The 288,358-nt window shown below is 43.7% G+C and overlaps 3 protein-coding genes and 1 non-coding gene across 13 annotated transcripts; 2 read left to right on the forward strand and 2 right to left on the reverse strand.

Moving 5' to 3' along the window:
* The first annotated feature begins 2,494 nt into the window (after positions 1-2,494).
* Positions 2,495-2,568, forward strand: TRNAI-GAU (transfer RNA isoleucine (anticodon GAU)). Its single transcript has one exon. It is a non-coding gene; the product is annotated as a tRNA-Ile (tRNA).
* Positions 2,569-77,850: 75,282 nt separating this feature from the next.
* SEMA4D (semaphorin 4D) lies at positions 77,851-214,616 on the forward strand. Of its 9 annotated transcripts, XM_053409094.1 has the most exons (20): positions 77,851-78,245; positions 99,009-99,051; positions 151,087-151,207; positions 165,563-165,952; positions 168,794-168,939; positions 171,013-171,075; positions 172,991-173,089; positions 175,373-175,466; positions 176,020-176,133; positions 176,893-177,044; positions 181,928-182,103; positions 182,194-182,350; positions 183,753-183,975; positions 185,154-185,269; positions 185,487-185,659; positions 189,753-189,799; positions 195,784-195,990; positions 211,960-212,163; positions 213,151-213,248; positions 214,348-214,616. In XM_053409094.1, exons 4-20 carry the CDS (start codon positions 165,862-165,864, stop codon positions 214,375-214,377), a joined length of 2,190 nt encoding a protein of 729 aa, XP_053265069.1. In that variant the 5' UTR covers positions 77,851-78,245; positions 99,009-99,051; positions 151,087-151,207; positions 165,563-165,861; the 3' UTR covers positions 214,378-214,616. The 9 variants fall into 9 exon arrangements, with proteins under 9 accessions (XP_053265069.1, XP_053265070.1, XP_053265071.1 ...); XM_053409095.1 differs by lacking the exon at positions 195,784-195,990 and having other exon boundaries at positions 77,854-78,245; XM_053409096.1 differs by lacking the exons at positions 211,960-212,163; positions 213,151-213,248; positions 214,348-214,616 and adding an exon at positions 197,267-197,713 and having other exon boundaries at positions 77,854-78,245.
* A 6,068-nt stretch (positions 214,617-220,684) lies between these two features.
* On the reverse strand, positions 220,685-248,020 carry SECISBP2 (SECIS binding protein 2). 2 transcript variants are annotated; one of them, XM_053407769.1, is made up of 18 exons: positions 247,894-248,020; positions 244,446-244,591; positions 241,956-242,217; positions 240,547-240,652; positions 239,721-239,956; positions 238,479-238,542; positions 237,773-237,918; positions 236,235-236,369; positions 232,160-232,261; positions 231,197-231,337; positions 230,921-231,050; positions 228,508-228,677; positions 227,647-227,788; positions 225,831-225,990; positions 224,433-224,653; positions 224,083-224,237; positions 222,964-223,165; positions 220,685-220,809 (listed from the first exon to the last, which is right to left on the reverse strand). In XM_053407769.1, the coding sequence occupies exons 1-18, from the start codon at positions 247,921-247,923 to the stop codon at positions 220,745-220,747; spliced, it is 2,613 nt and encodes an 870-aa protein (XP_053263744.1). In that variant the 5' UTR covers positions 247,924-248,020; the 3' UTR covers positions 220,685-220,744. The 2 variants fall into 2 exon arrangements, with proteins under 2 accessions (XP_053263744.1, XP_053263745.1); XM_053407770.1 differs by lacking the exon at positions 244,446-244,591 and having other exon boundaries at positions 247,894-248,018.
* Positions 248,021-251,148: 3,128 nt separating this feature from the next.
* On the reverse strand, positions 251,149-253,521 carry CKS2 (CDC28 protein kinase regulatory subunit 2). The gene is made up of 4 exons (XM_053407771.1): positions 253,448-253,521; positions 253,276-253,403; positions 251,790-251,917; positions 251,149-251,573 (listed from the first exon to the last, which is right to left on the reverse strand). The coding sequence occupies exons 2-4, from the start codon at positions 253,332-253,334 to the stop codon at positions 251,521-251,523; spliced, it is 240 nt and encodes a 79-aa protein (XP_053263746.1). The 5' UTR covers positions 253,335-253,403; positions 253,448-253,521; the 3' UTR covers positions 251,149-251,520.
* Positions 253,522-288,358: the final 34,837 nt, after the last annotated feature.

Consider the following 288,358-nt stretch of genomic DNA (forward strand, 5'->3'; position numbering starts at 1 on the left):
CCTGAAGCCGGCTTGTCCTGGCATACAGAGGCAGCTGCTTCTTGCATATTTTACTCTTTGAAAGGAGCGCGATGGTACTTGGGTGTGCGCCACCTTGTGGCTACTTGGTGCTTTCAGCAGACCTTCCAAGTGTCCCTATTTTCCAAGGACGTCCCTGATTTAGAAAAGTCCGTTTCTGATGTGATCCCGGAATGTCCTGCTTTTCCTTAAAAAGGTAAAGGGACCCCTGACCATTAGGTCCAGTCGTGACCGACTCTGGGGTTGCGGCGCTCATCTCGCTTTATTGGCCGAGGGAGCTGGCGTACAGCTTCCAGGTCATGTGGCCAGCATGACTAAGCCGCTTCTGGCGAACCAGAGCAGCGCACGGAAACGCTGTTTACCTTCCCGCCGGAGTGGTACCTATTTATCTACTTGCAGTTTGATGTGCTTTCGAACTGCTAGGTTGGCAGGAGCAGGGACCGAGCAATGGGAGCTCACCCCGTCATGGGGATTTGAACCGCCAACCTTCTGATCGGCAAGTCCTAGGCTCTGTGGTTTAACCCACAGTGCCACCCGTGTCCCTCTGCTTTTCCTTAGGACATCCCTATTTTCACTGGAGAAATGTTGGAGGGCATGGAGTTATAGCGGGTGGCGCTGTGGGTAAAAGCCTCAGCGCCTAGGACTTGCCGATCGGAAGGTCGGCGGTTCGAATCCCTGCGGCGGGGTGCGCTCCCGTTGTTCGGTCCCAGCGCCTGCCAACCTAGCAGTTCGAAAGCACTCCCAGGTGCAAGTAGATAAATAGGGACCACTTACTAGCGGGAAGGTAAACGGCGTTTCCGTGTGCGGCTCTGGCTCGCCAGAGCAGCGATGTCACGCTGGCCACGTGACCTGGAAGTGTCTCCGGACAGCGCTGGCCCCCGGCCTCTTGAGTGAGATGGGCGCAGAACCCTAGAGTCTGTCAAGACTGGCCCGTACGGGCAGGGGTACCTTTACCTTTACCTTTATGGAGTTATCCAACCCCAGAGCCATCTGAAGGCAGCCCTGTATAGGAAGTTTTTTTAATATTTAATGTTTTATTATGTTTTTATATGTGTTGGAAGCTACCCAGAGTGGCTGGGGCAACCCAGTAAGATGTGTGGGGTATACATAGTAAAATCATCATTGTGGAATAAAAAGGTAAAGGGACCCCTGACCATTAGGTCCAGTCGTGGCCGACTCTGGGGTTGCGACGCTCATCTCGCTTTATTGGCCAAGGGAGCCAGCGTACAGCTTCCAGGTCATGAGGCCAGCATGACTAAGCCGCTTCTGGCGAACCAGAGCAGCGCACGGAAACGCCGTTTACTTTCCCGCCGGAGTGGTACCTATTTATCTACTTGCAGTTTGATGTGCTTTCAAACTGCTAGGTTGGCAGGAGCAGGGACCGAGCAACGGGAGCTCACCCCGTCGCAGGGATTCGAACCGCCGACCTTTTGATCGGCAAGTCCTAGGCTCTGTGGTTTAATCCACAGCACCACCCGCATCCCTATTTTCATGGGAGAAATGTTGGAGAGTATGTTACAGTTTTCTTGTGAGCCAGCTGTTTCCACACGCATACGAGCTTTCCCCCTTCTTTTGCAATGTCCGCACGATGTTGTTGGCATCAAAATGCCGCCCTCCGTTCCTCACTTTCTGCAGAAAATCTCAGGCATAAAAAGCCCTTCTGCCGACAACACACTTGCAATCCCTGGGTGCCTTGTTTACATTATTTTACCCGATGGCACCCAAAAGTAAACAGACCCAGAAGCACTTTACTACACACGAATGAACCACATGTTGAAACAGAAGTTAGCTCGCCCGATCACATTGGAGCTTCATGCTGGAAGATTTGATCATCCATCTGAATCATGTGGTATGCACAGCAGCTGAGATAAATCTGAAAATGACGTAGGCATGGAACTCTGCAAATCTTCCATCCCTTAACTCTTAACAGAATAGAAAGCTCACAACACCCAATGGCACTGTGCCACAAAAGGAAGTGCATTACATTTTCAAGGAGCTTGTAGGCTGTGGGCAAACATCCATATGCCAGGCTTCGTCATTAACAGGTTCATATCAGTCGACTTTGGAATTTTCCCTCGGAATTGGGGAAAAAAAACACAGTTCTCCCATTTTCATGTAGGAGTAAGATAAGGACATGTATCTTCCTTAAACTGACTCAGTTGCGGAGGGAAGATCTTGTTCGATCTTAGAGCTGGCGATCCCGGCGTCATTCGATCAGATTGGAGCAGTCCAGCAACTCTTTCAGGGTTTATTGTAGAAAACTGATGATATGGAATTGGCTACTTCTGACATCTTTGGCACATCTAGCCAAGAACCAGCTTGCATTTCTGCATTGCATGAATTGATTTTCATCTTGGCCTTTTTGCACATTGCCCTCAGACATTTTGGAGAAGGGTGTTAAGTAAAAAATATCGGAATGATCTTGGCAATCTGTGTGTTTGTGCCTATGCAGCCAAACGCATCTGCCAAGCAGGAAGCCTGGATAGCTCAGCTGGTTAGAGCGTGGTGCTGATAACGCCAAGGTTGCAGGTTTGATTCCTGTATGGGACAGCTGTATATTCCTGCACTGGAGAGAGTTGGACTAGAATAGATGATCCCTTTATGAACTCTATGATTTTATGATCAGCAGGATTTGGGGGGGGAGGGGACCCCAATGTTTGCAAAAGTACAAAACAAAACAAAAACTGTGAGAAGATGTCCTCAGAGGAAGAACCTCACCCCTCAAAAAAGAGAGCTTAATAAGAAGTTGCTGTTGCTTTCTGGGAGGGGCAAGGTGATGGGGAGGGCAGCATGGTTGCAAGTACACTGGCGGCAGTGCTGGATTGTGCCCGCTGGTGCACCAGCACCACGCCACCCTCTGGGAAAGCCCGCCTGTTATTCCCAGTAACTGGTTTTCCAAGGCATACAGGACATGTCCACTGGGGCCTGAGCAGGCCTAGTGACCATGGAAGGCTGTCTGACTATTAGAAGGGTCTTTCCGCTGCTCTGAGATTCCACTGCAAATGCTGTACATACATAGAATCAAGAGCAGATTGCTTTGGCACTCAAAATCCTACACATGCCACTCCCCCTCTTGGTCAGTAAGAATATGATATTAATACATTTGATCACTATTCATTGCCCCCTCGTGACAGCTACCTAATGGTAGGGCCGGCTCTTCTGCGTCAATGCTGCAGATTAGCTGATGGTGGATTCCACTTCAATTCAGCATTGGTCAGCAATAAAGTTATTGTACGGACATGGCCAGAGTCTGCTCCTCCAAGTTTCTTTTTTATGGCTCCTCGTAAAGCAGATTTCCAGCTGCTCTTGTGAGTAGCGGCTCCTATGTCTTTTGCTCATTCCTCTTTTGTAAAAGGCACATCTGTAGAGGCAAGCTGTGTGCTAGCGATTTTTAAGGGCAACAGAATCCATTTTAAACCATTAGTAATTTAGACCCATTTGCCCTCCTTAAAAGCATTCGCTCCTAATTTTAAACCTGTCAGAGCTAAAAAATTCTTTGTTTTATTTATTCAAAAAGAAAAGAATGGAGGAACTGTTACTGATCTTTGTCCAAGTAATATTTATAACAGAAGGATGCCCTCTTGAGGACAAAATGATAATTAACCCTCATCTTGTTTTTAGTGATATCCTCCTTCCCCTTTCTCACATATCAAGGGTGCCCTGTCCTGGCATTCCCACTTGTGGGACCATTATGGGGGTTCCTGTTGTGTGTTTGTGTGACGCTCTGAGAGAGGGGCACTGTTAGGGTTCTAGGCACGATCTTCTCACCTGCTGGGGTGGAACTGAGAGCACTAACCTTGCAGAAAGGAAGCTCCTGCAGCCAATCGGAAGCCACGGAAGCCCCATCGGATGTTCGGGTTCCAAAGAATGTTCGCAAACCGGAACAATCACTTCCGGGTTTGCAGCATTTGGGAGCCAAAACATTCGACTCACAAGGCATTCGTGAACCAAGTACAGCTGTACTGGTATAGATGATTTCTGCAGGCATCCAAAGTGTTTTCAACAGATGGTCACTTTTGCATGTCTTCAGCTATGTTACATGAACATAGTTTTAAATGTGCACTTCCTATTTCAGCTGGGGAAAACCCCCTGAAAGTTAAGTGATCTGCGGATTAATAGGTTAGGGATGTAATCCAGCATTATTATCACTTTTTTCTGCTGGGACAGTCTTTTTAATGGGTCATGGTTTTTCAATATGCATTCTGTCATAATGAAACAAGAACTCTCTCTGTGTGTTTTTTTAACCCAGATGCTGGCGGGATGTGTGGCCCTGCCTGATTATAGATGGCCTCTCCCTCTCTCTCTCTCTCTCTCTCTCTCTCTCTCTCTCTCTCATATCTCCAGAAGACACTCACTAATGGAACTTTTATGGCGAGAGATGGACCCAACTGAGCAAACATAATTTGGTGACCTTTGCGAGCTCACTTTTGTGTCATCTGTTTTAGGTCAGACAAAGTGCACGCTCTCTGAGCAATCTGCCAGCTGCTCGGCCTAAAATCGAAGTGTGCCTTTCAAATCAGAGCCGCCACCCTTATTTTTATTTATTTCCCAACTGTCAAGGGAGGGAGAAGTCCAAAACATTGCCTCATTTAGCAGTGGTAGCTAAGGCGGAGTGCTCTTTTTAGCCGAACTACTGGATATGGCACAATTCGCTGTCTGTTAACCTCAGTGCTGTGACTGCTTTGACTAAACATTAGAAAGGATCAGAAGCCCAAGGGCCAATGCACATGTCATGGTACCCATTTTAAGCCAACTCCTAACAGCTGCCTACGCTGGACAAAGAGTAAACTGGAGCTCAGAACCAGACACTCCAAGTGTCCCTATTTTCCAGGGACAGACCTGGATTTACAGAAGCCATCCCAGTTTCCGATTTGATCCTGGAACGTCCTACTTTACCTTAGAACTGTTACGAAAAAGGAGCAATGAAGAAGCAAGCACCAGGTGGCTGGAATGGTAAACAGGAAACTGATGTTATTGGATTGTTCCGTGGGAACCAGGAACAGCTTGTAAAGTGCTCTGAGAGCCGGATGTTACCTCAGAGCAGCACGTGACCCTGTACTGGAAGTACATGGGTGGAGTTTATTTTCTCTCTCTGCATCTGGGAAGCAGAGTGTGCAGACATGTTTTCTCTGTACTGCTGAAAGACAGGAATAAAGACATGTAGATATATTTCTGTCTGTCTCTTTCCCCCTCCCCTGGGAATGGAGGTGGGGGGGGAGTGGTGTGTTCTCCTTCACGTTGAGGAGAATCGCCGATTGGAGACCTCCTTTGATCTTGCCGGGAGTCGCAGACGGGAGGTCATAAGGAATCAAGCCGGGCACCTGGAGGGTGGCCAAATTCCTCTGGACTAAGAGCTAAGCTGGAGGCTGTGCTCAGTTGGCTTGGATTCCGACATCTGGTAGCAGACCGATGGATATCTGATCTATGAGAATCTGCATGAGAGGTGAGAGGTCGATGAATCGTTGCCATCCTCTGCACCTAAGGAGATAAAGAAAAGCGTCTGCCTGCAGCCAGAAGCTGAAACAGACAGCTGGACACCGAAAGGAGTGTGTTTCAAGGCAACGGAGCCCCCCAAAAAAAAGGTATGCTGCATTTTGGGGGAGAGAGAATGAACGCAGAAAGATTAATTTCTGGTTCACAAGAGCTGCGTTTGAAAAACAGCTCTGAAAGAGCAAGCTTGCATACCAGGAATTCCTGTGGTTTAGATAAGGAGTTCCGTCCTGAGCAGGTTGCTAGGCAACGTCTGCCAGTTACTGAGTGGCCTAAAAAGAGCCTGGGAAATCGAAAGTGTATCTGCGCAGCTGTGCAAGGGTTTTGAAAACAGCGTAAAGTTTGCCTGCCTGTAAAAAGCAGTAAACAGAAGAGAACTTTTGGAGTTTACTGGCTTGGAAAGTGAAAGCTGGCTTGAGATTGAGTGTAAAGCTGACCCTTGGATTCAGCATGGATGCCAAGAAGGGGGGAGTGCCCCTGGGTGCCGTGGTTCTAGAAGAACACAGCCGGCATGCTGCACTGGAAGTAAAGGACAGGGGGAGGGAGGAACGGAGTTCTAATTCCCCCACCGATGAGGCTACTGGAAAGGATGCTGTAGCTTTGAATACTGTCCAATGTTACAGTTGTGGACAGGCTGGGCATCTTCAGCGGAGCTGCAAGAAGCCACGTCAGCCTAAAGGAGCGAAGGGCCGCTCAGCAAAGCCTGAGGCGTCAGGCAAAGGTCGTACCAAGCCTATGGTGGAACCTGCAAAGGCTTTGATGGCGAAAGGAACCACGCCAGATGTTGGGAACGCGTTTATTATTGACACTGCAGCCACGTTTCATATGTCCCCACACAGAGAACTCTTTTCAACGTTTAAGAAGCAAAGCTTCACTGTGAGACAGGCCAATGGTCAGGAGCTAGAAGCGGCCGGCGTGGGGACTGTCTATCTAAAGAGTCTGAACTTGACAATAAACAATGTTTACTTGGTTCCTGAGTTGAAGTTCAATCTGCTGAGTGTTTCGCAGATTGCAAAGAGAGGACTGAAACTGTCCTACGATGCTGAGAGCTGCGAGATCTACAAAGATGGAGAGTTATTTCTTTCGGCCAGAGAAAAGGATGGACTTTATTTGTTGACTTTTGCACAAAGTGATTACATGGAATGTAATTCATCTGTGTCTAACCTAGTTTCTCTTGCAGGTGTGAGCAAGAAGAAGACCGGAGTCAACAGAGCATTTCAGCGGGTGTATGCTGATGTGATTGGTCCTCTAGAACCATCTAGAGGCAATGCAAGATATTATCTTGTGTGTGTGGATCATTTCTCTAACTATGTCTGGGTTTATGTGTTGAGAAAGCCAAAGGAAGCCTTGGAGAGGTTTCAGGAGTTTTGTGACAAAGTTAAGAGTATGCATGATGCTAACATTGATTGTCTATTCACAGACAAGAAGCAGGTTTTTCTTTTACAGGATTTCCAAAGGTTCCTGCAGAAGAAGGGAATAAGACACAAGGTTTCTGTTTCAGCGGAAGCGTGGAACAGGGGTGTCTGTGTACGGGTGAACAGAGAATTGCAAAAGGGGATGGAAGCGCAATTGCTTAGTTCACATCTGCCACATGAGTACTGGGCCGAGTCTCTGATGTCGTACTGTTATACGAAAGTGAGAAAGGTTTCAAAAGAGTTGGGAAGTTCTCCTTTTGAGAAACTGTTCCACAGAAAACCTTCTGTTGCCCATTTCAAGGTGTTTGGGTCTCATGTGAGAACAGAAGCTCCAGGTGGAGTAAAGAATGCCAGAGGCATTTTTGTGGGGTATGAAAAGGGTCTCTACAGAGTAATTTTGTCTGAATCTGGTCAGGTGATTCTCACAAAATTTCTAGAGAGTGCTCCTGAACAGGAGAGAGTGATAGTACACACATTTCCCACTGAGGACGATTCAGATGATGATGATTTCACTGATTTCAGCTGTACAGAAAGTGATGACACTGATAGCTCGGAAAGCTCAGTTGTCACAGTCATTGAGAGGAAGTCTCACACAATAGATAGGCCTTCACAACTGAAGGATGAACCACTGTTTACCATTGGAACTGGTTCTCCAAAGAGTCCTGAGACTGGACCAGTGAGCAGAGAGGATCAGCACCTCATACGTAGGTCTGAGAGAGTTACAAAGGGTCAACCACCCAAGAGGTACTCAAAAGAGTTTGCTAATTTAGCTGTTGCATGTGTTGCTGTTGTAAACAACCGAGGACAGGTTGGAGCTGTGTCTAAGTCAGAGACAAAGACACAACAAAGAGTTGATAGCCAAGGTAATGCAGATGCACTCATTCCTTGGAAACCAGACAACCAGAGAGGTACACTGGGGAAACCAGTGGCGGGGAGTTCCAAGAGTGGAACTGAAACAACAGGGGAGTGTTATGTGTATAACAACTGTTTGTTTTCTTCTCTGGATCATGCTTTGCTTGCTGCAACACGCATTGATTCTTTTGGGGGAGGATGTTACGAAAAAGGAGCAATGCAGAAGCAAGCACCAGGTGGCTGGAATGGTAAACAGGAAACTGATGTTATTGGATTGTTCCGTGGGAACCAGGAACAGCTTGTAAAGTGCTCTGAGAGCCGGATGTTACCTCAGAGCAGCACGTGACCCTGTACTGGAAGTACATGGGTGGAGTTTATTTTCTCTCTCTGCATCTGGGAAGCAGAGTGTGCAGACATGTTTTCTCTGTACTGCTGAAAGACAGGAATAAAGACATGTAGATATATTTCTGTCTGTCTCTTTCCCCCTCCCCTGGGAATGGAGGTGGGGGGGGAGTGGTGTGTTCTCCTTCACGTTGAGGAGAATCGCCGATTGGAGACCTCCTTTGATCTTGCCGGGAGTCGCAGACGGGAGGTCATAAGGAATCAAGCCGGGCACCTGGAGGGTGGCCAAATTCCTCTGGACTAAGAGCTAAGCTGGAGGCTGTGCTCAGTTGGCTTGGATTCCGACAAGAACGTCCCTATTTTCAGAGAAATGTTGGAATTATGCGACCCCCAAGCCAGGCAGTGTGTCTCATCTGTCCTGAATCTCCCATTATTCCACTTCACTGGACAATTTCAGAGAGAGAAGAGCTATTCACACCAGGCATCATTTTATAAACCTAAAAATTATATAAACTAAATATTTCAGCCTTTCCTGGGCCATTTTGCTTGTTCATTTCTGGACCTTTTCCAGCAATATCTTTTTTGAAAGATGGCCTGTGTACGCACAATATATTTAAAGCACATGATATCGTCGTCGTCCCCCCCCCAAGAATCATGGGAAGTCTAGTTTACCCCCACAATTCTCAGCACCCTTCACAAACTACAGTTCCCAGGATTCTTTGGGAGAAGTTGTGTGCTTGAAATGTATTGTGCGTGCACCACCACCGAGAATGGAACTGTGCACAGCGTTCCAAGTTTGGCTTCACCATATACTGTACAGTGGTACCTCGGTTTTCGAACATAATCTGTTCCGGAAGACCGTTCAACTTCTGAAACATTCGAAAACCAAGGCACAAACGGTGCTCTGTAAATTCAATGAAGATAATTGGGGGAGGGGACTCAGCGGAAGCCGTTCGACTTCCGAGGCGCGTTCAAAAATGGAAGCATTTACTTCCAGGTTTTCGGTGTTCGAAAACCAAAACGTTTGGCTTCCGAGATGCTTGAAAACTGAGGTATCACCGTATTGGAATAAGGGGCACTGCAATGTATACAGGTTTTTTTCCTTTCTAGCATGGAATACCAGGTCACACATGATGTGTGGGGGAAACATTTAAAAGTCATTTGCCTTTCGAAAGATTTAGGCTGGAGGTGCTTGAGCGTTATGGAGAGGGAACTGGCTTCCTGGAGGGCCCTGATGATCGCTCCTATCCCTGGCCTCTCTCTGGCAATATTACCAGGGTCTGCTGCTCCTTGAACCAGCTGCAGCTGGTGTGTTTGCTGGCTTGCAGAAAACTCATCTGAAGGTGAGGTTGCAGGTGTTGCTCTTGGGAGGAGGGTTTCCTATCACAGAAGCACTCCATTTCATGGAGTGTGGCGACTGCTAAAAAATATTTGTTTGTCAAGAGTTCAAGGAGATCTTCCCGGAATGAGGACAAAGGGGGAAACCAGGTCAAGGAAACACTGAAAGAACAGCCATGGCAATGCTTCAGAAAAACGCAGCGAAACATTGCATTAAAAAATTAATTCTTCTTTGATTTCTATCCTTTTCTAAGTTTAAAAGCTGGTAGAAAACAATCGTTATTCTGTTTAAACTGATGGAATATGCGCAGCTTGCAGACGTAACATATAGAATAAGAGAAGAAGAAGAACATACATTTAAAGAAGGCTGGAAAATGTTGAATATACTGGGGAAAACTGTGTACACTTGAAATCGTGGGCAGCATTAAATAAATTCAACAATGTAAACAAGTTTTGATGGATGTATTAATGGAATACTGAATGGTTTAGTTAATGTAAAATATGCATGGATTTATGATATGCAAATTGATCCATGGAAAGAGAAGAAGGGAAGTCATTGGCATTTTAACATTGCTTAAGGAATTTTTTTAATTGTAAAATGGGAAACTTAATAAAAATTATACACACACACACACACACAAAATTATCATCATTCATTGTTTTTCTCTATCTCAGGGACTATATCTAATTTGATCACCATCTCTTCAGGTGCAAATTATCCATGGGTAGACCTCTTCAAAAAATTGAATTTATGTGTTGATGACTTTGAAGAAAGATTATAACATTTATTTATTTCTACATACTCCTTTTGTATCCTGCCTTTCCTCCAAAGATTCAGCAAATATAGTTCTCTCCACCAACCACTGCTCCATTGTCTGTTCATGGCAACTCTTGAGGTACTTTTGGCTAAGAAATAGCAACTGGTCCAAGACCCCCCCCCCATCTGTTGAGGTTCATGGCCAAGCGGGCATTTGGACATAGGTCTCCCTGGTTCTCCCAAGCATTGCGCGATGAAGAATAAATTCAAGAATGACAAATCTGAAGAAACATGAATCGTGTAGGCTGTTTATGTTGGCCAGATTTAACATGTTTTCCTCGGCGGTAGTGAGAGGAAGATACTTAGCTATCCCAGAATCAGAGCGTCTCTGCAAATGCAGAAAACAGGAACCCGATACTCTAGAGCATATATTCTTTTCCTGTGATTTTGGCAGCTATGCCAGAAGACAATTATTTGAGGCCCTAAAATTTAATAGACAGTTTTTTACACAACCAACTGTTCAGGACCTGCTGGCGGACAGCGATGATCAAATTACTTTAATAGCGGCTGAATTTTTAAGTGCTGTCTATGAAGAAAGAATGGGCCATGATAAAGAGACTTAGTGGTTCTTAATGGTAGGTGATGTTGCTGTGTTGTATTATATTATTTATGTACATTGATTTATTTTTTGGAGTTAAGAATAGGACTGGGATAAATTGTGTTCGCTGAGCCCGTATTCTATACAGTCTGTATATGATGTTTGTTTGTTAATGTGAGGTGTGATATGCCTAATAAAGGATTTTGAATTGAATTGAAAATTCAAGAACTCTTGATTCGTACACTGGGCTAGATCCATACTTGGTCATTCTTACAGCAGAAATCAGTGGAACTTAGGTTAGTTGTGAAAACCATTGGTTTTCATGGGTCATGACTATCCTAAGTCCCATGGGATGCGGGTGGTGCTGTGAGCCTCTTGGGCTTGCTGATCAGAAGGTCTGCAGTTTGAATCTCCATGACGGGATGAGCTCCCGTTGCTCTGTCCCAGCTGCTGCCAACATAGCAGTTCAAAAGCACACCAGTGCAAGTAGATAAATAGGTACCACTGTGGCAGGAAGGTAAACCCTGTTTCTGTGCACTCTGATTTCCGTCACGGTGTCCCATTGTGCCAGAAGCTACTGTTAGATCCATCATGAGACGTCCACCAGCTTCTAATCAGACACCAGCAGTCTCCAAGCAAGCAAACTTGCCTTATTATCGCTCCCTAGCATCCCACTGCCAGAGGATTGCCTCCTTCCATTCACCTGTTTGCCTCCTCCAAGTGGAAGAAACCTGGGCAGTGCTGAATGTCACATCCATTGTCAGGTGTGTCCTGCTGGAAATAGAAAAGGGCTTTCCTCTTGGCCTGCCTGTATATCCACTCAGTTGTCAAGTGCTTTTGTGACATCACAAGAAACCCACAACCAATGGCAACAGCTGGGGAGGCATCATCTTCATTGCTTTGAGCCTCACAATGGTGGATGGACCTTTCAGTGATTATGTGCTTGTTTATTCAGGTAGCGGGTGGTGCTGTGGTCTAAAGCACGATCCTTTTGGACTTCCCAATACGAAGGTTCATGGTTCGAATCCCTGCAACGGGGTGAGCTCCCGTTGCTCTGTCCCAGCTCCTGCCAACCTAGCAGTTCGAAAGCACAACAGGGCAAATAGATAAAGAGGTACCGCTGTGGCAGGAAGGTAAACAGCACTTCTGTGTGCTCTGGTTTCCGTCACGGTGTTCCATTGCACCTGAAGTGGTTTAGTCATGCTGGCCACATGAGCCAGAAAGCTGTCTGTGGACAAACGCTGGCTCCCTCGGCTTGAAGCAAGATGAGCACTGCACCCCATAGTCACATTTGACTGGACTTAACCATCTAGGGGTCCTTTACCTTTTTTAAAAAAAATTCCCATTGATTTCAGTGTGTCTCCTTTAAGGCTGCATTCACACCAATCCCTTGGTTGCACAGAAATGTCGTTTGTCTCAATTCAGAATCATTCATGCTCACCCTCAACACGCTGCTTTCAATTTAGATTGATTCCACATCCTGTTGTCCACAAGGATAAGTTACTTGACAAATGTCTGAAAAAACTCTGTTTGATATTCATGCCTTTTATTCAGGTGAATGGAGAAGAAAGTGCTAGTTGTAATCTTGCTGCATGCTGCCACACAACATCACTCAGCGGCTGTGGGTACATTCTGCATTGCTAGAGCCGCCTGCATCTGTTTTCAGACAGACACGCTGTGGCGTAATGCCAAATCAATCTGCAATGAGCTTTTATTTTTATTTTTTTGAATGATGCCAGGTTCTTAAGAAGCACTTTTCTTTTCAAGTTTTGTTGTTGTTGTTTAGTCGTTTAGTCATGTCTGACTCTTCGTGACCCCATGGACCAGAGCACACCAGGCACTCCTGTCTTCCACTGCCTCCCGCAATTTGGTCAAACTCATGCTGGTAGCTGTGAGAACACTATCCAACCATCTCGTCCTCTGTCATCCCCTTCTCCTTGTGCCCTCCATCTTTCCCAACATCAGGGTCTTTTCCAGGGAGTCTTCTCTTCTCATGAGGTGGCCAAAGTACTGGAGCCTCAGCTTCAGGATCTGTCCTTCCAGTGAGCACTCAGGGCTGATTTCCTTAAGAATGGATCGGTTTGATCTTCTTGCAGTCCATGGGACTCTCAAGAGTCTCCTCCAGCACCATAATTCAAAAGCGTCAATTCTTCGGCAATCAGCCTTCTTTATGGTCCAGCTTTCACTTCCATACATTAAAAGTTTTATCATTGCTTTATTTTATTTGGTTTGGTTTTCACATATTACATTACAATAATGATGTACCAAAGCCAACACCATTTCTTCCCCATCCCTCCATACATTTACATTTATATTGCCTCAATCCATCATATTATTCTTTTCTCCTTCCTCCCACTTCCCTCCGCCCCCACTCGATTTCTTCCACATTACACAATTTACAATAATCTTTGCATTCTACAATCTTCTCAAATCATCTATATATTCTTATTATCTTTCCTTACTAATTTTTCTTCCATCCAGTACTTCACATTTTAATCTAGGCATATTAGCGTATCATTTTTGAGCAATATTTTGCCAATATTTTCAGGGCCAAAACTTTTTTGCAATAGATCTAGATTGTGTGTGTGGACTACATAGCGGGGGGGAAGTACCCAGTTGCCATTGATTCTAGAATAAAAAGCATGCAGATGTTTCAACTCCTGGTACAGAAAGTAAGCGGTGTTGGACTTTGGTTTCCGTAATCTTTGACTACTTGCCATTAAAAGAACTCGATTCCAAAAGCATCTGGGGGACCAAAGCTTCCCCATTCTTGAAGCAGAGTTTAATACAAAAGTTATAGGTCAATAACCCTTCTTTCAGGGTATTGTGAAAAGGGAAAGCCATACAAAAGCGACACCTAGTGGTCGCACTGGGAATTTCCTGGAAATTACTGTGTCTCTTCCTACCTGTTTGAACTTTTCACCCAGAGTATTCAGAGTATTATTGGACTGCTCATCAGATGCAACTCCCCACTCCCATCCTTTTAGTCCATAAAGTGGGGAAGAAAGCATTTTATAAAGCAGGAAAGAAACCATTTTTAACGTTTATCAGATGTCCTATCAGGAATCTAAGGGCACTTCCAGATTGGTGTTCTGTCGCAAGTTTATGCAGCAGGAAGCATTTTATGCTGTCAGTGTGGATTTAAACCGAATTTGTGGATTTGTACTGAACCATCAGTGTGGATGTGCACTAGATATTCAGCGTGGATGTGAACTGGACTGCCTGCTTCTCTTCCCGCTATATTATTTATTATTTATTGAATTTATATACCGCCCTAAATTTTTTCGTTGGTCATCAAGACTTCATTATCATTCATCAGAGTCACTCAGTTCAGATACCGGTAGAGGCCTCCGCTTATGCCACCAACACCTCATAAAATGCGGGAATTTCTCGCCCAGCCTTTCAAGTTTCCTCTTGTCCAGTCGTGAATCTCTCGCCAGTCTCTGATCCAGAACTTAACCCTTGCTGTCCCTGTGGAGCTTCTGTCTCGTTTGCTGCCTCTTCCGGTTCCTCTACGCCTGAAGACACTGCCCTTTCTTCGCCAGCTCCTCCAGCTCCCTCCCCCTCAGGCACAGCGTCCTCTTCTTCTACCCTGAAGTTCTCTCCCACATCCGGGGAGCTCGAACGTACTGACTCAGCCCTGACACCATGGCAGGTTGCCAGGAACGGATAAGACAAGGAAAAGTCCTTTCTATTCAATATTCACAGAGAGAGGCTTGGAAAGGCAGCTTCTTGAAATAATGGCATAACCCCGAGTGAGTCTCCACTGTTAGGAGTTCAGCCTACACTCGAGTAGGACCCTGGCAGAGACACCTGCCCAACTGGCATGTTCCCTCCTTCCTGGTCAATCATTCAGGACCTTCAAAAGCTTTCTTCTGCCCAAACATCACAGCAACCGATGCCAACAGACACCGGCACACTTAGGGATCTGCAGAGTTTGCGCAGTTGCGTAACAGACCTCAGCAACTCAGCATTTTGGCTAATCTACTTTATTTACATATAAACACACACGGAGCACTGCAACATGGCTCCCTCTCTCTCTAGCATCAGACAGCAAAAAGAAAAGAACAAAGGACAATAGTCCCACTTCACAGAACACAGTAACACAAACATTCTGTCTCCGTCACTTCCTACTCTGTGGAGTCAAAACATATACCGTCATGTGATAGACAACAATCCCATGACTGCAATCATGGAGCAAGAATTCTAACATCTCTCATGTGTCACAGCTACGGGTGCTGAAAAATGCCCTCTGCCTTTGAGCTCTCTGCTCTCCTACTTTCAAGGCTCGCCAGGTTTGGGGAGACGGGGGGTCTGGAATGCTTTCTAAGGACAATTAATCCATCAGCTGTCCTCTCTCTGGTGCTTCTTCTTCCTCCTTTCCCATTCTTTCCCAGCTTTCCCCTCATCTGCCTCCGAGCTGTGACCTCCCTCAAACTCCCTCAAACCCCTGTTGTAATTCTGAACTGTCTTCTTCTTCTCTGGAAAGGTCAGACTGGGGAAGCAGTCTCCACCATCCCTCCTCTACCCAGCCTCTGACAATGAAACTCTGGACAACTTCTCCAGGCCTGGTGTCAAGATCAGAGTGAATGCACGCGACTTTGCCCTCAAAGTGTTTTACAAATGAATGAATCTTTATTTGCGTCAGCCATCAGCCCTAGCAATAAAATAACAATATGATATACAAAGAATAGATATAAAAAGTCCATTTTATAAAACACATTTTAGGGTTTTGAATCAATAGTCAAATAGTGGCTCTTATTCTGATTGACGGGACACGGGTGGCGCTGTGGGTTAAACCACAGAGCCTAGGACTTGCCGATCAGAAGGTCGGTGGTTCGAATCCCCGTGACGGGGTGAGCTCCCGTTGCTCGGTCCCTGCTCCTGCCAACCTAGCAATTCAAAAGCACATCAAAGTGCAAATAGATAAATAGGTACCGCTCCAGCGGGAAGGTAAACGGCGTTTCCGTGCGCTGCTCTAGTTCGCCAGAAGTGGCTTAGTCATGCTGGCCACATGACCCGGAAGCTGTACACCGGCTCCCTCGGCCAATAAAGCGAGATGAGCGCCCCAACCCCAGAGTCGGTCACGACCGGACCTAATGGTCAGGGGTCCCTTTACCTTTATTCTGATTGACCCAGCTAAAGACCTTGCAACCTTGGCTGTCACCTGCTCATCTTAGTCTGCCAAGAGAAAGGACACTGTGGCAGTGGTTGGGCGACCCGGAATGGACAATCAAAGAGGGGTGATAATCTCATTCCTCAAGTCTTTATAAAGAGTGCAAGCCAGAAGGGCATGCGCCACTGATTCGGTACTGCCATCTCCACAGGGACATAAGCGTTTTTCGTGTGGAATCTGTTGGAATCGTCCCTCAAACGCATCATGGCAGGCTTCATGGCAGTGATGTTCTCAGGTTTGGAGCTTTCATTACAGCACTCATCACCCTGAAAAGGATCGCTGGACACCTAATAGAGAATGCAATGGTGGCTGGCAGAGCAAGACTTTCTTCGCTGCCTCCACAACCACACAGAAAATATAATTATGAGTGAAGACTATAATTACAGCAACAGAGTTTCTACCTTTATAAAGAGTGACTTTAATGTTACAAGGTAGTAATTAAGCATTCAGGTTCACTAGAGCACTTCTCCAGGCTAGCTGGGGCCTGTCTGGAGACAGATTAGCCTCTGATGAATTGGGGAAAAAATGTTTAAAATAACTTTTTCTAAAAATAATCCCAAAGCCTTTCTTTTAGGAATGTTAGGTGCCGAAATCCCAATGGAGCAGAAAATACTACCGTATTTTTCGCTCTATAACACGCACCAGACCATAACACGCACGTAGTTTTTAGAGGAGGAAAACAAGAAAAAAAATATTCTAAATGAAATAGTGGATATATTATTTTTGTGGTTCATGCTGTGGCCACAGACATGTGATCTGACAGTGAGTTTGGAGTAGCCCAATGCAAAAATCCTGAGGATCCATGTGGATCCATGCTTTGTAACCACGGAGGAGGGAAGGAAGGGGAACCATGGATCCTCTGCTCACGACTGCAGCAGATCCCCCCCGCCACCCGCAGGCATTCGCTCCATAACACGCACAGACATTTCCCCTTACTTTCTAGGAGGAAAAAAGTGAGTGTTATGGTGCAAAAAATACGGTATTTATGTATGTGACTGTGCGGATTATTGACCCAGAAATGGAAAGAAGATAAAGTCTTGAACAGAGAAGAATGGTCGATTAAGTTGATGGATTATGCCAAAATGGCTAAAATGACCAGGAGAATCAGAAATTAGGAGGACCAAAATTGTAATAAGGAATAGGGGAAATTTAAAATTTATCTTACAAACCATTGTAAACAGTTAAAATTGTTAGTAGGGTTGGAATAGCACTGGTAGTTTAATGGTGAATTTTGGATGTAATGGAGATGTAAAAGATTTGGATTATTATAAAAGATACAGGAGGAAATGATTAACAATAGGACCCACAAAGGGGAGGAGGGAAGTCCAGGAGATTCTCTGGAATCTTGTTTTTGTGATATGTGACTGTAAAACTTTAATTTGAAAAACCAAATAAATAAATAAGTGTGTGTGTGTGTGTGTGTGTGTGTGTGTGTGTGTGATGAATCAGCCTCGATTGCCCTAATCCAGGGCTTTCTTTTCTGGCGGTACTCAGAGGTACAGAGTACCAGCACCTCCCCCCAGCAGAAAAAATACCTTGTGATAAAGTAAATGGAAGGTGGGGAGAGCAAGCAAGAGGCCATAGCTAAAAGGGGGGCTGTGAAAAGCAGGTGGCCAAGGCGGCAGCTGAAAGGAAAAGGAGGCCATTGTTTGGGGCTGCTCTCAGTCAACAGGTTGAGCTGTTCGCCCCTGGCTGCCCTGCAATGCGCTCTCTCTACCCCTGGACACACTGTCTGCTGTGCCGCTGCCTCACCATACTGCAATCGGCTGGTTGGCAAACGCTGCATCCCTTTCATCTCTGCTTGCTGTTTCCATGTCTGTGGGGCAGGGCAGTGTGGGATGTAATCCATTGGTGCAGTCAAATGCAACATTCCCAATTTTCCTAGAGTGGGCACAGGCAAGGAGGACACCCAGTCAGTGTAACTTCCTGTTCTGCTGACTGGAGCACCCTCCCCCTGCATGTGACCTGGGAGACGGGCGTGGCTCTGGCTGACTCCAAAAAGAGCTGCATTTTCTCACTTGCAGTCTTGTTGTTTTTCTCTTCTCTTGCTTGCTGATCTTTTGCTGCCATGCTGCTTCCTGCAGCCATTTTGTTGTATTAATATATTTTTGCTGTCTGCTGGCTCTCAGGCAGCAGCACATGAGTTCAGTCCCCATATAAAATAAACTAGGGTTACCAGACATCCCCGTTTCCTGGGGACAATCCCTGGATTTGCAAATAAGTCCCTGGACAAATTCCGTCCCCGGATTTCATCTAATGTCCCCGGGAAATGCAGCAGCGGCAGTCTCAGCAGCCCGGAGCAGTTGGCTCTGGCTGGCTTCAGGAACTGCTCGCAAGTCCCCATATGATGGTGGTGCAGGGGCTCGAAGAGGCAGCTTCCGGGCTGCCTCCACCTTCCCTGACCCCAGCAACTAAGCTGTGAAGGGAGGCTTTACGCTGCCTTCCATCATACATGTCATCTCTTTCATCAGTACCACACCGACTCGCATTTATTCGTGCAAGGTTCAATGTCTTTCCATCGAACCTGCTGAGCCACAGATTTTCCAAGGGTTTGGTGTCTCCGCTATGCGTGTGTGACGGGAAAACTGTTGAATATCTTCCACATATAATGTTCAACTGTCCCCTACATAGCATAGCCAGGACTAAATTCCTGGGTCCTGCTTTACTGCGCTTGGTTGGCAGGCCTGTTGAGTTACACGCCGCACTGCTTTTGCAGGATACAGACCCTTCTGTAACTCTGCAGGTGGCGAGATTCCTGAATGCGGTTATCTCACACACAAAAACCACCAAAAAACAACAAAAACACCAAAACTAATCGGACTGTTATGATGAGAGTGCATGTCGGATCTCGTCTTCAGTTTTCCTTTCTCTGTGATCCGTCACTTGGAGCTCTCCTGGCCCCAAGCTGTCATTTGGCTCTGCTCAAGGACCCACCCTTGCATCGTGGTGTTCACCTTCTGTTGTCGGATATATCGGTCTTTATGTCTCTGTGTTTTTTTATGTTTGTACATATTTTATGGGCTAATAGCCGTAATAAATTATTAAAATTACGCTGCCTATCGGAGCAGCCTCCTAACTCTTACTTGCGTGCAAGCAGGAGGGGGCAGGGATCTCTCAGTTAGGCAACGGGAAACCTCCCTTCCCAGTTGAGGGACCCCCGCCCCCTTCTGCTTTCACAAAAGTAGGAATGAGATTGGGACTGCTCCGATGGGAAGGGAGGCATTGTGCTGCCCAAGCCTCACCACCACCCCTCTCGGCCCTCCTTCTCCACCTTCCATGCCTGACCCACCGCACACCGCTTCCCCACCACCACCACTGAACAACCAACAACCAACAATGCCCAGGCTCATGGAGAAAGGCGATAGAAGCCTCAGAGGAAGGGGAAATGTGGCAGTTGAGGTCAAGGCGGCGGCCACCGTTCTGCCACCGCCATCGCTGCAGCATCAACGTCCAGAACGTGTGGTATTTAATTAATTAATTAAAGTGTCCCCGGATTCATTGAAAAAAATATGGTAACCTTAGGATAAACTCACAGTTTCTTTGTGTAACTACCAAGTAAAGCCTGCCTTTTAGGGACCATATCGTGAACTGAAATAAAGTGAGTAAACGTTTTGTTGCTTTACTCAGAAAAACTCTTGTGTCTTTATTCTTTTAGGAGGGATAAAAGGGGACACCAGGAAATAATCTTAACTAAGAGATTCAAACGAATCTGCAAACTAGATTCTAGTTATATTGAGGGGAATTTGCTCTGCTATGTCACTCACTAGCATGAGTGAGGGAAGGATAATACTTATTCAATATATCGTTCCCTACCATCCTTAACATTCCCACAGGCAGGGGACAGAGTAGGGAGAGAGAGAGAGAGCAGGAGGAGGCAGCCGCCTCTGTTGCTAGAGAAAAGAGGCATTGAGTGTCGCTGATCTCCTGCTGTGGAGCCCTCTTCCATCAGAGATTCAGCAACCACCCTCGTTTTTGTTTTTCAGGCGTTTGTTGAAACGTTATTATTTTTTAATGCCTATAATGCAAAAGTTTTGGCTTTTTGATCAGCCAATCATTTTAATGATTGTTGTTAGATTTCTTGTTTATTTATTTTATTCCATGAAACGTATATGCTGCTTGATTGTAAAAAAACACAACGCCCCAAACCCTCAAAGTAGTTTACAAAAAGAGCAAACAATAAAACTGAGAAAAATCCACGACTGTACTTTAAAACATACAAAGGTTAAAATAATAAAAGAGAGTTAAATCACTATATGCACAGTGTGTGAGAGAGAAAGGTAAAGGATCCTTGGATGGTTAAATCCAGTCAAAGGGAACTATGGGGTTGCGGTGCTCATCTCGCTTTCAGGCCAAGGCAGTCGGCGTTTGTCCACAGACAGCTTTCTGGGTCATGTGACCAGCAGGACTAAACCGCTTCTGGCTCAACAGAACACTGTGATGGAAACCGGAGTGAATGGAAACACAATTTACCGACACAGGATTTACCCACTCTGGAAGAATGGCAGATGAAGATGATTGACTACATGGGATTGGCAGAAATGACTGGCAGAATCCGTGACCAGGGAGAAGAGTCGGCGGAAGAAGACTGGAAGAAATTTAAGGACTATTTACAGAAATATTGTAAAATTAATGAATGCTAGAATGATGTCGGATAGAAATTAAGTGGTTTCCAGCTTTAATGTTTTGAGTGATATGGGGGGGGAAGGGTGCAGAAATAGGCTAAAAATTATTGATAAGGATTTGCTGAACTAACAATTTGAACTGGAATACAAAAAAGGGAGGTATGAGGAGGTCAGGGAAATATGTTAATGAAAAATAAGTATTGTGAACTTTATGTGTTTTTAAACTTTTTTGTATTTTTCTATTTTTTGTTATTTTTTCTTTTTTCTTTTTGATTCTTTTTGATTGTATTAACTTTGAAAACTTTAATAAATATCTTTTTTAAAAAAAGGAAACACAATTTACCTTCCCACCACAGTGGTACCCATTAATCTACTTGCACTGGTGTACTTTTGAACTGCTAGGTTGGCAGGAGCTGGAACAGAGCAACCCGAGCTCACCCCATCACACTGATGGGAGCTCACCCTTTCGCATGGATTCGAACCACTGACCTTCTGATTGGCAGGCCCAAGAGGCTCACTGGTTTAGACCACAGCGCCACCCACTTCCTGAATAAACAAGCACACAATCACTGATAGGTCCACCTGCCATTGTGAGGCTCAAAGCAGTGAAGATGATGCCTCCCCAGCTGTTGCCATTGGTGGTGGGTTTCTTGTGATGTCACAAAAGCACTTGGCAACTGAGTGGATATAAAGGCAGGCCAAGGGGAAAGCCCTTTTCTGTTTCCAGCAGGACACACCTGGCAATGGATGTGACATTCAGCTCTGCCCAGGTTTCTTCCACTTGGAGGAGGCAAACTGGTGAATGGAAGGAGGCAATCCTCTGGCAGTGGGATGCTATGGAGCGATAATAAAGCAAGTTTGCTTGCTTGAAGGCTGCTGCGGACGTCTCATGATGGACCTAACAGTAGCTTCTGGCACAACGGGACACTGTGACGGAAACAAGAGTGCACGGAACGCTGTTTACCTTCCTGCTGCAGAGGTACCTATTTATCTACATGCACTGGCATGCTTTCAAGCTGCTAAATTGGCAGGAGCTGGGACAGAGCAGCAGGAGCTCACTCCGCTGCGGGGATTCAAACCGCCAACCTTCTGATTGGCAAGTCCAAGAGGCTCAGTGGTTTAGACCACAGCGCCACCTGTGTATTCTGTATCACATCTAGTTATATTGTATGAACTGGCAAGATACAAACGCTTTTATAAATAACTAAATGTTCAGGGGTATTCCTCGCCTGCTGCAAATAGATCCGAGTTGCAGCAAGGCATTCTGTGCAAAATAAAAAATGTCGCTGGCATACTTTTCGCCACTAGATGGCGGAGGAGCCCCAGGATTTTACCCTTGCGAAAATTCAAATGACCACCCATTGTACAATGTTGCAGCCCTAAAGCAATGTCGTTCCAAATGAAGACTTAATTCCCTTATCCCTTATCCCTTATCCCTTCCCAGCACCTTCAATATCTGATCAAAATATTTAATACTGAAATAACAACATCATCATCAACAACAATATTATTATTATTATTATTATTATTATTATTATTATTATTATTATTTTCCTCATCCATCGGGCTGGGTTTCCCCAGCCACTCTCGGCCACTCTAAAAACAAAATAAAAACATCAGGCGTTAAAATAAATAAATCTCCCAGATAATCTCGGAACCATTCAAGGCTTTCACGGATTCATAAAAATAGGGAGACCTATTCCCCCCCAATCAACAAAAATCAATACAAATGCACAGCTAACTGGGTTCTCTCCCCCCCCCGCAACAAAAGGCCTACCCCTCCCTATCAAAAATCCTGGCTACGCCCATTATCAAGGGGGAAGGAATTGTCCTTCAGTAATCTGGATTCCGCATCCTAGATGATGATGATGGATTGCCATGTTGGTTGGGGCTGATGGGAGTTGGAGTTCAGCAACACCCAGGGGCAAAGCATCCTCACCCCTTTTCTGTACAATAACAGGACATTCATTTTGCCGTCAATTTTGTAAACATATTGCAGTTGTTTGAAAGTTATGCAAGAGGTTAATCTATTTTGTAAAGCATTGCTGTTCTTCAGATGCACAAAAAATGGAAACGTTTTGCATGTGTTATAGATGTTTACCTACATAATTTAATCAAATGGCATTAAATCAGGCAAAATAGCCAGGATAGAAATCTTCTTGCCAGAATTCGTTCCCCCCCCCCCAAAGGAATCTTTGAGCACTTTTCTGACACATTCCGCCAAAGCCATTAGCAGGCTATTCACATCCCAAGAGCAGTCAGAAAGTCTCAGATCCCTACAATTAGATGTAATCAACAGGTTTTATGTTCATAAAAATGTCTTAATGATTCTATGATTTCATTCTTTTGTTCTTGCAAGCCCAGCTGAAAATTATGCCATGCTATAAGATTATAAATGAACAGGAAAATGTTTTAATGTGTTTCAAGAACTTGTTTTAAAGCGGCTTTTTTAAAAGAATTTCATGTTTTAAAACATAGCCCATTGTCTGGGGTAAAAGTAGGTTGATCAACAGCTATCATTATATTGTACAGTTTCCATTTTAAAAAAATTAAGAAGTCCCTAACTGACAAGATGCATAACATTTGGCTCATTTTTTAAGGCGTCCCATTTTTTTGTTTCTGATGTAAATATTCCCAATGCCCCTCTAACCATGTATCAATGAGACATCCATTTTTATAGTGGAGCATGCAATTCCCCAACCTTCACTTTCACCTGAGTATCCAGTTAGTCCAATTTCTGTCCCCTACAGCAGGAGTGATCAACTTGGGGCTTCCAGATGTTCCTGGACTTCAGCTTCCAGAAGCCCCAGCCAGCACAGTCAACATTCAGAGATACTGGGAGTTGTAGTCCAACAATATCTGGAGGGCCACAAGTTCTGTATCCTGCTCTGCACAGTCTTTTATCATGGAAAACTAAACAATCCAAGCAGATTATCACCCCTCTTTTATGGTCCATTCCGGGTTGCCCAAACACTGCCACAGCATCCTTTCACCTGGCTGATCAAGATGAGCAGGTGACAGTAAAGGTGGCAAGGTTTTTAGTTGGGGAAATCAGAATAAGGTCCACTATTTGATTATTGATTCAAAACCCTAAAATGTATTTTATATAATGGACTTTTGTTTCTATTGTTTGTATATCTCCCATCAGATGTCAAAGCGATAAACAACTACCTGACATTCAGAAGACATCTTAAGGCAGCCCTGTTCAGGGAAGTTTTTAATGTGTGATATTTTAGTGTTTTTTGGTTTCTATGGAAGCCGCCCAGAGTGGCTGGGGAAACCCAGCCAGATGGGCGGGGTACAAATAATAAATTATTATTATTATTATTATTATTATTATTATTATTATTATTATTATTATTACTATTATATCGTATTGTTGTTTGATTGCAGGGGCAGGCAAACTAAGGCCCGGGGGCCAGATGCGGCCCAATCGCCTTCTCAATCCGGCCCACGGATGTTCCAGAAATCATTGTGTTTTAACATGAGTAGAATGTGTCCTTTTATTTAAAATGCACCTCTGGGTTATTTGTGGGGCCTGCCTGGTGTTTTTACATGAGTAGAATGTGTGCTTTTATTTAAAATTCACCTCTGGGTTATTTGTGGGGCATAGGAATTTGTTCATTTCCCCCAAAAAAATATAGTCTGGCCCCCCACAAGGTCTGAGGGACGGTACACCAGCCCACGGCTGAAAAAGTTTGCTGACCCCTGTTTAATTCCTATGGCCAATGGCTGACACAAATAATGATTCTTTCATTCAAAGAAGAAGAAGATGCGCTTCTCTACTTTTTCATGTATCTTGGTGCTATGTGATGCTGGTCGCCTTTGAGAGAGTGCTCCCCGAGTGTGCGCCTCTCTAGCCCATCTCTATGATCCTGGCTGCTGAGGGGAGTCCTGATTCACTGAGCCACTGCCCGTTGAGGCTGTGTAGAAATTCTGCTTCAGTTTTACTTTATTGGGTGCCACCTTACAAAAACAACACTGAGCAGGGCGGTGCATGGCTCATAATTTTAAGAAAACCCATTCAAAGCTGTGCTGCTTAAATTTTAATCTTGATAGGCAAAACCACTAAATGACAAAACAACACAAGTTTTTACCGGGTACAGGGGATTCCCCACATGTGTGCGATTGGCATGAATGCTCCCACTTACACATATGCTGAAAATGGCACCCGAAAGGGGCGGAACGGGGGAATCCCCACTTATGCGTGTTCAAGTGATGCAGTGCCCAGAATGGAAGTCCCACCTAAGGGGGGATTCCCCTGTATTCCACAGGGGAGCCACAGAAAAAAATGTGGTTGGTCAAGGACTCAAAAAGGTTGAAAACCTCTGCCATAGCACATAGAGCACACAAGTGTGACTTGGTGTTGGGCACACCTGGGAAATTTTACACAAACAACCAAGGCTTGCAGTGAAGTGGGAAGGGCATAGGGTTGCCATATTTCAAAAAAACCACTGAGCCTAGAGCTTGCTGATCAGAAGGTTGGCGATTTGAATCCGTGCGATGGAGTGAGCTCCCGTTGCTCTGTCCCAGCTCCTGCCAACCTAGCAGTTCGGAAGCACACCAGTGGTTTGAGCCCCACATTTGGCAAAAGATTCCTTCATTATAAGGGGTTGGACTAGATGACCCACATGGTCCCTCCCAAACTCGATTCCCTGATTCTCTGATTCCATGAAACCAATATCCCCCCTCCCATAGGTACCATGTATTCATGAATATCTACCTTTGCCACATCACATTCATGCACAGGCAAACACCATTCTGCCTCAACCACATTTGAAACCTCCCATGTACTCACACAAACATATACTTGCCGGCATCCAAAAACATGACATCCATTCACGTTCGTGCCCGGGCTTCAGTCCACAAAGGTCCACTGGCTTCTGTTGACTGTCTTCCAAAGGTGAACTTCCATCAGCTGACATCCAGAAACATCAGTCTGCTTTAGCCTTGTAGCCTCCACCAACTTCCATCCACCAACATCTGCCAGCTTCTCTTAGGTCCATCATGAGACGTCTGCCAGCTTCCAACAGCAGATACCAGCAGCCTTCAAGCAAGCAAACTTGCCTTATTATTGCTCCTTAGCATCCCACTGTCAGATGTGTCCTGCTGGAAACAGAAAAGGGCTTTCCCCTTGGCCTGCCTTTATATCCACTCAGTTGCCAAGTGCTTTTGTGACATCACAAGAAACCCACCGCCAATGGCAACAGCTGAGGAGGCATCAACTTCATTGCTTTGAGCCTCACAATGGCAGGTGGACCTATCAGTGATGGTGTGCTTGTTTATTTGGGATGCAGGTGGTGCTGTTGTCTAAACCACTGAACCTCTTGGGCTTCCCAATCAGAAGGTCAGCAGTTCAAATCAGTGTGATGGGGTGAGCTCGGGTTGCTCTGTCCCATCTCCTGCCAACTTAGCAGTTCTAAAGCATGCCAGTGCAAGTAGATAAATAGATACCACTGTGGCAGGAAGATAAATGGCATTTCTGTGCGCCCTGGTTTCTGTCACGGTGTCCCATTGCACCAGAAGCGGTTTAGTCCTGCTGGCCACATGACCAGGACCTTCTGCCGGTTCCCTCACTGTGAGAAGTGAGGTTACATGGAACCAGACAGAGGGCCTTCTCGGTGGTGGCGCCTGCCCTGTGGAACACCCTCCCATCAGATGTCAAGGAAATAAGCAACTACCTAACTTTTAGAAGACGTGAAGGCAGCCCTGTTTAGGGAAGTTTTTAATGTTTGATATTTTATTGTGTTTTTAATATTCTGTTGGGAGCTGTCCAGAGCCTTCCCAAAACCTGGATTGCAGCTGCCAGTCAGAGTGGACAGCACTATGTGCTGAAGTCCAGGGGTCAGCAAACTTTTTCAGCAGGGGGCTAGTCCACCGTCCCTCAGACCTTGTGGGGAGCCAGACTATATTTTGGAAGGGGGGGAAATGAACAAATTCCTAAGCCCCACAAATAACCCAGAGATGCATTTTAAATAAAAGCACACATTCTACTCATATAAAAACACCAGGCAGGCCCCACAAATACGGTAACCCAGAGATGCATTCTAAATAAAAGGACACATTCTACTCATCTAAAAACATGCTGATTCCCAGACCGTCCGCGGGCCAGATTGATAAGGCGATTGGGCCGGATCTGGCCCCTGGGCCTTAGTTTGCCTACCCATGTGCTGGACCAGTCGTCTGACTTGGTATAAGGCAGTTTCCTCTGCTGTTACTTGCTTGCAAGCAAAGGTGGATGAAAACTGCTCTGCAGAGTTTTCCCTCACCACGTGGGATAAACAGGGATCAAGGTGGTGGGGATGGAGGCATTGGGGGGCAGGAGCAGTGTGTGCAGCCCCACAATGAGGCTTCCTGCTCAGGCACAATGCCTGAACAAAGCTTTCTTCCAGACTTCAGTCTTAAATCTTGGGGTAGCTGATGCAGGTCCTAAGCACAATGCAAAAAACTAGAATAGGAGCCAGCAAGTATAAACTTGCCCGAGGCAAACACACTATTTCTTGGAAGCAACAAAATATTATAGTTCCAAGACAGCTAGGTACCAGGTTCTATCATTAAAATCATTTCCTACTCCACCCATTGGGTGTCCATCGTGTTAGAGCCAGACAAAATGTAATTAAAGTATTTATTGCCTGAGGTGTCGGCCGCACTTTGGCTAAGTCAACCAGAAGTGTGTGTGTGTTTGTGTGTTGAGATTTGCTGATTCTGCAAGGTCTGCTTCCCCATCCATACCAGTTGCTAGAAACCCAGTAGGACTAACAGAAGAGGAAAGATAATATTGGAAAAGAAACTGATCTTGCTGTAGTTGACAGCATGAGATATATATACATCTCTCTCTCACACAGACACACACAGAGAGAAATAAAAGGAGGTTTCTCATCTGTCATCGCAGGTGCAGTTTGATGGCAATGAAAGAGGTGTTATAATGACTGCTCACAAATAACTTAAGTGACAGCTCTCTGTATTTATAAAACTTTTGGAGCACAGCTCATCCAAGGCAACTCACAAAACCATAAAGCAATTAGAACCAGCAAAGGCAGTTTTAACATTAGCAGCGATAACAAAGGCCAGTTAAAACAGAAGAAAAAGATATGGTGTTGGATTGAAATTGAGTGGTTTCTAGCTGTAATTATATAAAGGAACATAGATGGGGAAAAAAGGGTTTGAAAAATAAGGTAATGTTATAAGCTGTAATGCTTTAAATGAAGGATTTGCTGAACAAATAACTTTAATTGGGATACAAGGAGGAGAAGTATGAGGAGGTCTGAGAAATTTGTTATTTTAAAGTATGATTTATGAACTTTATGTCTTTTTTAATGTTTTTGTTTGTTCTGTTATTGTTTGTTTGTTTTAAAAAATTGGAAAATTTAATAAATATTCTTTAAAAAAAATAAAACAGAAGAAAAAGATGAGACTTAAGCAGAGAGGGAAAGGTGAGGGCAGTTAGAGTGAAGAACTGGGACAAAGCACGTGAAAATTTATCATGGACGAAAAAGCAAGCCCTCGCTGTTTTAACAGGGTTCTGTAAATCTAGTCTAGACAAAGCTCTCAACATTATGCTGTAAAAATAATCCCATAATGGCACAGGATCAAGAAAATTCTTTAATGGGCATTTTCCATCTCTCCTTTTTGGTGACTCTGTGTTTTATTGTTACAGTCCATTAGGAGAGGTGGGGAGAACCTTGGAAAACAATGTATGTAAAATGTATGTGTGTCAGCACATATGAATGCTTTAAAAAATACTTAAAATTTATTTTAGGCCAGTATTTGAATTTGATATATGTTTTGCTGTTTTGTTTTGTTTAAGGAGAAGAAGAACAAGGCTTCAGCAATGAAAGGACGTCTCCAGAAGTGGATTTTACATTGTGATTATATAAAGTGCAAAAATTCTGTTTACATACTATTTTGTAGATGTTCTGCTTCCTGTTATGGAACCCCTAAATCAAGCATTTGCTTAATTGTAATGTTTTGTATGTGATGTTATTACTTAAAATAATATTGAAAACCAAAAAGGTTTATAAACAAGTGAAAGGATGCATACAGTGGTACCTCGGTTTTTAAACGTCTCCGTAGATGAACATTTTGGTTTTCGAACACTGTAAACCCAGAAGTAAATGCTTCAGTTTTCAAACACCTCGGAAGTCAAACATGCCGTATTGAGTTTTCTGTATTGAGTTTTTGGTATTGAGTTTTCCGTATTGAGGCTTCCATATTGAGTTTTCGGTTTTTGAATGTTTCGGAACTCGAACAGTCTTCGGAAATGAACTTGGAAAAGGCAGCCCTTCAAATAGGAGACACCTTCAAATACAGTGGTACCGAGGTTCTCACACTTAATCCATTCCGGAAGTCCGTTCCAAAACCAAAGCGTTCCAAAACCAAGGTGCACTTTCCCATAGAAAGTAATGTAAAACAGATTAATCCGTTCCAGACTTTTAAAAACAACCACTAAAACAGCCATTTAACACGAATTTTACTATCTAACAAGACCTCCAGAACAGATTAAGTTTGAGAACCAAGGTACCACTGTAGTCAATTTCTCATCTTTGTTGATGTTCCTTTTTGTGTATATTCAGACTGAAGCTAGGAGAGGCGTACTGATACATTCCACCAGACAACACACATTCCTCTCTGGTTTCTTAATCCCCCTGACTGACTACCCATATTTAGGCTTTTTTTTGCTCCATTTCCTCTTTCTGCAAAGTTAAAGACCATGTTTTGGGCAACATAATGCCTGGAGAGATTTTCCTTTTTAGCCAACAACAACTTTTATATTATAGAGTTCTGGATCCCTTGGTTATTTTAGCAGAATCTTGTGGTTGGCCGTTTTCCTTTTTTGTTCTTCCAACATTTGCTGCTTCCATCTGTCCTTGCATGTTGCAGGAAAGGAGGGTGGATTGGCTACAATTTCCATGTTCTCTTGGAAACTGCTTATCTTCCTTTCCCCCCTTTTTAAAATAGGTGCGATTGAAAGGTCAGACCCACGGCTGGTATAAATGGAGATTTGCCGGCATGGAGTCACATGGATTTCCATTAGCAAAAGATCTATCTGCCTTCTTGCAATTAGCCTAATAGAATCAGAGAAACGCTAATAGACACTTAGGTCATCAAGCCCATCCCCGAGGGACCGAAGCCTGACTTGCTTTGTGCAGCCAGCCCCCAGCCTGATTTCAAGCAATTGCAGGCATCCTAGTTCTGATCTGCTTTTCCTCCTAGCCTTTGATTTTGAGTGAATAATTTATGCTTGCTATATTTAAAGGAGGCAGAGGCTAACCCCCCCATTCACTGAATTTGCAGACTGAGCAATCTTTGTATCAGAAACCTCCTCTCCTCTCCCAGGGGGAAGGAAAGTGGTTATTACCCACCAGATGACAACCTTGCACTGACTGCTTTTGCAATGTAGTTGTTTAACATTGCAGGTTTCTAACTCTCTCCTAGCATATATTTTGGTCCCGCGCGCAGGTTATAATCATGTTAGCAAAGACAACTGCTTGCTGCTGAGGCACTCCCATCCCTGCCTCTGATCTATGTCTGATGCCATCTGGTACCATCTGCAGAGAGGCCAAGTTAACAAGGGCAACTGCATTGCCTTACATGCCACAGCAAGAATGGGGGATAGTTACACACACATTCCCTCAGAGGTGCGGAATTGCTATTTTAATGGTTAAGAGCCTTTGGGTATAACATCGAGTATGATGCCTGGGTAAAACTGTGGAATGAGAGTATAAAATTTACAGCATGTACCACCTTAAGAGAGAATACAATGAAAGTAATGTATCGCCGGTACTTGACACCTGTTAAACTAGCGAGTATGTATAGAATGCACATAGAAAGCAATGACAAACCTAGACAGCATCTTAAAAAGTAGAGACATCACCTTGCCAACAAAGGTCCGTATAGTTCAAGCTATGGTTTTCCCAGTAGTGATGTATGGAAGTGAGAGCTGGACCATAAAGAAGGCTGATCGCCGAAGAATTGATGCTTTTGAATTATGGTGCTGGAGGAGACTCTTGAGAGTCCCATGGACTGCAAGAAGATCAAACCTATCCATTCTTAAGGAAATCAGCCCTGAGTGCTCACTGGAAGGACAGATCGTGAAGCTGAGGCTCCAATACTTTGGCCACCTCATGAGAAGAGAAGACTCCCTGGAAAAGACCCTGATGTTGGGAAGGATGGAGGGCACAAGGAAAAGGGGACGACAGAGGATGAGATGGTTAGATAGTGTTCTTGAAGCTACCAGCATGAGTTTGACCAAACTGCGGGAGGCAGTGGAAGACAGAAGTGCCTGGCGTGCTCTGGTCCATGGGGTCACGAAGAGTTGCACACGACTAAACGACTAAACAACAACAGCAACAAATGTATAGAATGAGTAGTAAGACATGTTGGAAATGTAAAGATAAAGACGGAGACTTTTACCACATGTGGTGGACATGTGAGAAAATGAAACAGTTTTGGGAACTGATTTATAACAAACTGAAAAAGATATTTAAACATACTTTCCCAAAAAGCCAGAAGCTTTTCTGCTAGGCTTGATGGGAGAGGAAATAGAAAAAGTAGATCAAAGGTTATTCTTGTATGCTATGACTGCTGCTAGAACTTTGTTAACCAAAAAATGGAAAGTATCAGAATTACCAATATTAGAGGAGTGGCAGACAAAGATGGTTGATTATGTGGAACTAGCAAAACTGATCTGTAGGATCTGAAATCAGGAGGAAATAAAATTCCAAAGAGATTGGAGTAAATTTATAGAATATATAAGTAATAACTGTAGAAATTTGAAGACTCTGGCAGGAATGAAATAAATCTTACGACATAGATAGGATTTGATACAATAAGAAACGGTGTAAAAGTAACTGAAGTAAAAAAAAAAAAGGCTGTTGAAGGGAGGGGAGGAAGTCAATGCTCGGCAGAGTGTGGGGAAAGAATGTGGACAAACGACTGTTAAATTTCACTGTATTTTGTTTGCTTATATTAAAGGAAAAACCAATAAAAAGCATTTTAATGGTTAAGAGCCATGCTCTGGACTGGGGGAGGTGATGGTGGGTGGAAGAAAATAAACCATCCCCAATGGAACAGAAAAGACTCTTCACCTTCACGTACGCGACAACAGCTGCACAGATGCTATTAGCCCAGAGATGGAAGGATGAAAGGGTCCCTACCAGAGAGGAATGGCAAATCAAGCTGTTAGACTGCGCCAAAATGGCAAAACTGACCAGAAAGCTCAGGGATCCAGAAGACAAAAACTTCAAGAAAGAATGGGAAAATGTTATAATTGATTTAGGAGACCATTGTAAGCAGATGAAAACACTAGACGGATTTTAATCTCACTTGTAATGTAACAAATACTGTGGACGATATGGTTAGATTTAAAATAGAGATTATGAAATAATATGCAGTTGAAAACGTTGACAATGGAGAGGACCCATTTGGGTGGGGGGGAGTCTCGAGATTCAGAAAAAAAACCTTTCCATATGGATATGTACTTGATTTTGTTACAAACCTATTTTTGTAAACTCAACTAAAAATGATTTCAAAAAATAAAATAAACCATTTTAGATATGCGAGCTGATTCGATGGATATGGTTCAGATTACCAGCTATCCACAAAAGGGGGGTGGGGGTGGAATTCAATTTAGCACGCCCAAATCATCAAGTGAAGCTTTTCAATACAGTGGTACCTCTGGATGCGAACGGGATCCGTTCCGGAGCCCCGTTTGCATCCTGAAGCGAATGCAACCCGCATCTGTGCATGCGTGGGTCACGATTCGCCGCTTCCGTGCATGCGCATGACGGCATTCCGCGGAACGTAACCTGAAAATGCTCAACCTGAAGCACATTTATCCCGAGGTATGACTGTACACAGAGGAGATGAGCATTATTACCGGTTAATATCTCCAAAGTTGCTCTTACTCATGCAGGGTGCAGTCTTACAGATGCTATCACTGCGGGCCGTACTGTATTTCATTTGATTCTGTGGTTTTAATGATGTCTTACTGACATACGCTTGTTTTATTACTGATGCTGTTCACCGCCCTGGGCTCCAGATTGGAGGAAGGGTGGCACAGAACGCAAATCAATATGCAAATCGAGCTGGAAGCTGCTGTTAGAGGCAGAAGAACTAACTGTGGAAAAAATAGATTCAGGTAGGTAGCTGTGTTGGTCTGACGTAGTCGGGAAAAAAATTAAAAAATTTTTAAAAAGCACCTTAGAAACCAACTAAGTTTGTTCTGGGTATAAGCTTTTGTGGAAGGCACCACATTGAGCCCCTGAAATGGAAGTCCATCAATGTATCTGAAGAAGTGTGCATGTGCATGAAAGCTTATACCCAGAACAAACTTAGTTGGTCTCTAAGGTACTACTGCACAATTTTTAATTTTTTGTGAAAAAATAGTTGGCACCCCTAGGCACCATTGACACAAGGCGCTATAATGATAAAGGCAGGGTATATTCTGTATTTTTCTTGTGCCATTATGTGATTTTTTAAATAAGTTAATAAGTGCATCACAGGATTTAACAGACTGTGAAGTTGGCTGTGCAAACCTGTACATGCATACTTAGAGGTAATTGCCACTGAGCTCAATGAGATAATCATATATAGGACTGCAGACTAAAAACTATTATGCGACAATATAATACATAAGTTGTATTCTGTTAATTGCCAGAATATATTTCTTACAGATGAAGGAATAGGTACAAAAACATTTTCAAAACGTGGGAAATTTTGGAGCAAGAAGGGGACAGATTGAAATTGCAGAGTTTTGAGAAATTAAAAGATAAAGTGCGAGACTGGCTCCATTATTATCAGATAATGGAAGCTTACAATATGGATAAGAAAGTTGGCTTCCAGGTGGAAAAATCTAAATTGGAAACAGAACTGTTAGAACCCAAAACCAAGACTTTGTCAAAAATGTACAATTTGCTGTTGAAATGGAATACTCAGGATGAGACGGTTAAATCTGTTATGATTAAATGGGCACAAGTCGTTGGACATAATATTATGTTTGCTGACTGGGAACAGTTATGGACCACAGGTATGAAGTTTACGGCATGTAATGCCTTAAGAGAGAATATTATGAAAATATATACAGGTGGTACATGACCCCAGTCAAGCTTGCAAAAATGTATCATTTGCCCGATAATAAATGTTGGAAATGTAAGGAAACCGAAGGTACATTCTTTCACCTTTGGTGGACGTGCCCTAGGATTAAGGCTTTCTGGGAAATGATATATAATGAATTGAAAAAGGTATTTAAATATACCTTCTTGAAGAAACCAGAGGCCTTTCTCTTGGGCATGGTCGGCCAATTGGTGTCAAAGAAGGACAGAATGTTTTTTATGTATGCTACAACAGCAGCAAGAATACTTATTGCAAAGTATTGGAAGACGCAAGATTTACCCACTCTGGAAGAATGGCAGATGAAGATGATCGACTGTATGGGATTGGCAGAAATGACTGGCGGAATCCGTGACCAGGGAGAAGAGTCGGCGGAAGAAGATTGGAAGAAATTTAAGGACTATTTACAGAAATATTGTAAAATTAAAGAATGTTGAATGATGTTGGATTGAAATTAAGGGGTTTCCAGCTGTAATGTTATGAGATAAGGATTTGCTGAGTAAATAATTTGAATTGGAATACAAGAAGGGGAGGTATGAGGAGGTCAGGGAAATATGTCATAGAAAATTAAGTATTCAGAATTGTATGTGTTTTTCTTTTGCTTTTTGCTTTTTGTTTGTATAAAATTGGAAACTTAATAAATATCTTTATAAAAAAAACAAAAACATTTTCAAAATGATGGATTTAATGCTTGAGGTGTGTGGTTGTGGTTGTTGTTGTTGTTCTACATAAGCTTGTTGTTGTTTAGTCATTTAGTCGTGTCCGCCTCTTCGTGACCCCATGGACCAGAGCACGCCAGGCACTCCTGTCTTCCACTGCCTCCCGCAGTTTGGTTAAACTCATGCTGGTAGCTTCGAGAACACTGTCCAACCATCTCGTCCTCTGTCGTCCCCTTCTCCTTGTGCCCTCAATCTTTCCCAACATCAGGGTCTTTTCCAGGGAGTCTTCTCTTCTCATGAGGTGGCCAAAATATTGGAGCCTCAGCTTCAGGCAAAATACTATGCATAATTGCTGGAGACTAAAGCCCACAGGACTCAATGGGACTTATTACCAAGTAAATACACAGAGGGTTAGCCTGTTTTGTTTTACAAACTAACAGTGGAGGACTACACTCAGGTTACTGAAAGGCAAAGCAAATAACAAAGCCATGAGGAGCATTTGAGGAAATTCAGATTTATTCAAGTTAAAAGGACAATTACACACACAAACACGCCCACCCTTTAGTCTGGCATCTGCGTGTAAGCACCCACTTTCCCTATATTGCTATGGACTTTTAAGAAAGATGCCCTTCCATTTGCTTTGAAGAAAACAGTTTTATAACTCCCTAGGCCTGACAAGGAAGTGAGTTCTTCAGTAACTATTTGTCAATTGCTTTTGAAGTTCTTCTTAACCTTCCCTCTTGTGTGAGAGATTCCATTTCAAACTAAGGGGTGTGTTTTTGGTGGAAGAATCCTGTCCTAATTTGTCCTGCAGAACCCTCCTCAGAAGGAAGAAGAATCTTTTCTTTCAGCCAGGGAAAGTTACCTGTCTTTCTTTTCTCCCTGTACATTTTAATAAAAATGGGTTTCTTTCATCATTCATTTCAATGAGGTTTCTTTTTGCACATTTTCAATTGGCTAGAATCCAAAGCTCTCCCTGTGGAAGAGAAAGGCACTTCCATTTGATCTGGCATGGATGAGGAGAAGCACTCCTGATTTCTGTCTCCCAGCTGCAGCCCCTTCCACTGCATTCACAAGCTACTCCAAAGGATCTTTCTATTCACGTGGAGTCTTTCTTTTGGGGGGCTACAGCCAGAGAGAAATAAACTACCTCTTCCTCTTTGCATGAGCAAGAACCAGGCAAGAACCTGGCAGAGGACCTTCTCCGTAGTGGCGCCTGCCCTGTGAAACACCCTCCCATCAGATGTCAAGGAAATAAACAACTACAGTGGTACCTCGGGTTACAAACGCTTCAGGTTACAAACGCTTCAGGTTACAGACTCTGCTAACCCGGAAGTAGTACCTTGGGTTAAGAACTTTACTTCAGGATGAGAACAGAAACCACGCTGTGGCCCCATTAGCTATAGTGGTACCTCAGATTAAGAACGGTTTCAGGTTAAGAATGGACCTCCAGAACGAATTAAGTTCGTAACCAGAGGTACCACTGTATCTGACTTTTAGAAGACATCTGAAGGGAAGTTTTTAATGACTGATGTTTTAATGTAATTTTAATATTTTGTTAGAAGCTGCCCCGAGTGACTGGGGAAACCCAGCCAAATGGATGGGGTATAAATAAATTATTATTATTATTATTATTATTATTATTATTATTATTATTATTATCATCATCACAGTGGACGCTCGGGTTGCGAACGTGATCCGTGCTGGATGCACGTTCGCACCCCGCAGCGGTGTGTCTGCGCACGTGTGGTTTACGATTTGGCACTTCTCCGCATGCGCAAAGCGCGTTTTAGCGCTTCTGCACATGTGCAACTGCCGAAACCTGGAAGCAACCCAAAGTATGACTGTATCATTATCATCTTTCAATTTGCACGGAGGAATTGAGGGATCCAAGTTGTTCTGCTTTGGTATAATTTTCCAAGGCTTGTCAATATTAGAGTTAGAAAAATGGGAGGTGGTTTCAGCTTGCCTTGGGCAAGTGTGTGTGTGTGTGTGTGTGCGCGCGCGCACAAGAGTTTAAATGTATAGCGTATACTTGCAAAACATCCTGAAAGCGATACCGTTACTCTCTCCATGCCTTGATGTCGCAGCTGCATTCATTTCTATAGCAGGCTCCAGATGGCAGAGGGGGAAAATTGAGTACCCCATAAAATCCAGAGCACTTGGAAAGTAATGACAAACAAATTACCCGCAACTCCTTCAGCGACTATGGATTTGGGGAGAAGTTGCAGAAGTGTGCAGCATTCCTCTGGTGGTGAGGGTTTTTTTAAAAAAATGTCTCTTTGAGACTCCTCTGAACATGTTCCACAGCTGATCATTAATAGCCCCCCAAAGGCGGTGTTTTTGTACATTCTATATTTGTCTCTTTCTCAGAGGCAATATTTTTCACCTCTGTTTTATTCATTATAAAAGCCAAGCCAGCATTTGCTTGTATACTTCACCCTTCTACGGTTTCTTCCCTAGCCTCAGGATATTTGTTTTAATTTAATGTGAAGCTAAGCTTAATTTACTGCTGAGAATTTCAAGACGTTTTAGACAAGATATGTGAGCAACTTGTGAGGGCTGCAGATTTGTGTCTTTAAATGTGAAGGGAGCCTCAAAGGGGGAGGAGAAGGGAAGAGAGGAAGCTCATTTAGATGAAGATGTAATTTATTTATTTTTAAGCACCTGTGTTTTCTTTATTGTAACACCCAACACATTTGGAATATAACTACTTGTCACCATCACAGGCAGTAATCACTTCATGTCTCCAGAATGAGGATTTTCTTTCACAAGAGCAACTGACAAAGGAAATTTAGTAGGGTAGCAGCGACTGCTACCTTGGGTAATGATTTATCATACTCAGAACATGTTAGTCATGGTAAATGGGGTGCTTTTACAAAAATTTCCTCAGCTCTTTTTGTGGTTGGGGGTCTGAATTGTTGTTCTCCTGAGTTCACCTGAAATATACTCAGAGTCGAGAGTGGATTTCATGCTCTTTATTCAGTTCATTTTTTTTAAATGATATTTTATTAGATTTTAACAGAAAAAAGGTTACAAAACAATAGACAGAAAAGTAAAAAAGCACAAAAAAGATACAAAAACCAAAATTTAACATAAAAAAGTAAAAAAAAAAATCCCTCTTTTCAATTTCTTACCATTCATTTACTTATTTTCCTGACTTCCTCTCACCTCCCTTTTTTGTATTCCATTTAGAAGTTGGTTCAGCAAATTCATACCCTCTTATTTTACCCTTAATTATTTATCCTCATATGTTGTCACTTCAGATTTTCATCTAATATCAATCCATTCTTACAAGTTCTTATTTTACCTTATTACTAGAACTGCTTCGTTACATTTCGACCATTTAAAAATTTTACAGTTCAATTTACCATTAATTTCTTTAACCTTATCTTACCTTCTAAACCTTAAAGTTTCAGAATTTAAACCATATTTAAACTTAACTCCTTCAAACCTTTCTGCTAAAGCCAATTAATTCCTTTCCAGCACATTTTAGTATTTCATTAGTATTACACTAATTCCAAAAGTAAAATAGTTTATAAAAAAGAGATTCTCATTCTGGATTTATCCAACGTCCCTTTTTCCTGGTTTCGGATAATGTCAGTCCTTACACCATTGTGTTCTATCCATCAATCGGGTGTTCTAATGTCAGAGGCTCTCAAGTCCCTTCTGTGCCCTCTCTGCAGGTTTTCTTGTTCCTGTTTATACTTGCACATTTATTCAGTTCATAGTGGTGAGGAGGAATGGAAGTTCCCCCACAATATCTGCTTTATATACATTATTTACACAATGTGCTGCACATGATTGGCTAATTCTGGGATTCTCCTATAGGCCAATCAGGTTGTGGATTCACTTAAATCTGGAGCCGGATTGGGTGGCTCCTGAGGACCAATCATACTGCTGCATTGTTCTAGGACCAATTAGACTGCTGCATTCTGAATCCTATTGTTCTAGGACCAATCAGACTGCTGCATTTTGGATCCTATTGTTCTAGGACCAATCAGACTGCTGCATTTTGGAGCCTATTCAACTCAGTACATAACATCACCCAACATCCAACACCCTTAATTTCCCTCTCACACAGCCCCTCCTGTTGGAGTTTTAATACTCGCCAGGCTCACTTCCAATATTTGAGACTTAAATTGTGTGTCTCGACTGGGGAAGGGCTTCAGGCAAGGAGCAGGCTGGAGGAAGGTTTGGTTTTTAAAACTTAAAATTTACTTTTAAAGCCATTTCAGATTTCACTGTTGGGATTTGACCTTGAGGCATAGTAAAAACCTTCGTTTTGGTAATGACTTTTAAGACAACCATCTTACCAATTTGCTCAAACCTTCTCAGTTTTTTTAAACCCTCCCAAATTAACAGGGCCTATAATTAAGAGTGTTGGGAGGGGATAATTTGGAAGGCTGCAAATTCTCGGGTTTGGTGTTTTTTTTAAAATATTGAAGCGTTAATTGAAAGAATTTATGTGGCAATTTCCTGCTTAAATTCATTATTTCCTAGGAATAATGATAACCAATTAGTCTGTTTTGACATATAAAGATATTACCTGAAATGGGTTGGTAATTGTGCTTTCAGCCTAGAAATGGATGGATTAGGTTATCTCCACATTATCTTTGCACATTTTCCTTCACCAGTCCATTACTTCCCACTTCAGCATCAATCTGTGATATATATTTTTAATCTAGATGAACATTTATATTTAACTGGGCATTTTTTAAAAAAGTATTTTATCTCAAAATGTTAATTTCCTAATGTATTCAATGCTGAAATATGCATTTGTATATGTGTTTTGGTACGTTTTTTGTTTTTTGTTTAAACCAGGAACTGTATTCAGAGAAGTATGAAATCTAATGGCTACCAACCAACCAATCTGTGCATTAGTCAGGTTAGGTAAGGTAAAGGGACCCCTGACCATTAGTCCAGTCGTCGCCGACTCTAGGGTTGTGGTGCTCATCTCGCTTTATTGTGGCCAGCATGACTAAGCTGCTTCTGGCGAACCAGAGCAGCGCACGGAAACGCCGTTTACCTTCCCGCCAGAGCAGTACCTATTTATCTACTTGCACTTTGACATGCTTTCGAACTGCTAGGTTGGCAGGAGCAGGGACCGAGCAACGGGAGCTCACCCCGTCGCGGGGATTCGAACCACCGACCTTCTGATCGGCAAGTCCTAGGCTCTGTGGTTTAACCCACAGCGCCACCTGTATTAGTCAAGTTACTTCATATTTAAATTTGCAAAGATCAAATTCCTCAAGCATTCTTATCTCTGCCATCCTTCTTTTTGCTGGTATACGTAATGGGACACTGGTTTTGTATGAAACAAATTTTGAAGTTGATGTAGGATTGAAAGTCAAAGCATGTCCTCCATGCCAAAGCCATAGTAACCACCGAAATTTTAACTAGATCAGAATCCAGTGAACAGCTAGATGGCAAAGATAATAAATAGCCAAGTCCTCCCCTGAACTAGATGTTCAGAGGTGTACTCTCTCTAGATTTGGAGATTCCATCTTAGCTGTCAAAGCGAATGTCTTTCAAGAGACATAACCCATGAATCCATCTAATCCATTTTAAAAGCCATCTAAGCTAGTGTCCATATCCACATCTTATCGCTATGAATTCCGTGAGCTAATTGTATGTTGCCCAATCATGTAGGACTGTCTCCAATGAAGACATTCTCTTTGCGCCAAGGGCTTCTGCTTGTGCAATGGGACTTCCTCTCCCCACCTTCCTCCAATCTGCTCCAGATGGTGGGGGAAACCTTCACAACAACATCTGAGAGTGTGCAAGAGGAGAAGAAGGGGAAGTTCCATTTCACAACTGGAAGTCCTTGTGCAAATGGGAAACTTCATTGGGAACAGCTCGTAATTTCTTCTGCATGCACTAAGCCAGTGGTGTCCAAACTTTTTTCAAAGAGGGCCAGATTTGATGAAGTGAAGGGCCATGGGGGCTGACCAAAGAAGAGTTTGGATTTGATACACCGCTTTATCACTACCCGAAGGAGTCTCAAAGCGGCTAACATTCTCCTTTCTCTTCCTCCCCCACAACAAACACTCTGTGAGGTGAGTGGGGCTGAGAGACTTCAGAGAAGTGTGACTAGCCCAAGGTCACCCAGCAGATGCATGTGGAAGAGCGGAGACGCGAACCCGGATCACCAGATTACGAGTCTACCGCTCCTAACCACTACACCATACTGGCCAACCAAAGTTGTTGACATTTTTTAGGATTGAAGTTGTTGAGTTTTTTTAGAGGATTGAATTTGTTGAGGGTTTTTTAAGGATTTTACCTCAGGAAATAAACTGCCACAGGGGCCAGATTAAACCAACCGACGGGCCGGATTAGGCCCCCGAAATGGACTTTGGACATGCCTGCACTAAGCCTACTCCCAATGAATGTGACTAGGGAGCCCCAAGTTCTGATAGTATACTCTGAAAAGTTCTAAAATTCTTGTGCCTCTCCCTTCACCTCAATGGAAATACAATGGAAAGACAGCTACCAACATGTCCATCGTGTTCTGTGTTTGGAATGATTCTTGTTCATTGAATGAGGAAGCCTCTCTGAGCGGAGGACTTTGGTATATACACATTAGATTACCTGAATCCACAAGGAACTCATAGACCAGGGAGGACGTAGGCTGTGAATAAGTCTGACATTTCAGAGCTAGCAACCCAACACTCGTCAATGAGCATCATCGTGCTTTCTGCACGATCTCTCATTACGGAGACTTTCGGTGTTAATCCAATAGCACAAAGTGAAGAAGAAAATGTAAGACACCTTTAGAGCAGGGGCAAGGTGCAATGAAGACAGTGCTCACTCGATTTCACCCACAAATATCCACTATGGGTTTTTCGTTGCCCCACAGGTTTGACAGAGGAAGACAGAGCAGAGAAAGACATTCCTCAAAATATGATTGTGTGCCTATTTGTCAGCATAGGAATGTGATCTAACTCTGCATCAGTTTCCAGACATGCAGCAGAATCTGCAAGCTACAGATGCTTCAAAGAGGCACTTGGATGAGGGAAAACTGTACGAGCGGCAGGCTTGGCCTTTCCTCAGGGGCATAACACAAAAACATGTGATGTACTATACCTGTTCCTTTCAAACAACTGGCTTCTTCTGTATCTTTCTCTCTCACATCGTTACCCCTTTCCCACACCCTTTTCTTGTTTATGCCTGCATTCTGGAAAAGCAGCCTGCTCCAAATAGGTTGAGCAAAAACAGCAGGAGTTAAAATACACCCAGAAATAGAAGCTCCTTGCAGTTTGGGATGTTTCGTTAAGGGGATGGGGGATGAAAGTCTTCTGCTGCCTTTTGGGGGTGGGGGTGGGAGGGCAGGGCAGGGCCGGATTTACATATAAGCTAAACAAGCTAAAGGGACACTGGTGGCGCTGTGGGTTAAACCACAGAGCCTAGGACTTGCCCGATCGGAAGGTTGGCGGTTCGAATCCCCGTAACGGGGTGAGCTCCCGTTGCTCGGTCCCTGCTCCTACCAACCTAGCAGTTCAGAAGGATGTCAAAGTGCAAGTAGATAAATAGGTACCGCTCCGGAGGGAAGGTAAACGGCGTTTCCGTGCGCTGCTCTGGTTCGCCAGAAGCGGCTTAGTCATGCTGGCAGCATGACCCGGAAGCTGTACGCTGGCTCCCTCGGTAAATAAAGCGAGATGAGTGCTGCAACTCCAGAGTCGGCCACAACTGGACCTAATGGTCAGGGGTCCCTATTTAAAGAAGCTATAGCTTAGGGCTCCACTCTCTTGGGGGCCCCAAAAAAAATTTAAGGGAAAAAAATGGATGTACATTTCCAAAATATAAGATAAAAAACAAATAAAATAAAACCTACATAACAACAACAACAGTGTTTGTGTTGTGTAGGCTTCTATGATGTACATACTTTGTTATGTGCAAATGGCTTTAGATACCTATTAGGTCCATAAATTACCATATAGTACATATTCAGCACCAAAAACAGCGACAATTTGTTGTTGACAAAGGACAGCTGGACATATAAAGGGCCCCATTACCTTCAGTAGCTTAGGGCCTCATCTAACCTAAATCCGGCCCGGAGGAGGGGAGGAACAATACCTAACATTTGACTGTGCAACTTAAGCATGCCATAAGAAGGGCCCTTTTGTACAAATATTCTGGTTTGTCTAAGTGGTGACTGTGTCTTAGTACACGAACCTAGCTTCCAGCAGCGGACACTCCCAGCTCAATTGGGAGGAGATTGGTATTGGAACTGGGAGCTTCTACCTGCAAGCAGATGAATGTATAGCTATTATTTGTTGCTCATGGTCCAGGTGTTGTCTCCAGACATCTCTCCCCCCCCCCCGAGATTTTGCTTTCACTGTTTGAAAACTCTGTATTTTGTACTTGAAAAAGTACAAGTCGTCCCTCAAATAGCATATCCATTGCTATTATTACCGCTGTGTGGAATGCAAGTGGTTGCACAACGGTCATGGGTAACTATTTGCTATGATGTAATTCAGGGTTACCCAAACTTGAGTCACCAGCTGCTTTGGGACTACAATTCCCATCATCCCTGACCACTGGTCCACCTAGCTAGGGATGATGGGAGTTGTAGTCCAAAAAGAGTTGGAGGCCCAAGTTTGGGAAACTTGTAAATGGAGACAAGAAATGCAAATACTCCCTACCAATTCCATGCGTGTGCCATTTGATGTTGTTGTTGTTGTTGTTGTTGTTGTTGTTATTAAAAAGTCTTTAGAGGCAAAACTCTTCCCCATTGTATTTCAGGGGTAGCCAACTGGTGCTCTTCGGAAGTTGTTCAACTCCCATCAGTCCCCGCTAGCATGGCTAATGGCCAGGAATAATGGGAACTATTGTCCAGTATTATCTAGAGGGTACCAGATTGTGCTGGAATACGCTTGCCTGGATGCAATAATGACTGCCAATTCTTTTTTTTAATGCACTATCAGCCAGGGGTTTGCTAAGCTGAAGCAGTGCACATAAATGTTTAGAATAAGCATTTCATAACCTCTGCAACGTCTCATTCTTCCATGAAGTTTTTGCTTTGTGTTTGCTTGCTTTTAAATTTATTTTATTCCAATGATTAAAATGGGTTGAGCGGCAATACCTGCCCACAGTCTAGGCAGATGCATTTTTCAAAAGCAAATAGGGCGTTGGGGACTATTTTGCAGCTTGGGCGCAGACTCCCTGATTTTCTGGATAACCACTTGAGTGATTTGAGGCCTTTTAAGCAGCCGTGGTTCTCAAATCAGGCAGGTAGCAGCAGATCTCTCTGTTAAGTAATCTGCCTCTCTGTGCAACAGAACCATCCTAGTGAAAAAGGCATGAGGAGTTTGCAAAGATCATTTACTATAGATACACACACAAACAGAACAGTTTCACATGTCACTTTGATTCACAGCCAGCCACCTGCTTATGGAAATTCCCAATTTGCACCGGCAACTGTGATAATATCTCCCAGCGATTAAGAAAACAAGAGAGCGCACAGCTCTCAAAACAAGAGGTCTGTTTCCATAATGGAATTCATGGGAGTTTCCCCATAAATGATATTTAATTGTTCTGTGTTGTTTTGCTGCTGTTCTGGCATTGTGGCACTCTCATTGCGGCCCGCATGTATTTTCAATTCTACGTTTTTCTTTTCTGGCACAGAGTGGGTCTCAGAGTGCTGCGCTTTCTGTATGTAGATTGTGTGCGGTCCACTGAGGATTATGTTCAAATCAGAATGTGGGTGAAACTGCTACGGATATGAAAAAATCCTGCATCTCTGAAGATTTAGGATGCTGTCTAACAAAGAGTGATGGGTGAGGAGCCATAGCAGGGCCAGGAAACTTCAAATAAAAAGGGCATAATTTGAGTGAGGGTGCCTGTTAGATCAAAATAAAGGGATAAAAATGCACTTGATGGCTCCCAGCCATTATGTGCATATTCCAGACACTCCAAGTCTCCCTATTTTCTAGGGGCGTCCCTGATTTAGAGAAGCCGTCCCAGTTTCTGATTTGATCCTGTAATGTCCTGCTTTTCCTTAAAGGTAAAAGTAAAGGGACCCCTGACCATTAGGTCCGGTCGTGGCCGACTCTGGGGTTGCGGTGCTCATCTCGCTTTATTGGCCGAGGGAGTCGGCATGCAGCTCCCAGGTCATGTGGCCAGCATGATTAAGCTGCTTCTGGCGAACCAGAGCAGCGCACGGAAACGCCGTTTACCTTCCCGCTGGAGTGGTACCTATTTATCTACTTGCACTTTGATGTGCTTTCGAACTGCTAGGTTGGCAGGAGCAGGGACTGAGCAATGGGAGCTCACCCTGTCACGGGGATTCGAACCGCCAACCTTCTGATCAGCAAGTCCTAGGCTCTGTGGTTTAACCCACAGCGCCACCCGCGTCCCTGCTTTTCCTTAGGACGTCCCTATTTTCATTGGGGAAATGTTTGAGGGCATGGAGTTATGCAGCCCTCGAGTTGTCTGAAGGCAATCCTGTACAGTGGTACCTTGGTTTGGAACTATTTTGGATTACAACTGTTTTGGATTACAACCACGTCAAACCCGTAAAAACGTGTCCCTTTTTTTGGATTACAACCCAATTTTTTTGGAGGCCCCATTGGCGAAAACGCACATTGGGTTACAACCTGTTTTGGTTTACAACTGGACCTCCGGAACGGATTGTGGTTGTAAACCAAGGTACCACTGTATAGGGAAGTTCTTTTTAAATGTTTTATTATGTTTTTATGTATGTTGGAAGCTGCCCAGAGTGGCTGCGGCTACCCAGTTCAATGTGTGGGGTATAAATAGTAAAATTATCATTAGGGAATGAGACGTCCCTATTTTCATCGGGGAAATGCTGGAGAGTATGATAGTCTATCTCCACTGCCAGATAGCTCTAAATATTAGTTGCTATCACAAATGGGAAGAGTGCTGTTAGGTCTTGCTTGTGGTGTTTTCGCAAATGTCTGTTTGGCCACTGCGAGAACAGGCCTGATCCAGCCGGACTTTTATATGATCTTGTCAGTTAACCTGTGCTAGTTTTCTGACTGAGCTGGGTTTTGAACTGTCATGCAAATGAGGAACTGGGAACTCGGAAGCAATTCCACCGTTGTAAAATAAGTGCATTTCCTAATACTTGAAATGAATCACCAGTCAGTTCCCAATTGGGATATAAGAAGGCATCCGTTTCCATTCTGCCCTCCATTTGCATTGTTTCCATTCCACTGCAGTTCGTCTTCTGCCAACAGTTTGTTGTACTGTTTGCTGTGGCGAAATTATGTAACTTACATAACATACGTACAGTCAGTAATTGTGTGAATTACAGCCGTCACGTTGCCATTATGTTATTCTACCCCGTTCATTTCAATGCAAAATAAACATCATTCAAATGGGTGGGAGTAATCAATTACCGTATTTTTTCACGTATAACACGCCCCCTTGTATAAGGGGACAAAAAAAATGGAAAATGGACGGAAATTGCCTGGAGTTGTTGAGCTTTTTGGGGGGAGGATTGCCCCCCTCGGAACTACCCATGTATAAGGCCAGTTTTTAAACATTAATTTGGCGCCAAAAAACCTTGTCTTATATACGGAAAAGTATGGTGCATATCTATTGTAAAATAAAAGCAACAACAAGAGTGAATATGGATCATATTTGTTGCATTGATTTCTGCTCCAGACACGGGACAAATAAGTTAACATGGGGAATTTCCATTTCTGTTTCTGTCAGAATTCTTCAACATCCCTAGTGTTAAGTTGTGGGTGAACATATCAGATGACACAGTGATTCTACAAACAGCTTTGTTTATTCACAGGCCAGAACAGAACTGAACTGAAGGGTTCAGTCAGCCTGCTTATATAGAGCTCCAGTACAACGTAACTGTAACAATTTTCTAAAACTATCCAATCACTGAATGTCACTTTTGATCCCTTATTTGCATAACTATCTACGTCAGCTCTGAATTGGTTCTGTTCTGTGATTTCGCTCTGTGATTCAGCTCAGAGAGTGGCCACATCTGGCTGTGCTCTGATGTCCATCGATCCCACCTTCGTCATCAGTGTTAAGTTGTGAGTGAACATATCAGACAACACAGTGATTCTCCAAACAGCTCTTGTTTATTCACAGGCCAGAACAGAACTGAACTGAAGGGTTCGGTCAGCCTGCTTATATAGAGCTCCTGTACAACGTAACTGTAACAATTTTCTAAAACTATCCAATCACTGAACGTCACTTTTGATCCCTTATTTGCATAACTATCTACAGTATCCCCTTGCTGGCCCAGGGTGAGAACTTTAGTACATAACACCTAGTTCCCAGACATTTTTGTGTTGTGGTTTTTAATGGCTTCTGAATGAAAGATAAGACAGCAATGACATTCTGACAGGCTTAAGCCAAAACACTTTTATTCAGTAGAATAAATGGTAATAATGTTCTCCCTGTTCAAACTGTAGCCATCTGTTTTTGTATTATATATCTTACATCTGATTACACAGTATATATGATTATATATATCTTATATATGATTACTCAAACGTTCAAGTGACATAGACTGCTTTGGGCAGGATGAGAAAGCGGCTAATTTTCTGCTAAATGTAGAACAATTTCACTAATTAATGCAAATTTAATACAATGGCCCTATATAAGATTATTATCATCTTCCCATTACAACAACAACTGTCTGTTTCAGGGTGTTGAAATGGTTTTTATTTCATCACCAGCCTCACCCTCCCTCTTTGTTCTTTCAACATTTGATATTTGGATCACAAACACTCAGTAACATCATTGCAGATTTATAGTTCAGACTTAATAAGACAAAATACCCGCTGTGCACATATGCATGTATCTTGTGTGCCCATGTGAAGGCAGACCGCTGGTTGGCACGGATTTCAGCCATGTTGAGCATAACTATTTTGTATGCTGTTTTGCTGTGAGGAAAGATCTAGGCCTTTGAGGGAGACCAAATGTAGGCTGATATTTTTTCATAAGCTTCAAGTCAGTCTTCAAAAAAGATTAAACAGTTCTTGTTCGGAGGAGAAGCTGTTTCAGATGTCACCACACCCAAAGGCCAAAGATGGTTTATTGGCAATATCACCTGTACTTTGGGCAAATCGGATGCCACACACGTACACACTTGTGAAATACCTGCTGCGAAGCAGGAAATACAAGTTGTATTAAAGAAATGAATTCCAAGGACAAGGATGATCATAAAGAGATGGGGGGCGGGGAGAGATATCTTGAGGTACAATCCCAAGGGCCATAAGATCTGATGGAACAGCTCTACATCAGCAGAACTTGAGATAACGCAACCAGCATAACAGTTATGGCAGCCGATGGGTTGAAGTGAGATAGGGGTTGCACAGGGGAGAAGAACACATATCACACCCTATATCAGAGGTCTTCAACCTTTCTTGAGTCCACTGCTCCCATGACCAACTACATTCTTTCTGTGTTACCCCTGTGGGGTGTTGGGATACTGCCAGGGAGACAAAGTCCATCTGAGCCCCCAAGCTCGTTGCCGGACGATCCATCGATCTCCCGTAGTCACGCAGTATCAGCAATTAGCGACACGAAGCCTCAGGCTTGTGCACACTCTATCAGCAGAATTCACACAGCAAAAGATGCACAGCAGGAAAGCATATTTACAGTTTATTCAGCGTTGGTCAGAACAAAAGAAGACATGACCGTCTGCTCCGACTGCTCAGGCAAACAGCAAGAAAAACGAAAGGAACAGACAACAGAAACATCCTGTGAGACAGGAAATACGCAGGCTGTGACACAAACATCCTGCTCCCTTTTAAGGTGGAACGGAAATATCCTAACATGGGGTTCAGGAGCCCAGTTATGTCACCCCTTGCCTGCAGAGCTGGCAGCCCTTCACCCTTTTTTGAACAACCTCCCTTGTGTTGGGTTCCTTCAGTCTCCTCTTCTCTCCCTTTTCCTTGGGAGTCCACCAGGCTGGTCTCTGAGCCACCACCCCCTGCCCCAAAGAGAGGTGCATCCTCGCACTGCCCCACAGGAGCCTGGGAAGAGGACGCTGTGAGATGTGGTACGCTATTTAATTGGGAGCAGATAGCGGGGTGAGTCCAGCTCATTATTAACTGGTGGTTAGTGGTGGGTCCGCTACAAAGGGGCAACCAGGACAGTCATTTGCTCCAAGGCATCAAGCCCAAAGAGGGCCTCCGTTTTGGAGACTTGCTAATGTTTTGGCATTTGAAACGTTTCACAACTTGCTTTCATGAACATCAGACCCAATTGTGACACACTCTGTCGGCTTAGCACTGCAAATTCAAACAAAGAAGACTTATGCTATGGTAAAAGGCATTTCTCTTTCGTTAACCAATTACAGATTTGTCACATGAGCTGTGGCCCTGCACGAAAGTGATGTTTTCCCCCTCAACAATTAGTACACTTGCACAGAAAAGTTGTACCCTCTCTCTCTCTCTTGTGCCTTATTTTGTTTTGTTGAACAGAAGTTATTATAGACAGATATACCCAATTTTTCCCCAGCCACATTTGCTCCCCAAATCACCTACAGTGTACCTGCACAAAGGTACAATATAATTAGGGATATGTTGCTGTATGTGTGCATAAGCAGGGAGTCAGTCTTTTTGTATCCTGGGATACACAGTCCAGGTTCTTTTCTCCAGAGGAAGGAGACATAAGGAACTGCAGATGAACTCAGGGATTGGCTGAAAACAAAGATGCGAACCCACAGAAACAGCCGCTCGTCTGGATCTGCTGTGAATTAATGCACTTAATTTTGAGAACAAAATCCAGAACACTTTTAAGGCAGCAGGCAATCCTCAAGCTGACGGCAACAGTTAAAAAGCTTTCCATATGTGCTTCTCTTTCCATATGTGTTAGTCTAAACCCAAAGCAAATGGGGAAAAAATATTGGGATTAAGCTCTGAGATGCAAAACGTTTCTCAGGTGGAACAGAGTGGGTTCTCCTTCATGGAGAGCACGTGTTGCGGTGGGAGCAACCATGACATCCCCTGTTGCGGGGCGGGTTAGTTTGGATGGCCACGAATTTGATGGGGACCCTCCATTGTTGCTGGGGAAAATTTATTGTTGCAATTTTATTTGATTGATGGGGGTGCTATATAGGTCCCTGTCGCAGCGTTGAGCTTCCTCTTTTCACTGCGCACATCGGGTTACCTGCCCACCCTCCTTTTATTTAGGGTTGTTCACACTGACCTTGCTATGGCTGTCATGGGGTCGTCTGCTTTGAAGCTGGTGCCATTTGGGTTTTGCCTACTGCGTAGTAAATCGTCACAACTTGTAAGGTTGTGGTTAAAAGTAAAGGTAAAGGGATCCCTGACCATTAGGTCCAGTCGTGGCCGACTCTGGGGTTGCGGCACTCATCTTGCTTTATTGGCCAAGGGAGCCGGTGTACAGCTTCTGGGTCATGTGCCAGCATGACTAAGCTGCTTCTGGCGAACCAGAGCAGCGCATGGAAACGTCGTTTACCTTCCCGCCGGAGCAGTACCTATTTATGTACTTGCACTTTGACGTGCTTTCGAACTGCTAGTTTGGCAGGGACTGAGCAACGGGAGCTCACCCCATCGCGGGGATTTGAACCGCTGATCTTCTGATCAGCAAGTCCTAGGCTCTGTGGTTTAACCCACAGCGCCACCCGCGTCCCTAAGGTTGCGGTTAGGCATTGGTTAATTTTTGGTTGGTGGAGGGGATGTGGTTGGCTGTGGCTGCCCCTCCAATGCTGTTGCTGCAAGGGTATTCCATGAAAGGAATCCAGGGGCTCGCCATCCTCTTGTCTGAATCCATGGCAAAGAGCTAGGGCCACGCAAGAGCCCCTGGGAGCATTTGGGGAGAGGGGAGAGCCTGGCACCCAGCTTTATTCTCTCCCCAAAATTGTTTAGCCTTACTGACTTCCCTTACTGTGGTTGTCAGTTCTGTTCCTACCTCTAAGTGGGAACAGATAGTCGCTGACCAATGCCTAAGCAACCACTCACATACTGTAATTCAATAAAGTTGTGGCCAAAATTATGCCAAAACCAAAACAAAAAAATGATGTGTGAACTGTGTTTTTATTTGGGGGTGTCTTGGGGGTCCTCAACACGCAACTACATCTTCTGTTTACTGCCATCCTCCTTTGATCAGGAGGCAGAACTCTTGGCGAATTAGGCATTTTGATGCAAACCCCCCCTGCCCCCAGCAATCTGCTTAGCTTCTGCTGTAGTGAGGAAGAGATAAACAGCGCATTCAGCAATGTTAGACATGACTCAGGCCGTAATTGTAGATGATATGCTATCGTGATATTATACCATAGACCACCTCAGGGCATGGAGTGATCAGCTTAATGACTGCATGGTCCTTTGATGACCCACAAAATGGTAAACGGGACTTTTGATAGAGCACGTAACTGGCCCCATGAAATATAGCGACTGTCTGCAAGGAAGCAACATGCCGGTCAGCTGATTCACACACTTTTATATGGAGTATGATGCAATGGGCAGCATTTAACAATCGCCCTTGCTTTAGACAAAATAATCATTCTTTGAGGGCAAAATTTCAGTAGCATACCAAAAGTCAGGATGTGGCATGTAAAATATCCGCTGGGCTTGGGTGTCTAGTCAGCGTATTTACAGAGGCTATAATATAATTCTGACACGAGAGGGAAAGGGTGGGAGGATGGAAGCAATGGAAGAATATTCAGAATATTCAGAAACAGCGGGAGACAGGGAAGGCCACAAATAAGGGCTTCGAATCACTGTTTTATTGTATTGGCATTTTGAAAATCAATGAAATTTGGAAACAGGGAGGAAAAAACAAACAGTGCAAATAGCTAGAAAAACAAAGCCCAGCAATTGTTCACTTATATAAAGGAAAAAATGGTTGCTGGCAGCTATTATATCATTGGCAAACATTGCTTGCTTGTTACAGTGCAGCTGGGTTACACAAAACACCCTTATTACAGATGACAATCCGGGGTTGGGGCTTTGGCAATTTTAAAAAAATCCTTATGAAAGTTGTGGTATATTATTTTATTTTGTAAAATTAAATGGGTGATTTTCAAACCTGTTTAGTTTATTTTTATTAACCTATTTCTTCTTTATCTTTGTTTATTACAATTTTTAAATATATATATATATATTGCCTCACTTTTTCTTTTTCTTTTTTAAAGGCTGCAAAATACACATAGTCTCTGCAAGAAATGGAATCTGGCTCTCTGCTGCATCCATGCACAAGCTACGTGTGACACTTTGAGTTCTCTGAAGGAAGAAAGGTGGGAATTTAGACAATTGTCTGTTCTGGAGGGAGTCTTGAATAAGTAAGGGTTGTCTCAAACAACAGCTCTGAAGCATAAGGGCTGGGAATTGATGGGAGTTCCCTGCAATTGAGATACTGTGATTTCCTTCCACATATCTCATCTGTGGCTCTAAGATTTGCTCTTCCTGCTCCAAGGCACTTAAAGGTAAGGACCTCTGGACAGTTAAGTCCAGTCAAAGGTGACTATGAGGTTGCGCACCTCATTTTGCTTTTCAGGCGGAAGGAGCTGGCATTTGTCCACAGACAGCTTTCTGGGTCATGTGGCCAGCATGACTAAACCGTTTCTGGCGCAATGGGACACTGTGACAGAAAGTAGAGTGCACGGAAATGCCGTTTACTTTCCCATCACAGTGGCACCTATTTATCTACTTGCGGTTGTGTTCTTTGGAACTGCTAGATTGGCAGGAGCTCCACCCCATCATGGTCCCTCAGTCCCATCCTAACTACAAACAAACAAATTAGAGAGAGTCTCACAAAAACCCTCCAAAACTACTTCAAGGAAAACGATGTAGACAATATAACAACCCCCCTCCTGTGGGACGCAATGAAAGCGGTCACCAGAGGAGCTTGCATAAAAGAGAAAGCATTCATTAAAAAACAAACCTCCTCAAAAATTAGCAAAATAGAACAAGACATCACAGCCCTCTCATCACGCTACAAACAAACAGGATCTAAAAAACTCCTCAAACTCATAGAACAAAAAAGGAGAGAACTAGACTCCCTAGAAATTAACAAAATAATGATCAACATTCTATACTCTAAACAACGTTTCTATGAATATGGAGGGAAAACCTCCAGATTACTAGCAAATAAATGTAGGAAAAAAGCACTCAAAACAAGAATACACTGCATCACCAAAAAAGACGGCAACATAACATTCTCCCCCGAAGAAATAACCTCAGAATTTGCAAAATTCTACTCCAATCTATACACCTCCCATAACCCACCAGAGAAGGAAATCAAAAAATTTCTAGCAGGACTGACCATGCCTACCCTAACTGATGAGGAACAGGAATTCATAGACAGCCCTATCACCCCAGAGGAAATAGATGTGGTCCTCAAAAACCTGAAACCACACAAAGCCCCAGGCCCAGACGGCTTCACAGCAGATTTCTATAGGAAATTCAAAGAACCCTTGATGCCCTACATGACCCGCCTATTCAACGACATCATAAAAGGGGGCCCCATCCCCAAAACCTGGACCCACTCCAAAATAGTCTCCATCCCAAAACCACTAAAAGACAGCCTCAAAGTAGAATCATACCGCCCAATCTCATTAATAAACCAAGACTACAAGATATTCACATCAATCTTGGCCAACCGCCTAAAAATCTTCCTACACAAGTTAATAGCCCCAAACCAGACTGGGTTTGTCCCTGGCCGCAATATAACAGACCCCATCAGGAAACTACTGAACCTGATCGAACACAGCAAGGCAACTAAACTCCCATTGACAATTATGTCCCTAGAAATCCTCAAAGCCTTTGATTGATTAGAGTAGAAATACATATTAGCAGTACTAACTAACATGAAATTTGGCCCCAACTTCCTACAAATCCTCAAACAAATATACTCCCAAGCCTCAGCAAAATGCAGAACTAACAATATGGAGTCTAATACTATAGCTATCCAAAGAGGCACGAAACAAGGATGCCCACTGTCTCCCTTCTTATTTATCCTGGCTCTGGAACCCTTAGCAATCCGCATCCGAGCAGCCACAGACATCAAGGGAGTGGAAATAAAAGGCAGAACCTATAAATTAGGGCTCTTTGCAGATGACCTAATGGTCACAACACCAGACCCCATAAGCACAGCAACCTCCCTAATCAGAGAACTCAACACATTTGCAATGGTGTCGGGCCTACAGGTAAATTTTACAAAGTCAGAAGCTATGTGCTTCAACACCCCTCCTCACACCCACAAAGAACTCACGAAGGTCACCAAAATAAAACTTTGCCACACCAAGCTCAGATACTAGGGGTACAAATAACCAGAAACCTCAGTAAATTGTACCTCCACAACTACAAGCCCCTGTGGCGACAAATTAACAAAGACCTAAAGAGATGGAATAACATGAACTTCACTCTCTCAGACAAAATAGCCACGATCAAAATGATCACACTCCCAAAACTAACCTACCTATTCCAAACCCTCCCAATCTGGATCCCCCCAACCCAACTCCGCAGTTGGCAGAGAAAACTACACTCTTTCATCTTCTCACATAAAAAACCAAGAATAAGCCCCAAATACCTGCACCTCCCCACCTCAGAAGGAGGATGGGGAATCCCCAACATAGAAGCATATTACACTGCCAACCAAATACGCCATATAATCCCATATATACTAGAAGATGAGACAAAACAATGGGTACACCTAGAGAGGGACACAATTGAAAACACCTGCACCACAACATACCCACTCCTCCCAAACAAACTAAAGAAAATTCCCACAACACTTAACAGGTACACACAGGCCATGCTCAAAGCATGGAAAACACAAATAGGCAGACTATCCCCAACCCCATCCCCACTAATCCCCCTGGCGTACCACCCATTATTCCACCATGCAGCACAAAACCTCCAGATAAAAACCTGGCGAACCAAAGGCTTATATCGCCTAATAGACTTTTATAAAAATAACAAACCCTTGTCAACACAAGAAATACAAGACAAACTAGAAGACACCCAAATGCCCTGGTTAACACAACACCAACTACATGCCCTCCTAAACAACCCAACAGTAAAATCAGCAGCAACTAGGCCCCTGACAACCTTCAAAAACCTCCTCCTAACAACAAAGGGAAACGATAAAGGGACAGTATCCGCAATATACAAAATACTACTCCAAAATCCCACAAATCCCCTAGATGCAATCAAAAAACAATGGGAGAATGACATAGGCTATGAGATTAACTGCACTCAATGGACCAGAATGTGGTCTAAACCCCCCTTTAAATCCATATCAACGAAAAGAAAAGAACTCACACTGAAACTCACCTACAGGTGGTACCTAACACCAAGGAAACTAGCACTAATGCACCCAGGAACCTCACCAAAATGCTGGAGAGGGTGCACCTCCACAGGCACATACCTCCACATGTGGTGGGAGTGTCCCAAAATCCAACTATTCTGGACAACAGCCATACGAGAAATATGTAAAATAACTAAGCAAGTATTAGACATGACCCCAGAATTGGCCCTACTAAACATCTTCCAAGACAACAATGCCCATTTACACCACAAAGAACTCATAACCCACCTACTTTCAGCAGCCAGAAACACCATAACCAGACACTGGAGAGACCTGTCAGGAGTAAGCATGGACCAATGGTACCAAATAGTATGGGAAACAGCCCTACTAGAAAAAATAACTAATAAACTGAAACTGACACGGGGACAAACAGAAGAAGACGCCTTCACCCCGGTATGGCTCACCTTTATCACATACACAGCCCAACAGGACAATGACAATAATCCACCAACAGCATACAAATCAATATGGCTAACCTGATCCAAAACACCCACCCACCCCACTCACACACGAAAGCAAAGATCACCACAGCCAATCACAAACAAACAATCACACCCTAGGCCAACCCCAACCTCTCTCACCACCAAAGGAACACAAGTGAATAACACAAGCAATGCTGACACCAAACTCTACATACATTAAGCATAATAGAAACACCGCCACCCGACCCCACCCCCATCCATCTTCCCTCCCTCCATCCCCCTTTCTTTTTTTCTTTTCTTTTTTTTCTTCTTCTCCCCCTAATGCCTCAACAAATGAAACGGATTTGTAAAAATGTTACATGGGGGGGGGGGAATACGAGGCATTACACCTACCTCTGTAAAACAAGAAAATCCTTAATAAAATATTTTTAAAAAAGAATAGATTGGCAGGAGCTGGGACAGAGCAATGGGAGCTCACCTTGTCATAGGGATTCAAACTGCCGACCTTCCGATCAGCAAGTCCACTGATAGGTCCACCCACCATTGTGAGGCTCAAAGCAATGAAGATGATGCCTCCTCAGCTGTTGCCATTGGCTGTGGGTTTCTTGTGATGTCACAAAAGCACTTGGCAACTGAGTGGATATAAAGGCAGGCCAAGGGGAAAGCCCTTTTCTGTTTCCAGCAGGAGACACCTGGCAATGGATGTGACATTCAGCGCTGCCCAGGTTTCTTCCACTTGGAGGAGGCAAACTGGTGAATGGAAGGAGGCAATCCTCTTGCAGTGGGATGCTAGGGAGCAAGTTTGCTTGCTTGAAGGCTGCTGGTATCTGATTGGAAGCTGGCGGACGTCTCATGATGGACCTAAAAGCAGCTTCTGGCACAATGGGACACTGAGACGGAATCCCGAGCACACGGAAACGCCATTTACCTTCCTGCCGCAGTGGTACCTATTTATCTACTTGTACTGGCATGCTTTCGAACTGCTGGGTTGGTAGGAGCTAGGACAGAGCAACAGGAGGTCACTCTGTTGTGGGGATTCAAACCACCGACCTTCTGATTGGCAAGCCCAAGAGGCTCAGTGGTTTAGACCACAGCACCACCCATGTCCCTTTTACCTTTACCTTTGCCTTCCAAGGCACTTACTGCCTGCCCGTTCCTAAGCATTCTTGGCCATCCACAACCCTGAACATTGCGGTTGCTTACCATGCCAGGTAAAGATTCAGCTATGGGAAGAACTACAGGAAGGCAAGCTAGAAGACATGAGCCCTCCATTCAAACATTGTTTTTGAGCTAGGACTGTAATAATCCTGCCCTATGAGACAATCCTCACAGGAATTCAGTTTCATGGTTTGATGTAGTAAGAAATTCTGCATCGCTCCCATCTCCACGTTGACGATGGTTTCATCAATTGCATTTCTAGCATATGGAAAGGCGAGGCAGCACCAGATAACTAAACAGAGAAGGGGGTAGGGGAGAACTGGACCTGGAAAATATGTGAATTTTCCCAACACATTTTTATGAAGAATCTTCAGCAGGAAGTACCTTGGTATGTTGTAATGTTGTGTCTTCATCTAGTTAAGCAGCTAGAGCAGTTTGTTCAGGATGCGTTCTCCAGGGAACATTCATTTACTTACAAGAATCATAACAGTATGAAAACAGAATTACTCATAAGGACACAACACGAGCCCTGCTGGATCAGGCCAGTCACCTATCTAGTCCGGCATGGAAATGCATTTGCCATTTTACTGCCCATTCACATCCTTCAGTTTGGAGAGATCCTTTTGGAGAACTACACATTCCATTTTCATTTTAGCCATCCTAAACAATTTTGGTATCATCAGCCAACTTGGCTACCACCTTGCTTACCCCTATGTCTATATCATGTATGAAAATAATAATAATAATAATAATAATAATAATAATAATAATAATAATAATAAATTCCCCAGCCACTCTGGGTGGCTCCTAACAGAATTTTAAAAACACAATAAAACATCAAACATTAAAAGCTTCCCTAAACAGGGCTGCCTTCAGATGTCTTCTAAAAGTCAGATAGTTGTTTATTTCATCAACATCTGATGGGAGGGTGTTCCACAGGGCGGGCGCCACTACTGAGAAGGCCCTCTACCTGGTTTCCTGTAACCTCACTTCTTGCGGTGAAGTAACCACCAGAAGGCCCTCGGAGCTGGACCTCAGTGTCCAGGCTGAACGATGGGGGTGGAGACGCTCCTTCGGGTTTACTGTTCCGAGGCTGTTTAGGGCTTTAAATGTCAGCACCCCTGAGCCCAGCTTCGGCTGGGGAGGGCGGGATATAAATAAAATTTATTATTATTATTATTATTATTATTTGAATTGTGCTCAGAAATGTACTGGGAGCCAATGTAGGTCCTTCAGGACCTGTGTTATATGGTCTTGGTGGCTGCTCCCAGTCATCAGTCTAGCTGCCGCATTCTGGATTAGTTGTAGTTTCCAGGTCACCTTCAAAGGTAGCCCCATGTAGTGCACATTGCAGTAGTCCAAGCGGGAGATAACTAGAGCATGCACCACTCTGGCGAGTCAGTCTGCGGGCAGGTAGAGTCTCAAGCCATCGTACCAGATGGAGCTGGTTAATAAGTACGGGTCCGCTTTCTGTCATGAGAACTGTCCATTAATTCCTACTGTCTGCTTCCTGTTTGTTACTTAACCAATTCCGAATTCACAAGAGGACCTCGCCTCTTATTCCATGACTGCTAAGCTTAATCAGGAGTCTTTGGTGAGGGATTTCGACTCACAGTCACACCAGTTACAGCTGACCATGAACAATGAATCACCTAAAGCTTTAGTTAAATAGCCTGGTGATTTAAATTATGTGAAGGTTGGCGCTTTTCTTAGCACAAGCCTTGCAACATTTTTACAGATAAAAACAGGGGCAAACAGTGAAACACAACAAATAAAGACATTAACTCCTGAATAAGCGTTCAGTGCTGTTGCCCTTTTACGGTCAGGGAATTTGGATCTGGGCGATCTTCCTCTCCATGATTGTGATCAGTATTTGGGCCTAGCATGTGACAACTTGTAAGTCTAAGAAGCGCACAGAGGAAGGTAATCGCTGCTTGTGCAACTGAACTTGTTGAGCAAGTCACATTTTTAATGGCTGACCCATAAATTCTGTATGAATTTCCAAGGCCCTTTTTCTCTTCATTTCCTATGCATGACTGAAAACCACTCTGCATTTTATGCCACAATAAAATGCTCTTTTATACTTTTAAATAGCCCGTTATCAAAGGACATCCCTGATCTTTATCCTTCCAGTCTATTCTTTATGAGTCTGTGTCTCATTCTTCGGAAGACAGAGCAGAGTTCCCAGCAGAGGTGTTTGTTGAAAATGTTTATTCAGAAAAAAAGGCACCCTTTGCCAAACTACCTGGTAGCCTTTTGTTCAATTGGTGCTTGAGAGGTAATCAGATCATCCACGATTGTTTGCCCTTTTGAAATAACAGAAATCCAATAGGAGCAAGTGGAGGGAACGTTAAAGTCTCCCTACACAGTGGGTAATAATAATTTAAGAAACAACCAAAAAGCCTGTGAAACTCTATCCTTCAGGGAAGGATGACCTGGTTTTGCTTAGGTAAAAGGGATTCAGTTAACGGGGCAGCAAGTTACATCAGGTCTTCGCATGCCTTTATAAATTGAGAAGGACAAAGATCATAAGCAAGTGAAATCCTGCCAGTAAAACAAAGGCAAGTTAAGAGAAAGGAACAGATGAAAAGGAAGTGTCTCGTTTCTCATTTCATTCATGGGATTATTTTAGACGATAACTTCTTCTTTTGTGGTTCAGCGGTTGGCTGGACAGATTCATTACAGGAACTCAGCTTTTGCAACAGTTCAAGCCCTAGTCAGTGGTGGCTGGTGCCCCATGGAACTGGGAGAGAAAGCATGGGAGTAGGGCTGTCGTATGTCCAGATTTTCCTGGACATTACTGGGATTTCAAAGTCGGAAGTGATGTCGGGGGGGGGGCGATATTTCCAAAAGGCAGCGGGTTGTCCTGGATCTTCGCGTACAGAAAATCATGTAACGGAAAATCACGGTTTGTTCAAAGTAAGCTCAACAACTTTTGGGTTTTCCTCTAAAAAAACTCGACAATTTTGGTGGTTCAACAATCTTGGGGTCTTTATTTTTAAAAGTCCTGGTTTTTACTTTACAGCAACACTAAGGTAGCGCGAGAGCGAATGACAAGCAGAGGCTGAGAGCAGCCTGAGGTTGGTGGAGCAGTGCCTTGTTCACCCGCAATTGACTCTAGGGAAATTAGAGAAACAGCTGCAAGAACGGTATTACTCATCACACTTTTATTTCTCTCCCCGTTCCATTCCTAAGCACTGCAGCACCAGTAAAGAAATGGGGCTTGACTGCTATGTCAGGGCACTCACAAACATGCTTAGCGTTAGTTACTAACGCCTTCGGAATCAATCCATCTTGATGCAAAGCACCGTTTCAATGCCTTGCAATGCAGGAACGGCTTAACAGTCTGAAAGCAATAGAATTCATTACTGGTTATTATGAAGTAGCAGAACATATGTACATACCCTCCGACATTTCTCCCATGAAAATAGGGACGTCCCATTCCATACTGATAATTTTGCTATTTATACCTCACACATCTTACTGCGTCGCCCCAGCCACTCTGGGCAGCTTCCAACATCTATAAAAACGTAAGAAAACATTAAACATTAACAAAAATCTTCCCTTTACAGGATTGCCTTCAGAGGGCTCGGAGGTCGGGTAACTCCATACCCTCTAACATTTCTACAATAAAAATAGGGAGGGAGGTGCTGTGGGTTAAACCACAGAGCCTAGGACTTGCTGATCAGAAGGTTGGCGGTTCAAATCCCTGTCCCAGGGTGAGCTCCCATTGCTCAGTCCCTGCTCCTGCCAACCTAGCAGTTCGAAAGCACGTCAAAGTGCAAGTAGATAAATAGGTACCGCTCCAGCGGGAAGGTAAATGGCGTTTCTGTGCGCTGCTCTGGTTTGCCAGAAGCGGCTTAGTCATGCTGGCCACATGACCCGGAAGCTGTATGCCAGCTCCCTTGGCCAATAAAGCAAGATGAGCGCCGCAACCCCAGAGTCGGCCATGACTGGACCTAATGGTCAGGGGCCCCTTTACTTTTACCTTTAAGGAAAAGTGGAACATTCCAAGATCAAATCAGAAACTGGGATGGCTTCTCTAAATCAGGGACGTCCCTGGAAAATGGGAACACATGGAGGGTCTGTAAGTAGTAGTACAGAAAGGAGTAGGCATATATATTGAGGCAATGGACTCTTACGTAACAACAGTGCTTAATGTTGCCATGACAGCAGCAAGATTCCTAATTAATGTTGCTCCTGCTAAATGACAGCTTCAGGATGTCTTGATCACACACATTTTAAGGGAAGCAGAAACCACAGAGGGACTGCAGGCTTTCCGTTAAATCTCCCATGGTGCACCTCACCCCATCAGTTCTGGCATTTCTTATCTTCCATGATTGTCCTGATCTTGGGCCTCAGCCATCCCAAGTGTTGGTGTCAGGCCCTGTCAGAGGGCCCCCACCACAATAAAACCAAAAAAGGATAAAATACGTAAATGAAACAGAGTGGGGAAAATTGAATTATCTTTTTAGGAAATACTTCCCTGGCCTTTTTGTGTACAAACACACTAATTATTGAGGGAAAACCTCAGTTTTATGCAATGTTGCTGTTGATAATAAAGCATATGACAAGAAATCTGCGTCAGTTAGCAACAACAGTCATAAAAATCTCTTACCAAAATACACCTCGTACTTACTTCAATTTGCAGCTCTGAGCTGAGAGAGCATGTCACAATGTGGTCTGGTGCTCATAAAGACAAGTAGTGAAACGTTTCAACTGGCAAAAAATTAATGTGGCTGAATCTGAGGCCCACTTTGAGCTTGAGGCCCCAGGCCAAATGGCCCTTCTGCCCCCCCCTTTCTCCATCCTTGCTTTTCCAGGTTGTCCCATTCATTGCAGTGAAGGCAGCCAGTCTGTATGCTTGCACGCCAATGCGTGTGCAGGTGGTCTGACTGCTTCCGTTGCATTAACTGGGGCAGCCCCCATGGTTAGGAGTGCAGTGAGCGACTCATGCAAGCAGTATGGGATGAGCTGCCCATTCACAGGGGCGGAGGAAAGGGGTCGGCGGGGGTGCCTCCCCCTGGGTGTCATCACTGAGGGGGGTGACATTCAGCGTGTCACCCGCCGGCAGCTCCCAAGCCTTCCCTGAGCTATCAGGGGAAGGGGTGGAGCTGCGCCGCCTTGCCATAGCTGTCAACCTTGCATTTTTTTGTGGGGAATTCCCTTATTCCAGTGCTGTTTCCCGCTACTATCCCGGATTGTTAGATATCCCATAGATTGTCCCTGGGACAGGTGAAGCTGCTGATCCCTTATTTTCAAATCCTTGATGCCCTACATGACCCGCCTATTCAACGACATCATAAAAGGGGGCCCCATCCCCAAAACCTGGACCCACTCCAAAATAGTCTCCATCCCAAAACCACTAAAAGACAGCCTCAAAGTAGAATCATACCGCCCAATCTCATTAATAAACCAAGACTACAAGATATTCACATCAATCTTGGCCAACCGCCTAAAAATCTTCCTACACAAGTTAATAGCCCCAGACCAGACTGGGTTTGTCCCTGGCCGCAATATAACAGACCCCATCTGGAAACTACTGAACCTGATCGAACACAGCAAGGCAACTAAACTCCCATTGACAATTATGTCCCTAGACATCCTCAAAGCCTTTGATTGATTAGAGTGGAAATACATATTAGCAGTACTAACTAACATGAAATTTGGCCCCAACTTCCTACAAATCCTCAAACAAATATACTCCCAAGCTTCAGCAAAATGCAGAACTAACAATATGCATTCTAATACTATAGCTATCCAAAGAGGCACGAAACAAGGATGCCTACTGACTCATGCAAGCAGTATGGGATGAGCTGCCCATTCACAGGGGCGGAGGAAAGGGGTCGGCGGGGGTGCCTCCCCCTGGGTGTCATCACTGAGGGGGGTGACATTCAGCGTGTCACCCGCCGGCAGCTCCCAAGCCTTCCCTGAGCTATCAGGGGAAGGGGTGGAGCTGCGCCGCCTTGCCATAGCTGTCAACCTTGCATTTTTTTGTGGGGAATTCCCTTATTCCAGCGCTGTTTCCCGCTACTATCCCGGATTGTTAGATATCCCATAGACTGTCCCTGGGACAGGTGAAGCTGCTGATCCCTTATTTTCAAATCTGAAAGTTGACAGCTATGCGCCTTCCCCCCTTCCCCCTTCATTTTGACAGCTCGGGGGAGGCTTGGGAGTCGCAGGCGGGTGGTGCGCCATTGCCCCCCACTCCTGGGCTGCTTCCTGGTGGGGGGGGAGTCTCCCCTGAGCTGTCAAAAGGAAGAGGGACGGGAGGAAGGGTGCTGGCAAAGTGGAGCGGTTCCCTCTTCCTCTGTCCAGGAACCAGCCCGCCATGGGCGGCTCGCCCCGCCCCCATGGGCACAGCATATGCGCCGCTCCAGGTGCCGGGGCAGCTAGCTCCACCTCTGCCCATTCTCACAATACAGCAAGAACTACCTTGCGATCGAGGCAGCTCCAGGTGTGCTTCAAGGATAAAGTGACTGTGGCTCCATTCTGTCAATTGACAGCTTACATTTTGTACTTGCTGCACATGTGAATGAGTCACTGACTAGAGAAGGGAAGGGGAAGACCATAAACGATACAGTGTTAACATGAGAATAAGAGCGAAATCGCAGTTCCTCCAGACCAGGAGTCAGCAAACTTTTTCAGCAGGGGGCCGGTCCACTGTCCCTCAGACCTTGTGGGGGGCCGGACGAATGGACGAAAAATGAACGAATTCCTATGCCCCACAAATAACCCAGAGATGCATTTTAAATAAAAGCACACATTCTACTCGTGTAAAAACACGCTGATTCCCGGACTGTCCGCGGGTCGCAATTAGAAGGCGATTGGGCCGGATCCGGCCCCCAGGCCTTAGTTTGCCTATCCATGCCCCAGACTGTCAGCGTTTTGCAAGAGGGATTCAAGCGCATAACTGAACTTTCGGTTTGTGCAATTAATTATGCCCTCTGCTAAAAGTGGCAACGTAGCTTCTTCATTCACTTAGGAAACTGAGTGAATGTGTCACTTACGGCCTCATTTACCAGCATGGCATTTGTCAAGGAATTACAAATTTGAAATTTTATGCTCGTCAGGAACTTATATGCTAAGCCTTTTTCTTTTTTCTGGTCATGCAAAGTACCTGGTTCTTTCACATCCTCATCCTTGATCTATATGCTTTTTATGTTCTTTGTCAGCAATGCCATAACACGTTTAGGGGCACCTCCCCCCTATTTTTGCAGGTGTATTTGGCAACATGCCATTGATGCAATAATAGTTTTGGATTGATATTGGAGTGTCCACAGATTATTCCAGTTTATCTGCTGTTTTGTGGTGATGTTGCGATATCACCACGTTTTTGCCATCTGGAGGGGCACCCCTGAAATCTAACGCAACCAAAAGGAGAACAAAAAAAAGACCACCGCAACATTTGCAGCAGAAAATGTCACAGGATTTCAGAAGGAAGCTACAAGCATGAACTGACAGGAAATGAAGCAATATGTCCACCCCAAAACACATGCAGGCACCAACAGTATTGAAAGTGGGAAGGTGTATGACTGTCTCAATACCATCTGAGCAGAAATGAGAGAGCCAGTGTGGTGTAGTGGTTAGGGAGTCAGACTGGAACCTGGGAGACCAAGGGTTCAAATCCCCACCTGGCTGTGACGCTCACTGGGTGAGCTTGGGCCAGTCACTGCCTCTTAGCCTAACCTACCTCACAGGTTCCTTTCGGGATTAAAGGAACAAGGGGAGAATAATGTACACTACCTGGAACTCCTTGAAGTCAAAGGTACTATGTAAATGCAAGAAATAAACAAGTCAGAATATATGCACAATATAAAGCAGTGGTACCTCTGGATGCGAATGGGATCCGTTCCAGAGCCCCGTTCGCATCCTGAAGCGAACGCAACTCGCGCCTGCGCTTGTCGCAATTTGCCACATCTGCGCGTGCGCGTGACATCATTTTGAGCGTCTGTGCATGCGCAAGGGGTGAAACCCGGAAGTAACGTGTTCCGTTACTTCTGGGTCGCCACGGAGCGCAACCCGAAAATGCTCAACCCGAAGCTACTTTAACCCAAGGTATGACTGTATAAAGGACATCTTGTGGGGACCTGCATTTCTCTTCCCTTTTGCAAATACATCCATACCTCTGAAGTCAAACGCCTTGTGAGACAAACGTTTTGGCTCCCAAACACCACAAACACGGAAATGATTGTTCCGGTTTGCGAACGTTCTTTGGAACCCAAACGTCCGCCACTGCTTCCATGGCTTCCGATTGGCTGCAGGACTTCAAGAACGGATTCCGTTCGACTTCCAAGGTATGACTGTAAACAGTATATGCAGTCCTGCCTGCAAAAAGCTTTCTACCCTCAGTGCTGACTAAAGTTAACTTGCGTGTTTCCTTGTGCTGCTCTATGTTTAATTTTTTTAAATTCATAGCTCTTACTGTGTGGGAGTGAAATGATTTTTGTGTGCGAGTAGGAACGGTCTTTACATTTCACTTTAATTCGATTTTCTGTTCTTAATTTATTTTCCTTCTGATGTTGTAGAAACACGGTATTTAATTAAAAAATATGTATGAGGGGGGGTCATGCCTTGGGGCAAAGGACTCCTCTGAACGCAACAGCAGATATGTTCAAACTGAACCAGAGTTGAATATTTGTTTGAGGTACTTATTCATGTCTACTTAAAAGGGTGTGCTTGGCTTCTAATGGTGTTTAATTACATCTTGTATGTTTTGGTCTCAAAACCACGCTGCAATAGCTCCTACCGTCACCTAAATTAACCAAGCTAACTTCAAGACCATGCGTCTGGATGACTCTGCAAAAAAGAAAAGAAAAAAAGAAAAAGCAGTGAATGACTGGTCTTCAGCCTGACCGGTCTGCTCTAGATTCTAGCCATGATTAATCTTCCCACAAGTTTTGTGGTTTGCACATAAATATTTGGTAGTCAGTTCCACGTCACACATTATGAGCGATCTTGTCACTACTCACAGGACAGAGGCCGGCTGAGTCACAGAACAGTAGGCCCAGAGAGGCATGTTTGGATTTGATGTGCAGGATCGCAGCTCTCAGTTTTCTTTTAAGGTGCAAACTCCCGACTGTACAAAATTCTGAATTGGTTAGGCTGTGCCAGCAGAGACCCTTCCAAAGAAGAAATTACAGCAACACAGCCTCAGGGCACACATCAACAGACAGAGTTTGCAGATGTTGCAACAGCAGCACACCTCACTAAGTGCACCCTGGCATCTTCTGCAAACTCTCATTCTTGCTATGAAAACACTAAGAGTAAACCTCATGGCACAGGTGATGTTAATTTGTTTTTCTATCATAGGGCCGTACGGCATGTGACCTATGAAGCTGAGCACAGGCCATCAGCTACATCTGCTGAAACGTGGGTTTGGTCCCTGCTTAGGGCTGGAAAAGATAGAGGTTACCACAAAAATGTGGCTGGTTTTGTACCTTCAGCTTGGCAGGCAGGTCACATTTTGTCCAGGCCTGTTTTGCATCTGCCTCTCATGCACGATCGTTAGGCATTTGCAGGGTTTGCAATTAGCCAGGCGCATTTTGCATCTTGCTTTGGACCGCTTGCAACCAAGTGAAGATGCCTAGGAACCAGGATGGCTCCAGATGTCTCCACCATCTGGAGGTACATGCCTGAGGATCTTTGGATGTTGGACTTTTTTCACACACTAACACCCCATTCTGTAGAATTCTATCTGTTGTATTCTATCAGAACTAGCCAGGTGTTTAACCGAGAATCAATCACAGACCATCATTTGACCAATAAGACTTTAGAGCCATCTTGCCCCCAAATGGCAACGAGAGATTCTGTTTCGGCGACTGCAAGAGGGTTTGGATTTGGATTTGTAACCTTGGTTTAAGTAGGGTTGCTGTATTTCAAAAAAAATGAAAATCCGGACACAAAAGTTGTTGAGCAGATGTAACTGGGCACTGCAAGCCTTTTAAATGGCTGGTGTTTGGTTGATGGCAATCCTCTTTGAGAGGCAGTCTTGCCTGAAAAGCAGTACAGAAGTCTTTTAAGTGACTGAATGCACACATAAAATAATACATCTTAGTGGTTCTTAGTAAGAAATCTAAGTGGTGAATAGTTATATAGCATATTGCCTTCCTTCCCCCCTCATTTAACATAATAATGTTGTGTAAGGCTGCAATTCTAACCCCACTTACCTGCGAGTAAGCTCTACTGAATTCCATAGGACTTACCTACTAATAGACATGGTTAGGCTGATGCTGCAAATAAACTTTTTACGAGAGTGACAGGATAGGTGTTATCATTCGGGGTATTTCTTTTCTACTTGAAGCAGTGTTTGAAACGCCCATTGTTCTAGGTGCATTTTGCAACAGGGAATTTCATTAGTGTGAGCAGTTTCTGAGCTCTGGGCACAGTACTGTGCCTAAGATTTCAGATTAAAACTGCAGAGTGGAAGGAAAAGAGGACCTTTTTTCTGCCTCCCCACTTCCAGCTACTCTCTGGAGACTGGAGAAGAGACCCTCTTAAGAATATTAGAGGAGTGGGCAGGAGAAGGACTAGACCATGTGAAAAATGAAGATAATATTTTAGCTGCAGTTCATTTTCAGCTTTGCATTCTTGTTATAAAAAGCGTGCCTAGATGTTGCTTTGTTGTGCCCAAAACCTCGGTTTAAGGTGCCATTCAGCTCCTAGCTTTCATATCTCAGTTTCTAATGCTGTCTTGAAGTAAATTTCTGACATTCAGGAAGGGAGCAAGAGACCAACAGGGCGAAAGTCATTTATTATTGCCTCCTAGTTTGTGATCTACTTTTAAAGTTCAGGTGCTTTTAATTACTATACAGTGGTACCTTGGGTTAAGTACTTAATTCGTTCCGGAGGTCCGTTCTTAACCCGAAACTGTTCTTAACGTGAAGCACCACTTTAGCTAATGGGGCCTCCCGCCGCCGCTGTGCAGCCGGCGCACAATTTCTGTTCTCATCCTGAAGCAAAGTTCTTAACCCAAGGTACTATTTCTGGGTTAGCAGAGTCTGTAACCTGAAGCGCATGGGACTTCCGGAGGCGGCGCAAAACCGTGATGGCGGACCTCTTCGAGCTCTGAAGAGGGGCACCGCAGAAAAGGGTTGCTCGCGACGGCGCAGCGGCAACCCATCAAGATAAACCACGGGCAGAGTGAGTCCGTGGCCGTGGGACCCGGCGGGCACCTGGAGCGACCCCGAAATCACAAAAGGAACCCCGTAAGGGGCTCCGGAGTGAAGGAGGGGGAGCGGTGCTGTGGGTTCATCGCTCTTTCTGCGGAGGCGAAGCCGCGCGGCTGTCACGGATGAGCGCTGACCTTTCTTCCAAGAAACATCGGGCTGAAACATCAAACCCGTGAGTAAGGACCTAAGACTTTACAAATTAAATCGGAAAATTTGGCTAAAAACGGGAGACGAGAAAGAGGAAGTCCGTCTTCCGACACTGCTTTCAAGATCAAAGCAGACGGTCTAAAGAGCGGAAAGCGCTGTGAACAGGGAAGCTTTGAAGCTTTAAATCGGGACTTTCGTGCACATTTGAATTTTATTTTTAAAGAATAAATACAGCATAAAATTGACCTGGAGCGGACACCCCAAGGGCAAGGGAAGACTCTAACCCCAAATTTCCGGGTGGCCGGGTAAAGTTGTTTAAACCGCGGAACTGTTGCAAGCTTCCAGATACTTTTGTAACTTTGAGCTCATCTAGCTGAAGTGGATACAATTGCAGGCACCTTGCTGGAACTTTGTTATATGTTGAAAAGGGCTCTGCAGGACTTTTTTTTTTTAGCGTGCTGGAACTAATTTGCTTTTAAAATTGTTTTTAAAGTTGGAACAAAGAGACTTTAATTGTGGAAAGTTACCTTCTTCTTACTAAAACTTTGGTGGCACTCCCCCTAGAGGACATTGGGAATACAGAGGCCTGGGAAAGTTTTTTTTGTTTACCTTCTCTCAATAGACTGTTTTTAATTCTGGACTTGCCTTTCCCATGGGATTACAACACTTGACCTTGAACGTTGACTGATGAGTGGCACAGGAAAGACAAGAGCAGCCAAAGCTAAGGAAGCTAAGGAGAAAGAGAAAGCAAAAAAGCAAGCACAGCTTTTGCAAACAACTTTAACTCAGGGACGTAGATTATCAGTTCCAGCTGTGCTTGCGACACAAAAAGTAGAAACCGAAAAGCCTGAAAAATCTGAAGAGGAAGATATGGCAGCAGGAGGAGCTGAGGCAGTACTGAAACAAGTTTTGGAACAACTGTCAGCAATAAATCAAAAAATTGATAACCAATCAACAAAAATTGACCAAGCAACATCCTCGATTCAGAAATTGACAGATCAGGTTTCCCAACATACTCAAGCAATTGAAAAATTGCAAGGAGCAACAGAAGAGAATCGTAAACTGGCAGGGGAAGCCGTTCAAATTGCAACATCAGCTAAAAAAGAAGTCGAGGAAGTTAAAGCGGAAGTCAAGCCTCTTCATAAACAGATAGGGGACCAACAAACCTATCTCTCGTTGGTGGAATTGAAAAATCGCGAGACCAACCTTAGACTAAGGGCAGTCCCAGAAATTGAACAAGAAGATTTGAAAGGACTTTTGACAACAGAGTTTACAAAGTTCTGGGACTTAAAAGAAGAAATTGATTTTAAAATTGTATCGGCTTTTCGGTTGGGAAGATTAGTAAGAAAAGATAGATCCAGAGACTGCTTAATAGCTTTGAGATCAAGGGAGGAGAGAGACAAAATACTAGGCCTACACTTCAAAAACTCAATTGTGATACAAGAGAAAAGGGTGGAAATTTATCGAGATATTCCTAAACAGTTATTGGACTTGAGAGCCACCTACTCAGATTTGGCTAAGTTACTGAGACTCAACACAATTCCTTATAGGTGGGAGTTCCCACAAGGGCTATCATTCACTTACAAACAGAAGAAGGTTAAAATAAGATCACCAGAGGACTTACAAAAGTTCCAGCACGACCACGGAGAAGACCTCCAAAAAGAAGCAGCAGCTAATTGGCCTATACCCAACCCAGGTGGAGCAATACCTGCACCTTCGGAACCAGAGGAGAAAGAAGATACACCGCTCTAGGTGTAGCAGAATAGTTCAGGATGTCTCTGCGGCTACTCAGTTGGAATATAAATGGCGGAAATTCCCCGGAGAAAAGAAGGAGGTTATTTCACATATTGAAGAAAGAACAATTGGACATTATTTGCCTACAAGAAACCCATGTGACCAGGCTCCACAGGAAGGTTTTGGTAAATAAAAGATTAGGCCAAGAATTTATTTCGTCTGACAAAGTAAAGAAAAGAGGAGTGGTGATCTATGCTAAGGAGAGCCTGATACCCAAATTTCTATTTAAGGATGAACAAGGAAGAATTTTGGCAATTGAAATTCAAACCCAAGGAGAAAAAATATTGATATTAGGAATTTATGCCCCAAATGACGGGAAATCAGAATTTTTCAAGAAGCTGCATGAGACGTTGCTGGACTATCTGGACTATGCTAACATCATAATGATGGGAGATATGAATGGAGTGGTGTCTACACATATGGATAAGTCTTACAACCAAAACTTAACATCTGATGGCAGACTGCCCAAAACTTTTTTCGAACTGACTGACAATCTGGATTTGATCGACATATGGAGGACAAAGAACCCCCTAGGTAAAGAAGGAACTTTTTTCTCTGAGGCCCACCTGTCTTGGTCAAGGATCGACCAAATCTGGACCTCCAGGGGGCTGGCACCCAAGACTAAAAAGGTGGAAATCTGCCCAAAAACATGCTCCGACCACAACGCCTTGAAAATAGAACTTAGATTAACTCAACCCGGTTCCTTCAGATGGAGAATGAATGACACACTACTAAGAGATCAAGAGATTGTGAAAAAGGCCCAAAAAACATTAAAGGACTATTTTGAGATAAATCTGAATACTACAGTTGAAAAAAGAACGATCTGGGACGCAAGTAAAGCTGTTATGAGAGGGTTTCTGATACAACAGAATTCAATCAAGAAAAAACTCTGGAACGGAAAGAAGGACAAAATATTGGAGAAAATACACCAAGGAGAAAAAAAACTGAGAACCAAACCAAAGTCCAAGGAGGTGCTGAGAGAAATTAAATTCCACCAAGCAGAATACTCAAAATTGATCAATCAGGAGATTGAATGGAAAATAAAACAGATGAAGCAAAGATCTTTTGAATCAGCAAATAAATGTGGAAAGCTGCTAGCTTGGCAGCTGAAAAAAAGACAAAAGCTAAACACGATAACAAATCTAGAGATTGATGGAAGGACCGTACAGAAACCAGAAGAAATTAGGAGGTGCTTCCACAGATACTTCAAAGAACTGTATGCACAGGGGCCCCAGAAAGAATCAGAGATAGATCAATTTTTAAAGATAAATGGACTATCAAAAATAACTCAAGATAAAAGATCAATCTTGAACTCTATAATAACCACACAGGAAATTGAAGGTGCCATTCAGAATATGCAACTAGGCAAATCTCCAGGCCCGGATGGACTTACCTCCAAATACTACAAGGTTCTGAAGGACTATTTGATACAACCTTTGTTGGAGGTATGTAACCAGATTATGGATGGGAAGAGGGCACCAGAAACGTGGAAAGAAGCCTTCATCACATTGATACCTAAGTCAGAATCTGAAAAGACTCAGCTTAAAAACTACCGTCCCATCTCACTCCTAAATGTGGATTACAAAATATTTGCAGACATTTTGGCAAATAGACTTAAAAAAGTCTTAAATGAAGTAATTCATAAAGACCAAGCTGGCTTTCTCCCTGGTAGACATTTATATGAGAACACTAGAAACATCATTGACATTTTAGAACTTTTGCAGACTAACAGGAATACAAGGGCGGTGTTAATCTTTATTGATGCGGAGAAAGCATTTGACAATATATCTTGGATGTTTATGAAGAAGAACTTGGAGGGGATGGGAGCGGGACGGGGGTTTGAGAATGGATTACATGCAATCTATTCAGAACAAAAAGCTAAATTAATAGTGAACAATGTGGTGACGGAGGAATTTAAAATTGAAAAAGGGACACGACAAGGGTGCCCTCTATCCCCTCTGTTATTTATTTCAGTCCTGGAGGTGCTATTGAATATGATCAGAGAGGACCGGTTGGTACAAGGGATAGAGGTCGGAGTGAAACAATATAAACTGAAAGCTTTTGCAGATGACCTAGTTTTGACACTGCAGGAGCCAGAATCCAGTACAAAAAGAGTTCTCGAACTTATATCTGAATTTGGTCGGGTGGCGGGATTTAGGTTGAATAAACAAAAAACTAAGGTTCTGACCAAAAATTTAACAATTACAGAAACAGAGGGGTTTCAGAGAGAAACAGAACTGAATGTGGTTAAAAAAGTGAAATACCTTGGGATCTATTTGTCCTCCAAGAATTTGAATTTATTTAAGGATAATTATGAGAAATGTTGGTTGGAAGTTAAAAAGGATTTAGAAATTTGGTCAAGATTGAAACTTTCCTTGTTGGGAAGAATTGCAGCTATAAAAATGAATGTGTTGCCGAAAATGTTATTTTTGTTTCAAACCTTACAGATCGTGGACAGAGTGGATTGCTTTGGAAAATGGCAGAAGGATATATCTAGATTTATCTGGCAGGGCAAAAAGCCCCGAATAAAGTTTAAAATATTAACAGATTCGAAAGAAAGAGGGGGGTTTGCCCTGCCGGACTTGAGGTTGTATTATGAAGCTGCAGCCTTCTGCTGGCTGAAAGATTGGTTTTTGTTGGAAAACACCGATGTCCTAGATCTGGAAGGTTTTAATAATGCTTTTGGATGGCACGCATACCTATGGTACGACAAGGTTAAAGCACATAAATTGTTTAAAAGCCACATTGTCAGAAAAGTAATTTTTGCAGTCTGGATGAAATATAAAGACTTACTAGAGAGTAAAACTCCGAGGTGGCTATCACCAGTGGAGGCCAAGGCCCGAAAAAGACCCAATATGGAGGCCTATTGGCCGAAATATTGGGAATTGACTGAAAAAATTGGAGACAATTGGAAGTTGCAGAGCCAGGACAAACTAAAAAATAAGGTGCGAGACTGGCTACATTATGCTCAAATTCAAGAGGTTTTCAAAATGGACAAAAAAGTTGGTTTCCAGGTGGAAAAGTCGAAACTAGAGACAGAATTGTTAGAACCAAAGACAAAGCTGTTATCTAGAATGTATAACTTGCTGCTTATGTGGAATTTACAGGATGAGACAGTTAAATCTGCTATGATTAAATGGGCACAGGATGTTGGACACAACATTATGTTTGAAGACTGGGAAAGGTTATGGAACACCGGAATGAAATTTACGGCCAGTACGGCCTTGAAGGAAAACATTATGAAAATGATATACCGGTGGTACATGACCCCAGTCAAGCTAGCTAAGATACATCACCTGTCTGACAATAAATGTTGGAAGTGTAAGGAAGCAGAGGGGACTTTCTTTCACCTCTGGTGGACATGCCCAAAGGTTAAGGCTTTCTGGGAAATGATTTACAATGAGTTGAAAAAGGTATTTAGGTATACCTTTCCCAAGAAACCAGAGGCCTTCCTGTTGGGCATGGTAGACCAGAAAGTGTTAAAGAAGGACAGAACTTTGTTTATGTATGCTAGTACAGCAGCAAGAATACTCATCGCAAAGAACTGGAAGACACAAGATTTACCCACGCTGGAGGAATGGCAGACGCAGTTGATGGACTATATGGAGATAGCTGAACTGACCGGCAGAATCCGAGATCTGGATGTAGAAACAATTGAGGTGGACTGGAAAAAGTTTAAAGACTACTTGCAAAAGTATTACAAACTGTATGAATCTTAAGACGGTGCATGATTTGAAAATGATACGCTTTAGCAAATATGATTAAGTAAATAGTAAACTAAGTGATAAAAGAGAAAAGGAGATAATATGAAATTGAACATGTTACGTTTATTTTAAAGGTATAAAAATTCTGACATAATACATTGAATATAGATACATAACATGTAAAAGTTACAATAAGGTATGACATAAGGTAACAAATTGCTGACATTGTTAATATAAAGAATGCAGAATCGGAAGGGGTGGGGAAGTCCAATTTGGGATTTTTGTTAAAAAAAAAAAAAAAAATGGTTTCTTGTAAACTTCTTGTTTGTAAATGTATAAAATTTGGAAAGAAACGTAATAAAAAATATTATAAAAAATGTAACCTGAAGCGCATGTAACCTGAGGTGTATGTAACCCGAGGTACCACTGTAATGCTTTTTAATCAAAAATGCAAATGTCCACTGTTTTTCAAACACTCCAACTTCAAGCCTTGCAGCCAAACTAGGCATCACTGATGCTAGTATTTTCTCATATTGTGGTGGAGGAAAAAAAAGTAGACACATATATCAGCAGTTAAGTAATCTATAATGCAAACCAAATGGCCATTGCAGTCCTGCAAAATGAGCCTGATGGCGATCGATAGCTCATCAGCAGATCAGCAAAAGCATCGTTGGTCATAAATGTAGCATCTCACGCGGCTGTTTCCTACCCACGCATTGTCTGCCCGTCTGAAGGATGTAATTCAGGTTCTGTGAATAGGGCTTCCATTACAAAATGACATAGATTGTAGCTGGTTTGCTCTGTCGTATCTGCAGTCTGGGGAAGGAAGAGGTGATAAACTGGTTTCCCCGTTTTTTTCACATGGACAAATTTACATGGATACATGCTGTGAAATGACACTGATTATTTTTCTCTCTTCTAATTTCTGTGCTAAACACTCATTTACAGGCCATTTATTTACAGGATTCTGCACAAGTGGTCCAATAGTTTAGAACAAGACAAAACACCCACAATGACATGCAAAATTAAGAATGCGATTAACAGCAAACCCCCACAAAAGATGAGCTGTATTTATGATAGCAATCATCAGCACAGTGCAATGATTTCTGAAGATACTACCAACCCCTGTTCTTCTTTATACTAATAAATGCTCAACTATCCTGAGCTGACACAGTCATATAATCATTCATTGACTGATAAACACAATTAGCAGCAGCTGCATACAAGAGAGGCTGGCTGTATCATCCTTTAACTGTTTCCTTTCTGAAAGCTGGAAGAGAGTTAGGGGTGACAAAGCGATGTATTCCTTTATTGTGCATGAGGGACTGAGGGAAAAGTGCATGAGCAGAAAGCAAGGCAGTGTGGTACAGTGGTTAGAATCGGCTGGGGAGTCTTGGGTCAAATTCCTACTCAGTCACAAAGCTCACCTTGCCTCTGTGATTTCTTTTCAGCTTAATACACCTCACAGGGGGGTTGTGAAGAAAATAGGAAGGGACAACGGTACCTGAGCTGCTTGGAAGAAAGGCAAATAATAATTTATTTACTTTATTTCATAAAATGTATACACAAAGCAACAACCTCAAAGTGGTTTTTAGGTAAAATTCTAAGAAATTGCTTGAGAGCCAGCAAAACTACAGTGTCCATATTTTTCTGTCTTCTGGTTTCCAATACTGTAATATGAAACTATTGCCAAGGGCAGAGACCAGTGGTATTTCAAATCGTTTTGCCCATTTCATGAACTTTCCACACTAAAAGGTATTATTTGAACATAAGGGGATAAAGTTGCTGAATACATTGGAATTGACCCACCAAAATGAATGGATAAACCATTAAACGACTATAAAAATGAACGTATTACCTAGAATGTTATTTTTGTTTCAAACAATTCCGGTGATTGACAAGACAGATTGTTTCAATGTATGGCAAAAAGATATTTCTAAATATATTTGGCAAGGGAAAAAACTGAGAATAAAATATAAAATATTGATAGATGCAAAAGAGAGAAGAGGTTTCTCTCTGCCGGATATGAGATTATACTATGAAGCATCTTGTCTTTGTTGGTTGAAGGAATGGATGACATTGGAGAATTCACATATTCCAGACTTAGAAGGTCATGATAAAATTTTTGGTAGGCACATTTATCTATGGTATGAAAAGGTGAAAGTACATAAAGGATTTACAAATCATATAATTAGGAAAAAAATTGTATAGAGTATGGGATAAATACAAAAATCTATTAGAGGTAAAAACACTACTTTGGCTCTCACTGTTGGGAGCTATGTTGGTAAAGAAAAAGAATATGATAGAAGGGTGGACAACTTATAGAAATTTAAGTAAACAAGGGGGAGGAGTGTATAAATTAAAAGAATTTGAGGAATTATCAGGAAAACGAACAACATGGATACAATATCATCATTTGAATGAAGTATTTAAGAAAGATAGGATACAAGGGTTTAGGGATATATCACAACTGGAGAGAGACCTGTTGGAATGTAATGTAAAAGTGTTGTTTAAAATGTATAAGATATTACTGGAATGGGAGACAAAGGATGAGCAAGTAAAATCCTCAATGATACATTGGGCAATAGATATTGGTCATAATATAGATATGGAAGCACGGGAACTATTGTGGAATATGGATATAAAATTTACAGCATGTTATGGTTTAAGAGAAAATAATATGAAAATGAAATATTGATGGTACCTAACACCGAGTAAATTGGCAAAAATGTATAAATCCAAATCAAATCAGTGTTGGAAATGTAAAGAGAAAGAAGGTTCTTTTTATTATATGTGCTGTCTTGTAGTAAGGTTAAAGGTTACTGGGAAATGATATATAATGAATTGAAAATTAATGGATAAACCAATATTTTGCAAAACACGAAACAACCGCCACCCATACTTGCAATCAAATCCTATCTAGAACCACCAATGTGTGTGATGATACATCGTTAAATTAGTTTTGCTTCATGCCTCCATCATTCTTCCTTTCATCACTATCAGCTCTTCTGCACTTCGTTTCCTTCAGTTTATTCAAGAAGTTAGACAAAAAGAGCAAAAGTTTTATGAGACCCTTTTATGTGGGGTAAATATTTTACTTCTCTTTTACTTCTGAGGCAGGAAAGGGATACACATATAAATACAATGTGTTGCTCAATATAACAACAAAAAAGTGGGATAGTCACACTTCCCCTCACGAAAAACAAGCCATCAACAAAATGACGAACTGTTTATGGAAAACTGGAGGCCTTTTTTTTACTATCTGCCACAGTATTTTAGTGATATCGTGAACAGGATTCAAGATAAGAGAGGCAGCAAAAAAGATGTTCAGAAAGACTTTAGCAACAAGTATAAATAAATCAGCAACTAAGGATAAGAATAAAGTCAAAAATAAAAATAAACGTGATGGCTATACAGTATTGCTATGGTTCACCATTGGTGGTCCAGGGTGTCTGTGACACCCTTCACATAACAAAAACTACCATAGAGGCATCATATTTTCAAAAGTAGGGGGTGCATTGCTTGGCTTTTGAAAGGCAGGGGGTCTGCAGTCCTTAGCGAACTGGGAACCACAAGTATATTGTACATGAAGTAAACTGGTTAAAAACCTTTGAAAATTTAATAGAAAATATTACAAAAAAGAAAGCCATCTCAGAGCTCTGCGGTATCCATTTACAACAGTGATTCCCAACCTTTTTTGGGCCATGCCCCACCTAAGCATCTCTAAAATCCTGATGCCCACCCAGGGCCGGATTTAGGTTTGATGAGGCCCTAAGCTACTGAAGGTAATGGGGCCCTTTATATGTCCAGCTGTCCTTTGTCAACAACAAACTGTTGCTGTTTTTTTTGTGTTGAATATATGCTATACGGTAATTTATGGACCTAATAGGTATCTAAAGCCATTCACACATAACAAAACATGTATTTTATCAAAGTAATTGTTGAACTGAAATACAATTAAGAAGTATATTAATAGTGAAATTATTAAGCTCTAACTTAAAATGATTTTTTATTCATAACAAAATAATGCAAACACATTGGCATTTGGCAATAACAAGTTCCTTTAGAAACACAAATTACAAAGACTCATAATCCAGTGTCTAGAAACTTGCTATAACATGAAATAATAATAGCAAACCAGTGATATATTAGTTAGCAGGCGGGGCCCTTTACTTACACCATAGGAGCCTACAAAACACTGTTGCTGTATGTTGGTTTTATTTTATTTGTTTTTATTTTGTTTTATTTATTTATTTTATCTGTTTCTTTGCTTTTTTTATTTATCTTATATTTTGGAAATGTACATCCAGTTTTTTTTCCTTTAATTTTTTTGGGGCCCCCAAGAGAGTGGGCCCCTAAACTATAGCTTGTTTAGCTTATACCTAAATCCGGCCCTGGGTCCTGTGACAATAATAATTCTTATTATTCAGAAAGTGAAGTCCTATTCACGTGGAGGAAGCCTAAAAGGCCATTCACTGTTAAATAACTCATTCTCTGATTGCCCCCCTTTAAAAATCAAATTGCCTCCCTGTGGGGCATGTGCCCCGCGTTGGGAACCACGGGTTTACACCCTGATGTTGCCCAGCAGCGTTGATGCAACCTGTTCCCAGAAAAGGCCAGTAGCACGCGGACAGAAAATGTGCAAATCGGTGTGTGTCCCAATCCTGGAGGGCTACGTGTGTTTTGTGTGTTTTACGCCTCGGACGTCCAGGTTTGCCTCTGGCTTCCGAGAGGAGGGCGCATGTGGCGAGGTTGGGGAAGGCGCACGTGGAGAGAGGTCGGGGAAAACGAAGCGCCTCCCTGCCGCGGCGGGCAGAGCAACAAAACGCAGGCAGCGCCGCCGTGCGCCTTTCCTTTCTTCCTTTCCCCGACGAGCTCCAAGCTTTTGAATCTCCCCGCCCCTCGACGCCGGCCGGGGCACCCCCGGCCCCTTCCCCTGGCTGGCTGGCTGGCTTGGCTGGCTGCAGAGCAGGAGCGCGCCTCGCCGCTGCGCTGCTGCCGCTGCCTCTCCTCTTCCCTCCGCCGCCATACTGCGGGGCAACCCAAACTTGTTACACACTGGCACCAACTCCTCCTCTTTCGCTGGCCGTCCCCGTTGCCATTCCCATCAGTTGCTGCTGAGCGCGCAGCGAACCTGTTCCCGGGGATCAATGCAACAAAATAGCAGAGAGGATCCAGAAGTTGGAGAGCAACAGCAGGTAAAGGGCGCTTGCTTCTTTTTTCTGCATGCTGCAGCGGATCGCGAGAGGCGGGGAGGGAGGAGGAGAAGGGGAAGGAGAAGGCGGCGTGCGGGAGGAGCCGCCGCCTCCGTCTTCTGCAACCCCCTTCGGAGGATCTCGGGCTGGGAGGAAAGAAGCGCTTCTTCTCCCTTCGCAGGTTTGCAAAGACGGGGCTTTTTTGGAGTGGTTTTTGCGCGGGGACAGGGCGGCGCTGGAATGCGATTTGCGGGGCTTTGCTGGTGGGAGCGCAAGGGCGAGCTATGGACGCCGGTGGTTGCTGGAGGAAAGGCACTCTCTCCTCGCTGTGTTTGTGTGTGCGTGTGCATGCGTGTGTTTGGGGATACGGCGAGCGGCAAGCCCATCACCATCGTAATCGCTGCAGTCATAATTCTTCCGATCTGGAGGCGGGGTGGTGGTGGAAAGGACCGGAGCTGTGCGCCCGGGGCTGGCGGGCCCCGGGAGGACTTGGCGAGGGTTGCGCGGGGTCTCGATCGACGCCGCTTGCCGCCCCGGTGGGCGCGCAGGGAGTGGTGGGCGCCTTGCCATCGCGGGCTGGGGGAGGGATACAGGAGAAACTGGCGTGGCGACGGCTGCCTATCTCCAGACACCCCCCCCATACGCTAAAAAAACAAAACACGACCCCAAACCCTTTCGCCGTCCAAAGGTAACTTGGGTTTGGACGCGGCGAGAAAGAGACCGCAGCGTGGGTTTGGACGTTTTGCATTATTTCAGCGTTATTTCGCTGCATCGCTTCCAACCAGCGGCTCCCCGCTTGGGCGCTTTGCAGCCGGCGTGCATGCATGCTTGCATCCTCTGCAACCGGTGTCTAACATGTTCACCTGCCTGCGCAGACGCTCCGGTGAATCCGCCTCGTCTCCCCGACGCCCTTTTAATTTATTTTTTATCAATGGGGGCAACGCAGCCTCTCTTTGTGTGCAGGCTTCAAGGGAAGAGGTGGGCTTCCACTATTGCCCTGTCATGATTTAGGGGGCTGCATATGTGTTTCTTCCGCCTGGTGGTGGTGGGTGGTGAGGACGTTTAAAAGGTCTTTTTCCCCCTGCCTCCCCGGTGAGATTTTACATAAGGCTGAAGGGAAGGGGCCTTTTGCAATAATGGAGTTGCTGTGGGAAGAACTGAAGGAAGGAGGGCGTGGGGGAGAGAAGAATTAATCTGCTAAACTTTTCCCTGGAAACGGATGCAATATCATTAGCTTTCCATTTTAATCCGGGTTGAGTGGCTGCTGTCTTGCCCCTATCATTAATGTTTGTATTTATGGGGAAATATATTGCCACTAGCTAAGGGAATTAAAAAATAGCCGGTGCTTATGGGCCCGGACTGACCCAGTGGAAAATAACCAGTGATGCTCTGGATAGTTTTAAAAAACAAAACAAGAACCCAGTGCGGTTTGACAGGTTGATAAATTTCCTCTCTGAATCTGTTGACAAGTCCTCCCTCAGAAAGCTACTTCCCTGCGGCAGTATAGAGTGCTGTACATCTTGTTCAATGGAATAGGGGTAGTAGAAATATCCTCCTGAAACTGGGGTGGGTTAGGGCAAGGAATCTGAGTCTGTGTGTCTTCATGGACAGAGTGTTTTGGAGAAGAGGATGTTGAGTGGGACCGCAGTGCACCTGTTGTCCCCATGCGCCTGTCCTCAGTTGGGCTCTGATGATTGCCAGTGTAAACATGGAAAAGATACAGGATCTGGCTCCCCCCTGCTTTTTGACAAATCTAACACTGCAAAAAGCTCCCTGGGGGCTATTTCTGAGCTTAAACCTGCATGTGTATTTTCTTAGCATTAAGTCATTCAAAACTTAATTCCGTGTATACATACGTTTTTCAAAACATTATCTTTTGACCTTAATGGGTTTTAAGGCAAACCCTTTTCAGTGATGCTGTGTTGTTGTTGTTTTTAAGGCATGGGCTGAGATGACATCAGGTGCCCTTGGGCAATCCCTCATTCTCTCCAAACTGGTTCGAAGTGGGATGCTTCTCTCCTGCTTTCATGTTATTTGGGACTGTGGTCTGAAGATACCATGCAGCTTTCAAGTGTAGCTTTCATGTTGGGGTTTTGTGCTTCACGAATGGGTGTGCCCACAGCAGAGTAATATTACACAATATTTTTTTAAAAAAATACCACAATAAAAGGGATGCATGATAAAAGGGTTTTAACAAGTGGTTGGCACTATTATATGCTGTTGTGCCATGGGATGGGCAGATGGTGAGAGAACCTTCTTGACAGCAGCTTCAGAGGACACCAAAATTCACTGACTCCGCAATGATACTACTGAGTGACAAGAATAACATTGGGTGGAGAGTTCCTCCTTGGAGCCCTTTATCCTATTAACATGAGTTTTTGGGATAGTACATCTTCCATCTTAGCCAGGTTTAGGTATAGGAGACCTGAGCTAGGGTGCTTTGTTTGTGGGGAGAGGCGTGGGGCTGTGTTCTCATCATTCTTCTCGACAGCTGAGACCCATGGTGCAAACCATTCACTGGCAGACCTGGCGACACGGACCTGACTAGCTTGGTTTTTATGTGTGCAAATTTTGCAAGGTCACTGTGCATTCACATGATGTGCATGTCAGGTTCATGCATGCAAAATTATATTGATGGGGATAAATCACCCAGGGAAACTGTGCACCAGAACTGTGAAATGGCCTGCAAATGCAACAAAAAAATGGTATTTAAAAGTTGAGTAGGTAGAGGAACCAAAGACTCTCCTTGCATGGGCTCAACGTAGCCTCCAACCTTTTCAGTAAAAATCTAAAGGCTGTCTGTCTCCTACACTTCTAGAGATGTATGTACACATTATTTTCCCCAAGGATTAGACTAGTTCACCCAGCACTTCAAATCCCTGCAGTCTTATCACCTGATGGTCTGTCCGTTCAGGTGGGTCTGATAGTGGAACAGTACAGTGGTACCTCGGGTTACAGATGCTTCAGGTAACAGACTCCGCTAACCCAGAAATGTTACCTTGGGTTAAGAACTTTGCTTCAGGATGAGAACAGAAATCACGCAGCGGCAGCGGGAGGACCCATTAGTTAAAGTGGTACCTCAGGTTAAGAACAGTTTCAGGTTAAGAACAGACATCCAGAACGAATTAAGTTCTTAACCCGAGGTACCACTGTAAATATCTCTCTTGTCCATGTAATCCAATTGCAAACTACTTAAGAAATTGTAGATTACCCCATGCAATTATCTATTGCTGCTTTTCTTTCCATTATCTTATCCCTGCTTAAATTTTCCTCTGATTTCTATTTGGACTGATTTTGCACTTATCTTGTGCATATAAAGTTCTTCTGTGCAGTGAAGGAACAAGTCAAAACTGCACTTCTGCTGAATTTTAATGGGGTGCATTTTTTAATTAAGAAGTCAGATAGCCTTGTCAGTACTAAGCTTCCTGCTTTATCTGAAAGGCTGTGATTTTTCATATTAGAAGGCTTTGATTCTATGTAATAGCAATAGTGCCCTTATGAATGAAGAACGTTTTTGGATTGAAACTAATTTTTGCTGTCACTGTCAGTTTGGTCATGTGAGAAGGGCCAACATGCAAGTGGTTCTGATGTTGCAGAGCTGATTTCCTGACTGATTTGATAAGAAGGATAGTTTTCCACTATGAGGGGGAAACCAGAAAGGCACAAGTTGTGCTGCGTTCCAAAAATGTAAGACAATGAGACATTTTTTTTATTGAGAAACAAAGCTTGCCCTGGACACTGAAAGAAAGATGCTATTCTTCTGCTATTTAGTCACAGACCATGCCTTATTCCCTGATAATATTCTCTGGAACACAAAAGGTATTGCAATATTGAAGCTTCTTTAACTTGTTGTCCTACAACATTGCATTCCATTCCTTAATCAGATTTTTCTGTGCTGTTTCCAGCAATATATGTTTGAGAGTAGCACTCAATAGAAAAATTACCCTCCCCCATCATGCTTCAAATAGCACCAGGCCCATGGGTAGCGAAGAGAGGGTTAAAGTGAGCTGTGTGATTTTCTGAACAGGAGATTAAATAAATCTCCTATTACAAATGCTCATAGATGAAGAACAAAATACCCTTCCTTTGTTTGCAGATCCATTTTCAAGATGCAATATCTAATTCTCTCTCTGTCCTCCTTTCCCCTTGTGTATGTATGGTAGCGAACTTAATTGTTATTCAGTAGGCATCCAACAGAGTGGACGTCTTAAATCATTAGCATGAGTTTCATCAGAGCCAAATCCAGGGGCTTCTAAAAGTTGGGCAACAAATCACCCACCTGTTGATTTACCTGTTGACTGAGTGCAGCTGTGCAGCGCAGCGAAGGTGCAGTTTATGAAAGTTTCATGTTTTTATGAATAGGCACCTAACGCACATGGATTGTGAGCTAGAGACTGATTGCATGGTTTGGGGATAGGATATGCTGCTTGCGCACGGCAGTTGAAAAGCACTGGTTCCCATAGGGTGATTGTACAGAGGCTGCTTATTTTGCAACCTTTCCGATGTTGGTGCAAGAAGGTTCTGCATCAGTTGTTGTTTTTCAGAGCCCAGGCTGTGTTTCTAGTTGTTTAACGCACTATGGCGCATCCTGTGAGCCTCAGGCCTTAGGCAAGCAGGAGAGGGAAAAGTACATGTCACAGTTTGAATTGCGCCGCCCTTGTGAGAAAGAAAAGCGGTTGCGATCGAGATACGGGAGCTGACTTGGAAGGTAGCATTCTGGGGATGGAACCTATTTACAGCGGTACCTTGGTTCTCAAACTTAATCCGTTCCGGAAATCCGTTCCAAAACCAAAGCGTTCCAAAACCAAGGTGTGCTTTCCCATAGAAAGTAATGCAAAATAGATTAATCTGTACCAGACTTTTGAAAGCAATCCGTAAAACAGGAATTTAACATGCGTTTTTCTATCTAACGAGATCATTGATTCATAAAAAGAAAGCAATAAACAATGTGCTGCAGTCACACAATCAATCAGTAGTTGAACTGGGATTCACATAGTCACAAAAACAAACAAAAATGAGCCTCAATTGGAAGACACAAGATCTACCCACCGTGGAGGAATGGCAGATGCAAGTGATCGACTACATGGAGATGGCAGAAATGACCGGCAGAATCCGTGACCAGGGAGAAGAATTGATGGAAGAGGACTGGAAAAAGTTTAAGGACTATTTACAGAAATATTGTAAAATGTTTGAGTGTTAACATGATGTGGGAAGTGAAGGTAACAGGGCAGGTGGGATTTGGTTAAAAGTGATATGAAAAGAAGAATTTTAAAAAGGAGAAGGGGGATATGAACAGAATAATATTATGTCATAGTATATAAGGTGGAGTAATGGGCTAAGATAAGGGAAATTTGAGACATAATAACTGGAAATGTATAATTATAAGTAAGGTTTGAAAAAGGGTTAGAACTTTCTGAATTTGACGGAACAAAGAGGAACACAAAAAAGAGAGATGTGAGGAGGTCAGGACAGAGGGATATGGAATTTGGAAATTTAAAAGTGGATTCTTCTTTTTTCTTCTTTTTCTTTTCTTGTTAATTGTGTATTTTTTCTTGTTTTTCTGTTCTTTGTTTTCTGTTTGGGCTTTATCTGATTGATTTATTTGAAATGATGACTTTTTTGTTTTGCCAAACCTTAATAAACATTTATTTAAAAAACAAAACAAAAATGAGCCTCAAAAACAAAAAATGGAAAATAAATAGCAGAAACACACAAATCTCAGTGTAATACTCAAAACGGAGGTGTGGCACTTAGATCGTCAGCATAACACTCAAAACGGAGCACATTCGGCTTCTAAAACTGTTCACAAACCGGAACACTTACTTCCAGGTTTGCAGTGTTTGGGTTCCAAGTTGTTTGAGTACCAAGGCATTTGAGAACCAAGGTACCACTCTATATGACTTCAAGAAGATTTCATAGATGTTCCAGCTACTTTATTACGATGGCTATGGTTGCAGTCCTAATGCGCACTTAGGTGGGAGTCAGACTAGTTAGAACCAGAAGGCCTTTATTTTGAGTCACATGTTTCAGATTGTACTGCATAACTGAAATCTTAAGTATGCTTATTAGGAAGAGAGCCGCACGGACCTCAGTGGAATTTACCTCCAAGTATATTCCAGGCTGATTTACGGTTTGGAGTGACTACCCAAACAAAAGTCAAGTGCACTTGTAAGGACTGTTCTGGTGTAAATACATCTACCAGCATTGGTGGAAATCAATTGCACCCCACCAGCACTGACTCAGATATATAAGCTAGGTGCCAAATGGCTCCTTTAACCAAGGGAACAGTCACCAAAACAGAATGTCTGGTTGTCATTTTGGTGCAAGACTGCTCTACGGTCTTATTTTTCATATGATGGACTGACTGTGATTGATTCTCAGTTAAACATCTGACTAGTTCAGATGACAACCTCAAGCTAGGTTAAGGGTTTTGAGAACCTTAAAGAAGAAAGGCCACTCGATTCAGGGACAGTTTCCATATATATTGGCCTATTCCTCTTTTTCTTAATGGTGACTGCTCCTGCTCAAGCTGCACAGAAAAAGCATTTTGGTTCCAGAAATTCATTCCAATTGCGCAGATAAAATATAATGGATAGAATACTACAGGATGGTGTATTAGTGTGTGAAAACAGTCCAGATTCAAGGATCCACAGGCATATACCTCCAGATCAGTGTTAGAAACTGAGATATGAAAGCTATATGGTACCTTAAACCCAGGTTATGGGCACAAAAACGGAATGTCCAGGCACGCTTTTTTATAACAAGAATGCAAAGCTGAAAATGAATGAACTGCAGCTAAAATATTATCTTCATTTTTCACATGGTCTAGTCCTTCCTCTGCCTACCCCCCTAATATTCTTAAGAGGGTTTCTTCTCCAGTCTTCAGAGAGTAGCTGGAAGTGGGGAGGCAGAAAAAGACCCTCTTTTCCTTCCACTCTGCAGTTTTAACCCGAAATCTTAGGCACAGTACTGCGTCCAGAGCTCAGAAACTGTTCTCGCTAATGAAATTCCCTGTCCCAAAATGCGCCTAGAACAGGGGTCGACAACCAAAGGCCCATAGGCCACAAGTGGCCCATGGGGGTCGTTTAACCGGCTCGTGGATCCCCACTGCCCACTCGGGGACCCCCGCCACCCACTCGGTCGGCTCCCGTGTGCGTAGAGCACACGGCGTAGAGCAGAGCGGGGACTGCCTTCTGCGATGCTGGCCGGCTTCCCATTGGCTGCAGGAAGCTCCTGAAGCCAATGGGAAGCTGCGCACGCCTCCTCCGTGCCAGAAGGAGCGCCGCAAATAGCGTTTGCACATGCATGCGCGTGTACACACACACTCCAGCCCACCATGGCGTCTGCGGGACCGTGAACCGGCCCAAGCCACAAAAACTTTGCCAACCCCTGGCCTAGAACAATGGGAGTTTCGAACACTGCTCCAGATGGTGGAGATGTCAGGCACCATACTTGGTCACAAGTACAGTGGTACCTCGGGTTACATACGCTTCAGGTTACATACGCTTCAGGTTACAGACTCCGCTAACCCAGAAATAGTATCTCGGGTTAAGAACTTTGCTTCAGGATGAGAATAGAAATCGTGCTCTGGCAGCACAAGCAGCAGCAGGAGGCCCCATTAGCTAAAGTAGTGCTTCAGGTTAAGAACAGTTTCATGTTAAGAACAGACCTCCGGAACGAATTAGGTACTTAACCTGAGGTACCACTATAGTCGAAATCCAGGTGCAAAATGCTCAGGGCACCAGGCTAATTTCGAACACTGCCACTGACAAGTCTTCCACAAGTCCATGTTCCAGGAATTGGACAGTCCTCAACCGTGATGAGATGTGAATTGCCATGAGGTGTTTGGGTGGCTGTCCTTCTTAGTTCTCGGAAAAAATGCTCTTTTTAGTCATACAGCTCATAGGATCAATTCTCCTATCGGAATGGCTGGGAGAACAGAAAACTATGAACATAGGTGATTGTTGTCAAAGTGGCTAAGCCAAATACTTTTGAAATTCATAACACCTCATGTTTAGCCCAGAACCTATTTATCCTGTTTTGCATGAGAAAAGAGTCTAGAGGGTGAGAAAAGAACATTTCATAACAGAAAATACCCATTTGTGGTGGTGTAAAGGGAACTGTTGGAGCTCAATAGTATCCCACATGTTTACGCAACCCCTTTACAAACCTGAATTATTTAAGCCTTTGCAGCCTGATCCACAGTTATGTGAAGTCTGATACACTTCGTCTGCATTGCTCTTAACTTCATTATAGATCAAGCACAGGCGTCAGATGCTTTCTTGCGCTGGACCCAGCCTTCAAAACTTCCATTGTTCTACGTGTGTTTTGTGACAGGGAATTTTATTAGCGCCACCAGTTTCTGAGCTCTGGGTGCAGTACGGTGCCTAAGATTTCATTATTGGGGGTGGGCTGTATACTTCCAGGTTTTGCCGCATGTGCAGAACCGCTCTATTGTGTCGCATGCGTGCGCAGAAGCGGCACCTCTAGATGTGGACTTTTTGAGGTACATACGGATCCCCAGAATGAATTAAGTTCGTATCCGGAGGGTCCACTGTAATATTTCAGCTACAGTTCATTCATTTTCAACTTTGTATTCTTGTTATTAAAAAAGTGTGCCTAGACATTCCTAGGTTTAAGGTGTCGTTTAGCTCATAGTAGGGGTTGGCAAAGTTTACCTTGTCTGGGCCGGTTCACTCCAGCAGAGATCCCTCTGTGGGCCGAATCATGCGTGTACACGCCTACGATTTCCGGTATCTGCACAGATGTGCTTTCCAACGCCGCGGAAGTGAGTCCCTGTGCCGTGCCAGGACTCACTGAGCAGGTGGCTTGGTTTGGGGACGGTTCAGGGGCCAGTTAAACGACCCCCATGGGCCGCTTGTGACCCAAGGGCCTTAGGTTGCCTACCCCGGCTCATAGTTTTCATAACTCAGTTTCTAACACTGCCTCAACCATTTGTACCGTGTCTTTTCTTCTAGTAGATCAAGGTAACCAGGTGACAGCAAAAACTGCAAAAAAAAATTTAGCAGGGGCAATTAGAATAAGATCTATTATTTGATTATTGACGTAAACTTCCAGAATGTATTTTGTATAGTTAACCTTTTACCTCTGTCCTCAGTGCATTGTATTTTATTTTATTGCTATGGCTAGTGGCTGAGGCAGGGACGCGGGTGGTGCTGTGGTTAAAAGCCTCAGCGCCTAGGACTTGCCGATCGAAAGGTCGGCGGTTCGAATCCCCGCGGCGGGGTGCGCTCCTGTCGCTCGGTCCCAGCGCCTGCCAACCTAGCAGTTCGAAAGCACCCCCGGGTGCAAGTAGATAAATAGGGACCGCTTACTAGCGGGAAGGTAAACGGCGTTCCGTGTGCTGCACTGGCTCGCCAGATGCAGCTTGTCACGCTGGCCACGTGACCCGGAAGTGTCTGCGGACAGCGCTGGCTCCCGGCCTCTTGAGTGAGATGAGCGCACAACCCTAGAGTCTGTCAAGACTGGTCCGTACGGGCAGGGGTACCTTTACCTTTACTATTTAGGGGCTGAGGCAAATAGGTGGACTGAAGTTTTGCAAGTATTTTTTTAAAACATGCTCACAAAATCCTTTTAGAGATGTACATATAGAATTACAGAGTTGGAAGGGACCCCGTGGGTCATTTAGTCCAGGGGCCAGCAAACTTTTTCAGCAGGGGCCGGTCCACTGTCCCTCAGACCTTGTGGGGGGCCAGACTATATTTTGAAGAAAAAGTATGAACGAATTCCTATGCCCCACAAATAACCCAGAGATGCATTTTAAATAAAAGCACACATTCTACTCATGTAAAAACATGCTGATTCCTGGACCGGCTGCGGACTGGATTTAGACAGCTATTGACCCGGATCCGGTCCCTGGGCCTTAGTTTGCCTACCTATGATCCAGCACATTTTCAATGCAGGAAATTCTGGAGTATCCCAATAGATGGGTGCGGGTGGCCGTTCTTTCACGCGGTGATAATGGGGCAGTCAGATTTTATACCGCCCACGCCAGCCATATGGAAGTTCTTTCCATGTGGAAAGTCCCTAATGTTTGTAGTGGCCAAAGTGCCGAAACAACTACTTGTGTGTTAAAGGCTTTCTCAAGTGTTCCTGCCTTGCAGAAGGAAAGGAAATGAGATATATGGAAGTGAGTCCAAACTTCTGTGCCGGCTGACCTTAGAGCCATTGGCAGTACCCTTGCAAACAGATAAATATCTAACTACAGAATTGCGTTTTTGTTTTGAAAACGGAAAGAGATAGTTGTTAGCATATAGGCTAGCATGTTTAATTTTTAAGAACTGAAGTATTTTAAAGTAGCTTTAAGTGTATGCATACCATGAATTGTGCATATGTTGATCTAGTTTCTCCCAGGGTTGGCAACATAGCTATTTTGAGCAGGTTCTGTTGGCAAGGCACGGTTCTACCACATCCTGCCAGGGCTACAAGTGCCAGGGGATGTTATGGTTTCTTCTGTGTACATTCTTGGAAAGATGGAGTCTATTATTATTAGAGACTACTGGTTGCTGTTAATCCTTAAGTAGGCATACACTTTTAAAAGAGTGTCAGAATAAATTTCCTGAACTCAGAGGCATTTGATTTCTGCTTAGGCAGCATGTGTTTTGAACCCCTTTCAACAAACGCCAGAATATCTGCCTGCCTTCACCCTTAGGTGGCTAAATATTGTTCTGCTATCTGGACTAACTGAGCCATAGAAATTCCCCTCATGTTTGCTTATTTGTTCCTGTATTGGTTAGAAATGCATAATTTCGACAGCTGTTCCTAGATTTTCAGGTTTTTCCGTAACTAACTTCTTGTCTAAGTAAAACTGATTTATGACCTTAGAGGAATCACATACGAAAATCCCACACTACTCCTGTCCAAAGTATTTTGCAAACACTCTTTGGGTCAGGGCAGAGCTTTCCAAATTGTGTGTCGCGACACGTTTGTGTATCAGCTGCACTGTGTGGGTGTGTCGCACAAATGCTCCCTGTGCGTTAGTTTAACCCCCGGTTTGCTAGTAAAACTGAATTACTGTGTTGTGAAATGACACATGTCTAAAAAGTGTGTTACCAACATGAAAAGTTTGGACAGCTCTGGGTTAGGGTAATACCGACCATTTAATGTTAGTAGCCCTTAGTGTTGTAATGTAATGAACAAATTCCTATGCCCAACAAATAACCCAGAGATGCATTTTAAATAAAAGCACACATTCTACTCATGTAAAAACACTAGGCAGGCCCCAAATAATAGGACACATTCTACTCATGTAAAAACACGCTGATTCCCGGACTGTCCACGGGCCGGATTTAGACAGCGATTGGGCCGGATCCGGCTCTTAGTTTGCCTACCCATGATCTATACCAGTGTATAGGAGACATCTCCATACTGTGACATTCTGTGGTACAAAATAGGCAACATATTAAAATGACGTACGCTGTTGGAAAACGGAACATTTTATGTAGTTCCAATTTTTGTTGTTGCTGTGGCCACATTGTGTTGAGCACTGTGGGTAGCAATCAGTACCTAAAAAATTTCAGAATTGAATTCATCCGCACTCCTGCCCTCCTTTCACACACAAAGAGTATCTGATGTCAGGAATATCACACCCTGCTAGGATTTTCTACCCATACTTGTTGCTTTGTTTTGCTGTACTGAAAATTTGGCCTTTGCCTACAGCTAACATACTTCAAATCCAATAGCTGACAAATATCAAACTTGCGCCAACTATAGATTGGCATATGTAAGATGCTTGACTGCAGCGTTCAAAACTTGTTGGGCACGTTGTGCACCCAGCTGCCGCCCACTTGCAACCAGATGAAGATGCCTGGGCGCCATAAAGTCACCACCATCTGGAGCTGGAGATCCTTGGATCTTGCCTGTTTTCACACACTAACAACATACTCAGTAGAATTCTACCCGCATTAATTCATCTGCACAATCAGAACGAATTTCAGGAAGCCAAAAGTTGTGTTGGAAAAATACGACTTTCAAGCCGTCTGGCCTCAAAATGGCAATTAGACATTCCATTTTGGCGACTGCAACCCTAGTTTAAGGAGCCATTTGGCCCCTAGCTTATATATCTGAGTTTCTAACACCGCTTGGCTGTAGGTAGCATAAATCAGCTACATACAGCATATTACTTACCGCTCCTAGATTTCCCACAGGGCAGGGATGGGAAACCTGCAGCCATGATGTTAGACTACAACTGCCATCAGCTCAGCTGGCATGGTCAGTAGTTGGGGATGATGAGAGTTGCAGTCTAGCAGCATCATGAACAGGCAGGAACAGGTTTCCCATCCGTACTGCAGAGACACTGTAAGGGTATCTTAGTCTTAAATGCTCCTGCACTCCTTCTCAGTAGTATTCCCTGTTTGTCCTTTCAGTAGTAAACCTGAAGGAGCGTCTCCACCCCCATCGTTCAGCCCAGACACTGAGGTCCTTCTGGCGGTTCCCTCACTGCGAGAAGTGACGTTACAGGGAATTAGGCAGAGGGCCTTCTTGGTGGTGGCGCCCGCCCTGTGGAACGCCCTCCCAGCAGATGTCAAGGAAATAAATAACTCTCTGACTTTTAGAAGAAATCTGAAGGCAGCCCTGTTTAGAGAAGTTTTTAATGACTGATGTTTTAATGTATTTTTAATCTTTTGTTGGAAGCCGCCCAGAGTGGCTGGGGAAACCCAGTCAGATGGGTGGGGTATATATTATTATTATTATTATTATTATTATTATTATTATTATTATTTCATAGTTAAAATCTTATCAGTGCCTCAAATAGGCCAAAGTGAATAGAGAGTTGTTGTAACCTGACTTGCGGTTTGTGTTAAGGCTGAAAGGCAGGTTGTAATTTTAAATTTATAACTACAGAAACACAAACACACACGTCTTATACCTACAAGCACCCTGACGGCCTCAATCTGATAGACTTGGATATAATGAATCATACAGATTAGAATCATGCAAATCAAGCTATAGTTTAGATAACCTATTAAAGACAAAAGAGCAGAGCTGTATTGTCTGGGGGGTTTTTTAGTTGACACCTCTAACCTCCACCTTACTTTTTTTCCTGTGTGTGGTTTATCAAGGAAAAGATTGGTTTGCCTAACACTTTCCCTTGCTTTTTTTTCCCTTAAAAAAACCAAGCTTCTTTCTTAACACTTCAGTAAATAGGCGTTTTAAGCCGCTCCTCTGAGACTTTTCCTAACACTTCCTCCGCTATCAAACTTTCTACAGGAAGTGGGTGTGGGGTGCAAACAACCTTCAAAAGGCAGTGAGTTCTGCCTTCTGTTGTTTAATTGCTCTCTTTATGAGCTTCACATCCCTCTGGCAAAGGGGCTCTGTCCAGTTCCTTCGCTGCCTCATGTGCAATAGAACGCCAGTTATTTTAATTGTTTTATTTACAGTGGTACCTCGGGTTACATACGCTTCAGGTTACAGACGCTTCAGGTTACAGACTCTGGTAACCCAGAAATAGTACCTCGGGTTAAGAACTTTGCTTTAGGATGAGAACAGAAATCGTGCTCCGGCGGCGCGGCGGCAGCAGGAGGCCCCATTAGCTAAAGTGGTGCTTCAGGTTAAGAACAGTTTCAGGTTAAGAACGGACCTCTGGAACGAATTAAGTACTTAACCCGAGGTACCACTGTATTTCAAAAAATGCTTTTCAGAAAACTATGAAACAAGTTATTGCCATGGGCACGTTGTTTTGCACAAAGCAATTTGGTTTTTATTTTTTTATTTTTTTAAAAAACATAAGCTCGAGGCAGCCTGGAGCAGTCTACAAAGAAATCTAAAGTATTTTGTTTGGGACTTAGGAGCTGGTTCACAGGTGTGTATAGCAAAACAAACATCGGGTCAAAGTAGGGATGCTCAGGCCTTCAAGACTACTTTTTGCCTCTTCTGTCGTATTTTTGCACAGAGATTTCAGCACCGTTTGCTCTCCGCTGCACCATGTAGCCTACTGTAAGTCAAGCTCATTGGTGGTGAATGAAGGAGACCCTGTGTAAACAGCAGCTCTTAATCTCTCAAGGAGCCTTGGCTGTCCAAGACGTTGCTGCCATGAGTCACGAGGCTGTTCAGACAGCATGTGGAATAAGCTGGTAGCATTGTTGCCAGGGTAGGTTGCTTTAAGATGCTCATTCAGTTCCCTCCAGGTGTGCAAATCGGGTCCTCCCTTAAAGAGGGCACATATTGTGGTGAGACCTGGACAACCAACACCCTGTGTTGTGGGTGGGTACAATTGGTAAGCCACAGCACCCGATTGGTAGGTCTGTCGAAGTTGGGTGCAATCTGGCCAATGGGACGCAGTCCAAACAGTTAGAGAGACCTGTTTATGCCCATGCATGTGCCCCAGAGCTTCCTCTTTCAGCTCGTGCATCAGAACACCCGTCCACCTCTCCCTACTTTTAGGGCTTTGCGCTTGACCTTGCTATGCCGTTGGGACAGGGGAACGGCAGGAATTTCCCCCACTTGGCTGATTGGCTGTTGCCATCTGGGTTTCTCCTGCTGCGTAGCAAATCGTCACAACTTGTAAGGTTTCGGATAGGCTCTGGTTCAGGTGATAGGGATGGGAGAACGCTCTCGCCATCCCTATGTGAAGGGTATTCTGTTAAAGGAATCCAGGGACTCAATGGTTTGGTCAACCCTGTGAGGGGGTTGTGCCCGTGCCTGAGTCCAGGGGGACATTTGGGTGGCAGAGTTGGCCCGTTCCCGGCTTTCCACTTATCCAGGTGTTTACCCTTGGCTGACCTATGTTGGTGTCCTGGGTCAGCGCTACCTGCATGGCAGGGAGCTAGTCGAACCAGAGCCTATGCAACCAGTCACTTTCTGTAATCAATAAAGTTGTGGCCTAAATTCTGCCAAAAACCAAACCAAAAAGTTGAGTCAAGTGTGAATTTATTTAGGGGGGAGGTTTCTGGGTCTGAACATGCAAATGACCTCTCTTCATATTCTTATCAACATAGCATGAATCCTTTTAAGTCTCGGTGGTGCCAGAACCATTTTTGGCTTGCTAGAGTGATAAATTATTCTTCCTACATTTGGTAACACAAGTCTTCACCTCTGCATTGTTGCTTCTTAATGCTGAGTGCCTGTTTTTTTAACTGCTGCTGTGGATCAATAGTGGGACTAGGTTGTCAGATACTCATCTGGAGCATTTGTCTGGCCTTTTTAATACAGTCATACGTTGGAAGTCGAATGGAATCCATTCCGCAAGTCCGTTCAACTTCCAAAACGTTCAGAAACCAAAGCTCAGTTTCTGATTGGCTGCAGGAAGCTCCAGTCGGAAGCCCCATTGGGCGTTCGGCTTTCAAAAATAGTTCGCAAATCGAAACAGTGACTTCCGAGTTTGCGGTGTTTGGGAGCCAAAACGTTCAAGAACTAAGCTGTTCAAAAACCAAGGGAGGACTGTACTTTGAAGAGAACAATAGATTATGCCCTCCTGCCTCCCTGGTGGTCCTTTCACCTGTCCTTTCTCACCGATCGTGGACGCTTCCTTATCCATTTTATACCACGAATTACTGTGAAACCCCTCTTTGTTGTTGTTTAGTCGTTTAGTCGTGTCCGACTCTTCGTGACCCCATGGACCAGAGCACACCAGGCACTCCTGTCTTACACTGCCTCCCGCAGTTTGGTCAAACTCATGCTGGTAGCTTCGAGAACACTGTCCAACCATCCCGTCTTCTGCCATCCCCTTCTCCTTGTGCCCTCCATCTTTCCCAACATCAGGGTCTTTTCCAGGGAGTCTTCTCTTCTCATGAGGTGGCAAAAGTATTGGAGCCTCAGCTTCAGGATCTGTCCTTCCAGTGAGCACTCAGGGCTTATTTCCTTCAGAATGGATAGGTTTGATCTTCTTGCAGTCCATGGGACTCTCAAGAGTCTCCTCCAGCACCATAATTCAAAAGCATCAATTCTTCGGCAATCAGCCTTCTTTATGGTCCATCTCTCACTTCCATACATCACTGCTGGGAAAACCATGGCTTTAACTATACGGACCTTTTTTGGCAAGGTGATGTGTCTGCTTTTTAAGATGCTGTCTAGGTTTTAAGATGCTGTCTTTGGACTATAAAGTAAATTAAATAGAAAACAATCTTTAGAAAGATGTTTCCTCCAAAAGTATTTTATTTTAAATATCCGATTTAAATTTTGAAAATCTGATTTTTTGATTGATTTATTTTTAAAATCATTGATTTTTATCCACCCCGGTAGAAACTACCCTACAGAGGTGAAGTTTACGTTTGTTGCTCCATCCACTGTCTCTCTCCCAGCCCATGTGGCCCTTGGAAGCTTGCCCAGAGAGAAAGTGGCCCTCAGACTCAGAATGTGACCCCACCCTTGTACTACGTATCTTAAGTGCTTTGATCCTGTGCTCTACTGTCCTTGTTCCAGTCATGAAACATGCCGTGAAAATGTAACAGGTTTTTCAGTGCATACATTAAATGTAGGATGGGAAGAGGAAGGCAGGGATGTGTACATTTGCTTTCCTTAATGTAAGTAACAGCAGTCCTTCTTGAAATTAAATTACTCATTTTCATGTTTCCAGGAGTGAACCCACAGTATGTACATATCAAATGTCATTAATTCTACTTAAATCTTCGTTATAGAGCTGCTGGACTTTGACCTTAATGCTCCGCTTAGCCCCCTGGCAGGCAGACAAAACAACTAAACTGAAAGCCTGAAATTTGAGCGTTCGAAATCCTATTTCGGGTGATGGGTGTAGTAGCTCCAGAGAGCTAGACGAGAGGAGGAGGGTAAACAGTTGGCTATAGCGTGGAAGAGAGAGAATCTAATGGCAAGCATGACTGACGGTGCGTCTCCACCTCCATCGTTCTGCCCGGACACTGGGGTCCAGCGCCGAGGGCCTTCTCGGTAGTGGCACCCACCCTGTGGAATGCCCTCCCACCAGATGTCAAAGAGAAAAATAACTACCAAACTTTTAGAAGAATCTGAAGGCAGCCCTGTTTAGGGAAGCTTTTAATGTTTAATAGGTTATTGTATTTTAGTGTTTTGTTGGAAGCCACCCAGAGTGGCTGGGGAAACCCAGCCAGATGGGCAGGGTATAAATAATAAATTATTATTATTAGGTAAACGTAAAGGGACCCCTGACCATTAGGTCCAGTCATGACCGACTCTGGGATTGCGGCGCTCATCTCGCTTTATTGGCTGAGGGAACCGGCGTACAGCTTAAGCCGCTTCTGGCGAACCAGAGCAGCGCACGGAAACGCCGTTTACCTTCCCGGAGGAGCGGTACCTATTTATCTATTTGCACTTTGATGTGCTTTCGAACTGCTAGGTTGGCAGGAGCTGGGACCAAGCAATGGGAGCTCACCCCGTCGCGGGGATTCGAACCACCGACCTTCTGATCGGCAAGTCCTAGGCTCTGTGGTTTAACCCACAGCGCCACCCACGTCCCTTATTATTATTGTTTTATTGCGCTTTTGCTTTAATGCGCTTGGCAGATACGGCTGCCTATGAGAGCGCGGGTGCAGGTGCTCAGGAGCCCGGTTATGTCAACCCTTGCCTGCAGAACTGGCAACCCCTCACCCCTTTTCGAACACCCTCCCTTGTGCAGTGTTCCTTCAACATCTAGCCCTCTCCCCTCTCCTTGTGAGTCCTCCAGTGCAGCTGCCGCTAAAGCCTCTGGTTCTCTGACCTGCCTCGCCCTCCCCAAAGAAAGGTGCCTCCTGAAAGTGAAAAACTCCTGGGAAATGATATATAATGAGTTGAAAAAGATTTTGAAATAGACATTTACTAAGAAACCAGAAGCATTTTCACTTGACATTGTAGGGGAGGATATTAACAGACAGGAAAGTAAGTTTTTATATGCAACAACGGCAGCAAGAATATTATTGGCACAAAAATGGAAGCAAGAAGAATTGCCAACGAAAGAAGAATGGCAAATGAAGTTAATGGACTATGCAGAATTAGGTAAATTAACAGGAAGGATTCGAAACCTGCGGGATCAGAGATTCTTAGAGGACTGGAGTAAATATTTGAACTATTTGAAAAGCAATTGTAATAAACAGGTTACGCTAGTAGGACTGCAAAAAGTTCTGTAAGGAGGACTTTGTGAAATATTGCAAGGAAGACTTTGAAAAGAATTATCAGTTAATGACAATTAAAAGTAATAGAGAAATTAAGAAATGCAGAACAAAGAAATGCGATTTCTGGCGCCGTGAAAGCAAGCAGAAGGCCGTGTGTTTAGTCCCCAGCACCTCTGCTTAGGGCTCCATAAGACCACTGTGTACTCAATTTATTTCAAGATGAAAGCAGACTCATTTTTATAGTACAGTGGTACCTTGGTTCTCAAACGCCTTGGTTCCCAAACACCGAAAACCCGGAATTAAGTGTTCTGGTTTTTGAAAGTTTTTCAGAAGCCAAACGTCCGATGCGACTGTCGGCTATTGTTTCGGGGGCACCTGCACCAATCAGAGGTCGTGCCTTGGTTTTTTCAACATTTTGGAAGTCAAACAGACTTCTGGAACGGATTAAGTTTGAGAACCAAGGTACCACTGTATTTGGCGCTTTGGTTTTTGCTATTTATTTTGCGTTTTTCTTTTGAAGCTTTTTCGGTTAATTTGTTTTTGTGACTGTGTGGAACCCAGTTCAGCTACTGACTGATTGTGCGCCTGCAGAAATGGATAAAAGCCCCCCATCCAAACAATGACTATCATCAGTGCAAGTAAGAGAAAAAAATAATTTTAATTTTTATCATCTACAATACTGTCTTATTTATTTTATAGTACAGCACATTGATTATTGCCTTCTTTTTATGGATCAGTGGTCTCGTTAGATGGTAAAATTCATGTTAAATTGCTGTTTTAGGAGTTGCTTTTAAAAGCCTGGAATGGATTAATCCATTTTGCATTACTTTCCATGGTGTGTGCCTTGGTTTTGGAATGCTTTGGTTTTGGAATGGACTTCTGGAACAGATTAAGTTTGAGAACCAAGGTACCACTGTACAATGACAGCCCTTTCTAGTCTGTTGTCAAATTTAGGAGAAATTGTTTCTAGTCGCTTGCACAGATTTGGTCCAGTCATATGTCTCGTCTCAAGCCCAGCCATGCCATACTGGAAGTATATTTGATCATCTTAGTTTGTGTCTTCCAGTTCTCATTTGTGGTCATTGATCGTTTTTTATGAGGTGTTTCCTTGTTCTGCACATTTTACTATTAATGGATGTTTGCCAGTGAAACAAGTGTCTGCATCCTCCTTTAACAGGATAATAGGAGGAAATGTTTAGATATGGTTTCTCATGGGACAGCTTAAGAACAATGCTGTTGTGATGGAGGAGCAAGGCATCTTTTTCTACTCAATCCCTGTTTTTTTCTGATCATGGTGCTTCTTTGCAATTCATAAACCTGGAATTATTGAGTAAAATCGGGTTGTTTTTCAATTTCCTCGTCATTTAGTTGTGGAAAAAATAATTTTCATGTATTTTAATAAGCAGTTCCAATCTAATACTCATGGGTGCTCTTAAGTATTTCTAAGAATTAAGTAAATTATTTTCGGCACATCAGATCAGCTTCACAAGTAATGGAACTGATATACAGTAATAGCTCTGCAAACGTCTGCCTCGTCTAGCATCCATTCTGGCGAACGTCCGCGGCAAAGTACTGGAACGGGTTACTTCCGGGTTTGCCGCTTGCACATGCCCAGAAGTGCTAAATTGTGCTTTGCGCATGCATGGAAGCGCAAACCGCTCCACGTGCGCACGCAGGCATGGCACTTTGCCCTGTGTCCTTTTCGGCTAGCGGCCGGGGCTCCGGAACGGATCCTGGTCGCAAAACAAGGTACTGTACCACTGTATCTGAAATAAAAATCAGCAGAGGAAGATTTTGGGAGAAATTAGATTCATTGTAGCCGGAACACTGATGCTGTTACGTAACACTGATGTTAACAATTCCTGCTGGAGTTCCGCCATCATTTCTCTTCTTCTTAAAGTATATTCAGTTTGCAGTAGTTTGCCCTAACTGGACACCAGTTCACAAATACTGTATTAATTGAAGGGTATTTGTTGTTTAGAATATAACTTGCTCTAATTAACTGATTGCTCAGAAATCCAACCCGGCTCCTACTCATCTGAAATATTCAGTTCTGCATATAGGTCACACCTAAAAATTGGTACTGGGGATTAACAATTTGAAATGCATTTTCTGTGCTGCTTTCCAAGTATTTAGAAACTATTTTTTGTTCTGTATATGTATTAAATTCTGTGTACATTAAACATTTTCCTGTATTTTAATATTGTTTACATGTCATCCATGGTTTAGACTCTTATACAAATCCTGCATACATGGCAATATATTTACCAGGTGGGGCACATCACATTTTGTTGCATCACAATTCTTTCTCGCTCTGTAATCGAGTATGAACTTGCATATATTAGCATGGATTTCTGGCAATCCTTGATAACCAGCTTAAAATGGTGAGCAGTCTTACGAATGCTTGGTAGGGTTTTCTTTCATTGCTTGTTGCATTGTTGATTTCCCTTCCTGGAGGTGAATACAATGTTAAGGATTCATTTGAATTCTAGACACGGTAGTTCCATGTCACGGAGCCAGGATCCTTCCCCAAGGGAAAAGGTGAAAGTGCTTCCAATCACTCACCTTCCCTGCCAGTGATTAGGGACTGACATTGACTACTTCCAGTGGGAGTCCCAAGGAGTCATTTTCAGCCAGAAAGAGTGTAATTGTGATACAGTTCCTGGGAGGGGGGACGACGAGAAACTGACAGAATGAAGACCAATTAAACTCTTTATTCCCTTCCCTACAGGAATACAGCGAGTCCCATAATAAACCACTTTCTGATCTTCACGGTGAGTAGTTTTATGGTTACTTCCTGCAATCTTAGGTACACTTACTTCTGCGCTGAACTCAATGAGACTTACCGCATTTTTCGCTCTATAAGACGCACCAGACCACAAGACGCACCTAGTTTTTGGAGGAGGAAAACAAGAAAAAAAATATTCTGAATCTCAGAAGCCAGAACAGCAAGAGGGATCGCTGTGCAGTGAAAGCAGCAATCCCTCTTGCTGTTCTGACTTCTGGGATAGCTGTACAGCCTGCATTTGCGCCATAAGACGCACACACATTTCCCCTTACTTTTTAGGAGGGAAAAAGTGAGTCTTATAGAGCAAAAAATACGGTACTTCCGAGTTAGAAAAAGAGAGAGCATAGGATTATGCTATCGGCCTGTGATCCTAGATACGGTCACTTGTAAGAAATGCCCTTTGAACTCCACGAGGCCTGCCACCAGTTAAAAATATACTTTGGATTGGCAAGACCCAGTGAGCATACACTTATTGTATTTACTTTTAAAATTATTGATGGTTCGCCAGATCTTGCGTAATAATATGAAAAGCGGAAGCAAAGTGCTGTTGCCCTTACGGATTCACTGTGTGTTTTCCCCTTCCCTTCCCAGTGTTGGCTTTGTTTTGTTTTAAAGAAAGTAATATTGATCTCAAATCCAGTTTAGGCTGCATGGGATTTAAAAATGCGGCTGGCTTTAGAATGCTGTCATTCTTCTCTCAAAGGACTTTCCACTTGACAGCAAATCTCTCGCCGTTGCCTAGAACCACGGAAGGCGTTTTTTTGCTTCAGACTGTGTAAACAATAGTGTGAGACCCTGCAGTTTCTTACTGTACGAGAAACTGAAGGCATTGGTTATTTGCGTAATTCTGCTTGAGCAGAACGATTGCAAGAATCTGTTCCTTTTTTCTGAAGAACCGAATGAGGCTTTGGAAGCAGGCAGCCATATGCAAATCAAGAATACAAGGTTCAGTGCATTCCAGCACATTTAAGAGTCCTGGTGTGACGTTCTTTGCACTCTTGAACTACAGTAAACAAAACCAAAAAGCATTAGTTTTAACAAACTTGTAATCCCATACACACTTACCTGGGAGGAGCCTCATTGAACACAGTGGCGCTTACTTATAAGTAAACATGCAGAGGTTTTCACGGTCTGCTCAAGCATGAAAAACGTGCCTATTAAATGGATACGGCCAAAAAAAAACAAAAGTCTTGCAAAACAGCTGGGTTTAGATGGATTGCATTTTCAATTACAAAGATTCTTCAGAAACAGGTTAAGATGTGTTTGTTACTTGGTCTGCATACATTTTTAAAAAGTAGGTGTTTCCTTCCTAGTGTTTTTATCCTTCATTCGTCAGTGATCTTATCTTCCTTTTTATTCAGTAAAACATTGAAGAATCTGTGTCAGTGTAAACTAGTCTGTGTTGAGGAGCCACAAACTGTGACTAGAGGGAGGGTTTGAACTGAGCAATCCTGTACTTGCATTATGCTGGGTCCATAGATAAGCGTAGGGACACGGGTGCCGCTGTGGTCTAAACCACTGAGCCTCTTGGGCTTGCCGATCAGAAAGGTGGCGGTTCAAATCCCCGTGACAGGGTGATCTCCCGTTTTCTCTGTCCCAGCTCCTGCAAACCTAGCAGTTTGCAAGTGCGCCAGTGTAGGTAGATAGATAAGTACCGCTGTGGCGGGAAGGTAAATGGTGTTTCTTTGCGCTGTGGTTTCCATCATGGTGTTCCGTTGTGCCAGAAGCGGTTTAGTCATGCTGGCCACATGACCCGGAAAGCTGTCTGTGGACAAACACCAGCTCCCTTGCCCTGAAAAGCAAAATGAGCGCCGCAACCCCACAGTCGCCTTTGACTGGACGTAACCATCCAGGGGTCCCTTACCTTACCATAGATATGCCATTGCTACACTGGCAGAAAGGAATCAGCATGTTTTTATATGAGTAGAATGTGTCCTTTTATTGAAAATTCAGCTCCGGGTTATTTGTGGGGCCTGCCTGGTGCTTTTACATGAGTAGAATGTGTGCTTTTATTTAAAATGCAGCTCTGGTTTATTTATGGGACATAGGAATTCGTTCATCCCCCCCCCCCAAAAAAAAATATAATCCGGCCCCCCACATGGTCTGAGGGACAGTGGACCGGCCCATGGCTGAAAAAGTTTGCTGACCCCTGCTCTAATCCAAAACTGAAAAAAGATGTGAAAATCATAATAAATAAAATCTTAATCATAAATCACTTTTTTCCATGTATCAGGACATAAATGGGTTGTTGTTTTTTTAATAGAGAAAGGTTTATAGGAACACGTGAAAGCTTTTTAGGTTCTATCCCTCTTATTAGGCAATTATTGTTGTTAATGACTGTCAATCCGTCCCCTCCGTCCTCAGCCTGTGTAGCAAGCTTTGAGTAGCAAGTCTTCTATCATGTGGGTCTGTGGGAAGTGTTTCTCCTGGTTTATGTGGCAGCTCATGCAGAGCTTGCAGACGCACACTGAGTAACCAGTGTGAGCCTTTCTATTTTTAAGTGTGTTAATTTTAGTACACCTTCGTTTATATGTGGCTTGTTGAAATGTATCTCTAGCAGTGGGGCTAAGCCTGCACAGCGATGATACTAACCGCACAGGTAGAACTACTTAGAAAAATAAAACGGCATCCTTTGAGGATGAGGCAAATAGAGTATTCTAACGAAAACCGTTTTCAGAAATAAAATCCACCGTTCTGCATAATTTTGTTTCTTGAAACACTGTGACTTCCTATGATCTAAGTTTGGTGTCCTTTTAAAAAAATAAAGCTCTGTACGTTTTAACAGCTGCATGGCAGGCAGACCTTTATTCGGAGATGAAGAAAGCTTCATTAACTTAAATTCTGTCTTGATCGATGGCATTTGTATGTGTGTGACTTCCCCTACTCTTGCAGATTTCCTTAGGAAGCCCTAGCAGCCCTCAACTTGATTTTAAATCAATCCAACCCGACTATAATTCAGTTAAGACATTTGGGCTCTTCTTTGGGTATGTGACATTGGCTGTTAGTGCAAATGACAAAAAAGAAGAGCCGCCGTTTGTGACACATGCACTCCCCAGCCCTTGTGGAGAATCTAGATTTCATCTGTATGCCAGTTAAAAACTGGAATGCTTAGCTCTTTGATGGACTATATTTGATTAGGTCAAGGTATTCGGGCGCAACTTTGGCTCACTAATATTCGTGTGATCATTAGGCAGTAGGCAATGCAAGCCCTGTTCACTTCGTACATGTATTGAAAGCTTGCGGGCAGGGGAATGCGTTCTTGCCTCCTGGTCCTGACAACCACTTGTTCAGTAGAAGGTGTGAGAGGGCTCTGGGGACATACAGCTATGTGTGCAGAGGTTCTTCCACATGGTTTGGAATCTGCATGCTCAGGCGTACTGAGAGCACACACTCCTATAATTCATTTTATGCCTTCTGCTGAAAATGTGGAAAGGTTGGGGTCCAGTGGTTGTGATCCTACTTCTGCATCTACGTATTAACTTGTTTAATAATAATAATAAGGACCCCTGGCTCCTGCCAACCTAGTAGTTCGAAAGCACATCAAAGTGCAAGTAGATAAATAGGTACCGCTCCGGTGGGAAGGTAAACAGCGTTTCCGTGCACTGCTCTGGTCCGCCAGAAGCTTTGTCATGCTGGCCACATGACTCGGAAGCTGTACGCCGGCTCCCTCGCCCAATAAAGCGAGATGAGCACCGCAACCCCAGAGTCTGTCATGACTGGACCTAATGGTCAGGGGTCCCTTTACCTTTTAAGGACCCCTGGATGGTTAAGTCCAGTCAAAGGCGACTATGGGGTTCCGTCACTCATCTCGCTTTTCAGGCCGAGGGAGCCAGCGTTTGGCCACAGACAGTTTTCCGGATCATGAGGCCAGTAGGACTAAACTGCTTCTGGTGCAACGGAACACTGTGACGGAAACCAGAGTGCGCAGAAATGCCGTTTACCTTACCGCCGCGGAGGTATCTATTTATCTACTTGCCCTGGTGTGCTTTTGAACTGCTAGGTTGGCTGGAGCTGGGACAGAGCAACGGGAGCTCACCCCATCGCATGGATTCAAACCGCCGACCTTCTGATTGGCAAACTCAAGAGGCTCAGTGGTATGGAACACAGTGCCACCCGTGTCCCCTTGTTTAATATGGACATACTCTAACTGGGGCTACAAAAAGAATCTTGGGTGGAGGGGCAAAATAGGGCAAAACAAGGAAGCAATGCATTTGTGAATTATGAACCATCTGTGCAGAAGGTGAGCAAGGTGCATCCCTTAGTTCAGAATTTGTGTTTTGTTTTTTGCTCAGGTGCTTTGCAACAGTACCATTACAAGGGAGATATGAGTAAGGGGGACTAACAGGAAATAAGTCATTTTCCTGTCTGCTTCACGGTGAAAGCAAATGTCTCTGTCCTTTATTGTATTGCTTAGTCACACAATATTACCTGTCCAAAGGGATGAATTGTTTTGATTTAAGAGGCTGGTATCCTGAGGGTTTGTAATGCCTGTGGGCATGCAGTCTGCTTGATAGCTCATAGCTTTTGTGAATGGAGAGAAGTTGATTTTCACCCCAACATCCTGCCCCCAAGCAGTTTTAAATGAATCGCTGTCTCTCGTGATGAATGCGTCATGCAGCTGTTCCATCTTTCTGCCTGAAAGCCATGAATATAGTTGAAAACTGCAGGCTTCAGCATGTGACCTAATCCTTTGGAGTCGCAGACATTTTATAATCCGTTTGAAAGTCCTTAGAATTTGAGTTATAGCATTTGTGCTAGGGTGATGATTTATAGATATGGGAGCACCTTGTTAGAGAAAACGAACATAACACCTTGTTACCTTTCCCATTGCAATACTTTTTTCTTCAACAAATGGGGTGCAAAGACAGGATTAATCTCTTCAGGAAAATATTGAGCATGTTACATCAGGGGTCTGCAAACTTTTTCAGCATGGGGCCAGTCCACTGTCCCTCACCTTGTGGGGGGCAGGACTATATTTTGAAAAAAGAAGAAGAACGAATTCCTATGCCCCACAAATCACCCAGAGATGCATTTTAAACAAAAGGACACATTCTACTCATGTAAAAACACGCTGATTCCTGGACCGTCGGCGGGCCAGATTTGGAAGGCAGTTGGGCCGGATCTGGCCCCTGGGCCTTAGTTTGCCTACCCATGATGTACATCATTTTAGAAGAATGTTTAAGTTACTACATGTGGCTTTGTAGGGAAGCTAGGGTGCTGCATGTGACTTCCTGACATGTTCATCAACAGCAATAGAGACCCTTCTGTGTAAAGTTCACCTGCACAGAGAATAGCGTGGATATTTCCCCCCAATACGCAGATTAATTCCATGTTAGAAGCAAACACCCAAATTCATACAATGAGTCTGCTGTAGAGTTGGATGATGAGATAAGTGTCCTAGGCTCAGATCCAGCTCTGAAAGTGAGCCGCAATTTTTAACCCCCCACCTTATGCTAAAATGGGATAAGCTGTCCGTACCTGTGAGCTGGCTGAGTGAGTCATAGGGGATTCCAGCTTGAGCAAAGGGACAGCCCCTTAAGTCTCTCTGACTTATTTTTGGCCTATATAGTTCGTGAAAACAACAAAAATATACAAATTTTTTTGGGGGGGGGGAATCGAACAGAAGCTATGTATCCTATCAGCCAGGAGGTAAAAAACCCCTAAACATACACACATAGTAAGGTACTCAACCTGCCGCAAGTAAGAAAGCAAATCCTGGGACAGCGGCAAAACCCTTTTCTGTTAATAGATACCCGTTGAAGTTTCTGTTAACTATCAGTTGTGAGCTGCAAGATTTGCAGTGGCTGCCCAAAGGTTGAGGTACATTTTAATGTAAAGATGTACTTGGGTTGATTCTGTTCTTTAATATTGGATTAGTGTATATATATATTTTCTGTGGTTGATGTGACCATGATGGTAGAAACAGCAATAAACTGTGACAGTTACTAGCCGTGGTGTCCCTTAAATATTTTTCGCTTGTTGGATTTTCTAAGCGTCCTGTAAGTCAGGGAGAAAAATGTAAATTTAATTCTTCCACCCAGGGGGGGAAATAATAATATTTTCAGCAGTCTAAATGGGCCAGACAGCTTGCGCACTGGGCATTTTATTATGTAGACAGAGTAGCCATTGTTCTTCCCACGACGCCTGTGTTGCTTCAGTCTATATCAAATAAGGCTCCCAAGAAGCGTTGTGAAAGTAATGATTCCCCTTTGAAAGAATCCCCAAACTTTGGGGGGATTATTCTATCATTTGGTTTAAATAGGACCAGATGGGCCTGTAAAGCACAGCATGCCAGAGCGAGATCCAATAGTACATGCTGGCTTTGATTATGAAAATGGCTTGTAAAATACTGCTCACGTTGCCGTCCGATCACGTTAGCTTCCATCAGTGCAGGCGAGGAAGCAGCTAAGATCTGGATTGCATTTTGTTTAGCTTCTCCTTAGAAAGCCAAGAGAATTTTGTTAAAATCAGTACTGTCTAAATTAACTCTGGCCTCCTGAGATATTTTTCCAAGCCAGGAACAAGGAACTCAACCCAATGGGTTTAGTTGGACGCAAAATCCCATTTGATCTTACTGGTTCTGCTTTCCAGTAACGTAGCTGTGACCCCCCCCCAAACCCCCCCCCCCACCATTGACTTGTAGTTCCATTCCATGCTGGGAATCAGGATGTTAAACATCGATTTTAATAACTTGATTCTAGCAGGCATTGGCTGAGGCCAAACATCAGGGGTTGCCTTCCTTTTTGGATGAATGGGCACATTTTGAATTTTGATAAGAGTTCTGGAGACACCAGTCAAAACATGGCTGCCATGGAAGGGACGTGCATGACACAAAATTGCGGAGACAGTCACCCCAATAACTTTATGCTTACCATGGGGAGTCAGCTGTGCCCTGCTGGTCCTAGGTAAAAAAGGTAAACAACAACTGGACGATTAAGTCCAGTCAAAGGTGACTGGGGTTGCGGCATTCTTCTTGCTTTCAGGCCGAGGGAGTCGGTGTTTGTCCACAGAGAGCTTTCTGGGTCATGTGGTCAGCATGACTAAACCGCTTTTGGCGCAACGGGACATCATGATGGAAGTCAGAGTGCACGGAAATGCCATTTACCTTCCTGCTGCAGTGGTACCTGTTTATCTACTTGCACTGGCGTGCTTATGAACTGCTAGGTTGGCAGGAGCTGAGACTGAGCAATGGGAGCTCACCCTGTCATGGGGATTCAAACCACTGACCTTCTGATCGGCAGGCCAAGAGGCTCCGTGGTTTAGACCACAGCACCACCCATGTCCCGAATAAACACGCACACAATCACTGATAGGTCCACCCACCATTGTGAGAGGCTCAAAGCAATGAAGATGATGCCTCCCCAGCTGTTGCCATTGGCTGTGGGTTTCTTGTGATGTCACAAAAGCACTTGGCAACTGAGTGGATATAAAGGCAGGCCAAGGGGAAAGCCCTTTTCTGTTTCCAGCAGGACGCACCTGGCAATGGATGTGACATTCAGCACTGCCCAGGTTTCTCCCACTTGGAGGAGGCAAACTGGTGAATGGAAGGAGGCAATCCTCTGGCAGTGGGATTTTAGGGAGCGATAATAAGGCAAGTTTTCTTGCTTGAAGGCTGCTGGTATCTGTGGTTGGAAGCCGGCAGACGTCTCATGATGGACCTAACAGTAGCTTCTGGCACAATGGGACACCGTGACAGAAATCAGAGCACACGGAAACACCATTTATCTTTCTGCCACAGCGGTACCTATTTATCTAGTTGCCCTGGTGTGCTTTTGAATTGCTAGGTTGGCAGGAGCTCACTCCGTTGCGGGGATTCGAACCACTGACTTTCTGAGCCCAAGAGGCTCGGTGCTTTAGACCACAGCTCCACCCACTTCCTGAATAAACAAGCACACAATCACTGATAGGTCCACCCACCATTGTGAGGCTCAAAGCAATGAAGATGATGCCTCTCCACCTGTTGCCATTGGCTGTGGGTTTCTTGTGATGTCACAAAAGCCCTTGGCAACTGAGTGGATATAAAGACAGGCCAGGGCGAAAGCCCTTTTCTGTTTCCAGCAGGACACACCTGGCAATGGAGGGCACCACTAGAAGTCTTCACAGGTGTTATGTACAGTATCTGGTGCCACGATCCGTCTTCCAGGTTGAGGTCAGAGCTCCTTGCACTGTGTCCTGAAATCTAGCATCAGTGCAATGAATTTGTGCAGGGCACATGGATGAAAGTACCGTATTTAATGTTGCCTAAGACTGGTGTGGCTTTTTGATGCCTTCATCACTTCTCCGGCTGACGTCTCTCTGTTCGGACTGCAAGTATTTTTGACTGGCAATCAAGGCTTTCCTCTTAGGCCTGGGAAACTTGAGAAGCATGCATTCGGAGCAGAGTCGGGCAATCTGTGGACCAAGAGTTGCACGTGGCCCTCAGCCGAATCTCATGTGTCTGGGGGAAACTGAGGAAGGGAAGTGGCTTCAAGGAGAGCCGAAACAGAAGGACTGTAGGAGGCGGAGGGAAGCTTTCTGCAAGGGCAAAAAGGGGAGGCCTCGGGCAAGAGCAGGGCAAGAAGAGGGTGTAAATAACTTGTTGTGATTCTGGCCCATGCACTACCATAATGACAGGTTACCCTTGACCTTAGAGAGAGATACAGTTCCCCACCTCTTCTTGGGGGGCTGTTTTGAGGAAGCTTGCATGAGTGGTTCTTGAGGAGTTCTTGGAATTAAAATATGAGAAGACTTGTTGTTGGGGAAATAAATGTCAGTGTGGGGCTGCTGTTGCCTGCTTTCCTTGGAAATAAAGAGGGTCTGAACAGCGTAGCTCACTTAAAAGGAAGTTGCTTTTTTTAAAAAAAAATATTAAAGATTTTCTTGTTTTACAGAAGTAAGTGTAATGTCTCTCATATTTTTTCCATGTAACATTTTTACAAAACCGTTTCATTTGTTGAGACATTAAGGGGAGGAAAAAAAGAAGGGGTGGAGGGAGGGAAGATGGGGGGTGGGGGTGGGGGTGGGTGGCGATGTTTCTGTTACGCTTAATGTATGTAGGGTTTGGTGTCAGCGTTGCTTGTCCTTTGGTGGTGAGAGAGGTTGGGGTTGGCCTGGGGTGTGGTTGTTTGTTTGTGATTGGACACTGGAGAGACCTGTCAGGAGTAAGCATGGACCAATGGTACCAAATAGTATGGGAAACAGCCCTACTAGAAAAAATAACTAATAAACTGAAACTGTCACGGGGACAAACAGAAGAAGACACCTTCACCCCGGTATGGCTCCCCTTTATCACATACACAGCCCAACAAGACAATGACAATAATCCACCAACAGCATACAAATCAATATGGCTGACCTGATCCAAAACACCCACCCACCCCACTCACACACAAAAACAAAGGAAGTTGCTTTTAAGTGCCATCATTTCAAATAGGATGGGAATGCTCTCTGAGTTAGGCCATTTATAGGGAAACGCTCTGCCATGAGTGCTGTTTTTGTGGAAAGGCAGGATGTAAATTGGTGTGAAACATACAAACATTTTTCTTCCTATTGCTTGCATGCTTTACCTGTTAGACTTTCAGCCTTCCTGTGAGAACATTGGCACTGAAAGAGAAAGAATAGATGGTGTGAGCCAAATTGATTTGCTTCTAAAGCAAAAGCATTCAGCTATTTGCTGCTAAGAGGTTTTTATAGAGAGTAAAATAATGTCTCTGCCTTCTCCCTCCAGTTTTGTTTTTTTAAAATTTGCAAAACAAGTACAAACTATATGCTGCAAAAAGTCTCTGGCTGATTTCACACAAAGACTGTCCGGCTTCTACCAGGGAAACCTGGGTTCAGACACCATCTGGACCTTGAAGTTCATTGAGTGGCCTTTGGAGGAGGTATAATCCGTGTTACACCTCTTGAGTAATCAACTCACATGAAAAGTAGTAGTATGTTTCTCTAGTACTTTTACTTGTGCAGATATAAGGGAAAACACATAGGTGCACTATTACTAATTTCATACTAAAAATGTAAACCTGCCTTTGAGTTCTTCAATTACTGCCCCTTGCTGCAACACTTATCTGAATGGGAACTTTATATTTTTCCTTGAGCTCTTTGGCTGAAAGTTTGGGATCAAAATGAGACAAAGGGAGGAAAAGTCATGTTCAGAAAAATGTGTAAGAAAGGCTTGGATTCAGCTAGTGAGTCCTGTCAGTTTCTGCTTGTGCAACCAGCCCCTGCACACCCCACCCTGAATTTGGCTTGAGGGGCTGGGGAAATCCAGGAGGAGGAATATGGGGATATTGTTCCATGTGCTATTGATCACATTGCATGGTTGAATTCCCCTTAAAAATCTTATTTGTGATAGTGTATGTCTAGGGTAGTTTACAGAAGGATCAAAACAGCAGAAATGTGAATGGGGAGAAACAAAGTTGCAATGCGCTAATTAAAAACAGCAGCATAAATAGCAGTATTAACATTGCATCTAAAATAATGTGTTTGCCTGGTGCTGAGGGCAATAAAGCAGGTGCTAGGTGAACCTCACTGGGGTGCTACCACTGAGAAGTCCCTCACTTCTCAGGGTAGCCACTAACTTTACCTTGGACAGCAGGAAAAGCTGCAGGAAGAGAATATATTAATGGAAGGGAAGTATATACAGACATACCAAAATTGGCTCCCGAGCGATCGAAACCCAGAAGTGTTTGTGTTTTCGAACGTTCTTTTGGAAGCCGAATGTCCGATGTGGCTTCCGACTGGCCACAGGAGCTTCCTGCAGCCAATCAGAAGCTGCGCTTTGGTTTCTGAACATTTTGGAAGTCAAACGGACTTCTGGAACGGATTCTGTTCGACTTCCAAGGTACGACTATATGGGGAAAAGTGGTTCTTCAGTTGTCCTGGTCCTAGGCTGTGAAGGGCTTTAAACATCAAAACCAGCACTTTGAAAGCAATGTAGTTTAAATTTTACAGGTCATAGCATGCAGTCCCCATTAGTACTGAATGCAGTTTCTAGATTACCAACATCTCCAAGGCAGTACTGCATGTAACATATTGTAGTAGTCTAACCTGTGGGTGGCGCTGTGAGTTAAACCACAGAGCCTAGGACTTGACTATCAGAAGGTCGGCGGTTCAAATCCCCTTGACGGGGTGAGCTCCCATTGCTCGGTCCCTGCTCCTGCCAACCTAGCAGTTTGAAAGCACGTCAAAGTGCAAGTAGATAAATAGGTACCGCTCTGGTGGTTCGCCAGAAGCGGCTTAGTCATGCTGGCCACATGACCCAGAAGCTGTACGCCGGCTCCCTCAGCCAATAAAGTGAGATGAGCGCCGCAACCCCAGAGTCGTCCGTGACTGGACCTAATGGTCAGGGGTCCCTTTACCTTTTACCTTTTTAACCTGGAGGTTACCAGAGGGTGGATAACTGAGACCAAGTCACCTTTCTTAATCTCTGCAGAGTTTACAGTGCACCTTCAGAATGGAATCTATATATTAAGACACGTGCCATCTTCAGGCTTCTTTGTAATGTTCACGCTTGACAAATATTACCGTCACATTCCTATTCTTATCACTGTTGCCTTTGCTTCTCACAATTTTAGTGTGGGAGGGATTCCTTTGCAATTCGTTACCAGTGCTGAACAAAAAATTATTTTTCATTTCCCTTTCTAAAGATACCTGGCAGTGCCCTAATGCTGGATCATATCCTGTGTAAGCTTGTGATGCATATAAAACCAGACTATAATTTGAAGTTACGTTAGAAAGCCCTGGGCTCACACGTTCCTTTAACACCTTTTCCTCCCTAAAAGTTTAGCGCCTTTGCCCTTAGAGCTGAATTATTATTAAACTGTGGTCCATCCATACCAGAATCCCAAACCATGTTTTTTTTATGGTGCTTGCAATTCTGCCTTGGAGGGTGAGCTCAAACTCATTTGCTCATTTGAATGTAAGGACAAAATGTTGGTTTGTGATAAATGGGAATTTGGTGAGCAAATCTGTGTGCTGCGTGGGGACAGAGGGAGTGTGGGGGCCAGAGGCAATTGGTCATTTAACACCAAAACCATAAAGGGGGGGGGAGCAAAACCCTTGCCCAGTTCCCTTCCAGTATCTAAAGGAAATGTGGATTTTTTTACTGGCAGAGGGGGAGGGGGTTAAACTGTACAATAACTTGTACAAGATAGGAGACAAAGAAAGGGTGCTCTAATATTTATCTGAGGCTGACATCCCTTTTAAACTGACATTCTGTTGTAACAGAGCCTTTATAATTTTCCAGTCAGTAATTTCTGAAGCTAGCACTTTAAAGCTTCAACTCATGCAGCTCTGACCTGCTGTTCTAATGGAGAGTGGTTTTCAACAGTTTTAAAAAATGTGTAATTTCCCTCTAGGTTGAACTTGTCTGTTTTTAATTTGCAACCTTTTAATCTAATTATCTGTCAGCCTGCTGGCATCAGCTGTCCTCTCCCCGTACGGATTTTAAAAGGTCATGATCAGCGTTCTTAATTTCATATGGAGTGGATTTCTAAGATCCTAGTGGCATTTCTTTGTTTAGTCATATTCCCGTTTACTGCTGTTGTTGAACAATAGGAATTAATACTCAGCAGTTTTGTTGCTGAAAAGCTTATATTATTCATCTTACTTGTGAAATGATTATTCTTTATGGTAAAGCTTTGGGATTAATCTCATGTAAAGCTGGCATTCTCCAGAAAATATTAAATTAAGTTAGTAGTTAGAGAAATGTATTGCACTGCAGTTAAAATGTGATCCTGAAAGTCCCCTTTGTGCATTCTTAAATAACACTTATTGGCACTACAGTCCTGTGCACGTTAATTGTGATTATTTCCAAGGAAAAGGGTTTAGTGCTGGAATGGGGAACAGATGGCTCTCCAGATGCTACCATAGACTCTCATCATTCCTGACCATTGGACTTTCCCTCTCAATAGCATACGGAATGCCTCAGGTTTTCCATCCCTGGTCTAGCAGATAGGTGTGACTCTGTTTAGGATTGTACATGAGAAGTTCAGACCTGTGTAGATGGCTTCTCTTAAACTAGCAGGCATTTTGTTTGATCCTATACAGTGGTACCTCGGGTTAAGTACTTAATTCGTTCCGGAGGTCTGTTCTTAACCTGAAACTGTTCTTAACCTGAAGCACCACTTTAGCTAATGGGGCCTCCTGCTGTCGCCGCGCCGCCGGAGCACAATTTCTGTTCTCATCCTGAAGCAAAGTTCTTAACCTGAGGTAATATTTATGGGTTAGCAGAGTTTGTAACCTGAAGCATATGTAACCCGAGGTACCACTGTACAGTGGTACCTTGGTTCTCAAACACCTTGGTATTCAAACAACTTGGAGCCCAAGCACTGCAGACCCGGAAGCAAGTGCTTCAGTTTGCGAACTTTTTTCGGAAGCCGCTCCGTTTTGAATGTTATGCTTCCGATTTGAGTGCCGCACTTCCGATTTGAGTGTTACACTGAGGTCTGTTTTTGCTATTTACTTTGTGTTTTTGTGACTGTTCCTTTTTTGTTTTTGTGACTGTGTGGAACCCAGTTCAGCTACTGATTGATTGATTGTGTGACTGCAGTACATTGTTTATTGCTTTCATTTTATGGATCAATGGTCTCATTCGATAGTAAAATTCATGTTAAATTTCTGTTTTAGGGGTTGTTTTCAAAAGTCTGGAACGGGTTAATCCATTTTGCATTACCTTCTATGGGAAAGCGCGCTTTGGTTTTGGAACGCTTTGGTTTTGGAACAGACTTCCGGAACAGATTAAGTTTGAGAACCAAGGTAGCACTGTATTGGTTTCTTGTTCTTCCTTCGTTGCTTGATTTTCAGGGGTTGCTAGTTCATTGTGGGGTTTGCTGCAGTTTCCGACCGTGGATGAGATAGTGTGGCATGGCTTTTTCATGTGGTGCCTACGTGCCGTCTGGCCTAGAGGCTTTCCACATTCATTGTTGAGCGCATTCTCACATTGCACCCCATGTGTGGTGCAGGTTGTAAATGAGGCAGAATTAAGCTACTTGTCACCGCTGGTAACATCCAGTAGCATCGAACGTCTTGCTGTGCCCTGCGGGCCACAGGAATTGGATTTGAGTAAGCTTTCAGTTATATAACAGCTCTTGGGTTCCACGGGGTTCTTAGAGGTAAGAACTTCTTGGTTGTTTCGCTCAAATAACGGTGCATGCCTTATACCCATTGTTTGAAGGGAGCAAGGGGCTGGTTGGTGGCAAGTCTTGGCCTCATTGCATTTGCCACATTTACACTGTAAGATGGCAACTGGCACCACATTTCCCTTACACAACGACCTGCCTTTCCTTTCAGTTTGGGAACATATTGCAAAGGTCAGGGGAATCCATTCACACTCATACGTTGCTCTGAAGTTAAACAATCGGTGTGGTTAAGTGTCTTGCTGACACTTACTGCAGGTATCAGCACATTAAATTTATCTTCAGAATGGAAACACCTGACCAGCCCTTTTGAAACGTACTTGGCTGATATTTGTGTGAGGTGATCCTTTCCCACTCACTTCATGTGAGTATCGCTGGATGTGCGTAGTAGGTTTTCATAGGAAATCTCTGAAAGTAATTACGGGGCCACGCAACTTTTTCTGTTGGCGCATGCAAGGCTGAGACAATGCTTCTTCTTACTCTCTAAAAAGTCTGCCATTGTTTCATGATTCTGGCAAAAAAGAGAGAAAGTCAGAGACATAATTAGCATGGCTAATCAAATAGGAAAACAATGCCAGAATGAACTTAAGCTTGTCATTTACGTCAGAAGGTGGGAAAATACCGGTTAAAGCGAGTCCTCTTTACGCCAAGAAATATGTTTTGTGTTGCTTAATAACTTATAATTTGCAATAGGTTGGACTGTATATTTGAACTATGGAGAAGAAATACAGTACTTAAAAACAACCCTCTTTTGCATAGCTAAAACAGTCAAATGTTTAGAACCCTAATAATGTATTCTAAAAGATTTATATATTTATTTTATACACACATACATTTATATCCCGCTTTTCCTCCAAGAAACTTAGTCTTCCCCTCCCCATTTATCCTGAAAACAATCCTGTGAGGTAGGTTGGGCTAAGAGATAGTGACTGGCCCAAGATTTGAACATGTGGCGATGCTCTGCTTTTGCAACACACTGGGTTGAGTCTCAATGCTGGCGAAATGCTGTATATCATTGTGTTGCATGTGGGACTTGCTTCAGTGCTGGTGTAGCGGCTTCTTCTGGCAGCCGTGGCCAAGGGGGATAGTGCAGATCACTCTTAAAGGAGTCTTTAAAGGCCTGCCAGATCCACAGCTTTTAGCACAAGCCCACAGTGGTCTCCATTTTGGGCGAAGACCTTAGAGAATGATAGTTTTTGCAGGAAGATCTAGGACTTGCCTAGATGTCTACAGTGGATGTCTCCTGTTTGCACTAACATTGCGTAGTTATATCAATTGACCAGCTACATTTTCCCTCTCCCAGTCTTCTGACAAAATGTTTTAGAGTTTTGTGATGGAACAATACTATATGGTGCTGGAAGGAGGTCCCATACCACTGCATCAAGCAGAGAGTCTCCAGTGAGGAAGGGCTGTAGGTCAATAGTAGAGCATCTGTTTTGCATGCAGAAGGTGTCAGGATCAGTTCCTGGAGAGCTGCTGCCAATCATTGAAGAAAATACAGTGATACCTTGGTTTACAACCATAATCCGTTCTGGAGGTCCGGTTGTAAACCAAAACAGGTTGTAACCCAAGACGCGCTTTTGCCAGTGGGACCTCCAGAAAGAAAAGAAAATGGTTGTATTTTTTTTAAAAAGGGGGGTTGTAATCCCAAAAAAAGGGACGCGGGTGGCGCTGTGAGTTAAACCACAGAGCCTAGGACTTGCCGATCAGAAGGTCGGCGGTTCGAATCCCCGCGACGGGGTGAGCTCCCGTTGCTTGGTCCCTGCTCCTGCCAACCTAGCAGTTCGAAAGCACATCAAAGTGCAAGTAGATAAATAGGTACGGCTCCAGCGGGAAGGTAAACGGCGTTTCCGTGCGCTGCTCTGGTTCGCCAGAAGTGGCTTAGTCATTCTGGCCACATGACCCGGAAGCTGTACGCCAGCTCCCTTGGCCAATAAAGCGAGATGAGCGCCGCAACCCCAGAGTCGTCCACGACTGGACCTAATAGTCAGGGGTCCCTTTACCTTTACCTTTAATCCAAAAAAAAGGGACACACACTTCAGGGTTTGATGTGGTTGTAATCCAAAACGGTTGCAAACCAAGGTACCACTGTACTGAGGTAGATGGACCATTGTTCTGACTTGATATGAGGACACTTCTTATATTCCCTTATTTTCTGTGACACTTGATGTTAATGCTTGCTCCACAAACCTTGCAGATTACACCTCTGTAGAGCAAGGGCATCTTGTAGGCAGCCAACACACACCGCAACCTGAATATTGATCTCAGAAGTTGGTTGAGACAGTCCAGAGCTTGTATGACGGTTAGCATCCAAGTCCCGTTTGTCGTTCAGAGCGCCTTGTCTCGAACTGTAGCCACACAGACCTGGCCTCACCCTGCAGCAGGTGATCTTGCCTTCTGTAGTTCAGTGGTAGAGTATGCAGGCGCTTCCAGAGTCCGTTCCTGGCATCTCCCTGTAGGACTGGGAAGGACCCCTGTCTGAATGCCACCGAGCTGCTTCCAGGCATTGTGGACAGTAATGCAAGATGGTCCATTGGTCTGACAAGGCAGCTTCCAATGTTGCGTTTAATTTCTCCAGCCCTTGACCACCTCACCTGCCTGCCTTCGAAGAACGTTACCTGTCTCATGTCTGTTTGCAACTTGGCACTAGAACTGGACTTCCAGTTGTGCATCATCTTGGAGCTTTGCCAAGGCCCGACACGTTCTCTCTCTCGCTGAAGGTTTTTGCATTATTTAGCTTGCTTTTTCCTAGCCGCTGCTTTCTCTTCTGAGACCCCGAGAGCTCTCCTGTATGCTAATACTTGCTCGTGACACACAAACCATTGCAGGGCTACTTTCTGCCTTGAGAAATAAATTAGTCCCGTGGAATCTTTTGCACAAAACATCCTGACTATGTGCAAAGCTTGTCATTGCCTCTTTGGACATTGCGGTACAATATTTGCAAGGTATGTGTAAAACGGATTTGATACACAATCTAAAATTGCTGGGAAATAAGCAGCTGTTTCATTTGGATTCAGAAAGCCCTCACTTGACCCATTTTTAAAATTCCTTTTTTCTCTCCTTTTGCATAACCAATCTTTAAACAGTTAAAACATTGAGATTGGAGCAGTTTAGCATAATTTTTAGTCAGATTTTGAGCCACACAAATAGACCAAAGGATATTTTATAAAGACTTGGCTTTCAGAAATGGAAATTCCTTTTTAAAAAACCTTATTAATATTTATAACTAAAAATTAGATGCTACAAACCTCATTTCATAAGTGAAATGGCCACAAATTCCTATGTACAGCAAAACTATTGCTGATAAATTACAGAGTTGGGATGATTCCTTTCCCAGTTACCATAAAAATGCCCTGTGGTGTTACATCTCATGAACAAGAAATACTTCGGCACTTTAAATCTTAAGTGGTGAACCCCAGGAGACATTTATACTCTAAAGTATCCCCTTTCACAGCAGCTTTTTGTGAATAAATTAGGTATTTCTGTGCAATTTACCTTGACAATTACTAGAACAGGCAGCTGTATTGAAAAGGAAATTCCATCCATTTCATTATAAGTTTCACAAAAGAAATGAGCTTAATTGCTCAGGTCAAATTGCTTATTCGGGTTCCCGCCCCCCCCCCTTTCTGTCAGAGGAACATGCAAGTGTTGTCAGAGTTGGGGGGGGGGTGAGTCCTGATACATTTTGTTATGCATTAGCCTTGTCTTGTGGGAAATAATGTCGAAATGAAAGGTAGGAGGGGGGGATTCCCCTCACCTTTCTCCCCTAAGAATAGATAGAAAATAAAATTCCTCAGCTATAACCTCAAAGGATTACGACCTAGTTTCTTTAAAAGTCTGTAATCTTTGCACAAATGGTGCTGGGAAATATACAATACGTTAATGCAAGCAGGTCTTGAGGCATTTTGAAAAATCATCATTTCATCTCCATTGTGGGCTTCCAAATGCAGTAGTTCAAAGTGGGTGGCTTTAATATTTCACAACCTTTTGGCCTTCCTCAGTCTTCTATTAGCAGTACAGTTGTATATTGGTTTTCAAACGCCTTGGGAGTCGGATGTTTTAGCTCCCAAACAATCGAAAACTAGATGTGATTGCTCCGGTTTTCGAACGTTCTTTGGAACCCGAATGTCCGACGCGACTTCCATGGCTTCTGATTGGCTGCAGGAGCTTCCTGCAGCCAATCGGAAGCAGCACCTTGGTTTCCAAATGTTTTGGAAGTCGAACGGACTTCCGGAACGGATTCTGTTCGACATCCAAGGTACCACTGTTCATGCCTAATGGATAACCATTTTCAGATATCCATGCAGACGTCTGCAGTGATTTAGGTGATTAGTAAACACTATATCTGAATGAGTCACATTTCGCTACTCTGACAGCTAGTCTGAACTTAAAACACCTGGAGTTAGTCAGTCCACCCGACATGCCAGTAAGAAGCTATGTGCTGTTTCTGCCTGTCAAGTTTCCTGACTGAGATGATGAATCAACTGCACGGCCCCACTTTGCAAATTTACACTGGTAAAGGGTCAAACAGGCATATGATCAGAATGGCATGGTCGTGCTTAAGAACTGTTTCATTGAGCGTTGAATCACAAGGTTCAATTCCTGGCATCCCTAGGTAGGGCTGGGAGAGAATCCTGCCCGAAATTTCAGAGAGTCACTGCCGTTCAGTATTGTCAGTGCTGAGCTAAATAGACCATGGTCTCAGTGAAATGCCATTTCCCTTGTCCACTCATTGCCTGCCTGGGACACAGCTGAAAAGATACGGGGAGGAATACATTGCCCTGCTATGTTGATGGTTAAATCGGCACAAGCATTTTGGTTTGCCAGATGAAACGGCCCCTCTCTCCTGTTCTGAGGGTTCTCGCAGAACCCCTGATCCCCATTTCAGGGGCATCATTGTGCACACAGAAGACCTTGTTGGGGGCTTTTGCCAATGGGACTCATTAAGCCATGGGTAGACAAACTAAGGCCCAGGGACTGGATCCGGCCCAATCGCCTTCTAAATCCGACCCGCAGACGGTCCAGGAATCAACGTGTTTTCACGTGAGTAGAATGTGTCCTTTTATTTAAAATGCATCTCTGGGTTATTTGTGGGGCCTGCCTGGTGTTTTTACATGAGTAGAGTGTGTGCTTTTATTTAAAATGCATCTCTGGGTTATTTGTGAGGCATAGGAATTCATTCATTTTTTTCCTTCAAAACATAGTCCGGCCCCCCGCAAGGTCTGAGGGACAGTGGACTGGCCCCCTGCTGAAAAAGTTTGCTGACCCCTGCGTTAGGCGAAACCCTCCCATGACTTCTGATGACACAACCTCCCATTTTACACACCAGATTCCTGTGGTTGCGTCGCAGTAGAAAAATGTATTTAAGGTGGCAATCATGTGTCCGTTGTGGTGTGAACTCTTGTCACGTACAAGCATCTATGTCAAATTGAAAGCAACTCCCAGACTGTTCCTTGCAAGGTTTGTGCCATAATAAATGTGTTAGCCTTTAACATGCCGCAGAAATCTTTGGTTGTGTTACATGCTCATTCTTTTATTACTGTACAACCATCTGAGTAGTCTAACTCCTTGGCTATATTTTTGCTTTAAGAGGCGTGATAGTAGATTCAAAGAATCTTTTGAATGTGCCTAGCTATCATGTTGTGGTCCCTTGGCAAATAAGTGGGATAACCCTCAAATTTTTGGTTTGGATTTCTGACGTACATAAGACCAGACAAGCACCAGTGGGTTAAACACTCTGAATTGCAGTGTAGTGCAAAGGGCATTGCTAGAACATCGTTTTCATCCTATTTTGTGGGGAGAGGCTGTTTTTGGACATGATGAGGCTTGACTATATGCAGTGAGAAATGTCTGGAGGGGGAAAAATTAACGCTCTTAAGGCTGAATATGTGACGGTGCAACATTTTGAACTTTGAAGTGTTGTGTGTGACCTGTGTGATAAAACCAGGTCTGAAAGACGAATGATGTTGAGACTTGCAGAAATCAGATTGCAAGCTCAAAGTGTTCAAACTTGCAGTTTTGTGGCGGCTCATCAGAGGCCGATAATTTGTATTTGATTCTGTGCCAAGGAGATTCCCCCCCCCCCCCGCGCTTTGGAATGAAATCCACCCCATACAGAACCACTATGAACTTCTCAGAGCTAGCATTTGGACGGGGACAAAAAGGAAATTTGCTGGTAGTTTTGAGTCTCAGGAATAATAACCTAAACCATGGTGGAGAACCTCTGGCCCATGGCCTGCCAGGCCTCCTCAGTCCACGCTCCACATACCCAATGCTTGAGACCATACAATGACGACCAGCTGGTGGTTGGGTCTTCACAAGCCCCTTTCAAAGCGCTGGGCAAGTTAGTGCTTTGAAAGAGGTTTCTGAAGACACCTGAGGGCAAAAAAGGCCCATCCATCTGTCACATTTCTCCTGCGAGAGGTGGGGGAGCTAACATTATGCCCCACCCAGACCAGAAAGGTTTCCCACCCCTGTCCTAAAAAAATAACTGTAACCACCACCAAGACAGTGTGGACTTGCATGTTCGTTCTTGATTTTGCTCAAGTATTCTTACAAGAAGGTAAGGCAGCCCTGTTTAGGGAAGTTTTTAATATTTAATGCTGTATTGTTTTTAATACTTGATTGTATTGTTTTAACACTTGATTGGAAGCCGCCCAGAGTGGTTGGGGAAACTCAGCCAGATGGGTGGGGTATAAATAATCTATTCTTATTCTTATTCTTATTCTTATTCTTATTCTTATTATTATTATTTGCATCCAGCTCAACTCATGCTCGGAGCAGACCCACAGAAATAAATGTATCATAAATCAGTATGATGAACTGTATAAGTATGATATAGTTTACTTATTTTGTGTAGAAAAGGACATCTTCATTCCCTGCTACCACAAAGGGAATCAACGTGCACAGGCTGAGGGATTTGTTTGTTGGTTACATTGCCATGCCCCCAAAACTCAAGAGATCATGTTGCCTGAAACCCTGGAGAGCTATTGCCAGTCAGAGTAGACAATACTGAACTAGATGGACCAATGATAATGACTTGTAAGGAAGTATCCCTAACGTAGAGACAGCCAGAGGAGCCCTGTGATACGCTCTATTAATGCAATGACAGACACACCTGGGCGATTGCAGGTTTGAGTCTCTCTCCAATGTGCAAGACATCTTACCTTTCCCACTGCAGGCATACGACTATACAACAGCAACAAGCAAGGAACGCTCTGGTTCCTACTTTCATTTACCCACCCTATATTCATATTCTCAGATACACACACTAACACCCAATTTTATATTTGGACATACAGTGGTACCTCAGTTTAAGAACAGCCCTGTTTATGAAACTATTCGGTTTACGAACTCCGCAAAACCAGAAGTAGTGTCCCGGTTTGCGAACTTTGCCTCAGTCTAAGAAGGGAATATGAATGGTAGAAGGGCACCGGCAGTGGGAGGCCTCATTAGGGAAAGCGCACCTCGGTTTAACAACGGTTTCGGTTTAAGAACGGACTTCCGGAATGGATTAAGTTTGTAAACCGAGGTACCACTGTATTGCAAAATAGGAACAGATATGCTCTGGGGCTTCTTAGGAAATTTCCAGGCTTTCTTCAAGCACAGTTTCCTCTTGACATCTGGACAGAAACTGTGGTTTGATTTCTGAAGTAGAAGCCATGATATGGAACTGGCAAACAACCCTGCTTTGTAGATAGAGATTCAACCCAGTTTACAATACTTTGGCCACCTCATGAGAAGAGAAGACTCCCTGGAAAAGACCCTGATGTTGGGAAAGATGGAGGGCACAAGGAGAAGGGGACGACAGAGGATGAGATGGTTGGACAGTGTTCTCGAAGCTACCAGCATGAGTTTGACCAAACTGCGGGAGGCAGTGGAAGACAGGAGTGCCTGGTGTGCTCTGGTCCATGGGGTCACAAAGAGTCGGACATGACTAAATGACTAAACAACAACATGGTTTGATCATAAATAGAAATGGAAGGTTTCCATGAATAAAAAGAAGATGCTCAGCTCTTAAATTGTGTTCTGTAGCTGTGTGTATTTTAAAGCATTCAATTTGAGCAAATGTATGCCTAGGAAGCGGATGAGAAGCAGAGGCCCTGAGCTTGTATTGTACAAGGTCCTTGCCACTATTCTGTGGGAGCGATGTGCTTAGCAGGCTCCTAATTGGATCCCACTGGTGTTGCCTGTTCAGTAATCCAGATAACTGCAGCCTCAGTATTATCAATATTGACATTAGTGCCTCTAATGTTTTTAGCTAGCAGTTCTGCAGCAGTGTAATTTGTTTGCGGCAGTATATTTTACAACTGTACTTCAACTCACCATTCCAAAGAAGAAAAATATGGCATACGTTTCTTTAAATTAAAAAATTCCAGTCTCTTTCCCACTTAAAAATAGTGGGATGGGGGGAGTAAAATGTTGCTCCCCTCCAACTTTCACTTCTGTACTTCCAGGAGGTTTTGAATTTACAGAAAAAAGAACTTCAGGGATCATTATAGACCCCATTTATTAACCATACCTTTGTATAGAAGCAATCATATTTCGTATTGTTTATTCCCAGATTAAGTGGGTATAGGATTGAATTATTTAGCATTCAAACATCTAAATAGGGCATGTTTTGCTGATGTTCCTCCTCTTCTATACAGTGTATAGAACTGGAATTCAAACTGCACATCACTACAGTTCCTCCTGAATTTGTTGGTGCTCCTTCAAATAGCGTACCACTGAGCTTCAAGTAGGCTTAGGAAGAGCAGCGTTGTGGTGGAGTAAGATGGCTGACTCCCTTTAGGAATCAACTTGCATGCTTCCCCTCAAGAAATAATAAGAAGAATTTAAGGTTCCTTTTCTGAAGCAGATTCCCCTTACCTTTCAAGGTGTGTGTAGGTCAGGTTTATCTTCTTGAAAGTGCTGTTGCATTTTGTTTGGATAATAGAGCTTTTTTTAATGGGGGGGGGAGATATCTATATAATTCTGAAAATGCAAGTACATGTGGAAAAGCGGCAACAGGAAATGTCAAAGGAAATTATTAATGTACCCAAAAAAGACGGAATGAATTGAATTTCTGTTCTGCCTTTCTCTTATTCTAGTAATGCTTTTGTCAAGGGTGGAAAATTAATCTTCCTTGTTCATACAAAGGCAGCTTTCATTTAAATCAAGAGAAACATGAATGGCTTTTAAGGAGCAATTAACTTTCGCTATCACTTAACTGTTAATTTGCTTTAATTAAACAAAATCAATATCCTTAATGTTTTGCTGCTTACAGGAAGCAGGTTCTTCGGACAACCTGACCTTAAGAACCTCTGCCATCTTCCTCCTCCGTATTTATTTATTTATAGCTTTAGTTCATGTGTCCGGAGAAGGAAAACCGAAAGCTATCTTTGTAGCTTCTTTAGCCAAGCAATTCTATGTCTTGCTCTTCATTCTCTTGTTTCTCTGGAAGGCTGCTAGAAAAAAGGAATAGAAAGCGGGGCATGCCCAGCAGAAACATTTCAGGACTTTCGTTTCTGAAACTTGAAATGTGACTCTAGCACCCATCCACAAACAAATGCAAAAGATGCACAACTTTAGTGGGATTCCAGTGTTGTAGGCTGGTCATAGATTGAGCGCCACTGTGCGAAGGGTGAACAACTCCAGCCAAATATTCCACGCTTTACAAACAGCTGGCTTTTCCTGTTATTTATAAATTGTATGTGTGATTGTGTGAGTGTGCTGGTATTATAATGTATTTTTTACCTGCTTATGCTTTTAATTACACTGTAGGTTGCTCTGAAGCCTTTGTGTAATGTGCCAAATAAATAAACCCAGAAGCTCAGGGCTGTCCGTCACTCCAGTTTTGCCTTGGCTCTGTGGTGAAAACTGACCAGTGCCAAGCATACTTGTGCATGTGTGTCTGCCCATACAACAGTAGTTTAAAAAAAAAAGTTGGTGTATTGGAAGAGAACGAGGGCAGCATTCAGAGAAGAAGAGTGATGACCGTGAGTGACTTGTGGCTTAGAATGCAAAATTGGGAAGAGTGGAGCCTCTTTCTTCCATTGCACTGATGCACACGGGTTGTGCAGTGTGAAAGGAGATAATGCATTCTGACAGATTTATTTTTGGCTCCTTATCCCTGGATAATTTGCCAAGGAACAGCTTCTCTGTTTTCCCAATTGTTTTGAATTTCTGCTGAAAAGCCTGGGAGCTGTGTGTTGTGTGTTGGAACGTACTGCTTGCAGTTTTGTGGATTTGCTGGTTGCAAGTGCCAACAAGAGCACCGTGAATATACTTATTCCTTTCCCTTGCTTCTATTATGTGCATTGCCGTTAAACTTCAATTACTGATCTGGCGGTGTTTATTGTGCTGCAGACGATTCACTCAGGAACATTCCTTCCATGGAGAGGATGAAATGATTGGGAGGAAGTGACTTGTATTGTCTTCTCCACCTCCAAGGAAGCAGGAGTTGATGGCAAGTCAGATCAATGGTTTTCAGCTGTGCTGCTGGCCTCACTGTTTAGCAGTGCTAGCACCATAAAAATGTATAGTAACAAATCATTCAGGAGTAGGTCCTAAAGTGCATGTTCGAGTTAAAGATAGGATCCCAATTCTGAACAGGTTGATGGCTACTGAGTTTATTGTTGATGGGGAACCTTGGGCCCCTGGGGGGCTACTTACACCTCCCAGACCTTCCAGTTTGGCTCTTTGCATGGAAAAGTCTAAACCATGTCCTGTCCTTCTCAGTGTTAGAAATGCAGATATATGAGAAATGCAGGTATATAAGGAGCCAAATGGCTCCTTAAATCAAGGTTGTAGTCATCAAAATGGAATGTCTAGTTGCCATTTTTGGGTAAGATGGCTCTAAAGTCTTATTTTTCAAATGATGGACTGACTGTGATTGATTCTCAGCTAAACATCTGGGTAGTTCAGATGACAACCTCGAGCTAGGTTAAGGGTTTTGAAAACCTTAAAGAAGAAAGGCCACTCAATTCAGGGACAGTTCCCATATACCGTATTTTTCGCTCTATAAGACGCACCAGACCACAAGGCGCACCTAGTTTTTGGAGGAGGAAAACAAGAAAAAAAATATTCTGAATCTCAGAAGCCAGAATAGCAAGAGGGATTGCTGTGCAGTGAAAGCAGCAATCCCTCTTGCTGTTCTGGCTTCTGGGATAGCTGCGCAGCCTGCATTAGCTCCATAAGACGCACACACATTTCCCCTTACTTTTTAGGAGGGAAAAAGTGAGTCTTATAGAGCAAAAAATACGGTATATTGGCCTATTCCTCTTTTTCTTAATGGTGACTGCTCCTGCTCAAGCTGCACAGAAAAAGCATTATGGGTCCAGAAATCCATTACGATTGTGCAGATAAAATATAATGGATAGAATTCTACAGAATGGTGTATTAGTGTGTGAAAAATTGTTGAGATCCGCTGAGCCCCAGATGGTGGAGATGTCAGGTCCCATCCTGGTGCCCAGGCATCCTCACTTGCTCACAAGTGGTCAAAAGCCAGGTGTAAAATGCGCCTGGTGCCTGGCTAATTTTGAACTTGGCTTCAGGTGCAAGGCAGGCAAAGCCATGAAGCCAAATTCACAAGGAAGAGCAGGGACCATTTAAAGGCACTCCTAAGGGGACACAGGTGGTGCTGTGGTCTAAACCACTGAGCCTCTTGGGCTTGCTGATCAGAAGGTTGGCGGTTCGAATCCCTGTGATGGGGTGAGCTCCTGTTGCTCTGTCCCAGCTCCTGCCAACCTAGCAGTTCGAAAGCATGCCAGTGCATGTAGATAATTAGGTACCACTGCACTGGGAATATAAACGGCATTTCTGTGTGCTCTGGTTTCCGTCACGGTGTCCTGTTGCGCCAGAAGTGGTTTAGTCATGCTGGCCACATGATCGGGAAAGCTGTCTGTGGGCAAACACTCCCTCAGCCTGAAGCAAGATGAGCGCTGCAACCCCATAGTTGCCTTTGACTGGACTTAACTGCGCAGGGGTCCTTTACCTTTACCTTTACCCTTCATCTGCTTGCTGTAGTCTGAGATGAGCTCTACAGATAATGTTTTCACCAACATCTGCCAGCTTCTCTTAGGTCCATCATGAGACGTCCACTAGCTTCTAATCACAGATACCAGCAGCCTTCAAGCAAGCAAACTTGCCTTATTATCAGTCCCTAGCATCCCACTGCCAGAGGATTGCCTCCTTCCATTCACCACTTTGCCTCCTCCAAGCGGAAGAAACCTGGGCAGTACTGAATGTCACATCCGTTGCCAGGTGTGTCCTGCTGGAAATAGAAAAGGGCTTTCCCCTTGGCCTGCCCTTATATCCACTCAGTTGCCAAGTGCTTTTGTGACATCACAAGAAACCCACAGCCAATGGCAACAGCTGGGGAGGCATCATCTTCATTGCTTTGAGCCTCACAATGGCAGGTGGACCCATCAGTGATTGTGTGCTTGTTTATTGAGGACACAGCTGGAGATGTGGTCTAAACCACCAAACCTCTTGGGCTTCCCAATCAGAAGATTGGCAGTTCGAATCCCCGCGATGGAGTGAGCTCCCATTGCTCTGTCCCAGCTCCTGCCAACCTAGCAGTCCAAAAGCACACCAGTGCAAGTAGATAAATAGGTACAGTAGTGCCCCGCAAGATGAATGCCTCACAAGACGGAAAACTCGCTAGACGAAAGACCTGGAAAGCTGTCTGCTTTGCCTGTAAAGCGAGATGAGCGCCGCAACCCCATAGTTTCCTTTGACTTTACTTAACTAACCAGGGTTCTTTTACCTTTACCTTACTGCCGAGTGAAAATTGCATTGCAGTCTGCTTCTCATACTGGTCCTGTGTGATATATCGATATATCACCCAGGCCTAATAATCATACTTTCCCCCATGGACTCTCAAAACATCCCTCACCAGCCTTGAGGGATATCCATCACCAATTAGCTCCAAGCCTCCAGAAAAACCAGTTTTACCAAATTATTCCCCAGAGACCGGCTAGTAAGCAAGAACAGGTCATGACCTACATAACACCCCACATAAAATTCCCATTGTTTTGCTATGCAGCACACTGCTCTGGAGTGGTAACCTATACATTCTGCGCTTTCAGCATGCAGTACTGAATAGATGTAAGTTAATTAAAAAGATGTCCCTTTAAAATTTTCTTTCACAAAGCAGCCACAAAGCTGGGTGGGTTGGTGTGATGTGACCTGGCCAGGAAGAAGTGGAGAAAGTAGTTTATCGCTAGGCAGAAGGAGAAGAGAGGACTGCTTCTGGAAAAGCACCAGCAAAAGTTGGGGAAGAAAGCCTGAGGAGAAGATTTCTAGTCGCATTTACCTCATGCCTTTGTGGTTTGAGAAGGGACACCGAACAAACCAGAATTAAGCCAGGATGCTCAAATGACAAACCATAGGTAAAGGGTAAAGGGGCCCCTGACCATTAGGTCCAGTCATGGCCGACTCTGGGGTTGCGGCACTCATCTCGCTTTATTGGCCAAGGGAGCCGGCATACAGCTTCCGGGTCATGGGGCCAGCATGACTAAGCCGCTTCTGGTGAACCAGAGCAGTGCACGGAAACACCGTTTACCTTCCCGCTGGAGCGGTACCTATTTATCTACTTCCACTTCGTGCTTTTGAACTGCTAGGTTGGCAGGAGATGGGACCAAGCAACGGGAGCTCACCCCGTCGCAGGGATTTGAACTACCGGCCTTCTGATCGGCAAGCCCTAGGCTCTGTGGTTTAACCCACAGCGCCACCTGCGTCCCACGCCAAACCATAGCTAAAGCAAATTTGTAAGCTAACGACCAATCACTGTTTCAAATTGTGGTTTGTAGCAGAAAAGCAAGCCATAGTTTGAATGTCCAAACCTGCCCTGGGTAACTAACCATGGCTTAGGTGCAAATGTCGCATATGGGAATTTTTTCCAAGTAAATATGACAGGATTAAGCTTTAAGAGCCCACCCATATGGGACACAGGAGATGTACATTCAGGATTTTCTGTGTGGATTAAACTAATTAGTGAGCCCATGGAGATAGAGAAAGTTTGTACTTGGGAAGAGGATAATTAGTCTTTTGTCCTTTTCCCATTCCAAAATCCCTCCCCAAAGTTAGTTACAGTGGCTTTTACCGTTTCCCCTTGCAGAGGTGGTTCGTTACAGAGGGAGAAACCTGTCTTTCCCCCCTTGCAGAGCTCATAAAAAGCTTGGGACAATTTCGACTGGGGAAAGGGTTGCCAGAGTGGCACCTCTTCATTCTTCAAGGTGGCTGCCTGGGGATAATAGCTAGTAAAAACAACAGCAAAGCTAGCTACCCATGGGAGATCCTGCTCACAGAAATAGCCAGTTCAGTGGCTCGCCAGTAGCTGATGTGTGGCACTTGAGTGAGGAGAGTGTATTCCCGCTCTTAGCTTTTGGCATCAGGAGGTGGCCGCGCAGAAGCACAGCAGCCGACAACATAGCAGTTCCTGGTTGCCGAATGGGTAGTTGCCCTGCTGAAATCAGCAGCCTGCGCAGGGCTAAGTGTCCACTCAGCAACTGTGTGCAATAGATGGTGCTAATTGTGGCACACCAAACTGTTTCACTTGCCACCACTGCTTATGCTATGTCTTGTTCAGCCCTAAAATTAGTTAAGTGCAGTGCCTACATTGGTGCGTAACCTTTCTGTAATAAGAATATTTATTTTAACCCCAGTCGAGAAACCCACAATTTATATGCTTCTGCAACCGGGGGGGGGGGAGGGTTGTGGTGGGAGCAGTATAGAAAGCAATATTTTGGTGCCTGCTATTGAAAGGGTAGAATTGTACTGTGCATATGCAACGAATTCCATAAACTCTTTTGACCCAGACGCCACATGAGCTACTCTTGCTGCAGGAGGCTGTGCTTAATTACAATCGATAAACTCTACGTTCGGAGAAAGGAAAATGACCTTGTGTTGGACGGCTATACCACTGACCCCATTATTACAAAATGACCCCATCATCACCCAGATATCTTTGGACGCGTAGACTGCCAGCGTCTGTCATCTTTTCTAGCGTTAGGTCTTTTAAAACTGCAATTTTTAAAAAGATAAAATGTTTTAAAGTGTTTATGTTTGCTTTGATATCTATTTTGGTGTATTCCTTTTCCAAGGCATTGAATAAACATAATCAGCGCTAATATATAATCAGTGGACTGCGGTGCACAGATTTATTCCCTTGAGATGAGAACAATGCTGGTGTGTCAGCAAAACATTGCTCCATTAATTTCAATGAACATGGCTCAGGTCCAATTTATATTTGCAGATGGACTGCATTGGGGCAGAACCTCGTGGATAGCTGTTTCTGTAAAGCCGTTTTCCAAGTGGGTTATATGCTTTTTAAACCTGCCAAAGCCGCCACTAGTTTCAACAGTTGGATCTGTGTGTGCTGTTTGGGGAGAGGTACTTCACACACACACACACACACACACACACACAGTTTGTTGTGCAGAGCTGCTGCTAGTGGCTTTTCAAGCGTCCACCCACATTGCTGCCTGCAAATTGGGTTACAGATGCAGCCACAAACGATTTAGAATTAAATAACTAAGCCTCAGACTTCTGTACAATCCTCTGGTGCAGCTGTGAGGACGGTATTGAAAGCTTTCACGTCTGATTTCAATTAACTGCAGATAGCATCATGTCCAATTCCTATAGTCAATTTTAACTGTGGTACAGCCATACCTTGAGAGTCAAACGAAATCCATTCCCGAAGTCTGTTCGACTTCCAAAATGTTCGGAAACCAAAGTGTGGCTTCTGATTGGCTGCAGGAAGCTCCTGCAGCCAATCGGAAGCCACAGAAGACCCATTGGACGTTCATCTTCCAAAAGAACGTTTGAAAACCGGAACAGTCGCTTTCGGGTTTCGATCGTTCGGGATCCAAAACAGTCGAGAACTAGGCTGTTTGACTCCTAAGGCACGACTGAATATTGAAACAAGCCACCTTCATAAACCACAGCTTTAAGTTGATTTGTTTCATAAACCAGGGGTAGGCAGAACTTGTGGAATTCATTTATCTTTACTAGAATCGGAAGATGGTTGCAAAATAATGACTTAGGATGATAGATAAACACTTAGAATTGGGGAACAGGGTGTCTGAGTATATGCTCAGGCTAGGAAATTGTTTTTGGTACCAGAACTGAACTCATATAGGCTTCTCACTTTGTGAATTGTTTGCAGTTTGGAGGCAAATGCTCGTATATAACCTGAATTTAATATGTACATAGCATGATCGTCCTCGTCCTTCTCGCTTTTTGTGTTTTGGAAATCTCATCTAATAAAGACTGGTAGCCTTGTTAGACATCTGGGCTGAATTACATCTAACCAGCTTATCTGAGCAAATGTTTCCACCAGTTCACGCAGTGGAATTCTAGCTACAAATCAATGGCATTCTCCTACAGAGATGAGCAGCTTACAGTGGTTATGATTAAACAAATTCACTCTGCTTATTCTAACTTTTGGCATCTGCCCACAAATGCAGAGAGAATTGCCATTATGTAGGCTCGTGTTCGGTTGCTTATAATTCTGGAAGTAATTTGTGTTCTGCATTCGAGTCTGTTTGGGCAGTGGTGAAAGAAAGCGTTTTTTTGTTTCAACTGGAAATGCAGGCTGTATTTTATATGCATAAGTATCAACCACTGAGCAGTTCTTTTTGATATGCATACTAATAAAATTTCATTATAGTTTAGTATTATATTCTAACTTCTGAAGAGTTCAGTGGCACAGGTAACCTAAAAAGTCACGGAAACTTTTCAAAATATTAGGTGGTTTGCCTTAAGTCCTTGCATACCAGATACCTAGGAATCTCTTAAAATTTTCAGGCTGCACTGAATATGTAGTTTCCCTGAAAATAATTGTTGCATTGTAAGCTGTTAAATATTTTATAAATAAACTTGTTCTTACATTCCTGATGAGCATTAGCAAAAGAGCTTTCTTGATCATACAACCTGTTTCAAATCCATGAACAAACATCAAATTTGATAAAACGTTGACATAAGATACTTTTTCAGGGATACCACACTTGGTGATTCAAGATGCCTTTGTTTGGTTTTGCTGTTTATTCCCTGCTAAAGTATGTAATTATAATCAATTTATTTGGCTCTGTGTGACAATAATTGGAAGACAATGGGGAATTTATTTTGCTGGCCCTGACCCCATGCTTCTGGAATTGATTTCAACTTCTGAATATACACAAGCGCCCACACAACCATGTCAGTTGATGCAGCATCTAGCCAGCAATTCTCATCTGAATTTTAGGTACCTTTGTGCAAAGATATCAGTGTTAGAAACCAGTACGAATGACTGGACAGTAGTGGCTATTTCAGGAAAAACACAATTTGTCACTCTCTAGAAGTGTTGGAAACATGATCTTTTGGATCAAGAAGGAAGTAGCTGTTTACCTAGCAGAACAGATTGAAACGAAGAGGTGTGGCAGACAGACTGAATGAATCCAGAGGTTTACTAAACTTCCTAAGAATTGTGTAGCGAAGATTCTTTTGTGCTTGCATAAATTTGGCTCTCAGTGGAAGTAAATAAAGGAGATCATCAGGCTAATATGGTTACCCCATACAGTTGGATAAATTGCACATAGAATGCACATTATTAATTGTGCATTTAAGTTAGGCGTTAGCGACTGGCAGTCTCTGGGTCAAATGTGGTCTTCAAAGGAGTTCTGCCAGTCCAGATGCCAAAGTTGGCTAGAGTTGGTACTTAGTTCTTTTGCCATGGCAGCGAGCCCTTTCCCAAAAAAAAAAAAAAAAAGGGTTGCTGTCGAGCAAAACTAGTTTTTCACTAGGGAAAATACTAAGTGCTTGATGCAACAATCTGGTATTTTTATAATAAAATTATTAAATTCAAATGTCCGTGTTGCAAGTAAAGCGATCTCTTGCACTTCTGTTCCTATTGTTCTTCTGCTGCTTGGCTTTCCATTTGACACTTCCTTGGTCATCTTTCGCTGTTATTTCACTTTGCCTTATGTCTTAGTTTCTTTCTTTTCTGCTGTAGGCTACATAACAGTTCTTTATTTCTCTCCTTTAAAAACTTCCTGTGACTTGATGTTTTCACTTCTGATTCTTCTTTATAGGATCCCCGCCCCCCCCGTGTGTGTGTTTTAAGAAAAGCAACAAAAAATGATATTCTCGCCCGTTTGGAACAGCGATTGCTTGTTTTAATAAAGGTGCTGTGATTTATTAATTACAGATTACCTTTGCAGAGTCCAATCTTCCCTGTCCAAACTTCCCTCTTCGTGTCTCCTCATTACTTCATTTGCCAGCAGTTAGCCTCTATTGCAAGTGCTATACAAACAATATTAACAAACAGTGATGTACAATGGAAACATTTCAGGTGCCTTACTTGTCCACATTAAAATACCCTTTTAGTAACAATGATTTGTTGCCAACTGCACATACAGTGTTAATCAAAGCTTGGCAGTTTCGAAGTTTATAGCTTTTCAATGCACGTAACACCCCCCCCCCAAAAAAAGGGTAAATTAGATTACTTTCTGGGGCATCAGATTTTTTTTCTGATGCAAATCACCCTAGTTTTCCACTGCAAAACTTCTTCTCACACATCACTGATAACAATAGTAGCAGTGGTGATGGATTTATTCCTTAAGGTGAACTCCCCACTCAGAAATGAGTCACTTTCTCCTGTGTAAAAGGGAGACAGGCTTCTGTTCACAGCTCGAAGGAAGTGTGAATGAAGCCAGGAGTTTAGCAGCAGGAACCATTCTGTCTCTTGTTGTGAGATACTTTTTCCTTCGAGTCCCCTGAAGAGTTCTTTTTTTTTTTAAAAAAAATGAAAATTCTCTTATTGATATAATGGGAGATTCTTTGCTGGCTAAGTGGCTATAATTGCCTGGGTATACTTAAAGGGCTGCCGTTCAGTGCTAGAAGGTGCCTTTTATGTGGAAGATGCTATTTTGGTCTCTGGCAACAGCGGCGGAGCGTATGCCTGCACCGCTCGGGGCAGGCATGTGGGGCTCACCCCCAAGGCGTATGGGGTATGGTTACCAGACGTCCCTGTTTCCCAGGGGACAGTCCCCGGGATGTCCCCGGATTTATATTTTAAGTGTTGTAGATTTATTAGTAGGGAATGACTGTTGTGTGACTGGTTCAACGGCACAAGACACATCATAGGGGACTTCTGGCGAGGCAAAATGGCAGGTGCCATGGCAGCGAGCAGCTCCTGAAGCCAGCCAGAGCCTACTGCGCTACCAGGCTGGCTCCAGGCTGCTGATACTGCCGCTGCCATTGCCAAGGGGGAACCAGGAATGCCCAACATGTCAACTGGGGGATAATAAATGTTGGAAATGCAAAGAAACTGAAGGTACATTCTTTCACCTTTGGTGGACGTGCCCAAGAATTAAGGCTTTCTGGGAAATGACCTATAATGAAATGAAAAAGGTATTTAAGTATACCTTCCTGAAGAAACCAGAGGCCTTTCTTCTGGGCATTGTCGGCCAATTGGTGCCAAAGAAGGACAGAACTTTCTTTATGTATGCTACGACAGCAGCAAGAATACTTATTGCAAAGTATTGGAAGACTCAAGATCTACCCACTCTGGAAGAATGGCAGATGAAGGTGATGGACTACATGGAATTGGCAGAAATGACCGGCAGAATCCGAGACCAGGGAGAAGAGTCGGTGGAAGAAGATTGGAAGAAATTTAAAGACTACTTACGGAAATATTGTAAAATTAATGAATGTTAGAAGGATGTTGGGTGAAAAGTTATATGGTTTTTAGCTACAATGCTATAAGGAGTATGAAAATATTGGATTATTAATAGACAAAAATTTAATGTTACATTATTTTAAGATTAAAGATTAGGATAAGTAAAGAGGGGAAGGATTTGCTGAACTAACAAATTAAATTGGAATACGAAAAGGGAGGTTTGAGGAGGTTCGGGAATCAAGCAAATGAAAGAATGTGATGGAAAGATGGAATTGTTTTTTTATTTGTATTTTTTCTTTTTGTAAAACTCTAATAAATATCTTTTTTTAAAAAAACATGTCAACTGGGGGAACCGCTGACCTCCCCCCCAGCGTGGTGCGGGGACTTGCTTTTGTGGCACCGAAAATCGCATATGCACAGACACAGATACTGAAAATTGCGGGCGGGCGCACAATCCAGCCTATGGAGGGATCTCCGTGGGACCGATCCAGCCCAGACAAGATAAACCTTGCTGACCCCTGTTTTATTGCTTTCATTTTAGGGATCGATGGTCTCATTAGATAGTAAAATTCATGTTAAATTGCTGTTTTAGGGGTTGTTTTTAAAAGTTCGGAATGGGTTAATCCATTTTGCATTACTTTCTATAGGAAAGCACGCCTTGGTTTTGGAACGCTTTGGTTTTGGAACGGACTTCCAGGACGGATTAAGTTTGAGAACCAAGGTACAGGATCTTGGGGGGTAGAAAGGCTGGGGAAACTTCTGCCTGGGCCATGGAGCGCTGCAGTCAGTCAGTGACCTCCCAGTGACTTGCCCAGGACTTAATACCTAAGCTGGGATTTAAACTTCACCCTCCCTGATCGAAGGCCAGGGCCCAATGTAATACACCACACCCAATCCGGTTACGGGGACCGTGTCTGCAGCATCCTTTTTCTGAATGTGATAGCTTATCCAGAGGATGATCTCTGCACAGGAACTTGAATGAATGGAACAAAATATTAGGGCCCTGGATTGATAGCTTGCATTTAGTTTGAGCAGATAGCTTTTAAAGTGTGAGTAGCTGGATCGCCATCGCTAAGCTTAGCTTGGCACCGTCACCTTTTGCTTTTAAAAAATGCGGTGTCAAGCCACATTAACAAATGGCCTCCAATCCTGTCAAGGGCATGCTGGAAATCTTGAAAATGGGGGTCATTGCAAGTGCAGCAGCGTAATGGCTAGCAGTCAATTTGCTGTGATGCTGAGGGCAGGCTTCTAATCTTTTAAGCAATATCGGAGCTAAAAATAACTTGTTTTTTTTAATTTTTAAAAATGAGTTCAGGCTAAAAAGCTTAATAGCAGAATACCATAAATACTTAAAGTCCCCACCCCCCTTTCTTGAGCAATATATAGAACATTAGCTTAGTTCAGTCATGGAAGAAATGGTTTATTATGACAAATACCTTACACATGCTGTGAGGTGTTCAGAACAAGCAGCTCACCAAAAAGGTTCTTTTGGTTCCTACAGGAGCTACAATGCATTTATTTCAAAATCTGCCCTCAGGGTGAACCTAAAACTGATGGGTAATAAACTGTTAAAAGTTTGTGTGCGCTCTCTCTCTCTTTGTGAACAAAGCTAAAATGAAGCCTGTGTTTTAAAATGATTTAAACTTCTGCCTAATAAATGATAATCGACAAATGAGCCAGCGGATGAAAGGTTTCCTAGCAACAAGTGCTGGGAGAAATGGCAGTCTGGATTTGGCTGGTCTTTGTTTTCTAGGCTGAGTTGGTGTCATAGCCCAGTTCATGTGGGAAGCTGGTTTGTTTGCAACTAGTGCGAAGAGAAACACGGCTTGTTGCATGTGGTAATAAGGCATGCCAATGGTTTTGGGGGTTTTTTATGTGACATTTCATGTGATTACTATAATTAGGCCAGCTAATTCATGTAAAAGGGAAATATACATCTTTCTAATATGCTAAGAAGTGCTGGTGTGGTGCTTTTTTATTCCAGAGGCTCCTTGCATCTGCTTTCTGATACTAGGAAAAGTCTTGGGGGTGGAGAAGACTTCAGAAGTTGGAAGGCACACATTTAAAAACTTGTCATAAATTTATGAGGTGGTTTGAAGCTAGTTCATTGTTAAATTCGCTACTTGCATTTGTAAAAAAAACCTGTTACACTTATTCAAAAGATGAAGTGCGCAGTCTGGTTTCTCATGCAAAAAACATTACAGTGATACCTCAGGTTACATACGCTTCAGGTTACAGACTCTGCTAACCCAGAAATAGTGTTTCAGGTTAAGAACTTTGCTTCAGAATGAGAACAGAAATTGTGCTCTGGTGGCGCAGCGGCAGCAGGGAGCCTCATTAGCTAAAGTGGTGCTTCAGATTAAGAACAGTTTCAAGTTAAGAACGGACCTCCGGAACGAATTAAGTACTTAACCTGAGGTACCACTGTATCCCGAAATTTAAGTGTGGTGCAATTCAAAACACAAATCCTTCATTTCCTGACTCTTTAGATATGTCTTGACCTTGCTGTAGAAACAGGTGTTCGCAGAAAGCAGCTTCTATATGACATCATCTGGATTCATAATTCCGAGAAGAGGGATTTGAGGGGAAGTGTTGGCAGGATACGAAACAAGGAGTCTTCTATTCCTCTCCTACACTACGCAAATTGGACTGGGAAAGGATGAGACTGTGCACAGTAGCAGCCAAGGCGGCTCTCCACGTGTCCCTGTCTCTTACTGAGAAGGAGAAGGTCAAGGTAGCAGGAGCTATTCATGGTGCAGACTCACTCAGCAACAGAACCAGTCCTCCAATGCTCATGCACCGAGCTCCCACAACCTTCCTTGACCTTTTGGTTAGCGGCAGTGATGTGTGTTGTTGGGAAGGCAGGAGAGCAATGCAGCCCCAGCCATGCTGTTCTGCCGACCTATTGACTGTTTGCGTGTGGAGGTCCCCAAGCCACCCCAATAAAACACAATTCACACAGAATTTCTGTTTAAGGTTTTTGGCATAATTTTGGCCACAACTTTATTAAAATACAAATAATGTGAGTGGTTGCTTAGGCATTGGTTGTGACTATCTGTCCCTGCCTGGGGACAGACTGACATTCGCACCGCTGCAAAAGTCAGAAAGGGAAAACATTTGTGCAACAACAGCAGCAAGAATACTCATTGCAAAGTATTGGAAGACACAAGATTTACCCACCCTGGAAGAGTGGCAGATGAAGGTGATGGACTATATGGAATTAGCGGAAATGACTGGCAGAATCCGAGACCAGGGAGAAGAGTTGGTGGAAGAAGATTGGAAGAAATTTAAAGACTATCTTCAGAAACACTGTAAAATTAATGAATGTTAAAAATGATGTTGGATTGAAAATAAGAGGCACTAGCAACAAAGTTAGTGAGAATATGCAAAAATGAATTGATAATGGATGAAAATATAGAGTTATAATATGTTAAGATATAGAGTTAAGATAAACGAAAGAGGGTAAGGATTTGCTGATTTGATTATTTAAAGGGGAATACAAAAAAAGGGGAGGTGTGAGGAAGTCAAGGAAACAAGCTAATGAGTTTAAAGTTACAAAAAATAGGTTTGTTTTTAACTCTTTTGTATCTATCCATTTTTTTGTACTTTGTATGTTTATCTTTCTTTTTTCTTTTTTATGTATTTTTGTATGTTTTTTTTCCTTTTTTTGTATTTTGTAAATCTATGCTTTTGTAAAATTTCAATAAATATTTTATAAAAAAACAAAAACAGAAAGGGAAAACATTTGGGGGAGACAGATGGAGCTGGGGACCACGCCCTCACCTCTCCTCAAATGATCCCAGGGGCTCTTGTGTGGCCCTAGCCCCTTGACAGGGGTTCGGACAAAAGCATGGTGAGCCCCTGGATTCCTTTACCGGAATTCCCTTGCAGCAGCAGCAGCATTGGAGGGGCAGGCACAGCCAATCCTTACCCCTCCACCAACCAGTTCATAAAACCAATGCCTAACCGCAACCTTACAAGTTGTGGCGATTTGCTACGCATTAGGCAAAAACCAAATGGCACCAGCCAATCAGCCAAATGGACAAAATTCCTACCAGGCCCCTGCCCCCAAAGCAGACCCCATGACAGGCATAGCAAGGTCAAAGCGAACAACCCTAAATATAGGGAGGGTGGGCAGGTAATCTGATGCACGCAGCGAAAAGAGGAAGCTCAACGCTGTGCACAGGGAATATAAAACTTCTTGGCTGTCAATCGAAAAATGGCAACATCAAATTCTCCCCAGTGACAAGAGGAGCCCAATTGCAATGGTGGCCAACTACCTTTACCCGCCCAGCAACAGTGGGGTGTCTTGTAAGACCCCACCGCAACACGTCCTCTCCATGAAGGAGAACACGCTATATATTTTATTTATTGTTAGTCGGTACTGAAGGCCAACCTGGCCAAAAGCACATTGGTTACTGGTTTGTTTTGAGCACAATTTGAGCGCCATTGCTTACCTTTTGAAAGCCCTGTGTGCCTTGGGTACCTGAAGAAACACCTGCCTCCTGAAGGAACATGTCCCTCCACATCAGCCTGTCCACACCTCAGATCATCATTTCCCAACCTTGAGTCCCAGCTGTTGTTGGACTGTAACTCCTATCAGCCCAAACCAGTATGGTCAGGGATGATGGGAATTGTGTTCAGACAACATCTGGGCATCCAGGCTTGGGGAAGATTGCACCAGATCATCATCTGACGTTGTCCTCCAGGCGCCACTACCATTAGAAGGGAGGTGGGTGGCAGTGGGAGAAAGCGTTATCAATGGTGACACCATGTTCATGAAATTCTATCCCCGGGGAAGCTCAGATTGTGCCTGCTATGCTACTTTTTTTGGCAGCAGGTGAAATCATTTCTTTTTTCTCAGCTTAATTGTTACACCACAAATGATTTTATTACCACACGGTTTTTATTCACTCTTTTATGCTTTTTAATTTTGTAACTATCTTGTGATACATATATTGTGTAAGGCACCCTGAGAATATTTACAGTGTTTGTGTGTGTGTGTGTGTGTGTGTGTGTGTGTGTGTGTGTGTGTAATTATTCCCTGTGGCACTGCTGTTGCTCATACCCTTTTGGTGAATCTCTTCTTAGTTGTTTCTTCTTGAATGCTGAATCCTGCCTCTCTGTTTGAAAGCTTTGATTAATAATAAATAGCAGAAGCGCAGGGAGCTCCATGAACTGCTGTCTGTACTTTCTGACTCCCAGGACTCTCAGACTGTCATTTGTGACATCATAGTTGTGGGGCGTTCCTTATTTGGTAACCTCCTTATTTGTGGCTGCAAAACCCAGGTAATTGATAAGCACTTTGCCAACCACAGTGCACTGAATGGCCATGCATAATGCAGCTGTTTTGTCTTCCATCAAATTCCTGCTGTTTGCAAAGAAAAGCCTACAAGGTAAACAGCCCAACTTGCACCAAGGCAAGCACTGGTTGCATGTGTTTGATTATGGACCAGTTGGAACTCAAGTTTCTGTTATATGTACAGTGCTACCTTGGTTCTCAAACTTAATCAGTTCCAGAAGTCCATTCCAAAACCAAAACATTCCAAAACCAAGGTGTTCTTTCCCATATAAAGTAATGCAAAATGGATTAATCCGTTCCAGACTTTTAAAAGCAACCCCTAAAATAGCAATTTAACATGAATTTTACTATCTAATGAGACCATTGATCCATAAAATGAAAGCAATAATCAATGTACTGTACTATAAAATAAATAAGACAGCATTGTAGGTGATAAAAATTAAAATTATTTTTTTTCCTTACCTGCACTGATGATAGTCATTGTTTGGATGGAGGGCTTTTATCCATTTCCGCAGTCACATAGTCAATCAATCAGTAGCTGAACTGGGTTCCACACAGTCACAAAAACAAATTAACCGAAAAAGCCTCAAAAATAAAAACGCAGAATAAATAGCAAAAGCAAAAGAGCCAAACTTAATCCATTCTGGAAGTCCGCCTGACTTCCAAAATGTTCAAAAACCAAAGCGCAGCTTCTGATTAGTGCAGGCGCCCCAGAAATAATAGCCGACAGCCGCATTGGACGTTTGGCTTTCAAAAACTGGAACACTTCTGGGTTTTCGGCGTTTGAGAACCAAGGCGTTTGAGTACCAAGGTACCACTGTATATAGTAGAATGGTAATGTGAATTATATAGGTGAGTGAGAATGACTTCGTTTGCACATAAAGCTAAACCAGTTCATAAAGGTAAAGGGACCCCTGACCATTAGGTCCAATCGTGGCCGACTCTGGGTTTGCGGCGCTCATCTTGCTTTATTGGCTGAGGGAGCCGGCATACAGCTTCCGGGTCGTGTGGCCAGCATGACTAAGCTGCTTCTGGCGAACCAGAGCAGCGCACGGAAACGCCGTTTACCTTCCCGCCATAGTGGTACCTATTTATCTAGTTGCAGTTTGACGTGCTTTCGAACTACTAGGTTGGCAGGAACAGGGACCAAGCAACAGGAGCTCACCCCATTGCGGGGATTTGAACTGCCGACCTTCTGATCGGCAAGTCCTAGGCTCTGTGGTTTAACCCACAGCGCCACCCGCGTCCCTCATGCCAGTTCATGGCATAGCGCAAATGAGGAAACATGCAGGCTCTCTTGGAGAAGAGATAATGATCACTTTGCCCTTCCTCAAGTCATTCTGCTGCTGAGCTGGGCTCAGCCATCACAAACCACAAGCTGCAACCAAAGGGTTTTTACAGCTCATGATTTGACTGGGAGAGCTAGCCTAGGTTTGGACAGCAGCCAAAGCCAAACCATGGGTTAGGTCAGCACAGCAGCAGCAGAGCTAATGGACGAGAAAAGCAGTCATTGCCTCCTTTCTGGTAGGCCACATATTTGCAGTTTACATGTGACCTGAGTGTTTTTGCTGTGCCGTTTTGTTTCTCACTTTCTCAAGCAAAACTGGACTGTTCACCTTGAAACTTGAAGCTCTAGTAACCAGATCTGCAGGACCTTCTGAGTTTGTGTTTGTGAGTGTGAAAGAATAGACTCAGTACCTGTCCCTTCTAGCAGAACCTGGGATCAAGGCTATCAACACCCTTCTATGATGCATCTGTGATCAGTTCTCAGTTTTCTTGTCCCCTCCCTGTCTTGCCATATCACTTTATGCATGAAACACACACACTTGTAAGCATGACTCTTAATAGTTATGGCAGCAGAGTTTTGGGATATGAAAATTATTTTTATCTCCTTTTCATATGTGCCTCTTTTTTATCATCAGCTTGTCATAAATGGCTCTTCACCCTGTATTTCATTTTGATTGGGTGGGGAAAAGCTCTTATTAGGCTTGGCAGGAGTTAAAATCCATGTAACACCAATGAGGCTGCTGTGCAAGTCGAGCTTCTATTAATCCCCACGCAGGCATGCTCTTGCACAACTTGATATGAAATTTGAAGTGCATGTATTGAAAGATCTGCACCTGGGTTTGTGAACAGAGGAGAGAGGCAAGTTATATGTTACAAAAATGCGGTAGATTCCTGATACCCAGTTATTAGCATAAAGGTCAAAGTGACCTATACTTCATGCCAGCCCAAAGCTTTGTGTGAAGGAACAAACAGTGCTGTCTAAAAAGTGTTTTTTTACGTTACTCCTTAATTGAACTGATGCATTTAAAACACGACCCAAAAAGTATTTATAAGACGTGGCAGTACAGGTTTGTTTCACAATTTGCTCTCTGCGATTCTGTTCTGCTCTGGGCCTGCTGCTAAAAAATAATGGTGTTGAATTGCGTAACGAATCCCCACAGTTTATACAGATTTCCTTTCCACTCCCTACACACACACACACACACACACACGCCAATTGCTTTTGTAAATCATTCTTTTCTTTTTGCAGATCAAATTAGCTGAGTCAAATTAGCTCCAGCCCTAGGCTCCTTTGGACTGCAAGCTGCTTGGAGCCAGGGACCTTGCTCCAGTGACGCGGGGCCTAAAATTTCCCAGAACTTTATTTCTTTAGGGAAATCTTCCGTTTCTATAAGTTCATTAGTAACAACCAATGGATGCCAATTGTAAATAAATATTAGACAAGTTTGACCATTTCACTCGGGGTTTTTTAAGCTTTGTTCACTAAACACAAATGCATTAAACATTCTAAATCATATCACTTTTCTGACGCAGACTGAAACAAACAAACAAACAAATGTAAATTACCTTCAATTTGCACAGGAAGGCAAATTTTTTGGCAAATTTTGCAATTCAAAAATTTCCAGCAAACTCACATCACTGTTTAACTCTTGTGTTATTCTGCGGTGTTTAAAAAGCTGCAGAGCAAATGTATGGCTGAATGCCCCAATCTAGGTGCAATTACAGTGGTACCTTCTTATCGGCAAGCCCAAGGGGCTCAGTGGTTTAGACCACAGCGCCACCCACGTCCCTTAAAAATTCTTTAGGCAACCTTAATGTACCGTATTAGCACACTCAGGAGCACTACTTCACCCTGGTTGTGGCCAGGACATCACTGTTTGACAAAAGAAGGCACACTCATTTATTTATGTATGAGGAAGAAGGGAATCTCTTAACAGGTGTGTTGCCTGCTAGTTGCCGCCCTGTCCTAGGACCTTACTAAGAAAAAGAACCAACATGGGACATGTAGTCAAAGCTATGGCAGTAAGGATTTCTGCACCACATAACAATTTTGCATGACTCTGAATCTGACACTTCCCATAACCAACCCACAATGTTTGCCTTTCACAATGTCTCAGAAATGTTTGTGGTACCACAGATGGAGAATTTGTGCTGGCGTGTCAAGTCTTCTTAGTGGCCATCGGATTGAATCGGAAGACAGGTAAAATGGTTTGACTTGGTGTGTTGTCCTTTTTCCCTGTCTGGAAACAAACAAGACATAAGGTGAAGGACACAGGGCTGGGCCAGGGCAGACATAACCCATTCCTTTTTCTGATCTGGGCTCCCTTTCAAAGCACAGGCTGTTAAGTGAACCCCCTCAAAATCAAAGTTTTTGCTTCTGAGCGCTGATATGTTGAGTTCAACCAATGTGGCTGAATTAATGTTTCCAGAAGGATTTGGCCTCAAGGGAATTGTTCAATCTTACTTCATTGGTAGCATTAAATCTGATTGTTATATAATGTGTATTCATTCTTTGGAGATATTAGAAAGACAACAGGTTTGCAGTTTTTCCAGAACGTCCCCCTGTATTCTGTTTAGCAGTACTCTTTTCCCCGCTGTTGTTTGTTTTTATAAGGAGGGCGAAGCCTCCTCGGGGTGCTTTTCCTTTTAGTTTTCTTCCTGTTCTTTGCTTTTGCCTTCAGAAAAAGATACAGAGCTTTTTTGTGTGGAAGGGAGGATGAAAAACAAACAAGGAGGCAGATCTTCAAAACTACCTTTGTTTTCTTTTCGTGATTGCCACGATGCCACGCACACTTTTTAATATAGAGAAGAATGTTATTGCTAAGTAGTCATATTCCATCATGGAAGGTTGGCACAAGAAAAGAATGCAAAACATCCTTGTCTGTCTGTCTGTTGCCTTTATGTAAGGTGGACATGTGGGCAATCTCCCCATCTGATGATGTTCTTGGGCCGCATACCGGTGGGTGGGACTTGTGCTGATCATGGGTGAGGCCTGTCAAGGAAGGCATGTACGGAAAGAATAAGGTTCATTTGAGCACATTGATTTTAACGGGTCTGCCGTGTGTATGACTGCCACATACCATTGAGTACGTTTTTATGGAATGTGGCGGGTGGCGGCGAAAAGAGAAGACGTATGGGGGCAAAATCCTGCCTGCCCAGAGACTCTGTCTGAATCTGCCCTATTTTTCTGCCAGTGGAAAAAACCACCTCCATTTGTCCCCAGACCAGGGGCAGCACGTGTCACTGTTTCATCCACACCAAAGCCTTCCACACCTGGGTTGTGAGGCAGGTTCCAGCTGTCAGTTTGCATTTCTTAGTACAGAAAGTATTGATCTGATGTGTAGAGATCTTTCCTATTCTAATTATTTCAAGAGGGTTTGGGAGGCATCTCCGTGTGAAAGAAACAAGCAAGAAGGTTTATGATGTTTGGGTTATTCTTTCAGAGAAGCTGAGTACAGTTGGCTTAAACTGGTCCTGTTATCTCCTCTTCAAGGTCATGCTGACTATAATAGTAAGGCCAGAAGGAGCCTGGGTTTCACTTTCTCTTTCTATCTCTTTTCCTTCTGGTGTTCTGTACATAGTGTGCTGAGAGTTAAGGTTTAGACTTCTTATAAGTTATTGTAAGTTTAAGTTAAGTCTACTGCAACTGGATTTCTTATGGACAGTGCCAATCCTGAATGCGTTGGATTTGTGACCATTACGCTCATTTGCCTTCAGTAGCAGTGAAGCTCTGCTGGATGAAATACCATTGCCTCTGGTCTATTGTTTGGGAATCCTGCAACATGTTTAAGTTTTTACTCTGCTAACTATATGCTGGAATCTGCTCTGGAGATATATATATATATCAGTTTCCAATAAAAATCTTCCAATTATTAACAAATCAAATACAATACAATACAATATCACCAATTATATATTCCAGATTCAAATAATTTCAGAGGACTCCCCATGTCCTGGTTTCTAGAGGCAATATCTTTTGTTTATATTCTGCTTTCTTGCCTCTTGGTTCCAATTTCCTAATTCTAATTGTCCATCTTCATCTTATCAGTCTGTCACTCAAAATCTTGACTCAAAATCTTGTTTTAACAGATCTTTAGATCTAATTAGCAAGCCGGGGGGCTTTTATTCCATATTTTCCTTGTTGGTTTATTTTGAAAAGTGGATCAATATTGAGTTAGAACTCCCGTGACACCAGCAAGATCTCACGGGGCGCACGAGATCTCGCAGGAAGCTGCCACCCCTTCTCCATTGGTGACAGCGGGGCAGGCAAGACGCTTGCATGTGCACTGTCTCTTGGTGTTCTGCTGCCCAAGGTAGATGCCTCAGTCTGCCTCATGGTCAGGCCAGGCCTGCTGCAAGGTTTTTAACAGAATTGCCTTTCACTTACCTCGGAAAAGTTGTGGTGTTCATTAGTATTCTCTTGCTGTGGTTTGCCCATATGGTTGGACTGCATTGACATGCCATGACAGAACAGCAGTTGAGCAAGTCACTATGAAAGCCTCTCAGGCAGGAGACAGAGAACCACTTGACGGCCATTTTAGGTCCCAGGGTCCGATGCGATAAAAAAAGAAACAGTAGCCTCACCACACAGTAAAACCCTGTGGTTATTTTTACAGTTAAACCTATTGTAAAAATAAAATAAATAAAAAATGGAAACGGGAGTGTTAAGTTAATAGGTTTAAGTGTCAAGGAGCATATTACTCACAGTAGACCGAAATGCAGGCTTTGTGGTTTAGCATTTCATCCTCTGGCAGAAGTTTCTTTTCACAGATGTTCTCACTTTACTTTCATGGTGAAGCACAGCGTGCGCAGGACAGTTCTGTGGCTACCATTTTTAGAACGGTACTTGCAGTAGTAGCCAACACATACGTACATATTTATAGTTAGTGAGGTTTGGGGCTGCAAGCCTTACGAGGTCATTTTAAGTGTATGCTGGTTTTATTGTTGCATCCTCTGTGAACCTTAAAATAAGTTTGCCTCAACAAAACCCTGTCGTTTCTGACCTAATAGACCCTGCAGTGGCCTCTGTTGTGAGGATGTGGTTACCTAACTATAACTGTTGGAGGTGTGGATTCCTGTCCAACTTACTCTGCCATTGCCCCCTTTGGGAATTAAGTTTCTGGAACCATCCCATGGCTCATGAGCTATGGAATCTCTGGAGCACAGCAAAATGCCTGATATTTAAAGATTTTTCCCACCATCGACAATTAAGTTCATTGCAAACTTGCACTCTCGGTCCTTCGTCAAGTTAGAAGAACTACACTGGGAATGTGAAAAACTTTATGTAACTTTTTGATCTGCCTTCACTAAAAGTGAATTAATGTGACACAGATACTGGTTCCCCTAGGAAGCCGCCACGAGATTATTGTAAAACAATAAATAAAGTTTGTCAATTTCCCCCCCAAAATTGCATATTCTAGAGTATGTGTTCACTATTAGGCTTCCAGTGTTGGGGCTTAGGGGCTGTTATTTCCTCAATGCCAAATTTCCCCCAGAGCTTTTATTTTGGCAGGGTTTTGAAATTAACAAGCACTTAGATTTAGCGGTTGGATATTTGCCTGCATCTCCTAGTAAGGAGGCATAAACAGGAAGCAGAAAGAGAGAGGTTTATAAATGCTTTAATTGCATCTTGGAGTATCTCTTACTTTTATATATTTGGACGCTTTGAACATTGCACTGCAAAGTTGTAATAATTCCAGTTTTTATAATGAATCTAGAGCGTTGTTGTAATTCATATAACAGAGCCTCAAGAAAACTTAACTTTTCCTTTGAAGATCACTATTATGCTATTCTATTTAAGTTGTTCCAGGCTTCCAGTCATTCATATTCAAATGGATTTCCCCCACTCCCTGTTGGTGTGATGCAGTTGCCAAAATAATTAGCGGTTTGTTTTTCTTCAGTGATAATAAGCTGTGTGATTGATCACATGACCTCAATATCTACAGTAGGCTTTGCCAAGCTAGTGCGTCCTCCAGTTGTTTTTTGGACTACAACTCCCATCAGCCCCTGCTAGTAGAATGAATATCCACACAAACTGGCTCCTGATTAAAATGGTGCTTACCCAGGATTTTGCTAGTATCTAAATGACTGATTAAATTAGTTTCTGTGAGTGCTCTTACAGCTGGTTGTATGTGCTATTACGAGTTGGTTTTAAACATGAAACGTCTATAATTTTGCACACACGTGCAACTTTCAATCACAGCTGTATTTTTAAAATATGCTTTACATATAAATGGATTAAGGCTGATGGGAATTGCCGTCCAAAATATCTGAAAGTTGATCTACAGCAGAGGAACTGAGAACTGCTAGGTGCATCTAAAAGGACAAAGAACAACAACCCTTATGTGGTGAAAAATCTCAGCGTTTTTGTTTATACTTTTTAAAGCAAATTAAATCTTTATATGTTATGAAGAGATTTAAAGTTTGGGGTAAGTGTGCACGAGAATTTCCCATACACCTGGTTTGTGCACCTGTGTATAGGACCAATTTCACTGTTGACTCCAACCTCTTTCTCTCCTGCCTCTAAATCCAGTAAAAAATTTCAGTATCCAGATCTGTGTTGTTGTCAGCAGACCTGATGTCAGTACAGTCACATTGTCAGCGAGTAACTCTCTTCTGTTGAGAACAACACCAGGCAATGGCTTTTCCCCACAGTACTGAGCAAGGAGATTCCACCGTAGTTGTTACAATCATGGCAATCACCTTTCTTCTTATACAGAGGGTCACAGTGCTGGAGTCGTGCGTGTCTTGTGGCACGGATGATTTTCCCCAACACTGAAAGACAAAGCCATGGAGGTGTGTCCTAAGGGAGGAATTGAGGCTGGTTTCAGCACTTCTGTTGGGATCCCATCCTGTCCTGAGGCTTTGCCACCTGCCTAGAAGTTGATAGCATCCTTCAGCTCTTCAAGGGGAGGAGGGATATCTAACTCTTACAAGACGGGCAGAGTCCGGATGATGTCTATTGCAGTCTCTGAGACCATGGTTTCTTTATGCAAGTATAGTTCTTGCTGGTGCTCTGCTCATTGCTTCATCTGCTTGCTGCAGATGGGGACGCAGGTGGCTCTGTGATCTAAACCACTGAGCCTCTTGGGCAGGGGTCCCCAAACTAAGACCCGCAGGCCGGATAAGGCCCGAGGGACTTGTTTATCCTGCCCACTGCAACCCCCGCCGCCTGCTCTTACCTGTGCTGTGCTGCGTGGTTGCCCACTTCTGGGTCGGAGGAGCACCGGAAATAGCTTGTGCGCACGCACAAGCGTTACTTCCTGTGCACATTTGGGTCGGGGGAAGCCCGTGCACATGCGCATAAGCTATTTCCAATGCTCCTCCGACCCGGAAGTGCGCTGGAAATAGCATGTGCACACATGGGCATGCGCTTCCCCCGCCCTCCGACCCGCCGCGCAATCGGCGCTGGAGACACCGGCCAAAGGTGCGGTAAGGTTGCTGACCCCTGCTCTTGGGCTTGCCGATTGGAAGGGTGACGGTTTGAATCCCCGCGACGGAGTGAGCTCCCATTGCTCTGTCCCAGCTCCTGCCAACCTAGAAGTTCGAAAGCACACCAGTGCAAGTAGATAAATAGGTACCGGTGCGGCAGGAAGGTAAACGGCATTTCCGTGCGCCCTGGCTTCCATCATGATGTTCTGTTGCTCCAGTAGCGGTTTAATCATGCCAGACACATCAGCCAGAAGAAGAAGAAGAGTTTGGATTTGATATCCCGCTTTATTACTACTCTACGGAGTCTCAAGGTGGCTAACAATCTCCTTTCCCTTCCTCCCCCACAACAAACACTCTGTGAGGTGAGTGGGGCTGAGAGACGTCAAAGAAGTGTGACTAGCCCAAGGTCACCCAGCAGTTGCATGTGGAGGAGCGGAGACGCGAACCCGGTTCCCCAGATTACAAGTCCACCACTCTTAACCACTACACCACACTGGCTCCCTTGGCCTTTCTGTGAACAAATGCCGGCTCCCTTGGCCTGAAAGCGAGATGAGCTCCGCAACCCCACAGTCACCTTTGACTGGACATAACCACCCAGGGGTCCTTTACCTTTACCTACCCTTCATCTACTTGCTGAAGTCTGAGATGAGCTCTCCAGACAATGATTTCACAGATGCCGTTTTCCTGACAGTTGGCCCAAAGCCTGTCTTCATGCCTTCGTACATTTTTCGAGTGTTGCCGCTGTCAGCAGTGAGTTGAATGCCCTGACACAGCTTTAGCCAGTAACCATTGGCAATTTCGTCTGGCAGTCCGCTGGAGGCCACTTCTTTAGTATGGACTTCTGCGAAAAGCGCCTGTAGAGAAATGTGGAAACGAGGCATGCAGACTTCTGAACAATCATTCATGCAAATCACAAAGAACGAGTGGTTCATCCATCACTACCTCAGAGCGGTTGACTATTCCCAAGCACACACCTCTCCCTCCAGGCGGACGTGGCTTAAAAAGGGATAAATGAAGGGTTTTATTTGGAGTTTATTTGCAACATGTCGTCTTGGACAGCCTGAGATTCATTTCCCAGTGTGCTTATATGTGTAACTGTGTCAGAGTTACTGGCACACTGTGAATAGCAATTTATTTCTACAGTTTTGATTTCTGGGCAGGCAGGAAGCCAATGGCTGATATTAAGTGCTGGAAGGCCAACTCTGCGTGTAATAATAGAGTTCTATCCTCCCTTGCACTCATTTGAACTGAGGGGAGCGTTCTCAATTCATAGGCTTGGCATAGGGGGAACGATTGCTGCCACAGGCACATCAAAGTTAACATATAGTAATCCCACAAATGACTTTTTAGTAACCGTCTGAGATAGTCTAGATGGAAATAGCCTTGCTGGTCTTCTGCATATCAATGAAGCACTCTTTAGTGGTCTAGTGCACAACTTGTTTATTGCAATGGTACCCAGCGCTGTAAGAACTACAGAATATACAAAAATGGCATAGATGCTGGTGGGTGCTGCTGTTCGCCATTTATCATGTCATAAACTATTACTGCTGTTGGCTTAGCTCAGGGTGCGTAGACTCAAATTGTCTATGTAGGTTGTTTTTTGTTTTAAAAAAAGGTCTTATAAAATCAGCTGCAATAAACATGCAATACTGTGCCAGGTGGGAGGATTTGAGATGAAAATACAAAGCCTATCTAGGGCTGTGGGAGTCTCTCATTTAGTTCTTCTGCAAATGTTTTTCACTTAGTTGTAGATTGCTTGAAACGTGGAATTTGAATTGTGTGCAGTTTTCAAGGTTGCCAAACTATTTTTTTTAAGGCAGCTCAGCTGCTGGTCAGGAACACCTTGATACAAGACTAGATTATGTTGCTTTGTGGGGTTGTAGGCTTGGAGGAAGATGTGACTGAAATTTCTTGCGAAAGTACATTTGATGTGGCTAACCGTGTTTAAACACCTGTGCCTATATATAGAGAGAGAGAGAGAGAGAGAGTAGTTTTGTGGCAAGAGTGAACGAGTGTTTGTAAAAGTTCGACTGAACACCAAATGTATTGCAGAATGCAAAAAGATCTTGCATTTTCGTGAAACCAATTTGAGTTCTTTGCTTGTCATACTTTCTTTAGAATTGTCTTTTGAGCTATAACTTTTCAGTGGCATTGCTCAGCAAGAGTCTCAGAAGCAAGAGTAATCATTCAGTAATCTACAGACTGCAAACTTCCATTGTAAGTAGAGCTTTGTCTTGCAAATCAGATGTTGGAGGTATAAACTGCTGATTATATGTCAAACAGCAACAGAGGCAGCATAACATTTAACATTTTCAGATAATGCTAGCACCTGTATGTGTGTGTAGTGTGTGTGCTCGCGTGCACATAGATACTTCAAAATTTGTTCATAATTTACAGTGCGATATGCATGTCTACTTGGAGTAAGTTTTATCGTGTTCACAGGAAAGCGGGTATAAGATTGCAGCCGGGTATAAGATTGCAGCCTTAGAGAGGAAGCACCTTCTCTTGGTTTCTAAATTACTGGTTGCATTTGATGGGACCCAAAAGAAGAGTAACCAGGGCAAAGTTTCTTAGCAAGACATTTCCCTTCTGAAAAGCTTTCCTGCATTCCTCCTCCTGCTTCTTTTTCGTCTTCTTTGTTCTTTGAGTTCTCTATAACACTACAGAGTTAAATCCTCTGGGCAACAGCTGTTTCGTGCCATTTATAACCAGCCCTGTCATGAATTAATGCAACCTGATACTATTGTTGACTATCCAGAAAGCCTTGAAATACTTAACGGTGTGATTATTTCAAAAGCTGAGATACCTGTGTAATAGCTGCAAAAGTGCTTTGATTCCACTCACCCCCTTTTAAATCTGTTTAAAAGCCACCAAGGCTGGGGGAGGGGGTGGATGGATGTTAAAGTGTGAATTAAGCATTTGCTTTCCCTAAAAGCATCCTGCACTTAATATGGCTTTTGCTACATTAGATCACCACAGTGGCGGCTGACGATTCCACTTTGCCTGGGATTTCTCCCACTTGAAATGAACTTCCAACTGGAATTAATTTGAGTTGGTTGAGGAATTGCTATTGCTTTTATTGGGCGCAGGCTTTCATCATACAGCTTTCTTGCCCGCCTCTCATTTCATATGAGTACTAAACATTTGGCAGCTATATCTTGTCACAACTGTAGACTTGTCAGATTTACGAGGCTACTAACTTTGAATGTAAATATCAAACGGTACGGCCTACCCACTAGGCTGTGTCGTGCTTCAGCTTTTATAAACCAGAAATGGTTTGTGTGTGGTACCAGTGTCAAATTAGTGATCGGCTGCATACAAATGCTGCCATTTTGGAGCCCTAAAAATTATTTCGGAAGACGTTACTTATCTTACAACTTGAATATCAAAAAACCCTGAATTAAATAAGATTGTCAAGTTGCACCAGTGTGGGGCTTCAATTGAGGGTAGGGGGTTGTTCACCTGTGCAGAATATTTATTATTTATTGATTCAATTTGTATATAACCCTATATCAGTGATGGCCAAACTTGGCCCTCCAGCTGTTTGGGGACTACAACTCCCATCATGCTAACAGGACCAGTGGCCAGCGATGATGGGAACTGTAGTACCAAAACAGCTGGAGGGCCAAGTTTGGCCACCACTGCCCTATACCCATAAGTCTCAGGGCGGTTCACATCCCTGCACATTGTGAATTGAATCCATCGTGCCTCCTGATGATCTGCATGTAGACTGGGACCCTGCCAGAGCCAATACAGGCTGCATTTTGTTTGTGTATCACTCACATTTCCAGTTTCTGCATAGCTAGGTGGGGAATCTGAGGCCCTCCGGATGTTGTCATACTAGGCTGTCTTGCATGAATTTTCTAGATCAAATTCAATCGGTTTTTAAGCCTAGTATTGGCACAGAAACTTCTTAGGTTGCTCTACAATGATTACCAGATGGGCAGGGTATAAATATTTTATTATTATTATTATTATTATTATTATTATTATTATTACCTCTTTTGGAAGAGAGACAGGGGGATTGTGTCCCTTTTCATAACCTATAATTTTTGTTTGTTGGTGTTTTAATCTAGTTTTTCAACAACAAAAAATAGAATTATATTTTAGGTTGTTTCTATAATGCTGGTTTTAAATGGACGTAAGTGTTTGTTTTTAATATTGTAACTTGCTTTGAGTTGCTGTGGCACAAAAGTGACTAAGAAAAATTATTAAATAATAATAATTTTTGGTTTTCTTTAACAGTACTGAAGATTTCTGGGCTACCTTGCTAGACCTCATTTACTATGCCATAAAGAAAACAGATACTTTAAAGAGTTAATTCCTGGGAAGGAAAACAGGAGAAAAAAAATCCAAATGGTGAAAGGTACTGTATTATATCATCTTTTCAATTTCACTTCCATTCCCTCCCCTTGTGTGTGTTAATGCTACACACAGATCTGTCAGAGTAATTGATGGTTAGGAGCTTTCAGTGGGGATTCTTTTTACCTTCCCGCCGGAGCGGTACCTATTTATCTACTTGCACTTTGAGGTGCTTTTGAACTGCTAGGTTGGCAGGAGCAGGGACCGAGCAACGGGAGCTCACCCTGTCGCGGGGATTCGAACCGCCAACCTTCTGATCAGCAAGCCCTAGGCTCTGTGGTTTAACCCACAGCACCACCCATGTCCCTTATATCACTTTTAAAGGTAAAGGTACCCCTGCCCGTACGGGCCAGTCATGACCGACTCTAGGGTTGTGCGCTCATCTCACTTAAGAGGCCGGGAGCCGGCGCCGTCCGCAGACACTTCCGGGTCACGTGGCCAGCGTGACGAAGCTGCTCTGGCGAGCCAGCACCAGTGCCGCACACGGAAACGCTGTTTACCTTCCCGCTATAAAGCGGTACCTATTTATCTACTTGCACTTAGGGGTGCTTTCGAACTGCTAGGTGGGCAGGAGCTGGGACCGAACGACGGGAGCTCACACCGCCGCGGGGATTCGAACCGCCGACCTTTCGATCAGCAAGTCCTAGGCACTGAGATTTTACCCACAGCGCCACCCGCGTCCCTTATATCACTTTTACCCCACCCCAAATTCAGTTGCTAGTGATCTTTGCCCGGTAGAAAGAAATTTAGATCCAGATTCTTGCAACAACTTGACCCTTAGCACAGTGAATCTTGCAGCTTAATTTGCTGTTAAGTTTACTGATTTACAGAGTGGATTCTAGCCAGCTTCTTATTCTGTTCATTTTTTCCCCTGGTGGCTCTACTGTTCTACATTTCCCCTTTCCCCCGTTTTTGTTTGCATATCTTTAAAAGTGTTCATTGGCGCATAGATAGCGCTGTGAAATGTATGACTCAAAACCCCCTTTTTATTATTTCAAGAATCATAATAGTCCTTTACTTCTCTCTTTAAAAATAAGCAAATCTTTGTGTTAGAAATGTTTTTGTTGCTGTGGTAGCGATACAATAATGAACCTCAACTGGGCTCTGTGATGTTAATTTTATGGGACAAGCACTTTATGGATTCTTCTGCTTTGTATACCCCGCCCCCCCCCAATCCAAGTAGTCCATAGTGCAGAAAAGGATCTGCCATTGACATTGTCAACTGACTTGTCTTTTCTTTTCTGAATTTTTTTTACTTGACTTTTACAATTTAACTACAGATAACAAATTATTTGCATAGATCATAAAGGTTGCATGCATTTTACATAACTAATGCTTATCAGTTTACATTAAAACAACCAAGCAATAATATAATACTGGTTAGAGGAGATAACATTTTTGTGTGAACCTCTTTGATGTTTTTTCTATAATGAAGTGGTATATAGATTTTATGAAATAAACAGACAAACAGCAGTAGACTCTACCATAGTTTCACAGTAGAATGGCCTGGTTAGCTGAGTTTTCTGATAAACTGGGTATCTTTCTTCACTGCAGAAAACTTCTTATGTGCATGTATTTTTGGTTTATCATGGAATGGCTTTTTGTGCAGTTGGGTTGAAAAATTTGGGCACAATACAATCCATTGCCACAGTACAAAGTCTGATTTGGAAGGGAGGAAAATGGGGATGGGGTTGGGGAACCCCTTTCTCTTTCAGAATGATCAGTAAACTAGTGTCATTGGCATTATATGAATGCTAATTTCTGACCTTTTTTCTCTAGCAATGAAAAAAATGTTTCTTTTCATGTTGAAGTTGCATATTATTTCTAATACGAACAGAATTTATATTACTACAATTGCATATTATAACTAATAGAACCTACCTTCCTTGATGTTTTCTATTACAACTTTTAGTTGTGGCTCTTTTTAAAACCCAGCAATAAAAATAAAGTGTTTAGGTAGGTCACTTAAGGACCCCCCACTCCAAGATCAGGGCATGTTCCACTTGTGAATCCTGACCAGCCAGTTGTCTGGCAAACCAAAATATTCTTAGGTACCTCAGTTCACCTGTGTGTGTACCCAGGGCATGGCAAAAGTGGTGTTTTTTAAAAAACAACACATTTGTTTTGTTTTTTACTTCTGGGAATCCGTGTCTTTAAAGTTGCAGGAAAGCGAACTAGTACAATGTGAATGTCTGGAATGAACCAGGTAAGGGAGGAGTAGGGGAACTTTCCTAAGAAAATGAACAGTAATTTCATGTGACAGATGAAAAATACGGCTTCTCTTTCTGCCAACGGAAGCCGTTCAGCTAAACATCATGAAAACTTCTCTGTCTGTGTGTATTGAACTTTGTACTCCTCAAACAAGCTATTTGTGGCTTTGACAACCATATAATTAAACAATTATAGAGCTGGAGTTTCATTCGGTAAAATAGCCTGCATAGTCACTTGTCTGGAAAGGCTGTAGTACTTGCACAGTAATGAATGACTTAAAGAATAGTTCTCGGCAACTAATGTCTGTCAGGATGCGATGCTTAACTTGAGACCTCTTAACCCATCTTGACAGGCATCTCCCCAAGAACTCTGAGGCCCTTGTTGCAGGACTTTGCACTCTGTAAATAGGTATGGGAGCATGTTGTTTTCTCTGTCTATTATCTAGCTTCTTCCATTGCCCTCACAGCATGTTGAACCCTGCTGCTTAAGGAATGATTGTTGAAACACTCCGTTAACTCTTAGGAAGGCTAAGGCTTTGTTTTTGTGAATGGTGAAAGGCCAGTGGTCTTGTTTAGCAAATATTGAATCCACAATGGCAGTTGTCAGCCACTGCCTCTAAATTACTACCAGCTAATTGCAACTGCTATTTCTCTTGGATTGATAGAAAAAGATAGTTGGATGGTTTTGAAGTAGCACGCAGAACGACTTCCGGGCAGAAATGGTTGTAGTGCCATTTTCAGAGTCTATATCCCTGCGCATCTCCTTACAGCTAAACAATACTTTTGCAGTGTTCATACATTGGGCAGCTTTCACCAGTCACTTGCCCTCCAGGCCACTCCTAACATCTCTAACCATTGACCATGCTGGCTGGACTGATGGGAGTTGTAGTCCAAAATATTTAGAGGGTACCAGGGTGGTGAAGGATGGCCTAGGACCACCTCCAGGTTCTTTTGGATGATAGGCACGTGACCTCCATACAACATTGTTTCTCATTGCATATGGCTACTGCTTCACTTTTCTGTCACCTCCTCACCTGCCCACACCTTTTTGGTTACATGTTCAATCAGCCATGTCTGCATAACAACGTCTGTGTAGCATGTCTGTGTAGCAATGGAGCGTCAACTCAAGAACAGATGGTGGCCCACAACAGCAAACAAGATCTTTTTTTTTTATAAAAGGGTGGTCTACAACCATAACCAGGCACTGGAGAGACCTGTCAGGAGTAAGCATGGACCAATGGTACCAAATAGTATGGGAAACAGCCCTACTAGAAAAATTAACCAATAAACAGAAACTGACACAGGGACAAACAGAAGAAGACGCCTTTACCCCTGTATGGCTCCCCTTTATCACATACACAGCCCAACAGGACAATGACAACAATCCACCAACAGCATACAAATCAATATGGCTAACCTGATCCAAAACACCCACCCGCCCCACTCACACACGAAAGCAAAGATCACCACAGCCAATCACAAGCAAACAATCACACCCTAGGCCAACCCCAACCTCTCTCACCACCAAAGGAACACAAGTGAACAGCACAAGCAACGCTGACACCAAACCCTACATACATTAAGCATAATAGAAACATCGCCACCCGACCCCACCCACCCATCTTCCCCCCCTCCACCCCTTTTCTTCCTAATGTCTCAACAAATGAAACTGATTTGTAAAAATGTTACATGGAAAAAATACGAGAGACATTACACATACTTCTGTAAAACAACAAAAACTTTAATAATAAAGGGTGGTTTTCAAGGCAGTTGACTTTTCTCAGCTGTTGAACCAGCAGCACTAGACATAGCCAGCTACTGGGCAGATTCTATTAAACTTCATTGACGCGTGTTGTCAAGATTGTCTTGGGGTGGGCAGACGGTGGAGCTTGTGCAGGTTCCAGCCTTTGGAGCAGACCCTTGTCACAACACTGTCATGTGGATTAAGGCTTTGATGTCCAGCAGCACAGGGGTGAAGAGAAGTATTTAACAGGTGAAGTTTAATACTGGAGTAAGCAACTGATTGTTGGAAAAGGTTGCTGTAAATCTGTCTTCATTTTTAACCTCTGGGAGAGAGAGAGAGAGGAATCGATCTAACGCAAGACCTGGTTCTCACTGGAATGATCAAGCTGTGTCTAGGCTGTGTTTGGAGGAGCGTTCAGTCTTAGAGTCTTCAAAATGCATGAATGTTTTCCCATACAAAAATGAGTCAGGTCTTTAAAACCTCAGTGGCTACCTGTGGCCATACAGCATAGGCAGAGGGCTACTATCTCAGAATTAGGGCATACTCTAGTGCAGGCACGTCTAACTTCCAAGAGTCTGTGATCTACTCCCACTATCAAAAAAACCAGGCAGTGATCTACCCATTGGATTGACCAGAGTTTTTGAGCGTTTTGGGGGGAGTATCAGCCGAAAGTTGTTGAGCTTTTTTTGTCAGGGCAAACCTGCCCTAAATATGGCTAATGTTGAAACTCACTGATTTTCATCTGTAAATCTCTAAAAAGTGTATTAGAAAGACCAAATGCTCCCATACGAACCTATCTGGCTGTTAAAGTCTTCTTTAAGGTAAAGGTACCCCAAGGGACGCGGGTGGCGCTGTGGGTAAAACCTCAGCGCCTAGGACTTGCCAATCGTCAGGTCAGCGGTTCGAATCCCCGCGGCGGGGTGCGCTCCCGTTGCACAGTCCCAGTGCCTGCCAACCTAGCAGTTCGAAAGCACCCCCGGGTGCAAGTAGATAAATAGGGACCGCTTACTAGCGGGAAGGTAAACGGCGTTCCGTGTGCTGCACTGGCTCGCCAGAAGTGTCTTCGGACAGCGCTAGCCCCCGGCCTCTTAAGCGAGATGGGCGCGCAACCCCAGAGTTGGACACGACTGGCCCGTATGGGCAGGGGTACCTTTACCTTTAAAGGTACCCCTGCCCATACGGGCCAGTCTTGCCAGACTCTAGGGTTGTGCGCTCATCTCACTCTAGAGGCCGGGAGCCAGCGTTGTCCGCAGACAGTTCCGGGTCACGTGGCCACCATGACAAGCTGCATCTGGCGAGTAACAGTAACACAAACATCCTGTCTCCGTCACTTCCCATACTTTGTGGAGTCAAAACATATACCGTCATGTGACAGACAACAATCCCATGACTGCAGTTATGGAGCAGGAATTCTAACAGTTCACACAGGCTCTAAGTGGTTGATAAATTAGGTTCTGTTACAGCTCCGACTGCTATTGGCAAATTCTGTTATAGCTTGTTTGTACATGTGATACTGTTTTATATCTGTAAGTTTCTCTGAGAACTGGACTTGAAAGGTGGTATATAAAATATTTTTATTTTTTTTAAAGATATTTATTAAGATTTTCAATTTTTTATACGAACAAAAAACAAACAAAAAGATTAAAAAAGACATATAGCTCATGATACAAACTTTTCAATAACATATTTCTCTGACCTCCTCATACCTCCCCTTCTTGTATTCCCTTTCAAATTATTTGTTCAGCAAATCCTTAACTTAAAGCATTACAGCTTATAATATCACCTTATTTCCCTTTTTTTCTTCCATATTCCTTTATATCATTACAGCTAGAAACCACTCAATTTCAATCCAACATCATTCAACATTCCTTAATTTTACAATATTTCTGTAAGTAGTCCTTAAATTTTTTCCAATCTTCTTCTGCCGACTCTTCTCCCTGGTCACGGATTCTGCTAGTCATTTCTGCCAATCCCATACAGTCAATCAGTTTCATCTGCCATTCTTCCAGAGTGGGTAGATCTTGCGTCTTCCAATACTTTGCGATGAGTATTCTTGCTGCTGTTGTAGCATACATAAAAAAAAATTCTGTCCTTCTTTGGCACCACTTGGCCGGACATGCCCAAGAGAAAGGCCTCTGGTTTCTTCAAGAAGGTATATTTAAATACCTTTTTGGTATATAAAATATTTTGGCCGAAAGTGCTTGAAAATACATGGAGATGCGTAGCTGTACCAGTTATGAATCAGCAACAGTTTTACAAACACATGCATGTTTTAATGTAGGTTGTAAACTGCCTTGAGATTTCCCCCCTTAAAAATATAGAAATGAAATTAATAATAATAAAAAGTAGAAGTTTTTAACTATTTGCTGCATTTGGAATGATGCTTATGTAGATAGATTTTTATATGGGGCTTGTGTCTAAACAGCAGCTTTAAATAATTAACAGCCTTAATCTTCATTTACATTTGTTTCATACTCACCCAATTCAGCATGCTTTGTTTGCAAGCGAATTTTGCTACTTAATTGGAAACAAGCGCTGGAAATGGGATGCATATTGAGACACACCCTTTTTCACAAAAGACCCTTTCAGTAAAATAACCATGCGTTTAAGGCGTGATGGAAGCAATCCAGGTTCTCTTATTATCTGTATTCGCATAACTGTAGCAGGCAAAAGACCTTTTCCTTAGCAGCCAAGTGGAACTGGATGTGAAGCGCATATTCTTGGCTCTCTGCCCCAGATCGCATCAGTAGGGCTTGGTGCGCATACCTGAGAAATGGTACTTCCGCATCCCCAAGGGGCACATGAAACGAGCTCTTGGCAGAGAAATGGTTTGTCGGGTGGATTTTATTAAGCAGCAGCCAACTGTCGGATTGAATGCTTAAATCGTATTGTTTACTTATGCTGCAGATATGCAGTATTCTTTACAGGCAAAAGGGTAAATCTGTTGGAATCGGGTTCTGTTTGTTGATTGGCTAGCCGCAAATCGTGCACGGCCATGTTTCTCAAAGCCAGAGCACACCTGCAGGCCAAGCAGAGGCCCTGCAAGCTTCCTCAGACTGGGGCCAGTTGAGAATGCAGGCAGGAGGAGTGTTGCGTTTTTTAATACTCCCACCCCATCTCTGTTTTGAAAATTCCTTGCACGCAGAATGCTAACATGTAGAAAAGCCAATATCTGCTGCTGCTTCTCCCAGGGATTGGGTAGAATCGGCAACCAGTGCAGAATGGCGAGGCTTGCGTACTCTTTTGGTGGTGTCATGATCCCAGTTGTAAGCTGTATAGCATGTGTGATAGAGCTAAATATGAAAGGGGTTTGGCATTGAGAAAGTGGGCATTTTCCCCCTTGCTTTCCCATAATAGCTGAAGCAGAGTTCATCCAATGAGATTGATTAGTGATAGATTCAGAATGCACAGAACAAAACAACTACTTCCACCCAAAGCATTAACGGAGAGCCAGTGTGGTATAGTGGCATAGCTGTCAACTTACAGATTTGAAAATAAGGGACCAACAGCCTCGAAAATAAGGGATCAGCAGCCAAAATAAGGGATTTTCCAAGCACAGGTATGTTCAACTTCTGAGCCCCTCTGAGCCAAAGGTAGAAAGCCCAGCCAGCAGCCAAACGAAGCCTCAAGCCTCAAGGAAAACCCCGTCACCTCTCCGCTGGGAAGCGCTGAGCAAAGGCGAGTCCCCAGGCAACACAGCCGATTTGATCAGCACAAGGCATGCAAGCTCCACCCCCCAGTCGTTCTTAGCCTCCTTATTGGGTGAGCAACGCAGCCAAGCAACACAGTTGGAGCCTCCCTCCTCCCTGGCCGGCAAGGAGGGAGGGAGAGGAGCTGCTTCCTTTGAAACCCGGGAAATTTAAGGGACAGCAGCAAAAAGGGACAGCAGCGGGACATGGCGCTGGGATAAGGGACTGTCCCGCCAAATAAGGGTCGCTTGACAGCTATGTGTAGTGGTTAAGAGCGGTAGACTCATAATCTGGTGAGCTGGGTTCGTGTCTCCGCTCCTCTACATGCAGCTGCTGGGTGAACTTGGGCTAGTCACACTTCTCTGAAGTCTCTCAGCCCCATTTACCTCACAGAGTGTTTGTTGTGGGGGAGGAAGGGAAAGGAGAACATTAGCCACTTTGAGACTCCTTTGGGTAGTGATAAAGCGGGATATCAAATCCAAACTCTTCTTCTTCTTCTTAGGGCAGGCACGTCCAACTCCCAAGAGACTGTGATCTACTCCCAGTATTAAAAAACTGGCAGTGATCTACTCATTGGAGGGAGGAGGAGCGTGTGTAGGGTGGGTGGATTGCCCAGAGTTGTTGAGCTTTTTGGGGGTCGGGTTGCCCAGAGTTCTTCAGCTTTTATTTGTTAATTTTCAGTAAACTTTATTTAATCCCATGATCGATAAGGATCCCATGATTGACCAGGATCAGCCGGGAATCTACCAGTAGATCGTGATCTGCTGGTTGGACATGCCTGGCTTAGGGAGTTCACCACCACAGTGGTGACAGCCATTGACTTAGATGGCTGTAAAGGAGGATTAGACCGACTCATGGAGGATAAGTCTACCAGTGACTAAGTAGCTACGATGGCTAACTGGAACTCCAGTTCAGAAGTTGGAAATTCCAGCTGCTGGGGAGAGCCCTACCTTGGCTTGTGGACTTTCCAAAGGCCTCTTGACCTCTGTAGAAAACAGGAACCTTGAATAGGCAGACCAAGAATGGAGAACCTTTAGCCCTCCAGATGTTGTTGAACTACAACTCCCATCATTCCTGACCCCTGGCCATGGTAGCTGGGGCTGTTGGGAGTTGGAGTGCAATAACAGGGACGCCCATCCCTGAAACAGATGGGCTTCTCTGGCATTCTTTCAGTTGAGCTCTTGAGCTACTCCTGCATGAAACCAATGTACCGTATTTTTCCCTCTATTACACGCAGAATTTTTCTCCTAAAAAGTAAGGGGAAATGTCTGTGCGTGTTATTGAGCGAATGTGTGGTCCCTGGAGCTGACAAGCGCGAGTGAAGGCAAAAATCAGGCAAATATCAAATCGTCCGGAGAAGGGAAGCCTTGAAAGGAGGAAGCTGCTGCTTTCCTGCATTCTGCCTCAGGGTCTTACTGCCCACCCGCTTCTGTTTCCTTACTGTGTTTGCTCAAACGGAACAAAGAGCAGAGAAAACCCCTCCCCTCCAGGCAATTCCTTTCCGTGCGTCTGGGACTCGAAGGCAACGTGCAGGTTGGGGGGGGGGAGAGAGAGAGAGCTGGCTGGCTTGGGGGGGGGGACTTTTGCCTTCCTTTCCTCCCTCCGGTAAAACCCCTCTCCTGCATTCTTAGCCAGCTGCTTCTCTGCACACCCCTCTCCTTGTCGCTTCTATGTTTTTCCTTCCCTCCCTACTTAAAACGTGGTTCCAATCACGGATCCACATGGATCCTCAGGATCTTTGCATTGAGTCACCCCAAATTCACCATCAGATCACATAGCAATGATCTGATGCAAAAACAGGGCTGCAATGGTGCAAAAACATGGTTACAAAGCACGGATCCACATGGATCCTCAGGATCTTTGCATTGGGTCACCCCAAATTCACCATCAGATCACATAGCATGTCCATGGCTACAGCCTGCACCAAAAAAATCACGCACCCACTGTTGCCTGGGGCTGCAATGGTACAAAAACGTGGTTACAAAGCATGGATCCACATGGATCCTCAGGATCTTTGCATTGGGTCACCCCAAATTCACCATCAGATCACATAGCATGTCCATGGCTACAGCCTGCACCAAAAAAATCACGCACCCACTGTTGCCTGGGGCTGCAATGGTACAAAAACGTGGTTACAAAGCATGGATCCACATGGATCCTCAGGATCTTTGCATTGGGTCACCCCAAATTCACCATCAGATCACATAGCATGTCCATGGCTACAGCCTGCACCAAAAAAATTACGCACCCACTGTTGCCTGGGGCTGCAATGGTACAAAAACGTGGTTACAAAGCATGGATCCACATGGATCCTCAGGATCTTTGCATTGGGTCACCCCAAATTCACCATCAGATCACATAGCATGTCCATGGCTACAGCCTGCACCAAAAAAATCACGCACCCACTGTTGCCTGGGGCTGCAATGGTGCAAAAACGTGGTTACAAAGCATGGATCCACATGGATCCTCAGGATCTTTGCATTGGGCTACCCCAAACTCACCGTCAAATCACATGTCTGTGGCCGCAGCATGAAGCACAAAAATGATACATCCACTGTTTCATTCAGAATTTTTTTTTCTTGTTTTCCTCCTCTAAAAACTATGTGCGTGTTATGGTCAGGTGCGTGTTATCGAGCGAAAAATACGGTAAGTTTCCCTAATGGTGGCCATTGCATATCTGCCATCCATTAGTATTTTGTTCAAGCCACATTTTTAAACATAACATTATGTCATAAATTGACTTTAGCAAGTGCCTTTAAAAATAAGAAGGCCTGGTTTATGTGATTGTGTGCCCCCCCCGACTTTGGAAGCTGTTATATCATTTTTTACATAGTTCTGCTGGCTGCACCAGCTGTATGTTCTGGTGACACATACTAATTTCTCTCGGCACAAAGATTATTAGTGCTGCCATTGAACCAGTGTGAAAGAATAAATATAAGCATATTTTTGAGAGAAAAATATACACAGTCCCCATCCATCTGTCTGATTTCTAATTATGTGAGGCAGGTGATTATATAGTGTAGCAGAATTCCTGTCATAAAACTATCCTTCTGTTGGGTGTCTTTCTAAGTGATCGTCTAAATGTCTCTGTTTGTTGCTAATAGAACTTCGAGTAACACTCATTCTTTTTGGTTTCTTTCTTCATGTTCACTGCAAGTCTGTGTGTCCAACCTCATACATGTAATCTTTTGTTTAATTGTGTAGTACTATCAGTTCCCACCAGAATGGAGTGATTTCACAGATTAGGGCACTAGACTAGACATCTGTCCACAATCTCCTCCTATCTCCTTGTTGATGGCAACAGCCCCTCCTGTCTGCACGAAGTTCTTATTATACCCATTACAAAGATCCTCCTCATTGATGCTGATGCCACCTATAAAAGCCCAACTTGAGGGTTCGAGGCCACCAGTCCTTTCCTCAAAAAGAGTTTGGGCGAGGAAAAGAAATAAGTTTATCTCCCTTGGTCTGGGGCAGAAATGGAAACAGCATCAAGGATGAGCAATTTCAGTCTACCTGTGCATGTATTTTGTCCTCCTAACACACAACATGCATCTTAGCAGCAGCAGCAGCAGCAACAACAATTTTATTATTTATACCCCACCCATCTGGCTGGGTTTCCCCAGCCACTCTGGGTGGCTTCCAACAGAATATTAAAAACATGATAAAGCATCAAACATTAAAAACTTCCCTAAACAGGACTGCGTTTCCTTGACATCTAGTGGGAGGGCGTTCCACAGGGAGGGCGCCACCACCAAGAAGGCCCTCTGCCTGGTTCCCTATAACCTCACTTCTCTCAGGGAGGGAACCGCCAGAAGGTCCCCAGAGCTGGACCTCAGTGTCCAGGCTGAACAATGAGGGTGGAGATGCCCTTTCGGGTTTACTGGGCTGAGGCTGTTTAGGGCTTTAAAGGTCAGCACCAATACTTTGAATTGTGCTCGGAAATGTGCTGAGAGCCAACGAAGGTCTTTCATTTATCAGCACTTTTCCTTCTCATTTTCTGGTGCTGCTTTGCAGCCTAAACCAGAGCTGGGTCAATTGTTCTTTCTGGGAAACTGCCACTCTGCCACCAGAAGTGGAGTTGCAGCCCTTTGGCTGAAAAAGCTATCCAGCCCACCTCATACAGTCACCCAAACTCATACTTATGAAGTCAACAGAGACAACAAAATAATGCTAGGGAGATTGCTTCCAGGGTGGGTTGGAAGGTAGTATTAACTCTAGGTGTCCCTCGTCACCCTCCCATCCTCAGATATCAATCCCAAGTGTAGACTCTAGAGAGAAAACAGAAAGCAAAGCAAGTTGGGGAAATGCCTTCACACAGGAAACCATACTGAGCTAAGCAAAAATAAGATTATTGTTGAAGGGTTTGCCATTGGGTTTGCTTGTTTGCTTGCCCTTCATTTAGCTAGATTCAACTGTTTCATGTCTCTGCAAGTGACGGTAGGAGCGACTTCTCTCCTTTCACTCTAGTCATGATTTTGGAAAGAGGAATTACAGTCGTACCTTTGTTTTCGAACAGCTTAGTTCTCAAACGTTTTGGCTCCCAGACGCCGCAAACTCGGAAGTGACTGTTTTGATTTGCGAACTATTTTTGGAAGCCGGAAATCTGATGGGGCTTCCGATTGGCTGCAGGAGCTTCCTGCAGCCAGTCAGAAGCCGCGCTTTGGTTTCCGAACGTTTTGGAAGTTGAACGGACTTGTGGAACGGATTCCGTTTGACTTCCAAGGTACGACTGTATATGAAGTTTCCTGAGTTGCTGCTGTATGAGAAATTGGCCTCTGTGCAGTGCCTTATCCCATCAGTACGCCACTTATTTCCTGAACAAAGGTGCAAGCTAATTAGTTGAAATAGTCATTAAAATAAATTGACTTTATACTTCTTAGAAGTATACAGGCACAGTTCCGGCACCACCTCTGGCATCTAAAGAAGTAGGACTGTAGTCTATGAAAAGATACGCTGTGTAAAATAAGCACTACTTGCCTTTGGCTTCAAATAAGAGTAAATGGCTATTCCAGTATACTATTTAAGGAACACACACACACACACACACACACACGAACACAAAGAATTCTCTTATTTTAGAAAATAATGCATTGAATAACTTAATATTTGCTCAGAAACACCGAGTGTAAAAGATAATGACCATTTACTAGAATTCCAAGTGATCAGAATTTTTAAAGAAATGAGGGTTGGCAGTTACTAAGCAGAAGAATGTTCCCTAAATAATGGGAAGTACGATTGTTACGATTGGGAATTACAGTTCTAAATATTCATAAATTGAGAACTAAGCAAATAGCGAAGCTTAAGTAGTTATCAAGTATTATTAAAATGGGTCACCCAGATGGACTCAGTAGGATTATCCTGGTGGAATATTAGATAGAGCCAGGGGTGGCTTTCAATAGCTGTGATGACTTGTCAACCTTGATTCATAAGCTCAGAATTGCAAATACAGAGCTCAGTGCAGTCCAAAATAGGTATACGCCCATGCATAGAAGACTGCCATAGGTCATGTCAAAAGAAGAGAACACAGAAGAGAAAATGGTAGGGTTTTTAAGAGAGAAAAAATCCAAAACAAACTCTGTCCCAAGTTTATCTGGTCTGTATTCACCTCCAGTGAACCACAGTGAAGTTGTAAATCTCCTATATATATTAGATACAAGGTCCAGGAAAGGTATTGGTAAGCATCTGTCTTGATGTCAGGATCCCTTGGTGCTTATTAGTTGCCATGGTTACATTCTTCCGCTGGCTCACCTTTTATGTAGACTGAAAATGAGAAATTGAACTGGAATAGCTCGAACAAAGAAGTTACATAATTTGCCCAGACACCATAAATCTAGCTGACTCATTAAAGCTGCCATCCCATATATTTATGCACCTGTGCTGACTTCCTGTTGTCTCATGCCTAGAGTTCCACTGAAAGGTACTTGGTTGAAATAATTAGAAAATAGGGACAGTTTTGCATGCATTCAAACATAAGCCTGTCCGGTCCATTTTATGCACAGAATGGGTGTGCAAAACATTCAGCTAAATGCATAGCGCTGTCTAGAGTCATATACTGAATTTGCTAATTTTGTGAAATATAGCAATTCCAAAAAAAATGAATTCCGTAGATTATAGCACATTTGGCAATTAATTTTCAGAGTTGCCTTTCATTTTAGAAGAGATGGGGTCGGGGGAAGAGTATGAGGGAGCCACATTCAAATTCTCACTTAGCCACAAAGCTCATTTCATGACCTTCAAGATTCCCACCCAGATGGTATCTGAAATTGGGAATCTAAGACTCTGAATGCTTCATAGTTTTGAAGCAAAAGCATGGAATTCATACAACTCCTACAGAAACCCCATGGGTTGTACAAAAACGTCTCGAGCTGCCTGCAGCCGAAACCTCTGCATGGCAATATATAGTTCCATTTTAGTCTTTTGTTAAAATATTTAAAATACACCTTGAACTTCAAAAATGCAATGTCTCCCTTCCATATCCCCAAAACGCTTGTCTACAAGTATTGATATGACAGATATAAATCATGAGAGCTCATGGAAAATTATGGTTGTTAATAGCTTCCTGTGGCTATTTCTGAAAATGAGCCACTGTTTCCTTTTATAAAACCAGAGTCTTTGCTGTGGGGACGTTTCTTAACAAAGGAAAGAGTGTAGCTTGGAAATCATTAGCTACTGTGAAAATCTGACAACTTCCTTCCTTCTGCCTTTTATTTCTGCAGCTTTATACACCAACCCAACGGATCAGAAGCATGTGCTTAAGAAGTAGAGGTTTTGCTGAGGCTCCTTCTAGAAATCTTTTCCGTTCTCTGCTGTGGCAAATGCATGCCTGCTGGGGGAAGTGATCTGTCAGATAGCAGGCATTTGGAAGCACCCTCGCAAGGAACCGACGGCTCATGCGTTTAGTATGAAGATGCCCATATCTTCGCAGACCCTCTGAACTCCAAAGGCGTTTCTTCTGCCAAACGAACTTTTGCTGCTGTGGTTGCCCATCTGCATTCATAGACTAAGGACACTTAACATGGCTCTTGTTCTATATGGGGCTGTGAGTTTATTTCTTGGAATGGCAGCAGCGTTTGGCCCAGTGCCCCGGATTACCTGGGAACACAAAGGTAAGAGCATAGCTTATGGTAAGGATAGTGATTCATAAAATAAATGAGTAGTAGTTCTGTACTTTGCTGATACAAAATCCTACAGAGCAGTAGATTAAAGGCTTGTTTTACATCGCCATACAGTATAGCCCAGGGTTTCCCAAACTTGGGTCTCTCACTGTTTTTGGACTACAACTCCCATCATCCCTAGCTAGTAGGATCAGTGGTCAGGGATGATGGGAATTGTAGTTCAAAAAACAACTGGAGGCCCATGTTCGGAAAATCCTGGTATAGCCAATGCAAAATAGTGTTGATATCTACAGAATTGGCACAGCAACTCAGTGGAATAAATGGGAGGGGAAGACCTACTCAGAACTTTCTAGCAAGAGTTGGAAGTCTGGCATTGTATAGTAAACATTTTTTTTGCTACCGTTGCATTTACATCTTTGGTTACTCCTTGGCATTTAATGAGGAGACCTTGAAGAACAACTACCTCATTGTTAGTTACCAATTATTGTTTTCCTATGTTTCCCTGTGCCTCACAAGGAACCATTATTTTTTGGATTGACTGAGTAACTACTTTCAGAAGCAGTTGGCACAACAGACTGCTGCTTCCCTGCCTCTCAGAAACAGCATCACTGCCACATATAGAATGGTTGGAGGTCAAGTGGTCAACCACACAGGCCAAGCCAAATCCTGAGCTCCCACCTGTATAGTAGGGCTGGTCAGTGTCAAGTTTTCAACATTGCGATGTATTGCCCAGCAAGCTTCGCGATCTGGCGATACCAGTATACCTGAAAGAGCGTCTCCACCCCCATCATTCAGCCTGGACGCTGTGGTCCAGCTCCGAGGGCCTTCTGGCGGTTCCCTCACAGAGAGATTACAGGGAACCAGGCAGACGGCCTTCTCAGTAGTGTCACCCGCCCAGTGGAACGCCCTCCCATCAGATGTCAAGGAAATACACAATTACCTGACTTTTAGAAGGCATCTGTAGGCAGCCCTGTTTAGGGAAGTTTTTAATGTTTGATGTGTTATCGTGTTCTTGATATTCTGTTGGACGCGGGTGGCACTGTGGCTTAAACCACAGAGCCTAGGACTTGCCGATCAGAAGGTCGGCGGTTCGAATCCCCACGACGGGATGAGCTCCCGTTGCTCAGTCCCTGCTCCTGCCAACCTAGCAGTTTGAAAGCACGTCAAAGTGCAAGTAGATAAATAGGTACCGCTCTGGCGGGAAGGTAGACGGCGTTTCTGTGCACTGCTCTGGTTCGCCAGAAGCGGCTTAGTCATGCTGGCCACATGACCCGGAAGCTGTACGCCGGCTCCCTCGGCCAATAAATCAAGATGAGCGCTGCAACCCCAGAGTCGTCCGTGACTGGAGCTAACGGTCAGGGGTCCATTTACCTTTACCTAATATTCTGTTGGGAACCACCCAGAGTGGCTGGGGAAACCCAGCCAGATGGGCGGGGTATAAATAAATTATTATTATTATTATTATTATTATTATTATTACTACTACTACTACTACTACTACTACTACATCACAATGTTCAAAACCCTGCCTTCTACCACACCGCTTCATCTCTGTCAGGAAGCACCCTCCCGCTCACTAGCTGAGCAGGAGAAGGATTGGAGCTACTCAGCTGGGGAGCACGAAGCCTCCTGCCCCCCAAGTGAAGGAGCCCCATGCTTCTCTGCCTTGGAAATGAGCTGGAGAAGTATCGGGGCTCCCTCAGCTGGGGGATGGATACACTTGAGCCCCCACCTCGCCGCTGGCTCACACGAGCTGGCGGCAGGTTGGGGCCTCTGCAAGACAGCTTGGCTGAGGCAAGGGCAGCCATGCGCTCCTCAGCCAAACGGTTTAAAGAAGCAGAGGGAGGAACAAGCTGTATTGGCACCTTGGTGATGCAACTTGTTTCTCCCTCTGCGCCGGCATGAGGGCAGAGTGGGATGGCGGCCTCGCTCAACGGTATATCGCTGGTGAAACGGCCACTGCTTCTGAGTCCCTCTGCTACCAGCACCCTCTGGAGGGAGTTGAGCGATGGCAGCTTCACCTGCGATACATCGCCATCACGGTCTGCCCCTCATACTGGTCCTGAGTGACATATCAGTACATCAATCGCAGGCCAGCTGTGCACCCACAAAACCCTGCCCTTGCTGTTGTCCCACCCTGGTCAGCGGCACCAAAATTGCTGTTGAGAGAGTGGGGCCACAGCACCACCCCATCGTGCCAATTCTTTCTGTCTACTCAACGTTACATTTTCAAAAAAAGGAAAAGGCTGCCATTTTGAGCTCCCCAGCATCTCACATCGTGAAATCCCTTTGGCACCTAATATAGCGAATTAATTACGCCTGCATATCTCCCCCTGCCTCCATCTTCAGACTGTGGAATTTGGGTGACAACACGGTCATTGTTTCTTCCATCTTCCTCCCAAGTTTTGATCATCTTCCAGCCTGATGAACAGATACGGAAAGCTCACATAGATTTTGACATTTAGGTTGGTCCTAATAAAAGCTATTGTCATTCTGTAGCTTCTGCATATCACTTGACTGTACGGCCCCCTCAATTTGTTCATGGTTTCCCACTCAGGAAGAACCCCATTTCAAACATTCCAATGACTATCTGTACAATCCTGGCCTCCAGGGCAGCAAATTTGCATTTGCTTAAGCTTTTGGATTGCTTTCTCTCCCTTCAATTCCACTAATGTCCAATCATTAGGTTGTGCCACTTTAGTTAACGATCTCAAAATCAATGGATCTAGGCCAGGATTTGAAATCAAGCAACTATTTAGTCAATTGTAAATAAAGTTTGCCTTGAAATGAATGCATTTTGAATTAATGTTTGCCTTAATTGTATTTTAACAGAAGTTCATCTAGTATATTTTCAAGAGCCCGAAATATTTAACTACTCAACTTTGTTGCTAAGTGAAGATAAGGATGTTTTGTACGTAGGAGCTAGAGAAGTCATATTTGCGCTAAACGCATTGAACATTACTGAAAAAAAGCAAGAGGTAAGTATGCAGTTTTGTATACTAAATATTCATGATCAGCAGCCCCAGCCCAAACATGCTTTGTTTTTTTATATGTGCTGGAAGGTGCTGAGAGTGGCTGGGGTATAAATAATAAAATTATTATTTAATTAATAATTAATTTAAACATGCATGCTCAAAGTAATATGATTCATTCCTCTGTTAACTATAGGAGTGTATCTGAATATGCATTGTTGTAAGGCTTCAAAATGCAATCCCCTTGCTTAAAGGGGATTCATGCTTAAACCTAGAGAGCTGCTTTTACCAGGTGAAACCTGTCAGCCATTTTCTAGCTGCATAGTGTTTAATATGCAAGTTCATTTTATATTATTGCTTTCCTGTTGCTTATATTGTGGGATTCTCATTTGTCCTATACAGTGGTACCTTGGCTCACAAACTTAATCCGTCCTGGACGTCTGCTGTTCCAAATGCGCGCTTTTCCATAGGAACTAATGCAAAACGGATTAATCCATTCCAGACTTTTAAAAAGAACCCCTAAAACAGCAATTTAACAGGAATTTTACTATCTAACAAGACCATTAATCTGTAAAATGAAAGCAATAAGCAATGTAAAGTAAAGGTAAAGGGACCCCTGACCATTAGGTCCAGTCGTGGCTGACTCTGGAGTTGCGGTGCTCATCTCCCTTTATTGGCCGAGGGAGCTGGTGTACAGCTTCCGGGTCATGTGGCCAGCATGACTAAGCTGCTTCTGGCGAACCAGAGCAGCGCATGGAAATGCCGTTTACCTTCCTGCCAGAGCGGTACCTATTTATCTACTTGCACTTTGATGTGCTTTTGAACTGCTAGGTTGGCAGGAGCAGGGACCGAGCAATGGGAGCTCACCCCGTCACGGGGATTCGAACCGCCAACCTTCTGATTGGCAAGTCCTAGGCTCTGTGGTTTAACCCACAGCGCCACCCGCGTCCCCAATAATCAATGTACTATACTATAAAATAAATAAGACAGGATTGTGGATTATAAAAATTAAAATTAAATATTTTTCATACCTGCACTGATGATAGTCATTGTTTGGATGGGGGGGCTTTTATCCATTTCTGCAGGCACACAATCAATCAGTAGCTGAACTGGGTTCCACACAGTCAAAAAAACAGATTAACCAAAAATGCCTCAAAAACAAAAACGCAAAATAAATACAGTGGTGCCCTCGCAAGACGAAATTAATTCGTTCCACGAGTTTTGTCGTCTTGCGATTTTTTTCATCTTGCGAAGCACGGTGTCGGGAAAGTTTTGGAAAAGCTTCAAAAACCTCAAAAAGCTTTAAAAACCTCAAAAAAGGCTACCACACCGCGTTCTATGAGTTGCTCCTCGAAGTCAAGTCGCAACTGTATTAACGGTGTTAAGAAAAAGGAAACAAACTTGCAAGACGTTTCTGTCTTGCGAAGCAAGCCCATAGGGAAAATCGTCTTGCGAAGCAGCTCAAAAAACAAAAAACCCTTTCGTCTAGCGAGTTTTTTGTCTTGCGAGGCATTCGTCTTGCGAGGTACCACTGTAGCAAAAACAAAAGTGCCCAACTTAATCTGTTCCGGAAGTCTGTTTGACTTTTGAAATGTTTGAAAAACAAGGCACGGCTTCTGATTGGTGTAGGGGCCCCGGAAACAATAGCTGACAGCCTTGCTGGATGTTCGGCTTCCGAAAAACGTTCGACAACTGGAACACTTACTTCCAGGTTTTTGGCATTTGGAAACAAAGGTGTTTGAGAACCAACACGTTTGAGAACCAAGGCACCACTATAGATTGTAAACAGTTCCTACGCAAATCAAATTCATGGGAAGCACAATGAATAATTTGAAGTTATTTACTGTAATCTTACATATGTGCTTAAGGTTCTCCAACTCCAGTAAAGCAGGTGTGTTTGGAAAAGTCCCATTTCCAAGAGAGCAGGGGTTTTTTTTTGTTGGTTTTTTTTAAAAAAGAGGTGTATAGCTGCTTGCAGTTGCCCCAGGATGGCTTTGGACGCCGTAATATTAATTGCTCTTTGTGGGAGCACTGAAAAGGTCCTTTGATTTGTTCTTTCCCTGGTTCGTTTTCCTCCAGGTGTTTTGGAAGGTCACAGAAGACAAGAAGACGAAATGTGCCGAAAAGGGCAAATCCAAACAGGTGAAAAGAGTTTGTTGCTTGTCTTTTTATCAGCTTGACTTTCAAGAAAGTTTTTTTTTCTAGTAGTATTGCAGAAGTAATTAATTTTCCATGTCCCTTTAATTAAACCTTCAGCAGAGTTAATGTGTCTCTTTTGCTGTGTTAGTTCCTGTAAGTCATGATGCTGAACGGTTGTGTGTGCATGTATGATAAAAAATGCAGAGCTGATAGTTTGCCGCACGGTAGTGCTGCTTTCTTCCCTTCTTCAAATGCAGCAGTACCAAGTATGAAAAAGAGGCAACCTCTCCCATAACTGCAAGCAGCCTTGGCTTTGTGCTGCAACATATTTGATGGGAAGCAGCAGTTCATTGATGGATGAGCTTATTTAGCATTTCTCCTTGTTGCTGTTGCTTTAGATCAGGCACGTCCAACTCTCTAGAGACTGCGATCTACTCCCAGTAAAATAAAACTAGCAGTGATCTACCCGTTGTCATTGCCAAGAGTTGTCGAGCTTTCTTGGGAGCATAGACCAGAGTTGTCGAGCTTCTTTTCGGAAGGATTGGCAAGAGTTGATCACACAACAACCCGCAGTTATCACTCCTTCATCCACAAAGCAGCTGCATAACGGAAGGCAAGCTTCCACAGCGATGGGACAGAGTGCTGGGGCCGAGGCAAGGCACACTCAAACATCCAAGGTCAATCTGGAACACCCTGGAGATCTACCTGTCGATCACGGTCCACCAGCTGAACATGTATGCTTTAGAGCAGGGGTGACCAACTCTCAAGAGACTGCGATCTTCTTTCAGAATTAAAAACTGGCAGCGATCTACCCCCGTTTTGGGGGGTTTCAGTTCAAAGTTGTTCAGGTTTTTGGGGGGAGGAGAAAAGCCCTGTTTGGGGGAGGCAGCTCAAAGTTGTCGAGCTTTTTTTATGGAGGAAAACCCCAACCCCCTTTTTAAGGGGTTAAAATAGAAATTTTTTGGGGGGGGGGTTAAAGGCAAGGGACAAAGGGGTAAAATCACTCACAAAAAGATCACTATGGATGAAAACAGCAGCACAGAGAAAGATCTTTCTTTCCTTCCAGAGATCAAATAACAATGGAGGGCAGGGCAGGAGTCAGTTTTAGCGATGCTAAGGAGATCAACCACGATTTGCCAAAACCTCGTGGGGATCTACCAGTAGATCACGATCGACCTGTTGGATATCCCTGCTTTAGATCATTGGTTCCTGAACTCTGCCCCACCCCTGACCACATGACGAAGGCTGAGGGTCTTGACGGACCACTTACGTATTTTTCTGCCTCTCGTAGGAATTCTAATGTCCTGAGCTAGATGCTATATGATTTTAAATTGCATTTTGCAAGCACTCTGCTAAACACCTGTATGAAGTTCAGTTCATGGCCCACTGGTGGTCCGTGGACCAGTTTGGGAACCCCTGCTTTAGAGAAAAACAAGCAGGGTTTTGAGTGAACTTTCGGCCATGCTCAGACGTCCATAGCCAAAATATGAACAACCTGTTGCATATAGCCCCTTTAGCAAACACAAGAAGTGTTCCATTAACCATGGTTTTCCGTTTTGCCAAAGCTCTGAAACTATGGTTAACAGCTTCTGAACAAGCCAGGATGTTAAGGAAGCTTAAAACCATGGTTTACTATAATGGCTTGTTCTGAAGCCATCAACCACGGTTTCCTATTCAAGACAAAACAGGAAACTGTAGTTAATGGGACATTTCCTGGGTTTGCTCACTTGGTGCAAGAGAAGAGCAAAGGCGTTGCATGCACAGCTGTGAGGATCGTTCATATCTCTTCTAATAAAACCAAGACTTGACCTTGTTTGTGTGTATAGGTCTGAAGCCATGCAAGTCGCTTACGGGGTTTCTTACTCTCATTGCACTTTCTGAAATCTCAGTATTTTCCTCCTCCTTTTCTCTGTTACAGACAGAGTGCCTTAACTATGTCCGTGTCTTGCAACAGCTGGATGATACTTCACTCTATGTATGTGGAACTAACGCGTTTCAGCCTATCTGTGATCATCTGGTAAGTGGGAAGAACACATTTTCTTTTAGGGGCAACTGCAGAAGTAGTTTTCCTGAACTGGGTGATGAAAGGACACAGACATGTATAAGTTTTCAAACTTTTCTGTGTGACTGACATTCCTTTTGTGTCTCTCCCTAAATACTCTGATTCCCTTCTCTGCCTGTCTTGTCTCTGTCAGCTTCTGGCTATGCCATAGCCTCATAGTCTTGAATACTTCAGAATGAAGTCTTCCTTGTGTTTAAAAACCCACCTCTGTCTACCTTCCATGTCTCTTGACTCTACCATCGTTCTCCTTTCACTCGGACCTTACTTTCTTCCCAAGAACAGGATTTTTGACGTTAGACTGTGACCTTTCTTGTCTCCCTTATCTGTAAGTCTGTCTATCATCTTTTCCACAACGTTGCCAGAATTTGTCCTTTCTTGGCCTTGCCACAGCTGGCTTCCTTATTTACACATTAATCACTTTTCAATTACATTAATGCAATTTCATCCTTTTAAAAAGCTTATCTTCCATCAGAATAGTTCTTTACTGTTTTGGGTAGTATACTGGCGCTTTCTGGCAAGAGAAAGCTTATTCTACCCTCAGCTGCCACCTATACACTGGCTTTTTCTCATTTTCATTTTCTTAGAGACATTTCTGGCACTCAAGAATTCTTCATAGGTATATCCATCCAACTCAACTGGCCCATATCTCGGCGCATGATTAAACCAGGAACTTTCCCATTTAATTCGGACACTGTGGCACCCCCTTCAGAACAATATTAAACTAACATAACTGTGATTTAATAGATCATAGCTAGTAACCATAGTTTCCCAATTTGTACAAATTACTATGGTTATTTTATTTATTTTATTTCTCCCCATCTTGTGCAAATGTAAAACTCGGGGCAGCTTTTGACATTTAAATACACAGTTTCAGAAAACAATTAGGCCGATTAGTGACTTCCTGGTTTCAATGGTGCACACCTCAATAGAAGGCACAAAGGCATTTCCAGGTGAAAGGGTCATGCATAAAACTGCTTAATCAGCCAAGAGAAGATGGTCCAAGTACAGTCACTCTTCATGACACAATCTACTTTATTTCTGCTGCTTGCTTGACCTCTCTCTTCTTTTCCTAGTGTCTGTCTGGCTATCTAAACTGTGTTGTCTTCCTACCTTCATGTTTTTCTTCCCTCCTGCTGGCTCCTCTGTATGTATTAGCACACCAGGATAACACACCGAAGTCCTCATTTGTTTCATTCCTCATTTGTCCTCATTTGTCATTCCCCACAATCCCATGGTATCCTCACATATCTTTCAGGGGACAACTTCCATGCATATGTGCCTGTATGTGCAATGGGAGAAGTAACAGCACCAGGTTATAATTTTTTTTTAAAGGCAAATACTTTGTGTTACAGAGACTTTTCTTATGTCACCAAATCATAATCTTTGGCACTTTGCGCTTTATGGTTTTATTAATTCATTTGTATAGCAATATCATGCCGCTGAAAAATAAATATTTTGTTTAAAAATATGTACAGTCCAGCATTAATTAAGCACAACCTTAATTTCATCTCATTGGAACTGCCACAGACTTTAAAGACTTAAGTCTCTCTCTCCCTGCCCCCGGATCACAAGCATTATATTTTGCACATTTCTTTTATAAGTGCCTACTTCTTATGCGTAACAAAGGGACAGAGGGCTGATTCTCACAACTATTTTCAGCTTTGTTTTGATGTGTAGAAATCATTGTGTACTGAACCAGGCCCGTAAATTGCCTCAGCATATCTAAAGGTTGAATTTCACCCATCTGTTGCTTAAGTCATGGGCCTGAATGTAATAAGCTGAAATCTGGAAACGTCACGTAACAATTGCAGTTATTCCACCAGGTTGACTTTATAATGTAAAAGAGAGAGAGAGCTGAAAGTGGTTGCATGAGTTTATATCTCCAATCGTACTGAAAGGGTTGGTTTGAAGTGTTCAGAGCTATACAGTGGTACCTCTGGATACGAATGGGATCCGTTCCAGAGTCCCATTGGCATCCTGAAGTAAACGTAAGACACGTCTGCACGGGTCGCGTTTCGCCGCTTCCGCGCATGCGCGTGACATAATTTTGAGCGTCTGCGCATGCGCGAGCGGTGAAACCCGGAAGTAACGCGCCCCTTTACTTCCGGGTCGCCGCGGAGCGCAACCTGAAAACGTTCATCCCTAAACTACTTCAACCCTAGGTATGTCTGTCTGCTGAGTTGTGGTTGTTTGCATTCCATGTGGAAAGTAAAGAAGAGGTTTTAATTTGTTTTGTAGAACCTGACATCGTTTAAACTTGTGGGTAGGAACGATGATGGGAAAGGAAGGTGTCCGTTTGATCCGGCACAAAGTTATACATCAGTTATGGTTGGTAAGTACAAACCTCCTGCTGTTTCTGTATCCTGTTATAGGAAGAACTGAAGATCCTATGCTTAGTACTAATATCTTGAGTTCCTTTTTCTTGAGCCGCTCCTATTTACCCCAGTATTTTGTTAAAAGCTCCTCCTCCCATTATGACCAGACACATAACCTTTTGGATGTCAGCCATCGTGTCCTCTGCTTCTTAAACTATCAAATTTGGTTAAAAGCCGTTTGAACCAATGTCATTTGGGTCAGCGCTAAATGCCGATCCAGTGGAGTAATTTTTGAATTAAATCTTAATAATGGTACAATGGGGACCGTACACAACAGGTAATTTGACTTAGCTCATTGAACGTAGAGAGGGAGGAGAGGTGTGTTGGAGCCTGGCAGCTGGGAATATAGCCATATAGTGCAGGCCTTCTGCAAGCAGGTGTCAGGCAGGAGGGAGAGGTTGGGAGGGGATGGAAGATGTAATAGGAGGAGCGTATGGCATTCAGTTTGAAAAAATACTGCTAAATACTACTATATATTTTTAATCCATGTAATCCTTTGTTGCTGCAAAGATGGGGATCTTTACTCTGGAACGTCTTACAACTTCCTGGGAAGTGAACCAATTATTTCAAGGAACTCGTTGCAAAATCCTTTACGGACAGAATATGCAATTCCTTGGCTTAACGGTAAGATCTGGAGGGGGAAATAAACATTTGTTGGAATGTGCCTAAAATGTACTGTCTACTAATTTCTTTACCGAAATAGTACCCCTTTTGTACGTTTCCAAAGCCAGAAAGATCTCTTTCTGCTGCCATTCCCCAAGAAATACACAATTGTTTCAGTCTTCTGTCTGGGTTGGAGACTATACGCCTCTTGAAATAACAAGATTGTAAACAGCTTTGGTTTAGTTCATGAAATCCATTAAAGCAGTTTGAAGAAACTGTGTTGTGGTTTGGTTTATCCTTTATTTGATTTTCGATTATCAGGAGACTTTTGAGATGCTCTTAAAAGGGGATGGGGAGTGGGAAATGACAATGCAATATGGACTAACAACCCCTTCCTGTAAGTCAGTGCTGAATTGTAATAACTTAACAGGATTCCTTCAAGGATTATTCCATAAGAGCAGTGTTTGTTGTTTTTGTGGCTGTATAAATACTTGCACCAAAAATTCAAGGAATTGTAGAGCAGATTTCTCAGTTTAAAAGTGTGTTTGGATCTTGATCTCACTATGTTTAATTTGTGAAAATAGCTCTTTTGTAATACAAATTTTCTTGAAGAGTTTGTGAAATATAGAAATGGTAAGATTTACTGCGGCAAAGATCTAGGTTATCATATACTATTAGGACTAAGGAGCAGCTACTGTGTCCACAATAAGTAATTAACAGGAAATATTGAGAGATAGGGTAATTATTAAAATTAAGCAATTTTGTATTTCACTCCTCTAGAACCAAATTTCATTTTTGCCGATGTGATAAGAGCTGATCCCAACAGTGCCGATGAGGACGACGACAAAGTGTATTTCTTTTTCACTGAGGTTTCTGTGGAATATGAATTTCTTGGCAAGCTGATGATTCCAAGGATAGCCAGAGTTTGTAAGGTGAGAATGAGCTGAACCATTTCCCCATTGTTTCCAAATAATTTTGGGGTGAGAGGAAACAACACTCTCACTGTTTTGTGTGCTAGCAGTTTCCCCCCATCACCATAGTCCAGATGTGCAGTCTATATTTCCAGATGTCCAGGCTTACAGAGAGACGACTTGCTTCTCTGGCAGTGGGATCCTCTACCAATTAAATTCGAACTGGCCAGTCGCAGCCAAGTTAAGGGGTGGTACTTTTGAGGCGTACCTGGCTGAACCACAGCTATCACTCAGGTTGTCCAGTGTATTTTAATAGGCTACTTCCAGCAGCACAATTGGCAGTGGACATCCCACTTGCTCACCTTACATGTTATGGCCCTGCCCAAAGGTAAGCGGGCAGTGCATGGCCTTGCTATGGAGTTACTCTGTCACTCGGGACGCGGGTGGCGCTGTGGTCTAAACCACTGAGCCTCTTGGGCTTGCCGATCAGAAGGTTGGCGGTTGGAATCTGCACAACAGGGTGAGCTCCTATTGCTCTGTTCCAGCTTCTGCCAAACTTAGCAGTACTAAAGCATGCCATTGCAAGTAGATAAATAGGTACCACTGTGGCAGGAAGGTAAACGGCATTTCCATGCGCTCTGGTTTCCATCAGGTGTTCTGTTGTGCCAGAAGCTACTGTTAGGCCCATCATGAGACGTCCACCAGCTTCTAATCACAGATACCAGCAGCCTTCAAGCAAGCAAACTTGCCTTATTATCACTCCCTAGCATCCCACTGCCAGAGGATTGCCTCCTTCCATTCACCACTTTACCTCCTGCAAGTGGCAGAAACCTGGGCAGTGCTGAATGTCACATCCATTGCCAGGTGTGTCCTGCTGGGAACAGAAAAGGGCTTTTCCCTTGACCTGACTTTATAACCACTCAGTTGCCAAGTACCTTTGTGACATCACAAGAAACCCACAGCCAATGGCAACAGCTGGGGAGGCATCATCTTCATTGCTTTGCGCCTCACAATGGTGGGTGGACCTATCAGTGATTGTGTGCTTGTTTATTTGGGACACGGGTGGAGCTGTGGTTTAAACCACTGAACCTCTTGGGCTTGCCGATTGAAAGGTTGGCAGTTCGAATCCCGAAAGCACACCAATGCAAGTAGATAAATAGGCACCGCTGCGTCGGGAAGGTAAACAGTGTTTCCATGCTCTCTGGCTTCCGTCACGCTGTCCCGTTGTGCCAGAAGCAGTTTAGTCTTGCTAGCCACATGACCCGGAAAGCTGTCTCGGCGTGAAAAGCGAGATGAGTGCTGCAACCACATTGTCACCTTTGACTGGACTTTCCCATCCAGGGGTCCTTTACCTTTTACCCATTTTCCCACTCATATTCAAATACTGCCCCTCAATGAGGCCAAACCTAGATTCACAAAATGTTTAGGGGTATGCGTCCCCCTAGAAAAAAGCTCTGCTTTTACCTTTTTTACTCTGTTGATGATATTTGGCGCCAGGAAGAAATTTGCCTCGGGACAAAGTGGGCCACATTTGAAGGAGTTGCCTATTTCACAGAAATTGTCACAGCTTGCTGGCAGGTAAAGTCATTGGCATGGATCCTCGGTCCATGCAGAACAGGTGGCAAGGAGCCCTACTCAAGAAGTTTAAGTAAAGTCATCCAGGGAGAAGGACTCTGTCTGAATGCCCTGACAGGGGCAAATGGGCCATAGAACTCTTCAAATGGCATTCTGGAGAGATCAACAACATTTGATGTGTGTCATGGGAGGGATCCTTAACCCGAATCGACCCTGAGGAAGTAATCAGCCAGCACTTGGGTTGGCTGATTCAGGACACATCCCCAATGCCTATGCCAAAGCCGTCTGACATAATGAATAAAGTTGTGGCTCTTTCGATCCCAAGATGTTGGCATATTGTTTATATTGCTTCCTTGCCCTGGTGGTCTGGGTCCACTGCGCATGTCCCTCAACTAGCATGAACAGTGCAGTCTGCATGGTTGTGTGTCCTTTGTGCGTCCAGAGCTTTTTCCGTGGAAGAGAGCCTTTCATTTCCTCAAGATTTTAGCAGTGCTTCCAATAGAGCACTGTAGCTCCAATCCCCGAATGTTGGATGCTTCCATGTGGACATAGCTTTAGCGATACTTCAGAAGAAGAAAAAGGATTCAAGATTGCATTCTGCATTCAAAAACTGGTTGATTCTGTGTCAGTCAGGGAAACCGAGTTGCTCCCATTATTAAATGATGGTGGAAATTAATTTTCTTAGTTTTAAAAAAAGAGAGACCAAGAACTCTTTATACTCTCCCGCTTCATTCGCTTCACACATCACTCATAAGCTGTCGATTGAATTCTAGCCATCGTAATTTCAAGGGAAGCCGGATGCCTGAGCTATGCCAGACGCATTTCTAAAGGGTACCAGACAAAGCCAACATTTTTCTCACACCAAGAAAATTTCTTGCTTGACTGTGATGTGACAGGTGGCTAGCTGCCATAGCCTGGAAGAAAACGATAGCAACCAGCCCTAATTCTGTCGTTCTCATGCTTTTTAAACATAATAGTAGCTGCCTGGCTTTGGGGGAAACCTCTTGATGTGAAACAAGGTTAAATTTTTAAAACGCTTGCAAAATTTCCAGAAACATTTACTGAGCATGCTGTCTGCCATAGATGATAGATAGATAGATAGATAGATAGATAGATAGATAGATGATAGATATCTCCAGGGGCAGTGAGGTTGCATTTTAAAACCAGATGCTTAAAAACTCATTGGATGTAATTAAGCAACAGAACCTGATACACTCTGCAAGATTTATGAGATCTCAGTAGCTTGAAGTAAATCTGCTTTCGCATGGTTGTGATGGTCCTCTTGTCTGCTGACTGACTGTCATTGCTTTTAACCGGCACTATTGCAGTCAAGTGACTGGGTTCTCATTCTTAACGATTTGTGTGGAGCTATATATAAATTGGAGGAGGAAAATATGTGCATTTTCTGGTTACTTAGGAAAATAAATTGCCTACCATTATTTTGAAACCGCCTCGGTGAAAAATAAAATCCTTGCTTACCTCGAATGCATTTCATATTAAGACATCTGCTTTTTTCGAAAAGTGCAGACATGGCAAAAGCTGGGAGAGCACAGTTGGTATTTTAATGCTTAATGTATATTTCACCCATAAGAGGCTCGCACTTAAAATTCATTCTTTGCTGGATGAAGGTTACATTTTTTAGATTGGTATGCATGGCTCTTTCCACTGTGGTGGAAGGGAGCCCACTCATTAGCTGGTCTCCAAACTGGCGTTTGCTCTATTTTGGGGAGGGGTAATGCTGACATTGGGCAGATTTGGGTGTTCCTCCCATAACGCAGGTGGCGCTGTGGTCTAAACCACAGAGCTTAGGGCTTGCCGATCAGAAGGTTGTCAGTTCGAATCCCTGCGACGGGGTGAGCTCCCATTGCTCGGTCCCTGCTCCTGCCAACCTAGCAGTTCAAAAGCACATCAAAGTGCAAGTAGATAAATAGGTACAGCTCCGGCGGGAAGGTAAACGGCGTTTTCGTGCACTGCTCTGGTTCACCAGGAGCGGCTTAGTCATGCTGGCCACATGACCCGGAAGCTGTCTGCGGACAAACGCTGGCTCCCTTGGCCAGTAAAGTGAGATGAGTGCCGCAACCCCAGAGTCGTCTGTGACTACACTTAATGGTCAGGGGTCCTTTTACCTTTACCCATAAACCAAAACAGTGATACTCCCTTCACTGGGATAGGTTTTGAAGCAGTCCCCAGACCTTGAATATAACATGTTGTCAGGGACTGGCCGGACAATGAGGAGTGGTGGGAGCTGCAGCTGGAGAACCCCCCCTAGGGGAACCTCAGAGGAAGAAGGCTCAGAGCCAGAGGAGTGGCGGTGGGACATGGAAGACAGGTCAGAGGCTGGAGTGGAGGGCAGAATGGTTGGATGCTGAACAAGCAACAGGCTTGAGAGAGAGAGGAAGGAGAGGCAGAAAGCACTGCAGACGTAGGACAAGGCAGCGGAGGAAGAGGTGTGGGGTTGAGACTGGAACAGATTCACTGGAGCCTGCCAGTCCTACTGTATTCAGCTCCTTGACTCCAAGGGCTTAGAGACTTCTGCATGTAGCAGAACAAAGAGTGCAAGGGGTCCCGTCCCTCGACGGAGTTTAAGACTGCTGGGAAAACAGCTGGATGGGGAACAGACTTAGGGGGAAGTGGGAGGCCCAGATCATCAGTTCTGGCAACTGCTTTACCTGGGGACAGTCTCACCGTAGGTTTCTCTGTTTGTATTATGTTTCCTTGGGAAAAAAGAATGAACTTTTCCATTCATCTCGGAGTCTCTCTGCTGATTTGCAGCTGAAGCAGCTGACACATGAGTATTGAGGCCCTAAGTGTGTGCAGTTCATGTCCAGGAGTGGAGACTTCTCCGCACAGTGCGTGGTTAAAGGGTGGGATTTGGTCCTACAAGAGGTGGTGATGGCCACCAACTTGGATGTTTTCCAAAGAGGGCTAGACAAATCCATGGAGGATAAGGCTATGTTCTGCCTCACCCGTGGAAGACAGTATTCCTCTGAATTCTAGCTACTAGGAATTGTAAGTGCGGACAGTGCTGCTATACTCGGGACTTGCTTGCAGGTTCCCCAAAGGCATTTGGCTGGTCAATGCAAGAACTGGAAGCTAGACTAGATGGGCCGACACACAATACAATGTAGAACAGAATTTATCTCTCTCTCACAGGTTATATGTGCTAATAGTAACCTCTTAATGCTAATCTCAATCCACCTTGTTTGGCGAATTTGTCCATACAAACTGTACTTGAAATATTGGTTGCAATTATTCAGTTTAATGTAGCAGAATTCTGTATACGTTGGAAAAGGCACCTGCTCACTTTTGAATGCATTTTTCTTTGAAAGGGGGATCAAGGTGGACACAGAACTTTACAGAAAAAATGGACATCCTATCTCAAGGCCAGGTTGCTTTGCTCTGTACCAGAGAAAAATTTGTTTTTCAACGTTGTCAATGATGTCTTCATCCTGAAGACTCCAAGTTCGAAGGAGCCAGTGATCTACGGGGTTTTTTCCCCACAATTGTAAGTAACGCTTGAACATTTGGAAGTATTTGTTTCTGAGGAAGTGTGAAACAAGTTGCTCATTTTGCTTTCCTTGGTGTGTGTTTTAAGGAACAACGTTGGGCTATCAGCTGTTTGTGCCTACAACATCTCGACAGTGGAGGATGTTTTTGCCAAAGGGAAGTACATGCAGATCGCGACCGTTGAGCAGTCCCACACAAAATGGTTGCGATACAATGGAGAGATTCCTAAACCCCGGCCTGGAGCGGTAAGTCTGAATAAACTGAGGGCTGGTTACGATCCTGTTCATAATAGGCAAATGTTCATGTGCCACATGCACTCATTCAGGGCCTCTGGGTCCCCCAACTGTGCTAATCCCTTCCTGGCAGATGGAGAGGACCAGCACAGCAGGTGTGTGATGCCTACACAACCCAATGCCGGTAATGGTTTCTCCCATGACATACTCCTCTTTTACCGTTTGCCACAGGAAGCTCCTTGCAAACACACCCATAGAGAATATGGGTTGGCTAGTTTAGTCGGTTGCTATTTTAGATTTGCAGCTTCCTCTGTCTCCTAGCGGCAGGTGTTGGGGTGCTTGCCAGCGGCCTCATTCACATGTTCCTGTGCGGTGTGGATGCTTCCAGGACCTCAGATTGCGTGGCATGAGTCCCACAAGGCTATCAGTGTAAATGATAGCCGATACGTTTTGAACCAATCCTGTTCCTGCAAGACAAATTGTTCCTTGGGGCGGGAGTTCCAGGCATGGTTAGGAATGACCTGAACCATGTGAGGAGGTCTTCACACTTAACAGTTGGCTGCAAGCTACTTACGCAATTCAGAATCCGGTAAGAAAATGTGCTGAATAGTAAAATCTGAATGCAGTCTACAGTGGTACCTTGGTTCTTGAACTTAATCCGTTCCGGGAGTCCGTTCGACTCCTGAAACTGTTCGTAAACCAAGGCGCGGCTTCTGATTGGCTGCAGGAGCTTTCTGCACTCAATCAGAAGCCGCATCGGACGTTTGGCTTCTGAAAAAGGTTTGCAAACCGGAACACTCACTTCCAGGTTTGCGCTGTTCAGGAGCCGATCTGTTTGGGAGCCAAGCCGTTTGAGTACCAAGGTACCACTATACACAAAACAACTGCACTATGCAAGAAGACCAAAATACATGTAATTTACCTATAAAGATATTTGCATTCCATCATCAAGATATATTTTAGCCACTGAGAACAGAGATGTTCTTCCACTTCAAGATAAAGTGATAGCTTGCACAAAAGAGTACTTGCACGGTTTAGGACAATTTTATCCACTTCTGGGAACCTCCTTGTTATGATTTTGCCATACATGGCTGTTGCTTCATACAATCAGATAATGTTTGAGACAAATAACAGAGGCCTCCATGGAAGGAGACTGCACAAACTTCATAGACACTTTGCTTATTTCTTGATTGTCAATGGAATGAGCACACCTCTGCTTAAAAGAAAGATAGGAATCTGGCTTATCCTACGGTGAATAAATACATATTTTAAAAGGTAGCAGCTGTAATGTTTTTATTTTAAACAATGCTTTAACTGTTTTAGAACTGCTTCCCGATCTTGCTTATTAGTAATCTGTTGCTCTTCCTTTTTAAAGCTCTCATTAATCATATGACATACATTCTTCTTGGGACAGTGTATAAACAAGGAGGCTAGAGCAGACAATATCACGACTACGCTCAACTTACCCGACAAAACCCTGCAGTTTGTCAAAGACCATCCTCTGATGGATGACTCTGTGACTCCAATTGGAGACCGGCCCCGACTGGTGAAGAGAGATGTGAAGTATACACAGATTGTGGTAGACCGAGTCCAGGCCCTGAATGGCACTTTGTATGATGTCATGTTCATCAGCACAGGTGAGTTTTCCGCACTCTGAGAACTGGACAACATTGCACTATGATAAGGTGGCTTTTCAGCTCATTGAGCTAGTCTTGTGAGCTACATATTTGTTGCAATTCAGAGCATCCCGGGTTCTAAGACTGGCAAAAATTGCCTGTGAGATCGGGGCTGGACTCCAGCCAACTAGTTTGCTAACACATATATTTGCAAATCAGAGTCCTGCATTTTAAACCTTTGAGGCTCCGAAATGGCCCAGGACTTCAAAACGTTTATGACTTCCTCTTCCCATATGAACCTTCCTCTACACCCAGATCTCTGAGCTTCAGCAGCTTGGATACAAGAGAAAAGGCCTTTTCAGTCATGGCACCGTTGTTGTGAAATTCCCTCAGAATTGCTCACTTCTTATGTGGTAAAGATTTTGGTGATGGCTGCTTAGTGTTGCTACCTTAGTTTTGTTTGCATGTGGTTTTGTTTAATTGTGTAGTAATTGTTTCTGTGATTTTTTTCCCCTAACTTTTTTTTTTAAAAAAGGAATTGTTTAATTGCCAGTTGTTAGTTGGCTTAATTTTTCTTTTCAAGGAAAGGTGGATTGTACTTGTAAAAATAAATAAATGGCTCTATCAGACCAGCATTGTAATGAAATCATTATGTTGATTTAAGAACAAGTTGAAAGATAATTTCCTCATCCAAGTATGACATCTCTCGGGCGAGCATTTATGCATCACTCTTAGCTTGTCTACACTTTGAGTAGTCCATAATGTTCCGAAGCCTTGGGCCCCATATATTTATGGACCACAGCTCCTAGGTTTGCTGTTTGCCATGCTCTCTCGGGCTGAGGGAGCTTGTACCTTAAACGTCGCTGGATTCCAAGGTTAGTCTAAAAAAGGGTGGTGTTTAACTAAAAAGAAGAGGAAGAAGAAGTTTACAGCCAAAGTATAAGAATCCAGCACATGTCCTGGTAGCAGACTGCTCAGAAGGGGTGAAACGACTGCAGTTTAGGAGAAGAAATGGAATTAAAGGATGAAATGAAAGTTGGATAGAGAATGAAAATGCTCAAGGTTGGGTAGCTGTGTAGTGAAACACACAATGAAAGGCACAAGGGGAAGGAAGCAGGAGCCTTAGGGTGAAAACATCAGACTATAGTCTGTGTGTGTTGGTTTTGTATTCTGTTATAAGTGTGGTCCTTTTGTTTCAGACCGAGGAGCCCTTCACAAAGCCATTGGCTACGAAAACGGAATGCATATCATTGAAGAAACGCAGCTCTTCCCAAACTTTGAGCCCATTCAGACACTGTTACTTTCTTCGAAAAAGGTAGGACTGAGTAAGAATTTGGGCTGGGGGCGAGAGAGAGATACCAGAACAGCAAGAATACCCAACCCTGCCATTGGGGTGGAGTGGAGGGAAAGCAGCTGTTGAATTCAGTCATTTCTGCTGGGGGTTTTGTAGCCTGTCCTGGACTGTCCCAAAGGCACTGTTCCTGCGAGATGCTAAAGAAAGTTGTAACTTTCCCCCCATGTTCTTTCTGCAGGGCAAGCAATATCTCTATGCCGGGTCCAACGCTGGAGTAGTCCAGTCTCCCGTTGCGTTTTGTGACAAATACACCAGCTGTGTGGACTGCGTCCTGGCAAGAGATCCGTACTGTGCTTGGAATGCACGTGCCTCTCTCTGTGTCGATATCTTCAAAGAGAGGGAGACCGAAAGGTAAAAGCACATGTCCGCTTCATGTTACGTTCTTTCGGGTTACGTCCCGCGGCGACCTGGAAGTACCAGAAAGGGTTACTTCTGGGTTTTGCCGCATGCGCAAACGCACAAAATGACGTCATGCGCAGACGCGGCGAATCGCAACCTGCGCAGATGCGCCACTGCGGGTTGCGTTCTTTTCATGTTGCGAATGGGCCTCTGGAAGGATCATGTTCGCAAGCAGAGGTACCACTGTATCACCAATGTATTGCAAAGCAGAGGAAATTTATATATTTACGTGGGTTAACTAAGAAATGCAAAACTCCCCCCCCCCCGTGTGTATTCTATAATTGCAAGAGCACACTGTCAGCAGAAATTGGTACAAAATGCAACACCTTAAGAAGAATCCTCTGCGGCTTTCCTTGTTCTTCTTGCAATCCTATGCATGTTTACTTGGGAATAAGATCCTTTGACCTCAATGGAACTTGCATTGAAGTAAACATGCATAGGATTTTCACAAGTCATCTTTCTTGTTCTAAACAGGTACCGCAAGACACTTCTAGTGTGTGGGCAATCTTTAGTGAAATCTCAAAAATCTGTAGGGAGAAGGAGAAGTGATTTCCGAAAAAGTTCCTACTGAATCATGGAGTGCAGAGCTCTTTGCCACTTAGCATAATCAAGAGGGGCAGAGTAAATAGTGCAAAATAGATTCGTGCAGAGTTCAGGCTTTTGGGGGCATAGGCTTTTACTTAAAAAGCAGCACAGAGAATGCACAGCCCAAACGCTGCAACTTTGAATTGCCTTTCAAAATCAACATAATAATTAATGTATACCAACAGAATCTAACATTTTTTTAGTTTACGTATGAAAAACACATGGTCCCATGATGGGCTCTTTGCTGAAGCTAAGCAGGCCTAGAATATAAATGTAAGAAATGTAGCAGGCCTGGAAGACTGGTGGACTATAAGTGTAAGAAAACAAGTTCACAAACATAGGCTCTGAAAGAACAAATTGCCCAAGTCAGAACACCCCTGGCTAGATGCATATCCAGCTGTTCATCTTTCAACCATGCAAACCTGCCTTACTGTTCTTAAAACAACAACCAGAAGCTCCATAGTTACAGATATTTTGTCATTGCAGAGCATACCGGTATTGCAATTGATAACTATCTTCGTAATCATTGTTTACCGCATCTTCGTCTTGCTTTTATATATTTATTTCATAGTTTTTAAGCTGTACTTGGTAAAAACACTCTGGGTGGCATACATAAAGCCAAAACAAAGATAATGACAGCCTCTCCCGGATGGGAGCGCCCATTTTGTCTGGCCCCAGGGGAAACGGTGGGAAGAGGTTGATGATGAAAATGGTGGGAATGCATAAATGTTGGCCAGCCACATTGTCCACAGGGGCACCCTACTCTCTAGCCTGGCAGCTGAGTGTGGGTTTACTGGGAGCGTGGACCAGCATGGCGGCCATTTTGCTCCAGTCTGCAGCCGGGTTTTAAAAGGGACGCCCTTAGCTGTTAAGAGCAATGGCTTCACTTTTTCAAAGCCTGGGGAAACGAAAAAGGTATTTGGCACCCAAAGGACATTGAAGTAGGCACTAGGTGAGCCTGTCTGAGGAGCACAGCCCGCTGCTGGAAGGCCTGTTCCTCACCACCACTGCTTGTATTTTATTAATTATTATTTTTTATTGAATTTACCATATTTTTCACTCCATAATTCACCTAGTTTTTAGAGGAGGAAAACAAGAAAAAAAATATTTTGAATCAAATGTTGTACTAAACTATTTAATAAACTACCGGTATATCAGAATAATATTTCAACCATGTAAAGTGAACAGCAGTCAACAGTGGCATTAAGAGCCATCATCCCTGTCATTAACAAATGAAGAGAGACTTTATCCCCTAGCAATGGAAATATATGAGCTTCCCACATTGAGTCCCTTAGTTCTAAGGACTGTATGGTTTGGCCCTACACAATTATTTTAATAAAGCCAAAAGAAGTGGGACTTTCCTCCTTTTTGTTCATTGCAGAGAGTTCTGGGGGCTTTCATATGAGGGAGGAATGAGGGAGAAATCTGATTCAATTCCCATTTAAAGTCAAACCTACCTAATTCATACCTTCGTACACAACACAAGGACCAAACCACAGCCGCCCTTCAAATTTCCAACTTCTGCCAAGGAAGGTACTACTGTGTCCTGGCAAGACCAGTGGCGGAGGGAGGGTCTTGTGTGGCGGCACGTCACCCACACGAGCGTCGTCCCAAGGGGGTGGTACGCGTGTGTGCGCACCCATCCCAGTGGGGCGGCCGAGCGTGGGGGCGGAAGGATTACACGGCTCCCGCTGTGCTTGCTTTACACCCGTGTAAGTGGCTCCTGTCCCGCTTTGCTGCTTTAAAGAGAGCCGCGGAGCATTCGCTTCATAAGACACACATTACCTTTTAGGAGGAAAAAAGTGTGTCTTATGGAGCGAAAAATACGGTATATACCACCCTATACCTGGAGGTCTCAAACAGAACAAAAGTATCTGTTCGAGAAGGAATTTGGGGAAGCACCCCAACTGATGATCTCAGGGCCCAGTTCTGCAGTTCATAATGTTATTCCAGGGCTTCCCCTCCAGAGGACGTCCTTAAGCATCCTCAGGAAGCTGGGCACGAATACCAGGCCACTACAGGAGCTGCCTACCAATAGCACCCCAGGCTGACAGCTGCAGTACGCAGTATTAGCAAGTCAGATCATTGCCTACTTTCCACCACTCCTTCTCTGGCTTACCAATTAGGTGGGACGTGTCAGTTTCCCATTACAGCAGTCAGGCTGTCAGCAGCACTACGTTATCCCTCCCTACCTAGTGGTGTGCGGTCAGTGGACTGGAAGTGGTCGCCAAGACCACTGGTCCTGAATGACCTTCATTGGCTCCCAGTACGTTTCCGAGCACAGTTCAAAGTGTTGGTGCTGACCTTTAAAGCCCTAAATGGCCTCGGCCCAGTATACCTGAAGGAGCATCTCTACCCACATTCTTCAGCCATGGGCACTGAGGTCCAGCTCCGAGGGCCTTCTGGCGGTTCCCCCACTGAGAGAAATAAGGTTACAGGGAACCAGGCAGAGGGCCTTCTCGGTGGTGACGCCCTCCCTGTGGAACACTCTCCCATCAGATGTCAGGGAAATAAACAATTATCTGACTTTTAGAAGACCTCTGAAAGCAGCCCTGTTTAGGGAAGTTTTTAAAGTTTGATGTTTTATTGTGTTTTTAGTATTCTGTTGAGAGCCGCCCAGAGTGGCTGGGAGAACCCAGCCAGATGGGCAGGGTATAAATATATTACTACTACTACTACGGGACTAGGCTAGTCTCCTGAATGTTCCTGGTAAATCAGAGTATTGAAGTATTAAAGTCTGGCGCCTCCTTCTCAAAGTCTAGAAATCTTCTGTGTGGCTTAGTAAAGGGAAGCACGATGCTCACATACGTGGTATCGGGATGTCAAGACATAACACACGTGGTTCTAACTTCCCCTATGAAACATTTCACCACCAAATCCACAGCAGCTGTTAGCCTGAAAAAAATTGTGGGCTATTCTTTATCTAGATCTTTCTTTCGCCTCCATGGCCACAAGTAAAACCAGATATCCTAAGCACACACACTATAGGAGAAAGGTATTAGAAGACTGCAGATATTTTAAATGATTTTTCCCATTTAAAGGTCTGTAAAGAAAGCTACCTGGCTTCAGCACAAATTTGGAGTCAACAGACTCAAAATCACTGCCATGTCTGAGAAGTGTTTACTCCAAAAGGGTTCCTGAACAGCGGCTTTCCCAAACCGTGTTCCAAACTGTTGCAAACACACACAACTTGTTTATTTAAATAAAGGGTCTGTTTGTCACTTTGTGGAATGCTGCCCTTCAGCAAAAAGGTGATCCGACGGCTTCTGCGCTCCTTCCTCTCCCCCTCTCCTGCGTCACTTGTTTGGATATTATCAAATCCTGTCAGTGCTGCCTTTCCAGGCATTTGGAGGGAGGCAGATAACAGATTTGCAGGTGGGAAGAGATTTGCACACAGAGGGTAGGGAGGGTAGACAATGGTAAATGTATTGACTCTCTGACTGTCTGTTTACTTTTGTAGGGACTGGATTCAGAATATTAGTGGCGATGCTTCTTCTTGTACTGCTGGTAAGCTTTTCTTTCTTTCCAAAAGAGGTGGGGAAATAATAAGTGTAATAAACATTTGGGCTGAGCTCCTCCACATAATTGCTTGGTGCGATATCTAACGCTTCTATTTAATGTGTAGCTTTTTGTTACAATAAAAAAACAGCACACCTTTTTATTTTTGGCTTGTTTTTGCTTTCCTCCACCCCACCCCCAAAATAGGGCCAATTCGCAGTCTATGGCCCCCTCACATGTGCCGCAACTGTTCCCTAGCTGTAACCTTTCCTCCATGCCCAAATTAGGCTTCAAAAAGGTCTTCTGTTGGCTGAAGGAGGCTTCTCTCAGAGGGGCAGGGGGCCAAAACTCAGAGAAGGCCTCTGAGGGCACATGTTGGTGACCCCTCTGTTAGCTGTTATTGTAATTACTTGAGGAAATTGCCTTTTATACCCTTGAATTGTCATGGGGTTTATGAAATCAGTACAGTGGTACCTTGGTTTTCGAACTTCTCCGTTGACGAACGTTTCGGTTTTTGAACGCCGTAAACCCGGAAGTAAATGCTTCAGTTTTCGAACACGTCTCGGAAGTCGAACATGCCACACTGCTTCCATATTGAGTTTTCTGTATTGAGTTTTCGGTTTTTGAACGTTTCAGAACTCGAATGGTCTTCCGGAACGGATTACGTTCGAAAACCGAGGTACCACCATATTAATGTCTAATGTAATGTTTCTGACTGAAAATACTTTTGGGTGTGCCTTCCAAAAGGACAAGTTTTGCATCCCCAGAGATGATGCCTCAAACCATTGAATATCATCATCATTGACAACATCAACATATTGATACAGTGGTACCTCGCAAGACGAATGCCTCGCAAGACGGAAAACTCGCAAGAAGAAAGAGTTTTCCGTTTTTCGAGGTGCTTCGCCAGACGAATTTCCCTATGGGCTTCCTTCGCAAGACGAAAGCCCATAGGGAAATCTCCGGGGACAGCGGGGAAGCGCAGCGCGTCTTCCCCACTCTCCTCGGACCTCCTCCGAAGGCTGGCGGTGGGGCGGAGAGACCTTCTCCCCCCGCCAGCCTTCGGAAGGCTGCTCCGAAGGCTGGCGGTGGGGTGGAGAGACCTTCTCCCCCCGCCAGCCTTCGGAAGGCTGCTCCGAAGGCTGGTGGTGGGGCGGAGAGACCTCCTCCCGCCGCCAGCCTTCGGAAGGCTGCTCCGAAGGCTGGCGGTGGGGCGGAGAGACCTCCTCCCCCCGCCAGCCTTCGGAAGGCTCCTTCCCCTCTGTTCCCGGACCTGTCCTGAAGACTTGCGGTGGGAGGAGGGTTTTCCTTCCCACCGCCAACATTCAGAATGCTGTTCTGAATGTTGGCAGTGGGGAGGAAAGCCCTTCTCCTCACCGCAAGCCCCGCAAGCTCCGGGAACAGAGGAGAAGCGCAGCGCGCCTTCCCCTCTGTTCCCGGACCTGTCCTGAAGGCTTGTGGTGGGGAGAAAAGCCCATCTCCGCACTGCCAGCCCGGCAACCGGTTTCCATAGGAACGCATTAATTGATTTTCAATGCATTCCTATGGGAAACCGTGCTTCGCAAGACAAAAAACTCGCAAGAAGAAAAAACTCGCGGAACGAATTAATTTCGTCTTGCGAGGTACCACTGTATCCCACCTTTCTCCCAAGTTGACATTCAAGGTGGCTTACATTTAAAAACATTATAGAATAGAAACATTAATTTAAACACATCAGGGCACAGCTAGAATCAGCAGTTAAAACAGTTTGTGCTGACAGCACACCGCTGATCAGTATCACTTGCTCCTTGCTTTCCAAAGGCCTCTCTGAATAGGACAGAAAGAAAACTGGCAGAAAGAGACAGTCCAGCCTCTCTTGAGACACAGAAAAGGCTATCTCTTGTGTTAGCACTAGGTGTGATGCTGATGGGACCGAGAGAAGGCCCAAGGGTCTTAGCACCCAGGCAGGTTCACACAGGGAGACATGATCTTTCAGGTGGCCTGGGCCCAAGCCACATATGGCTTTGTGGATCATAACCAGGAATTTGAATTGTGCCTGGAAATGGACCAGTATCCGGTTGTTTTAAACGAGGGAGTAACTGTGTTCCTTGTAACCAACCTCAGTCAGCAGTTTGGCTGCAACACGCGGGATTTCTTGCCATAACAGCACATTTTCTGCAAAGAGTTGCTGTTGCTATTGCTGCTATATTAATGAAAAAAATATGGTGTGAATACATTGAATAGAGATTCTGGTCTTTTTTATTTATTTATTGGGCTTTTAGTCAGTTTTTTAACGAAAGAGAAAGCTGAAAAGCAACTTAGAATACGAAAATTGAAACCAGTACAGAGTTAAAACAAATAAAAGCTAAAAGCAGTGATATACATAAAAAGGCATTGACGTCTACTAAAAGAGACCACACTATCTAAAGACCAAAAGCCTGATTGTAAAGGATTTTTGCCTGGTGCCTAAAAGTAGCCAGTGATAGTGTCAGGCATGCTTCCCTGGGGAGAACATTCCATAGGTGGGGAGCCATCACCAAAAAGGCCTGGTGTAGTAGAACTCCCAAGTATTTTCTTTGCAATGGGCACATGATCCAAAGCTTCATAGACTCAGAGCTTCTTATGGTCAAATACTTTCTGGCTTTGTCCACCACGTGTGAGTTACTGAAAGCTCTGTTTGGCAATCCCTATTGCACACATGGAACGCTGCCAGACTCGGAAGATACTATGGTCTCAGAAAGCCATAGTTTGGCTTACTGTGTTGTGTGAACCAGGTGGTTGTGTTTTCTTGCAAAAGAATTTAAACGCAAAGCAGTATTTCAGATAAAAGGTAGTTGCACCTAAATATTTCAGCAATGTTTATGACTCTTCGGATCATTCATTTTTTTGAGGTTTTGCACTTTCTGGGTTGGTTTGGGTTTTTCCCCCTGGCAATTTCACGTGTGCTCATTTTATTGGGATGAGCCTGTGTACGCAGTCTTTGTTCCTGTGATGACCGAACATCATCTTTTAAGACTTAAGGCTTAGAGAAACATTCATGTGTTACTCCCCTCATCCCCGTACACAAAACATATGCTAATTGCACAGATTTCTTTTCCCAACTCCATCTTTGGAACTTAGCAAGCAGTTCCATAGATACTTAGGAATGCCACCACTTTCTCCTAGACAAATAGCTTGCCACATCCATTGTAAGTTGTACCCTGTGATGTGTATACAAGTGTTGTTGTTTCAGGCTAGCGTGACACTTGTTGTGAGCTGGTAGTTTTTCCCCCAGTATATGCCTGCATGGCTGAATTGGCCTGCTCCCCACACCGAAAAGAAAACTCATTTCTGTTCTCGTTTACATTTATTTTGCTGTTCCAGATAAAGTAAGAGAGCATTATCTGCAGCACACTTTCAAGCATGGCAGCACTGCAGAGCTAAAATGCTCTCAGAAGTCCAACCTGGCCCAGGTGGTTTGGAAATTCAAGGACGATGTGCTCAAGGTGGAAAGTCCAAAGTACCGGCTGCTGGAGAAGGCGCTGCTGATCTTCAATTTGTCCGAGGGCGACAGCGGCGTTTATCAGTGCCTGTCGGAAGAAAAAGTGAAGAACCAGAAGTTCTCGCAAGTGTTGGCGAAACATGTTTTGGAGCTGAGGAAAGTTCAGCACACCACTCTGAGCCCGACCCAGCCAACCACACCGAACGAACGCAACGCGGAAGCAGCCAAAATGCCGACGGTCGCTATCCAAGACCCGGCCGTTCACACTTCCACCTCCCCGGTGGTACCAGTCACAACCTCCAGGATAGTGACGAATCCCATTGTCCCCACCCTCATGAGCACCGCACCTGACGTCGAGCTCTTGAACCCGCCCCCCGAGGTCTCTGCAAAGACCATGTTTCTGAGGTCCAATGATAACTCCCTCTTGATGTTCCTCTTCCTCTTCTTTTTCGTGCTCTTCCTGTGCCTGTTTGCCTACAACTGTTACAAAGGGTTTCTGCCGGACCAGTGCCTGAAGTTTCGTTCCGCTATGTTGCTTGGGAAGAAGAAGCCCAAGGCCGATTTCTCTGACTGTGAGCAAAGCGTGAAGGAGACCCTGGTGGAGCCAGGCAGTCTCCTGACCCAAAGCGGGGAGCACCCAAAACCGGCACATGACACGGGATACGAGACTGAAGCCGACTATGGAAACGGCCATGTTCAACACGATGAGGACCATTCGCAGTCTTACAAGGAAGTCAAGGACAAACCTTTTGATGTCAAGTGCGAACTGAAATTTGCTGACTCGGATGTTGAGGGGGATTAAAGGAGAAAAACCCCACCTTCCCTAATGAAAGTACTGTCATTCTGAATCGTTTGTTTCCGAACACAAAACATTTTAGATTTGATAACTGGGCCAGAAAGGGCTACGTGTTCTCAGCTTTTTTGAAGTGACACATTGTCATTTCACACCTGGATAGAGCAGAGAGAGATCTCTCATTTTCTGAAAACGGTTCTGTTACACACTTATTTCTTATGTGTTTCTTCTTTATTTTAAATGGCCAGTTACGGTTTCACACGGTGAGCTTCTAAGCTGCCCTCCCCCTGCTCCCCAGCCAAGGAAAATTTAACACTTGCACATACTGACTATTTTGATTAATCCCTCTTTTTCATAGAAGGTAAAATTAACTCTTGTTGCAGAGCCATACCAAAAAGGATTTCAGTAGCTCCTGCCTGCACGTATTTAACTGCCATTAAAAATCTAATTTCAGTTTAATTCCAAATTGGAAATGATGTTTAGTTTATCAGATTGGTAAATAATAGCCTTTTTGTCCAGATTGGGACATTTCTTTGCATCTAGTGATTTTAATGCATTTGTCTGGTAGTTTTAGCTGGTGAAAGAAATGTTGGATCTTTCCAAAACTGTTTGTGTACCTTTTTAGAATATGATGTATTCTAGAGTTGCATAAGGTTCTCAGGGATAAGCTTCGGTTAAATGTCTCTCCCCCCCCCCCTTTTTTTAGAGGCGTTGATATGGTAATCATTTTGAGAGCTTAATGTTCATTTTTGGGTTGTGGGGAGTTTAGCTTTAGAAAAAAGATGTTAAAAAGATGTAGTTGGACACTGCCACATTAACTGATTTTATGGAATTGTTTTAAGGTTTTAAAAAGTGGATTATTGTGGGCAAACAGTAGTCACTGAACCGCAGCAGTGTGAGAGGCTTCTGTTTCAGAGATACAATGCGGACCTTGGCAAACATGCGATGGACCTCTCAAAAGAGACTGTTGAGGATGTCATGCATTTTGTAACTTTTCCCCGCAGTTGGGAAGCAACAGGGCTCCAGCCTCTCTCACTCCCGTAATCAACTTTGCCAAATATTTTCACTGTTTCTTCACAACTTCCACCAATGTTTTCCAAAAAGGCAACTGGAGAAAAGAAACCAGAGAAGAGCAGAAAACTGCCCAAAGGGTCGACCACTTTATCTCTCCTGGGACTCAACAATGGCACTATTTGTCTGTAAAACTCCTTTGTGCTGTACAGTTTTTAAAAATCCTTGTCTCTCGCTGTCTTTTGTGTCTCATGTAAATATGGTTAGAAATAGAGACGACTGAGTAGGCAACATGTCCCAAAGTCCTTTTCTTTTCTTTGTTCCTGTTGAAATATTTCCCCAGCACACACCTTAGATGGTCTTAGTGTAAACTGTTCTAGATTTTGTATGGTTCATTTTTGCTTTTATTTTTCTATTTTTGATTCTGTATATATGAAAAAAAATAAGGAAATAAATATTGAAGTTCATTGTATTTCATCCTTGTCCTTGAGCAATAACAACTTGTCTTTTAAAAAACCAGAAGCCTTAGAGGGTTTTCTCGCTGTAAGATTTGAACAGGCGTGATTTCCTGTATTTCAAAACAGAAATAAGAAGGAACTTTCTTTTGATTGAATGTTTGCTGCTCATTTCTCCCTCCTTTGCAAACTGTTTCTTTGGCATGTTCTTAGAACTTTTTTCCTTAGTGCCCTTTTCTTCTTCTTTTTCCTGTTCTGTCCTCTTCGGCCACAGCTTCATCTCCCATAACTTTCCCTCCTACTGGTTCCTCCTCTTTGTCCTGTATGGAAAGTGACTCACGTCCTCCATCCATCAGTCCCCAGCCTGATGTTTGGTCTAGCGCAGATTTTGCCACAGTCACCTTGATGCCACCCTTCCTAAGTGACCAGATCCGGCGCGTGGGTGCTCAGACCACCTTCTTCCTCTTCTGCCAAGCTATGGGTAAGTCGGAGGGTGCTGTTACCCATTCCTACAAGTTGCATTCACCAAATCGCATTTGCTTTAACTTCTTTTCTGCACGAGCCCAAGGAGTCGAATGGCAAGAGAGGTCAGGGCGCCAAAAAGGTTTGTGTTGAGGGTGGGAAACTGCGGTCCTTCGTCCCATCACAGGCAGCATTGTTTGGTGGCAAAAAATGGGGGCGTAGGGTCTCCCGAGGCAGCAGAAATCAGTGATGTCGGCTTGGAAGGGCCTTACGCATCCTGTAGGTTGTGCACACAAGGTTTAAAATCAGCCCTTCTAACAACTTCTCTTACGTCAGTCATTAGAATCAGTCCCCAATGTCTTTCCCCTCATACGTGGCTACAGGAAATATGAGCATTACTGCAACTTTAATGACATTTCGGAAACATTTTCCAGATCAAAAAATATTGCCAAACTTTGGTTTATTTGTATTTGAGTGCGTATTTTTCAGGAATTTTGTATTTACAGGTACAGTCTTACCTCTACTTAAGTATCCCTCTGGATATGGAATCTTCAGGTTATGGCCACGGTAAACCCGAAGTGTATACTTCCGGGTTTTGCCGTGCGTGCATGCGCAGAAGCACGCCTCTATTTACATAATTTTTGGGGTTGCGAACTGACCCCTGGAATGAATTAAGTTCATCTCTGGAGGGTCCACTGTACTCACAATTTTAATAAACTGGCTTATGTCAGATTTCATCTGCAGGATTTAACCATATTAAGGCAAAAGCACTGTTTTTCCATCTAGAAATCAATGCTGTGTTGATGTACCGTATTTTTTGCTCTATAGAACGCACTTTTCCCCCTCCAAAAATGAAGGGGAAATCTGTGTGCGTCCTATGGGGCGAATGCAGGCTTCAGGAAGCTATCAGCAAGCCTGGGGAGCCTGTGGGAGTTCCCCGCAGGGCTCCCCACGCTGCGGATAGCAGCCTGCTGCACGGAGCGCGGGGCGTGCTGAAGCAGAGCGCCCCGCGCTTTGGGCAGACATCGGGCAACCCCACAAGCTCGGGGGACAGCGGGGAGGCGCAGCGCCGCCATCCCGCTGTTCCCCGACCTGGTTTGGATTCCCCAACCTGGTTTTGGGGGGGGAAACAAAGGGGAATTTTTTTTTCCTTTATTTCCCCCCAAAAAAACTAGGTGCGTCCTATGGGACGAAAAATATGGTATGTCTCCCGATCTGTGTTTTAAAAAATCATGGGTTCATGGGATGTGATTTTTAGTTTTGGTTCTTTAAATAATCCAGCTCTTTATTTACAGTTCTTCAGATCTACACTTTTCAGGATACACATGCAATTTCCAAGTAAACCATCTCACCATTCTTTCACTACTAACTCAAATCATCTCTAGCTAGCAAGACCTGTGATCAGGAATGATCAGAACTGTAGTCTGAAAACAGCTGGAGATTCAAGTTTGGGAAACACTGGTTTAGGTGATTTTCCTTTGAATACAAATCAGAATTTTGGAACATGGCAATCCAAACAAAGCTATAAAACCGAATTCTTTAAATGAACAGAATGTACAATTCCATTGCTGAACAACATGACCTCTTGCCCCTTCAAACTCAAATCTAGTTAAATGAAATTTTCTGCCATTTCTATATTCATCTTGTTTGTGACCTTGGAATCTGTGTTGAAGATTTATCCCATAACTCAGCTTGCTCTTAATATACCAAGCTGATGAAATAAATAATGTTGCATCCCTGTAGCTGTTGTGTGTCTTCTAATTAGGCCAAAGGGCTTAGCACCATAAGTCCATTGGTAAGAACTGCCCTTGGGCTGCTTAATGTGATTTATTATAGATCATCAGGTGCCGCCATGACTTAGTCCTGCTAGTTATCCACCTGATCAGATTACAAACGTAATGCTGCTTCCTTCCAGGTTCTATTTGCAGTTGTTTGCTTGCTCATGGTGATTCAATCATATTACCACTTCCTGCTACAATATAAGCATATGGACACTATTGATGAAGTTCTGCTTGATGCTTTCTATGTGTAATGGTGTGTGGAACTGGTATTGCAGAATGGTTAGAATCGTTAGATGTTTCCCCAAGTCAGGACTCTCCACGGCCTGGTTCACCTTTTCCTGGATTTCCCAGGGTCTCCTCTTCTTTGGTGATCACTCATAGCCGAGTAAGATTGCCTTCCATAAACACGGTTTTAACATTGAGTCTGTAAGTGACTGTGGAGGCCAATTCTGGATCCACACGTCCTTCCACAGTGGGGACATTGGTTTCCGGGCGGGAGTTGATCACGGTGTGGATTTGCCAAATGTGCCTTCCTCTTAGCACGTTTCTCCCTTGCATCCTGAGTTTGAGTGTTTTCAAAGCCCACGACACTTTTGGAGAAGGCTGTTCTCCAACTGGAGCTCTCACAGGAAAGTGTTTCCTAATTGTTGGTGTTTATACTACATTTTTAAGGGTCTAGCAAATTCTTGATTGTGCAAGGGTTGAGACGTTGCACAAGGGAAGTTAAAACAATATACTCTACTAAAAATATTTTAGGTTGTGTGAGTCTTATCTTGGGCAATTGGAATGTTGAATATTGTGTGGATCACACTTTTCCCTGCATCTGCACGGCAAGAAACATCTTATCTATGCTATTCTCCTTCTTGTGATTAAATTTGTAGGTACAGTACAGTGGTACCTCGGGTTAAGTACTTAATTCATTCTGGAGGTCCGTTCTTAACCTGCAACTGTTCTTAACCTGAAGCACCACTTTAGCTAATGGGGCCTCCTGCTGCTGCTGCTGCGCTGCCGGAGCACGATTTCTGTTCTTATCCTGAAGCAAAGTTCTTAAACTCGAGGTACTATTTCTGGGTTAGCAGAGTCTGTAACCTGAAGCGTATGTAACCGGAGGTACCACTGTACTGAAATTGGCCCATTGACGTCAAATATCAGATGTGCTTTTGTACTGTGTTTAGTTTGATACAGCTTTCTTTGCTTGGTTGGTACTTCCCTTCTTCCCTCTTCTGATAAATAAAAGTATTTCTCCTCCACTCCCCTGTCTTCCCAGAGATCTAGTTAATTATTTCTACAAGGTCTTGTTTAGAAGAACAAAAACCCTTGCTTCATCAGCTGGATTTCACAACTTTAAGAATTGCAAAATGTAGCTTAGGATACACATCCAGTCTTGCTCTGAAGCAGCACAATTTCAGAAGTATGCCAAGGACGTGTTAAGATACTACGACAATTTCAGACTTTTCTTAGTGCTTTCTCCAGCTGCTGTGACTACAGAAGCCAGAGAAGAGGAGCAGGGCTTCCTTCGTGTAGGCACAATGCAGGCATAAACACAAGCACAGGCTGACAGCCTGCATTGCCGACGTGAATTGAGAAATGCAACATCTAAACCTGCTCTTAAATTCTGATTTCCTCTATAAACTTGTTCAGATTCTGTTCAAAACTACATTTTAAGTGAATTTGTTTAATGAAGGATTAGATAAATCTAAACAGGCACGTTTTCTGCCACCAGCTGTTGCAGCGTTCTTGCTCTTAACATACAACAAGATGTCAGCAAGTCCAACTGTTCTTGAACCTTGGGGTCCAAGAGCATAATACACATTTTATTTATAAACCCATGCATAAAAACAACTAAGGTTTTTATTTTACTTTATTTGAAGTGTTTGCATCCTGCCTTTCTTTCCAAAATGATTTGCATTGAGAATTAACGTCAGCGTAAAAAACAACAAGATGGGTAAAAGTGTAAGAAAGCAAAAATAAAATCAAAGTGTGTTGATTGGGAAGCATCTGTGACAGACACTCATTTTCCTCACTATGCCTTGTCTGCCAGCTAGTTGTCTGGGCGAGTGAGCAGACATTAGCAATGGCAAACTGAAGGGAGAAAGGCTGCATAGACTTGTCTGAGGGACCCCCAAAACCTGGTCCAGTGGACTGGCTAAAAAACTAATCTCTGAACCCAGATAGTAAAGAGTCCTTGGAGAACTAGATTCTAATAATAATTCATTTGACAGTAAAATCAGTCTCTGCCAAAAATTGGAAGGTATGCAATTTAAGACTACTTTTTTAGGTTCTTGGGGGTAAGTCAGGATGAAGAGTTGGGACAGCAGACTTCTGAAAAAGAACTGGAGTAACTTCTGCATGAGGAAGTTCTGCCTCTTCAGCCATTGGATTTCTATGAGAGCATCAAGCATGTGTAAAGGTAAAGGGACCCCTGATCATTAGGTCCAGTCGTGGCCGACTCTGGGGTTGTGGCGCTCATCTGGCCAGCATGACTAAGCCGCTTCTGGCGAACCAGAGCAGTGCACGGAAACACCGTTTACCTTCCCGCTGGAGTGGTACCTATTTATCTACTTGCACTTTGATGCTCTTTCGAACTGCTAGGTTGGCAGGAGCAGGGACCGAACAACGGGAGCTCACCCTGTCGCGGGGATTCGAACCGCCGACCTTCTGATTGGCAAGTCCTAGGCTCTGTAGTTTAACCCACAGCGCCACCCTTGTCCCTCCAAGCATGTGTAGATGCAGGTAATTCAGTAGATACCATATCCACAGACTTCAAACAAGCTTTTGATAAAGTCCCTCACTAGAGGCTCCTGAGTAAGCCTGGCAGACCTTGGACAAGACGTCAGACGCCTGTTATAAGTCAGTAATTGATCAAAGAACTGGAAACAAAAGGGAAGAGTTATAAAGAGTCTTCACAGTGGAAGGAAATAAGCAGTGGCATCCTCTAAGGGTACAGCACGCCCTTAAATATCAGTTGTTGGGGAAGAAATGAAAGAAGCTTGTAGCCTCCATCTCTCCACACTTCCAGAAGCAGCAGCTGGCTGTGGGTGGACGTTTCATCTGATCCAGCGGAGTTCTTTGCTTCTCAAGTCTTGTGTTTTCTTATCCTGATTTATCTGTGGAGTTTCACATTCCTGAACGAGGCTGTGGCAACTCTTCCCGGCTTGCTTGTGGTTTATAACATTCACAAAGCAGCTTATCGTCGAGAGAGATCTGATTCCTCCTTTACTTTTTGCAGAATAACAAGCAATTGAACAAAGTAGCTCACTGTGCAAAATCAGGTTACTTTTTCATTTTGTTTCTTTTAAGATAGGGTGTTACTCAGAAAACACAGTATCAGCTAGGATTCTCAGCCAAAATTCCGAAAAGGATAGCAAGAGGCAGAGATTAAAATGGAACTTCTGCATAGTCTGAAACTTGCTGATGTGGCCGTCTTCTTGCTTGCAGAAATGTAGCCATAAGCTTTTCTCATCCTGTGAAATGCACCTTAAAACAAAACTACTTTTCAGCAGGTACAAGTGACCTAGACTTCACACTAGTCACTTCTTGACTTTGCCTGGTTTTCAGGAAAGCTCTTCTGTACTGTTTTAATTATCAGTTTCAGCTCGTAAGGCAGATGCCTCAAAAGAGAATTTAGCCCCTAAATCCACTTCTCTGATCATTTTTTCTCTTGCTTCTTTGTGTGGAGTCGTCATTTCAGTCCCTGTCTAGGATTGTGAATTCTGGATTCATTCAACTGGTGTAAGAATCTGATTTTGCAACTCTTGCTCTTGGGAATGTGAGATGGACAAAATAGTGGACTTGTGGCATTTCTTGTAAAAATCAAGGCTCTGGGGGTCTGGTGTGTGCCTTACATACCTCCAGTTCCATGCTATCTGGTTCTTTCTCTTTCTCTAAATATAGACTTCCTGGAGAGAAGGAACCTTCTGACATAGAATAACCATTTGGAACAAGGTGGCCAGGACTGGCCCAATCGGAATGCAGATTCAAGGGCATACCTAGGGGCCGGGTAGGTTGGCCCCTGCCAAGGGTGAAAAAATCTTAAGAGTGGCCAGGAGCCCGTCCACAAGCTCCCCAGGCCACTCTGCCGCTGTGGGAGGCTGGGCAAGGAACATAGTCTCCTCTGGGTGCCTTGGTGAAGGAATCCAGTCGCTGGTGTCGGCCATCACAGCAGCCTTGTGGGGCCCCCTCCCCAGTGGGCCAGTGGTACTATTAGAAGTGTGGGTGGAGGGAAGAAAGGGCAAGAGTAGCAGGAAGAGGGAAAAGGGAGGGAGGATGGAGGCAGAAGGGAAAGCAGCCAGCAGAGGGAGAGAGCAGACAAGACGGATGGACTGGCGAAGGAGATGGGGAGGAGGGGCAGAGCAGACCCAACCCCAATGGCTGCAAAGGAAGTCACTGGTGGAGCACAAAAGGAAACATGGTCTCTCCCGACTTTGGAGGTTCCAATACAGCTCTTTGCCAAGGGCACAAGGGAGCCTGGGTACACAGAACGATACCGTTGTCTTTGGCCGTGGGCAGCAAGTTTGACCCCTTTGCTCGCCTCATTGTTCGCCCCCAGTTCCACCTTTTTCTGGTGCCTTCAGCTACCCAGCAAGGCAAGGGTCTCTGCCACACACACACGCCCCACCTCAATGAGGAGGGACCGAGGTGGCCCTTCCACAGAGTGAGGAATTCTGAGCGCAGGATCTGGAAGAGAGCACATTTCTCCACCGTGGCAGCTCACGACGGCATTCACAAGGCAGTCTCTGAGATACGATACCCACAGTTCCTCACTCTGAGAAAGGACCTGCTTGCTGTTTATCAGGAGGGTGGCAGCAGAAGAAGAACTGCAACAGCAAAAAAAGAACAAGTTAGTACAGTGGTACCTCAGGTTAAGTACTTAATTCGTTCCGGAGGGCCGTTCTTAACCTGAAACTGTTCTTAACATGAAGCACCACTTGAGCTAATGGGGCCTCCTGCTGCCACCGCGCCGCCAGAGCACGATTTCTGTTCTCATCCTGAAGCAAAGTTCTTAACCTGAGGTACTGTTTCTGGGTTAGCAGAGTCTGTAACCTGAAGCGTATGTAACCCGAGGTACCACTGTACTGGAAATACTGGCCATGTTCTACCTCAAAGAGATACAATCTCGTCCGGTGCCTGATTCCACACAGACCAAGGCCAGGGCCTATTTTTAATGCCTGGGCTCATTCATTATTTCCTGCGCAATAAACGAGAGGGCCAGCAAGCATCTGCTGTGCAAAGTGTTTCCCTCCCCGCTTGGCAATCCGAGACTGTCATCGCACATCTGGAGGTGGGCAGCCAGGGAAGCTCGAGTCCAAGAATCTCTCATTAGAAATCCAGCGCAGACCACAGGCCATCTACCCCTCATGCTGTATTTGGCAGGAGCTGACACGGCAGAAGCCCCTTAATGTTCCTCAGTTATCTCAAGCCACAGCCAGGCACAGAGCCTCCTGTGCCAGTTCATTATGATGTTTGCTTGTGCATCTCTTCCCCACGGAGTCACAGAGTTTGCTGAACGAGAGTTTAAAACGTTTCCCTCTGTATTGCAGTCTCTCTTCAAAAAACGTGGGTCCTGATTTCTTCCTTCCAGTTCTTTCCCTGGGTTTCTGAACAACAGCTTGTAGCCAGTTGCATGAATTATCCCAAACATCAGCTGGATATGGGCGCGCCTTTGCAGGATCACAGGGAAAACACTTCCTGCCCACCACTTAGGGGATCTGCCATGGCTTGCCAGTTCTCCCTCCTACCCGGGCGACAAGAAGCCATAGCAAATGCTTGTTTTGCATGAGAGGATCTTCAAAGTTACAGCGTTGCAAATTCTTACGCGTTGAGCTCGCAGCAAAGCTCAACATGGGGAAATTGTGCCAGATGTTGCATTCGTTTCCAAGATTAAATTGTACTGTGGTCACATACACACTTTTCATGCTTCAGGAGCCTCCATCTAGCAGATTTCCTTTGTGACAGAAAACAAAATATATGATGCATCGACAGACGGACAGATAGTAGTGATTAGAATCTCTTGCTGTTTACAACTTTATTAGGAATTGGTGATAAGGTAGTCTTGGTTCAGTTATTTCCCCTGATGGACTGTGATAAGCACCAGTGGAACCTGACACATTTTTATTAGGTTGGTCCAAATGTCTTCTGTTTTGACGTGTGGAGGGGCTATAGCTCTGGGGGCTGGCCCTTACAGAAGACCCCACATTCAATCTCCAGGTAGGACCAGGAGAAACCTTGGATAGCCGCTGACGGTCATTTTAGACAACGCTGAGCTCTGTGGACCATTGGTCTGGCCTCTGTGCTCCTTTGTGTGCCACCAGAATGGTGATCACAGCTAATGTCACTGAATTGGTACCCAACTGAAGATTTCCGCAGCCCAACAGCAATTCTCTAAGCTCTTTATTCTTCCTGGCAGCTTACCTGGCAGTCGTACTTCGTAGCTACTCACATCTCTCTACTTGATTTCCATCCTTGATAATCTCATTTTCAGCGACCTTCAGGGAGACCTCATCTAAGATTAGCTCCAGAAATAGGACAGGCAGTAAATTAATTTGAAGGATGGCGTTGGCCGCCTCTCAGTTTATTCTGACTTGCAAAGCTTTTCTTAGGTGATTTGATACTACCTACACTGGGTTTGTTTTGGCAAGGGGGGTTACTTTCTGGAAACATGAGTTTTACAGCAGAAGGCTCATTCATCTGCACATCTGCTCAGTCCAGTGTTATTACTAACCCAAGGAAGCTTTTAATGTGAATCATCATAATAAATACCCTGTTAGTTAAACTCAGAGTAGACCCTCTGAAATTAATGGATTTAAGGGCATTGTTTTCAACAGGTCTGCTGTGGGTACAACTGATATTGACTATTGCCCAATAGTAGCAGGAAGTAGATAATCTTCAAGCATTCAGTATTCCGCAAGTCTTCACAGATTCCTGGAACAATACACAGGTTTAACCAGTTCCCCCAAAAAAGCAGTCATTTATTAATTTATTTTTCGGTCTCCCTAGACTTGGATCCACATGGAATTCAAGGTTCTCCATGAATCTTCACGATACACATTTCTGAGGCTTCCAAAATCCAAGTCAGCCTAGGAGCACCAGGTGGGAGGAAATTCACCACCTGGGAGGGAACTTGGCTGTGTGAATTGGTTCTGTCTTCTAAGGACAGCTTTGTGCTGTGCAGTGGCAGAGGTTACTGGGCTTTGGTGGCGACTCCCAAGAAATTAATGTCCACTGGTTCACCATGTAGGTTAGCTTGCAAGCGTGTGCTTTCCTCAGCACCTCCAAAGGAATGTTTTGCAGTCGCATGAAGGCGGCGAATGGGTCTGGGGGAGAGAATCTACTTGGCAGGTCTCTTATCTAGTTGGTGAGCTGTGGCACACAAAGGACTTGTGGCAGTAGCCATAAGTACAGTCGTACCTTGGTTTTCGAACAGCTTAGTTCCAGAACGTTTTGGCTCCCGAAACCGCAAACCCAGAAGTGACTGTTCCAGTTTGCGAACTATTTTTGGAAGCCGAACGTCCAATGGGGTTTATGCGGCTTCCAGTTGGCTTCTTGAACTTCCTTTAGCCAATTAGAAGCCGTGCTTTGGTTTCCGAACGTTTTGGAAGTTGAACGGACTTCCAGAACAGATCTGGAACGACTGTACACAAGTCTCCTTTCATGCAGAGTAGCCCGAGTCTCTTTCCCCTCCCCCAGCCATATTGCCAGAGCTTCAGCTAGAGAAAGTGTCATGCCCTGCAACAATGGGGCTGGTTTTAATAGTGTTCCTTTAAAGGGGGTGATGTGGGGTGGAGGGAGAAAATAGGTACAACAGAGATGCCACTAAAGACATCTTTTCCTGGAACTGGTATTCTGACCTGGCCTGGAGCATCCTAAACTGCTCACCTGCATCACGTTACAAGATGAAACTAAGCAATACCAGATGTGCCTGGAACTGTGTACAGGGATCGGTGAGTCACCTGGCGAATACTTGCAAACATCACAGGCCCAACAGAGAGCGTCTGCCACAGAGAGGCTGTTTTTTTGTTCTGCTTTCACCACACAATTAGCATCAAGTAGAGGAGAGAGAGGAGAGGAGTGCTCTTACCTGACCCCTCCAGTGTTTGGAGGGTGAACACACTTTTGTAGGCTCCACATGTGCTTTAGAAGTCTGATTTCCCAGGGTTGTTACTCTTGCAGAGAAAGGAACGTCTGTCCTGTAATGGCAGCAAGGTGTGCTCCCAAGTCCAAGGCGACTATGGGGTTGCGGCGCTTATCTCACTTTCAGGCCGAGGGAGCCAGCATTTGTCTGCAGACAGTTTTCCAGGTCATGTGGCCAGCAAGACTAAACTGCTTTTGGCACAATGGGACACCGTGACGGAAACCAGAGCGCACGGAAACACCATTTACCTTCCTGCCACAGCAGTATCTATCTACTTGCAGCGGCGTACTTTCAAACTGCTAGGTTGGCAGGAGCTGGGACAGAGCAAAGCCAGCTCACCCCGTCACACTGATTCGAACCGCCAACCTTCTGATTGGGAAGCCCAAGAGGCTCAGTGGTTTAGACCAGAGCTCCACCCGCTTCCTGAATAAACAAGCACACAATCACTGATAGGTCCTCTTGCCATTGTGAGGCTCAAAGCAATGAAGATGATGCCTCCTCAGCTGTTGCCATTGGCTGTGGGTTTCTTGTGATGTCACAAAAGCCCTTGGCAGCTGAGTAAAGGCAGGCCAAGGGGAAAGCCCTTTTCTGTTTCCAGCAGGAGACACCTGGCAATGGATGTGACATTCAGCGCTGCCCAGGTTTCTGCCACTTGCAGGAGGCAAACTGGAGAATGGAAGGAGGCAATCCTAGGGAGCTAGGGAGCGATAATAAGGCAAGTTTGCTTTTTGGAAGGCTACTGGTATCTGTGATTAGAAGCTGGCGGACCTCTCATGATGGATCTAACAGTAGCTTCTGGCACAATGGGACACCGTGACGGAAACCAGAGCTCATGGAAATGCCGTTTAGCTTTCTGCCACAGCGGTACCTATTTATCTACTTGCACTGGTGTGCTTTAGAACTGCTAAGTTGGCAGAATCTGGGACAGAGCAATAGCTCACCTTGTTGTGCAGATTCCAACCTCCAACCTTCTAATCGGCAAGCCCAAGAGGCTCAGTGGTTTAGGCCACAGGGCCACCTGCATCTCTAGGTTTACCCCTAGGGAGCAGGAACCTTTCCCCAACGTACCTTAACAGCACAGACCCTCAAGTAGTGTTCAACCAAGGGAGGCAGGGAGTGAACCATGTCGGCTACCCCTTTCCCCCGCTTAGGAGGCTTTGTGAAATGCCAATTACGTTGATGGCGCTGTGTGAATAATAGCAAACGGGATGATAAATCTGATAAGTAGGGAGCTGTGTACTTGCAAAATATAATTGCATTAAGAGCCTTGAGCGAATGGAAGAAATGTAACATAATCCTATACAAATCTACTCAGCGGTATGTCCCATTGTGACCAGTGGGATTTAATCTTGTGCATAGATTTGAAAATCCAAATTGCATCCCTGTGGGGGTTCCTTATGGGGGCTATGCCTGGGGAAGGGTTGTCGTTTCGTGGTAGAGCATCTTCTTTGCATGCAAAATCTCCCAAGTTCAGTCCTTGGGCAGAGAGAGGCAACGTGTCCGAAATCCCAGAGAGCCACCATCAATCGGTGTAGACAATATTGTGGAAGATGGACTTAGAACCCTGATAGAAAGTTCTTAGTAGCGGCTCACCAAGTGGCTGAACTCACTTGAATTCTTTGTTTTTCACCAGAGCTGCATATAATTTTACACTGAGGCAGATGTCTCCTGGGTCAGATACTGATTCTATGTGGAAATAGCTATAGGCCGGCCTTTTTCATAGAGAAGGTGCGTGTCCTGCAAAACTCTGGAAAACACACTTACAAAGTCTCCAAGTTCCAGATAGGTTATTTCTTCCCTTTTGTGCATTCCTGTACTTTCAAAAAATAAAATGCTAACTGCATATGTTCTTCTAAATACCTTCTTATCGATCCCAATGTACTACCGTAATTATTTTGTGTGCCTTTTGATTGACTCACCCGATAACTTTTGACTTCTTTGATCCTTCAAGCATCCAGGAGGAGGAGATAAAGTGGAACGTAAGTATTCAAAATGTTTTGATTGTTTCCTTGACAGACTGTAGAGACCCTTGCGATCCAAACTGGGGCTGCTGGTTTAATTGTGGATTACAATTACTGAGGTCATAACTGTGGTGGAAGTGACTCCTCCTAATAGCGTTGTATGGGATGTTGTTAGCTCAGAAGGTGGCCTCTGGGTCGTTATATCAGTTATATTTGCCTTAGAGGATCTCTCAGCTATGGCCAGTTCTTGAGCCAGGCTTGTTGGGTAGTTAATATTTTCGGAATCTTGTCAGAGACCTTTAAGATGAGTTGACCAATCCAGAACAGTGGAGGGCAGAGGAATGGCCTCATCTAGAATTTACTCATTCAGTTCCCTCTCACTCTTCTCCTTTTGAAAAAAATAATGTGTGATTTTGCTCTGTCTCCTTTGGGGTTCTGGGGAGCTGATTAACGAATCTGGCATGATTCCCAGATCTTTGCAGTTCTTTCTAATAAGTACCATAATAATTATGATTATTCGTCGGCCGTTTGCAGAAATCAATTATCTCCAAATGTGGTGGCCTTGAATTTCTGAGTCCGGCGTCAGGGCCATCCAGCAGAAGGGAGCGTTTTGGAGACTCTCTGCAGCTGCCCCCTGGGCTCGTTCGTCAACAGTTCTGATAATCAAGATGTTTCTCTTCCTTAATTTATAACTAGTAGCTTGTAAACTTTGGCTTGACTTTGCGTTTGGCGCTGCCTAGCAAAGTGCTCAGCCCAGCCCAGCTTCATGCAGCCTCACAGTTTAGGGGAGTTAGAACAATAAAACAATGAGATAAAACAATAAATTAAAACAACAAAACAAAACACTAAAAGGAGTTAAGAAGTAAAATGGAAGAGAGGATAAAAACAAATGCTAAGGGTTGGTTATAGAGCAGAAACTTGCCTTAGAGTTGGCCTCAGAGCTCAAAACCCTGCTTCAAGCATTCGGCCTGAGATGTTGTTAATTCTTTGCTTCAGATGCAGTGTTGTTACACTGAAACTGCCCACAGCTCGCTCGCTCGCTCTCTCTCTCTCTCTCTCTCTCTCTCTATATATATATATATATCTTACCGACTTTGTGTATCTTTAGGTCAGAGTAAGCACCTGCTAAAAGTACAGAAGCGGCTTCGGATGCTGATATCCCCCCATCACATTTCATATTGCACCCACTTAAAAAATAAATACAAATAGCATTTTGTGATACACTATAGAGCAAGCATACAAGGAACTGAAATGGGCTGGGGAGTAGCAGCAAGAGAGGGCTATTTCCTTCCTGCCTTCCATGTCAGTTTCCTAGAGCCATGTGGTTGGCATTTATTATTATTACTGGCCTCTTTGTGGAACAAGATGCTTAATTAGTTGCACCTTTCGTACATCCACAAGTGCCACTCTTATGTTTTAAAGTAGAACAACACTTTCATAAAATGGCAATGTACTTGAAGTTGCTTTTTAGCCCACTGATACGGGAAAAAATATGTGTATTTCAGAGATCTTTGATTTCTTCAGAAAGGTTGAGAGATGGTGCTTGCACTCAGCGGTGCTTTTGGATCTCTGCCACCCCATTCATGCCCGTGAAGGAGCCATGCTGAATTGCCTCTTCCCTTGGAATGAATGGGGAATGGCTGCAGGGAGAGGGAGCAAATGATATCTGTTCACTGAAGCGCTCCCTTGCCCATCAGAAAGAAAGAAAACAGATGAAGGTGTCAGGAAGATAAAGATGTTTTGTAGCATTCCATTCCTACAAACAGAAAGGGTAGGTTTTTATGGGATGCTGTGAATTGGATTCTTTGTACATGCACAGCCCCAAGAAAGATTCATCTCCTTCCACAAAGTGCAACCAAGAGGATTCAGCAAAGGACTTGCTACCGAGATTTTCATTTTGCATAAAATAAATGAATACACATCTATAGTTTGTGCTCGAGGAAGTCCTGCTTCCTGAGACGATCACAGGAAAAGGAGCAAAGCAGCACAGCTAGCACTTATTCTTTCACCCCCCAGATTGCCTGTCCACGATTGGGAAGCCACCAAAAAGATTATAGGTTGCTGAAGTTATCTGCAGGCTGTATCGGAACAGATTGTTTCTTTTGGGTAGCCTGCTTGGGAAATGAGTTGTGTGAATTATATGTTTTGACCGGCTTCCAAGAGGACTGACGTTTTGGAAATAATATTGAGATAATAGTGTCTTTAGAATTGCAGAGCGGTGGATTTGGTCCAGCAGCTCCTTCATATTCTTCCCCCTTTCCCCCACCCCAATCTGCAGATTGTATTAACCCTCTGCTTGTATGAACACACATCTCCCCAATAGCCTCCTGTTCCACCTACTGCTATAAACGGGAAATTAGGCAGGAGTTTGCAGAGTACTTTGGCCTATGTGTTCAAAGCACTTCTGTATACTTTGCTGCTCCATGTCGTGTGATCTGAGAAGTTCTCTCCATAGTCTCTTGCAAATGCCACAGATGGTGTTGGCGGACAACACTTGAATCACACGCAGTCATGTGACTCCCAAGTTGTCAGGGCATTCTGCTATGTATCTGTGCAGTGTGCTTCATTGACACAAGCATGGCAGCTCTCATCCTGCGGATTGGGCCTTGCCATGGTCTCAATTAAAGGGCTCCAATAAAAGGATAGCTAGCCACAGCAACGTGATAGTATGTTTACAAGCTGGACCAAAGGCATCACATGAAAGAGGAGTGCATGAAAAGAGACCTGTGCTTTGAAGGGAGAAGTGTTGCATCTCATTATAAAGGAAGAAAGAGACGAGTTTCCAGGTTCAAAAAAGGGTGGTTTTGCTAAAGTGCAAAACGCTTCCATTTCCATTTCCAAGGGAGAGTTGGAAAAGTTCCACAGCTGTTTCCACATTTGAAAAGGACAGTGAACACAAGCTATCCATGCAAGAATGAACAGGAGTGTGCTCAAAGGGTCAGCATTGTTCCTTTGCGCCTATATATACCTGAAGGAGCGTCTCCACCCCCATCATTTAGCCCAGACACTGAGGTCCAGCGCAAAGAGCCTTCTGGTGGTTCCCTCACTCTAAGAAGTGAGGTTACAGGGAACCAGGCAGAGGGCCTTCTTGGTGGTGGCGCCTGCCATCAGATGTATAGATAAAGAACTATACAACTTTTAGAAAACATCTGGAGGCAGTCCTGTATTGGGAAGTTTTTAATGTTCAATGTTTTATTATGTTTTTGTATGTGCTGGAAGCCGCCCAGAGTGGCTGGAACAACCCAGTCAGATGGGTGGGGCACAAATAATAAAGTAATTATTATTATTAGCCCGGAGTGCTTTCCATGAGCTTTGGCTGGTGGCCCAGCTACACCCCTATCTGGACAGGGATAGCCTAACTACTGTTGACTATGCTCTGGTGACCTCATGGTCAGATTACTGCAATGGGCTGCCTCTGAAGACAGTTTGGAAACTTCAGCCAGCGCAGAATTCAGCTGCCAGGTTGCTCACTGGAGCAAGACGGTTTGAGCATATTACACCGATCCTGGTCTGACTGCACTGGCTGCCAGTTAGTTTCCGGGCCCAATTCAAAGTGCTGGTTTTGACCTACAATGTCTGAGCTGGCCCAGGTCTACAATACTTCAAGGACTGCCTCTTTCCATATGAACCTATCCGGACCCTGAGATCATCTTCTGAGGCCCTCCTTTGTTTGCCTCCTCCATGAGAGGTCCGGAGGGTGGCAACACGAAAAAGGGCCTACTCTGTAGTGGCTCCCCATCTGCGGAACACTCTTCCCAGGAAACCTTCCTTTTTAACCAGGCCTTTGGTTGACATCCTATGCCCTTTTAAAATGTGTTTTTTGGGGGGGCTATTGGGTTGTTGTTTCTATTTTTATTACATATTTTGCTGTTTTATATATTGATTTTATTCTGTGAACCACCCTGAGACCCCTGGGTATAGGGAGGTATATAAATTTAATTAGTAGTAGTTGTATATCATGTGACATCAGGTGAATGATTGGTGGGAGAAAATGGCCTCATGGAGCAAACGAGAAGTCCAGGTGAGGCCTCGTCACCTGCAGTTCCCAATGCCTGCTTTAAAGGGACTTGGTAAACCATCTGTCGTAATAATTAGCCAACTGCAACTTTCCACAGGGCCCAGAGATGCATACTTTGTTTGGGAAAAAAATGGACAGAAAATGGAAGCGTGTGTGAGCCAGCAGACCCAGGCTCTGGCTGATGGAAGATGGCATCTTCTAAGCTGGGTGAAAGATGCTGTAGTGCAAGATTCGGAATACTGCTGCCGTGTGATCTCCAAAGCTGGAACCAAAACCTCCACATCCTACATCACTGTTGAAGGTAATGGTGCAACGTCGAGGAGTGACGTGTTTTGGGAAATTTAAGCAGGCAGAACTTCAGATTTGGTGTCACCTACAAAGGCGGCGTAAACCCAGAGAGGCGCAAGAATCCCTCTTTATTTTGATTTACTCCCTTTTGTGAGATACAGGGTAAAGGTAAAGGTAAAGGGACCCCTGACCATTAGGTCCAGTCGTGGCCGACTCTGGGGTTGGGGTGCTCATCTCGCTTTATTGGCCAAGGGAGCCGGTGTACAGCTTCCAGGTCATGTGGCCAGCATGACTAAGCCGCTTCTGGCGAACCAGAGCAGCGCACGGAAACGCCGTTTACCTTCCCACTGGAGTGGTACCTATTTATCTACTTGCACTTTGACGTGCTTTTGAACTGCTAGGTTGGCAGGAGCAGGGACCGAGCAACGGAAGCTCACCCCGTCGCGGGGATTCGAACCGCCGACCTTCTGATCGGCAAGTCCTAGGCTCTGTGGTTTAACCCACAGTGCCACCCGCGTCCCGAAATACAAGTTAGTGGCACTTAAAAACACAGACTCATTTTGCCACAAGTCATTGGTTGTGGTCACAACAGAAGGCCGCAGAGGTCGTGAACTGTGGGAAAAGCTGGAATCCTGATGCCGGGCAGTTTAATAGAAGCAAACACTGGTCCGCGCATATGTGCTCTTAGTACCACACAATCCGTTCTATATCTGAAACTCATATTCATCTTCTTAGGTTTTGTAAACTGCACAAGAGCTGACTGCCATTTGCAGGGGCGGGCTGTGTGCCTGTGTGTGCGTTCCCTGAAATGTTGCCGTGCTGAACTAATGTTTTGGTTTTCACGATTGCTACTCGGGTATGCTAAGTATTGGAAAGGGTCAAATGTTTAGGAGGGAAGTCCCAGTTATGGCACTTTGAAATGATGTTTTTAAAGAAACCAGTGCTTGAATTCTTACTTAACAGGTGCCAGCTTTGTCATTTAATTGCTTACTGTTTGCAGGCAGCAGCTACCAGGATACCTGGTCAAAGGAATTTGCTAACTGGAGAAGCGTCGTCAGCGAGCATGACAGAAGGATGGAGAGCTGGAAAAAAACTTGGGTATGAAACAGGCAAACACGTACCCACATTCTGCTCCCCAGTTTGGAGAAATTTGGCGCTTTGCATTTGAGGTCTGTTACCTGGCCAAGAGAAAAGAGACCCTTGGCATTTTTACACTCTGACTATAAAGTGTTAATATGTATGCACATGCACCCCACAATGGTTTGGAGATCGCAGCAACTATCAAACCCAGCGTATCTCTTGGTACTGGTTTGTTGCAGCCTGGCAGACCAACCTCCCCCTTTCCTCTTATCGCAACATCTGATTCTGATAGCTAGAGTCATATGTTCATTACACATCAAAGATGATGGGAGTGTTGCTTATACAGCCATGCTGAGATGCGAGACCCATCAGAGTGACACATACAGCTGCTAAAGCAATGCTCCCCAATAGTCTTCCTGCCTTATCTTACATGTCTCTGGCGTTCTTGACCAAAAGCATCACACACACACCAAGGCAGTCCCAAGAAAGGAAGCTGGCATCTGCAACAGCCCCCTCAAGGCATACTGTTACTTCTCACAAATTGCATAGTTCAGAACACAGCTAGAGCCTCGCTCCGTGCTTGAACAGGAAGGCCCCATACCCCAGGCTTAGGAGACGGGACGCACTGAAGCCTGCAGGCAGTCCAAATTTCCCTGCTTTATGGAAGATAGACCTTTCCCAGAAAAGTTTACTGAGGACCTGTACTTTCTCATGGGCTTCCTTTTAAAAGAAATTTTAGATTTCCTAAGCTGTGCTTTATTGCCAAACTCTGCTTTGCACACAGCAGTGAGATACGAATCTTCAGTTGTTCTTCCCACCACTCCTCTCTTTTCTGAGCAGAATTAACAGAACTGCTGTCAGTTTTCGTCAGTTATGCTGGGCTGAAATTCACTGGAAAACACAGGGATGAGGCTGAATAAGGTATCACAGTGCAGCGCAAATTATGGAGAATGTGCAAAGTCCTGATTATACAATCGATAGTGTGGCTCTTGATTATCAGTGGAAGATGAGATTCGTAATTTAACTACTAAAGTTCATGGAAAACGATGTTTGATGTAGACTAGTGGCACGGGAGAATTAAAATGCTTTTTCTCTATCCTGATTCATTCTTATTCAGGAAAGCTGCAATAGGAAAGGCGCAGTATGAGAAGCAGGAAGTGGTGGCTGAGAACTGGAAACAGCTTACGATGGAAGAGCCCTTTGACATTTGGCAGCACAACAGTCTCTTCACTGCTTTGAAGAACACTGCTTCCTATCTGTTGTTTTGCGACTGACTTGAACTATATAAGTGTGTTGCTATTAGACTCATCTATCTCCACCATCAAAAGGAAAAGAATGAATATATGAGGTTTGGTAATGTGTTGTTTATAAACTCCACAGCCCTGACTTTTGTCTCAGCCTGTTAACAGACCATGAGTACTGGGTCTCTTGTGCTTTGACGATGGGCTATAGTAAATTAAATTTCATCACTGCATAGCATCAATTAAAATATTGTTAAGAATGCCGACTGCAAAGCAGGTGGCTGAAGGCTTTCAGCCCTCTGTGTTTGTACACAGGATCGATTTCCCTCAAGGAGCGCTGTAGAAACAAATAGTTGTGACTTTCCCAGAGAATTCATTTGTGCAAATACAGTTTCATACCCACAATGTGGCAATTCTAACACCTACATTGGCTGGACAGTAGGGCTGGGCGGTATCTGGCTTTCAACATTGTGATGCACCACCAGCTAAACATCACAACGTACTGGCTTCGCGGCTTTTCCCACATTGTGATTTTTGCACAGCACACACACACACACACACACACACCATGATTCACGATATAGTGCCAGGTCAAAAATTGCAAAACGGATGTGGGCTTCAAAGCAGTTTTGGACGATGTATTGATTTATCGCCCAGTCCGACTGGTCACCTCACTTGCCTGTGAAACTAATGGTAAAATAGGGACTACCTGAGTGTAGTGAACTCCAACTTCCATCAAGTCCATCCAGTAATCACTGATAACCGAAGATGGGAGCTGTGGTCCAATGGCTAGGAGGCTGCTACAGGTTTTCCATCTCAGCTAAAATATATAGCAACCAAAACCAAAGCCTAAGAAGTCTTCCACTGCCACAAAATTCCTTAAAACAAAAAAACACACACCTACTTTTACCTTTAAACATGAAGACTCATCAAGTTAAAGTCTTGCATCATATGGCAGAGATAAGTGCATACCAGATCTGAATGCTCAACATTGTTTACATTTCCCTTTCACAAGCATCCCCACCCACTCAAACTTCTTCTTACACAGATGTCGAAAGGAGAAACAGGGGGAAAAATATATATTGGGCACGAGCATTTTTGCCGAGCATACGATCTGGTTTGGATCACTACGCTATAAATACATCAACAAATCACTTGGTGAAAGTGAGAAAGGTTTGCTGTTTGATTGCGACTGAATGTTTCATCAGCTGAAATGGGGTCAGCATTTCGACAGAATTGTTACAGGGCAGATGGCAGCTTGTATACCCCCAACGGCGCTGCGTACTTTTGCAGGATAACGCCAGTGATTATCGTTCCTTGTTATGAATGAACGTGCCAAGGCAGCTGGACACACATGCCAAGCCTGGAGCTCTCCCTGAGAAGTGGTCTGTCCTCCCCCACATCTCGTTTTAAATTGTGCCTTTTGTTGTAATAATAATAATAATAATAATAAATTTTATTTATATCCCGCCCTCCCCAGCCGAAGCTGGGCTCAGGGCGGCTAACAACAATAAAACAATACAAAAGTACAACACAAACAACACTCTAAAATCATTCATTATAAAATTAATTAAATTCAAGCCACTGGCCACCATTGGGCCAGAGCTCCGCGAAGATTGCCGAGGGAGGGAGTCAGGCTGTGCCCTGGCCAAAGGCCTGGCGGAACAGCTCTGTCTTGCAGGCCCTGCGGAAAGATGTCAAGTCCCGCAGGGCCCTAGTCTCTTGTGACAGAGTGTTCCACCAGGTCGGAGCCACAGCCGAAAAAGCCCTGGCTCTAGTTGAGGCCAGTCTAACTTCTCTGTGGCCTGGGACCTTCAAGATATTTTTATTTGAAGACCGTAAGTTTCTCTGTGGGGCATACCAGGAGAGGCGGTCCCGTAGGTACGAGGGTCCTAGGCCGTATAGGGCTTTAAAGGTTAAAACCAGCACCTTAAACCTGATCCTGTACTCCACCGGGAGCCAGTGCAGTTGATATAGCACCGGATGAATGTGATCTCGCAGTGAAGACCCCGTAAGGAGTCTCGCTGCAGCATTCTGCACCCGCTGGAGTTTCTGGGTCAGTCTTAAGGGCAGCCCCACGTAGAGCGAGTTACAATAATCCAGTCTGGAGGTGACCGTCGTGTGGATCACAGTGGCTAGGTCAGGGCGAGAGAGGTAAGGAGCCAACTGCTTAGCTTGGCGGAGATGGAAAAATGCCGCCTTTGTTATAGCTGCAATCTGCGCCTCCATGGAAAGGGAGGTGTCGAAGATTACACCCAAACTCTTAACGGACGGTGCTGGCACTAACTGCGCCCCCGCAATATTCCACATACATTTGTGGTAAACACTTGCAGTTATCCACTTCTCCTGTTAGAAAGCCAAGATCTAACAACACAAATCAAACCGGGATGGGAACAATTGCTTTGATGATCAGCGAAAGGCAATGGCCGCGCTGTTGCAGACCAAACAGTAGTATGAGCCAGGTCAAATTCAACAGAGAAAGTTCTTCACATCACACTCCTGTACATATCTAATTGGAAGGAAGTCTCAAGAACTTTCATAGAGCTTACTCCCAGATAAATGGGATAAATTGCAATTTCCGTTAACCAGGCTTGCTGGACATCTTTGCCCACTGCTATTGTGTAACACTACCGCCAACCCTCAAAATAAGTTTCCACTATTGTTTCAAGTAGTAATAATGTGCTGCTTTCAATTGTTCCGCCATACACTTGTCACAGTTGGGTCACAGGATATGAAGCCGGCTGACACATTTTATGGTAGCAGGTTTTGTTAAATGACGTATCCAGGCTTTGAGTTTTAGGGGAATTAAAGCTGGTCCTACAAATACAGTGGTACCTCGGGTTAAGTACTTAATTCGTTCCGGAGGTCCGTTCTTAACCTGAAACTGTTCTTAACCTGAAGCACCACTTTAGCTAATGGGGCCTCCTGCTGCTGCTGCGCTGCCGGAGCACGATTTCTGTTCTCATCCTGAAGCAAAGTACTTAACCTGAGGTACTATTTCTGGGTTAGCAGAGTTTGTAACCTGAAGCGTATGTAACCCGAGGTACCACTGTAGTTAGCCAAATGCCCTTGCTAGTGACCCTGCTTGGTATAACCACCAAGTTGTGTAGAGTTGCAAGGGACCGCTAGGATCATCTAGTCCAACCCTCTGCAATGCAGGAATCTTTTGCCCAATTTGGGGCTCGAACCCACAGCTTGGAGATTAAGAGCCTCATGCTCTACTGACTGAGCTATCTCACAGCTTCCAGCACCGCCTATCAGTTACCTGGCACTAAGGCACTGCCTGGCAACTGGCCACAGGTATAGGCCAGGAGAAATCAGTGTTCCTCAGTCCTGTCCTTGAATTTTAACCTTGCAGAATGTGCTTTTTGAACGAACATCAAGTCTCTTGCTTTAAGTCTTACGTAAAAGCCACACTATGAAAAGGGCAAACAGCACCTGCTAAGTTCAGTACAGTAGGGGAAGAAACCCGATGTTACTGAATTACAAGAATGGACAAGAAAAGTGTCCATCTTAAAAAATAAAAAAAGACACACAAGATACAGCGAAAGCAAAAACAGCCTTTTGGTCCCTGCAATAAAAGTCTGGCCACAGAACACCTATTACTTAAGCACAAATGTTATGTTGTAAGCCATTTAGCTTTGTTTTACAGTTACCAAATAACCCAAGCTGGCTGAAGACATAGAAAAGTTCGGGAAGGCACAGTACAAAACAGTCAGCGAAGGACAGGAGTCCTCCAAGTCTCTCTGGCTGGAATATGAGCAGCTGAGCATGTTTGGGAGGAGAGTGCCAAACTCCTCCACAGCAGTTGGCGCTCCCGGCTGAAATCAAAAGCCCTTTGTCACTGTAGGCGGCCTGATGATAGACCAAACCAAGCTTCGCCCCATGCCTCTCACCTTCCAGTTCACGTGGGGTCAAAACTGTTGCTATGCCAAAGTGGAACCTGAGGAACAGTAATTTCTCAGTACTTCTCTCTGTTATATTATTGTAAAAAACAATTCAGTTCATGATCAGTCTTCTTAAATGCCATCACATGTCATCACAGTTCTTTTTTTTGTTAACCGTTTTCTTCCTGGCATCTTTTTAGGGACTTTGAAGAAATTAGTTTTAAAAGTCTTCCATACTTCCAAATACCATTTATCAGTGTTTAATAAGCAGCTGAATGCTCTACTAGGTGGGCTTATATTTGAAATAAGCCTATTCTTTTTTCTTTTTTTTGTAATAGGCTTGTCCATAATAGTTGATCTACCCACCAAGTTGCCCTATTATCATTATTATTATTTACTGAATTTATATACCGCCATTTACCTGAAGGTCTCAAGATACCCCTATGGTATCTGCAACCCCATCAAAACATGAAACTGTGGGGCGTTGCAAATTTTGTAAAGAGGCTCTACAGCACTCCACTCTTATCAGTAGAGAGAAAGTTAACATTAAAACAAAAAAACACACCTTATCTGAAAGCAACCTCATACGTGAGAGCTTTGACCTGCAATTCAAGGTCAAGGTACCCCTGCCCGTACGGGCGAGTCTTGACAGACTCTGGGGTTGTGCGCCCATCTCACTTAAGAGGCCAGGGGCCAGCGCTGTCCGGAGACACTTCCGGGTCACGTGGCCAGCGTGACAAAGCTGCATCTGGCGAGCCAGCGCAGCACACGGAAACACCGTTTACCTTCCCGCCAGTAAGCGGTCCCTATTTATCTACTTGCACCTGGGGGTGCTTTCGAACTGCTAGGTTGGCAGGCGCTGGGACCGAGCAACGGGAGCGCACCCCGCCGCGGGGATTCGAACCGCCGACCTTTCGATCGGCAAGCCCTAGGCGCTGAGGCTTTTACCCACAGCGCCACCCGCGTCCCTGACCTGCAATTACACAGGGTTATATTGAGAAGTGTGAGCTAGGGGCTGAGGAAGGTGTACACTGGGCACACAACTTCCAATTGCAGGTGGGGGGAAATAAATAAATGGAGAGCGGAGAAAACCTGCCATTTCTTACTCTCCATTTATCCCCACCACCACCACCTGAACACCCAGTAGGTTTTCCTTGCTTAGCTGGCTCTGGGAGCAGCCCTGAGCCCTCCTGCAATGTCCCCAGAGCCTGGCAAGCAAGCATCCACCTCACCGGTGGGTAGTTCCAGGGGTCTCTGCCTTTGTTGCAGTTCCCTGTGGACCCCCAGAAATGAACCTTCACATAAGTGGCGGGGCTGCTGCACATTGAAACAGCAACCACTACCGTATTTTCCCGTGTATAACATGTCCCCATGTATAAGATGCCCCCTATTTTGGGGGACTAAAGTTTTTTGGGGGGACGGGAAATGCCAAAAATCACTCAACCGACAGATAAGACGCTACCAATTGCACGTGCAACATAACCCACCTAGCATCTGCCAGCTCGCCGCAAGCAGCCACAAATCGCACGCACAATTGCCGCCACAGCAGCCGCCAATCCAAAGCAGCCATTGCAGCAGACACCATTCACCCACCCAACTGCAGCTTAAAAGCTCCTGCTTGCGACATCAACCAAATGCCCGGCCCCCCTCTGCACTATCCGCGTATGAGACGACACACCCATTTTTAACATTCTTTTGCAGTAAAAAAAATCATCTTATACACTGAATAGTATGGTATATCTGCTAACACAGCAGCTGGAGAAAGTACAAAGGCGACGGTCATTGTTTCCTCTCTCCACCCTCTCCTTCACATGGTCGCAGTGAGCTGCTCCCATAGATGATGATGCAGCTCATTGCCTAAAGCCAAGTTCATTAGTGTAACCTGTGAGATCTGTCAGATGGACGCCCTGCGTTTACACACAGCAGAGGCCGGCATCATGTACTTGGGCTTAAAGGACTTTTCTACGGCTGGAGGATAATCTAAATAGGTCCGCTTCCATCATTCTACTAGCACAGGCCACCAACTTCAGTGCAGGAGGAATGAAACCACTGCATTCTCCAGCATCAAAGAGACCGCAAACAATCTCAGAAAACCCAAGGTACCTTTAAACAACCAAGTCAGCAGTGGCTTTTTAAGGTTTAACAAACGTTTCCAGAACGGCGTGTTCCATTGTGATTATTTGCCAGGTACAATCATAAGACAATTTTTTAACATTATAAGCCATATTGTTTGGATAATTAATCATAGATAATTTAGTTATTTACATATCTATATATACATACACTTAATTTTTTTGAATTAAAAAAAAAGTCAAATAAGGCCAAATAAGGTAGTCTTGATTTACTGAGGTTCTTCAAAACCCAAGGTCAACATTTCAGAAGTTGACTATTTTTCCAGCTCCAGTGTGTATGGGTTATACTCCTCTTCAAGCTTCCGCTTCCAGATTTTAACTAGGGGGAAAAAAATGTATGAAGGTTAGCGTTACATTTTTTTTCAGACTAACAAATGCAAGGACAGCTATGGGAATGCAATGCTTTGCTTGCACCAGAGCCTTGAGAAAACTGCATTTGGAAATGCTTTCATACACACTTTAAACCTTCGAATTGCTTTATCAGGCACTGAGATCCCCAAAGGCTTGATAATTCAAGGACTCAAGGATTAGCCTCCTTACGCAGGAAACAAGATAATCTAGGCAGCGGAACTGGGCCAAGTTTAAAGAAGGGGAAGGACAGAGGCTCCATGCGATAAGAGCTTTGCTTAATTTGTTGTCAGCTGTCAGTTATCTATTTTGTATTGCTTTTAGTTACATTCTAGAATAAGCTAGAGAGCTCTGTCAGACAAACTTTTATAATGCCCAGTCGAATCTATCGTTTGAAGCAAAGTTTATCAGCTGAAATTAGAAAAGAGCATGCAGCTAAGAATGGAAGCCGTAGAGGGCAGCAAAGCGAGATGAACAGACCCATATGTTCCATGACACAAGAGAAAGGAACAGCTCGCTTTCACTCTCTCTCCGAGACACAGACAAGCAACAGTCAGACTGGCAGGCCTCCATCTGAAAACAATCACACGGTAGCTCAGTGGCTCAGTGCTCTGAGCCCCAGAACTCCGGAAAGATCAGTGAAGGATTTATCCTGTTGTAGAGGAAGTGCGATGCTCTCACAAAGTGATGTTTGGCACCCGCAAAATAAACATGGTGGTTGCCATCGCATCAATATTTCCCGTGATTGGTCAAATGCAGCAAAACGATAAAATAAAAATATTTCGACCCGTATGAAGAAAAAGGGAAGAGACTGTAAACCCGAAGAATCACTGACAGCAGGTGCAAAGAAATCACATTCTCAGCTGGAGGTAGCTTGGAACTGAGGTAGATTTCTGCAGGGGGATCCTACAATGTTGATTGAGTTTGGTACCCAAAGATGATGGATGGGCAAGAAGGTTGGCAGGCCTGAGAGTGTTTACTATAATGCCAGCCTTCAATACAACAACTGAGGTGGACAAAGCAACACTTGTTTTGCTTGTCAGGTTTGGTTTCCCCAGACAGGCCAACACCATTTTTCTATTTCCCTCTCACACACACTCCTTTGTGTACGGGTATCATAGAGCTCCCTGCACACTGTGCTGGTCACCCACCCCAAGAGGCCTTGCTACAGCAATTTCATAGCCAGAAGAGAGTCACTCATATTTATGTGGCCAAAGTCACTGAACTCGGCAGCACAAAAGGCAACACACATGGATGTGAGATTGTTCCTTTCTTTTGAAGCGAGCAAAGTTAGCACCAGCATATCTGACAAATCAAGAAAGACCAGAAATTAAAGAGTTGTGTCAGACCATTCATGTTCCAAAACCAGGGGTCAGCAATCTAAGGCCGAGGGGCCGGATGTGGCCCAATCGCCTTCTCTCTTCGGCCCGCAGATGGTCTGGGAATCAGCGTGTTTTTACATGAGTAGAATGTGTCCTTTTATTGAAAATGCATCTCTGGGTTATTTGTGGGGAATAGGAATTCGTTCATTCCCCCCCCCCAAAAAAAAATATACCTTCTTTCCCCGAAAGTAAGACATCCCCCGAAAATAGGACCTACTTCCAGTTTTCCCTCTCGCTGTAATATAAAGCATCCCCCGAAAAGAAGACCTTCCCGATAATAAGGCCTCCACCAAATATAAGGCCCCTGAAGTTACTGTAAGGCTTCTGACTCCTCTGGACCGTAGCAGCGGATGCCGCCGCACTGCTCATTGACTGGCCGCAGCGCAGCCGGAGCTGTTCAGGCAGTGCGAGGTCTGTTCAGGCAGTGCCTGCTGCTCGCTCTGCCCTGACAGAGTCTGGCTGACTCACAATTAGACAATAAATGTGTACCGTATTCTTCTTCATGGAAAAATAAGACATCCCCTGAAAATAAGACCTAGCGCATCTCTGGGAGCAAAAATTAATATAAGGCACTGTCTTATTTTCGGGGAAACAGGGTAGTCCGGCTCACCACATGGTCTGAGGGACGGTGGACCGGCCTATGGCTGAAAAAGGTTGCTGACCCCTGCTCCAAACAGTAAAGATGGCCGATTAACACCAGAGAGAAGACTGCCCACATTAAATCACGCGCGCACACAACTCACTGTAATTTGGGACATCCTCGTCAGACTCTGGAAGGGGCACTTCACCAGCATCTAGTGGACTGGGCTCTCTGCAAAGGGTTTTCAAGTTTGCAGAGTCACTTTCCTTCTCTTCTTCAGCTGACTCTTTCTGCAATGCCGCAATCATTTCCTTATAGGCCAGCCTCGCTTCCATTGTCAGCTCCACCATTTTGTGAAAATAGTCCTAGGGTATAAAGGCAGCGAGAAACTAAGATCGGATTTTGGGTTAGCGCTTCGCCAAGCTTTCAGCATTTTCTCCACAAACCCAAGAAGATAACGTGCTCCACAATTTTATTTCACACGAATGTTTAAAGAGGAAAAGATCAAAGATTCCAAAATTGTTGTTCAGTGGTCCCAGCAGCAGAATGTTGTTGAGGATTTATTTGTCAATTTCCCCCTAAGCTCTATTTGTTCAGGTAACTGCGCTCAAACTTGCGGAGGGTGATGGGAAGGGCACTAGCATGAAAGTAAATAGAACACCTCAACAAGGCTAAGGTGATTTAAGGACACTGTGCTCCCAGACAATTAAGGGTGGTTAATATTTTTAAACATTTCAGCATTAGCTGCCAAAGACTTTAAAAGCTTCTGCAGTGGTACCTTGGTTCTCAAACGCCTTGGTACTCAAACAACTTGGAACCCAAACACTGCAAACCCGGAAGTAAGTGTTCCAGTTTGCGAACATTTTTCGGAAGCCGAACGTGCTCCGTTTTGAGTGCCACACTTCTGTTTTGAGTGTTACGCTGTCTGTTTTTGCTATTTATTTTGCATTTTTGTTTTTGTGGCTCTTTTTGTTTTGTTTTTGTGACTGTGTGTTCAGCTACTGATTGATTGTGTGACTGCAGTACACTGTTGATTGCTTTCATTTTATGGATCAATGGTCTCGATAGATAATAAAATTCATGTTAAATTGCTGTTTTAGGGGTTGTTTTTAAAAGTCTGGAACAGATTAATCTGTTTTGCATTACTTTCTATGGGAAAGCGTGCCTTGGTTTTGGAATGGACTTCCAGAATGGATTAAGTTTGAGAACCAAGGTACCACTGCATTGAAACTGAAATGCATAATGCAGAACAGGGCACAACGGCAGCTTTTGCACAACTCACCTGAGCGCCATCGTAACTGAAAATCCCCACCACGCTGACTGGCACGGCTTTGTTCACGCAACGCCCGAGAGCTTTGCGATTGAGAGCAAACACAAATGGGATGTTCTGTTCACAAGCGGAGTCAATGATGAGGTGCAGAGTCTCATCCAACCCACCTGGGGTAAAACAAATAAGAGGATTAAAAGCATCAGAACTGGTCCATTTCATTAGCATTGCTGGCAAAAGGGCTTCATTCACCCAGATACATCTTAAGAGAAAACCAGCATTGCTTGTTCTTCAGCTACACCCCTCCACCGGAAATCTGATCTGCATTTGCTTCAGTTCGTGATACTTTTAATAGAAAGGCTCACCCTTTGACTGGATTCTTTCACAGTTGGGGGAAATGATGACACATTTCAACTTCTTCAGCTTCAAGTGTTTCAGCACTTCTCTGAGCCCCATAACAAGCCGGCGCTTCGTCTTGGCCTTGACTGGGTCTTTCTGATAAAGGCGGTCTTGGAAGCGCACCAACTCTTTCAAGAGATCTGTTACGCAGCTGTCAACCTCTTTGCTGAGAACTTGGGTGCAGTAACTAAAGAAAGAACCAATTGTTTCAGAACCAAGTGTCTGCTTCTCCCCACGTTCCTTTCTTTCTCATCCACTCTATCCAAAGACACACACACACAAAATTAGCAAACTATATCCAGAAGTAATTAGCATGTTTGTGTCAGTACGCCTTTCAACCGATGTCAGCGACTGGGCTCAATAACTGGTTCTGCCCCAACTGGGCTAGGCGACTGGAGCACTTTCAGAGACCTTCCAATCCTGGAAGGCAGGTCTCAGTGCACTGGACCCACAACTGTGCATTGTGAGTACCAGACTCATGCAGAGTATAAATAACGCGGAAGCTAGCTGTGAAGCATAACTCCATTTATTTCTAATAGCTACTACAAACTAAAGAACTACTGGCTTGCATGAATGTTACAGCTCCCACTCAGCCATCTAGTCACTACATAGAGAAGTCTCTCTCCACACACAGAGTCAGACAGTCAGTCAGGAGTGGAAGAGTAGAAGAGCAGTTTCTGCTCCCTCCTTTCTCAAAACATCAGATCAGGAGATTCTGTCAAAGGGAGGCGTTAAAATATCAACAGTTTGATATTAGGTTGAGAAATCCATGTGTGACTAAGGGTCAAAAACCTTCATGTAAACACATTAGGACATGGGTCAGCAAACTAAGGCCCGGGGCCCAGATTAGGCCCAACTGCCTTCTGGATCTGGCCCGCAGACGGTCCTGGAATTGCCGTGTGGATCACCAGTGCGTGTGTTCTTTCCCTCTCCCTTAGTCTACCTCACACGGTGGCACCTCCTCCCTCCCTCCTCCTGGCTTCTCCCTGCCCTGCCTAGAGGAGGAAGGGGGCTGGGCTCTGTTGGTGCCAGCAGCAGCTGCGCTCAAGCTGCCGCCATTTTAAGCAGCCCCTCTCCGGAGCCCTTTCGCACGCCGCTCATCGTCCCTCCACCACAGCCAGCCCCTGCTGCTCACAAGACACAGGTAAGTAGCCACCAGGGATCATGGTGCTCTTGCATAATTCTTTTCCCCAAAATATAGTCCGGCCCCCCACAAGGTCTGAGGGACAGTGGACCGGCCCCCTGCTGGAAAAGTTTGCCGGCCCCTGCATTAGAATATCACATTCAAACTGAGAGGCACCCCACTAAGCTCAACAACAAAAATGCATGGACAGGATTGGCATGACCAACACCGGAATACTTACTCTCTAAACCTTCGGCTGTGGATTTTGGGAAGGTTGGAATTCTGCTGTGTTGGGACAGGGGAATTATTCGTGGATCCACTCAACGCTGTACATTCCAGTGACACGTCTGAACTATCTTGGGCTGCAATTGCAGGGTCTGTAGGGGCTTCATCTGCGCTTTCTGAATACAAAGGAAAGTCAAATACAAAAGGGATTATTTTTGTTGAAGAGGAACTTCAGATCACTATTAGAAACCTTAGGAGCTTGTTTCAGTTTCAGCCCAGGGTCAAGATGAAAATGGCATGAAATAAATGTGCTTAAAAAAAAGAAAAAGAAGCCCTGAACATATATGAAGGGATAACTGCAAAAAAGACAGACAAGGCCCTGGCCTAGGACAGTTTGGCTGTTTTTACAGATATCCATTCACAGTTTAAGCAACTTTTAGATTTAGGGGGAAAGAACAGCTAGACCACAAAAGAGCATGACATGCCTTCCATATTTATGATTTGCAGTTTAAAGTAGGCAGAATGTCAGTTTTAGCAGTAAAAAATTCTAATAACTACACAAATTATTCAATACTACTAGAGAGCTACTCCAATGATAAATAGGGTCGCATGCACTGTTTTGACCACAGGGCTTAAAAATGCATATTAAAAACATACAAGCAAATCATCACACAATGTAGAGCAATACATGAAATAACGGGATTGAAGCCAATTGCGCAGAGAACTCTCTTGACAGCTATTTCTGCCAATGGCAGGCAAAATCTCCCATAGGATGTTGCAGCAAATAAACTGGACAAGGCAAAACAAAGGAAGAGGTGTCAGGCTGTGACTTGGCAGACCTTTCCATTTCAAACTTCCACTTCTTCTGAAAAGGCATTTGTTCAGGAGGAAATTCAATCCCAGTCCCAAAGAAGAATACTCAGTTAATCTTTTGGAGGTTTAAGGAATAAAAAGGGTAGAGAACAATCCCAGGTTTGGTCTTGGTTACAGTTTGTAGTTAGTGGGAAAGCTTTGCCATGAATCTGAGGTTCAGACAACATGCTAAGCCAAACCTAGGCTCAGTACAGCAGTAAAAAGGACAGGAGAAGAGAACAGTGGGTGTATTCTCCTCTCCAGGAGTTCACGTAGTCTCACTAAATCATCGTTTGAATTACCATGTATTGCAACCAGCTCATTTTCACCTTTATTTTACATTACTGTGGCAGCTGCATCTCAGAAAACACTATTGCAACAGCTATCCGGCAATATGGGGTGTTGAATTTTTCAGCTTTCAAATTCCAAAAATGAGGGATGCTAAAAGGTTGTAACATGACTTGGGAATTCAAAAGATGTTTTGGTAAAATTAATATAATGTACCTTTGCTAAATTATATACACATGAGAAACGTTAACGGCTACATCAGAGGCCAAGAAGTAAGTTGGCAGCTGATGTCCAAGAAGTAATCAAAGCAATACTTGATTAAACTAGTTGATTAAATTTATTATTAAAGGATGTCATTACTTTCTAATATCGTTTTATGATTGGAAGATAATGTTGTAGGCTTAGTAGGGTATGTTTTATGTGGAGAAACTATTTTTTTTATAGCATTACCTGACATTTTCATAAGATAAAATTCTTTGGTTTTCTGAGAGCAGTTTATGCACTTTTTAATCACAGATTTACCAAACTAAATGTTGCCCTATCACAAAAATAATCACAGATTTGAATTCCTCATACCCAAAAACCAATTTTTAAGAACCCTTGCTGAAGAAATTTGCAAAAGCAGCATTTCCCTGCTTAGATATCCCCTGGTCAGAAATGAAAACGAGCAGCACCCCTGATTCAAGAGGTACCTGGTTTGGTGTCCTCAGAAAATGTCTGATTCTCAGTCATCTCAGAAGTTGCACCCTGCTGGACAGCATCACTCTCATTTGGTATCGCCGTCAGTTCCAAAAGGTGCTGCTGTTTCCGCTGCTCTCTCTCTTTCAAAATAATCTGAAAAGGAAACACTTCATTGCAATATAGTTTCCAGACAAAGTTCTTTATTTCTGAAACACTTTTTTGGCACGTATGTATGTGCTTTACAGCCTTTAATGTTTACGTTTCCACGGGAGGTGGGAGAAGGCTTGCTTTAATTTTAAAAGTGTGGCAATTTTGAGTTATCATTCAATTCGCTTACCTGCGGCAATTGCTTTACGCCACTGATAAAACCAGGCAAGTTGCTAACTGCATCTCCACTTATAGCCATTTAGGGAGAGACCTCTTTCAAAAATTAAATTGATGGGAACACTCTTAAAATATTCTCCTTTTTAAATTTTGTTCTAGTTCATATAAGCAATACATGACGGTTCTACTGGCAGACTGAAAGGTGGGTCACATGAGAGTGCTAGTGTAGAAAACATTAATATAATCACTGCAAGCTATCCTTTCAAATCACCTTTGGGCTGTTCTAGTCTTATAAGGAATGGATTAACCCCAAATTAGATCTGCTCACTTCCCTCCCACCTCTGGGATTAGATAAGATTACATAGTTTAATTAGTCCCTTCCCACAGCAACAATCTGAAAGAACTTCACACTTTTCCCCATTATTATTTTTTATAAAAAAGACAAAGTTACAGCCAGGCACAAACCAAAGTAAGAAATACCGGTCTGGCTAAATTCTAAAAGGCAACAGCTACACTAAACATTGATAAAGGATTATTGCTTGTTGTACCTTTTTGAGCGATGTTGGCTTCTTCGCTTTAGGGACTTCTCTCTGCTTTCCCTTCTTGACCAAGGGCGCACTTGAGTCCAACGGGTTATGTGGAGTCTTCCCTTGGTTTAATTGCTGACTTTTTGTTACCGTCACAGGTTCCTTGGAATGCAGTGGTACTGCGCTACCAACTAAAACAAAAGCAAACCTGCTATCAGGTGACAATGGCCAAGTCTGAAATCCATACTTGACCGGAAGCAAGCACAATCAGTATCAATTGGGACTCTACTGAACAAATATGTTTAGGATTGGAGCGTAACTCGGTTTTAGCACTCAGCTCAGCACACAAGCAATACAGACACCCAGGTATACATATAAAGAATGCATTCCTTTCCTGATTCAGCACATTACAAAGTGTGCTTAGCTTCGTCAGTGTGGCTTTCAATTTCAGCAGGTCTGTACTGTGAATGCTGCATTTGTGTAAAATACAGTGGTACCTCGGGTTACATATGCTTCAGGTTACATACGCTTCAGGTTACAGACTCCGCTAACCCAGAAATCGTGCTTCAGGTTAAGAACTTTGCTTCAGGATGAGAACAGAAATTGTGCTCTGGTGGCGCAGCAGGAGGCCCCATTAGCTAAAGTGGTGCTTCAGGTTAAGAACAGTTTCAGGTTAAGTACGGACCTCCGGAACGAATTAAGTACTTAACCCAAGATACCACTGTACCTCAATACTTAAATCTACTATAATCTTTAAATAAAACAAGCAGTTCTTATTTATCTATCTGAAAAATACAGTAAAGGTAAAGGGACCCCTGCCCAATAGGTCCAGTCACGGACTCTGGGGTTGTGGCACTCATCTCGCTTTATTGGCCGAGGGAGCTAGCGTACAGCTTCCAGGTCATGGCCAGCATGACTAAGCTGCTTCTGGTGAACCACAGCAGCGTACGGAAACAGAAAATACAGTACAATATGGCAAATACTCGGGAAAGGTCAGTGGCAGATCATCTATTTTGCATGCAAAAGGTCCCAAATAGGGCAGCAAAGTTCTGCTGAAACTCTGGAGAATCGCTGTCAGTGTCAGCTAGCTAGAGCAATGGTCTGAGTCAGTATAACACAGCTTTTGATGTTACTGAAAGTATTCAGTAGTAAACAGTCTGGTTTAGAATTCTTTCTGGACAAATGCTACTAAATTCTCTACGAATTTCTTTCACCCAAGGGTTGCTCTCCTTCCAGAATGTGCTTAAGCCCAACCCTTGATATCACTTATTGCAAGCAAAGCAGTTTTGTAGTTGCATTGCATGGACGTAACACTTAGAGGAATCATTAAACATTAGCACTTTATCTCAGTGGAGACATCTGCTGCATTTATTCTTTCCCAAAGTGCACTTCAGGTCTGTGAACAAATTCTGACATGATTTATTGTGGACAACTTGCATGGTACATTAGAAGTGGTTACACAAACCCTTTGCTGATTTAACAGCTGTTTTATCCTCCACATGGATGCATGCCATCTTTTGACAATTTCTATACTGATAGCAATCTAATTCTGTGAATAGTGAAAAATCCATAACACTTTAAGCACTATTTCCCCACCACTTTTGGAAAGCAACGGTAAAGAATTTCCATCAGCATAACTTTATGTGCTATTATACAGACTGTGATTAGCAATGGGAGCTTCTGCAGTATACAGTGGTACCTCAGGTTACATACGCTTCAGGTTACATACGCTTCAGGTTACAGACTCTGCTAACCCAGAAATAGTGCTTCAGGTTAAGAACTTTGCTTCAGGATGAGAACAGAAATCGTGCTCTGGCGGTGCGGCGGCAGCAGGAGGTCCCATTAGCTAAAATGGTGCTTCAGGTTAAGAACAGTTTCAGGTTAAGAACGGACCTCTGGAACAAATTAAGTACTTAACCTGAGGTACCACTGTACTTTGTATTGTAGTTCGACTTTCTTAGATGCCGGATGAGTAGAACCTTCCTTCAAAAGATAGGCTATTACTTTGAAATGTGGACTTGGACTCCAGACTAAGGCTTTCAAAGTATAGCATGTAAAATCTGACAGTTACCTATTTATAGCCAATCATTTTGATAAGACTCTCTCCCAGCTATTGAATTACAAAAAAAAAAACCCTGCAGAAACTGACTATCCTTAATTTTCATAAATAAAAACCACCACCTGAGAAAAAGTAGAAGAGAAATAGTTACACTTCCACTAATCTCTCCTAGACATCAGTGTGTTCAGGAAATTGCAGTTCATATTTTTTATTTTACTTCACAAAGCTGGCTTCTCTTTCATTCTGCCGGAACTTTTCCACTGTAGTGAATTCTTGCAACGTTTAGCCTACCTCAGGAGATAGCCATTAAAAAAAGAAAGAAAAAAAGTACTCTGAAAAAGCATCATACGATGAAAGCACTCTCAAAACTTCTACCTGAAAGCACCACAGGCTTGGACGGTTTTGATTTTTCCGAATATTGTTTTTGTTCCAAAGCAGCCAGCATCCCTCCCAAATCAAGTTGCACAGGATCCTGACTCTTCTTTCCACTGCTCTTGGGCGTTTGCTGCAGGAGAAGAAAGGGAAACACGTTTCTTCCCCCTTGGTCTTGCACTTTATCTAGTGAGTAAAATTTATGTGCACATGATTCATTCATAAATATTACTTTTGTTTTGAAGCAAGCCAACGTTAACGTGGAAAGAACAATTTTACCTGCATTTTCCTTTTTTCTGTTGGAGTAGGCGGCACTTGCTTGTGAGCTTTTCTTGCCAATGACGTGTCTGAATTGGGAGCTACCAATTCATTTTGAGGAGAACCAACGAGAGACTCAAACCCAAATTCCCTTGTTCTTCCCTTTGAAGTACAGAAATACAAGACAAATGTGTACATAAAATATTAAGAAATAAAGGGAAATCAGTACGCTAGGTTGTAAGAAAGTATATTAAATGTAAGGTAATAATTATAAGTACATTCAAAATCACAAATGTCAACTATATCGGGAAATGATGAGAAGCCTATATATTTATTTTACTTCAGTTTGTTGTTGTTTTATTTTATTTTATGGACCATTATATGATTTTAGCTTAGCTGATATATAAGTGGAATTAGAAGGTCAAATTAACATTCTAAGTTAAACTAATTTAAGAATATATATATATAGTATGTATGTGTATGTCGGCAGTTAAATCTGTAATGACATTAATGAATTTCAATAAAGAATTTTTTTCATCAAAAAAAATACAAAAACAAGACAAATGCTATGAACGAACAAAGAGATGTGCGCAAGCTACACTCAGATAAATATCTCAAGGGGGAGATTTTTGGAGTTTCTTTGCTGCACAGACCCGCCACTTCAACAGTAGCCAGGTTCTACAGCAGAAAACACTACACTACAGCAGTAAGGACTTCACATTTCAAATCTCAGTGTGCTCTAGAATAGCTGCAGCATCACACACAAAATTTAAAGAGGTTGCAACATTAAAATGTGGGAACTTGTTTTGCCACCCTCACGTTCCGCGCCCCCTTGCGAGTCACACTAGGCTTTTTTGCCACGCCATAATCTAAAATTTGATAGAGTGGCTGAGTTCTGAAATGGCTGAAGAGTAAGGATTCCCAATAAGGGAAAACAAACGGGGAAGGCTGACTAGAAGACCAAGGTAACTGAAGGTGCCTTACTTCAATGTGCTCCTTGGTAAGTGGCGTTGAACAAAACTGCTTTTGAGCGGGCCTATATTTTTTGTCAGTAGCAGCTGCTAGGTTTGGAAATTCTTCAACGTCCTGAGGAAATGGAAATAAAGTGTTAACTTAGGCAACATTACACCATGCTATATACACACAATTTAGATTAAAAGTGGCCTTCTGCACTTCAGCACCCGGCATGGCTGTCAACTTTTCCCTTTTCTTGCGAGGAATCCTATTCGGAATAAGGGAATTTCCCTTTTAAAAAGAGAAACGTTGACAGCTATGGCACCCGGGACTATTTGATGTGCTAGCATTGTGTGTATCCTTCATATTTTAGATCAGTGATGGCGAACCTTTTAGACACCCAGTGCCCAAACTGCAACCCAAAACCCACTTATTTATCGCAAAGTGCCAACACGGCAATTTAACCTGAATACTGAGGTTTTAGTTTAGAAAAAACAACTCGCACATTAACATCTTTTGTCTTAAAAAACAAAACAATAACAGAGCTTTCAGTGATACAAACAATTTTGTTACTGAAGGCTAAAAGTTTGCATTTGGCGTGCTTTTGAACAATTAATGTGATTTTTGCTATTGTACCCATGCCGATAATTTGTCTAACCTTGCTGAACTCAAGGCGGCTCACTCCCGAGTAGGAACAACAGACTGGCGGGAGGCCCTGGTGCATCTAAAGTCAACGCCTGCTCAGCCCCTCGCTTGCCAGGGTCACCACGGCTCTAAATGCACCCGAGAGCAGAGCAGGAAGGCGGGTCGGGCACAACTGACATTGATGGCAGGGAGGCAGAACCAGCCCAGAGGCAGCTGTTAGGTTTAGTTGCGGTGGCAGATGGGCTTGGTTGGTGACTTGATTAGCGGTGCCGCAGGCTTTGGACGGAGTGGCAGTTTCCCGGCGCGGCCCCAAGGGTGAAAATGGTGCCCTACCAGCACTGGGACCATGCTGGAAGCGGTCAGGGCCCAGCTATGGCCCTGCTGGGGCAACGGTGCATGTGCCCACAGAGAGGGCTCTGAGTGCCCCTTCTGGCATGCGTGCCATAGGTTCGCCACCACTGTTCTAGATTTTTTTTTTTTTAAAGAAATCAAACATTTTATATCGATATGCTTCTCCCTTCTCATCAATAAAGGGGGGGGTGGAGAAGTTGCTGGAAAACCACATACGACCCCTGAATTATTTGCGACGTGTAAAAAGAACCTGCCACATTTGGGAGCTGGTGTAGTATACAGTGGTGCCTCGGGTTACATACGCTTCAGGTTACAGACTCCGCTAACCCAGAAATAGTACCTCGGGTTAAGAACTTTGCTTCAGGATGAGAACAGAAATCGCGCGCCGGTGACTTGGCAGCAGCGGGAGGCCCCATTAGCTAAAGTAGTGCTTCAGGTTAAGAACAGTTTCGGGTTAAGAACGGACCTCCAGAACGAATTAAGTACTTAACCCGAGGTACCACTGTAGTAAGGTCCATGGGCACAACCGGCCCACAGGGGTCGTTTAACCGGCCCCCAAGCCGCGCCCGAACCAAGCTGCCTGCTCAGCAAGTCCCCGCACGCTGCGCTAAACTGAGGCCGCGCTGTGCGGGGACTCGCTTCTGCAATGCCGGAAATTGCATCTGAGCATGCTCAGGTGCCGGAAATCGCGGCCGTGTACCCATAGAGGGATCTCCGCTGAAGTGAACAGGCCCAGACGGGGTAAACCTTGCCGACCCCTGTAATAGTGCAATCCTAATCGTGTCTACTCAGAAGTAAGTCCCTGTCATGCCAGTGGGGCTTAGTTCCGTTTAGTGGAGTTAGGATTGCAGCCGATATCCCCAGGCTCTAAGAATAAGGAAATCCCAAACTCTGAACCTCTCCTTTGCCATGCAGTTACTAGGTAGAGCACCTTTACACTATCAGTAATATGAATATATGAATGCTATCTTACCATACAGGGTTATGGTAAGGAGTGCAATATGATAATTTATGTGAAATGCTTTTAATGTTACAAAGCAGAATATATATGCTGAGTACTCTTAATTACAATTACATTATTAACAACGAGCATGACCCAGCCAATGCTAAGCACTTTCAAGTCCCATTCTGTCAACTGAACAATTAAAAATGTGTACTTCCCTATCCCACTGGAAGTGAAAATGTGATAAACTCTGGCTGGGGCTTCTGATCAGTGCTAACACAAATCATTTCAGCTGTAGGATACTACGTGAAATGCTTCTACAGCTTGCTAAGCTAACTGACTTGTGCAAAAATGCCACAGAGGAAGTTACTATTTCTGAAAAAAACACACCATAAAATCTGAATTCACACATTCAAATTGTAAAAACAAATCCTTGTGTGGACAAATTTACTTGTTTATCTGTCTGTGATGGGGATTGTACTGATCCAAAGAAGTTAAAATATGCTTAAGGTATATCATTCAAGACTATCAGACTTGTGAGAGGCCTTGTATCATGACACTCAGATTACAATTATGAATGCCTGTAATTTATACAAGGTTATCACTACCGTGGTACCTCGGGTTAAGTACTTAATTCATTCCGGAGGTCCGTACTTAACCTGAAACTGTTCTTAACCTGAAGCACCACTTTAGCTAATGGGGCCTCCTGCTGCTGCCGTGCCGCCGGAGCACAATTTCTGTTCTCATCTGGAAGCAAAGTTCTTAACCCGAGGTACTATTTCTGGGTTAGCGGAGTCTGTAACCTGAAGCGTCTGTAACCTGAAGCGCATGTAACCCGAGGTACCACTGTATACACAGCACTGCAGACAGAAAGATGACGAAAGATCCCTGCCCTGTGAAGCTTACAATCTAACAGCAGAGGAGACAGGAAAAGAGCAACTTTCAACTCTTAAGTCAGATCTACTAGTGTAGGGGTGGTGCTTTCCTGATGTTGTTGGAGCCAACTCTCCCCAGGCCCACCCATCATGGCCAATGGTAGGTAAGGGTTGGTGGGACATCAGAGAAGCCTTGGGGTCACATCACTAATCCTGACTTGCAACACAGGTTTTTTAAAAAATGTGATCTGGAGGTGCATTATGCATTTAGAGAACTGGGCCAAAACAAACAAGATGAATTTTAACAGGGAGAAATGTAAAGTATTGCACTTGGGCAAAAAAAATGAGAGGCACAAATACAAGATGGGTGACACCTGGCTTGAGAGCAGTACATGTGAAAAGGATCTAGGAGTCTTGGTTGACCACAAACTTGACATGAGCCAACAGTGTGACGCGGCAGCTAAAAAAGCCAATGCAATTCTGGGCTGCATCAATAGGAGTATAGCATCTAGATCAAGGGAAGTAATAGTGCCACTGTATTCTGCTCTGGTCAGACCTCACCTGGAGTACTGTGTCCAGTTCTGGGCGCCACAGTTCAAGAAGGACACTGACAAACTGGAACGTGTCCAGAGGAGGGCAACCAAAATGGTCAAAGGCCTGGAAACGATGCCTTATGAGGAACGGCTAAGGGAGCTGGGCATGTTTAGCCTGGAGAAGAGGAGGCTAAGGGGTGATATGATAGCCATGTTCAAATATATAAAAGGATGTCACATAGAGGAGGGAGAAAGGTTGTTTTCTGCTGCTCCAGAGAAGCGGACACGGAGCAATGGATCCAAACTACAAGAAAGAAGATTCCACCTAAACATTAGGAAGAACTTCCTGACAGTAAGAGCTGTTCAACAGTGGAATTTGCTGCCAAGGAGTGTGGTGGAGTCTCCTTCTTTGGAGGTCTTTAAACAGAGGCTTGACAGCCATATGTCAGGAGTGCTCTGATGGTGTTCCTGCTTGGCAGGGGGTTGGACTCGATGGCCCTTGTGGTCTCTTCCAACTCTATGATTCTATGATTATGCCACATGGATTGTTAAATGCAGTACAGCCAAGGTGGACTTGTTAGACTTTATGATAATCTTTCAAAATGATTCACTGTCCTATTTGATAGATAAAAAGAGACACTGTGGCTGAGCACCAAGCATAGGTACTCCTTAATATCTGCAACTTCAAGTTGATACACAGTTTGCTTAATGGCACATACACAAAGCTTTTGATGCAACCAGAAAACCAACTTCGGTACCTCAATTCTTGGAGGTTCTTGAACTAAAGTGATTTGGCTCTGAACTTTCTCTTTCTTTTTCTTCTTCTTCTTTTTCTTCTTCTTATCTGCCATTTCTTCAGCTTCATGGTCATTAGCATTCTCTCTTGTTTCTGACTGTTGCAAAATGAGTAAAACAAGACAGGATTTTGAAAAGTTACACTCAAGCTCGCATAGCAATGAAAGCTAAAATTAAGACACTAAACTGACAGAATACAAACTCTATCTTTTTCTCATAAGCCTCTGATCTGGAATTATAGGAAATGAAAACACTCCCTAATATTTCTATCTGTCCACAAAATCTTTGTTCTGTTCCCTAAGGTCTGTTTTGTTACTGTTTCAGACTGTTCAAATCTCCACTCAGCCATGAAGCTCACTGGGTGAACTTGGCCCAGTCGCTGCCTCTTGGCCTAAACTACACCACATGGTTGTTGTGGGGATTAAATGAAAAAGGAGAGATCCATGTGCACCATCTTGACCTCCTTGGAGGAAAAGAAATGGGATATACAACCAACCAACCAACCAATCAATCAATCAAAAGTACCTCCAGAGGGCCAGGAGACTTTCTGGAGAGGGGAGTAATAAACTTTAGTGCAGATAGCCAAAGGCTTTTCCAAATCTCATATCCATCCATACCACAAACTAACATATAAAGTATAGTGAACACTGAAATTGTAAATAAAAATATGTCACACATATATATTTACATGCCATATTTACTGCACACGAAAACTCAACTCAGTTAACATTGTTAAGAGTAATAGAAAAGCTGAAGAGAAATCAACTAAAAGAACAGAAAACTGCCACGTGATTTGAGAAGCAAGAGATTATTAACAACAGGAGTCAGAGCAGGTTCAGTGAAGCGACAAGAATGGAATCCAGATTAAAAATTATCTAAACAGAAAGCAAATTAAGGCATCAAATAACATGTTCAAGAACATTCAAAAGGAAACAAAACACACAAAAATAAGACAAGCAGAAAAAGAGTCAAAAGAAGCTTGTTTTCCACCCCAAAGTGGGAGAAACATTATAGTAAGAAGGGTAAATGCAAGAGGAATGTGAAAAGTTTAAAATAGAAGCTAAAAAGGAAGAACAGTTGGAGCAAGAGATTTTAACTAAAAGGCTGGAAGACAATCTAGAACAGAAGAAGAGCACAGAGCAAGATCATGAACTGAGATACAAAGTAGAAGTCCTTTGGAAATGATCAGGAAAGTGGCTAGGCACAGTGCAATGGGAAAAAGAGAAACGCAGGTACATATATAAGAAACTTTAGCCTCTAAGAAGTGACTGACTCAAGAGAAAGAGTGAAGTCCAATGGACATGAAGGGTGCTACAGCGAATTAAGGGTTTAAAAGAGAAAGGGAGAATTGATGTTTGTTCTTTCTGTCCCATAAGACCATTTTCTCTCAATATATTATTTTTTCAAATATATCCATTAGGGAGTTGAGTCTGGGACTCTGGTTAGCTGCTATTCCTAAAGACAGTAACAGAACAGTGGTTTGGAAAAACCATCATCCTACCTTACGATCTTTGGGAACATCATCTTTTCCTTTACTGCCAGAATTATTACCGGCAGGAACTGTAGCTGGAGTTGAAACAACTCTCTTGGGAGCTTGCGACAGCACCGTGGCCCAAGACACAGCAGGCCAAGGGGACACCTGAGAAACTGATGTTAGACAGAACAAACTATTCACTGAATGAGACAAAGACAAATCTTTAGTGGGGCTGTGCCAAATGTTCACAGGGTTTTTTTCCATTACAAAAGGTGCAATTTTGAGAGATATACAATAAACAGCAACATTCTATATTGATCTTTCAAATGTAGCTATTTGAATGATAAAATATTGGCCCTTTTGCTTTGATGTATTATGTGTTGAAATCTAAAAAAAAAATTACTTCGGGCAAGATTTGTACGACACGCTTCAAACAAATGTTTAAACAATTACTTCAAAACAGCCCAGACACTCTCTAACCTCCAAAGGATTTTCTTCAGCCAGAATAACAGGGTTGTTGCCAACTAAGTCCTACTCATAGTAGACCCACTGAAATTCATGGGTTTGACCGACACCCATGGTGGATCTTCTTAGAACTTAGCTGGATACATGCCAATACCTTTTCTCTACCCTTTCAAAGCATGCTTAGGCTGAAGTTTGGACTTTAGACCTTAAGTGAACAGAATGCTATATCAACAGTAAAGAAATATTTATTACTACAGAAAGCCCTTACCTCCAGGATCAGATGAAGAACTTAACGGTCTTGCTGGGAAATGCTTTTTCAGAGTTGTTTCTCCCTAAAGTGAATATTGCAGTCTTTAGCACAAAAGCAAGGCAGCAATCTGCTCTGTCTCTTTATCTAATCCATGCAGCAGTCAAAAGATCAAAACTTGTATTCAACTTCCTGGAACTGAGCTCACAATTGAATTCTTTACCTTGGCTCCTAAACTTACAAGTATCAATAAAAGATATAAAAAGTTCTTCCAGTGGAGGTGCAAAAACCTTTGTTTTCTTCAAGTAATTTACCAAAGATGAAACTCATCTTTAAAATTGTGACATAGTTCATCTTCAGAAAAGAAATTCAAATAAAATATGGGGGGGGTGGGAGTGGAGAGAATTGGAACTACCTTATTTGTTTATTGGTTATTATATTTCACCAAGTCAATAAAAATTGCCTTGAAGGAAAGACGTAGCCTGGCTTTATCCATATGTTGCTGAACTTTTGTTTTACAAGGGGCTGAGTCCCATGGCCATCATCTTGCACTTATACACACTAGAATTCATGCTTGATCAATAGGTTCTGGGCTTCCCAAACAACATGTACTCGGCAAGGATGATTTTTAACATTTGCTAAGTGCCTCCTGGCAGAGGGAATATAAACCACACTGGATTCATGCACAAGATGTACTGATCTCACCATGAGGGAACTACAGAAATTACTGCAGGGAGAAATAGCACCATGAGTCACCACTTGCAGGAATTATTCTAGAAACAGGTACAAAATCTAAAGATTAAAAAAAAGAAAGAAAATGAAGTACCTTTATGCCCTAGGAGGTCTAACCTTGCCTACCTCTCTCGGTAGCCCAAAATGATTTCTTGTTCTATTGTTCCTTCCTTGGGTATAAAAGTCACCAAAACAATAATATTCTTGATGACCTTTCGGAAGATTATCTGTTAATGCTACAGGGGAGAAATGATCTTCAGAATGATATAGGATTGCCTTTTTAAGAAAAGGAGAACAAGGACTTACAAAACTAATAGGACAAATAGCCTTTAGGAAAATCTGACTGACTGGTGAAGAATTCAGTTCTAAAGCTAGTCTAACATGTAACAGGATGTGATAATACTGAAAAGAAAATGTGTCTGTTTACTCTTGCATATTTCCCACAATTTTTAACCATGCATACATTGTTCAGGCAAGTAGCTTCATATTAACACATTATCATTCAGCATCTAAGCCTATGAAATAGCTAACCTCTTTGGTTATCAGAGCTGAAACGGCTGGTTTTCCTGGAGGTTTCGGAGGCAGCTTATCTCCTTCAGCCGAGCCCAATGGCCCCCATGCACATTTTTTTATATCCAACAGATCACTACTTCCCAAGCCTTGCAATTTTGGAAAATCTGAGAGGGTAATTTCAAATGCAGGTTCCGGAAGACACTCAGCAGCTGGAATTTGCTTGAACTTCCCATTTGCTGCTTTAATGGGCCTGTCTAATAATAATAATAATAAAGAGTTTATATGCAAAGTAACGCATTTCTCCACGATATGTAAGTAGTTTGTTGCTTTTAGTAATCATTACACATCACACAATGCTTTTTAGCAAAAAAAAATATTTATTTACTATCTCATTCATACAGCTAACATTTATGCACAAGCATAAAATAATGAAGTTAACATCTTAACCACATAAGTGCTGATCAATAAAAACAAACTGGGTAAAAATGATACACCCAGCGGGGGGGGGGGGAGAGCTACAAAACTAGCAAAAGTCTTGCACTTTAATCCAGTACAAGTTTCAGAAATATGCCACTTTCGGTCTGAATTTGGCCTCCCGAGAGAGGCAAGTTCTAGGCTCTGTGGTTTAACCCACAGCGCCACCCGCATCCCAAAACCTCAGTATTCAGGTTAAATTGCCATGTTGGCACTTTGCGATAAATAAGTGGGTTTTGGGTTGCAGTTTGGGCACTCGGTCTCTAAAAGGTTCGCCATCACTGCTCTAAATCATACACTGGCTTTTTCTACAATTGCAGAACTTCTACTCACACCAATGTGCAAAATACTGCAATTGTTATCGTAGTACCTGATTTAATAGGATTTCTTCCATGCAGAGCTGTGTAAGGTGAACTCTCTGTGGATCCATCAGATCTCTTACTCTCCCATTTGGATTCATGGTCTTTCGATCGCCTCTGTACAAAATAATAACACCACCTTTCAATCTTTTTTAAAAGGGGCTTAATTTTTCATGTCTATATCTATATTCCAAACAAAATAAAAAAAATCCTTCCAGTTAGCACGCACAAAGCTCATACCAATAACAAACTTAGTTGGTCTCTAAGGTGCTACTGGAAGGATTTTTTTAAAAAAAATTTAAATGACATACCAACACCGCTACCTACCTCTAACTAGATCTATATTCCAAATTATATCAGAGCAGAATTTCAGTACACAAACACTAAAAAATAGTACATAATGGTATCTGTTGCTCAAGAGCAAATGCAAAAGGAATATTTTTTTATCTGTACAATTTGTTTTTTGCACTTTTCAAAGTCCAGATACAAATAATGTTAAAGTTGTCACTAGAGATGCATTAAACATCCAAGGAAGCATTGCTGGACCTTCTCTTAGCTATTATCCAATATTGAATTTCCTGATAAATTCAGGGTTTCAGCTAACTTTGTCTAGTTCCTCTAGGCATGTGGTCCTAGCTTACGTATATCTTTCAGAAACCCCTAAAAAAGCCATTCCCAATCCATCTGTTGGTCCACTTTCCAGTGCAGTTTTCTCCAAAACGCACACTAGGAACGTTGGCTGATTATGACAGCCAATTCTTGCTTCAGCTGCTGAGCATTTTATAAAGCTCATGTTTCTCACAAACTGTTGAGTAGCAGAGGGAAAACTCAGGCCTGCTACTTCAACAGGGCTCTGTTTCTGCGGCAGGGTATTTGCTAGACTAATGCAAGGTGGGCAGGCTGCTCCCTGCCTTGGATAAGGTTTCATTTGTGCCCAAGCAGACTGTTCCACTAGAATCTGCAGAGCTGCTCATGTTGCACACAAACCTGAGCTAGGAATGTTTCACTGAATTTTAACAGCTAACAATTTGTTTCAGCTCTATAATATTAGCCGGTATATCTATCCTGTAGAGACCGCGGCCGCTGTTTGGTAGAGTCAACCCACTCACTCCCCATACAAAGAGAATCAGAAGCTAGTTATGATCAGTGCAGTCACTGAAGGTCCCGCACAGATCCCTAGTAGCCACAGCCACTGGCAGGGACCAATGAAAGCTGAAAGACCCAATGTGTGGGGGTGGGGAAATGCTGGGGGGGGGTACTCCACCTCTTTGAAAATGGAGCGCTAAAGAAGCCTGCTTGAGGCCTGGGGTGATTATTGAAGCCTGGGGTGATTTCACAGACAGGATTTGGGTATCCTGTCCCTTCAATACAAGCTGTAGCAAGACAGAAAGGTGTTATCTACTAGGCTGTCTTTACTTACCTGGCAAAAAGCTGCAGCCTCTTTTCGGATATGAGGAGTCTGTTTGGCAGAGTCTCTGTCCTGTTTCGAAGAGCTGTAAAGCTTAGGGCTGTTGTTCGGACACTGAAAGTTGGTAACTGCATATACATTTGGTGCAGCATTAACTGAATAAGGAGAACTGGTATACTCCCCAAGCGAACCACATCCCATAAGGCTCTGAGATCGATATTGAGAATGAGAGGTGGCAGTATCCCAGGGCGCATCTTGAGTATGTGTCTGTTGTCTAAATTAAATAAACATATTATTATGTTTTTAGTGGGACACATGACAAACATGACAAGGTTTGCAAGGAAAAATATAATGAAAACGAATGCTTAGGCTATAACAGAATTTATCATATGATTACAAAACAAATTCTATTTAAGCCATAAGCATAATAACCCATTTATTTTACTAACACAGGAACCCCAAATCTGCCTTGGAGGGGGTGAAAATCTCCCTCTGCTCAGCTCTGACAGCTTCCCCACCACCCCTGGAGGTAGGGAAAGGAAGTCCTGCCATCAAGGAACTTCAGGCAATCACCCGAGAGCTGGGTAGAAGCTGGCAGCGATCAGCAGAAACCCACAAAATGAGGGTGGGGAGGGTGAGGAGAGTGGTTCCGGGGGCCAGCCCTGCTGCCCATCACATTATGGCAATAGGCGTGCTCCAGGTTTCTTCACTGTGCCAGCCTGGGAGCTGGTACAGGGAAGTGGCAATATTTTCTTTCCCACTTTCTGCGCTGACTGGTGCTACTCCAGTCACAGCCAACCAGGCGTTTGGATTGCAGCCCAAGCAACCCTTTGAGAAACAGTAAACATAAAATGGTAGTGTTCAAAATATGTGGTGTAAGGCTGATCTGTTAAAATCAGAGGGACACGCATCAAATTTAGGGTATGGAATGTCTTCCCTAAGCTGCAAGCAATAATATAATGAAAAGGTGTACATTATATTCAAAAGGTGATATCCTATTGCTGATCTTAGTGATGTTGTGCCAGTAAAAAAGTAAAGGGACCCCTGACCGTTAGGTCCGGTCGTGACCGACTCTGGGGTTGCAGCGCTCATCTCGCTTTACTGGCCAAGGGAGCTGGCATACAGCTTCCGGGTCATGTGGCCAGCATGACTAAGCCGCTTCTGGCGAACCAGAGCAGCGCGCGGAAACGCCGTTTACCTTCCCGCCGGAGCGGTACCTATTTATCTACTTGCACGGCGTGCTTTCGAACTGCTAGGTTGGCAGGAGCCAACTAATTACAGAAGAGCTAGAAAGAATTTTTTTTGCAGATTCTCCTTCTCCCAAGAAGTCTCCAGTGCCCTTCAAAAATATGTCCTGGGGTGGGTCGGGGAACTGTTCCCGTTTCACAATAATTAACTTTTAAAAGAGCATGTTTTTGCCTATGGTGATTAAATGGTAGACTATATTTTTTTAATGGAATTTTTTTTTTAGAAATCCCCAAGAAGTTCCATTGCTTCCAATGAAAGTCAATTAGCGCCCCCACCATCCCAGGTACTTGAAGCTATATCTTAATCACACACAATTTAGAGCACCATATTGCAAAAGAGCACACTGCATTCTGAGCCTTTAGAGCTTGCTTTAGGTAAATGTCATAGAAAAGCATGGTAGCCATATAACTACTGTAGAACTTATGATACACCTCCCAGGTATGCAAGCCTTAGGGGCTGGGACTTCTATCACACAGACAAATAACCCCATTTATAAGGTAACATGATTCTACACCCCACCAAAGAACATGGTATTATTACTACCCAATACACTGTGTTTTGGGGTCTGTTCTTGGGGAAAGTACTGCAATTGATTTAATTTGTTCAAATAAGTCAACCCCCTACACATCCTTAGTAGCCATTCGACCAGGCTTCCTCAACCTCAGCCCTCCAGATGTTTTTGGACTACAACTCCCATGATCCCTAGCTAGAAGGACCAGTGGTCAGGGATGATGGGAATTGTAGTCTCAAAACATCTGGAGGGCCGAGGTTGAGGAAGCCTGCATTAGACATAAAATTATTCTTTCTTACAGGAGAAAAAAAACTGAGCAATTGCTGCTCAGTTATAGTTATTTAAATATATGATTGCTAATATGCGGATTTTAGATTACTGAAAAATGTTGCCAGAACAAACCCCCAATATGTATACCCAAAACAAAAAGGACAGTTTAAAACTGTGCAGGTACCACCTTCCCACAAAGCAGCAAAGAGAGATGGCTTTGAGAGCAAAATACCAGTTACAGTAATTCCACATGTAATAAAACAAATGTTTAGGGATCAAAAGCCCAAAGTCACCATCATCTTTGAAATGTGTCCCGTGAGAGGTGGGTTCAATGTTGTGGCCTAAAACATTGAATGAGCTTACCCAATTAATGACCAAAATGCACTTAACTTGCCAAACAGCTAAGGCATCTAAATTAAAGACTTAGGTATGTTAACAGTCCCCCAAGAAATGAGACATAGAAGGGTACATACTTATCCACTGGTGGCTCTTGAACATATGGGTAGCATGTACCATAGTATGTAGGAAAGACACATGCTTCTGAGGGTTCTGACCATGCCACTGTTACTGCCGCATATTTGGGGACAAACGGTTTGACCTCTGCTGATAACTTGATGCCCTGAGAAACAAAATGGGTTTTGGCTACATGCACTTGGAGATTAACCAAAATAAGTGAAAAGCCCCATCTATGTGAACCAAACTGTCACACAAGAAGGAAAAGCTGGTGCCTCGTTCTTCTGCTCAACCAAAACGAGTAGGAAAAAATTAAATCTGTAAAAGAACACTGAAAAACGCACCAAGAATTTTAGTGCTTAAGCAAACTGCTGCTTCAAGAACAGAAGTTTCATTTTACTTTTTAATGTAAAAACTCTGAGAGTATCTGGCTGCAGCACATGCAACATCTCAACTTTGCATTTATAAGAGGGGTGGAAACTAATCTCCATTGATGACAGCAGCAGAAAATACACTATAGGCAGGCAATACAGATGCAATGCTGGTTTAGCTATTAAGAATGATTAGGAGACTAGAAGCAGGCTTCAGGCTCATGTGCACCCTCCTGGCCCCAACTTCTCCCCTCTCATGCAAGAATTTCTCTCTTAGACACACACATGCCTTTACCCAGGTTCAGCTTCTTGGTGTGAAATAATGCTAAAGTTGGGAAAAGGGAAGCACAGAGAAGTATGAAAAAGAAGAAGAAGCACCTGCTTCCCACTCCCAACACCATCACCCTAATTAATGACCAACTAGCATCACATCTGCACTGGCCCTACAAGAATCTAAGAGAAAACAAAGCATTCAGCTGACAGTCAAAAGTCTGTTGACTGAACACCCTCTGGTGGTTGTACTTGCATTTGAAACAGATGGACAACTGGACACTAAGGGTAGTATTAAATGGTAGACCTACTCAAGTGTGGGCCCACTGAAGCCAATGGCCATTACTAACTTGGGCTCTTGAATTTCAATGGGTCTACTTTGAGTAGGACTTAGTTGAAAACAAGCCTAAAGGTTTCGTCCATAATATGAATAGTTGTGTTCTGCAGCTCATTAAAAAGATGGTTGACCAGAATTTTGGCAAACATACCCTAATATAATAGGAGAGAAATAGAAACTGTGTACATATTGTTGCACAAATGCCGAGTTTACTGGACACCTTATTATATTTGCCTGACCTATTTGTATTATTACATCAGGAACGAGTGTTCAGATTCTACAGCCAAAAAATATGTTAGAATCACAGATTTTAAAAGCTTTGTAAAGCAGCACCTGCCCACCACACAAAATATATATACCACCCATATATAGGGTGAACTTGTGGCTTCCCAATGTTGCTAGACTCCAACTGGCATCATCCCCAAACACTGGGCATAGTGGTTGGGGCTGCTGGATTCTAAAGTCCGACAACCTCTGGCAGCCACAGGTTTCCCACTATTACCATTAGGGTAATGCTATGGTTTTAATTGTACATAGTTTAGGTTTATATAATGGCTAAAATATGGAAAGCTACTTCATACAGAGTCAAGATTATTGGTCCATCCAGCTCAATATTGTCTACACACTGCCAGGATGCAGCTGCTTCAGGCAAAAATAGTTCCGAGCCTTACCTGGAAATAACAGCTATTGAATCAGGGATTTTCTGCATGCAATATAAGTGTTCTACTACTCGCCTTCCTTACTACGGACAGAGATATGGAATGGCCCCAACCCAACTGTTCCTCAGCAAAGTGAAACTAAATTAGTCAAGATTAAGCTTTCACGATTGATTTCAAAGCAAAACTGCAAATTGCTCATTTTTTTGTTTCTATCGTATCATTTAAATAGGTAAAAACAGGACACTTCTACTCCAGTCTGAGTGAAAAACTTTGATTAACTGCATTCAGAAAAGGAAAATATTTGAAGCTATTCTGCAAAGCACACATGGACAAGAGCTGGAGTGTATGTACAACCTATCAAATTCCATGTGAAAAACAAGATTTTACTACTTCTCTCCATGGGAACATTCATCTCTAGCAAAGCAAAAATAATGTGTAATCCTTGAAGCTACTAGGCATAATCTGACACAAAATTCGTAACAAAATCCTAGTTATCAAAATGGGTAATTGCTTCTAAAAACTTAGGCCATGCTACAATAAAGCAGTAAGCATTTGGACAAAATTACACATTACATGCAAACAAATAATAGTAACCAACTATTTTTGCTTAGTTTGCAAAGCCTAGGGTGGTGTAGAGGAGTGAAAAGAGCAGCTGTGGGAGGTGCTTCTCTTGCTACCATTTTTCTGCTCCACAGCATTTATCCTCTTTCGATGTCTGTAAACTATATCTGCACTGAAAGGAAAGCACTAGCACCCCAAACTGTCATACCTCTGGAATTTTATTTCTGGGAAAGAGGCCATTTCTGAAGGAAGCAAAAGCTGCTTCCCAAACCAGAGCCTTATGACCGACAAAGTCTTGACCAAGTTGGTTTGGTTCAAATCTATTTGGCCAAACAGTAATGTTGGGTTTCTGTAACTGTATCAAGAAAGGTGATGTTTTTGTATATGTATTTTATGTGCACAAAGTGCTACAATAGTTTATATTGTGTTCTTCAGAAGAAGGTTGGTATAGAAATAAAATAAAAATAAAATAAAATAATAATAATAAGTTGATGACCAGGACACACGACGCAGCCAGTATTCTTAAAACAAGCTGCTGCCATTCCCCTCCCCTGTTAGAGGTCTTGCCTGCAAAGACAACAACAGTTCAGGAGGTGAAACTTGCATTTTGTGTGTTTGGCAAAAAAAATTCAACAGGTGCTCATTTCCCTATTGCACAACCACTAAAAACAAAGCAGTGGTGCCCTGAAAAGAGAATGGTGGTGGCAAGCAGAAGAGAGACAAGGCTAAAACCCCCGGGGGGGGGGCAGTCCTTTTTTAAAAATCTGACAAATATACTCAACATTGCACTTCTTCTACGCCAAAAAAAAAGAGAGGAAAAAGTTTGCAGTGCCTTCTCCCGATGACAACAGCAGAAGACATGCTATATCAAATATATTATTATTATTTCCTGAGCACCACTTGGGAAGGGAGGCTTGTTTTGGACGCTCTAGTGTTGCTGTCCCTCATTTTCCTTTCTGCAGAGAGAAACAGACTTCTTTCGGGGTGATGGGGATTTTTTTTTTTTAAAAGGGCATCTCCTCCCCCCTTTTTTTGTTTGTTTGTTCAGGCCTCCTGCCAGGACCTGAGCCATAGCCACACACGTTAAGCGAGAGCAGGTTCAGCGGAGCCACCAGAACGGAGAGCGCCTTTGCCTTTCCCCTTCCAGGACCTCTCCGGCCGCCGTTTACATAACAACAAGCCGCGGCGCGCGGGGAGGCTGGAGGGACCCGCTCTTTCGCCTTCCGTTCTCCACAGACCCGGCCTCGCCGCCGCCGCTTCCCCGCCTTACCTCGCTGCCCGCTTCCCTCTCTGAAGACATGGCGCGGGTGGGGGGGCGACAAAAGGTCAACGCCCCACCAACGGCGGCTTCCACCCTGCCCTTCTACCACCGGCCCGGCGGCGCGCACAAAAGACGCGACGGGTGCGCGACGCGAGGGTTAAACCCGAGAGGCCGCGGCCAATCAGCAGCCACGCCCCGGCTCGCGTGTTCCGTCGCCATGACACCAGGGGCAAAAGGGAAAGGCCGGCGTAGCTCGACCGAAAGCGTCGTGCCTGTTTAGCGTCTCCAAATGCGGATGATAGGCTGCTGTCTTCGTAATAATGCAGCCAGTTTTTCCACGCTGCTTGGCATGGTTTTATTGTTTATAAACGAATAACGGAGAGCAAGGAAGGGAAGTGCTTTCAGCACATGGTATAATCTGGGTTGTATCAATACACCTTATCAATATTATCGACCCATTACCTTGATTCCTCCAATGAAGAAAATAGTTGGAAAAACAAAACAGCTGCAGTAGGAAACCCGTGCATCATAACTTACCAGATTCAACTAGGAAGTGGGTTTCATGTATATGCAGAACTTTATGTCTCATTATCCAGTATTTTGAATGTTTTTAGTCATACTTTGTGCAGTTGAGGTTGCATCTGTGTTTACAATTGCACCAAAAAAAATCAATAAAAAGCAATGCAAATAACTTCTTTGTGTGTCAAATATTTTCTAATGTTTGTCTCATAATTTAATCAGTTGTCTAATGGACAGTCATGACTTACTTCTCTCCGCATGTAACCACTACAGTGAATACAGACACCACTGTCCTGTTTCTTATCTAACATTATATACTATAAAAAGGGTTTTAAATCAATTTTAGCTTCACCATATAGGCAGTGTGTACAACAGAAATTTTGCAGCTTCAATCTCTTGCTAGCTACAAAAATGAGCAATCTATAGATACAAAAATGTTTATCATTAGTAATGCTGTAAGTTTTAATAGAAATTATTTTTCTGTAAGAATTTTTACCCATAGAAATTATATATAATTTTTATGGGTAAAACCATACACATACATCCCTATTTTTTTATAAAATCATTTATACTCCGCATTTTTTGATGTATCCCACCCAAAATGTCTTACAAAATACATTGATAGCAGCTGTATAAATAATACTCTATTATTAGGGCAGTTTTAAGCAATACAGAGCTATCCTTTCAAAATTGCTCACCAAGATAAAGTATGAAACAGCCTAAAAATAATTTATAAAAGCCTGTTAAGACTACTGCAGAAGTACATAGCCAAACAAGAGTTTGTGTACTTTGCAGTATACTGGCATATATATATACTTTTATATACTGGCATATAAAGCTCAAAATGGCTTTGGACTTCCTAACTACAGAGCACCTACCCCAATGTCAACCACCTTGGACCCTACATTCAGTACTTGAGTTTAGTGGTGCCACCACTAGGGGCTGGAATTGACCCAACTGCCTTTTCAGTGGTAGCTTTTCATCTGTGGCAAGGCATGCTTCCCTCAGTATTTGGCTTTCAGTAGGAATTTAAAAACATTCCGTTTACCCAGGCGTTTGATGGCTGTTCCTGGCACCCCTGAAATCACTGGTCGCATGTCTATTTTTATAATGCTTTTTTAAAAAATTGATTTGTTCACTGCCCTGGACTCATTTGGAAGGGTGCAATATAATTAACAGTAAACTGTACAGCTGCCTGCTTTATTCCTGTCATGCCACACCAGAGATGTCTAAGGCTGTAATACTAAACATACTTACCTAGGAGTAAGTCCCATTGAATTGAATAAGGCTTGCTTCTGAATAGACCTGGCTACAACTGTGGCCTAAATCAGCAGTTGAATTCTCACTGCATCTGTATGGGGCGGGGCGTGAAGGTTGCAACACCACAGTGACATAGGCAACAATGAAGCTGGATTTTATAGCACTGCCATTTTGAAAATTACATTAGGAAAGGTATGTGATCTAGCATTTACTTAAAAATATATCCTTGTACAACTAAAAATAAAATTCAATTGTCTTCAGAATATCTTATTAGTATATTAATTTTGGTGATTACCGAATGCTTTGAGAAGCAATGTGGATGTGGTCATTCTGAGAGCAAGCAAGGTACCTTGCAGAGTGTGGCATTGGTACAGAATTAAGCTTCCTAAGAATCTCTTGCTTCAATTTGTGGTAGAAAATATGCATTTGTGTCTGTACAAAACACACTCAACTCGTTGAAGTCAAAGTGATTCAACAAGATTTCCACCTTCCAATAACTAGCAAAACCAGAATTGCAAATCTGCTATATTGCCATAATTTACAGGGAAAAATGGAATCAGAATTTTTCATATACAGAATATATTGATCTACATTTAAAAATAAAATGCTGTACATGAGCAACAAGTAATCAAATGAGAACATGCTCCAGGTAATTGCCATGTTTTAGCATCACATTAAACACTCCCTTTGATGGGACCTATGAAAATAAGACTCCAGGTTACAAGAGGCAACAAAACTTGGTCTATAAAGAGTTCTGGCTAATACTTAAAAATAACTTTACTATTTCATTGAGACTGAACAGAAACTTCATGGAGAGCTGATAATGCAAATCAATACTGTCAATTTAAACCACATTTATCTTTACCGGCCATAATCAGGAGTGAATGACTTCTGACCACCCCAAGTAGGCAGCCACAATCTGTTTGCTGTGGCCCTGCAGTAATAAACATGCTAGGCAAATGCCTTTAGACAAGTCAGCAACCATCCCCTAAACTTCAACCTCTGGGGCAGGAAACTGGGGATGTATTCTGCTATTCAGTGCAGTTTGACATGGGTAAAAGCATCTACCAAAGAATGAACTTGGACCTATTGCTATCCCCCCTCCTTTACAATTGCTTCCTATTTCCTATTATCCCAACCTGGCTCTGAATAAAGACACACTAGTGGAGAGCAGCCATGACCAGCTGCTACTGGAGAGAGGTGGGAGTCAGGCAGCTCATTACAGGATCTTTGTCTTAAGCAGACCTGTACAGAGCTGGATGAGGGCAGTCGATCATTCTTATTCGCACTCACCTGAGCCATTAAGCCTGTTTTTTCCTTCTCTTGTAAAATGATTCTAGCAAAACAAACTAGGTAAGTGATATAAATACTACAAACAAACCTCTATATTATTGTCATCAATTGTATTGCATTTTATACACAAAGTACCAATAGATGGCTTTTATAATGTGGACATGGGTAAACTAAAATCATGAAATGCATAGATTTAGCATTAAAAATATGTTTATTTCAGCAGCTGAAAAGCCACAGGATGAATTGCTTCAACAGTTGGAAGAAGCTTCATTACTAAGAATAAAAAGGCACAGATCTTTGAAGATTTTTATAATCAACACAATACATGAAAGTTGTGAACTTTATTGAACAAAACTGAAAAAATCAAATAGGCACTTGTTAACTTGTTAAGTGAGAATTCAAGACCATAGCAGCCTACTTTGCATTTTACTGAGCTCTGTTGCTGTGAATAATACAGCTCATGCGCAGGTAATGACTTGTTTGTATATTTTTCTTAAGTATTCACTGAATACTACCAACATATATACATTTATACATAAAGTTCCAGAAGCTTAGAGAGGCTGTTCATTTCTGCTGGCCTTTTGGAAGTGGTCTTCTAAACAGAAGGATGTGTGGTTCTGTAAAGAGAAAAAATGAAAGTTTGTTTTAAGTCTGTGGCCAGGTATCCCACTTAATGGCCGATAATATAGGGTTTTCAGTAAACACTTTCTGTCTAGCCCTTGCTACTTAATGTATGAAGTGACTTTTGTCCCTTCTCCCCCGTCAAGACAACCTAAAAGCTTTACAGAAAGTATTTCTGGAATAGCTTGTTAGGTAGAGATGTCCTTTTTTACCTGGTTCATGAATCATGTAGTGGACCCAGCCAAGGCTTTGCTGAACACCAAGTCTTCTCCATTCTTCTTCAGTCATTAGATGAGTTTTTGGTACTTGCTTTGACAGCTCTCTTGGCAACATCACATGCCTGCCAGGGACACAAAACACACCAAGTCACATTTATACAGCCACAATTAATTTTGTACAACTTGTAAAAAAGCTTTATATCAGACTCCATAGCATTTGTGAACTGCTTGAACATTTAAGTTTCAGGCTGGACCTCGGCCTGTGATTTTTGATTACTACAATAGCTTAAGTGGAAGGAACAGCACTGTAGGTGTTCTTTGATACCTACTTTAGATTTTTAACTCCTTTTAGAGAAACCCGGCAGCTTGCTATGCAACAAGAAAACTCAGGATCAGGCGGCTTGTAAACTTCCATTTGCTTCTTGCAAGCTGCATCCATGCAGGAAACCCGAAACAAAAGTCGGTTCTCCCACTACTGGGCAATAAATATCCTAACAGACTTTTATGGTGTTATCTGCAGACACTTGCAAGTGCCCCTATTATCCTGGAACATTCCCAGATTTCCAGAAGCTGTCCCAGTTTCCGATTTGATCCCGGAATGCCCTGCTTTTCCTTAGGATGTCCCTATTTTCATTGCAGAAATGTTGGCAGGTATGGAGTGAAGCAACCCAAGGAGATAAGGAACTAGACAACCTTTAGAAGACATCAGAAGGCAGCCCTGCATAGGTTAAGTTAAAAAACAACAACTTAATCTTCTCTTATGTTATATAGTCTGTTGAGAACCGCCCAGAGTGGCTGGGGCAACCGGGTCGGATGGGAAGGGTATTAATAATAAAATGATTATTATTATTATGGAAGGGGACGTTCCTATTTTCGTCGGGGAAATGCTGGGAGGTATGCCACTAGCAAGACTGCCCATTAGCAAAACGCAAAGTCAACGTTGCAAAGGCCCAAAGCTAACATACGGAAACGAGCCTATTGAAATGGCCCCAGAGACCCTGACCCAAACACCCCAAAATCGGTGGCGGATTTCAAGCCAGCAAGTTACCACGGGGCTAAAATGGAGCGGGGCGGCGGGACAGGGAGCTGGGTTCGAATCATGTGCACGCCGCCGTGGAGCAACAGGCGCTTCCCTCCGCGGCGCCAGCCCTTCCCTAAAGGGCCTGTGAGTGAAGCGGGCAGGCGCAACGGCCTCCTCCGGCCTCGCCCCGCGCCGCCCTTTGTCCCGAGGCCGTTCCCACCCCCCGCGCACAGCCGACGGGAAAGGAGGAGGGAGAAAAACAGGCCCGCCGTTTTCTGCCCCCCCCCTCCCCCCGTTTCCTGAGGTACTGGGAAGGAAGTCTGGGCGGGAAGAAAGGAGGGAAAGCGGAGGGCGGCGAGGGACGCCATGAAAGGGCGGCGGGCCCAGCGGCAGCCTCGTCAGGCGAAGGGGCAGGAAGAGGCCCGCCCGCCCCGGACCCCCCCCCCCGGCCTCCCTCACCGGTACTCGTAGTTCTCGTCGAAGTACTTGTCCGAATAGTAGATCTGCTTGTGGGCCATGACGAAGGCGACGACGATGATGGCGGCGACCACGGGCGCCTCACGGAAACCGCCCCCTTCCTCTCTCTCTCTCTCTCTCTCTCTCTCTCTCTCTCTCTCTCTCTCTCTCCCCTCCTTCTCCCACCTCAAGCAGCGGCGGCGGCGACGGCGGCAGCGCTAAACTAACTCGCCCCTTAAAGACAGCCCACCCGCCCGCCCGGACTCGATTTGAATCCCTCAGCTCGACGCTGATTGGGCGGCGGAGGGCTAATCGGGGCGCGCGCTGCCCGCGTGACTGTCGCGGGCCTGTGGGGATTCGGTTCCACGCCCTGCCGCCCCGCCCCTCTCTCTCTCTCTTTCTCTCTCTCTCTCTCCTCCCCGGAAGGCCGCCGCGAACTGCGCGTGCGCGCCCCACACTCTCCTCGTCTGGGCGAGTTCCGTGTTTAACTTGGGTGGGAGTTTGAGTTTCTTCCCCTCGAGTTCCCCCCCCATGGCGCGCCGCCGCGGGAGCGCGCTTGGGTAGTTTCCCCTGTCTGTCCTCCGCCTGGAAGGGGTTGTGTTCCTGGCTACCTCCTTGCAGAGCGAGCGAGGTGCTGCTGGAAGGAATTTATTTTAATTTATTTTAATTTAATTTAATTTGTTTCGACTACGGCAGACCAACACGGCTACCTACCTATACAGTAATGCGTTCGTGATATTTGGGTGGCTTTTTCGGCATCCTTTTCCGTTAGGAATTGCAAACAACGCAGAGCTCTCTGCTTACTCTGGAGTAAGCCCGCTTTGAATTCACGGAAGCAAACTCCCACCGGGTATTATGGCAACCTATATGGCTCCTGGCCGTGTGCAAAGTTTGCTAAACCAGTGCTTTAATTTTTTGTGCATTTTTGCATACATGTTCTCTCCCCGCCCCAAACTATTTCTGAACTGGAGACAGCGGCTCTTGCACAACTAGGATGGAAGTAATTTGCATTTGGTGTGTCATGGATTTAAAGCATTCCCCCCACCCCGTCCCGCTTTGCTGTAAATATTCCCATATAAAGACAGTCCCTCCTTGCTGGTATGCAATCTGAAATACATGGCACAAAGGGGAAAGGGAGTAAGAAAGGGAGAAAGGGGAAACTTGTCCCTAGCTGAAGAGACAAGGAGAGCAGACAGCAATTGCACACAAATCACTGGGAGTTGCTTTATGTATAGACTGAAGTTTGTTCCCAAATCCCACTTTCTTATTTGCAGTTTCTAGTTCTCAGTAAAACATTTTTTAAAATTCTTCCAGGCCTTTGAATTTCCGAGCTTCAATGTATTACTGTTATTTTTTAGTTACAGATAGGTAGCCGTGTTGGTCTGCCATAGTCAAAACAAAAAATTTTTTTCCTTCCAGTAGCACCTTAAAGACCAACTAAGTTAGTTCTTGGTATGAGCTTTCGTGTGCATGCACACTTCTTCAGATACACAAAAATGTATCTGAAAATAAAAATAAAAATGTTATTTTTTAAACAGACTTCTGGATCTTCTACTTGTTTTGTTTTTTAAAGGGTGCTTGATTGATCTTGAATTACTCTACAAGCCCCAGTGTGTTCACGACTGGTCCACGGGCCCCATTTGTCTGTGACATGACCTCAAGCAAAGTGCCTCCTTCGCTCACACTAGAAACAATATAAATAGGGATTTAAATTGTCCATAAAAGCCTTTGAAGCATCCTAAATACTATATCTACCAGACCACCTGATAGTCGCTTATAGATGCTGATGTCTCATTCAAAGGTTCACCTGTGTACAGAAATGCATTCACCTCATTATGCACATTGGAGAAACAAAAAGAAACAGGTCAGTTAGACATACTCCAAACTAAGAGAGCAGCAAGAAAAACGTCTGTGAGTGTAAAGTAAGTCCCTCCCCACACAATGTTAGGAAATAACTGGAGAATACCAGTTAATCCTGAAGTACCACATGTGTGTGGAAAGTGCAAAAGAAAAACTGTTGACTGCCTAAATTCAAAAAGTATGCTGGGCTTGACTCACTCTCTAGCCAAAAAAGAAATAGGCACCATGCTTGCAAAGTGTGGCAAATATAGGCTGTTAGACCAGGCAGAGGGCCTTCTTGGTAGTGGTACCCGTCCTGTGGAACGCCCTCCCACCAGATGTCAAAGTGAATAACAACTACCAGACTTTTAGAAGACATCTGAAGGCAGCCCTGTTTAGGGAAGCTTTTAATGTTTAATAGATTATTGTATTTTAATATTCTGTTGGAAGCCACCCAGAGTGGCTGGGGAAACTCAGCCAGATGGGCGGGGTATAAATAATTAATAATAATAATAATAATTACTATCTCAGTATTAAGTGCTGTCAATGTGGTCCCCTTGCATCTAAGCATCTCGGAGTGAATGGACTACAATGTCAAGTAAGTTTAAAAGCTTTACTTACAGTAATCAGAGGTCTCATTTGCGCATTGTTCAATACCACATCAGAAACAACACAGCTTAGGTATTCCTGGTTACAAAATACAGAAATTGGAATCAAAGACATGATCTAAGTCTGGAGCCCCAGCCTCAGCTTCAGTTACATGGTTCAAGAGACAGCGGGATGGGCGAGGAGGGACAGGAAGCAAAACTTATTTCCTCTCTCCTTGGAGAAGAGGGGATGTGACATCACAGAGTCTACTCTAGAAATTTAGAACTCTGTGGTCCTTAACCTCTTCACATACTAACTAGCACTGTTTGACTGCAAACCCAACCCCCCACAATCTATAACGTCTTAAATGTGCCTCTGCCTGGATTTTTGTAATTCGCCTCTCCCCTCTCAGTCCATGCACCTAGGCCATTTTATTCTGGAGGGTCTTTTGATCTGAAGGATATATTTTTAGGAGGGGGAGCTGCCAGGGGTTAGAGGAATCAGAAATGTAACCTTACACCAGGGGTTGGGGAACCTTAGGCCCAGGGGCCGGATGCAGCCCTCAGACTTCTCTCATTGGCCCTTGGGACTCTTCCTACACCACACAATCTCTCCCTAGCCCACACCCTATGGGCGCTTTTGCCTAGCTGGAGTGTGCCCTGGAACTCTGAAAATGCCTATTGCTCGGCAGGATGTAGGATAGAAAGGGATGTGCAAATCTATGTAGCCTGCTGTGAAAAGGTAAAATCTTGCATTCATGGCTCTGCACACTTTTACTTCTGATCCTGCTCTCCGCTGGCATGTGGCCCTCAGAAGTCAACGTAGAAGACAATGTGGCCCTTGGGCTAAAAATGGTTCCCCACCTCTGCCTTTACATTCATGCCCTTTGAGCAGCACTTCTCTAGGTTTAAGCCTGTGTAGGGAAGTCCCTCGTTCAAACCTGTCACAAACTCACCAGGACGTCATGCCAGAGGGAGGAAATAGTGTTCCCGACAGAACATCTAAGCAAACCAGTCCAGAAGAGCCCTCTCTAGCATTACAAACAATGAACTTCCAGAGAGTACAATAAATATGTTTATTAGTCTTTAAGGTTCAAAAAAATATTTTCCGCCGGTTAAGTTGCTGTGGGCTGATTTCTTGTCCTGTGATAAAAAGCTTTCTGTTTCGACTGAAAAACCTTTCAGGGGAGCATTTGCAAGCGTTTGGCACCATTTTTGAGTGAATTGCCAAAAGTCAGATTTTTGCTGAAATTGTGACCCCGGGTCTTAGGGATTTCTTCAAAAAAATCTTTCTCCACCGGTTAAGTTGTTGAGGGCTGATTTCTTGTCCTGTGATAGAAAGCCTTCTGTTTCGACTGCGAAGCCTTTCAGGGGAGCATTTGCAAGCGTTTTGCACCATTTTTGAGTGAATTGCCAAAAGTCAGAATTTTGCTGAAATTGTGACCCCGGGGCTTAGGGATTTTTTCAAAAAAATATTTTCCGCCGGTTAAGTTGCTGAGGGCTGATTTCTTGTTTTGTGATAAAAAGCCTTCTGTTTCGACTGACTAACCTTTCAGGAGAGCATTTGCAAGCGTTTGGCACCATTTTTGAGTGAATAGCCAAAAGTCAGATTTTTGCTGAAATTGTGACCCCGGGGCTTGGGGATTTTTTCAAAAAAATATTTTCCGCCGGTTAAGTTGCTGAGGGCTGATTTCTTGTCCTGTGATAAAAAGCCTTCTGTTTCGACTGCGAAGCCTTTCAGGGGAGCATTTGCAAGCGTTTTGCATCATTTCTGAGTGAATTGCCAAAAGTCAGATTTTTGCTGAAATTGTGACCCCGGGGCTTAGGGATTTTTTCAAAAAAATATTTTCCGCCGGTTAAGTTGCTGAGGGCTGATTTCTTGTCCTGTGATAAAAAGCCTTCTGTTTCGACTGACTAATCTTTCAGGAGAGCATTTGCAAGCGTTTGGCACCATTTTTGAGTGAATTGCCAAAAGTCAGAATTTTGCTGAAATTGTGACCCCGGGGCTTAGGGATTTTTTCAAAAAAATATTTTCCGCCGGTTAAGTTGCTGAGGGCTGATTTCTTGTCCTGTGATAAAAAGCTTTCTGTTTCGACTGACTAACCTTTCAGGAGAGCATTTGCAAGCGTTTGGCACCATTTTTGAGTGAATAGCCAAAAGTCAGATTTTTGCTGAAATTGTGACCCCGGGGCGTAGGATTTTTTCACAAAAATATTTTCCGCCGGTTAAGTTGCTGAGGGCTGATTTCTTGTCCTGTGATAAAAAGCCTTCTGTTTCGACTGAAAAACCTTTCAGGGGAGCATTTGCAAGCATTTGGCACCATTTTTGAGTGAATTGCCAAAAGTCAGATTTTTGCTGAAATTGTGACCCCGGGGCTTAGGGATTTTTTCAAAAAAATATTTTCCGCCGGTTAAGTTGCTGAGGGCTGATTTCTTGTCCTGTGATAAAAAGCCTTCTGTTTCGACTGAAAAAAACCTTTCAGGGGAGCATTTGCAAGCATTTGGCACCATTTTTGAGTGAATTGCCAAAAGTCAGATTTTTGCTGAAATTGTGACCCCGGGTCTTATGGATTTTTTCAAAAAAATATTTTCCGCCGGTTAAGTTGCTGAGGGCTGATTTCTTGTCCTGTGATAAAAAGCCTTCTGTTTCGACTGAAAAACCTTTCAGGGGAGCATTTGCAAGCATTTGGCACCATTTTTGAGTGAATTGTCAAAGGTCAGAATTTTGCTGAAATTGTGACCCCGGGGCTTGGGGATTTCTTCAAAAAAAGCTTTCTCCGCCGGTTCAGTTGCTGAGGGCTGATTTCTTGTCCTGTGATAAAAAGCCTTCTGTTTCGACTGGAAAACCTTTCAGGGGAGCATTTGCAAGCATTTGGCACCATTTTTGAGTGAATAGCCAAAAGTCAGATTTTTGCTGAAATTGTGACCCTGGGGCTTAGGGATTTTTTCAAAAAAATATTTTCCGCCGATTAAGTTGTTGAGGGCTGATTTCTTGTCCTGTGATAAAAAGCCTTCTGTTTCGACTGCCTAACCTTTCAGGAGAGCATTTGCAAGCATTTGGCACCATTTTTTACTGAATTGCCAAAGGTCAGATTTTTGCTGAAATTGTGACCCCGGGTCTTAGGGATTTCTTCAAAAAAATCTTTCTCCACCGGTTAAGTTGTTGAGGGCTGATTTCTTGTCCTGTGATAGAAAGCCTTCTGTTTCGACTGCGAAGCCTTTCAGGGGAGCATTTGCAAGCGTTTTGCACCATTTTTGAGTGAATTGCCAAAAGTCAGAATTTTGCTGAAATTGTGACCCCGGGGCTTAGGGATTTTTTCAAAAAAATCTTTTTCCGCCGGTTAAGTTGCTGAGCGCTGATTTCTTGTCCTGTGATAAAAAGCCTTCTGTTTCGACTGACTGACCTTTCAGGGGAGTATTTGCAAGCGTTTGGCACCATTTTTGAGTGAATAGCCAAAAGTCAGATTTTTGCTGAAATTGTGACCCCGGGGGGTAGGATTTTTTCACAAAAATATTTTCCGCCGGTTAAGTTGCTGAGGGCTGATTTCTTGTCCTGTGATAAAAAGCCTTCTGTTTCGACTGAAAAACCTTTCAGGGGAGCATTTGCAAGCATTTGGCACCATTTTTGAGTGAATTGCCAAAAGTCAGATTTTTGCTGAAATTGTGACCCCGGGGCTTAGGGATTTTTTCAAAAAAATATTTTCCGCCGGTTAAGTTGCTGAGGGCTGATTTCTTGTCCTGTGATAAAAAGCCTTCTGTTTCGACTGAAAAACCTTTCAGGGGAGCATTTGCAAGCATTTGGCACCATTTTTGAGTGAATTGCCAAAAGTCAGATTTTTGCTGAAATTGTGACCCCGGGGCTTGGGGATTTTTTCAAAAAAATATTTTCCGCCGGTTAAGTTGCTGAGGGCTGATTTCTTGTCCTGTGATAAAAAGCCTTCTGTTTCGACTGCGAAGCCTTTCAGGGGAGCATTTGCAAGCGTTTTGCATCATTTCTGAGTGAATTGCCAAAAGTCAGATTTTTGCTGAAATTGTGACCCCGGGGCTTAGGGATTTTTTCAAAAAAATATTTTCCGCCGGTTAAGTTGCTGAGGGCTGATTTCTTGTCCTGTGATAAAAAGCCTTCTGTTTCGACTGACTAATCTTTCAGGAGAGCATTTGCAAGCGTTTGGCACCATTTTTGAGTGAATTGCCAAAAGTCAGATTTTTGCTGAAATTGTGACCCCGGGGCTTAGGGATTTTTTCAAAAAAATATTTTCCGCCGGTTAAGTTGCTGAGGGCTGATTTCTTGTCCTGTGATAAAAAGCCTTCTGTTTCGACTGAAAAACCTTTCAGGGGAGCATTTGCAAGCATTTGGCACCATTTTTGAGTGAATTGCCAAAAGTCAGAATTTTGCTGAAATTGTGACCACGGGGCTTGGGGATTTCTTCAAAAAAATCTTTCTCCGCCGGTTAAGTTGTTGATGGCTGATTTCTTGTCCTGTGATAAAAAGCCTTCTGTTTCGACTGCGAAGCCTTTCAGGGGAGAATTTGCAAGCGTTTTGCACCATTTTTGAGTGAATAGCCAAAAGTCAGAATTTTGCTGAAATTGTCCCCCCGGGGCTTAGGGATTTTTTCAAAAAAATATTTTCCGCCGGTTAAGTTGCTGAGGGCTGATTTCTTGTCCTGTGATAAAAAGCCTTCTGTTTCGACTGCCAAACCTTTCAGGAGAGCATTTGCAAGCGCTTGGCACCATTTTTGAGTGAATTGCCAAAAGTCAGATTTTTGCTGAAATTGTGACCCCGGGGCTTAGGATTTTTTCAAAAAAATATTTTCCGCCGGTTAAGTTGCTGAGGTCTGATTTCTTGTCCTGTGATAAAAAGCCTTCTGTTTCGACTGAAAAACCTTTCAGGGGAGCATTTGCAAGCATTTGGCACCATTTTTGAGTGAATTGCCAAAAGTCAGATTTTTGCTGAAATTGTGACCCCGGGTCTTATGGATTTTTTCAAAAAAATATTTTCCGCCGGTTAAGTTGCTGAGGGCTGATTTCTTGTCCTGTGATAAAAAGCCTTCTGTTTCGACTGCCTAACCTTTCAGGAGAGCATTTGCAAGCGTTTGGCACCATTTTTGAGTGAATTCCCAAAAGTCAGATTTTTGCTGAAATTGTGACCCCGGGGCTTAGGATTTTTTCAAAAAAATATTTTCCGCCGGTTAAGTTGCTGAGGGCTGATTTCTTGTCCTGTGATAAAAAGCCTTCTGTTTCGACTGAAAAACCTTTCAGGGGAGCATTTGCAAGCATTTGGCACCATTTTTGAGTGAATTGCCAAAAGTCAGATTTTTGCTGAAATTGTGACCCCGGGGCTTAGGGATTTTTTCAAAAAAATATTTTCCGCCGGTTAAGTTGCTGAGGGCTGATTTCTTGTCCTGTGATAAAAAGCCTTCTGTTTCGACTGAAAAACCTTTCAGGGGAGCATTTGCAAGCATTTGGCACCATTTTTGAGTGAATTGCCGAAAGTCAGATTTTTGCTGAAATTGTGACCCCGGGGCTTGGGGATTTCTTCAAAAAAATCTTTCTCCGCCGGTTAAGTTGTTGAGGGCTGATTTCTTGTCCTATGATAAAAAGCCTTCTATTTTGACTGCCAAACCTTTCAGGAGAGCATTTGCAAACGTTTTGCACCATTTTTGGGTGAATAGCCAAAAGCCTATTGAGGGCTGATTTCTTGTCCTATGATAAAAAGCCTTCTATTTTGACTGCCAAACCTTTCAGGAGAGCATTTGCAAACGTTTTGCACCATTTTTGTCATAGGACAAGAAATCAGCCCTCAATAGGCTTTTGGCTATTTGTGGTTGCTGACCTTGAGCCAGACATCCTGGAAAGTGAAGTCAAATGGGCCTTAGAAAGCACTGCAAATGGGCCTTAGAAAGCACTGCAAATAACAAGGCCAGTGGAAGTGATGGTATTCCAGCTGAACTATTTAAAATTTTAAAAGATGATGCTGTTAAGGTGCTACACTCAATATGCCAGCAAATTTGGAAAACTCAGCAGTGGCCAGAAGATTGGAGAAGATCAGTCTACATCCCAATCCCAAAGAAGGGCAGTGCCAAAGAATGCTCCAACTACCGCACAATTGCACTCATTTCACACGCTAGCAAGGTTATGCTTAAAATTCTACAAGGAAGGCTCAAACAGTATGTGGATCGAGAACTCCCAGAAGTGCAAGCTGGATTTAGAAGAGGCAGAGGAACCAGAGACCAAATTGCAAACATGCGCTGGATTATGGAGAAAGCTAGAGAGTTCCAGAAAGACATCTACTTCTGCTTCATTGACTATTCAAAAGCCTTTGACTGTGTCGACCACAGCAAACTATGGCAAGTTCTTAAAGAAATGGGAGTGCCTGATCACCTCATCTGTCTCCTGAGAAATCTCTATGTGGGACAAGAAGCTACAGTTAGAACTGGATATGGAACAACTGATTGGTTCAAAATTGGGAAAGGCGTACGACAAGGCTGTATTTTGTCTCCCTGCTTATTTAATTTATACGCAGAATACATCATGCGAAAGGCTGGGCTGGATGAATCCCAAGCTGGAATTAAGATTGCCGGAAGAAATATCAACAACCTCAGATATGCAGATGACACAACCTTGATGGCAGAAAGTGAGGAGGAATTAAAGAACCTTTTAATGAGGGTGAAAGAGGAGAGTGCAAAATATGGTCTGAAGCTCAACATCAAAAAAACGAAGATCATGGCCACTGGTCCCATCACCTCCTGGCAAATAGAAGGGGAAGAAATGGAGGCAGTGAGAGATTTTACTTTCTTGGGCTCCATGATCACTGCAGATGGTGACAGCAGCCACGAAATTAAAAGACGCCTGCTTCTTGGGAGAAGGGCAATGACAGGCCTAGACAGCATCTTGAGAAGTAGAGACGTCACCTTGACAACAAAGGTCCGTATAGTTAAAGCCATGGTTTTCCCAGTAGTGATGTATGGAAGTGAGAGCTGGACCATAAAGAAGGCTGATCGCCGAAGAATTGATGCTTTTGAATTATGGTGCTGGAGAAGACTCTTGAGAGTCCCATGGACTGCAAGAAGATCAAATGCATCCATTCTTAATGAAATCAGCCCTGAGTGCTCACTGGAAGGACAGATCGTGAAGCTGAGGCTCCAGTACTTTGGCCACCTCATGAGAAGAGAAGACTCCCTGGAGAAGACACTGATGCTGGGAAAGATGGAGGGCACAAGGAGAAGGGGGCGACAGAGGATGAGATGGTTGGATAGTGTTTTCGAGGTTACCAGCATGAGTTTGACCAAACTGCGGGAGGTAGTGGAGGACAGAGGTGCCTGGCGTGCTCTGGTCCATGGGGTCACGAAGAGTCGGACACGACTAAACGACTAAATAACAACAACAAAGCCAAAAGCCAGATTTTTGCTGAAATTGTGACCCCGGGGCTTAGGGATTTTTTCAAAAAAATATTTTACGCCAGTTAAGTTGCTGAGGGCTGATTTCTTGTCATGTGATAAAAAGCCTTCTGTTTCGACTGCGAAGCCTTTCAGGGGAGCATTTGCAAGCATTTGGCACCATTTTTGAGTGAATTGCCAAAGGTCAGATTTTTGCTGAAATGGTGACCCCGGGCCTTAGGGATTTTTTCAAAAAAATATTTTCCGCCGGTTAAGTTGCTGAGGGCTGATTTCTTGTCCTGTGATAAAAAGCCTTCTGTTTCGACTGCCAAACCTTTGAGGAGACCATTTGCAACTGTTTTGCACCATTTTTGAGTGAATAGCCAAAAGTCAGATTTTTGCTGAAATTGTGACCCTGGGGCTTAGGGATTTTTTCAAAAAAATATTTTCCGCCGGTTAAGTTGCTGAGGGCTGATTTCTTGTCCTGTGATAAAAAGCCTTCTGTTTCGACTGCCTAACCTTTCAGGAGAGCATTTGCAAGCGTTTGCCATCATTTTTGAGTGAATTGCCTAAAGTCAGATTTTTGCTGAAATTGTGACCCCGGGGCTTGGGGATTTCTTCAAAAAAATCTTTCTCCGCCGGTTAAGTTGTTGAGGGCTGATTTCTTGTCCTATGATAAAAAGCCTTCTATTTTGACTGCCAAACCTTTCAGGAGAGCATTTGCAAACGTTTTGCACCATTTTTGGGTGAATAGCCAAAAGCCAGATTTTTGCTGAAATTGTGACCCCAGGGCTTAGGGATTTTTTCAAAAAAATATTTTCCGCCAGTTAAGTTGCTGAGGGCTGATTTCTTGTCATGTGATAAAAAGCCTCCTGTTTCGACTGCGAAGCCTTTCAGGGGAGCATTTGCAAGCATTTGGCACCATTTTTGAGTGAATAGCCAAAAGTCAGATTTTTGCTGCAATTGTGACCCCGGGCCTTAGGGATTTTTTCAAAAAAATATTTTCCGCTGGTTAAGTTGCTGAGGGCTGATTTCTTGTCCTGTGATAAAAAGCCTTCTGTTTCGACTGCCAAGCCTTTCAGGGGAGCACTTGCAAGCGTTTTGAACCATTTTTGAGTGAATAGCCAAAAGTCAGATTTTTGCTGAAATTGTGACCCCGGGGTTTAGGGATTTTTTCAAAAAAATATTTTCCGCCGGTTAAGTTGCTGAGGGCTGATTTCTTGTCCTGTGATAAAAAGCCTTCTGTTTCAACTGCCTAACCTTTCAGGAGAGCATTTGCAAGCGTTTGCCATCATTTTTGAGTGAATAGCCAAAAGTCAGATTTTTGCTGAAATTGTGACCCCGGGGCTTAGGGATTTTTTCAAAAAAATATTTTCCGCCGGTTAAGTTGCTGAGGGCTGATTTCTTGTCCTGTGATAAAAAGCCGTCTGTTTCGACTGAAAAACCTTTCAGGGGAGCATTTGCAAGCGTTTGGCACCATTTTTGAGTGAATTGCCAAAAGTCAGATTTTTGCTGAAATTGTGACCCCGGGGCTTGGGGATTTCTTGAAAAAAATATTTTCCGCCGGTTAAGTTGCTGAGGGCTGATTTCTTGTCCTGTGATAAAAAGCCGTCTGTTTCGACTGAAAAACCTTTCAGGGGAGCATTTGCAAGCATTTGGCACCATTTTTGAGTGAATTGCCAAAAGTCAGAAATTTGCTGAAATTGTGACCCCGGGGCTTAGGGATTTTTTCAAAAAAATATTTTCCGCCGGTTAAGTTGCTGAGGGCTGATTTCTTGTCCTGTGATAAAAAGCCTTCTGTTTCGACTGCGAAGCCTTTCAGGGGAGCATTTGCAACTGTTTTGCACCATTTTTGAGTGAATAGCCAAAAGTCAGATTTTTGCTGAAATTGTGACCCCGGGGCTTAGGTATTTTTTCAAAAAAATATTTTCCGCCGGTTAAGTTGCTGAGGGCTGATTTATTGTCCTGTGATAAAAAGCCTTCTGTTTCGACTGCGAAGCCTTTCAGGGGAGCATTTGCAAGCGTTTGGCACCATTTTTGAGTGAATAGCCAAAAGTCAGATTTTTGCTGAAATTGTGACCCCGGGGCTTAGGGATTTTTTCAAAAAAATATTTTCCGCCTGTTAAGTTGCTGAGGGCTGATTTCTTGTCCTGTGATAAAAAGCCTTCTGTTTCGACTGAAAAACCTTTCAGGGGAGCATTTGCAAGCATTTGGCACCATTTTTGAGTGAATTGCCAAAGGTCAGATTTTTGCTGAAATTGTGACCCCGGGCCTTAGGGATTTTTTCAAAAAAATATTTTCCGCCAGTTTAGTTGCTGAGGGCTGATTTCTTGTCCTGTGATAAAAAGCCTTCTGTTTCGACTGACTAACCTTTCAGGAGAGCATTTTTAAGCGTTTGGCACCATTTTTGAGTGAATTGCCAAAAGTCAGATTTTTGCTGAAATTGTGACCCCGGGGCTTGGGGATTTCTTCAAAAAAATATTTTCCGCCGGTTAAGTTGTTGAGGGCTGATTTCTTGTCCTGTGATAAAAAGCCTTCTGTTTCGACTGAAAAACCTTTCAGGGGAGCATTTGCAAGCATTTGGCACCATTTTTGAGTGAATTGCCAAAAGTCAGAAATTTGCTGAAATTGTGACCCCGGGGCTTAGGGATTTTTTCAAAAAAATATTTTCCGCCGGTTAACTTGCTGAGGGCTGATTTCTTGTCCTGTGATAAAAAGCCTTCTGTTTCGACTGCCAAACCTTTCAGGGGAGCATTTGCAAGCATTTGGCACCATTTTTGAGTGAATAGCCAAAAGTCAGATTTTTGCTGAAATTGTGACCCCGGGGCTTAACAATTTTTTCAAAAAAATATTTTCCGCCGGTTAAGTTGCTGAGGGCTGATTTCTTGTTCTGTGATAAAAAGCCTTCTGTTTCGACTGCCTAACTTTTCAGGAGAGCATTTGCAAGCATTTGGCATCATTTTTGAGTGAATTGCCAAAAGTCAGATTTTTGCTGAAATTGTGACCCCGGGGCTTAGGGATTTTTTCAAAAAAATATTTTCCGCCGGTTAAGTTGCTGAGGGCTGATTTCTTGTCCTGTGATAAAAAGCCTACTGTTTCGACTGAAAAACCTTTCAGGGGAACATTTGCAAGCATTTGGCACCATTTTTGAGTGAATTGCCAAAAGTCAGATTTTTGCTGAAATTGTGACCCCGGGGCTTGGGGATTTTTTCAAAAAAATATTTTCCGCCGGTTAAGTTGCTGAGGGCTGATTTCTTGTCCTGTGATAAAAAGCCTTCTGTTTCGACTGAAAAACCTTTCAGGAGAGCATTTGCAAGCGTTTGCCACCATTTTTGAGTGAATTGCCAAAAGTCAGATTTTTGCTGAAATTGTGACCCCGGGGCTTGGGGATTTCTTCAAAAAAATATTTTCCGCCGGTTAAGTTGTTGAGGGCTGATTTCTTGTCCTGTGATAAAAAGCCTTCTGTTTCGACTGAAAAACCTTTCAGGGGAGCATTTGCAAGCATTTGGCATCATTTTTGAGTGAATTGCCAAAAGTCAGATTTTTGCTGAAATTGTGACCCCGGGGCTTAGGGATTTTTTCAAAAAAATCTTTCTCCGCCGGTTAAGTTGTTGAGGGCTGATTTCTTGTCCTGTGATAAAAAGCCTTCTGTTTCGACTGCCAAGCCTTTCAGGGGAACACTTGCAAGCGTTTTGAACCATTTTTGAGTGAATAGCCAAAAGTCAGATTTTTGCTGAAATTGTGACCCCGGGGTTTAGGGATTTTTTCAAAAAAATATTTTCCGCCGGTTAAGTTGCTGAGGGCTGATTTCTTGTCCTGTGATAAAAAGCCTTCTGTTTCGACTGCCTAACCGTTCAGGAGAGCATTTGCAAGCGTTTGCCATCATTTTTGAGTGAATAGCCAAAAGTCAGATTTTTGCTGAAATTGTGACCCCGGGGCTTAGGGATTTCTTGAAAAAAATATTTTCCGCTGGTTAAGTTGCTGAGGGCTGATTTCTTGTCCTGTGATAAAAAGCCGTCTGTTTCGACTGAAAAACCTTTCAGGGGAGCATTTGCAAGCATTTGGCACCATTTTTGAGTGAATTGCCAAAGGTCAGATTTTTGCTGAAATTGTGACCCCGGGGCTTAGGGATTTTTTCAAAAAAATATTTTCCGCCGGTTAAGTTGCTGAGGGCTGATTTCTTGTCCTTTGATAAAAAGCCTTCTGTTTCGACTGCGAAGCCTTTCAGGGGAGCATTTGCAAGCATTTGGCACCATTTTTGAGTGAATTGCCAAAGGTCAGATTTTTGCTGAAATTCTGACCCCGGGCCTTAGGGATTTTTTCAAAAAAATATTTTCCGCCAGTTTAGTTGCTGAGGGCTGATTTCTTGTCCTGTGATAAAAAGCCTTCTGTTTCGACTGCCTAACCTTTAAGGAGAGCATTTGCAAGCGTTTGGCACCATTTTTGAGTGAATTGCCAAAAGTCAGATTTTTGCTGAAATTGTGACCCCGGGGCTTGGGGATTTCTTCAAAAAAATATTTTCCGCCGGTTAAGTTGCTGAGGGCTGATTTCTTGTCCTGTGATAAAAAGCCGTCTGTTTCGACTGAAAAACCTTTCAGGGGAGCATTTGCAAGCGTTTGGCACCATTTTTGAGTGAATTGCCAAAAGTCAGATTTTTGCTGAAATTGTGACCCCGGGGCTTGGGGATTTCTTGAAAAAAATATTTTCCGCCGGTTAAGTTGCTGAGGGCTGATTTCTTGTCCTGTGATAAAAAGCCGTCTGTTTCGACTGAAAAACCTTTCAGGGGAGCATTTGCAAGCATTTGACACCATTTTTGAGTGAATTGCCAAAAGTCAGAAATTTGCTGAAATTGTGACCCCGGGGCTTAGGGATTTTTTCAAAAAAATATTTTCCGCCGGTTAAGTTGCTGAAGGCTGATTTCTTGTCCTGTGATAAAAAGCCTTCTGTTTCGACTGCGAAGCCTTTCAGGGGAGCATTTGCAACTGTTTTGCACCATTTTTGAGTGAATAGCCAAAAGTCAGATTTTTGCTGAAATTGTGACCCCGGGGCTTAGGTATTTTTTCAAAAAAATATTTTCCGCCGGTTAAGTTGCTGAGGGCTGATTTATTGTCCTGTGATAAAAAGCCTTCTGTTTCGACTGCGAAGCCTTTCAGGGGAGCATTTGCAAGCGTTTGGCACCATTTTTGAGTGAATAGCCAAAAGTCAGATTTTTGCTGAAATTGTGACCCCGGGGCTTAGGGATTTTTTCAAAAAAATATTTTCCGCCTGTTAAGTTGCTGAGGGCTGATTTCTTGTCCTGTGATAAAAAGCCTTCTGTTTCGACTGAAAAACCTTTCAGGGGAGCATTTGCAAGCATTTGGCACCATTTTTGAGTGAATTGCCAAAGGTCAGATTTTTGCTGAAATTGTGACCCCGGGCCTTAGGGATTTTTTCAAAAAAATATTTTCCGCCAGTTTAGTTGCTGAGGGCTGATTTCTTGTCCTGTGATAAAAAGCCTTCTGTTTCGACTGCCTAACCTTTCAGGAGAGCATTTTTAAGCGTTTGGCACCATTTTTGAGTGAATTGCCAAAAGTCAGATTTTTGCTGAAATTGTGACCCCGGGGCTTGGGGATTTCTTCAAAAAATTTTTTTCCGCCGGTTAAGTTGTTGAGGGCTGATTTCTTGTTCTGTGATAAAAAGCCTTCTGTTTCGACTGCCAAACCTTTCAGGGGAGCATTTGCAAGCATTTGGCACCATTTTTGAGTGAATAGCCAAAAGTCAGATTTTTGCTGAAATTGTGACCCCGGGGCTTAACAATTTTTTCAAAAAAATATTTTCCGCCGGTTAAGTTGCTGAGGGCTGATTTCTTGTCCTGTGATAAAAAGCCTTCTGTTTCGACTGCCTAACTTTTCAGGAGAGCATTTGCAAGCATTTGGCATCATTTTTGAGTGAATTGCCAAAAGTCAGATTTTTGCTGAAATTGTGACCCCGGGGCTTAACAATTTTTTCAAAAAAATATTTTCCGCCGGTTAAGTTGCTGAGGGCTGATTTCTTGTTCTGTGATAAAAAGCCTTCTGTTTCGACTGCCTAACTTTTCAGGAGAGCATTTGCAAGCATTTGGCATCATTTTTGAGTGAATTGCCAAAAGTCAGATTTTTGCTGAAATTGTGACCCCGGGGCTTAGGGATTTTTTCAAAAAAATATTTTCCGCCGGTTAAGTTGCTGAGGGCTGATTTCTTGTCCTGTGATAAAAAGCCTACTGTTTCGACTGAAAAACCTTTCAGGGGAACATTTGCAAGCATTTGGCACCATTTTTGAGTGAATTGCCAAAAGTCAGATTTTTGCTGAAATTGTGACCCCGGGGCTTGGGGATTTTTTCAAAAAAATATTTTCCGCCGGTTAAGTTGCTGAGGGCTGATTTCTTGTCCTGTGATAAAAAGCCTTCTGTTTCGACTGAAAAACCTTTCAGGAGAGCATTTGCAAGCGTTTGCCACCATTTTTGAGTGAATTGCCAAAAGTCAGATTTTTGCTGAAATTGTGACCCCGGGGCTTGGGGATTTCTTCAAAAAAATATTTTCCGCCGGTTAAGTTGCTGAGGGCTGATTTCTTGTCCTGTGATAAAAAGCCTTCTGTTTCGACTGAAAAACCTTTCAGGGGAGCATTTGCAAGCATTTGGCATCATTTTTGAGTGAATTGCCAAAAGTCAGATTTTTGCTGAAATTGTGACCCCGGGGCTTAGGGATTTTTTCAAAAAAATCTTTCTCCGCCGGTTAAGTTGTTGAGGGCTGATTTCTTGTCCTGTGATAAAAAGCCTTCTGTTTCGACTGCCAAGCCTTTCAGGGGAACACTTGCAAGCGTTTTGAACCATTTTTGAGTGAATAGCCAAAAGTCAGATTTTTGCTGAAATTGTGACCCCGGGGTTTAGGGATTTTTTCAAAAAAATATTTTCCGCCGGTTAAGTTGCTGAGGGCTGATTTCTTGTCCTGTGATAAAAAGCCTTCTGTTTCGACTGCCTAACCGTTCAGGAGAGCATTTGCAAGCGTTTGCCATCATTTTTGAGTGAATAGCCAAAAGTCAGATTTTTGCTGAAATTGTGACCCCGGGGCTTAGGGATTTCTTGAAAAAAATATTTTCCGCTGGTTAAGTTGCTGAGGGCTGATTTCTTGTCCTGTGATAAAAAGCCGTCTGTTTCGACTGAAAAACCTTTCAGGGGAGCATTTGCAAGCATTTGGCACCATTTTTGAGTGAATTGCCAAAGGTCAGATTTTTGCTGAAATTGTGACCCCGGGGCTTAGGGATTTTTTCAAAAAAATATTTTCCGCCGGTTAAGTTGCTGAGGGCTGATTTCTTGTCCTGTGATAAAAAGCCTTCTGTTTCGACTGCGAAGCCTTTCAGGGGAGCATTTGCAAGCATTTGGCACCATTTTTGAGTGAATTGCCAAAGGTCAGATTTTTGCTGAAATTCTGACCCCGGGCCTTAGGGATTTTTTCAAAAAAATATTTTCCGCCAGTTTAGTTGCTGAGGGCTGATTTCTTGTCCTGTGATAAAAAGCCTTCTGTTTTGACTGCCTAACCTTTAAGGAGAGCATTTGCAAGCGTTTGGCACCATTTTTGAGTGAATTGCCAAAAGTCAGATTTTTGCTGAAATTGTGACCCCGGGGCTTGGGGATTTCTTCAAAAAAATATTTTCCGCCGGTTAAGTTGTTGAGGGCTGATTTCTTGTCCTGTGATAAAAAGCCTTCTGTTTCGACTGCCAAACCTTTCAGCGGAGCATTTGCAAGCATTTGGCACCATTTTTGAGTGAATTGCCAAAAGTCAGAAATTTGCTGAAATTGTGACCCCGGGGCTTAGGGATTTTTTCAAAAAAATATTTTCCGCCGGTTAAGTTGCTGAGCGCTGATTTATTGTCCTGTGATAAAAAGCCTTCTGTTTCGACTGCGAAGCCTTTCAGGGGAGCATTTGGAAGCGTTTTGCACCATTTTTGAGTGAATAGCCAAAAGTCAGATTTTTGCTGAAATTGTGACCCCGGGGCTTAGGGATTTTTTCAAAAAAATCTTTCTCGGCCGGTTAAGTTGCTGAGCGCTGATTTCTTGTCCTGTGATAAAAAGCCTTCTGTTTCGACTGCGAAGCCTTTCAGGGGAGCATTTGCAAGCGTTTTGCACCATTTTTGAGTGAATTGCCAAAAGTCAGATTTTTGCTGAAATTGTGACCCCGGGGCTTAGGGATTTTTTCAAAAAAATATTTTCCGCCGGTTAAGTTGCTAAGGGCTGATTTCTTGTCCTGTGATAAAAAGCCTTCTGTTTCGACTGCCTAACCTTTCAGGAGAGCATTTGCAAGCGTTTGCCATCATTTTTGAGAGAATAGCCAAAAGTCAGATTTTTGCTGAAATTGTGACCCCGGGGCTTAGGGATTTCTTGAAAAAAATATTTTCCGCCGGTTAAGTTGCTGAGGGCTGATTTCTTGTCCTGTGATAAAAAGCCTTCTGTTTCGACTGAAAAACCTTTCAGGGGAGCATTTGCAAGCATTTGACACCATTTTTGAGTGAATTGCCAAAAGTCAGAAATTTGCTGAAATTGTCCCCCCGGGGCTTAGGGATTTTTTCAAAAAAATATTTTCCGCCGGTTAAGTTGCTGAGGGCTGATTTCTTGTCCTGTGATAAAAAGCCTTCTGTTTCGACTGCCTAACCTTTCAGGAGAGCATTTGCAAGCGTTTGGCACCATTTTTGAGTGAATTGCCAAAAGTCAGATTTTTGCTGAAATTGTGACCCCGGGGCTTGGGGATTTCTTCAAAAAAATATTTTCCGCCGGTTAAGTTGCTGAGGGCTGATTTCTTGTCCTGTGATAAAAAGCCTTCTGTTTCGACTGAAAAACCTTTCAGGGGAGCATTTGCAAGCATTTGACACCATTTTTGAGTGAATTGCCAAAAGTCAGAAATTTGCTGAAATTGTGACCCCGGGGCTTAGGGATTTTTTCAAAAAAATATTTTCCGCCGGTTAAGTTGCTGAGGGCTGATTTCTTGTCCTGTGATAAAAAGCCTTCTGTTTCGACTGAAAAACCTTTCAGGGGACCATTTGCAACTGTTTTGCACCATTTTTGAGTGAATAGCCAAAAGTCAGATTTTTGCTGAAATTGTGACCCCGGGGCTTAGGTATTTTTTCAAACAAATATTTTCCGCCGGTTAAGTTGCTGAGGGCTGATTTCTTGTCCTGTGATAAAAAGCCTTCTGTTTCGACTGCCTAACCTTTCAGGGGAGCATTTGCAAGCGTTTGGCACCATTTTTGAGTGAATTGCCAAAAGTCAGATTTTTGCTGAAATTGTGACCCCGGGGCTTGGGGATTTCTTCAAAAAAATATTTTCCGCCGGTTAAGTTGTTGAGGGCTGATTTCTTGTCCTGTGATAAAAAGCCTTCTGTTTCGACTGCCAAACCTTTCAGCGGAGCATTTGCAAGCATTTGGCACCATTTTTGAGTGAATTGCCAAAAGTCAGAAATTTGCTGAAATTGTGACCCCGGGGCTTAGGGATTTTTTCAAAAAAATATTTTCCGCCGGTTAAGTTGCTGAGCGCTGATTTATTGTCCTGTGATAAAAAGCCTTCTGTTTCGACTGCGAAGCCTTTCAGGGGAGCATTTGCAAGCGTTTTGCACCATTTTTGAGTGAATAGCCAAAAGTCAGATTTTTGCTGAAATTGTGACCCCGGGGCTTAGGGATTTTTTCAAAAAAATATTTTCCGCCTGTTAAGTTGCTGAGGGCTGATTTCTTGTCCTGTGATAAAAAGCCTTCTGTTTCGACTGAAAAACCTTTCAGGGGAGCATTTGCAAGCATTTGGCACCATTTTTGAATGAATTGCCAAAGGTCAGATTTTTGCTGAAATTGTGACCCCGGGCCTTAGGGATTTTTTCAAAAAAATATTTTCCGCCGGTTAAGTTGCTGAGCGCTGATTTCTTGTCCTGTGATAAAAAGCCTTCTGTTTCGACTGAAAAACCTTTCAGGGGAACATTTGCAAGCATTTGGCACCATTTTTGAGTGAATTGCCAAAAGTCAGATTTTTGCTGAAATTGTGACCCCCGGGGCTTAGGGATTTTTTCAAAAAAATCTTTCTCCGCCGGTTAAGTTGCTGAGGGCTGATTTCTTGTCCTGTGATAAAAAGCCGTCTGTTTGGACTGAAAAACCTTTCAGGGGAGCATTTGCAAGCATTTGGCACCATTTTTGAGTGAATTGCCGAAAGGTCAGATTTTTGCTGAAATTGTGACCCCGGGGCTTAGGGATTTTTTCAAAAAAATATTTTCCGCCGGTTAAGTTGCTGAGGGCTGATTTCTTGTCCTGTGATAAAAAGCCTTCTGTTTCGACTGCGAAGCCTTTCAGGGGAGCATTTGCAAGCGTTTTGCACCATTTTTGAGTGAATAGCCAAAAGTCAGAATTTTGCTGAAATTGTCCCCCCGGGGCTTAGGGATTTTTTCAAAAAAATATTTTCCGCCGGTTAAGTTGCTGAGGGCTGATTTCTTGTCCTGTGATAAAAAGCCTTCTGTTTCGACTGAAAAACCTTTCAGGGGAGCATTTGCAAGCATTTGACACCATTTTTGAGTGAATTGCCAAAAGTCAGAAATTTGCTGAAATTGTGACCCCGGGGCTTAGGGATTTTTTCAAAAAAATATTTTCCGCCGGTTAAGTTGCTGTGGGCTGATTTCTTGTCCTGTGATAAAAAGCCGTCTGTTTCGACTGCGAAGCCTTTCAGGGGAGCATTTGCAAGCGTTTTGCACCATTTTTGAGTGAATTGCCAAAAGTCAGATTTTTGCTGAAATTGTGACCCCGGGGCTTAGGGATTTTTTCAAAAAAATATTTTCCGCCGGTTAAGTTGCTGAGGGCTGATTTCTTGTCCTGTGATAAAAAGCCTTCTGTTTCGACTGAAAAACCTTTCAGGAGAGCATTTTTAAGCGTTTGGCACCATTTTTGAGTGAATTGCCAAAAGTCAGATTTTTGCTGAAATTGTGACCCCGGGGCTTAGGTATTTTTTCAAAAAAATATTTTCCGCCGGTTAAGTTGCTGAGGGCTGATTTCTTGTCCTGTGATAAAAAGCCTTCTGTTTCGACTGCCTAACCTTTAAGGAGAGCATTTGCAAGCGTTTGGCACCATTTTTGAGTGAATTGCCAAAAGTCAGAATTTTGCTGAAATTGTCCCCCCGGGGCTTAGGGATTTTTTCAAAAAAATATTTTCCGCCGGTTAAGTTGCTGAGGGCTGATTTCTTGTCCTGTGATAAAAAGCCTTCTGTTTCGACTGAAAAACCTTTCAGGGGAGCATTTGCAAGCATTTGACACCATTTTTGAGTGAATTGCCAAAAGTCAGAAATTTGCTGAAATTGTGACCCCGGGGCTTAGGGATTTTTTCAAAAAAATATTTTCCGCCGGTTAAGTTGCTGTGGGCTGATTTCTTGTCCTGTGATAAAAAGCCGTCTGTTTCGACTGCGAAGCCTTTCAGGGGAGCATTTGCAAGCGTTTTGCACCATTTTTGAGTGAATTGCCAAAAGTCAGATTTTTGCTGAAATTGTGACCCCGGGGCTTAGGGATTTTTTCAAAAAAATATTTTCCGCCGGTTAAGTTGCTGAGGGCTGATTTCTTGTCCTGTGATAAAAAGCCTTCTGTTTCGACTGCCTAACCTTTCAGGAGAGCATTTTTAAGCGTTTGGCACCATTTTTGAGTGAATTGCCAAAAGTCAGATTTTTGCTGAAATTGTGACCCCGGGGCTTAGGTATTTTTTCAAAAAAATATTTTCCGCCGGTTAAGTTGCTGAGGGCTGATTTCTTGTCCTGTGATAAAAAGCCTTCTGTTTCGACTGCCTAACCTTTAAGGAGAGCATTTGCAAGCGTTTGGCACCATTTTTGAGTGAATTGCCAAAAGTCAGATTTTTGCTGAAATTGTGACCCCGGGGCTTGGGGATTTCTTCAAAAAAATATTTTCCGCCGGTTAAGTTGTTGAGGGCTGATTTCTTGTCCTGTGATAAAAAGCCTTCTGTTTCGACTGCGAAGCCTTTCAGGGGAGCATTTGCAAGCGTTTTGCACCATTTTTGAGTGAATAGCCAAAAGTCAGATTTTTGCTGAAATTGTGACCCCGGGGCTTAGGGATTTTTTCAAAAAAATATTTTCCGCCGGTTAAGTTGCTGAGGGCTGATTTCTTGTCCTGTGATAAAAAGCCTTCTGTTTCGACTGAAAAACCTTTCATGGGAGCATTTGCAAGCATTTGGCACCATTTTTGAGTGAATTGCCAAAAGTCAGATTTTTGCTGAAATTGTGACCCCGGGGCTTAGGGATTTTTTCAAAAAAATATTTTCCGCCGGTTAAGTTGCTGAGGGCTGATTTCTTGTCCTGTGATAAAAAGCCTTCTGTTTCGACTGCCTAACCTTTCAGGAGAGCATTTGCAAGCATTTGGCACTATTTTTGAGTAAATTGCCAAAAGTCAGATTTTTGCTGAAATTGTGACCCCGGGGCTTAGGGATTTTTTTAAAAAAATATTTTCCGCCGGTTAAGTTGCTGAGGGCTGATTTCTTGTCCTGTGATAAAAAGCCTTCTGTTTCGACTGCCAAACCTTTCAGGGGAGCATTTGCAACCGTTGGGCACCATTTTTGAGTGAATTGCCGAAAGTCAGATTTTTTCTGAAATTGTGACCCCGGGGCTTAGAGATTTTTTCAAAAAAATCTTCTTCCTCCGATTAAGTTGTTGAGGTCTGATTTCTTGTCCTGTGAAAAAAAGCCTTTTGTTTCGACCGCTATACCTTTCAGGGGATTATTCCCAACCTCTGGGCACCATTTTTGAGTGAATTGCCGAAAGTCACATTTTTTCTGAAATTGTGACCCCGGGGCTTAGGGATTTTTTCAAAAAAATCGTCTTCTGCCGGTTAAGTTGTCAAGGTCTGATTTCTTGTCCTGTGATAAAAAGCCTTCTGTTTCGACCGCCAACCCTTACAGGGGAGCATTTGCAACCGCTGGGCACCATTTTTGAGTGAATTGCCGAAAGTCAGATTTTTTCTGAAATTGTGACCCCGGGGCTTAGCGATTTTTTCAAGAAAATCTTCTTCTACCGGTTAAGTTGTCGAGGTCTGATTTCTTGTCCTGTGAAAAAAAGCCTTCTGTTTCGACCGCCAAATCTTTCAGGGGAGCATTTGCAACCGTTTGGCACCATTTTTGAGTGAATTGCCAAAAGTCAGATTTTTGCTGAAATTGTGACCGCGCCCTAATATAAATTAGTCAACTACATTTTGTATAAATTCATTTGAAATACTGTCGTATTTATCCAAGCAGTCTATGTTTGTAAGCAGTCCGTTCACAGGTTGCAAGTGTTACCATATTATCAATCCACCGATTAAAGGAGATAATCTCTTTACTCTTCCAGTTTATCAATATCAGCCTCTCAGCTACCATTAGAGTGTGTACAATCCATTTCTGTTGTCCACTTGTTAACTTCCATATAGTAGGCATATAGTAGGCATATATTCTCTTCAGGGGAGAGAATTTTCAACCGTTGCGTACCATTTTTGAGTGAATTGCCGAAAGTCATATTTTTTCTGAAATTGTGACCCCGGGGTTTAGGGATTTCTTGAAAAAAATCTTCTTCCGCCGATTAAGCTGTCGAGGGCTGATTTCTTGTTCTGTGATAAAAAGCCTTCTGTTTCGACCGCCAAACCTTTCAGGGGAGCATTTGCAACCGTTGGGCACCATTTTTGAGTGAATTGCAAAAAGTCAGATTTTTGATGAAATCTTTTTCTACGGATGAAGTTGTCGAGGGCTGATTTCCTGTCATGTGATAAAAAGCCTTCTGTTTCGACCGCCAAACCTCTCAGGGGACCATTTGCAACCGTTTGGCACCATTTTTGAGTGAATTGCCAAAAGTCAGATTTTTGATAAAATCTTTTTCTACGGATGAAGTTGTCGAGGGCTGATTTCCTGTCTTGCGATAAAAAGCCTTCTGTTTCGACTGCCAAACCTCTCAGGGGAGCATTTGCATTTCTGATGAAATTGTGACCGCGCGGTTTAGGGTTTTTTTTTAAAAAAACTTTTTCTACAGACTACGTTGTGGAGGTCTGATTTCTTCTCCTGTGATAAAAAGCCTTCTGTTTTGACTGAAAAACCTCTCAGGCGAACATTTGCAACAGCTGGGCACCATTTTTGAGTGAATTGCCAAAAGTCAGATTTTTGATGAAATTGTGACCGCGCCCTAATATACATTAGTCAACTACATTTAGTATAAATTCATTCGAAATACTGTCGTATTTATCCAAGCAGTCTATGTTTGTAAGCAGTCCGTTCACAGGTTGCAAGTGTTACCATATTATCAATCCACCGATTAAAGGAGATCATCTCTTTACTCTTCCAGTTTATCTATATCAGCCTCTCAGCTACCATTAGAGTGTGTACAATCCATTTCTGTTGTCCAGTTGTTAACTTCCATATAGTAGGCATATAGTTAAAAAAAGTTTCATGTTTTATTGTATATTATTTTATCCTGCAAGCTGCTGAGCGTGGCTGGCACGACCCAGTCAGATGGGTGGGGTATAAATAATAAAACTATTATTATTATTATTTATTTATTATTGAATAGGACATCCCTTTTTTCATCAGAGAAGTGTTGGAGGGTTTGAGAATGAAATATACTCAGAGTCGAGCGTGGATTTCATGCTCTTTATTCAGCTCATAGTGGTGAGGAGGAATGGATGTTCCCTCAAAGTATCTGCTTTATATACATTATTTACACAATGGGCTGCATGTGATTGGCTAATTTACTCCTGCCTTACTCCTAGTTTACACCTAGTTTACTCCTCCTTTACACCTAGCTTACTCCTAGTTTACACCTACTTTACACCTAGTTTACTCATAGTTTACACCTAAATTACTCCTAGTTTACACCTACTTTACACCTACTTTACACTTAGTTTGCTCCTAGTTTGCTCCTAGTTTACACCTACTTTACTCCTACTTTACTCCTGATTTACTCCTAGTTTACACCTAGTTTACTCCTACTTTACACCTAGTTTACACCTAGTTTACACCTACTTTACTCCTAGTTTACTCCTACTTTATGTATGCATTTATTTAAAATGCATCTCTGGGGTACTCTGGGGCATAGGAATTTGTTCATTTTTTTCTTACACCACACGGTCTGAGGGACGGTGCACAGGCGGCGGACAACCTCTCAGGGGAGCATTAGCGATTTTTTCAAAAACATCTTTTTCTCCTGGTTAAGTTGTCGAGGGCTGATTTCCTGTCCTGTGATAAAAAGCCTTCTGTTTCGACCGCCAAACCTCTCAGAGGACCATTTGCAACCGTTTGGCACCATTTTTGAGTGAATTGCCGAAAGTCAGATTTTTGATGAAATTGTGACCCCGGGGCTTAGCGATTTTTCAAAAACAAAAAAAAATTATCCCGGTTGAGTTGTCGAGGGCTGATTTCTTGTTCTGTGATAAAAAGCCTTCTGTTTCGACCGCCAAACCTTTCAGGGGAGCATTTGCAACCGTTGGGCACCATTTTTGAGTGAATTGCAAAAAGTCAGATTTTTGATGAAATCTTTTTCTACGGATGAAGTTGTCGAGGGCTGATTTCCTGTCCTGTGGTAAAAAGCCTTCTGTTTCGACCGCCAAACCTCTCAGGGGACCATTTGCAACCGTTTGGCACCATTTTTGAGTGAATTGCCAAAAGTCAGATTTTTGATGAAATCTTTTTCTATGGATGAAGTTGTCGAGGGCTGATTTCCTGTCTTGCGATAAAAAGCCTTCTGTTTCGACTGCCAAACCTCTCAGGGGAGCATTTGCATTTCTGATGAAATTGTGACCGCGCGGTTTAGGGTTTTTTTTTAAAAAAAACTTTTTCTACAGACTACGTTGTGGAGGTCTGATTTCTTGTCCTGTGATAAAAACCCTTCTGTTTTGACTGAAAAACCTCTCAGGCGAACATTTGCAACAGCTGGGCACCATTTTTGAGTGAATTGCCAAAAGTCAGATTTTTGATGAAATTGTGACCGCGCCCTAATATACATTAGTCAACTACATTTAGTATAAATTCATTCGAAATACTGTCGTATTTATCCAAGCAGTCTATGTTTGTAAGCAGTCCGTTCACAGGTTGCAAGTGTTACCATATTATCAATCCACCGATTAAAGGAGATCATCTCTTTACTCTTCCAGTTTATCAATATCAGCCTCTCAGCTACCATTAGAGTGTGTACAATCCATTTCTGTTGTCCAGTTGTTAACTTCCATATAGTAGGCATATAGTTAAAAAAAAGTTTCATGTTTTATTGTATATTATTTTATCCTGCAAGCTGCTGAGCGTGGCTGGCACGACCCAGTCAGATGGGTGTGGTATAAATAATAAAACTATTATTATTATTATTTATTTATTATTGAATAGGACATCCCTTTTTTCATCAGAGAAGTGTTGGAGGGTTTGAGAATGAAATATACTCAGAGTCGAGAGTGGATTTCATGCTCTTTATTCAGCTCATAGTGGTGAGGACGAATGGATGTTCCCTCAAAGTATCTGCTTTATATACATTATTTACACAATGGGCTGCATGTGATTGGCTAATTTACTCCTGCCTTACTCCTAGTTTACACCTAGTTTACTCCTCCTTTACACCTAGCTTACTCCTAGTTTACACCTACTTTACACCTAGTTTGCTCCTAGTTTACACCTACTTTACTCCTACTTTACTCCTGATTTACACCTAGTTTACTCCTACTTTACACCTACTTTACACCTAGTTTACACCTACTTTACACCTTGTTTACTCATAGTTTACACCTACTTTACTCCTAGTTTACTCCTAGTTTACACCTAGTTTACAGCTAGTTTACTCCTAGTTTACACCTACTTTACTCCTAGTTTACTCCTAGTTTACACCTAGTTTACTCCTACTTTACTCCTAGTTTACACCTAGTTTACTCCTACTTTACTCCTACTTTATGTGTGCATTTATTTAAAATGCATCTCTGGGGTACTCTGGGGCATAGGAATTTGTTCATTTTTTTCTTACACCACATGGTCTGAGGGACGGTGCACAGGCGGAGGACAACCTCTCAGGGGAGCATTAGCGATTTTTTCAAAAAAATCTTTTTCTCCCGGTTAGGTTGTCGAGGGCTGATTTCCTGTCCTGTGATAAAAAGCCTTCTGTTTCGACCGCCAAACCTCTCAGAGGACCATTTGCAACCGTTTGGCACCATTTTTGAGTGAATTGCCGAAAGTCAGATTTTTGATGAAATCTTTTTCTACGGATGAAGTTGTCGAGGGCTGATTTCCTGTCCTGCGATAAAAAGGCTTCTGTTTCCCCCGCCAAACCTCTCAGGTGAGCATTTGCAACCGTTTGGCACTATTTTTGAGTTAATTGCCGAAAGTCAGATTTTTGATGAAATTGTGACCCCGGGGGCTTAGCGATTTTTCAAAAACAAAAAAAAATTATCCCGGTTGAGTTGTTGAGGGCTGATTTATTTTTCTGTGATAAAAAGTCTTCTGTTTCAACCGCCAAACCTTTCATGGGAGCATTTGCAACCGTTTGGCACCATTTTTGAGTGAATTGCCAAAAGTCAGATTTTCGATGAAATTGTGACCCCGGGGCTTAGCGATTTTTTTAAAAAAAAAATTTCTAGCGGTTAACTTTTCGAGGTCTGATTTCTTGTTCTGTGATAAAAAGCCTTCTGTTTCGACCGCCAAACCTTTCAGGGGAGCATTTGCAACCGTCTGGCACCATTTTTGAGTGAATTGCCAAAAGTCAGATTTTTGATGAAATTGTGACTGCGCCCTAATATAAATTAGTCAACTACATTTTGTATACATTTTGGGGAAATAAATGCTGCGTCCAGTCAGGTTTCCCTGCGTGGCTCTGCTTGGGAGCTGACCTGGCAGGAGAGCAGAGTAGCAGCTGTCCTGCGTCTGTGTGAGATGAGGGATAAATGAGGTCCAGAGACAGTTCGGTTCTTATCTCTAGAAGCGTTTATTTACAAAGCAATAAAACCATCAGAACTTTCCGACATCTCTCCGTGCTTTCTCCAAAAGCACACACGCAGCCTCTGAGGCTTGAGCTGTGTCTCAGTCAGAAGCGAAAGCAAGTCTGAATGCAGACACACGCTGTGATGCACTTCTCTGCGTCAAGCTCCTCCCAGATACAGGACACCACGGAGTTTTAACCCTGTCAGTTCCAAACTCCACACCCCCTCTTGTCCTGCATCTGGGGACAATAGCCAACAATGCTTTCCCCATACACAGACCCTCACAGAACTCCTCGTGCTTCTGGAAGGTTAATGGTTTTGTGAAACCATCAGCGAGGTTCTTGGTTGAGGGACAGTATTTCAGAGCAACTAGCCCCTCACGAACGCTCTGACATACATTCCGGAAACGTATGTCCAAATGTTTGGTTCTCGCCTTGAATTGCCCCGTCTCAGCCAATTTGAGGCATGGTTGATTGTCTTCATGCACCACAACGGGCAGACAATTCTCTCCACAGATTTCCTCGACCAAACACACGTAGAACTCCAGCCCTCTGCAAACCTCTGATAGCGCACTGAACTCAGCTTCAGTAGATGAAAGCGCTATGAGACTTTGCTTCCGGGACCTCCACCCAACTACTGAGTCCCCAAACTTCACCACTAGGCCTGACACTGATTTGCGGTCCTCAAGGTTAGCCCAATCCGAATCCACCCAGGCGGTCAGCTTGACACCGCCCTCAGCTGACATCTTGAGGCAAAAGTCTTTGGTATCCTGCAGGTAACGTAGCACCCGTTTAATACCATTCCAGGCCTGCACACTAGGACTTGAAGCCTCTCTACTGAGCAGATTGACAGCAAACGCTATGTCTGGTCTGCTCCACAGTGACAGATACAACAGACTACCCAGAGTTCAGTATTTTCGAACACCACGCGTTCTACTTGCTGACACTCCTTCACGTATCCAGCCTCCATGGGTGATCTGGCACCTGCACAATCAGACATCCTGAACTTCTCAAGCAACTGTTCAATCTTACCTTTTTGGTGAAGCAAAAAGCTTCCATCACTTGCTCTTGTGACCTCCACGCCCAAATAGGATTTGACATCTCCAAGCTGCTTCAGCTTGAACCGCTTTCCAAGCTCCTTAGCAAACTTCTCCACCTGTTCACCTGTCTGTGCCATGATCAAGATATCATCAACAAACACCTGAACCACTTGCTGTTGCAAGCCTGAATCTCTAATGTAAAGACAACTGTCTGCAAGAGATCTCTTAAAACCTAGCTCTTCTAAGGCTTCATGTAGGCACATATTCCAATTCCTGGCAGATTGGCGTAATCCATAGATGGATTTGTGCAATCGCCACACGACGCCTGGCTCACTGACTTCAAACCCTGGAGGAGGAAGCATGTACAACTCCTCCTGGAGATCTGAGTTCAGGTAGGCGACATCTACATCAAAATGGTTCACCTTCCAACCTCTCTGTGCTGCTATCGCCAAAAGTGTTCTCAAAGTCTCCGCTCTCGAGGTCGGCGAATATACCTCTGTGAAGTGGACACCCTTCCTCTGTGTGAATCCTCGGGCCACTAACCTCGCTTTATACTGTGGTTCTCCTGCTTCTGTGGGTTTAAGTCGGTAAACCCACCTGCAGCTAACAGCTTGCTTGTTAGCTGGCAGCTGTGTGAGTGAGAACACACCAAGAGACTCCATTGAGTTCATCTCCTTCTGCATCGCCTCATGCCATTTGCTGGCTTCTTCCCGAGGCAACTTCTGAACATCCTCAAAGGATTCAGGTTCACATCTAGCCACACCAACCCAGACACTCGTGGCTTCATACCTTTCAGGTGGCTTCCCTTTGGTTGATCTTGCTGACCTCCTCAGCGTGAATTCTGGAACTTGGTTCGATTCACCTGGATCAACCCTACTATCCCCTGTGGCAGAAACATCCCCCTCTGACCTGCTGCGCCGTTTAGGGCGAACAGCTGGTTCTGCTGGCGAGGATGGTTCACTCCTTAGCTCAGACTTGACAGAGACCTGTGGAGGGGTCCTGGGACTCCCTTTTGGAGAGATACGGAGCCTCTCCCTTGGAGATCCCTGCTCTGGACTCTGTGGCTGTGGCCTGTGCACCTCAGCAACAGGTTCAGCCTCGTCCTCCTCCTCTTCCTCCTCTGAGTCTAACAGAACATCCGGATTCCCGTGAAGACGCTTCCACCCACTCTGCTTGCAAAACTCAGCACTGCCGCTAATAAGCAGCTTGGACTGGTTGCCAGTAGGGTATGCGAAATGCCACGCCTTTGAACCCGGCTCATAGCCTACAAAGATCATCTTCCTAGACCTTGGCTCACCCTTTCTGTGTTGGGATACTGCCAGGGAGATAAAGTCCATCTGAGCCCCCAAGCTCGGTGCCGGACGATCCATCGACCTCCCGTAGTCACGCAGTACCAGCAATTTAGTGACACTAAGCCTCAGGCTTAGTGCACACTCTAACAGCAGAATTCACACAGCAAGAAGTTGCACAGCATGAGAATTCACAACATGCATATTTACAGTTTATTTGGCGTTGGTCAGAACAAAGAAGGCATGACCGTCTGCTCCGACTGCTCAGGCAAAAAAAGCAGAAAACGAAAGGAACATACAACATAAACATCCTGTGAGACAGGAAATTACGCAGGCTGTTATACAAACATCCTGCTCCCTTTTAAGGTGGAACGGAAATATCCTAACATCCTCCCCCTTTCCGTGTAACCTGTAGTACCTGTGGTTCAACCCAATTGCAACCTTTGTGCGTAAACCTTCAGTTGTTCTCTGTTAACAACCTTAGACAACAGATCAGCAGGAATTTCATTTCCTGGCATGTAGGACACCTGAATGAGTCCTTTCTGAATACACTCTCTTGCACGATGTAGCTTAATCTGCAAGTACTTGGTCCTTTGCTTGCAACTCTCCGAGTTCAGCAAAGCCAAACAAGATCTATTGTCTTGATACACTTGTATAGGACATTTCACAGAAACCCCAATGTCCTTAAACAGTTGCATCAACCATTCACAATCCATGAGTGAAAATGACAGAGCATTGAGTTCTGCTTCACAGGAACTTAGGCTAACTGTCGTCTGCTTTTTGCACAACCAGTCAAACAGGCAGTGGTTGTACATGTAGCATACTCCAGAAGTGCTTGTACCATCCGTGGTGTCACTTCCAAAACTTGCATCTGCAAAGATTTCAAGACCTCCAGTCTTCTGACTGGTGAACCTCAGTCTGTAGTGCATAGTCCCTTTCAAATACCGGGCTATGCGCTTCAGAGCTTTCCAATCCTGAACAGTAGGATTGTTAGCATGTCTGCTCAGCAGGTTAGTGCTTACAGCAATGTCAGGTCTCGAACATCTAGCAATGAAATTTGTTGAAACATCATCAACAAAACATAAACAATACAGTTTGTTTTGCCCCTCCTCCTTGACAAACACACACGGATCAGCTTTGCCCTGGTGAAAACCTAGAGAAAGCAATGTCTCAGTGAGTTTTGTGTTCCAACACCTGGCACTCTGCTTGAGACCATATAAGGATTTCCGCAGTTTACAGACCATTCCCTTCTGTATCTGCATTCCATCAGGTGGAAGCATGTACAGCTGCTCGTTCAAAATCCCGTACAAAAAAGCTGTATTAATGTCATGATGGGAAACATGCAGTTTCTCCTCCGCAGCGATCTTGAGCATCAGCCGAATGCTCTCATATTTGACCGTGGGTGAGTAGGTCTTGTGGTAATCCTGCCCTGGTACCTGTGAAAAACCTCTGGCAACCAATCTGGCTTTGTGTCTGACAACCTTGCCATTCTGGTCTGTCTTGGCCTTGAAGACCCATTTGCTGCCAACCAGTCTCATTCCTGGGACTACCGGTACCAGCTCCCAAGTTTGGTTCCTGTTCAAGGAATCAACTTCAGCCTTCATGGCATTAAGCCAAGGCTCAGCATCTTTAGAGGTTAACTCCTGGACCTCTTTGAAGCTTGAAGGTTCCCACACCTTCTCTGAGCTACTAAGAACAGCAGTTGCCGTCTTAGCAAACTCATCAGCAAATCTCTTTGGAGGTTTGCCTTTGGTCGCCCTTTCAGACCTGCGAACCAGACGCAAGTCTTCTGGACTCATCTCCTCCTTCTTAGGAGAAAAGTGACCAATGGTGAACAGTGGTTCTTCCAGTTCATTGTCAGACTCATCAGATGGTCTGACTGAGGCCTTTGCGCTCTTGTAGTCTGCTGTGTCATCACTGTCACTGACAGCAGCAGCAGCGCCGCCCACTGAACTGGAATCCGAACTCTGATCATCATCATCATCATCATCCTCAGTTTCCTCAGCTTTCTCAGCATGATCTGCTTTCTTCACATCACCTTCTTCTTCCTCTGGGTAACTCTGGAAAATTCCCACATTTTCCCCCCACTTAGGATTGTACTCAACACTCCTTGTGAACTTTATGGATTTAGAGTTAGTCATCCATACCCTGTATGCACCTTTTTCGTACCCCATGAACAAACCATGTGCCCCACGCTTCCCAAGCTTGTTGCTTTGTGGGGTGTGTACCCACATGTCAGCACCAAAGATTCTCAAGTGCTTGGTGTTAGGTTTCTTACCAAACATCTTCTCATAGGGAGTGCAACCAATAGGTGATGACAGTCTGCGATTAAAAGTGTAAACAAAATTCGCCAAAGCCTCCCCCCAAAACTTCTCAGGGAGATTGGCATCATGCAACAAGGTTTTTATCCCTTGCAGCAACGTTTGATTTGCTCTCTCCGCAAGCCCATTCATCCATGGCGATCTAGGCGTTGACAAGTCATGCTGGATTCCCTTCTCAGTCAGGAAAGCTTCAAACTGCTGAGAAGTGAATTCCCCGCCTCGATCAGTAAACAGACAACCAATACGTTTACCATGAGCATTCTCCAACCAAGTACAGAATGCCTTGAACTTAGGAAATGCTTGCGATTTCTGCTCGAGCATAAACACATGAATGTACCTGGAAAAAGAATCAATTAGAACCATGAAGTACCTTGCTCCTCCCAAAGAGGGCGCTAGAGGACCTACCAGGTCTGCGTGAACTAGCTGGTAGGGTTTGGAAGCCTGCCTGCTAGACTCCTTGCCTTTTGGAGCAACCTTCACCTTGTTCTCTGCACAAGATACACATTTCATGTGAAACTTACAAGGTTTGATGTTCAAACCTTCAACCAACTCAGGCATCTTGGCTAGCGCTTGCCAAGAGAGGTGACAAAATCTGCGATGTGCATCGTGAATGCATCCTGCATGAAGAACCTTGTTAGTTTGTGCAACACAACAAGTATCAGCATTAGACACAGCAACATCATCATAAGTTAGACAGAACAAACCATCCATCAACTTTGCATGCCACATGTCCTCTTTGCCTTTTCTGATGACACAGACAGTCCTCTTGAAGGAAACCTCAAAACCACGCCCAGTCAGCTGTGGTACACTAATCAAATTGTCCGCAGCTCCTGGAACAAAAAGTACATCTCTGACGGTAGTATGCAGACTTGCAAGTTTCACAGTCCCAACTCCTGTAGCTTGCAAAGTCCTTCCATCAGCCAGCTGGACCTCTCCATCTTGAGGTGTGAAGGAGATAAACAGATGGCGGTCTTTGGTGAGATGGCGCGTGCACCCTGAGTCAATAACAAACCTGGCCTTGGCCTTGTTTCCCACCGACGTGGGCTTTTGCAGCTTGCCTTTAGCCTTTGGTGAAGCTGTGCCAGCAAACATAGCCTTGTTTTCCACTGGCGAGGGCTTTTGCAACTTGCCCCCCTGCTCCTGGCCATCAGACGTGCCTTTAGCCTTTGGTGGAGCTGTGCCAGCAAACATAGCCTTGTTTTCCACTGGCGTGGGCTTTTGCAACTTGCCCCCCTGCTCCTGGCCATCAGACGTGCCTTTAGCCTTTGGTGGAGCTGTGCCAGCAAACATAGCCTTGTTTTCCACTGGCATGGGCTTTTGCAACTTGCCCCCCCCCGCTCCTGGCCATCTGCAGGCTTTATCCTTTGTTTACAACTGGCCTTCCGGCCTCTGCATAGGCTCTGACCTTGGTTCTCACGAGAAACAGAGCTCTCAGCTGCCGACTCCTTGGCTCCCCCTGGAGGCTGGAATGCTGCCTGGGATGACGTGGCAGTCTTCTCCCCCTGCAGCTTGCAACCGGTGCCCTCAGCATCCCTGCATTCACTAGCATTCTGGGAAACAGCCAGGACCTCCGATGCATTCAAACCCTGGGCTGGGGTGATTGGCAAGTGGGCCTTTTTCAAAGCATCCCACATGTCACGTGCCGTGAGATTTCCAGCAAGCGTCTTTATTTCCTCCAGAGAGACGGATAAGACTATTATATCCACGGCCCTCAAATTCTGGCCCTGCCATTTCTCTGTCCGAGGAACTGGAGTGGCTTTAGATACTGTATGCCAGACTCCAAACTGACGCAGCAAACTCTCACACCATTTTGCCCAGGTCTGATAATTGTGCCGATTTAACTTTGGGCACTCTGTGGCCTCCGAAGCTTGGAAAAACTCCATTCCAGCTTTTTGCTTTAGCCATGAGCCTTTAAAGACGTCTTATCTCGGCAGCTCATAAATCACGATGCCTCTGGCTCGGCTCCCAGGCCAATTAGTCTTTGCCGGACATCAAAGGCCTTTCCCGCGGCATCCAGAAAAGCCTCTGCTTCCACTTTTCCAGCACATACCTTTCAGCAGTCTGTCGCTGTCTTACTCTCCTGCAAGTGCCGTGAATCTGGGCCCATAACCTGTTGTTGGGATACTGCCAGGGAGATAAAGTCCATCTGAGCCCCCAAGCTCGGTGCCGGACGATCCATCGACCTCCCGTAGTCACGCAGTACCAGCAATTTAGCGACACTAAGCCTCAGGCTTAGTGCACACTCTAACAGCAGAATTCACACAGCAAGAAGTTGCACAGCATGAGAGTAGAACATGCATATTTACAGTTTATTTGGCGTTGGTCAGAACAAAGAAGGCATGACCGTCTGCTCCGACTGCTCAGGCAAAAAAAGCAGAAAACGAAAGGAACATACAACATAAACATCCTGTGAGACAGGAAATTACGCAGGCTGTTATACAAACATCCTGCTCCCTTTTAAGGTGGAACGGAAATATCCTAACATCCTGCGCATGGCCTTTGGAATGAGAACCCAAGCCTCAGACCCAAAAGTGCGCAGAAAATGCACTTTCGGTTGCTTCCCATGAAGCAGAAAGTACGGTGTGTCTCCCACACTTGAATTGAACACCCTGTTCTGCAGAAAACATGCTGTCTTATAACTCTCAGCCCAAAAGCGCTGTGGCAAACCCGAGTCTGCCAACATAGCATTTGCTGATT

Source organism: Podarcis raffonei, chromosome 11, assembly GCF_027172205.1.
Source record: "Podarcis raffonei isolate rPodRaf1 chromosome 11, rPodRaf1.pri, whole genome shotgun sequence".
Lineage (NCBI taxonomy): Eukaryota > Metazoa > Chordata > Lepidosauria > Squamata > Lacertidae > Podarcis > Podarcis raffonei.

Coding starts and splice junctions, on each gene's coding strand:
- SEMA4D (XM_053409091.1), top strand. CDS start 165,862: ATGGCTCTTGTTCTATATGGGGCTGTGAGTTTATTTCTTGGAATGGCA. Junction 171,076..172,990: donor AAAAGGGCAAATCCAAACAG/GTGAAAAGAGTT, acceptor TCTCTGTTACAG/ACAGAGTGCCTTAACTATGT. Junction 182,351..183,752: donor CTAAACCCCGGCCTGGAGCG/GTAAGTCTGAAT, acceptor TTCTTGGGACAG/TGTATAAACAAGGAGGCTAG.
- SECISBP2 (XM_053407769.1), bottom strand. CDS start 247,923: ATGTCTTCAGAGAGGGAAGCGGGCAGCGAG. Junction 244,592..247,893: donor AGAGGGAAGCGGGCAGCGAG/GTAAGGCGGGGA, acceptor TTTGTTTCTCAG/GGCATCAAGTTATCAGCAGA. Junction 240,653..241,955: donor AGGCTGCAGCTTTTTGCCAG/GTAAGTAAAGAC, acceptor TATTTTGTACAG/AGGCGATCGAAAGACCATGA.
- CKS2 (XM_053407771.1), bottom strand. CDS start 253,334: ATGGCCCACAAGCAGATCTACTATTCGGACAAGTACTTCGACGAGAAC. Junction 251,918..253,275: donor GACGAGAACTACGAGTACCG/GTGAGGGAGGCC, acceptor TGTCCCTGGCAG/GCATGTGATGTTGCCAAGAG. Junction 251,574..251,789: donor CTACATGATTCATGAACCAG/GTAAAAAAGGAC, acceptor TTCTCTTTACAG/AACCACACATCCTTCTGTTT.